Below are 208,872 nucleotides of genomic sequence, written 5' to 3'. Positions count from 1 at the left end.
TGGACCAGTCGAAACCGCCTACTCCCTACTCCCTACTCCCGAAAGACCCGGCGGACTCGGCGGACTCGGTGTGACTCGCTTTTCGATTCGCGCGATTGGAATTTCGGGTGACTCGACCGAGTCTTCGAATAACCGTTATACTCGACGATAACTCGATTTTAAAGTTCTCGTATTTTTATTATTCATCGCACGATCATCTTTTCGTGCATGACGACGAGAATGCCGCCGCGCGCCGGTGATGCAACTGATCGTGACTATCATGGTTTACTGCACAACCTGGGAATATCACATTCTCACGCTGTCTTTGATAAATTTTCGTAAAATCAACGAAAACAACAAAAAAAATCGTCGTTCACGTATTCTAAATCAGCGAAAATTTCGTCTCATCCGAATCCTTTTAAAAAGCCGAAAATCTTCATCGGAATTTATCGCCCCAGATTTTATCTATTACCTGCAATGTGGATCAGTCGCCCCGAAAAGGGGTGAGTATCGTTATACCTGTTACGAAGAGAGAAAAAAGAAAAAAAAATTGGGGGAAGCGAGATCGTTGAGCGGATAAAAGAATTTCCGGCAGCGATAAATTGAAATTCTCATCGATCTCCAGGTATACCCCTGCATCCGCATACCTGCGGCGAGGGAGGCATCCCTTTCCGATATCTATACCGGATCCATAACCGTTTGCATTTAGATTAAAAATCGGTCGACCGGATTTCTCTCCATATAAAAACGGCCACCGCGTAGATTTCGCGCGCGCGCGATTCCCCGAGGAAAAATGATCGAAAAATTTCCCACAAGGTGCACCGCTCGGGGATCGATATTCGGAAAGATTCCACCGACACCGCGTAGCTTCGTCCCGAGCGTTTGAATGGCGGGATTGCTCTTCTGGCAAGGTGTTACACAGGAGGTATCCGTGGGTGGAAATAGAGTTTGGGTAGGTTGAGGTAGGTCCCCACCTGTCCGGCTCTCCCACGCTCCGCTTCGCAAGGGATGCTGCAGCCCGAAGGATTCAATACCCGGGAGGAACAGTCTGCCAGAACAGATTTTACACACGAGATTCACTTGAACGCAGTGGCGTGGCTATTGTACGGGGCGGGTTGAATTTTCGGATACGAACAAGACCGCGTATTGCATTTCTTCCTGTTTTTTTCCATTTTTTTTTTTTTTTTCTTTTTTCGTGTTTGTTGGCACTAAAATAATTTATAAAAATTAACTTTTTAGTGCTCGAATTTCGCCGTTTTTACTGGCCCCCGAATCTTAAGCCTTTACCGGTAATAAAGTGCGATCAAAATTTATACTTTGATTAAGAAGGGTTGCAGCTGGGGAAAAGGATAATCCTTTAGGGATGATCCTCGCCGATTATCCGTTGAAAAACTGCTGTGGAAAACTGTGAAGTTTCCGCTAAACTTCGGCTGTAAATAAAACGTTTCCAAAAACAGAAATATATAATAAGACCGACTGGCAATAAAGGGTAAATATTTTTAAGGAATGGCTCCTCAAGCCTTTCCTACTATCCGTAACGGAATCGGCGGTTTTTTTCGACCAAAATTTTCAATGACCAATGGCCGAAATCGCAAACCCTTTTTTATTACCGTTTTGTACGACGTTCCGAGCGGTGGGTAGGCGCAGGTACGTTGAAAAGAAAATTGCCATAGCATAAAAAATGATTGAGGTGCAATTCCTACCGTGCCGAACCGCGGATTCTTCCGAAAAGGAAACTATTTTAAACCGGAGATATTCTCCCAAAAAATGAACGACCGTGTTTCGACTCCCGCACCGTCGATGCTTTACGGCCGTTTCTCCGTTTCCAGTCTGGTAACCCTACCTTAAAAACGGACAAACGAAGAAAAAAGCAACTCTTTTTACCCCGCTTTTTTCCGTTGTCACGGAGGAATCAGTTCGTTGGAGATGAATTTTTGAAAATGAATTTTTTTCCCGTATCCGAACATATGGGGACGACGTCGTCGGGGCGGTGCTGTCGTATCGGGCGAGCTTCTGAGGGTGAAAAAAAAATTTGAGCTCGGGATCTTTTTGTGCCGGTGAGAAAAAACCGTGCAAAAAACCTGGTCTATATGCGGTGGAAAGAAAAAACAGTTTGTGTGAGAAAAAAAATAGGAGAGAAAATCTCTCGAATGAAATGGTCCGGCCCACTTCCTAGTTTAAGGGTTCATCCGCGCTGTGAGTTTTTTTTTTTTTTTCTTTTGGTTCTTTCTTTCTATTTCTCGAAAGAGATAGCCGCCCTCCCCTCGTTCACCGCACCTCACCAGATTTCACCTCAATTTTCTTTCACCTAACTGCGGCCCCGCAGGACTTTGAGTGATTTTGGCATCCGGGCAGCTGTCGCGGTCTCGCTCTCCCTCGTCCCGAGGAGCGACGCCCCGTGGCGATAATTTCGCTTTTCATTTATCACGTTATCAATTTTCGACCACCGCAGGCTCGTTTCGTTCGGATCGAAGAATTCTTCTCACAAATTCGTTCGAAAAATCGAAGATATCTTTCAATCGATCGCACTTAACTTCCGAATCGAATTAGTGGTCGTCGTCCGAGGACAAAGACCCCGAAAGTCGTGGCGGCACCCAGCCGTTGACATTTCGAGAGAGAGTTGGCCCGTCGTCAGCGACAGCTTTTTAATAATCTCCCATTCGTGGGCTGGAGGTTAAGGACAGGCCGCAGGTTTTTCTCCCACGAATGGAACGGAGTCTTTCAACTACGACGAACGACCGTGCATTGTGTACACGTAAAAATTATAGAGAGAACGGAGAAATGCTGAAATTGCGTACATAATACGTAGCACACCGGTTCGCTTTTTCATTATCTCGCGAGAGCACTTTGACTCTCAAAGTGGGCATTAAGTGACTCCGGCGATCCTCAATTACCTCATCAAAATTTTCGGCTCGTATATTATCTAAATGCCAACGCTTCTAAATCGTCTGAAATTCTTCTTACGCGTCTCTCTCTCTCTCTCTCTCTCTCACTCCCTCCCTCTTTCTCTGACGAATCAAACGGTCGCTAGTCCGATTTAAATTCGTGTCGGAATAATTGATCGCCGCATGCTTCTTTTACTCCTAATAAAAAAAAGAGAGAGATAAAACGAAATCAGAGAAAAAAAAAATCAAACAAACTAGTGGAACTTAATTCGCCGGTGAATTCTAAAAACGTTACGGGGTAACCTTCGTCATATACCGTGAATATAAATGTGCGGTAAAGAATTGGAAGAATATAACATTGGTTCGCACGAATTGTCACCGTTGTTTTCACACACCGGTTCGCTTTGTTCGGTCATAAAGGAGAACGCCCGTGCACGGTGGGCAGCTAGCGAATGATTAGTAACCTGTAACCATACCTATTTGGGCATAAAGTGTACGGTAGGTACTAAATAGTATCGGAGCACACGAACCCACGGAGCGTGATCGTTTCAATTTTGCGATTTTTCTCTGCGATTCCTTGGGCGTGCGGCACACGTGTTTCTCGAGAAATTTTCAGGCTCCTCGAAAAATTCGAAGCCCAACCCTACCCGTATAATCCTCACGGCGTTACAGTGGATATATAATAATTTGGAATTTCGAAATCTCGTCAGAAAAGTAAGGGAACTTATATTACAGCGTATAGCTACTAAACGAAAAAACGGCGAGTATATTACCGTATAGAAGCAAAGAGTTAATTCCTGTACATTTTAGCTGCGAACAACCCCTTCGCGCCCGGTCGTTAAACAAAGTCAACTTTTTTTCCTCTCCTTCGTTTTTTATTCCGTATTCTTCGGACGGTGCGCGCGCGATAACTCGCAAACGGGTTTACCTTTCCATAAAATTTTATTTCGCCTCGTAACAACCCTTCCTAGTCCCATCCGTATCGGCTTAACTTCGTCGGGATAAATACCATATTCCATTTTCTATATTCTTTCTTTTCAAGCCTCACCGTCATTTTCCGTTGACAATAATTCCTTCTTTTTTTTTCTTCTCTTGTCCCTCCGTTCGAAATCCAATTATACCGATCCCACAAGTCAATTTTTTATCGGTATTAACTTTGAAAGGACGGGGAAAATAAGCGCATTTAAGAGTCAAATTTTTTCTAACCGTGTTTAACATTTTTTTTTCATCGGGTCTCTTCATCGACGTTGTACGACCAATTAGAATCGACGTTGGATATTTTCGCTCTGACATCACTCGAGTGGGACTCGAATTCTGTTGGAGAACACCCGGAAGTTGTCGACGGACCGACAAACCGCAGTGTCCTTCACCGTTTCTGACCGGTTCATTGGCATTCTCAATCCGCGAGAGCAACCTTCAAGGCCATCGTAGTTACACAGATAAAAGACTTAACGGCAGCTATACGCGCCAATATATCACCGTTCCAATAATTATTTCTTGCCTACGGTCGAACAATTTATTCAACGGAGCCTCAATCTCCTGTTATTCGGAATTCTCGTCTTCCATTTTACGTAACATCTTCCGATTCTCTCCTTCATTCGATCTGGCCTTCTCTCGCTGCTGTGAATTCAGTGGAATATGGATGAGATAAAGAAAAAATTCGCAACGATGTTTTCCCCTCTCCCGATGCCGTTGAGAAATAATTTCGAAGCACACGGAGAGCGTACGAGGAACCCTTTTTTTTTTCTTCGGTACCCGAAAACGGACACCCCGTGTTCGAACGTTTTTCCAATCTACTTCGTTACACCTTTTTCTATTTCCCCGAAATTCTTCTCCTTCTATTTCTCCCCTTTCTTCTTTCATTACTTTCATTTTCGATTGTAAAGGGTTGCGCCATATGGAGAACGAGGGTTACAGGTACGGGGTTCCGTCGAGTCGGCGTTTAACTCGTTTAAGGGTTGCCTCGAAGAAATATCCCGTCTATACGCGCCCGCAGAGATCCTCCTGCTCTTCTCTCTCTCTCTTAGCCCCGGAACGCCCAGCACCCTTTTACCGGGTTTACAAGAAGCAATTATGAACGAAGGGTCTTCTTCTGCGTCCCTCTTATACCCGTACGCACTCCGTGCTCCCATGGCTCATTTAAAAGCTAACCACATCGCCGTATAGTCTATGAAATATACTCGAGACTACGGGGATCTCCGAAGACTGCGGACGGATCATAATAAGATACTCTAAGAATGAAAACAGCGATAATTGTTGTATTTCCGGTACTCTCCGATCTTTTCATGCCGTTTTAAACGATCTGTTTCTGTTCTTCGCTCTGCAGCAGTGACATGTGCCACACATCTATTCCGTAACCTCGCCTCCGACCCTTCCTACCACCGAACATCCAACGTTCAATAATTATTCGGCCGAGTAATCCAGATCGATGACTACATCCAATGGGTAAAAATAATTGAAACTGGCATCGTTACACCCTCGAACGACACCTGCAGTGCAGCCAAAAATATATTCTACTAGATCGGGAGAAATAAAAAGTTATTCGATCGATTTTTTGAATAATCTTCGGCGACGCTCAGAAATTCGAAGAAAATTGAATTACAATGGCGTACGAGAGGACGAGGTGGCAAAAACTAGAGACTTGTACTCTATCGGTCGATCGCAAGTTTTAGCGGCGTAGGTATAGGTGAGGTGATACCGTAGGATACGCTTGTGTACGGGAGGATGTATATGGGAGGTGAACGAATGAACGTGATTGGAGGATCGCGGATAAGACGCGGGTAAGGAGCGGCCGGGAATAAAGAAGAAGAAGAAGAGGAGGAAGAGGAGGAGGAAGAGGAGGAAGGAGACGAGACGAGGAGAGGAGAGGAGAGGATGGGGCTGACGTCTCACGTGTTCGATACCGCAAGCTCCAGAGACACGACTTACATTATAGTTCACTTTTGCCTGTAACGGTGAATCTTTCGAGGAGTCAGTAGGTAAGTCAAGAAGTCGTTCTCGGCCATTAAGTCATTTGACTGCCATTTCCAGGTGACGCAACGACCAAGTTCTCCTTTCGTTCGTCATCGATTCATACGTTATACGATGACCGAGAACTTGTGGGCAATAATTTTTATTTATACACCAGTCCCCGTAAATACCTACACGACGACGACTTGTCGTACCATTGCGCGCGATCCGCGACGACATTTCCAAACCCGACTATCGTCTAACAAACAATTAATACATACACAATCGTTCCCTCGTTCGACCGGCGACGTTATACGACCATATTTTCATTTCGAATAACTTGAGTATTTTTTTTTTATTAATAAATAAACGTGTGCAGCGCTACCGCTTGCGCGCCTTCACGCCTACATTCCCTAGCGGGAGCTCGCGATCGAGCGCGAAGACGCGCGGCGGCGGTGGTTCGCGTTGCGTAAGAGGGTTTTTCATTTCAATAACTCGCCTCGCTCCGAGACTTGAATATACGAGCAGTTGGATTTGGGACACGACCATTATTGGCCCATCCTTCGCGCTCTTCTTGGTCAAACCTGCGACTGTCGGACTCGCACCACGCATTGTGCTCGTATGCTGTTACATTCAAAAAAAGCACGCACCGCGGCGATACGCCAAAATGAGAAACTTGAATACGTGGGAGGGGTCGCCGATCACTCGACTCCAAGCGTTCGCCCGAAAATTCCTCGTCGAAGAATTCAACGAATGGGTGAAAGAAAGAAGAGAAAAAAAAAGCACCAGCGTCCCGTTCAATTAAGTAATCGGGGAGGTTCTTCTCTTTCGATTATTCCGCGACAATTAATCGCAGCGATTGTGAGAAGAGAACTGAAAGAAAGAAAAAGGAAAATTCTCGCCGGGGAATTACGCAAGGGTTTCGGGACGCCGCGGGTCCCTCGAGTTCTTCGGGTCGGACGGGCTGGCCGCAGAAGGAACGCGGCGCACAAGATCGCGTCGTATCGCGTCGAGTTAAAATATACAGTTATCTCTTCTGCAGGTAGCTGGGCGGAGGATGGGAAGGGAGGGAGAAAAAAATAAATGAAAAAGATATACGTGAACCTGGTGGAACCGGCGAAGTAGCGGAGCAGCTATTGCGCCATCGATGAAAAATATGGATATAATATACATAACATGTATATTTACATTAAAATGTATTCGGAAATTAAAGTGAACGGATTTAATAAGTGGTCGTTAAAAATCCCCGGGGAGCCGCATCAATCACACGATATTTATCGATAAAACGCTATCAAAATACCAAACTCCGAAGACCCTAAAACGCATTTCAAATAAGTTTTTATCGGTGAAGAAAATTCACTCCACAGATGCCGAATACTTTCATCGGATTTACTTTTGAACGAGCCAAACCCGCGCGACATTTCCTACGAAGATTTTCACCGCAGACAATTTAAAAAAAAAAACTAAATTCCAGCTTCTGCTCAAAAATGAATTGACTTTGAAATTGCCTGTCCGTCCCTTCTCCGAAATTTCATTCGAAGGATGATTCTGTACCTGCCCAAAAAAAAAAAAGATCCCCGAGTCATTATCAGAGGAACGAAAAGATCAGACGAAATTATACAAACACCTCGTGATATCACCTGATTCGCGAGACGCGAATTACTTTTGTTCGTTAGGCGATCGCTACGACAAATATATATCAGGCTCGTAGGCGTATCCGCGTCGTATCCTTGGGGGTCAGTTGGTCATTATCGAAGATGGAATGCACGCGACCTGACCGTTACTCTTAACCGGTGTCAAGGGCGCTCGATTTCAATTTCAGCTACTAATTCAGCGGCGGACATCGCCTCCTCACCACCCCAAACTCGACGTACGTAGAGTTTTATTTCCGGTGAATTAATCGCCCAGCAGGCATAAAAATTAATCATCATCTTCGAAAATGAATTTATCCGTAGACAGAAATTAACGAAGGAAGCTCCGATTGTTCGCGACGTACAAATCGTCGTCGTCGTCGTCGTCGTCGTAGCGACCCAGTTGCCGTACGACTGTTGCGAGGGCGTACGAGGTACGCGCGTGTGTCAATGTTCACCGATACGAAACTGGTAGGTGAGCAGCAGACGCTTAGGTATCGCGTGTGCACGTAGAGGTATAATACACACGCGTGACGTAACGCTAAAATTCTATTCGTGTCGTAAGAACGTCCCCGTCGTCGAACCCCTCCGCGAGTAGGAAGAAGAGAACGACGAGGAAGAAGTAGAAGTAGAAGAAGAGCGGCGCGCGGGTTCATTGGACGGCATCGGCCGCGCGGATTTACCGTTACACGCGTTTTCTTGGCAAAACCGGCGGAGTGCGGAGGAGGAGGGTGGAGTGGTTTTTTCCTTCGGACGATGTACCGGCTACTCCCTCGCGCCCCCCTTCGCCTCCGTACTCTCAACCTCCCCTTTTCTCTTTCTCTTTCCACGACCGATCCCTCGATCGATTCGGCTCCCTCCACGTTTTTTTTTTCCGCCTCCTTTTTTCTCCGTAGAATCATACGCGAAATGAGAGTCCGCAAAACCGCGGGGAGGAGGGAACCGTCCTTGTCCTTGAACTCTGGAAATTCTTCTTCTCGTTGTCTCGTGTGAGCGTGTGCGCGCACGTCACACAGTGAGACAAATATTTTCGACCGCTGTACGTAGGTAGCGAACGATAATCGCCTACAGAGGTGAAAATGACGGGAAGTCGTTGCGTGTGCCGTAGAATTATTCAATATATCGGTTACGGCCCGTAGAACCAAACGGGGAAGTCAATGGCGAACGACGACGACGACGACGACGACGACGACGACGACGACGACGAGGAGCTTCGCCGCGCGTTGGCCTACTTAACTCGGACTCCGTACCGCGACGGGAATCACACGACGCGGCGTCGAATAACTTCTTCGAAACATCGAGAAACGTCGTGCATTTCCTAGGCGTTTTTTTTTTTTTTTTTTGTTCTGAAATTAACTAGAGAACGTTGTTATTAAAATATCGAAAATCCGTAAACGGTTAAACCCATGTACCATAAATATCACGCTGACCCCTGACCAACTTGACTCGACCGTCATGCGTTACAGGGAATAATAATCAGCGCTATCGGTTGATTATTGCCACTCGGATCACGTTGATCACCGCAGATGGTGGAATGACGCGGTGTGTGCGAAAGAAAAAATTAAATTGAAATGAATGTTGAAGAGAAAAGGGTGGGTGGAGGAATATTAATCCGGTCGTTTGGACAGCCCGCCGTTCAAGGGTGAGACGGGATTACGACGAGCTTAGCTGTAGAGCTTGTATAATTTATTTGCAGAAAACAAACAAATAAATATTTCCGAACGCGCGCGTAGGTCAAGGGATTAGGACACCGCGCTCTATGGGAGGTTGGGAACCCCGGTTTTTAGCTGTCCCGAAATTATATCCGCCTGCATTGTTCGATTTCGACGAAATGCCGTGGAGGAGGATCCCTCCGGGTCGTCCGTCGTCGAGCTGGTCGATTGTTTCTTAAATCCGAACCGCGATCTCCCGTCTTCGGTTCCGCAGTTCCCATACCTTACTATATCGAATTTTTTACCTTCATTTCAACTCACACTTTCAAGTCACGATCGAATCGTCGTACGTATCGAGTCGAAATGAAAAATCACGTCGGCGATCTGCATCGATCGAAGAATCTTCGAAACCAATTGTACGGATTTCGCAAGAAAGAAAAAGACGTGTACGAAAAAAAGGGAACGATCCAAATGAAGAAGTATCTCAGTAACACTTGCGGTATTGTATGCGTCGTAAGAATAGGAAACTGAAAAACTTGAAACGCTTCACTCGAACAATGAGGACGCCGCCCCCCCTCCCCGAATTTGGTCACGCCTCGCGAGTCCGAGGTCATGGACCTTTTTTTTTCTAATTCTCCTATCATCGCCCCACGGGGGAACTCGCGACTTTCAATTAACAGCCGTTACCGTAACTATTACGTTGTAACAACTATCCACACAGCGCACCTTCTCTTCTCCAATAAACTTTCCAGTGCGTGTGATACGGAATTTTCCGTATTCGATCTACTCCCCCCTTCGTTAGGGGAGTCGTAGAACCGGAGGGAAAAAAAAATGGGAGCCGGAGCGCACATCGAGGAAAATAAAAAGAGATTTTTGGAGCGTCGATATCGCGATGCGCGTATCAAGCTTTTTTATCCGAGGAAGGATCCTCCCGCAATTTTTTGGCGTTCGTTATTTGACCGGAAACGCGAGAGAGAGAGAGAGAGGTCTGGGTCAACTTACGTCAGGTTAGGGATTAACTCGGTCCCTCTCGGGCCGCGATGCGAGTCCGCTATTTGAGCGTCGACGAGCCTACACATGTATACGTACGTAAACGCTATATAATACGCCGACTGAGATCTACTGTTATGTTTTCGATGCTGTAATAGATTCAACGGGGAGCCGTGTACCGTTTCGCAGCCAGTCCGCGGCGCTTAGCAGATTTCAGTTGGTCGCGACCGACGCGGTATAGAGAGTGAAATTACCGCCTCTCATCTCTTATTTATCTCCTCACGCATCGAACAAAACGGATATCTACAAAGCGTCGTAACGACGGCTCGAAAATCGATTCGAACAGCAATTTTTTACCCCTCGAATTACGCGATAGATCGTTTCCTAGTACAGATACGATGTATACCTAACTGCGTTCGTGCTTCGCTTAAATTTATTCGATGTAAAATCGACGGAGTTACAGGAACAGGTAATTATTTGTATAATAGGGTATGTGTACGGCGAACGTCGTCTATGCAGGTACCCGCGTATGATCGCGACGTATTTTTTGATAGGCGGTAACGAACTCCGCGGCAAACTCATATCTCAGATTGCGCCTACATACGTTATTTTTCGTGCGGTTGCCATACCGGCATCTCTACCGATATCACCGCATTACCGATGTATCTTGAAAATACCAAAAAGTAATACGGCAGGATTCGCAACAGCGTTTGCAGATAATATTCGTCGTCCCCCGGTCACGAATCGATATTTTTCCATTGGGGAAGAATTGAGTGAACTGCGGGCTTCGAGTAAATGAATTTACATCGGACGGTTACCTAGGCGTAACGTAATTACAAAGCGTGAATTAAAATAGTTGAATAACGCTGCTAACGCAGCCCTGATTATAAGGTAATTGTTAAGGCCGGTTATATTTTTCTCACAGATTCGTGGGACCGGCGGTTAGGTATGGCGTATATGTGGCGTGTAAGCGTCTACCTGGTAGTTGTTTAATTTAGAATAGCGATGCACGGGAGTCATGGGAAGCGCGTGTCGTCGTCGTTTGTCTTTTGAAATTGTAGCAGAATAACAGCAACGGTATCAAAAGTCCCCGTAACTCCTCTACCGGGGTACCGAGTGCCGAGCAGAGGTAATTCCCCGGGGACAGGACGTAGAGATATATCGCACTTGTACCCGCGCATACGATACGATACGGTGTCAAAGATGAAAAACTTGACGACGCAAGTTATAACAGCCTTTCCGTGTTTCGTGTAGATATAAGTATACACCTGCATACGCGAATAGATATGGAAATACACGTGTGATATGTAGCGAGACTTAATTTATAATTTAAAAAGATTTAATAGCGCACACATACGTCCCACCTTGGATCTTCAACGTGCGCAAGACTCTCGCGTACGTACGCATGCTACCTGCACCGTAGCCCCTCTCGGGCTATTTTCTCGGCCAAGGCGCTCCGAGGACGCTGCTCGGCTCGCAGAGGTCAAAGCTCAAGGGCAAACCGTGCAAAAAGCAGCACCGTGTTGCCGCGGTGCCGTGATCGGTGTTTTTTTTTTCTTCCTTCAATTATTCATTTATCTTCATTGCTCCGTTTGATCCTGATTTTCGCTGCACATTTTAAGTGACGCACGTTTTTCCATGTACAACGAAGAATGTATGTGGAGATCCCGTAGGAATAATTTCGTCGCGATCTTTTGTCAGGTAATTCGGAGAGGGTCGTCGTCATGCACCTGTAAAGAAATGAGGAACGGTGGCAAAATATTTACCCTCGTATTCCCGCTGCGGCTGCACTTGTCGAGTTTCAACATTTTTTCACGTCACCCTACGTCGACTGCAGGCGAAGCCCTTTTGTCGGAGGCGCCGCGTGCGTCTCTCCTCGGGGAGCTCTATTATTCCCCCGTTCTTGTGCTCATGCAAATACCGAACTGGTACGTGATATTCTCAAAGAACACTTACATCCATTCTTGAGAAGTTGAAAAGTCCGATCGGAACTCGGAGAGCGAGATGTCCTGCAATTATTTTAGGTCAACGATTCAGATGGATTGATGAATAAAATATATAACCCAGGTAATTCTAATACACGGAATATCCTGGACGACGAGGTAATTAAAATACGTGTACATAATGTGTACCTAGCAAAGAACAAATAAATTATAATTCATTCAAGACACTGCAGTGCTTCTGACATCATGATGAACAATTTTATATTCATGTCTCATTTTTTTTTACTTTTTTTTCGTCACATTGACCCAGGAACCATGCCGTGTGTCTGTGGAGGGCATGATATTCGGTAATTACGCGATCCGAAGGCGCTTGTAATTAGCGCGGTAATTAGTAGAGTGGAGTTTCATGACTCCATGAAGAGTATCCTAATATAATACGCTGACTTTGTAGAAATTACTAACTACCTCCAATTATTCTTCATCGCGATGGTGCCTAGAATACCCACACAAAAAAAAAATGCGATTTTTGACCCCAAAATCGAAAATTTTCCAAGGGGTACCCCTTGGAATTTTGTCGATTTTGAACTGAGGGAAAATATTTTATTTAATATGCTTTTCTTACGTATTTTGACCCCAGGAATCCGAATCTGGAAGAAAAATTAATCTATCTCTAAAAATGACCGAGTTATCGCCAATTTTCAGCTTTTGGGGGTCAAAAATAAAAAATTCATTTTTTAGTCTCTCTTAGTGTAATTTGAGCTCAGAAATCCGAATCCAAAAGAGAAATTGATCTATCTGCAAAAATGACCGAGTTATCCCCATTTTTTCGCATTTTTTGGCATAAATTTGAGGATATCTCGAAGGGAAAAAATCGTAGCTCAATTTTCTCAACGGATTCGTGTTCCTGAGGTCAAAATACATAAGAAAAGTGCCATTTGATCAATTTTAAAAAATAAAAATTTTTGCCCAAAATTTGAGATTTTTCCAAGGGGTACCCCTTACGATTTTTTCAAATTTTGGCCAAAAATTTTTATTTTTTTAAATTGATCGAATGGCACTTTTCTTATGTATTTTGACCTCAGGAACACGAATCCGTTGAGAAAATTGAGCTACGATTTTTTCCCTTTGAGATATCCTCAAATTTATGCCAAAAAATGCGAAAAAATGAGGATAACTCGGTCATTTTTGCAGATAGATCATTTTTTCCTTTGGATTCGGATTCCTGAGCTCAAATTACACTAAGATAGACTAAAAAATGAATTTTTTATTTTTGACCCCAAAAAGCTGAAAATTGGCGATAACTCGGTCATTTTTAGAGATAGATCAATTTTTCTTTCAGAATCGGATTCCTGAGGCCAAAATACGTAAGAAAAGTGTAATACAATCAATTTTCAAACTACTTTACTTTTGGCCCAAAAATCGATTTTTTGTTTGCTTAAAAATCGATTATTTTTTGGTTTTTCAAGAGTAATCTCACGTATAATCAGCTCAGGAATCCAAATCTGAAAGCTAAAATTATCTACTCATGCAATCGATCAAGTAATGATCAATTATTCGCTGTTGGGAGCAGAGAAATTCAGACATATCGATTGGTTTTAGTCGTAGACCCACTTTTAATCTTTGCAACCCATGCATGGGTCGAAATATTCGAATTTCTCAATTCACCAGCAAACCCGAGCTTTGCTGGAGTCAGCGTAGCCACGGGCGCGCGGTTTGTTGTGGGGCGTCACCTCTGCTCAGCCCTGAAGGTGACGTCTCACAACAAAGCGTTACGCTGCTGGCTGCGCTGATTCCAGCTTAGCTCGGGTTTGCTCGTAGACCAAAAAATTCGAATATTTGGAGCAGACATATCCTCAAATTTGTACCAAAAAATGCGAAAAAATGGGGATAACTCGGTCAATTTTATAGACAAATCAATTTGGCTTCAAAATCTGGATTCTTGGGGATAAAAATCCAGGAATACCATAGTAGACCTGGAAAAAAATGAAAGCTTGCCAGGTTTACCGATTTGACGGTCATCGTCGCGCATCAAGAGAGAAGAAGAGGAAAAAAAGAATAAGAAAAATCTCGTGGAATCGAGTTCTGTACCGGAAATCACGTGAGTCGGTTGTCACGACACTAGAGCTTTTTCCGGTATTCCAAAGTTCAGTGGCATCCGAGATTATACTGCTGCGTAGTATTCGGTTCGTGATTTCGCGAGTTCTTCGCTCAAACGAAGTCAGAAACCAAGACGACGAGGTTTAACGTTGCGGCACTTACCTGTGCCAACCGTGACGCCGTTACGTTGTTACGTTATGTTACGTTACAGTCGAGCATCATTTCCCTCTGGAAAGAGAAAATTCCGCAAGGAACAGCGCGATCGTCCGCAGGTGCAAAAATACCTGTCACAGGTAAATAGAAATATAATGTAAATTAAGGCGAATGTGAATGGGTCGAAGTGTACACACTGTAATGAAATTAATCATAGAATATAATCGAGGATTCCTCGTATATACCTGCACATACCTATAAACCAACTGCAGCGAGCGCCCGACTGTTGACCATAACTGGTAACGGTTGAGAAACCATTTCTGGCTCGGGCAAAATAACGCGTGCCGCGTGCTACCATACGGGTGATCTGTGTCATTAAGTGACCTTGAAATTTACACCTGGTGCCGTAAAATCGTCCGCTAATATTCGGATGAATAATTCGATCGTACGTAATAATGAAGATAAATCAACGACGCGATAATTAGTTTCAAATGTAATACATCTGTTGAACGACGTTCGATCGATTTCGTCAATTTCATATTTGAACCACGCATACGACATCACGGTCGTGTACACACTGATATAATATAACGGCGAATCGTGTCGTCAGCTCATCTACAATCTCGACGTAATAGTCGCGATGATTCATACCAAGTAAAATATTTATCGACGAGACGACGAAGAAAAGTGTAAAACCCGATGCGCATCGCCGTTCGCTTATGAAATCTGATTCGAGGCTTGTTAATTATCGTGATTCTGTTTTCTCGTCAAGAAAATATCGGGTATAAATAATTAAGAATATTAATCAGGTACAGGTACATGTACGAATATTACAAAATAATTCCTAACGGTATAAATTATATATTATACAAAAAATAGGTTCGTCGTTTGAATTCTATCCGAAAATTTGGGGCTGCAGGTATATCCTAACCCCGATCGGTTACCTGGAATTATTGGTTCAACCCTTGAATCGTAATCTACACCCTTTGCCAAAGCTTTGTTCAATTCCAATTCGCGTTCAGCTTGAAAAATTCTAAACGAACTTTTCGTCCTTCTGACAAAATCGGATCCAACCCCTAGACGATTATTCACGACCGCTGCGAATCGAATCACATACTTATATACTCATCCCACACCGGTATATTCTGCCGTTTTGTCTGTACAAATCTACCGTCATCCACTGTATAACGTCTATTTGTTCGTAACATTGCGTAATATCAAACATTCGATAAACACCTGTTGCAGGTATTTCACGAATCGCGATCTCGTTTTTTTTTTTCTTTTATCCTTACAACTATACATCGACGAATTTTTTTTCACCCATGCAACACGATGGATACGGCGTATGCAAAAACGTAATTTGAACGAGAACATTTTTTTTATCTTCAGAGGTATACATAGCTACACAGGACGTACAATATGTGACGTCTGAGGAAAAATCCGAAACAATGCGAACTGCGAATATCTATGCAAATCGTATCCGTTACTATATTACCTACGTTCAAAAATACGTTACATACCAAAGCTATCCAAGATTGCCGTTCTTCATATATACCCGTCAATTACGCTTATAATTATCTCGTACACGAGCATACGTCGTATCGTGGATGTGTGCGGTATAATATACCCGCGTCGTATGATATATAATACCTGCCGCGTATACACAGGGAGATAAATATCGCGTACTTACACACGAACGTAAATGCGAAGAACACACGGCAGTGTAGAAATATACCTATACCTGCGCGAACGGTAGATCACAATCTAGCTCGCGGCACGGACTGGGCTAGGTTAGCAGTTACACAACTACTCGCCTTACCCTTGACTTTGACTCGAGACTCGAGTTACGGAGTTGCAACAGTATCGGTGGATATAACTGGGAATAGTTTTATACACATATGTACGATATTGTACTCACACAATTCTCGAATATGGCCGCATGTATTCGCGTAGGTACAGAGCCATTTCGCAAGACGAATAGAGCCAACCTTTGCCTGCGAGACGATCCATCGGTAAATTGGTATTTATATCTCCTCGCCACTTTTCATCGCGACGACCAACGAAGCTCGGTGCGATGCGGATCTCACGTCGACCGCATGTGGATCGAAGGGACCCCCGGATCTATCTGGACGGACGATCGTTAGATTCGGACCGTATACGTTCAGTCATGCGCGCTGTACGGGTACTACAACGAATCCCTTTATTTTCGTGACGTTTGGCGATTTCGAGTCGCACACGTCTCACCGAATGTTATGAAAATGGGAGCTCCGACGACTGTAGATATCCAATCGAATAATTCGCTCGGGCAAACGCTGCATACTCACACCCATGCATAGAAGCAAATTAATTTTACCAGGTGATCGCGTTACGTGGCAGTTTTACGAAAGCGTCACGTATGTAGTAACCGCGATCCTCTTTCTACCAGCTGAGAAGAAATGCCCGAGGACCACGATATCGTCGGAGAAAGTATATAACTATATACCTTCTCTGGTCCTCTGTACCCGATGGCTACACACGCGCTCTTCGTTCGTCTCCGATTTTCAAACTTAAACCGATAAAACTTGAGAATCGAAAGAATCACGCGCGTTGTGTTCTTCGCATCTGTTTTTCGCACGTCAGTCAAATTTTTGAACGCGGAAACGATAATTGCGCGGTATTGTTACACCTGTATACGGAGACATTCTTTCTTGAGATTTTCTCCCATCATCAGCGCAGATTAATCTGGAGTCTCCTGAGTAATTGTTGTAGCTGTGATCGTCAACGCGGAAGTGTCGACGTACATGAAAGCATCGGAGGAAGAAGCAAAAGAAGAAGAAGAAGAAGGAGAAGGAGAAGAAGAATCAAAATGAAGAAAAATGAAAGGCTCGCGAGTTAGACGGAAAGAGAAGGAAGTCTTACGCTCACCACATGCCGTGACGAGTCAAGAGTCTCGTTTTTATTGTTTCGCGTATTATTATTACGACCTTAGAGTCGGGCCGTGTATACGATATATACGCTTATAAGGTTCATTGCGATTCTAAACATGTAACTAACTAAATGTACGTGCCATAACTCCATGGGATCAGTCGGTTGTATATATATATTTTTAAATGCGTTAATTTATTTCTTCCCTATATTTAATCTTCCTCTTTCCCTCTCCCGCTTTATCCCATACTAGCGGTGGATATGGTTGTGCGTATTTTGTCCCACGCAGAAAACTACCACACGTGTTATATTTTACACGTCACTGACATGTTACACCGTTTAACTGAAACCACGAAGATTTTAAACGGCGTCTACAGTTCACACAGCAACCATATGCGCAAAACTGATAATTTGAAAACTGCATCGTGCCGGTTATTCCGCATATGCTATCTAATATGCGGAATTATTACATCGTTCGCTGGACTGCACGCGTAATCGGCGATAGAAATTAAAATATTAAATTCTTGGATGGTCCGACATTAATTTTTATTTTGCGGAATTATACGGTGAATAATATCAGCGAAATGTGTGTTGGCATCAGCTGCAGTGCCTGGGCAAATATATAATCGGCTAGATTTTTTGTGTAAATAAAATCTAGACACGGTTTGTATAATTTTTTGGCATCTCGAAGCTCGTGCACCTCGTTGCATGTCTTTTTCTTTTTTTTGTGTTTCAGCCAATCGCACAATCTGAATTTCTATAAAATAAATTAGGTTTACACCCGCGTTGCGATATCCTAAATCTCTGCTAGGAAATTCTATAAGATTTCCCCAAGATCGGGAAGATAGTCTATTTTTTTTGTCTCACCGCGCGATCATCTGTCAGAATTTTACGACTCTAGCCGAGAAAAGTTATCCCAAATTTTCAGAATTTCAAGGAGAAAAGCTGCCGCACTGCGAAAAGCAGTTAAACATTCGGACGGAATTAAAAGGTAATTTTTCAGCAAAGCGTATCGGTCGCAATCTTACATAACATACGTCAAACGGTGATTTCAACGGCCGAGCGGCCGGAGACTTCAACGCCGGGAGAAGCGGCAGGCGCAGCATAGCTGCGCGTAGGTATCTATCGTACACGATGTAAAGCAATTCAGCGTCCGAAGCTCCGAATAAAAAGTTACTCGTAATTTTCTATTCCCCGCCGAGCGTACAGAACAGTTGTTTTTAATGACGATCGGTTTATTGATCCTTGCTCAATCTTGTGCTGCAGCAAAAATAAAATATAAACATCGCATCGCGTTTACTGTTAATACTGGCATCGTCAGCGTGAGCGCAGCAGCATCAGCAACGGAGCGGCGGCGGCAACGGGAAGAAAGCGTAATAGTTCTTCCGAGAAAACATTTATCCGCGAAGAAAGAAAAAAATTTATAAATAAAGCATCATACAGTAGTACATGTCCCTTCACTTTATCCGTACCCGTGTGCAACGTACAGCTACGTATACGATGGATAATCTTGAACCAACCGAAATCTGTGAAGACGGCATTAATTTTTCGTTTGAACAAAAAATTTACAGAGCCGATTACCCATTCATGTTACACGTTTCAGATTCGGAGACCAGGTCAGTCCGTGCAGTGTAAACGTAAGTGAAAAACGGCACGAAAATAAATCTGGTATAGCGGCTTATTGAGAAAGAAAAAGACGAAAAAAATTTTTCGATAAAACTGAAAGAAGAAAAGAAAAAGAGAATCACTCCAATCATTATACGATACTCTACTCGTTAATCGGCTAACCTGCACCGGTTTAAATAAATAATGTATAGGTATACGTCTTGTGTATTCATAGAGATATTTATCACGTCAGATCACAATATACCTACACAACGACGACGGTGATGCCGGTACCTAAGGTTGGAGGCGGAGGTTGAGCGCACGCAACCTTGCCGAGTTATAGAAGCGCACGATCTTGTCCGTTACGCGCATGCGTTTGCCCTGATCCGCCGAGCGATTCTGGTCGTATTTTCCTCTTTATCCCTCGCCGTAAATCCCTCTCTCTTTCTTTTTTCCCTTCTTTTCACTCCTCCCCACCCCGGGAGTTTGTACGGCCATTTCGAACGGCAAAAGAAGGACCGAAATGCAACGCGGCCCGCCGCACAGGTAAACCGGGGTTAGAGGTAGGGGAATTCACGGCCGGCGGACTCTCAGGGGGTCCCGTCCAAGAACTCTTGGACGCGTCAGTCGCTCGCGAGAATTCAGTCGAGAGTACGCCTCCGAGTTACCGCGGCTATAACGGTTAACTGTAAAAAAGATTTTCAAAAATAAACGACAGTTTTCACAAACATTCATATGTGTACGACAATTTTGAAAAACTCTGTTACGAACAATCGATTTACCGCGTACAGTGCGACGTCCGGATATTTTTTATTTTTAAACCTAATAGTTTAATTTATCGTCTTATAAAATAATATCACAGTGTTACATCGAACGGGGAGGTTCGCTAAACCAACCCCCCGAGACATTGAAAAACGAGGATAGTAAAACGAATGATTTAAGATGAAAAAAGCTGGATTTCATCTTAATCTCGATTTGCATCGGTGAATGTGATTTAAATAAATCATCGCACGACGAGTTGACGAGAATAATCGAGATACTTTCGGTGCGGTGAACGGAGGAATCGGTTTTGAGAGCGGTGAGAAATTTTCATCCGCGAAAAAAACCGCTGCAGCGACGATACGCGGCGTTGCGGAGGACCCGAGCGGCGCTCTTGGCCTTGAACTTTAAATTCCATCCTTCGAGAAGAAGGGTGCGAATTATCCGTCGTTCGTAAAGCCCCCCCCCCCCCCCTCCCCCTCGGTGCGAATAGTCGCGAGGTGGGTAGTTTTCGCGGTGTTTCGCGACGCGAGGATATCGTCGTCTTTGAGAACCGCAGACCGATTGACTGGCGTGTATAAAAATCAGGGAAAAAGGAGAAGTGGTACCGCGAACGAGCCGAGCGTCTCGGTTCCCAATGGTGTCATCAACGTGGTGAAGTGACATTTGAAAAGAAAAGAAGAGGAATAGATAAAATTGGAGGAATCAGTGGTACACGATAAATCGGTAAAAGATGCCGAAGATATTTTTAATTAAGAATCGCCTTCACCAGCAGCAACTCAGGCTGCAGGAGGCTCAACATCTCAGCAAAAGTCCACCGCCTTCTTCCGGCAAGGAAAGTCCACTCGGTGGATCCGAACCGCTAAGTTTAATCGTCAACAAACACCAATGTGAGTATATATATATATTTTATGATCGACATTCTCGTTTTCAAAATATACCTCGATTTTTATCCACTCAAATTTCGAGAATCTTATTGACTTTCAATACCGAACAACCGAGCGCGCGCCGGTGCTATACGTGATCCGGAGTACGTAAAATCGATGATTTATTCCACGCTCTGCTCTGCAGTAAGAGATAAGAATATACTGGATACATGTATAATATACACTCGTGCCTTATATATGTACATCTTTTCTTCGATTCAGATATACAGCCGACGTGTTATATTAGAGTTGATTTTTCCTTCGCGCACGTTTTCTGCAGCACGCAGCAGCACCACGATCACGTTATATACCGACTCTAATACATGCCTACTTGTACATGAATTTGCGGACAACTGTATGATTATGTGCATACATGTATACACATACAACGTGTATATATATATACATTTATACCAACTCGCTGCACTCCGCGATCCGGGAACCAGTTTAGAAAATTGCATTACAGAACCTCACGTATTATACCATGAAAGTCTGAACTTCTGCAGGTGCAGCCACCTGATCGTTGCAGGTGTATTAGAAGTCAAGGTTATATATGCCAAAGGCCAGCCCCTGCTGCGGGGAGCGGGATTATATACCATTCGACGAGGATCGCATCCACACGACGTACATGTGATCTTCGTATATATTTTCACGCGCGTATACCTGAGAGAAAAAATAAATATGTACATTATGCATGCGTATATATATATATGTACGATGGTAATTGGAGGGGAATAGAGGAGAAACCGGGACGTAAGATTAATTCCTGTATCATCCTCGTGTGTGCTTCTGAAAAATAAATGAAAAAAAAAAAAGTGGGAGTGTATATGGATGTGTGCGGTACATAGTTATGCTGTTGGTATGGTGCACCGCGGATATGTTCGTTTGTGAGTCGAAGAAGACAACGGTATTATGAGTAGGCGGTTGGGTGGAGGCAGTCGATGGAGCAGGAGCCCTCCTCGAGAGCATGGTCCTAAAACTGGTTTTTCAAAAGGAGGATCACCTCCGACGACGAGCCGCGCTCCACCGTTTCGTATATCCGAACTTATTCCTCCGTGGTTTCGCTTTTTTTCAACGTTTTATTTTTATCACTATTTTTATCACGATGAATTTTTATATCATTTTTTTCATCTCCTGAAAAAAAAAATTATTCAAGAATGACGCTCCCGTGTATGTATTATAATATAACCTATCGATGCGGCGCAGCGAGAGGCGAATATCATGTCGTTAATTCGCATCGCGGGAATTCATTATTTCATTAACGTACAGCGTATATATAATTTTTATAACTTACACGAGTCGGTTGAAATTTCGTGGACAAACAGGAGAAAAATGATAAATAGATACGATGATTGGAAGCTTTCGAAAGGAGTGTTCTAAATCAACTTTAAAATATTCTTCACGGATATTCTATTAGGTGATATAGAAACTCGTCGTGGTACGAGATTAATAATATTCTTACGAATCTATCTATAGCCTCACCTGGTATGCGGTGATTTTGTGAGGGGTTCGATAATTAGCTCCCTCTAAACCCGTAAAAAGTCAGAAACCTTAGATGCGGAGACGCCCGCGCCACTGCGATCCTTGGCTATTCCAGGGCCTGTACAAGCGGCTGTACGTCGCTGTGGTATGCGATCCGAGCGCGGAGACCTCGATGCCTGGGAAGCGACAACCGTCGAGTCACGAACGAGACGCGCGGCGAAATTATTGACCGTATATATATATATATATATATTCCGTCGCGATCGAGTCGTCGCCGCCGATGCTGCCTCCGGTTTAATTATCTTCTCCTCGTCGGATTCGCCGCGACAAAAATTCTCACCTTCTCACCCCGGCGTCTGAGGATTTTAACGCACCGAAAACATGCAACACGTCCAACCTAATTTCCAAAAAATTCCAACGCATAAGACAATCGAAACTGATTGCAAGATGCGATCGCAGTCGCTATACAGATCCCACGAGATTATAATTCGACGAGAAAATCTCTCGGCATTGGATATTAAAAAAGCGCATCTTTTCGACGAGTTATACGATAATCCGAATTACCGAGGATCGAAATAATACACGGTGTAAAAATCGGTGCGCCGGTTTACGTGGCAATTGTTTTACATCGACGAATTGCCGTCTTCGTCCTCCTCACGGTCAGGTATCATATATACCGTGGACTGTGGAGCCGCGGGAACGGGGCGCGGTTCGGGGGGAAGAAAACCCGGGACCAGTTCTTACGGGTCCGGTCTCGGAGATCGTGGCCATACGGATCGGGGCCCCACTACCGTCGACACTCCACACGAATATATACTACGTGTAATACGCGTATATCTATACTTTATAAATACTCAACATTTATACACACACGATTTGAGCTACCGGACGGATTAGACGCTACATGCAAACTTTTATACGCAACCTGTCTCATCCACACACACGTCCGTACTCGTACATGTATATATCCACATAAATTTTCTGCATCACGATGTGGGTACTTGTAAAAGTGTGTATGTACATAGCACGTATAGGTATACATACATACGCCACGCACATCTTCGGGGTATATAACCGGCGTTTGTACGTTACACGTCACACACACGCGATCGGGATTTTAAAATTACGCGACCACGCGCGAACGAAGGAATGAACGAACGGTTCTTCGACAACCTCTGGCTGCTGTGCGGTTATAATAAAAGCCCGGCGAATGAGCTGCACAAATAAAAATGGCGCCCGACTAGTCACTTGCCAAACGCGCCTTCGAGGTCGTTATCGCGGTCATCCGCCGGGGCCATGGCTACGATACTCTCCGGATTACAAGGATCGCTGGCCCTTCTATAATATCGAGCGTATCGTACCTCGGGTGATTTTAAGGCATGTATATGTTCCAGCGCTATATTAAAATCGAGTCAAGAATTTTCTCTTCGTCATTGGATGATACAACAAATGAGAGAAATTCATTTCGCATTGATAAAATCACAGATATATATTGAACACCGTGTGTACACGATACCGATCCACTCATGATACCGCTATACTTATGTGTCTAAAAAACGAGAGAAAAAACACGGTGCATCTCCGCACTGTTTCTGTATATATATTTTCCACGTCGCGATCCGTCGTTTCCGTGCAATTTATCGAAATGAAAAAATTAGTTAACCGTACATGTGGCGTACAACGACTTTCTATCGCATCACTTGTGAAAATTCATTGACATAAAAAATTATCCGAACAAGAATAATTGACGAAAAAGAGAACAATACGTATGTAAAATAGAGAAACAAAACGAACGAGAAAGAGTAGCTCCTCCGATGTGGCATAATAATACCAAACGTAATTCATCACACGCTGGTATAGTATATGTATAATATAGTGTGTGTTACTCGCGCATCCAGATTTCACTTTCGGGCAGTGATCGTCGACGAGCGGGGGTACACATCACCGTAATATAAAACTATAATATACCTATACGTTAATGTACATTGTGTGTAGAGACCAGTGTTTCATACACTCTGTCGAAGAGCGGTTACACATCCATAATTCATATGTATATATACATCGCGATACCTGCAGCATACCGGCGTGACCACCGTACACATACCATACATATACCCGAAGCGAAGGCGATCGCGGCAAAACGCTCCAGAGACAGGTGGTCGAGGAGGGGAAAAACATGTCGTAGCTTCGCGAGAAGAGTAAAGTAAGAGAAGAGAAGAGGAGAAGAGGTCGCCGTTAGACGAACGCGTTTTAGCTGACATTGAGCCCGTTCCATACGCACGCGCGATTTCTATGTATACCTATACGATATTATGTGGCGCAACGATTATTACGTACCCTGTATCCAAATTCCACACGACGGCTGTACAGAAACACGCTCGATCGTCAACCGGCGAACAAATCAAAGAATTCTTCAAACTCGCACCGATGCAGGTTCATCCATTACGGTACAGACGTGCGTTATGCGGTAATCGCGTATACATACCAACGTTATTCTTACACGCGGAATGATAATGCGTCCGCAAGTTATTGTGATCCGCAAAGCATATAATCCACGGTTGGAAGCGAGGGTGATGATCGCACTCGCGGTATGCGCGGTGCGGTGCCGTCGAGCGCGAGGCGTTAGTTCGTTCATTCTTTTTTTTTGTTGTTTTTACACGTAAGCTACCAGCTACATAGTATACAAGGAATACCTTTTACCGCCCGATCGACGCGAGATAGCGGTTACTCGAGTCTGAAAAATTCTACCCGTTATAATATACTCGCAGAACTCGCGCGGGCGAAATGGTAAGCGGTGTTGGCATTGACCTGAATTTTCCCTCTGTTTTACGCACGCCACAAATACACATGTGTGTGTGTGAGTGCGAGCGAGTATATTTCGTACATACGTAACTCACCGCCGATACACTTGTGCAGCGAACTACGGTCTCATGTGATACAGTATGCCCAATTTCACCGAAAATCCCGTACCGGCTATCGCTTCGTATACAATCCGAGTTACATCGTCGTGGCTTAACCACGCGTCGAAGTCTCCCTTATTTAACGTACACCGCATGCGCGAACTCGAGAATTCCAAGACCCTAGTCTCCTTCTCTTTCATACCTTGCAACGTGCGATGGTTGCACTTGGCCATTGCATACGGAATACAAGCGCAGGGAGGAATCACGATATATCGCGGACGTCTGAAGGGGACCTCGAAGTTACTCCGCGTTTTCACACTATTATACCTGTACGGGTGCGGTGTGTACGTAGAAAACGTATACGCGGATACGTATACCTCTACGAGGACTTGGTGTTCTCCGTGTTATACCTTTTATACAAATAAAGATCTAGTGTAAAGGTATATATATATAGGTGTACGTACGTACGTATGTACCGGGTATAATGTGTATAGCCGCTACTTGACTAAACAAGTAATGGCGGACGCGGACTCTCAAAGTTGTACTGCTAACGTTGTCACGTCGTCAAGTGTACGTACTCGCCAAGCGATATAGCCTCCCTCGCCCGGTCTCTCTTCGGCTGCGATAACTCCCGTATACGTGCTTCTTTCTTTCTTCTCATTTATTTTTCTCTTTCTCTTTTTCTCTCTGTCTGCCCATGGCGCAGAAACATTAGCATCCCGATCACGAGTTACACATTTACGTTCATACATTTATATAGCTAAGCAGCGCGCGGCGAGACCAGTTAGGATTTAGTTAGTGGTACCCAACATCGTCGTCGTCGTAGCTGTTTGTCGAGTACCTGTATGCTTTCGAAGATTGCTCAACAGTTTCGAGTTTGCGTTTGCCGCACGGCCATTTTGGATCCTCTCTTATAACTCCTCGGCGTTAGGTATATGACGCAATAAATTTACCTTGCGCAAGTCCAACGGACGAAGACACCGACCGGTCGACTCATTTTTCCATCGCGTTGCCAATTTCCTTTTTCCATTTTCACCTCCGTCCCGCGGCGAAAAATCAAAATTTCGATCTCGTTGTAACGGAGTGTACATTGAGAAACATACACACGAGCGCGGACTCCGTTCCGATTTCCGCTCGGGCGACGACGACGACCTCGTCCCGCATTCATAAAAATCGATACATTTATACATTCGTTGTCAAAGTCAAAAGAATATAAAGTCGCTGGAGAATAACGCGTATAATGGTATCGTAAGAAGTCTGGTTTCAGCCGTGTCTCTCGTTTCGCAGAAACGCTGCCGAGACTTCGTCTTCTTTTATACCTTTTACTTTTTCCATTTGTTTTTTTTTTTTTTACCCCTCTGGTTTTGTTCTTATTCGTGAAACACCGGTCGTGTTCCCCGAGTGGGACTCGATCTTAAAAGTCGCGCCCCGCGTCTCCTTCGCCACGACGTATTTCCGAGGGTTGCGGCGAAGAGATTTATTATCGCCGATGCAGTCCATGTATATATATACCCGGAATATAACGAGACAATCCACGCGTAGACCTTGCGGACGTAGAGAGAGATGGAAAATCGAGGAGAGACCATATTCTGGACCCGTTTATGACGTCGACGTTGTGAGACGAAAACGTGATCCGCGACAGGTAGATGCCGAGGAATTGTATGTATATATGTAGGATGAAAATGGTTGTAGATGGGCGACGGATAAAGACCTTCCCGACTCGGGGGTCAGTTACGAACTCCAGGTCAGACCGAGACACGAACTGAGCTAGATAAGACGAGCGAAGAGAGAAAACGAATAAAAGCACAAGTAAAGTAAGATGAAAAAAAAAATTCACCGGCGAACGAACGAATTCATGAATAAATGCGCAACTGACAATTTTACTTACATATAGGAAGCGAGCTCGTTATGTATATCCCAGGCGTGCGTGTGTCTGACCGAGGTATATACCACTACGTCTGCGTCCCGCGGTTAGAAGTATACCGTATACGTATGATATACCTTCTAACTACGGTATAATGCGACCCCGGCATGGAAAGTTAACGTGTTCTGAAATTAAAATCAGAATTGAAATTGAAATTGAATTCATCTCGGATAGGAGTTTGCGGAAAGTAGCTAGACTAGCTAGTCTGAATTCGACTTTGTGCACGCGCGATTCCAACTCTCTTTGTAATACGTTTACAGGTATAAATAATAAAGAAAAAGACGAAATTTTACATACTTACCAACTCTTATTGTTTCAGATCGCGACAGAACCGATGACGACAGAGCGACCACCCCTGAGTCCGTGCGCAGCACGAGTCCTTCGGGATCGCCACCACCTCCGGGAATCGGTCGACCTTCCACTCCGACGAACACACCACCCTTACGTTTTATATCCAGTATACTCGGTGGCGATGTACCTTACGGGAGCAGAGGTCACGTGCTCACGAGGGCGGAACGCAAGGAGTACAGCAGTCCCCCGATCGCGCCTACCGAGAAATTACCGTCTACGGAAAAAATAACACTACCGAGGGCGCAGACACCCCCGAAAACGCCGAGAGTCGAACCACCGACAAGGGTGTCCGTCATAAGAAGGGTCCCCCCACAGACCCAATCCCCGAGACGAGAAGAGACAAACCTAGAAGTACCGAGAACGAGGGAACCCGAACAGGAACAACCGATCGACTATGCGGTTCCAAAGAGAAAAGGTGAGGTCGAAGAAGAGCGCGGCAGGGACGGCGCCAAGGCGAGCAGGATCGGAAACTCAATTGCACGGCCTCTTCTGGCCATGCGTGTCTCGAACGCGAGTCAAGTAGTGCAGGTAGTAAAGGCGGCGGCGGGTCATGGGAGGAATTCTTCTGGCAGCGGTAACGGGTCGGGCGGTCAAAACTCTGGAAATTCCGGCGGCGGATCGTCCGGCGGAAGCGTGAACTTCAGCGGAGGCGGTGGATCCGGAGGAGGAAGCGGAGGTTCGTCGCTCGGAGGCGGTACCGGCGGGGGAGGTGGTGCCGTCGGCGGTGGAGCCGGGGGAGGAGGAATGAATCCCGGAGGGAACGGTGGTCGAGGAAATTACGGACCGAGTTCACCACCGACGGGATCCCTGCCCCCGTTCTACGAGTCGCTCAAGGGCGGCAATAACTTGGCAAATTTCGCCAATCAGTACAACGGCGGAAGTGGAAACACTCAAGGTAAAGATATAGAGCAGTTTGAGGGAGGGGAAAATCCACCGATCCCTCGCAGGCGTAAAAGGACTTCGTATGAATCTCGTTTTCCATTGTTCTTGTCTTTCAGGGAACGGCTACCTAACACCTTCGCCAGCGGTTGGTATGGAGTGCGACACGGGACAACAAGAACTCGGAGGTCAAAATCAGTACGGTGCGCAGGAAGGAAAGCAGTATTCCTTGCTCCAAAATGTCTGCGCGTCTTACGGTTTGACCCTGAAGGAAGAGGAGGATCTTTCCGCCTACAAATTGCAGCCGGGCGATCTTTTGTCCGGACAATACGGGGCCTACGACGTAACGGACTCGGGGATGATGGTCGATATGGTAACCGGAGCCGTAGTGGATCCCCTTCAGTTCACGGCGACCCTCACTTTCAGTTCGCCGTCCGATCACACGGCTCTGTTGGAGAGTCTTAGCGACGCGGCTGACCTATTCCTCCCAAGGTTGCCCGCCGACGAAGGTGGCAATGACCTACTCGACGACTCTCTTCACTCACCGCCTTCCGCCGGAAGCACCATCGGTCAGGACGGTCAAATCACATCGCCGGTAGAACCGAGCGTCGATCCATTCCCCGAACACAATATCGCCCTCGCCAGAGGATTCGACGCCTCCAGGTGAGCAAAACTATCGTCGACCTCTCAACGAATACAGCGCGTGAACGGGGCTTGCGTACGACGGAGTGAGACTTTACCTCGGGTCTGTTTCTATTCTTACAGGCATTACGGTACCTCACAGCACTTCAACCCGTCGAAACTTTCCACCAGTCTCGCATACCCTCCCGGTGAATCGAGCTACCAGCCTCTCCCCAAAGAACGTCCGGAGCTGGCTCTCCACATCAACCAACAACAAAACGAGCCCCAACTTCAGCAACTCCAAATTCAAGTCCAACTGCAACAACAAGCAGCCTCCTCGTCGCCTCATCAACATCACCATCAGAGTCTCCTTAGTCCCGGACTCAGTTTCGCCGGAAGTGGTGAGTGTCGATACTTTCGACCGTTCGTACTCCTCTTACACCGTAGAAATATACCCACGTTGCGAATCCTTCTATTTTCCAGGACTCGATTTAGATTCCGCAAGCAGTGCCGGCGGAAGCCTTCCAAGTCCCGGAGCGGCCAGCTGTTCGTTGGACACCGCCTCGGCCAGCGCGTCTTCACCCTGCACCCTCATGGACCACGGGCAGGTACCGAGCCCTGCGAGTGTCACCGCCAGCGTGAGTGCCTCTTCCACAACTTCCAATTCACATACTTCCCCGGTCGGAGATCCTCCGCTCCCGCAGCGCGTCAACGTCCTTCAGCAGCGGGTAAGCACCCTCGATCGATGTAGGCAAACGCATAAAGAGATCCCCCAATTTCGCGATAACCGACGAAATATCACGTCAGCCTCGTGTTTTCTTCGCACGTTAGATTTGGATTATTTTGCTGTTCTTTTTTTCTCAATGGTATATACGAAGAATGTTGCGCTGAAACGTTAGATGAATAAAATCTTGATGGAACGCGCGAAATACACGTGTGTATATATACCGCGTTCGATTTCGCGCCGAGGTTTCAACGATCACGGAAGAGAATAATGTAAACATCGCCGTTGCCGATGAGAAGCCAGAAGTTGAACGACATCAATGAATGCCAACGTATACAAACTGTATAAATAATGTGACATAGATTTATTGCGTTAGCTTTTGAGATCCGCACGATAAGTTTTTCGAAAACAATGTGGCATCATATCGTTTAGCATAATTACGAACGGCGTAGGTATTCAACATACACCCGTACCGATGTGCGTACATATGTACCTTATGGAAATCACATCTGTATTCAAGTGCCACTGAACTCTTTTAGAATTCGGAAAGCAAGAGTCTGCATTCCGCACCACCTAGGTGTTATCCCTCTCCGTTTCAATTCTGCGCGTCCGATAGAACTTTTTTCTCAGTAGCCCGTGTGCGCTGTACATACATTAATATGCAATGCCGATCATCTTGAGTGCTTCATCCGACCGTGCTGGGCCGAATCCGACGTTGAAAAAACGGTAAAAAAAAAACAAAAGAAATTTCCTTATTTTTTTACAGCTGGGATTACCGGGCGACGTTCCGATTGAGTTCGTTAACGGTGGACACGGAATAAAAAATCCATTGGCCGTTGAGGGGCAACGACAAGCGGCGTCGACGCGCGATGAAGAAAAAACCGCCCGACCGACTCCCGGCAAGGTAAGACAATTTCGATATCGCTACTCCGGTCGCTCTGAGCTCGACCTATTCCGACGGTGAGTTAAACTCGATACTGAAATTTTCCCTCTTGTTCAGGACGACGACCCGAACAGATTCACTTGCCGCGTTTGCAGCAAGAATTTCAGCCTTCAGCGGCTCCTTAATCGTCACATGAAATGCCACAGCGACGTGAAACGGTATCTGTGCACTTTCTGCGGCAAGGGATTCAACGACACGTTCGACCTGAAAAGGCATACCAGAACGCATACAGGTGTCAGACCGTACAAGTGCAATCTTTGTGAGAAGAGCTTTACCCAACGTTGCTCTCTTGAGAGCCACTGTCTGAAAGTTCACGGTGTTCAACATCAGTACGCTTACAAAGAACGCCGCACCAAGGTGAGAGAACTTGAAAAGTTTCGTTGAAGTTGAATTAATAACTCGGCGATATTCGTCTGGTTATTTCGGAGCCTAATCGTCGAAAATTTTCCCCAGGTTTACGTCTGCGAGGAGTGTGGTCACACCACGCAAGAACCGGAAGTTCACTATCTACACTTGAAGGACAAACACCCGTACAGCCCGGCGTTATTAAAATTTTACGACAAACGTCACTTCAAGTTCACAAATAGCAATTTCGCCAATATGCTGCTCCAGGTTCGCACGTAAATTTATCCTCACGGAGAAGAAAAAGAACGGGAGTAAGAGGTGGAGGTGCGGCGCGATGGCTCGGAGAGTTTTCGAAAATCTATAAATCGATTTTGCATCCATCATCCGTTTCTGGGTTTTCAAAGAACGCGAGACCATCGCAGGGACACTATTTAATGACCTGAGTCTAACGCCAGCATATTTCATGGTTGCATTTCGAGTGAATGATGAAATAATTTATAGGTATATCATTTACACATCTTTCGTCGAGACGCGGTATGAAGTGGGCGGGCGGTAGGCCTTTTATTTAATATTAAGTAACTTAGCGCAGTATTCAATTTTTAATTATAGTTAATAATTATTCAGGATTAGTAAGTTAACCGTATCGAGCGAAAATGGGACGAGTAGCGCCCGTAAACTCGGATTCAACGTTTCGGGAATGCTTTCTTTTTCTTTTGTTTTTTTTTTTTTTATAAATAAATATTAATATACACAATACAAACGAACTGATAAAGAGACTTTTGAATGACTCGATGTGATTTTGGAAAGTTACGTTGCTTTCCGACTTGGCGGGCGACGTGCGAGAGATCCTTGACCCTCGTGTCGGGAATTCATTGATCTGAGAATTGCAGAATAAGAGACGATAATTGTTCGTGTTACCCTGTAGTAACGACGTCGAGGATCTCTTGTGGCAACGCGTTTTTTTTTTTTTTTTAATAATTTAATATTCGCCGTGACTATTGCGTATTAGAAGACTTACAGTTCAGGCAATTTTACTGTATTTAAAAAGATATACAATTTTATTTAAGATTATCATCATCCCTAGTAAATAGGCCTATACACAGTTTCGTTCTTCATCATCTATATCGCATTCGCTGGAGGGGGGAAGAAATCATCGCGAACTTCCGGACGTGAATATAATAATTTTTGTCTATTCTCATTAAATCCGGGTCATGTATAACGATTGTTGATGGAATCGTGTATATTTTGCGTACATTTTCTTGAATAATTGATTTACATTTTTCACTCACCACACACGCGGATCGACGCATGCATACATATATAGAATAATTGAACAATCACATATAGTCGAAACGGGGATTTGTGCAATTTGGTGGTAGGTAAAGTAAAAACAAAAAAAATACACGTATTGAAACACGAAGCAGACGTAGGCATGAAACACGGCACACGGCGCACAAATTACGATACATTTAAATAGGTATACCGTAGTACATATAATGATAGGATGTAACTAGACACGGACAAGGTGCAAAAGTAACAAGACCAGCAATTATGCTCTATCTTTGTAGAATAGAGCAACTGAAAATGCAGATCGAATAGGAGAATAGTAAGAATTAAAAAATGTGTTTTTTTTTTCAACAACATAAAGAAACGAAAATAACAATAAGTGGTGTTGTCTACGAACAAGGTGCTTGAATCCATCCATACATACGAAACGCATGTATACATAGTAGTAGAAACTGTACCCTAAAAGATCAATAAAATCATTTTTTACGCAAACTAAGAAAGAGCGAAGAATAAGTATAACCGATCAATCGACGTTTCGATCAGATGTACTCACCTACGCCGACAAAGAGGACTTGGATGAAAAGAAAATTTGATGACAACGATGTGACTAGAAATTAATGGAACAAGATCGCTGTACATATTTATACATATTACGTAAATGAATCAATTGATGAGTGATTTTTAGATATTTCGCTATGGGTCTATTGTCGAATCTTGCTCTTTCTCTCGCGGATCAGCGAGGAAGTTGCGTTTTGCGTTACTGTCGAAAAGTGTACATAATGTAGAGTAGAAATATTGATCACTTAGGGCGAGAGCAGAGAGCGGGAAGGGGAAAGTAACGAAATGAAAAGAAAGAAAGAAAGAAAGAAAGAAAGGAAAAGCTCTTGCTTTCCATACCGAAGTAACGTTGTTATGGATATCATAAATATAGAAATGTACGTACCTTGCAGCGACGGATATTTTTGTAGGATACCATGAGAAATTCGTAACTCTCTTAGCAATACTCAAGCTGTTTTATGGTATTTACTGAAATATAATCTATTATTTAATTTACATCCAGTATTGTTTCATATTATATATTATTATATTTATCTTCGTTAATTTTTAATAGAAGCATTTTCATGTTTCGAACGAATAGCCTGTAGTTACACACATAGTATATACGTAAATAAATATTATTATGTATCACGGACTTTACTGTAGCTGAGAATACTCCTGTGAACGTCCGTGTTAGAAAAAGAAAATAAGAATGTTTGTATCATACCCTAGACGAAAAATGTTATTCCGATATTATATATTTAGTTTTATTATTAATGGATAATTACAATAAACGTGGTTATGCATTCTGCATGTAGAAGTTTGAAAGATAATAAAAAACCTTATTTAAGCATTATAAAACCTTTGGTCCACTCCATTATTAGCCATTATTATTGTCTGATCATTAACATCCGTCGGATTGGGAAAAGATAAAACAACTAAACTGCTTCTACTTCGTTGATCAATTTTAACCAGATTTTCTAGTTAAACAACAACACCATGATGGGTTTTATCTGAAAGAAAATGGACCGTTACGCTTAAATCAGTTAATAAAATCATATCGAATACAGGCAAACATTTTTTATACGCCTGAATTTTCCGTGCTTACTAGATGGACTGAGCCACGTTTTTCCGAAATTCGGTTTTGAAGGGATACCGGGCTCATTATTTGATGCCCTCGAAGCTTCATCGTCAGAGCACATCCGATTGAGCTAGAATAGATCGGCAATAGAAATTACGTGCGCAAAGACGTGTCAGTCGGGAGTCAGACTACACATTATCATTCAACGTATATGGTACGATGGTAAAGTTCAGGCAGAGCAAAAAGTGATCAACGTACTGGAGCGAATTAAAAAACTGTGCTTCGGTTTGGACGGGGATTTTGTCTTATTCAGGCACGGGCTAATTGCAGCGATAAGGTGACATTGGGGGAAAAAAATGAGATACTTAAAAACCAACCGGCGCGCTAACTACGTGCTTCTATTTTTCACGAGAAAGTATAAAAGCCTTACTATCAATAATCGAACAAGTTTGCAGTGGAGACTCAACGGCCTCAAGTCCCCGCTGCCTCTTGGCAACACCCGCGCCGACTGAAAAACATTTTTCGTATATTTCCGCATCTTCAAGTTGACTCACCTGGTCATCAATGGCTTTGAACTGCCACTTCCAAGTGTGATTATAAAGGAAAGGTCGATGATCATATCTATTGTCATCAGGGCTATATGTCTCAGCGTGACACGATGGCGTCAAAACTGTCATTTTGTGACGATTGATAGCGTAGCAACGATAGAAATGCTTCACTTTATCAGCAACCTAATTGAATCATGTGGAGAAAAAAGTTGGAGTATCACGAAACTGTACTTGCTATCCACATTCGGAATAGTGGAGTAACAATTACCTCTTTGGGTGTACAGTTGTCCCACATATGCACCAATTTGCAGAACATAGAAAATGGTCCAGCGCAAGACTGTTTCCTCAGTTGACCGAACGTTCCGAGCTCTTTATAGGTCATACCCATGTCAACTTCATCGAGCTGTGCTAACTGACCGTCCAGCAGAGGTTCGAGTTCAGCTGTGGGTTGAGCGTCCATGATCTGATCCAGTCCGTGAATGTTATGCTTCTTTCTGTTGAAAATGAAATTTTTTTCTACATTTTCTCTCTCCAAATACAGATTCGCACTCGATTACCTGAAAAAGGCAAGGAATTTCTTTAAATCATTTTTGGTGACACCACCAATCGGATTTACATCAGCACTACTACAATCATATTTAGTAAAATAGCCTCTGAGAGCCTCATCCACATTTCCGCTTCCCAATACTAAAAGGCCCCCGGGTCGACCTCTCACCCACAACATTAGTTGAGCAAATAGATACGCAATAACCATTCGTAAGCGCGCCTGCAAATTACATGAGAATTGATTTAAAATAATAAAATTAGCGATGCGTAATATACCGATTTACAATCAAACGCACCTGAATATTTTGTAAGGCCAAACTTTCCCTCGGCGATCCGCCTTTTACCTTAAATTTTGGTACCATTTTAGTGATTTGCTGGAATATACCGAGAACTGCAGAGACGGCTGAATCGATAACGATACTGTGGTGATATGATCCAATTTGGCTGGCTAGATCAGCAGCTCGAGCCTTAGTTTCGGCAGAAGAATTTTCGGTCGCCATATAGCAAGTGAACAGAATAACATTACACAGCTGCTTGGGATCTGTGGGGACGTATTCGCTGTCTCCCACGATTTTTCTAATGTCCGAAAGAACTTGCGAATCTGCAATCGTATTTATAAATGGATCGAGGGCTGGTGAAATAATATCATTTTTTAATGCTTCAATCTACGGAATGACGTACCTCCTTTATCAACAGCGTCAACGATCATATCACACATTGAGTAGACTAAACACGCTACCGATGACGAATCTACACCTCCACTGAGGGGTAAGAAGAACCCTCCCTGGCAGGATCGCCTTTAAAGAAATAAGAGGAAGTTAAACGCGCATAATCTTCTTACTTCCCATGATAATTTCCGAGTATTACTTGTCTGTACCTCAAGTAATCCCACAGCCAACAAGCTGGAGCCATTGAGATTTCCTCTTCGGGCGTGTAGTAACGCCAGCCCAAAGATTCAGATTCCTCTACTGGGTAGTAACTGCATTCTATAGGAATACTTGGACGATTACAAGAGAATACCTCTGAAGTTAAGGAATAGTCAACTTTCACTCGAGGATAAGGTTGACTCCTGGCAGCCAAGTGCGTTCTCGATCTGATACCATTTCTATAACACCTGTTATAGAAGATCCTCTTGTTCATTCGTTCGTATATTTATACCGACACAATTCACACGCCTGACTCGCGCGGCGCGTGGAATGGCCAGTTTGATTCGATCCCTGAATAACTCTATCCAGGTTTGATCAGATCAGTTAAACTCACCGTATATCTTCCAAGTCAAAAGTTGCCACGGTAACTTCAACATCTTGTAATGCAAATTCCTTTCCACGATTTAATATTTGACCATTTAGAGCAATGCTGGATCCACCATTAAAATAAATTCGGGCGCCATCGCATCCTCTCAAGTTACTGAACATGTAACAACCGCCAGCTTTTAGGGTAGCTGATTTAACAAGGTCAACGGTAACATACGCTTTGCGCAATTCAAAGTGCGACCCACTTCCTGGAATAGTGAGAAGAAAAGAAATCCTGTAAATTATAACTTCCGATTACCATCCCCCCTGATGATATTCACCATTAGCAATTATTTCCACTCCATCCAAGCTCATGGGTATGTGATTGCTGCTCGGATTCCACAGCTCTTCGCATATTTCAAAGCCTATACAGGTATCTCTTGTTGAAATAACGGCATCGCCAAATGGTACTACCGTTTGATTAGTTATGTACGATATCATTCTAGGTAGAAAATAATCTTCGACTGTCCGCTCCTGTAATATTTTTGCATCAATATTTATTCGCCACGATTCGGCTGGTGTGTAAGCTCACCTTGGTCCAAGCCGAAAACCACCTGGACTCTCTGTAGTTACCCTCTCCACACATTTTCATTTTTGGTCTGATTAATATTATCTTTTTGTTGAGAAAGGCTACTCTACAATTATAGTTGACATTTTTGTGCATAACAGGCATACCGACATCAATTAATATGTCTTCGCACAGCGGAGATTTTAATAGTTCTGCCAAAACCTCCCAACTATGTAGGAGTGTGTCAGACTCATAAAAATGATCTTCACAGCTGTAACCACTGTGGACAACAAAGTGTATTATGAATTACACTGATATGCCTGAACATTCACTTTTTGTCTTTGTTTCTTCTATTAATCAGGTCATTAAATCATTGAGCATTGTGATGAATTTACGTTATTTCAAGTTCCGGACCACTTCTGTAAGTTGCTTTCAACTCTTTGGCCTCTCGTATACTGTGCAATATTCTTGCCAAATTTCCACTGAAATCCATCGCCCATTGATTCAGGGTGCAAACTGCTACAGTCACCGTTCGTCCCATGTTGATAGTTTAATTAGCTTGAATACGGTCTGCAATTTTACTGCTGTAGGAAAAAATTCCCAATCAAACTTTGCCGAACAATAAAAAAAAATAGTGGGCTGCCTAAACGAGAGTCGTAATCATCGATCAAATTAAATTTTGCGTAATTTTGATATTTCAGTTTCGAAAAAAAAAAAAGGGAATAGAGAATTCACCTGGACTAATGTAAAAAGAGAACCATCGATATGCAGTCCTAGAAAAAGCCACCTGCACTTTGGTTTGTACTCTAATGAATCTGATTGATCAATACTCTATACTTTTAGAGGAATTCTAACAAATGCCGTGCAGACTCAACTGCTTTAAGTTATATCATGTGATTCGAAATCTGATATTCTTTAGTCTGCCTCTGACTGGCAAGAATGACTAGAATGAGCGATTGTGCATCTACGTTGCAATTAAATTACATACTGAGAATCGAAGATATGGTAGCAAAGAGTTCGTAAACACTAAAATTCCATTCAAATGATTGCAAATTCAAATGCAATTCATACTCTGCACCTGAATCTGATGCATTTATTACGAGAAGTGAGAAACTCGGTTCCTCGGAATCGAGAAACACACGCGAATGAAATTAGTAGTTAAACAGCCCCATCAAAATTAGTAAAAGTAATCAATCATGATTTGTTTTCGCAATTATTCAAAATTTCTTTGAACTTTAAAATTTAAAGCTCCTCGTATCCCCACTTGCTGACGCACGAGATAATCGAAAAACGTTGTGTGCGTAAAACACCTGTTATTATTTTGATCTATAAATATAAATTGAACCTTCTTTGAACAACAAATACGTCAAGGTAAAAATAAACTATGAGGAAAAAGTTCGAAAGTGGGGAGATTTGATTGGCAGAAAAGAAGCACCTGACGGTGACTGGTACTAGAATATATACTTCTTCCAAACAAACATTTCACCAAAGTGAGGAACTGTCAGATAGTAACACATACGTACATGATTTGTCTGGAACCGATCACTAGTTGTAGGGAATAATACTGGGAAGCGAAAAAGTCAAGTAATCAATTGTATCAGATGATTAATCTAATTCCCTGAAACTTGCGTAATATTTAATACACATTACCTGGTGATCACGATTAAACTCGACTATGTGGAAATACAGGAGCTTAGAATCTTATCAAAGTGGACCTTTCGAATATCAATAGCTTCCCTTGTACTTTGTATACGTATTACATATACCGATGCAATAGCTCTCCAAGCAACCGTTGACTCCACCCTCGTTGTTGGTTGTTAGGGAATAGTTATACACAGACCGAAAAACCGGATAAGAGTTAATTTGCCACTAGAAAGCCTCAGTGTAAAGTCAAAGACTAACAGCTTGATTTGACAATAGACTTGGAAACTCTAGATAAATTTTTTTCTGACTTAATTAATTTTTTCGAAAATAAAAGTTGTGATAAAGTCAAAATCTAAGTTTTTAAAATTGAAAAGCAGAATACCAAATCCCTAAATAATAATTAAAAATGAGTAGAAATACAAACAATGAAGAATAAACACAGTAATGGATAAATGGACGTATAGATTAAAACTGATGACCATATAAATAACAAAAACTCAAGGGATCGTTTTCTAGTCTGCAATGATTAGCGGACACGAGAAAAAGTAATGGACTGATTACATATCTATACAATATCAAACAGAAAAAATGAACAGCCCGAGTGAAATATATTTTTATCGATAAAATTACAATAACGATTGGGAATATTGGTCATAGGAAATGTGTACTACTGTAAATGATATCTTGATCTAGAGGAGCCCAAGAACTATAATGATAAATGCAGACGCTATAATGTTAGTCAAGTTATTCAAGCTGTTTGGCGTTGAAGCGCTGCGAAATGGATTTTGGTGTAAACAGCAGAGTCAAAGAACTCCAAGCAGCTTTATTTCCAATTCACCCAATCCCAAGTGAGTTCATTGCATAAATAGATGCCTTATTAATTGAAATGAAGCTAAATCGCCTGTTTATGATTATGGCTAATTTATTAAAAGTATATAGGTAGAACAGCGAATGTAGAGAGAGTATGTCCATTTTTCAGCATCTTTACATAACATCCTATCATTCCAAGTTAAAAACGCAATGCCAGACTATTGCGGAATGATATCCGAACGTACCGAAAGAATTGGTGAATATTATATGGAATGGGAATGAAAATAAAACCATTATATTTCATTAGAAATAGCTCTAGATGTCCAAATAGTTTCGCAGCACCATTCATTTCTTATAAAAACAAAACGCGATACATAAATCTCTATGAATAATATCATCTGTCATCGATCAATTTGGTTTTTATCACTAGTTGCCGTTAAATTAATTTTAAATCACTACATCACAAGTTTAATCCGCTTATTATAAAATTACCACTAATATGATTCCTGCATTAAAAAATTAGCCACACTCGAGCACAGAATAATTGCAAATAGTACACCTCATGCTTTTCATTTTACTAAGGATATTCGGTTTCACGAATAAATTGTAACAGAGGAAAGTTAAAATTTTATTGAACAATCAACAGATCGGAAAAATGGGAATAACATGTAAATATTTCTAGCGCCAATTTGGTCTACTAATCAAAGATATGAATCGAAGTAACTTCACTTTCATCCAACTCAATTGCAACAATAAAATTGTCAACTCCAACTACAATAATTATAAACCTACGATAACTTCCCATTAGATGCACATTTATAAGATACTTCTATGCTCATTTGGCATTCATCAAAATTCATAGGATGCTAAGTTAACGATCGGCAAATAAGATACCGCCCAAAAACCAAACTTGCTCAAATATGAATTGATACAGTTGTAATGAACCGGTATAATTTTTTACGATAAATGCTTATTCAGAAATCAACTGTTCAATACTACTTTATCCACAGACGGTTACATTACAAGCCAGTGTCTACAAGGTCGTCTTGGGATTACAAGAAGAGATATAGAAACTGCTTTAAATCTATCTGCAACTGTTGCAAGATATCGCGATTCCAAAGATGCATTTCCAACTATACCAGATACCCATTCGGGTATCGATGGTATAACACAGGAAGCGAGATGGCCAACCGAGTGCCAGGTAAAGTTCGTCAATCGTTCAGATTGCTTCAATATAAAGCCAGTAATGAGCTTGTAATGAGTTCCCCCATTCGATGAATCTATATGTAAATGCTAGGTAATACAGGAGAGAATACGTCATATAGAATATTTTCCTGCAACTCCGGAGCCATATTATGTTCCGAATGGAAAAGAACCAAAGCCAAAATCAATCGGAGAGGACTCAGGAACCGTGATATTCAGATACTGCCCTATGAGTGCCACAAATTATGTGCGTATTAGCTAGTTTTCCAGACACCATTAGAAGTTGAAGATTAAACGCAGAAAGAACCTGTTGAATATTACCTCGATGTATTTGAGTAAAATTAGCAGAAATATTCTAAGTGATCAAAACTGTAATTGTTTCAGTTCAGTAGATCATGCATCGGTGGGACCATTTTTATACAAGAACCAATAACAAATACTTCGAACATAAATTCGAATTGCATGGATACATCTCTTGGTGGTATTGCTAGCTGTAATTCGGATCTACAATTTGAATCCAGATTCGAATCTGGTAACCTGGGTAAAGTGATCAAAATAACAGACACTTACTACCAGCTTCACTTGAGAAAAGATCTCTACACCCAAAGGCATATGCAGTGGTATTATTTCAGAATATCAAATACCAGAAGTAGAACCATATACAGGTGGGTTTCGCGCAATTGAAAAATAACGAGCAAATAAATATTCATAATTACCCGTTTCTGAAACAGGTTGTCTATCGTAAATTTTTGTAAAGAAGATAGCTTGTACAACGAAGGACTCAGACCTCTATTATATTCTACAAAAGATGCATCGATGCATGCTATCGGCTGGAGAAGATGTGGAGATAATATTACCTACTACAAAAATGATTCTTCGTAAGTCAGGCCCAATAAATAGATCATAGATTCATGTTTCGATACGACTGTGGGCCATGACGATTCTCTGGCAAACTTTACTTCGATTACAGTGACGAGGAAAGAGAAAAGCACACATTGACATTCAACTTGTCTTTTCCACACGATCAGGACACGGTATACCTAGCGCATTGCTACCCGTACACATACACAGATCTCCAGGTATGGGTGAAGAGACAGTATTCAACTGCTCCATCGCTAGAATAAAAAGATTATAAAATCTACGACGCAATTTAACGTACATCAGTTGAATAATTGAATAATTGATGTAGAACGGCGTTGAGAGAATCATCGGATTTTTAATTTCCACTAGGAATACCTTGCCTCCATCATCAATGATCCTGCCAAAACTAAATACACTAAACTACGACTACTCTGTCGAAGCCTAGCAGGCAACAATGTTTATTACTTAACAATAACTGCTCCTATGTTTAACGATGATGCAAGAAAAAAAAAGGGTATCGTTATAACAGCAAGGGTACATCCCGGTGAAACACCGTCGAGTTGGATGATGAAAGGGATCATCGATTTTCTTACCGGAGACTCGAACCAAGCTAAAGTTATAACATGAGTTTCAGTAAATCGCATTTTTGTTCACAACTTTTCCACAATTACCAAAAAAAAAAAAACATTTTCGTAGGAACTACGAGAGAGATTCATCTTCAAATTAGTTCCTATGCTAAATCCTGATGGGGTGATTGTTGGCAACAACAGATGCTCATTGTCTGGGAAAGATCTTAATCGACAATATAGAACTGTGATGCGAGAAAGTTATCCGTCCGTATGGCACACCAAACTCATGATTCGCAGGTAACATTGAAATTATAAAAATCAAACTAATTGTAAGGCAACTATAATGCATGTATGCCATGGTAGATTGATGGAGGAATGTGGTATAGCAATATACTGTGATTTACACGCACATTCGAGGAGACACAATATTTTCATATACGGCTGTGAAAGTAAGAGGGGAGGTTCTGGTGGAAAACTTTCGGAACAAGTTTTCCCATTGATGTTACACAAAAATGCTGCTGATAAGGTAGGTGAAACATGAAGCTAAATCAAAGACACGCTGGTAATTTAAGTAATATGCTTCTTCTAGTTCTCCTTTGAGAATTGCAAATTCCATGTTGAAAAGGGAAAGGAAGGCACAGGGCGTGTAGTTGTCTGGCTCATGGGAGTACAAAATAGTTACACCATGGAGGCTTCGCTGAGTGGCTCAAAAATTGGTTCTAGAGCTGAAACGCATTTTTCTACACAAGATTACGAACAGATTGGTAAAGCTTTCTGTGAGACTTTGCTGGATTTTTCTGACGAAGATCCAACAAAGGTGAAATTTTGCATAATTTGTTCGACATACATTTGTGCACATATGTAATTGAAATATTTTTCGGCTTCTATATCGTTCAAATCTATAATATGTATTATCAAATGCAATGCATAAGAATTAGCATTTGATAACAGCAAGTATTTAAATCATAACTAACATATTTTTAAACACGTTTGATGCCGCGGGGACGTATTTGGGTGAGTCAAACTTATAACATTACTAAAAGGACCTGGCGTGAATTTGCCCGATTTCCGGTATCATCCATGTATTGGAAAATACCACAAGCTATCACATCGAAAGCAAGCATTATTATTTTTATAGATTGAAAACAACTGTGAATGCAGGAACGACTACGAAATAAAATCATCGCAAGACTTATGAAAGAGGGGTCCAGTGCCGATGAACCGACCAATATTAATCTCACCGATTATTCTAGGTAGGATCAATATTTCGTGAAATTTTTCATGTTTTTCAACGAGAGCACATTCAGACTATTATTACTTCCGATACAAACAAAAGCGATGAGGGTGACACCTCAGACAGTTCTTCACAAGAAGATAGGCGAGAAAGAACTGACTTTGAAGCAAAACGTGAAACGCACGATAACTGCCCATATCTATGTGTTCCGCCACCTTCTCCAATACTACCAAGAGCAAAGGGCAATGGAAAGCTACGAAGGGCTACAAAGAAAAAATTCGTGGATAAGAATCCTCCGGTTAGGAGAAAAATATTGGTACAAATTATACAAGTGGATTGAAGAATGAAGGCTCGATTCTATCGATTTCCGGTAGTCTATTCGATTCTCATATTGCAGACTCGTCGGGCAGTTATGGATCTGCCAACCACAGATCCAGGCAGTGATTTATATGATGTCAGTGAATCAGGAGATGAATATTACTTGGAATCATCTGTAGCAACATCAAGATTTCCCCAAGGTACATATCAAACGAGGCTTTTTAGAACGGATGAATGAACAATGTTAATATTTAACAACCGTCTTCACAGATAATCTGAGTAATCTTATGGAAAGGTCCGACGTATCAGAAAAGGATGAGGATGGCAAGAAGGATTACTGCAAGGATTATTTGCCTCTGCCATCAATAGTAAGACCACGCAGCTTATCATTGGGAGAAGAATTTCCTTTACCAAAAGAAACGCACAGATCAAGACAGCAACCAAGATGCCTACTTCAGCCCAAGTAAGTTATCATTTTGCCTGTATCAATTTGGTGGAATAAAACGCAGCATCATGTATTTTCAACAGCATTTTCAGAACATCTCGAAATTTATCACCCATATTCCCAAAGCCTCAAGATGTTCAAATAAAAATGACGTCACTGCGTCCCCAATTATGGACAAGAGTTTCTAATAAAAGTCAATACAAAGAGGATAAAAATAATCAGATTATGAAAAGTCCCAACTATTGGGGAGGATCTAGCCTAGCCTTAGCATATCAAACAGACAGCGAAACCCTGCTCAAGTGAGTAAATGCTTCAGAATAGAAATACATTTAAGTCGTTTCAAAGATGCTAAATTAATTAATTCATTTCAGATCTTGCTCAAAAAAATTAGAGGCATTAGACTACACACATAAACTTTCTGGAGAGCCCAAGAAAATTAAAAAAAAGGTGCTCAAAAAACAGGCCAAAATAATTAATATTCTTCCTATTCAAGTAGTTGAAGAAGAAATTCCAAAGCCTGCAAAAAAGAAAAGAACCCGATTGAAACGCCAGAAAGCTATAAACCTGAACGCCGTAGGAACAGAGAGTAACCTGCCATCATCTAAGTCCGATAAAGTGGATTCTCTGAGGCTGTTCGGGGTAGCAAAGCTACCAAAACCAGAACCTAAACCAAAACCTGAAACCAAAAGAAAATTCCGCAAAGGGGGTCTGGTTGTTACTGCAGCTACACATCTACCCAAGACAAAATCAAAGTTAATTGCTGATCCTATTAGTGAGAGCTCCAGCTCAGACGAAATGCCAATGAACATGAGGCCTAGAACAGCTAAAAAGAAGAAGAAATCTCTGGGTAAAAAAAAGCGTGTACTTAGTGCAAACGTGACGCTAGGATCCACGCTTGCTAAATAGTAACGGTTGGGTAGTACGTTTACTTTTAGAAAGACCGACCTAAAAAGACAAGAATTCATTCCATCGAATATATCAGTAAATGCTACCCGATCATCGATCACTCTGGATTTGAGTTCGAAATTTAATCTGTCTTAAAATAAGAATTTCCTATGACCGTATTATTAATAGAGTCAACTTTACAATTGTATTATTTCTCGCAACACCTAATCCTATGGTCCAAGTCAGTGCACCTATGTGAATATTGGTAGCACTTGACAAATTTGCGTGCTTTTCCATGTAGTTATGGGGCTCTCCAACGTCAGATTCTCTACCCTCAACTAATCTGATCTGATGCAGTGCAACGAAATAGATAGTACACCTGAATATCGCTAGACAAATGAAGCGATGAAAGATAAGTTCAGTGGGACAAGTTCTACTTACATTCACATGCCGAGGTGGGGTATTGTGTGTATGCTAAATGAACACGTACACCTATTGAATCTTAGGCTTGATGAATTTTATTAATCATTGACCTTCACCGCAACGACGTGTTGATCGCTTACGTTCTTCGTTTTGGATTCGCCGTTTTGCATCTACGGAAATAGAAATGGACAATACTTCTTCTTGAACAAAGAGACAAACCAAGAATCTATCTTAACTACTATTACTGCCAATATGTACGTGAAAGGCGAGAATGTTTGTACGAGATAAGTTTTTCAATAAACATCTATTCAACCATATAACCTGCAGACTAGTTCACTGGTCGTTCTACGATTCGACAGGAATAATCGACAACTTATTACATTATGATTAGGCAACTGAGAATGATTATTACAATGTAACCAACCTTTCAAGATCCCGTTGTAATCTAGGCAGATTTTGAATCTACAGTTGTCAAATGTCAACAGACAAATGACGACGACGGAAGCCACCACAGTGTCTGCAGCGGCCATATTGAATTATCCGGTATGCACTGCGTCGCGGTTAAAATCGTGATGATTTTAAACTACCGAAATTCTCAGACACATGACAAGTGTCAAAGTAAAACCAATATTCCGTTACAAAATTATAGCTAACCGGTTTTATCTGATAGAGAAAAAGTATGAGATTCACGTTTGACACACACGTTGGATTTTTTAAATGAGTATCGTAAAATTATGATCGTAGGCTGAACGATATGAGTGTTACTGACTTGGTACCAGTAACATATTATGGTAACTGTATCCATGTATAAATTGGACAGGGAAGAGAAAAATTTCCATCGTTAAAATGAATGACTTTCTCGATTATCTCACTACGACATAAATTCTGGTTTTACCGATCACGACTGCGGTATGATAGAAGAAACCGTGACCGTGTACACGCATGTACTTGTGACCTACGAAATCGCGATTGTAAAAGTACCCCCGCATATATTTCCCCATGGTCTTCGTCCGCGAGCAAAAATTCAGTAAACATAAGGCCCGTCATACGCTCTAAATTATACGCGTTAAATAATATAAATCTACTGTGCAATGAGTGTTTGTTTTTATACGGACATATCAATGAATATTTGTACACGAACGTCATACCGAGTTATCGCGACTATGGGCATTGTGTGTCGTCTTTGGTGGCTAACGATAGGTGCGTGGACGCAGTTTGCTAGGTCAACTTATTGACCTGGATATCCGTCGATTGTGATAATAATTAAAACATTCCCACGAAACGTTACTCGATAAATAATTATCACGTACAGACCCTGATCAAATCGCGATGATAACCGAATTTCTTATTCAGGTATTACAGCTGCTGGGCGCAGTGATTATTTTGCAATTTTTACTGAGAACAAGTCAAAATTATTACGATACACGGAAATCAAAATATTTTAATATTCGCATCTGAAGATCACTGAAACACACTACAGCCGAATCACAAGTTTGCATGAAATAACGAATGAAATTGTTTTCAATATATTTTGAGACCATTTGCCTTTCAATATGTAGGACTGATATTTTTGAATGAACGAGTCTTTGTCCTTCGCTATGCTCTTCATTAATATATGTTGATGAAGTAATTGCCCTGGTCTGTGAACTCAGACGATTGTGTTACTTACTATTATACATATATTTGAAATATCATAACTTCACCTTATTTCACAATGCAGTCGTATCAATTCGACCCCGAAAATATCGGGACTTTTTCGATTTTTTGAATCGCGTCTTCTAGTCTCTTCCTTTCCTTTACTTTACATCATTACATGAATAATAACTTGGAAGCTATATACCTACATTCAGCTGCAACGGCGAAGAGGCAATTGTGAGCATGATAATGAATAAGTCATGTCAGTAATGCCTGGTGTCTCGGAAATTCACGCTCATCTGATAAAAATCAATCGACCCATAAATAAAACTAATATCTACATGCGTACATCCATATTTAAAATTCAGATTTCGGCAGTATTTTGTACTTTTAATTTTCTCTTGGGTGATAAATTAATGTAAAACTTTTAATCGAAATCCTCCACCCGGAAATTTCATATTAGTCACTCCACAAAAATTACGTTGAGGTCGATGCCCCATGTGTCTTGCATTGGTTGCTGTCTACACTACTCTCAGTAAAATTGCAGGGTCATCCCATGCAGATCCAGCCATCTCGGGGTGATCCTTGAATTTTTACGAGTAGTATATATTACCAGGACACAAATGAATTTTGTATTGTTCTGAAATGACCCATGAAATTTATCCTATCTACAAATAAAAAACCACCAAGGATGTCCTAGTAAAAATATGTCTCTCGCCGCTGAAACAGCCTACGTGATAACCCGCCTAGTACGCACGTATGTAGTACTTATTGTTTGCAAATAGGATTGAGGTGCCACATCGATCACACGTGCTCGTGACTTGCGTTATTGCAAACTCGATCGTTTGATTCCAGAGGCAAGAATTTCTTCCCATTTTTTGCCGCTGTAACTTTCCATTTTTAATCGCAGTCGGCACAGTAAATAAAGTGCCTCGTCGTATACATAGATATCTCATCGTGAAAAACGTTGGGTAGAAAAAAAACTTAAAACTAACAATCTTGAAACCATTTCGGCACAAAAAAATGATTACACATATTTTTAGGAGTAGATGCATGCAGACATAACGTTCCCATGGTTGAGGCTGACCTGCCTAACAGAATCGGATGATTTTTATATGAACGAACTGTTAATCAGCTTCCTCCAGCCACTTGAAATTATACTGCTCTTCAAAATGCTGCACGAAGAATGTTGTTATTCCGGTGTTGATAATAATCACGAATAATAATTTAAAAGACTTCGATTACTAGGATTTTATTTTATGTTTGTTTCTCTATTAAGTTTCGTAATAAATTCAAGGTAATGAATGAAAACACATAATTCACGTCGCCTTTTGATTCGTCACGTCGCGAACTTACCTTCTTCATAAAAATCTCAGTTAAGGAATAAACCGATGGAAAATTATTTTATTTATTTGATAAATCCATTTATATGGTATGTGAATAGGCCAATGATGACTGAATCAAATCAAATTTGAATATCACTATTACGTGGATAATCTGTGACCATTAAATGCTGCATCGAATAGTATCAAAGAAAAAAACAAACACCCATTCGTGGGTAGTAAGACGAACGAGCTTTTTTTGGGAAAAAAGAGCTCGATGTCTGGTATCTCGTAGACGATTCGGCCTCGGTGAATGTTATTTTCAACTCAAACAGTTAGGAGTCAATGATATGTGATTCATCCTGGATTTGATACGGATGTAACAACCATGGATCCGTCGGAATATTACCTGCGGTTTAGCGTGGAGGGGATTCTACACAGCAGCCACAATTTTTATCACAGGGATCTGTGGAAACGATCAATAATTCATGCCCTTTCTTACAAAACGACGTACCTGAGATCGGGAAGAAACTCTGACCTCGGTCAAACGGTTTCGATGCACCAGATCTCGGTCTGCCCGACGATACGTCGCGCGATCCATAGCCACGCAAAGGATGATCCAGATAAAAATTTTGCATACGATTAATCAGCGATTCTAATGCAAGCAATAATACATCTAATAATTATTGGCGTCAGTTCAGACGCAAATAAAGTGGAAGGGGGGTGGGGGCGAACGCAGGATATAAAAGGTAACGCAAGTTCGGTCGGGAGTCAGTTCGGTGGTGTTAAGTCAACTGTTGGAACTAGTTAATCGGCTACTTATACAACCGCATAAACAGGTAAAGTTATCGAGCGACTCGGCAGACTTACAATTAGTCAGCTCAATAAAGTTCTGCAAATGCGTGAATTTACCGATGCTCTTCTCTGCAGTAAAACACACCGAGACAATTATGTCGGCAGCAGGACCCGAAGTGGTAGCTGGAACTGTGGCGGCAGCCACCGCCAGTGGGATTTCAGCCACTAGTGTCTTCTTCGCCCTTTTAATCCCTGCCATTATTCTCTACTATGTCTACTTCCGAGTATCCCGTCGACACATGCTCGAGCTTGCCGCGAAGATTCCCGGTCCCGCGGGACTTCCTTTAGTCGGAAGCGCTCTCGATTTTATGGGAAGTTCCGACAGTAAGTGTTGATAATGACAAATAAACGGTATTCCAAATAACACCTGCCACGTGCCATAGCATTGTTTCAAATATATTCATCATCGTTGTTTCTTTTTTCTAGCCATCTTCCGTAACATCTACAAGATGTCATTCGAGTATGACCAAGTTATCAAGCTGTGGATAGGACCGAAACTTTTGATATTCTTGGTCGACCCACGAGACGTTGAAGTGATCCTTTCGAGCCACGTTTACATCGACAAATCCAGCGAGTACAGATTCTTCAAGCCATGGCTTGGAAACGGTCTTCTTATCTCGACTGGACAAAAGTGGCGAGCTCACCGCAAATTGATTGCTCCCACCTTCCACTTGAACGTACTGAAGAGTTTCATCGATCTCTTCAACGCCAACTCTCGCGCTGTCGTTGAAAAGATGCGTCGTGAACAGGGCAAGGAGTTCGATTGTCACGATTACATGTCAGAGTGCACCGTTGAAATTTTACTTGAAACTGCTATGGGAGTGTCAAAAAGTACCCAGGATCGCAGCGGGTTCGAATACGCGATGGCTGTCATGAAGTGAGAACTGTCGTAGATATTCAGTTTTATTTTTTTGTCAACTTGGTCTCCATTAATTCTGTTCATTCTTTCCACAGAATGTGCGATATCCTTCACCTGCGTCATACCCGCGTGTGGCTCAGACCCGACTGGCTCTTCGGTCTAACAAAATACGGCAAGGACCAAGTTCAACTGCTCGACATCATTCACGGACTCACCAAAAAAGTCATCAAGCGCAAGAAGGAGGAGTATAAGGGAGGAAAGCGCAACTTAATCGACACCACCACCGGTGCATCCGAAGACCAGCCCAAGGTATTTAATAACTGCTGATTGCGAGTCCATTCAAAAGACCGCATGAATTCATAACCGACCTAATTTCATACCTTAATTGTTTTCCTTCCAGAGCACCACCGTCGTCGAGGGTCTTTCCTTCGGACAGTCTTCAGGACTCAAAGACGATCTCGATGTCGACGATAATGACGTTGGTGAGAAGAAGAGATTGGCCTTCTTGGACTTGCTGATCGAATCTGGTCAGAACGGAGTCGTTCTCACCGATACTGAAATCAAGGAACAAGTTGATACCATCATGTTCGAGGTCCGTTGGTCATGCAGTGAAGAAACTGATAAACTTCCAAAGAATAAGGAGGGCCCCGCTGATTTTACAAATTCTCGATTTCCAGGGCCATGACACTACCGCTGCCGGCTCCAGCTTCTTCCTTTCTATGATGGGAGTGCACCCGCACATCCAGGAGAAAGTTATCGAGGAAATAGATGAAATCTTTGGCGATAGTGACAGGCCAGCAACATTCCAAGATACTCTGGAGATGAAATACCTTGAAAGATGCCTCATGGAAACCCTCCGCATGTACCCACCAGTGCCAATCATTGCTCGCGAACTCAAGACCGACTTGAAACTCGGTGAATATCTGATCAGTTCCTACGTCCTTTCGTAATTCATAAATTCCGTGAAAAAACGTACACATCTAACGAGATTTATCCTATATTTTCAGTTTCCGGTGACTACACTGTACCGGCTGGTGCTACCGTGGTAATTGGTACCTTCAAAATGCACCGACAACCCCACATCTACCCGAACCCGGATGTCTTCGACCCCGACAACTTCTTGCCTGAGAAAACAGCTAACCGTCACTACTACGCATTCGTTCCATTTTCGGCAGGGCCCCGTTCTTGCGTAGGGCGCAAGTACGCCATGCTTAAGCTGAAGATTATTCTCTCAACGATCTTAAGAAACTTCAGAGTCCGATCTGACATCAAAGAGAAAGATTTCCGGCTGCAGGCGGACATTATCCTCAAACGCGCTGAGGGATTCAAGGTCCGATTAGAGCCTAGGAAGCCTGGCGTCAAGGCCTGAGCTAGGAAATTATGCGATAATACTATATGTGAGCGATTGTCTCAGGACCAAAGCTGACCGCTTCAGCTCGCCTGAGCTCCGTGTAGAGTAACGTATCTTGTACATGTTGTATATTGATCTGATTATTTGTAAAACTTTACGATACCTCATGTATAACATAACAATGTTGATGTGTAACAAGCAATAAATCGTACAGGAGGTTTTTCATTGAAAATACTTAATTTCCAATCAAAAGTCGCGAAACTTTGCTCGCTGTTTCATCATGCATTATACACACGTATGAACATACATAATACCTATATTCCTAACATAAATTAATCCATCATGTATCATGCGTGGATCACTTGTTTCGCGTAGCAATTTCATACTGTCAAACTGTAAAGCATTCACAAACTATCGGTAAACGTCCCAAAAAATTTCATGTCTCATACTTTCGCACCGTCTTGGAATCCCTGTCAGGTATTCGGAGATACAGTGCGAGAATCTAACGAATCCAATAGTTCCAACGTCCCTGAAGCATTGCGTAGAGTAAAGACTCTAGCTAAGGCATTGCCGACAGAACTTAAAAAAGTTAAAGCGACATGGAAGTCCTTGCTACCAGTACTTTCGGCAGAGGACGTCAGAAGGTGAGCTAGACATATGCAGTATCTTTTCCTCGAATGGACATTGAGCAACAACTTTATATTTTGTTCACTGACCTTTATTGCGGCTGGAACGCGTCAGTTTTATTGTTATAGAGAGAACTACTGGATTAATTACATCCGTCATCTTCAGTTCAACCCCTGGATTTCATTCAAAAATATGATGAATTCTTCATACAATGATTACGCAATTCACCAGGTTTATTGATCATGCTCAAGGTATCGCATTCCACATCACGAAGTTGTCGGATTGGAACTGGAAGAAGCTGGATATGACGACGCAGCACGATATATAAAGATGCTTATTACCCTCGACGAAGAATTGCGAAATCAGGCTGGTCCCGGTACCGTGATTTGGACCAACCCTTGGCTCAAAGACCGCAGCGACTTTGTCGATCGTTTAAAATTCGGTTTAGCTGAAGCAAACAGAGCAATGCTGAACGGTGACTTCTTCGGGAATATGAAAAGTCTATAATCAAACGAAACTAGAATGCATAAGTCTTGATTATACGGCAGATGAACGGGCTGCTCAGGCGAATGCTCTACTAGAGACGGCGTTATACTTTCAAGAAAAAACCTGGGAATGGTGGTGGATTGCGGAGCAACTCTTCCGGAGCGCTCTGACCGTTGCCGAATCAATCAAAGACGATAGCCAAACCGTAACGACCATAAAATACCTGTATGGACGGTTTCTTTTGAACGAAAGTAAGCGAATTTAATATTTACTTTGACATATTTTGAACGATTGTCTGAATGCCGTTGGATTTTGGAACAGTGAAAGACGCGGACGGATCTTTGAAATATTTGGAGGAGTCTCGTGAGGCGTCTCATGACAAAGCTTGGAATGCATCAAAGATACTTGGCATCAAGCAAAACAGTCTCTTCAGGGAATGTTGCGCACTTTTGTATCGCGTATTCTTGTCGTTGGCCAGAAAGGGGCATAAAGATAATGCAAACATCGCGGTCAAGGCCTGCCAAAAAGCGTTGAAGCATGCTATGGACTGTAAGATGATTAGACGATATGTACATGATCGACTTTATCATTGTTCTATAAACTCTTTGTTAAGCTGGTCACGACGAGTATATTACTGATGCGACTTGTGAACTGGGAAGAAGTTACCTTCAGGCAAAAGAGGCCAAGCTGGCCTTACAAAATTTTATTAAATATCTAAACCTCTCCAGAAAAATGCTCGACTACGAAGGAATATGCAACGCGCACATGGAACTGGCCTCTACCTACAAGGTTTTCAAATGCTATTCACTCGCAAAATTCTGACCATATACCAAAAGATATACGTATAAAACTAACAGGAGTTGGGCGACGTGGCGAACACCATGGAACAATTAGAGCTGTTTCGAGAAACTGCTTCGCGGTTCCGAATACCCTCTAAACTAGCACAGGCCCACTATCTTATAGGGAAACATCTCCTTAGCCGAAACTACCTTCCACAGGCTACGGCACATCTGGAGTTTACATTCTCGCTTTATAATGATTTGGGACAATCAGCCGAAGCTCATCAAGCTCGCTGCTTTGCGGCTGTTTCGAAGGGTCGGTGATGTTTGCGTTTTGTGATTTCAACGTATTGGTCATCAGCTTTGCAGTTTTTTTTTTTGTCAGCAGCTGGCCAGTTCTACTAGACATGGTATTTTTATTACAGGGCAAGAATATATAGATCAATATATAGAGCAGTTGCTCAAATGTGGAAATAACGATGAATCTGCTACCCTGAGGCTCTGCGCTTGGAAAAATGATCGAACGCCATTTTGGCTGGCGAAAAAATATGCAAACGAGATGACTGGGGAAGGTAATGCCGTAATGAAAAAAATATCAAGTAATAAAGTTTTATTATAGTCGTTAAAATAAAATAAGAAAGTAGTAGTTGCAGGAGACAATTCTGGCGAATTCAGCGTATCCGAAAGCCAGTCCTGTGATAATGACATAAATACAAAGTCTACGTCAGATAGAAGCGAAATTATTCAAAGCCTGGCACCGATCATTAGAGTTCTCTCTGAGGATTTCGTAGCCTACGATACTACTGTCAATCCGGATTATATGAGAGAAAACTAAAACGTTTTTTTGCAATGATATGAGGAGAATTGCCAGGCAAATTGAACTATGATGGTAAAAGAACAAATAACTAATAATGAGTAAACGAATGACTCTGCTCGCAGCTGGAAACTTATATTCACTACCACACAATAGAAATATTTCACACGTTGAAGTAAAAGGTATTTAATCAATATTAGTATTTATATTTATACACATACTCGTACTGCTTTCTTATTTTTAACTAAAAATAGATAGTTATATATTACAGGTGAGTATGGTGTCGCATTGAAGCATAAATGAGATGGGAAAAATTTAGAAACAAAACATTATTGCCAATATATATGAATCTCTCACAAATTTAACGTTTCATTGTATCGTCAACAATCTCCGATGATATAATCATGCGCTAATCTGAATAGTAGTTTGCATGTATGATCGGTATTACCTAGCATCTTTTGATGCATAATATGGTATTCTGGATAATGTTAGTACACTGCCATTTACTTACCTCTCCATTTTTGCGGCACAACTCTGTGCTGACTCGATCGGTTATGAAATTATATTGAGAAATACGAATGTATAAATTTAGAATTGAAACAAATACCTGACGTATCGGATTCCGATCCCGAGAGTTCGAGTAAAGTCTTTATCGTGCATACATCGATTCGTTAGCACTTATTGCACTCATTATTGGATCGCTCGGACCGAAGTTTTCGAAACATTTTTTTACCATACCTTCTATCTCCTTTTGAACAACTGACAATTAAAAATTTTGGTAAATTGGATGATTCTAACCGTCAGCAAGGACATCCTACGAGTTAGATTCCAGACCAACAGCGGTCAGCAAAGATATTATCGGGAAGTGTGAATTTACTCCAAATGTTCCACGTTCGGAATATCAAGATCTCTTCTTATGTACCAAAATTGCCGCAAGACGTCTCTATGTCCGCGGATTTGCCGGCCATAGCTGTTATTTCTTTTGAAATGTTCTCCAAAGTTTCAGGAATAGCAATTATATTGTTCTCTGCTCTTTTTTGAACCTCAGCGGTCGCAAGGTCGATGACTTCTTGTAATATTTCGGTAACTACAGATGTTGACTTGTCCTGATCTACTGCTTTCACCGCAAATATCAAGGATTCAGGAGTATTGTTTAACTTTGTTGCTTCGGAGTGCAATTCTCCATTTTTTGGTACCTCGTCAGTCTTTTCCACATTAAACTTGGTTGTTGAAATGAGATTGACGTCTGAACTAGTTTGCGAGGTTCCATTTGTACTTGATATTTCTTCAGAAATTTCCTTATCCTCACTGATTTCCATCGGCTCTTCAGTTGGTTCTTCAACTACAGAATCCGTGATAATTGGTGTGAAAAAGTCATTTGCGTCTGCTGTGATCTGCTGCTTTTCCAATCGCTCACCACTATCTTCTGTTGAACTTTCTGTATCCACAATTCGAATATCTGTATCACTTTCTAATTCGTCACCAGAATCTCCATCAGTTCTAGTATTTTCTGCAGACTGGACTACTACTGCCTCTGCTTCATTACTTTGAGACATCAGATTTTCATCTTCGATATCACCAACAGGCTCATCAGCTTCATCAGTATTTCGGTCATTAGTTTCATTCAAAACTTGCACATTATCATTGACGGCAATGGAGTTTGATTCACTTGTCGACTCAGGTTCGGTGTCTGTGTGTTTCTTCTCATCCGGCGACTTTTCAATTTTTTCTTGACTGACGATTCCAGAAGGTTCTTGTGACACAAGTTTATCCGCAGGTCCGTTTGTTGATGCATTTGTCATTAAAACGATATCATCTGAAACCGGTTGATCTTCAAAGGATTCCTTCGATGGGCTGGTATTGACATCTGTTTTTTGAATAGGGTCGAAATCGACAGATTCCACCTCCCCCTGTACCTCTACAGATTTTTTAGATTGTGGAGTACTTTTTAGAGTTTGTAATTCGTTGTTTTGATCCGCATGAGGCTCGCTACGAATATCTGTAGACGGTACATCAGGATGCAAATTTATTTCTTCCGCCAAAGTGGACTCTTGAATGATGCTACTTGCTGGGGAATATTCATTAGGCACCCGAAAATGCTGATCGCGTTGCAACTTTTCTATTTTAATTTCGACACCCTTGAAGTGTGTCAATTCGTGCTTCATTCCAATAATTTTATTTTTGTATACCGTATTGCACATTTTGCATTTGTACGATTTTGTGTTAGAAGGATAATTAACTGGCGGAATAATTAATTTCTTAGCGTCCTTAGAGGACGCTAATGTTTTGGCTGATGAGCTTTTGGTTATAGATTTGACACCTAAGTTCTTCAACCGTGCACTCGTTTTCTGCTGTTTTAAATCAATGCTAGTTATAACTTTCGGCGCCATGCGTTTTTGTGTTTTTACTTTGTCAGTCACTTTGCGTTGTGAAATCAACGGAACTTTGTTGCGGACCTGACGTATTTTTCTCTGCTCTCTACCACTGTCTGAAAAATGATCCACACTCTTAGACGTACCAGCAGAACTCCCTCGCTTTCGGTGTTTAGTAATTGACATCGCACGCTGGTCCCCAGAATCGATACTAGTCTCGGACTGCTTAAAACTTTTTACCTCACTTGCCATTTTGTGTTTTCCGTTCGGAACATTTTTTTCCTTGCGTTTTGCAATCTCATTATCTGAATCGAAGCCTTGATTGCGAGCACTTCGTCTTGGAACTGGAGTTTCAGCAATGTTTGAATTATTAATTTTTATCTTTTTTTGGTTGGGTCCACAGATACTGTTCAGATTCTCATGACTCCGTTTCAATTGTTTTTTTAAATTTGTGTTTGACTTATTATAGGATGTATTTTTTTTTCCACGTAACCGCATAGGTGCATTAGTTTCTGCTTTTTCAATGTTAGATTCTTCCTCATTTTCCGAACTGCTAGAAATGTAAATTATGCCTTTGCGAACACTTGTAATTCTATGAGCTTTATCAGTTTTTGGAATCCCCGGATGTTGTAGAACATCTTTTAGAAACACTGCGCACAACTTAGTGCCCTTGGGTTTCCTTTGAGCCACTTGCTTGCGCTTCGTAGTTTCATCTGCTGTAAATGGATCTGTTGTTATCCAGCACAATTTACACACGATTTTGCCTGTCGTATACAATCGGAACATATCAATCCCAGCTTCAATTGAACTATGACACTGCCCACATTTACGGAGCTTTGATTCTACAGAAGGCTTCTGGTCACTCATTTCCTTAGAGCGAAGTCTTCGGCAAGCCATTGTTCTGTCTACACTATCCGTATCAGAAGGAGATTCAGGAAATTCAACCTTTGTTTTGTAGAGGCAAGTTGTTTTGCGACTGACTACAAATGTTTCTGTCTAGAATCCAATTGAAAAAGTTGAATTAGTGCTCGAGTAGAAAGAATTGAACTACACAACATTTTCAAATTCAAACTATATGCGGACCTATATATATGCATATGATACATACCTTTGGTAGATTCTCCACTCCGGATTTTCTCTCTGTAATTTGCTGCAATTTGGATGCAACACAGTGAGCAAGTATCCTTAGATCATATAGCATATCCAAATGATAGAGGCATAGAAGACATACTGATCTTTTTTTGGCTTCTTTTTTGCTAATCTGTGAAAAGTGATACAAAAACATATTATAATTATGCATTGTAGATGATGGTTTCACCTTGAGATTCATGTCAAAGAATTGTGGTTTTGTATTACAGAGTATACTTATAACAAAGGCACAAATGCATAAACTGTGACCAGACAATGTCAAATTTAGATCTCACCTGTTCATGAAAACATTCACGTATCTTTTGAAGAAGATCAATCGTTGAATGAAAGTCTCTGGCTAGTGGAAAGAGATACTCTTTGGGAGAAGCGGAATAGCACAAACAGCAACATTTCTTGGAAAATTCTTTCTTCAGCTTTGTTACTTTGTCATGTGCTCTATGGTGCTGTTCAACAAACCGATAACATTCTCCTAATTCAATGGCACATTTATGACAAATCTTTGATGATAGGGCTTCATCTCTGTTGACCTAAATAAAAATTTCGTTCTTTCAAAGCATAGATATCTTATTTAACTCAGTCAGTATGACGAATGATTACGAACAGTCTGATGCCACAGCTATGATCTAGCATAGTATGCACATCTGACAAAAGGAAAGTTAATGCATGAGTTTGCTGAGGGAGTTATCTAGAACGAGGCAATGTATTCCATTGTCAAATTATGTAGCAGGAATGAAGAGAAACGATCAATTCAAAAATCCAGCAAGGAGGTGACGAAGTAAGAGGTTAAGCAAGAACTAATTTATTAAATATTCAATCTAATCAAGTGAAACTTTAACGGTGAAATTGAGAAAATATCTCAATATTGTTTGTTGTACCTGGTCTTCATGTGACACAAGTTGTTTAGAAGTTGATAAATTCCACGAAAATTAATAACAACAGCGATTTGTGCATTAATGGCTTGGTTGCACTGATATTGTATGTATTGTTAGTATGTACATACGTATGTACATACAACGAACTCAGGTATGTCTAGTGTTTGGCTTCGAGTGTGTGATAATTCGATTCGTGCAGAATATGAGAATAGGTTGTACTTTTTTTTCAGCTTATTGTAGGGAATCTGGTGAAACGTAGCAAAGGGTGGGCGTACCTTAAAAGAGAGGCACTTTTCAAATTCCCTGGTGAAGGATCTGTTTCCTAACTGGCGACCAGTTGCAGTAAATATATCCAAGAAAACTCCCTCGTCGCTTGCGCATATACAACAGTAATCGGTGTCTGTCATAATGCGAAATGAATAAAAACATATACGCGGTTAAATCCTAGCGTTTTAGGTGCTTTCAGTAGTTGAGGGAAGCAATTAAGCTGGTGTATCTTACGCTATCCCAACGCATTCCATTCCTCACCTTTTCCCCCTTTTTTTCACAACGCTAAATTACGCGGCAAAACAATCATGCATATCCGTATGTACCGCACACATGATCTGAACGCAAATTAGAAAAGGAATTCAATTTTACTTCGGTACTATGCCAGTTCTTTATATAGGTTCTACGATGTTACTTTACACAATCACTTTCGACCACGAACCACTCACGATATAAAAAGTAATCATTTTAGATTGATAATACACCGGCACGAGAAGCCATGAAGACCCGGTCAACCGTTATCAACAATGCTCAACGCGAAGAACTGAGATGGTGAACACAACTGCATCCAATGCCCCGGCTCCATACACCGACTTTTACCGCGAAAATTTCGTAGAGGGCGTTACAAAATTCGAATCGCTGAATGAAGAACGCTTTTCAAATCACTATACGCACCTTGATGCAAGCAAATGAATAATGATTGCGATAAGGTTTAAAAAAAAGGCTCTTCTTCATGAATCAAGTTATTACCTTACAACCATACAATCTTATGTACAGATGACTGAATATAAAAATTCTATATTGAAAATTCGATACAAATAAAAAGTACAACGAAAACGTACACTTTGACCCTCGTCAATGCGTGATCATCTCCTAATTTTCAGCAACATATCTAGTTTTATATTAATCGTCTGTTTTATTCTCCGCATTAGTTTTTGCGCCGGAGTTGGAGTATTGCAAGATCATATCCCTGAAGTTTTCTAAGTGCGCAAGAGTGCACCGTACTACGGGTTCTAAGATGTAACTGTTCACGTAATCCTTAGAACACTCGTACATCTGTTCTGGTGGCAATTTTACCGAAGGTATATTCTCTTCGAGAAAGTCAAGCCCCGTACAAACAACGTTATCGATTGCTCTTAAAGGACCTTCAAGAGTTTCCCCGATTTTAGCAGTTACAGGACTCATAACTTCGGCACTTTTGGAAAAACCCTCTGCCACGTTATCAAACATTGTCTGGGCAATCTCATGCGATTGTTTAACGCTCGAATATAAATTTGACATCATCATGCTTCTGGATTCGAAAGAAGGGATCTTTGCAATTCGGCCGATGCACTCGTACTCTTTACCAGATTTATCAACATCGGCCTCGCCGGAACTGTCTCTGCCGTAAGGTGCAGGTTGGCCTTTTACACCACGCATGGTACTCACTTCCTGAAAACGAGAGCTTTAAAAAATAATATGCAAATGTTAGCCACTGATATGTGAAAATCGCATGCCTTTTGGTGTGATCTCATTGCGATTGGAAAAATATCTGTCCTCGAAGATACTCAATACATGGTGTTTAGGCAATCGACAATTTTGAGATTTTTCCTATGATTTTTGACCGAAAAAAACAATTTTATTGCTGAAAGTACCCCACTTGATTAATTATATATTCAAAAAACGAGTGGGCTACCTCAAAATATCAAGTAAAAAATTTTCCACCTAATGATTACTCGATCGATTGCATGAGTGGATGATTTTGGCTTTCAGATTTGGATTCCTGAGCTGATTATACGTGAGATTACCCTTGAAAAGCCAAAAACAAAAATCGATTTTTGGGCCAAAAGTAAAGTAGTTTGAAAATTGATTGTATTACACTTTTCTGACGTATTTTGACCTCAGGAATCCGATTCTGAAAGAAAAAATGATCTATCTCTAAAATTGACCGAGTTATCGCCAATTTTCAGCTTTTGGGGGTCAAAAATAAAAAATTCATTTTTTAGTGTATCTTTTTGTAATTTGAGCTCAGGAATCCGAATCCGGAAGAAAAATTGATCTATCTTGAAAAATGACCGAGTTATCCCCATTTTTTCGCATTTTTTGGCATAAATTTGAGGATATCTCGAAGGGAAAAAATCGTAGCTCAATTTTCTCAACGGATTCGTGTTCCTGAGGTCAAAATACATAAGAAAAGTGCCATACGATCATTTTGAAAAAATAAAAATTTTTGGCTAAAATTTGAGATTTTTCCAAGGGGTACCCCTTACGATTTTTTCAAATTTTGGCCAAAAATTTTTATTTTTTCAAAATGATCGTATGGCACTTTTCTTATGTATTTTGACCTCAGGAACAAGAATCCGTTGTCCAAATTGAGCTACGATTTTTTCCCTTTGAGATATCCTCAAATTTATGCCAAAAAATGCGAAAAAATGGGGATAACTCGGTCATTTTTCAAGATAGATCAATTTTTCTTCTGAATTCGGATTCCTGAGCTCAAATTACACTAAGATAGACGAAAAAATGAATTTTTTATTTTTGACCCCCAAAAGCTGAAAATTGGCGATAACTCGGTCAATTTTAGAGATAGATCAATTTTTCTTTCAGATTCGGATTCCTGAGGTCAAAATACGTCAGAAAAGTGTAATACAATCAATTTCCAAACTACTTTACTTTTGGCCCAAAAATCGATTTTTGTTTTTGGCTTTTCAAGGGTAATCTCACGTATAATCAGCTCAGGAATCCAAATCTGAAAGCCAAAATAATCCACTCATGCAATCGATCGAGTAATCATTAGGTGGAAAATTTTTTACTTGATATTTTGAGGTAGCCCACTCGTTTTTTGAATAAATAATTAATCAAGTGGGGTACTTTCAGCAATAAAATTGTTTTTTTCGGTCAAAAATTAAGGGAAACATCTAAAAATTGTCTATTGTGATTGTTTTTTACTCAACTTCAATTCTAAGTAAAAAAAAGAGCATGTCATTTTTTGATTTTATACTTGAATTACAAAAATAATAGGAAAAAAATTTTGAACAGTGAACGAGTAAAAAACAATCACAACCGACCCCATGCTAAGAAAATAAAAAACAAACTTTTTTCCAACCCACCCTAACGCACCCCGTAGGCAATATACACAATGCTGAACGCGGTTGACTTCTGGATTACGTTAGAGCTTGTCTCAGGTTTCTCAGCGTTTCCAGTCATCTTTGAAAAAAAACAGATAATTCACACCGTGTATTAGACCATCCTTGCGAATGAAAAATTAATAGAGAACACCAACCAGAAATACACGGGTATCTTTATCGCTGCAGCAAATGATAAACGGAGCCGCGCGAGCGTTAACAAGAAATCTTATTATTGAACCTGAAACTCTATACTTAGCTCAACAAGTATAACTACTGCGTTGCAAAGACGCGGAGCCAGTTGCAATTCAAAAATAAAATTAGATCTTGAATATTTGGCATTGTACTCTACACCGAGCTCTACATTGCAACTATAATATTGATCTACGGTGTTTCCGGCGTTGGAAATAGTCTACAGCGATACCATTACTATCCCAAATTGAATAAACGATATTACGTTTTTTTCGTCGTACCGGATCATAGCCGATCTAACTGAATTTCATCGAGCTACAGTAGAGCATGTCTCCTTCATCAGTGGTTTAAATCCTTGACCTTACTGCCACTCAAACTATTCGCGTCTTCGGGTGAGTACATGCGAGCGTAAACCGCGTCCACATGCATTCTGCGGTATATTCAATCGAGACCAGCGAATTCCCAAAAATACTGACCTGTTAGGCACAGGGTGACAGGGTGGAGATCGCAAAATTCCTTGACTGCTCGCCGGCAGCTGACAGCTCATTAGAAGATCGAAATTGACGTGATAAAAAAAATTTTGTAAGTCTAAAGCTCACGTATCTCCACACCCCGACAAGCATATCATTGAATGACAGGGCTGATAAATTTACGCGTGACGTTTGTTCTTGATGACAGCGAAAGAACGATTTCTAAGATGATCGACTTGCTATTCGCTTGTCATCTATATTTATTTTTCTCTGAAGCGATAGTCGGTCGAATAGTCTATGCGTTGACCCTTCCACATCGAATAGCCCTTATCTCTGCAGGCGTTGAAAAATAATTTTTACCAGGTAGAGGTTGTAAAGAAACAGATAACAGATTGATATACTAATCCTTTATTTGATAGCCAGAACGTTTTCGTGATTCTTTTGAAAAACTGAATTTCGATTTTCATGGAAGTGATTCGAGGAACGAATCGGTACATCTGATTCGGAACGTTTTAGTGGGTCGCTGTGATATTTTAAATCTTCTTAACGGGAGTTTCTGATACAAACATTGGAGGAATCTGAGCGGTATAAAAATGATTATTTAGATAGCGGAAGTGAAAAATAGACTCTGCAGAAGTTCTGTTGAAAAAATTCGCAAAACCACGCATATCATGCATCGATATATTGAACCCCATATGGGTTTGAGTAAAGATTTGGTTCGGTCGGCTGCGATAGTGATTAATTATTCCATGATAATTATCACGAAGAGAGCAACAATATTTTATATGCATTATCTACATCATGGATACAACGATCAATATCCTGCTAAAGGTTGATCCGCAGTTCACTTCGAACATCTATATTCCGAACTCGAATCGAGTAACGTAGATTTGAAATCAGACGCTGGACTCGTAGATGACGATTTGAACAATAGATTTGTTCGGCATTTGCGGGGGCGGTCCCGTGGATGTGATATCCCGGAGAACAGCTTCGACGGCTTCTTCCCATTCGCGTTGTCTCATCGCACTATTACTTCCTTCGGTGATTGCACCCTGTCCACCCCCGCGTCTCATTCGTGGCATAGAAACGACGGTTAAAACCCTGCGGAGGTCGTTCTGAAACGCGGACATATCGCCGCCGGCATGTTCGCCCAACTTTCTCAGGGCATCAGCCAGAGGACCGCTAAGGGCTTGAAGCTGCTTCCAAGACTGGGCGTATTGTCGTCTCACCAATTCTATTATAGTACTCGTTAGAGCGAGGCCGACCAGGATGTACAACGTACAGAGAAGCATGTATTTCGGCTCTTCTAAACATTGAAACTATATTATAAAATCGCAGCACGTTTTACCGTGGATACATTACATGATATAACTCGCCGGAGTTACTTCGCTACTTCCTAATGCTATTATTTTTTGATAAACACGGCGAAGGGCAATTTAATTTACGACCTATCTCCTGGTATTACGGTAAAAAAATGGTTCCCGTATACCTCATAACGATTATTTGAGTCAAAATAATCCAGTGCAATCTCTGATAAGTCTACGAAGCGATGTTTCATATACATACATATATACTATTAGGATATTACGGTGCGAAGGTAATCTATATAAAGATCAATCGTGTTGCGCTCCGCTGATTGCGTCAATCGGCTTTTCGATACTCCGACACGCGATCGACACGCACTGCGGTCACGTTTATGTGGGATGTGGTATATGCGATCGACGTGATGAATGAGGCTCAAGAACGTGGCCGTTACTTATCATATTTTTAAAAAGCGCTGCAGATATTCGAACACAGATATTTATACTCACTGGGTACTAGATCGCCGAAGCCGATGGTTGTCATCGTAACAAAGCAAAAGTAAAATCCTTCAAAAAAGCCCCAGTCCTCCTCCCACAACATGAACATAACAGCTCCGCACGAAATGTACAAGAAGAGGAACATCACAGCAGCGATAGCTCCTGCAGTCAAGAAGAACTCATGAAGTGACGATTAAGTTTTAGAATTTTTCACGAATAGGATAACTTGCCCAGAGATCGTCTTCCGGTCATATTTGTCGGCATGCACGTTGACGCTGCTACCGGAAGTCGCGGTTTAATTCTTTCAGCGACCTGATATAACGCCCCAGCAAAAATCCGTCCCCAATCTGCGATAACTGTTAATGTTAACGGGATACCAATAAGGGCGAAGAAAATGCAGAACATCCGACCTCCAAAAGTTGTCGGAACGACGTTCCCGTAACCTACAGTGCAGGAGTCCAGAAGTTTACGATAAATAATCTTCGTTTCGATTAATTGAAAACTGTTATGAATAGAATACTTATATGTATAAAATAGAGAAGCATATGATAAAAATGATAACGATGCAAGATGCACAAATGTATGCTCGCGTGAACAATTATAATAGCCGATATAAAGGGCTAATCAAAGCTGGGGATTTGGGTATAGATTCGGGCGTAGATATACCTATACTGCAAACCAACGAGTGAAACATTACAAAGGAAGCACAGCGCAACGTGTAAATCCACGCTGCATTCGTGGTGGTAGCTAGTTAATTGAAATATTTCCCCTCTTTGTTACCGAGATATTAGCTACGTCTTTTTCAGACCTTCAGCACGAGATGCATCATTTTCTTTTCACGTTTCATTTGCTTGGCTTCCGTCTGCTTAGCAAATTTTTTAACGTAATATGTTAAGCCGCATGAATATTACACAATGAAGATAGGGGATTAATTTATCATTCGCAAATTTGTACTTCACAATACGACACAATTAAAGTCAACCAGTATGGTGATTTATAGACCCACCGATCGTCGTGAGTACGGTGCTCGCGAAGAAAACAGCCTGGAGGACACTCCACCTTTCATTTGTAATCGGCAGACTCGTCGTCCCGTCTGTATTTTGATGAACGGGATGATTCTTCCGGGTACTTTCGGCCGTAAGAGTGACCAAAAGTCCGGCCTGAGCAGCCTCCTGAACAACTATTTCATAAGCTTCGAGTTCCAAACTGACCTGCGATTATTTACGAAGAAAAGATTCATGGTTGTTGAGTCTCTGCTTTGTAGGCAATAATTTAATACACCCACCATTAGAACAACTCAAACATCATTATACTCACAAGGGTGGCTAGATTCGAGACGTCTGTGTTGTTCGTAATGGTTCCAACGAAATGACGTCGCTGTGTCTGGAGCGCAGAACGAAGATTTGTAATTCGAGAAAGCTCTGCAGGGAGTTCAAGCTCACGAAAAACCTACCAGATACGCAAATGGTAATTCGATTGTGCTTAACTTTGCGTCGATGAGAAATCTACCGTATTATCAAACGGAAAATCAAAGTGGATCGGATTTCGTACGATCAGTTTTCGCTATATTTAGCATACAGAGTACGACTAGAGTTCATTCACGACGACGAACTCGCACTGCTCCGTTCATTATTGAGAGCGAACGATTTGTTTGGTTCAGCTATTGTGGATTAACTGAAGCAAGATAGGACTACCTCTCAACGAGTCAATCAAAAGCGGCTGGGTAATTAGCGGTCGGATTTCATGATAATGAAGAATAGCGCGGAAATGTAAAAAAAGCTGGCAGCGAGTTATCTGTATATACAGTGGCAATGAAAATTCCCGTTGGAAAAATTCGATTACCTCCAAAAACAAAAAAGTTGAAAACTCAAAAAATCAAAAAATGCTCCCATTTTTTTTTGGTTTGACGGATCGACAAGAAAAAAAATACTGTACGTAGAGTAGAATATTGGTTTTCCATGATGTTAGTTTAACACAAAAATAACTCTTCGGAGGCGGACGTTCTTCGTAAGACGATTGAAGATATATGGGTCAAACAAACTCATTGTAAGTGCCAACTGTTTGCAAGGTGGAATCATTCAAAAAAACGCTGCACGAACAAGTTCAAAGAACGAAATTATAACGAATAGAAGAAGAACTTAACGATGGAAAATGAAAGTCAGCATAGTACTAATTGTATACTTCACAATTAGAGTAAGGACCTCTTGATCCTTAATATTTAGACAAGAAAAACTCACCACTCCGCCTACGGCGGTATAGACCATCAGCATCAATAACAGCCCCACATGCCCAGCCACTGACTTCAATTTCTGCAAAGTTTCTACTTTGAAATGTCGACTTCTCATGGAACTGATTTTCCCATTCTCGCTTTCGCCCGTTTTTGCGCAACGTTTTTCCTGGACCTGTAGCGGATCCTCTGGATCCTCGAGTTCTTCGGGGTCGCGGGCTGCTTCGTGGCACTCACGAGTCAATTTTGTCTTTTCAGAAATGGTCATGGCCACTGGTTATGGAAAATATTCCTGATACTGCAGGTGCTCTTTTGAATATCAGGGCATTAGGTATTGGAATAATTATATACGTTCGATTAGGACCGATGAATGATCTTCACCAGGGTCACATATCCTTAGTCAGAAGAAGTTTTTCGTAGCTTTATCGCAAGCCATACAATGAGAACAACATTTTCTTGACATCAGATATTCATAGATAGATCTTAATCAATTGAGAGGAATTTGGAATTCTATTCGGGGAGATAATATCAGGCGAACTGTTGCAACACAACTGGAGCAAATTCATAACGCAGGGAATATTTCAGGAAACTATCTTTGTCCGTTCGGCGATTCAGTAAACGATGAGGACTGCTGTAGCTTATCGCAACACGCAGCCGCGTTCTAATGCTGCATAGATCTTCTGGAAATTGAACTAAATAGAAGTGCGATAATTAACATGAGCTGGAATAGCTACAGCAGTAAATTGGGAATGTAGATGAGATATTCGCAGAACCTGAATTATCGTGTTGCATTACATTGAGAGTACGCAACCTGCTGCAGCACGTGGGCATACGATAAATTTCAAATTATTATTCATTTTGCGGCAAATTATAAAAAATTGTACGAGTAGCGTCATCTTCGTTAGTACCCCTAAACCAGAGAACTTCTCCGCGCCCTTGAGATAGTGGTTGCATTGGAATCATCTGTCAGCGCTATTTTACTTGCAGCATTCCGAAATAACGCAGTCAATCGTCCAAATTCGAATGGGCCGGTGGTTTATCAAATATTAATGGGAACTGATGATTCCCTGTATGTTTCAATTTTTTTACAACACGTGGTAGGTAAGGAATTGTGGTATTTTGTATTCATAAGCAGATACAGGCATTATGTCAAATCCCTGTCAGTATTTGACTTGTTGCTGTACAGCACAGGTTAAGTTGTCCTGAATCACAAATGTAAATAACCCAGATTGATTGGAGTCCTTTACAACTAACATTTGTTAGTTGACGTAGCTGTCATTTGGTAGATAAGTCATAAAAATCTACCGCTAGATTTTTCTACCGATAGATTCTACGTGCACATCACAAAGATGACAACAGTGAAAATTCATGGAGGCATCGATATCCTTCGCCTTCCTGTTAATCAAGAGGAACATACATTTCCTCCCTGGTATTTGAAATACACACAATCTCACATTCTCCATTCTAAATGCTCCCGCAGCACAAATGCTTGTGGAGACAATGATGTAGATGCATGCCAATTCTGTGTGTAAGTAATTATTACTCTCCATTATTATTTGATGATGTAACAAGCTGATTTGCAACACAAGAAATTAATCACATCTTGTGAATCGACGCTACAGGTTCAACAGAACCCTGGATCTTCCTCATATGCCTGATATGGTGTTTCCAAACAATGTATTAACTTTAAAGTACAATGACAAAGCTGTCATAGAATTTAATGCTCTAGATGCGCTCAGACGAGTGTCTAATGGAAAAATTAATCTTCAGTTAGCTTGTGCAGAAGCCTGGAAAGAGTCTAGGTATACTGTCAGTCATATTTCAAATGACTTTCAAGATATTGTCGATAACATTAGTTGTCATGTCCACAAAAGTAATTTTTATGACTAAATTTACATCAGGTCAGAAAGCAGTGAATATCTCGAAGAGAAAATAAAACCTTTTGACTGGACGTTCACAACAGATTACATGGGGACCATGACTGGTTTTGTTGTGGAGGAAACGATTGATAAAATTGATGTGAACAAACTAAAGCAGAAAGAAAAAATTTTGTTCTATCACGACCTAACACTATTTGAAGATGAACTACATGATAATGGAATCGCTGTTTGTTCTGTAAAAATTGTGAGTCTGCTTTTTTCTGTCACCCAGTTCTGACAATAGCTAATTGTAAAACGATTATCGCATAATGAGCTATTGTTGTTTCATATTCAATACAGCGAGTAATGCCAAGCAGTTTCTTTGTCCTTTTGCGATATTTTCTAAGAGTGGACAATGTCATGCTCAGAATAAATGATACAAGACTTTTCTATGAGTTTGGTCAGGACTTCTTGTTACGTGAATTTACATCCAGAGAAGCCAAAGTTCAAGACTTGCATGTAAGTTGAATTCATGTGTCTTACATAAGTTCATTATATGAAAATATTTTTTCATTCTATGTTTCATTATTGATGTCGATGCGTTCTTCTTAAAATTACAGTTTTCTTCCATTATAGGTACCGCCTGTACTTTTTACCGAACCTAATGAAATAGCTCAATACTTACCCATAATTGTGAACAAATCACACAAGTTAACTATCCCTGCAATATTTGTTGAAACTCTGCCACAAAACAGGCCAACGGATGTTGATAAACAAAGTGAACCAACTTCGACTTCAGAGAATACACGTGATCCTGCTATAAGTTCATCAAGCAACGACACTAAAGATTAGAAAATATCTATTAAAATGGTGCCACGTGTCTTATTTGATAATTGATTAAAGTCATCATCAGAACAAGGAAAAATTTGGATACCAAGTGTCCAAAATCAAATAAATCAAGTGTTGAAGGAAGTGATCCTGTGGCTTCTATCCATCACCATCAATGGATTTACATCTCATATCATGTTACTTTGTTTCACATCAGGTAAACATGTATATACTCAGTTCACTGTTAATAAAATCTCAATCGTACTTGTCACTATTTAACTTGAATAATTTCCTCATAATTGAGTTACATTAACGTAAGTCATTGTGTCAACTAAGAAACTCACACAAATCGTTGTAGAAGCATATTATCGAATAATAGAATATCTGTTTATTATAGATTTATTTCAATTGTCAGAATTATAAATACATCATTATCATTTTGGCCAGGGCTTGAATTCTCATCCCTCTCTTGATTTGTAACTTATTTGCTATTTGCTCAGTGTTACATTGGCCATCGCTAAAAAAATTTATTTGTACCATCGAAAAAATAAAATACATAATAAAGTAATAACTGTCTTATACTTGATATCTCTGCATGGTTTATACAGTAAATTATTGTGATAAAATACAATGTTATCAAATTGTATCAGCAATCACGTCTAGGATTACTTGACACATCATGTACAAACCTCTGTCAAAAATACCGACATATGGATACCTGATAGACATCAAACTCGAGTGTGGTGAAATATACTTTACAACTATATCATTTGGGAGGGGGGCTAAATCATGGATATATTAAGAGTTGATTGTGAATTTAACTAAGATACTGAATGATATGACCAGGTATCTTTCAGTTACCAATTAAACCTACAGTAGGTAGCACTATTATATTTGTGATGTGGTTCCTTTTAATTTCATTTGCAGCCTTCCTAGTGCTGGGTATGTGATGGAGAGAAAATTATTTTAGCACATACGAAATGAACTAGACAAAATTCATAATCAATTATATTTCAGAGTGCTAACATTAATTGCACACTATTTAATTACGTTTTTACACAGGCCAAGGCCAAACGGTAGTGGAAGTCGACGTTACTGAATCCAAGGCTTTCCAATATACTGTGACCGAAACAAGGATCGAAAGCTGTCTGGTAACTCTGCCTAATGGTAACATACATGAATTGCTACCAAACAAAACCATCATAACTGAAGTTGATGAAAGATACACAGTCTCAAGCAAGACGAATGGCAGAACATGTGGGCTGTCCATTGATTCTACCACCTTTTCTGACAGTGGAACATACTTACTGGATATAACCAGCACAAATGGCACTTCTTACCAAAACACATATATTTTACGCGTCCAAGGTTTGTTTTAGTTTTGCTACAAACAGATATGTCCGATGGCATAGTGGGCTAGGTGCGGTAGCTCTCAATATCTAGCTAATCTAACAGTTGAAACAACGCGTAATTTGCATGTTCTGTTCACGTTTCAAATAATTTTATCAAAGAGAGAACAGACATTTGGCCGTCAAGCACAATCGAAGTCATTGCTTCTGCGACCGTCTACATATTTCTACCAAATAATGGAGGAACTGTCCAAACTTGTATCTTGAAGCCTCCTGGAAGTGAAGAAGTTGAGGTAAAATTTGGCAGAAGTATTAGTAGCTCTATTAAACAGTGGAGTCCAAGTTCAGATGGTAAGTATTGTCTTATAGTACTACGCATCTCTCAAAAATATTGAATTTCACAGTTGAAATGTACATATACATGATTTTTGCAGCCTGGTGTGGTGTCGAAATCAGAAATATCAGTGAAGTAGGATACTGGAAGCTGTCAGCAGCTGTGAATGCTACACATTGGTATTACACTAGAACGCTTGTAGAAGTTGAAGGTACGAACAAACTCGAAATAAATTTTCTAATATACAATGTTTTCCAATGAACTCAAAGTTCTACGTATTTTCCAGATTTCTCCACTCTAGCTGATACGCGGGCAGTTCTCACTCCAGTCGTGGGAGAAACTTTAAACGACTCTATCGGGAATGAAAATGCTAGTTATTGCCAGTTAAAAGATCCACAGGTCAGTAAATACAAATTAAAATTATAAAAATTATACAATTGATGAGATAGCATTATAAATTTTATTCAGGGTGAAATAGCGCAAGTAGTGGCCGGAGCTTGCAGTTTCAATCTGTCAGTGGTCACCTCACAGCACAATGGAACGTGGATTGCATCAACTGGTTTGAAGGGCTCTCCCACTGAAATAGTAGATATTATCGAGTTGGATGTCCAAGGTAATGCAAGCCAATGATCGAATGACCAAGTTAGGTAGTTGGTCTTATTTTGCATAATGAAATAGATACCATAACTCCAGAATATTTATTTGTTATTCAGAGATTCCATATATTTATGCCACATCTGATGAGAATAAAGTAACCACAGGTGCAATTGACCTATACTGCAGAGTTCCAGATACTGTGAGTGAGGTGGGTAATTTATGACTTTTGTTATACTGAGTTTGGTTTTTTAACACAGATGTACTGAGAAGAAGATTATGGTTTATATTTCAGGTATGTCGATTTGTATCTCCGACTGGTTTGGGTGTTTCTATGGTACTTGGTGTAGGTAATGAAAAGTATGCCCCATATTTTGATCCCAATGGTCTGTACACATGTGGTTTGACGATACGTCAATTATCAAGTGATGATTATGGAACATGGACGTGCTATACTGGTAACTCGAGTGATATAAGAATTGGGTATATCTCGGTGATAGCAAGTGAACCTGAAGAGGTAGAAATCATCAGTAGAGGTATGTACCTATTAGGTTTAAATACCCTTCCTTCCATGACAAATACTCTTTTTAATGATGGTGGCAAATGTGTTTCTCTGTAATATGAATTTGAGAACTGACTTTCGAATATTTCAGCAGCACGTGCTTCTACTGCAGCTATCTCTGTTTCGGATTCATATACAGCATACAGCGTTTACAATGAATCTCTGACATTGTCATGTAGTGCTCTGACAAGTCTGACTTATTGCTGGTTTAAACACCCAAATGGCTCCTATTATTCAGCTTCACCTGACACATCAGATAACAATCTATACACTTATTCTGGAAGTGGCTTGTCTCTTGGTTCATGTGCAATCACTTTCACACACTCCACCTATGATGATGCTGGTACTTGGACATGTAATATGGGTATCGAAGAAAAAGAAAGGGATGTCAGTGTAAATATTACTGTTAAAGTAACGCGTGAGTAATAGCTATATTTAATAGCAATTCAATGCCATTTTTCTTCCAAAGATTTCACAGCTGGCTTATTCTAAAAATATCAAAATTTAGCAAGCACCCTGACTGTAGTATCAGTCGAAGAAACTGATGGTGTAGCAACTGTCCAATGTGCAGTCATAGATACAGCTAAGGCATTATCATACTGCCGTTTTATTAGACCTGATGGTGTTGGAATCAATGCCATGTATGCTAATCACGACTCTAAATACAGGTATGGATTCAAAATTTGGACGTATGGGAAACGAAAAATCATACGATTTTAGTGTTGATGTCGCTAGACATTTTATCTAGTTTATCCAATCTGGATAATAGCTGGATTTGATTAATGATAGTGTTTTAGTCATGTGAAGTGACTTTTTTTTCCACTAGTTCATCTAAAAGCGATCTCTTCCAATATCGAGTTTTCTTATATTTTGGTTTCATTTTCAGTTTCACTGGAGATCTGGCACAAGGTACATGCAAAATTATCATAAGCAATGTGCAAGCTGTTGATATCGGAAATTGGGTTTGCGCTGGAAAATTACAGATAGTTGGTCCCGAGTTATCCGATACATTCAGAATCAGTTCAGGTAATCAATCTTTTAACTAAACTGAGAGATATACTTCTTTTCAACTAACGAATTTAATAATGATGGATTCATAAAATTTTCTTTTCAGCTCCTAGACTGGGATTGAGTGTATTTCTGATAGCTGCTCTGATAATTCGAATTATAATTACTTGATATCTATAGATTTGATTAAGAAAGTTTGATATGTGTATATCGTTCGAATGATATGATAGTTGAATAAATTGATTAGTTCGGCATTGATACCATGATTGCGGTTTTCACTTTTTGTCCTCTTAACAAGAGGTGTTTTGCCAACTGATAGATATTCTGATGCATTGGCTAATCGTCTTGCGGGCTAGCTGATTAGCTCGATAAGAAATAGATAATACCATTGCCAATATTGTGCGAGCATGTATGCTCACTGTCAATAATCAGCAGGTTGTTCAATGGTACGAGTCTACAATGTATGAAAAAACGTATATCTGGATAAGCGTGGGATTATTACTAATTCCCTTTATTTCCTGTAAGTAAATTCATCACGCATAATAGTTTAAATTACCCTTGTATGGAGGATTTTGGTGATTTCGTTTCCTCATACCCATTTGAATACTCTAGATCACATTACATAAATCATGAATTTTCTGTGCATGAATTAATTTAGCGACAGATTTAAGGCGTATATTGCCAATGAATTTGAAAATTCGAATGGGAGAAGATATGCAGCTTCGCTTAACAAGAATATTACCTGACAATATATCTTGTTATGTGAAAACCCCTTTGCTCACGACCTATAATCTTGAAAGCACTGAGCTTGACAGCAGTGGAAGACTTAGTTATTGGACTGAAAACGGAGAATGTGGTCTAAGAGTGAAAAACGTAACACAACTAGATGCAGGGGCATGGAGGTTGACTGCAAAGAATGATAGCACAACCATTGTGGATGTTACCTTCGTTGAAGTTTTAGGTATGTACGTATATACGTGCGCGAATCTATTCAATTAGTTAAATATGGAATCAAACGATGACATACACTGGTACAGATACACAGGAAAGCCTACTTATCCTTCATAAATCTCTGCTAAATTATCTTCCTACTATTTTCAGACAAAGTGACACCATCAGATATACAGGTCGCAATCGAAAGCGGTCTACCATATACCCTGCTCCTAGAGGAAAATACTGAATATTGTAACGTGAGATATATCCTTCTACATTTTAATATACTGCATATTAGATCCAAGACGCGTCATACTTCGATAATTATTGACTGGGTCTTCAATATCTGGACTGTAGATTCAGCAGCCCCATTCTGAACAGACCATACTAGTAGGTGGAGTCTGTCAAATTGATTTGAATCAACCCACCCTGGCTGTTCAAGGCAACTGGATAGGGATGGCTGGCATAGTTGGCCAAATACAGGAAGTCACTGCCCACGTGAAATTGAATGTGTATCGTAAGTTATGCAATCTACTTTCTGAGACAAAGTTGGATAAAATCTAATCTGCAGAGTAGATTCAATTCTTCATAACATGAATCCATTTTTAGATGACAAACTTGTCTCTGGGTTCATACAAGACAGTACCACGAATGCTATACACGCATATTGCTATCTTCAGGATTCCGAAGAGAGCTTAGACTTCTGCAGATTTTCTCGAGCTGACAATGATAAGGTTTAGTCGACCATAGCTATGTTTTGTTCCATGCAACACATATTTTAAGTAATTCGAATTGATATGATGAATGTTTCTGTCAGATTGGGTTCCGATTGAGTGAAGGGTTGCGTAATGGCCGATATTCATACTTTGGAGCTGGACTAGAGAATGGCTATTGCGGTATGACAATTGAATCTCCAATGCCAGAGGATTATGGACAATGGCAATGCTCTGTTGGCGTGAAAGATGAAAAACCATTTGGCAGTATAATCCAAATCTACAGTCACACTAGTGGAGCTATGATGGCTAGAGGTAGAATTATATCAATTGTGTGAATCAAATCATATTTTCATGTTATTGCACGAGAAGACTACTGACCAAGTCCTATACTACTTTTAATCGAAGCTTTGCCCACTGAATTGTCTGTCACACACTTACGAGGAAAGTTACAGCTGAGATGTGAAGCTACTGTTTCAATTAGTTATTGCTGGTTGGTTGCCCCAGATGGTACAATATTTAATCCAGATCCAAGATCGACAAAAGCCGATGCTCCATACAAGTAGGAGCATTCAAAATATATTTCTTACTCATTAGAAGCAGCAAATTTGGCTTCAATTAATACGATTTTTTTTGAATAGATATATTGGTGATGGGTTTGGAAAAGGACAGTGCGCCTTAGAAATATATATTTCAGAAATGAGTCATGATGGAGAATGGATTTGTCATATGGGACCTGAAGAACTTGGTTTTGAACTGACAACTGCAATAAATGTTAGGATCTCAGGTATCCAATAGAATTTGCGATGGAGAAATCATAATTATTATGTGGATATTTTTGCAAAGCACATTCAAATAATAATTTCAGATACACCTCTAGCAGCTGAGAATCGCCGAATTGAAGTCACACGTGATGAATCTTTGAGCTTACAATGTAGAATTGTGCCCGAAAAAATTTCAATTGAATATTGCAGATTTCTTATGCCCGATGGCACTGGAATACATATTAGTGATGAAATAACAGAGAACAAGTAATGAATCATAAATTATGTTAATCATTATTTAAATCACAATGCTGATGATAAAATATTTTCTCAAATAATTTTTAGCCCGTTAATACTTGAAGGCACTCGATACTGGTTTAGTGGTGAATCTTTACATTTAGGTGGGTGTGGAATAAAAGTTGACAAAGCCTCATCCAAACACATTGGTAATTGGACATGCGCTGCCCGCCTCCTGCTGGGTGGAAACGGAGAAGAAGCATTGGATAGAATTGCTGTACATGTCATAGAACCAAGTGTTATTCATGAGAGTAATTATTACTTATTACGTAGTAGATAATGATTTCTTGAAAGCAGAACAAGAACGATGAACCATCATGATTTGAGTCAGATTTTGAGCCTCATTAATAATACATAATTTTCTTTCAGCAAATTTAGAGTCTTTGACTGCTAGTGCAACAACTGGAATAGTAATGGGAGTAGGCCTCTTGCTATTAATTCTTGTAGCAGGGTCTCTGTACGCGATTAAACGACTCAAAGCTGGACCACAAATGGTAATCTTTTGTTCATTAGTAGAAATCAGAGCGTGCAACATACAACGTTTTACTGATAAATTGCTCCACACATTCTAAGTTCTTTCGTTTCTGAGTTCGAAATTTTTGTTTTTATAGGATACCTACTCATTGAACACCGTTTCTATAACAGGGACTGATTCTAGAAGAAGTTCTAGTTCCACTAACTCTAATGGAGATTTAATTGACATGACAGTAAACACTCCTACAATACTATACAACAGTTCAAGTAGTCATAATTAGACAACGGTAACTAAGCCATGAAACATCGGGACTAAATGCGATTTGTAGAAATAAAAGAATTGAACGTACCTAGTTGCCGTGTTGATGATTTATGTTAATTTATCACGAATCCTGTTTTTCCACCCTCCCGAAATTTATGATAAATTTTATAAGAGATATCATAAGATAAAAACTTGGTGATCGTGATGTGACTTTTCGCGGGTCGTATTTGATTCGAAAATCGCTGCGCTGCTCAGCTGTTCACTACGGTAGCCAATCATCAGTCAACGATGATAGGGACCCCTCACAGAGCGCTGGCTTACTTCAAATCGTCTAGTAATCTAGTTGATCTCTACGTAGTTTGTTGTAAATTTAACTGCACATACCCGATATTGAAGAATTCTGAACTTGAGATAACCGATTTAAGAATCCCAAATCATTTACGTGCATAACGCCCAAGAATTAAAACCATTCAAAATGGTGATACGTCGTATTAAAGTCAGCGAAAGTCGCGAGATCCAGCGCGCCTCTACGCGGCCCCTGATTCGTGCGGAGTCGTCGGCCATTTTGTGTGGTACTAATACGGAGCTGCGCGGCGACGCCATTCTTCCGTCGAACTTCGAATCTTCTGGTTGTTCTCCGTGTAACTCGCTGTGAATTGAACTTTACCTTATATTAACGAATTCTGAATCTTGTGATAATCAAACAACGAATCCTGACTCATTGACGTGTTTAACGCCACTGAATCAAACGCATTGAAAATGGTGATACATATCAATAGTGGCGATACTGGACGCAACAAGTTAGAGCCGGTAGCCATTGTGAATAATTTTCGAATTCTTCCCGCAACTTGAGCATCTCCGCAGACGATTTGGAGTGCATAATCGGTGCATACAAATATCTAGGAGCATTCGTACTGGATCACCGCTCTTTCTACGACGAAAATTTATTAGTTTTGATCTCATTAATTTTCTCTCAATTTCTCTGCAACGGAATTTCATCGGGTGTCTTCGGCTTCACTCGTAACGTTCCGTTTACCCGCTCAAACTGCTCCGCAACAAAAATTACCGCGTATTGTGATTCTCATACTCAACTTCTCATCGTACCACCCTGACTACATTCAACCCACTATACTCAACATACAATGGTTCAACCCCCTACACAGCTGTAGTCATCAGGGATGCAGAGACATCCGGGTAAAATCCGAGACCCCTGATCTCTGGAACCAGATCGGGTCCGGTCTTGGTACCGGCAGCGATGGGTAAGTCCCAGCACTTAGATTTCCTCGATTTCTTTGCCAGCTCACACGATGGTGAACACTGGCATCGAGGTCGTTGTACAATATTTATTTTTAACAATGCTAATTCCCTTCCTCATTTTATGTGGCGTGTCGGTACTTTTAGATTTTAAAACAAATTTTAGCGATTGATTTCTTTGCGTCTATCACTCAACGGTACAGAAAATTTAGTCGTTCGAACGGTGGTTCTTTACCATAGTATCAATTTCTATATGAATCGGGGTTTTCGTCAGTAAAATCATTTCTTGGATAAATATAGGTGAAAGGCAGGTATAGGTAAATTCATGCATCGCGAAGGGTTTCTATTTGGCATGTATGAGGAGTGTGTACGCGAGTGTGCAACTAATAGTTTCAACCGTTGGGTGGGATGTGGGCTTAACTAAATGGGCAGGCAAGAAATCGGAAGTATGTACATCTTTTCTTTCCACAGCAATTCCACAGCCTTCCAATAATTCACGAACCCAATCAGACAAATTAAATAAACTAAGTTTTCTGCTTTCCTGTAATATTTGTGTTCACTTGGAATGGGCAAAATGCGTCCCTCTTGCTCTCCGTACCATCGTGGTGTATGGAAGAGAGGTGGACGTTGAGCCGAAGACTTCGCGTCAAAGAGGATCGCCGGCCGCCACGCCACAAATTTGTAAACCTTTCTCCTTTCCACTCCCCTATTCTATTGGGAATAGAAGGATGCGATTAAAAATTGCACTACTTCGATTTCCAATAGCATAAATATTCCAACTCTGACGCTGCTCGCACGGGTAAAGCGCGAGGAGGAGGAATCGCATGTTATCACTGCATGTTATGTGTTAGTATATTGAATTTTTTATATTCCCATTTGGGCCATTTTTAAAACAATGACTAGCGTGACTTGCCATCTTGCAAGGCGCTTTAATAACTTGATTTGAGAGACTTTCTTCCAGGAATTTAAAGTAAAATGAAAACCCAAGTTCCGTTGCTGCTGCTCGTATGCGCGCAGACTTGGCACTTAAAACATAAATGTCAACGCTTTATGCGTTTTAAACCCAAAAACCGAAAAATTGTGAGGAATCAAGTACTATCGCACCTTTTTGTGCGTGGTACTTGACTTCCACGGGATTATTTTTAAGCTACTAAACAAAATTTTATCTTTCAGATTGTTAGTTTTTTAATTCACTAGAATTAACGCCAATAAAATTTTCTTACAGGTCCTACTCGATAGATCTCAGTCTCGATACTAATCAGACTTTTTTTTACCGTTCGTGATCCAATTTATTAGTTTTAATACTAATCAAATGTCTTTTGCAGGTTGTCTCTAGCTACTAATCCAGTTTGCTTTCTGATTTCAGAAATCCGTTGTCTCTGAGAACTCTCCAAGTTTTTTTTTCCAGATCCTTGATTTTAATATACGAATCATATGTTTACGGTTGATACGGGACCTTGCTACGAAAGCCTGATGGGGACAGAATAAACTAAGGATTAACAATGTTTTAATCATTTTTCATAAATTCTTTTACAAATTTGAAAATAATGTCACGCGGATAGTTGTATATCGACGCTGATGCAGTTCGGAATATCGACACATGGAGTCAGTGAGATGTCCCCACCGGGCTTCCGTGTAAAAACCGGTGCTCGTGATCATCGCTGACGGACTAATTCCATTTACATGTTTAAAAAACTTGCTGTGAAAGAATATTATACGCGTAAAAAGCTATCAAAAAAGTTGTCATAGATAAAAATGGGTAAAGCAAAGAAAGGGAAACGAGCTGGCAAGGAGGAGGAGATGTGAGTTTATTTTCAGACAGATTGCACCATTTCGCGTGTTCTGAAGGTCGACTACCTAAATATTAAACGTTCTTCCATTCCTTTTACACCATACATGATCATAAAAATTCATCTCATTGTTTAATGAACTATCCCGCAATGAACTCTACGATTCGAACCAAACAATCATTGAACCATATGTCATCCGCTTAATATAGGTTATGTCGATTACAAATGGTTACTTCCACCCATTTATTTATTTATCTATTCATTTATTCATTTCAAGATTTTTTTCTAAAAGACCTGACACATCAATAATCAACCCTTGTTTAGTCAAGTCTCATGTTCCGAACAGTAGACCCAAATATTTGCATACATTTCAATTTCTAGAGCTTAACCTATTTTCAAGAGACTGGTTTAGAAAGGCATAATCTTGCTAGAATTATTCGTCCTTGCTGTTTGGATATTGATCAATCATTACAATTTGTTAATCATGAAGATTTCATACGGTATGCAAAACTGATTTTCAATATTGATTCATTTTAAATGAATAGGGACAGTGATGTTGATATGGAAGACCAAGCAGTTGATGAACCTGTGAAAGTTAAAGCCAAAGGAAAGGACAAGAAAAAGAAGCAGGGGGTTGATGGTAGTTCTGAGAAAACAGATAGTAAAAAGAAAGAATCTGCAGATGAATCGGAAGATGAAGAGCCCAGGCCTAAGGCAAAATCAAAAAAAGGAAAAAAGGCACAAGATTCAGATGACGAGTTTGAGATAGAAAAACCAAAAGTAGTTGCTAAAAAAAACGTAAAAGGTAGATAATGCTGACATTTGAGAAGTGTCGATATTTTGTTCAAATATATAATTTTTCATTACTAACAGAATTGTGTCTCCAATTTTAGCAAAAGGTGGATTTGCTTTACTTCAGATGGAGGGAGATGATAATGATGAAGATATAGAACAATCAAGTGACAATGACTCTGAGGAAACTGTGACAATACAAAAAGCTAAACCACAACAACAGAAAAAACAAGAGCCCCAAGGAAAGAAAGGAAAAAAAGGTAATGAATATCATAATTTTTATCTGTTTAGACAGAGCAACAAGTTTTTTCATTAATACATCTCCTGGTTCACAGGTAAAAAGAAGCGTAATGACAGTGATGATGACATAGAAAAAGTATTAGCCGAATTAGAGTTGGAATATTCTGGTCAAACGAAAGATACTCGAGTTGAAGTGAAAGAAGTGACGGTTGTAGGGACCGACGATTCAGTTACCAAGTCAAAGCAAAAGGATGCAGATGATTTTGAAGATAAAGATAATGAGATAAATGACAACGAAGGTGAAGGTGGAACTGTAAAAACTGCTGCACAAAAAAAGAAAGAAAAGAAAGAACGAGAGCGACAGAAAAAATTAGCCCAGAAAAAAGCAGTAAGTAGTCCATTCACGAGCGATTAAGGGAACTAAAGTGGGCCTAATTATTGAACCTCGACTTTCTTGCATATGCTAGGAGGTTGCGAAAAAGTCTGAAGGCACCACTGTATCACAGGAAGAAAAGTCGACAGAGCAGATCAAAGCTGCACCCAAACCTGCTGACAAGCAGATTGAACATCGAGAAAAGGATGGGGAAGGTGAGGAGGGTGGTGAGGATGACGTCGCCGAGGAAGATGGAAAGAAGAAGAAAAAAAAGGGAACCAAGGAAGATCCAAAGGACAAAGGTATGTTGCAAAACACGTAATTTGGTTTAAATCTTCCTTAGCTATCTTATACCGTGTAGTTAGAATATCTTTTTTCACGATCTTATAATGTAACCATTGATCACAGCAAAAGGCAAAGGTCCAGCCAAAAAAACTATAGCTGCAATGCAGGAGGCTCTGAAGAAACTCAAAGAGGATGAAGAGAGATTGCAGCGTGAAGAGGAAGAGAGAGTTAGGGAAGAAGAAGCTCGGGAGGCTGCAAGATTGGAGCAGTTGCAATTGGAGCAAGAACGCAAAGAGAAAAAGAAATTGAAGGAGAAACAGCGCAAAGAGCGATTGAAGGCAGAAGGAAAACTCCTTACCAATAAACAAAAGTTGGACAGAGCAAGGGCACAGGCAATGATTGATGCTCTGAAAGCTAAGGGTGTAGATTTGCCAGATGTCGGCGAGAAGAAAGCAAGGCCGGGTGAGTGCAACTCCTAATTGTTGCAATTATTTCGATTATTCGAATGGCGCAATATTTTAATTATTCGTCTTGTTTTCAGGTACCAGAGTCAGACCTAGCAAAGTGAAACAGCAGCTGAGCACCGAAGAAAAAGAAAGGGATGACGAAAAAAAAGATGAGAGTAATGATGATTCTGAACAAGTGCAGGTGGAAATAGTAGATCAGCAGGTGCCAGAAGAACCGAAAACGGAGGCTGAAGTTAAGGACTCTTGGGATGCTGAATCCACAGAAGAGGAACATGAAGAAGGTAGCTATTTATGAACTCTTTTATTTCCATCTGAATTGCATTGCTCGTTACTTGCTTGGTGCTGTCTTGTGTGAAGCAGAACTTGGTCAGAATGAGGGCTTTTTTCAAACATAATTCGACTTATAGATCAATCGGAACAGATAGTGAAACCGACGAAACCGGTATCGCAAGAAACAACTAAACAGCGACAAGTTGTGAGCAAAAAGGAATCGTCTGAAAGTGAATCGGATACTGTCAGCGGAAGCGAATCTGAATCAGAATCTGACTCGGATGAGGACAGTGAACCCGATGACAAAATGACCGATGCCGAACGCAAAAAAGAAAAGGCCAGGATTAGGATACAAACTCGCAGGATTCAGGCGGAAAAAAATAAAACGCTCGATAATCTTCGAGCAGCTGTAGTGTGCGTCTTAGGTCACGTTGATACGGGAAAAACAAAAATTTTAGACAAACTTAGAAGAACTAACGTTCAGGATGGAGAAGCGGGCGGCATCACTCAACAAATTGGTGCAACTAACGTCCCCATAGAGGCAATTCAAGAATCTACTAGATACGTCAAAGGGGTAACTTTTTTTTATGATCATTCCCTGATTTTTGCTTGGTTTTATCACTCTCGTTCCCGAATCACATACCAATCCAATGAGCTCTGATAACTTCGTATATTTCAGTTTGCGGATAAGAAGTTCAAGATCCCTGGTCTCCTAATCATAGACACACCTGGGCACGAGTCGTTTAGTAATTTGCGAAATAGGGGTTCTTCTCTATGTGACATTGCTATCTTAGTGGTCGACATTATGCACGGATTAGAACCACAAACTATCGAAAGTATCAATTTGCTCAAAGCTAAAAAATGCCCGTTCGTCGTTGCCCTCAACAAAATCGATAGGTGAGCTCCGATGATGGGTTTTTCTTATTCGATCCATTACCACGAATATTTAATTTTCATCAGGTTATACGATTGGCAAACAATGAGCCGGAAGGATGTACAGGATATAGTAAAAAATCAAGCACCCAATACTCAGCGAGAATTCGAAGCACGCACAAAGGAAGTAATAGTCCAATTTGCGGAACAAGGATTGAACGCGGCAGTATTTTATGAAAATCCAGATCCTCGTAGTTACATATCATTGGTCCCAACCAGTGCTGTAACAGGTGAGGATACGAATAATCATTCTTAAACACGATTGCTGATTACAAGGGACTCCATTAAAAAATTCTGTCTCAAACAGGCGAGGGTATGGGTAACCTTCTCGGGCTAGTGGTTGACGCATGTCAAGGGCCGTTGGCTAAGCGACTTATGTTCAGTGAAGAATTACAAGCAACGGTATTAGAGGTGAAAGCCCTTCCCGGCCTAGGCACGACGATAGACTGTATTCTTGTCAATGGCACATTACGGGAAGGTGATACTATGATAGTCGCCGGTACAGACGGACCGATCGTAACACAAATTCGCTCCTTACTAATGCCGCAACCGCTCAAAGAGCTCAGAGTCAAGGTAAATAATCAGACGAGATTTTACAAAGAGGCGACATTCGTAGAATATCGCTTCTAATGCAGTGCTTCCGGCAATAATGCGACCTTATCAACCAGACGAATTTTTCTGCTTAGAACGCTTACATAGAATATCGGGAAATAAAAGCAGCCCAAGGTGTCAAAATTGCTGCCAAGGACCTAGAGAAAGCCATAGCAGGTAAACTTTATGACCAGTAGCGACACATTGTCCGGCTTGATTATTGATTCTAAAGTCTGTCTGGAATTTTGTTCAGGTTTAAATCTACAAGTCGCACAAAAGGCAGACGAAGTTGAATTGCTCAGGGAAGAAACCGCCCGGGAGTTGACCAGCGCTCTAGGACATATAAAACTTGCGGAACGTGGTGTTTATGTCCAAGCCTCAACTCTAGGAGCCTTAGAAGCCCTACTAGATTTTCTCAAAAGCAGTAAAATTCCGGTGAGTCGAATTATTCAATTAATTATTCAATAAATTAGGGTGCATCTAGTAGAGATGCACGTTTACGTAGCCCGGACATTTGGTGAGCGAGCAATCGAGTCAGTCAGTCAGACAGTCAGTCAGTAAGTCAGTCAGTCACCCAATGGGCAGGGTAGCGAGGCAGCAACGCTGGAACGCGGGGCAACCACCAATCAGCCACTTCCTTCTTAACAGTTTAGCAGGATACGGCTCGTTGCTTGCGCACAGTAGTTGTGGCTGTGATCGGCCACGTCGCCAGCCGTGCTCTGGCCAAATGAATCTTCTAGCTCTACCTACCTGCTTATTTACCATGCACGAAAACAAACCGCATTAAAAATAGTATTCGATCAAAGTCACGCGGTCGTATGCTCAGCTATTGCGCAAGTTGAACGTTTGATAAATAATTGTATGAAATTTTCAGCGAAAATATATCTCGAACTACGCCGCTGGCTGCACAAATAATGATAACTGGAAAATAAAAGAAAATTGAAAAAATAGGGTACGAGATAGAAAAGCCGCAGTTGAAATCAACACGCGAAACCCTATAGTTGCTCCAGGAACTATTACGCCTCGTGCATCGTCCGTGAATGTGTTCATGTATACGTGTACGTCAGTATATGTATATTATCCTAGGTATTTACGTATCTAGTAGATACACAGATATCAGATACGTTGCCGCGTAACTAGTCGGACGGAAGTAGGTAGATAGACCACGTTGACCGCTATGACGACTACGCAATTATGAAAGATTTCGTGTCGAGTTGAACTTGTATAATTTAGTTCTCGGTAATAATTGATAGACCAGATCTTTAGACTTTTTTCAAAACGTCGAGATAAAAATCAGTCTCAATACAACGTCGAAAGTGTTATTCTCCGGGGCAGATTGAAAATAAATCCATACATCGAAATTCCATGCCCTTCTCCGCACAGTTCGTTGCTTTTCATTATTCAAAATCATTCGATTTCTACGCGTATATTGTATCTACGCAACGACGCCAATGATCTTCTATTTTCCCGGAACGGAACGAGGGAACTGCGTAAAAAAAGAACGAACGACCGGAAATCGGGCGTAAATAATGGGTAGATAAGATCTTCGGGCTTTGAAAGAAGACCCATTTTACGTTCCCCGTGGTCCTAATTATACTTATAGTGCAGGTATACCACTGCGGATGCTGCGCATGTTTGTCAATTTAATGGCAGCAGTTACCTACACCTACTTGTTTCCTTTGACCCGGTATAATAATCTCGGCATATGCACGTATTAGGGCATTCCCAAAAAGATCAGCTTTTTATTTGTCATGTTTTTATCTCTCGTCTTTTTCACCGCGCCTACGTTAAAATTTAACAACTGTAAATAAAGTACACACCTACTGCAGTTGTTGCAATGGTACCGATGGCATACATTTTATTTATTAATTTTTTATTTTTACTTATTCATTTTTCACTCTCATATTCAACATTCAATTCAAAATCACATACATTACACGTCTACGTCTACGGTGTGTAATGTATGTGATTGCTACTTGGCTAGATTCGTGCATCAACTTTATTCGGATCTCAAATTTATTCATTCATTCATCAATCCTCTCGGGTTAATGAACCAAGCAATCTTTTTTTCATTCTTGTTCGCCCAACTCACGTCGCTCCGTTTGTGTTTGTTGACTACCATATTGTGATAATTCCAGAAAATATTCCACGTAAACCATTTATTAACATACGTAGATGAGGATAACATGTTTTCCATCTTTTACGCGTTACAATACCTAGATTTAGCGGTAACGCTTTTGTTACTCAACAACGAAACTACGCGACTATATATTATAATACGGATCGTAGATTTGTAATTTTAATTTTATTTCTTTTATGTTCAATTTTTTATTATTTTGCGCGTGTTTTTTTCCACGAAATCATCAAATGTTGTTAAGAATGACTTCTCTTATATGATCATATCGCGCGTTCGCTCGTTCACGTACGAACACACACACGCCGTGCGTACACGTATTTACATCCATAAATCGAATGAATATGTGTGTATGTGTGTTCCGAATGGTCGGCCGGAGAGAGGGGGATGGAGTCGTCCTTGCCCAGGTTATGAATGGGCTCCCTCCTTTCCTAACTCCCTCACGTATTCCTCCCCCTTTTCCTTCCTTCCTTCCCCTCCTTGCCCTTCTTGCGCCACTGTGATGGTCATTCTGGCTCGCGGTCGTGACGTCATGCGGCGCACAAGCGTCGCACAAAACGTACGCACGTCTTCATACGTATGTATAATCTCACATACATATATCCATATAGACATATATTATACATATATCCAACAAATGTATGTATATTAACCTATGTCACATATTTTCATACGTTATACGTATAAAATACATATTTATTCGCTTATTTATTTATTTATTTATTTATACGTTGAATGTTTGTTCGCGAATATGTATCTCTCCTCTCTGCAGGGGTACTTTTGGCGACGATTCGCGTTGCCGCAAATCTTGTTATGATAATTCTTTGGGAATGTGAATTTGAGGACTTACAAAATAGAACCGCCGTTCAACGCCGTCTAGATACGGGCGAGAAGGCTACGCGATACGTAGTTTTTTAAATTTCTTTACATTTTTTTATCGATTCGTTTTCTCATTTACCACTTCGCTTTTTTTTCTATTTTATTTATTGGAAACATACGTGATATTACACGAAAAAACGTGATAATGGGCACGAAATCTTTAGAAGTTATTTACATTTTTATATTCTGATTATATCAAACAAATGGGTGTATATATTGATTCAAATTGATGAATTCATTCACTTATGATGTTGATATGTCGTAAATTGATGTAAGCGTGAAATATTCGATTTACAAAAGAAACATTAATATCGTATTATATAATACGAGATCCTTTCACGTTTAAAGCGGTGATGCATTCAGTATCGAATATCGCCATTAATTACCCGTTATAAATTGATTATCGCGTGATTCGATGAAGTAATATTACGATGTGTATAATAGGGTGGGTTGAGAAAAAAAAATTTTTTTTTATTTTCTTAGCATGGGGCAAAATTTGTACCTTATGAAAAAAGAAAATTTCCAAATGTTTTTTCCAATTATTTTAGTAATTCAAGTATAAAATCGAAAAATGACATGCTCTTTTTTTTACTTAAAATTGAAGTTGAGTAAAAAACAATCACAATAGACAATTTTTAGATGTTTCCCTTAATTTTTGACCGAAAAAAATTTTTTATTGCTGAAAGTACCCCACTTGATTAATTATTTATTTAAAAAACGAGTGGGCTACCTCGAAATATCAAGTAAAAAATTTTCCACCTAATGATTAGTCGATCGATTGCATGAGTGGATGATTTTGGCTTTCAGATTTAGATTCCTGAGCTGATTATACGTGAGATTACCCTTGAAAAGCCAAAAACAAAGATCGATTTTTGGGCCAAAAGTAAAGTAGTTTAAAAATTGATTGTATTACACTTTTCTGACGTATTTTGACCTCAGGAATCCGAATCTGAAAGAAAAATTGATCTATCTCTAAAATTGACCAAGTTATCGCCAATTTCCAGCTTTTGGGCTTCAAAAATAAAAAATTCATTTTTTAGTCTATCTTGATGTAATTTGAGCTTAGGAATCTGAATCCGGAAGGAAAATTGATCTATCTGCAAAAATGACCGAGTTATCCCCATTTTTTCGCATTTTTTGGCATAAATTTGAGGATATCTCGAAGGGAAAAAATCGTAGCTCAATTTGGACAACGGATTCGTGTTCCTGAGGTCAAAATACATAAGAAAAGTGCCATACGATCGATTTTAAAAAACAAAAATTTTTGGCCAAAATTTGAGATTTTTCCAAGGGGTACCCCTTACGATTTTTTCAAATTTTGACCAAAAATTTTTATTTTTTAAAATCGATCGTATGGCACTTTTCTTACGTATTTCGACCTCAGGAACACGAATCCGTCGTCCAAATTGAGCTACGATTTTTTCCCTTCGAGATATCCTCAAATTTATGCCAAAAAATGCGAAAAAATGGGGATAACTCGGTCATTTTTGCAGATAGATCAATTTTTCTTCCGGATTCAGATTCCTGAGCTCAAATTACATTAAGATAGACTAAAAAATGAATTTTTTATTTTTGACCCCAAAAAGCTGAAAATTGGCGATAACTCGGTCAATTTTGAAGATAGGTCAATTTTTCTTTCAGAATCGGATTCCTGAGGTCAAAATACGTCAGAAAAGTGTAATACAATCAATTTTTAAACTACTTTACTTTTGGCCCAAAAATCGATTTTTTATTTGCTCAAAAATCGATTTTTTTTTGGTTTTTCAAGGGTAATCTCACGTATTATTAGCTCAGGAATCCAAATCTGAAAGCCAAAATCATCTACTCATCCAATCGATCGAGTAATCATCAATTTTCCGCTGTTGGGAGCAGAAAAATTCAGACATATCGATTGGTTTTAGTCGTAGACCCACTTTGATTCGTCGCAATCCATCTATGGGTCGAAATATTTGAATTTCTCGGTCTACAAGAGAGCCCGAGCTTTGCTGGAGTCAGGTAGCCACGGGCGCGCGGTTTGTTGTGGGGCGTCACCTCTGCACAGCCCTGAAGGTGACGTCTCACAACAAAGCGCTACGCTGCTGGCTGCGCTGATTCCAGCTTAGCTCGGGTTTGCTCGTAGACCAAAAAATTCGAATATTTGGAGCAGACATATCCTCAAATTTATGGTAAAAATCGCGAAAAAATGGGGATAACTCGGTCAATTTTATAGATGTGTTTGTGAAACACATTTGAAAATTTTCTTTTTCTATAAGGTACAAATTCTGCCCCCTTGCTAAGAAAATAAAAAAAAAAAATTTTTTTTTCAACCCACCCTAGTGTATAAACCACTTTATATCCTCCTCGTTATAATATACAGGCACACGTAGGAAATTGGTATACATATATGCATACCCTGTTACGTTATCATAGTGTATAGTAACGATGCAGACAATAATTGAGATACGGTTACATCAAGAGACTAGGGTACAGTCTCGCGCCAAGTACATTCAAAACTTCCCCTTCATTCCCGATTTTTGGCAGAATTTTGATTTTTTTTATTGTTCCATCACGTACGTGCATCGAACTTGCGATTGAATTTTCTCGCAATCAAATCAATTCTCCGCTAAATTCACTATTTTCACTATACCTCGTCTTCAATACAAAGATTTTGAGACCTTTTGGATGATGATCAGTTTTCCTGACTTCGCGCAATACGATTGATTTGGATTAATTTTGTTCGTCTTGTAGGTGGTACATTTAATTACTCTATCTGCATCGTTTCGAACTAATACTCATTTACGACAAATGCGATCCATACGAAGTCAAGTTCTTTCAAAACTAAAAAAGAAATAGGTAATTGTTCTTGGCACGATTCTCCGATCTTCTAACATATATTCACAATTAGACAACTATTCGTTGCAGCCTGTATTCCGTTCCATAATACTAATAATGATAGTAATAATAACCCTGTTTATAAACGCCAAGAACGACTGGTGCAGTTCCTGCATAGATGCAATAACGTCGTATACACTTGTACACCGAACCTATACGTTAAGTTTACTATAAAACGCCCAGCTGTGCGGTCGAGAAGCGGCTTCTTTGTTCGTGTATATGTCATGTGTACGAGTATACGTACTTCCGGTTCCGGTTCCGCTTCCGCATCCGGTTTCGGACGTGTCAACGCGAACTGAGAACGTCACTCACAATCAACTCTCGTATTATCATCCTCTTTTCTTGTCATATGTATACCCACTTCTCCTAGTTCAAGGTATCACATATCTCATGAAATTCATAAAATGTAAATGAAAGGAATCCTTTTCATTTTTCATGCGATTCAACTTTTTTTTTTTCAATTAATTCACTTCATCACTCGTCGTCGTCATCATCGTTGCCCACCGCTGTGATATTCTCGAGTGATAATGAGATGATTTAATTATTCACTCTCGGGCTCGCTACTGCAGCTGCTGCAAATGTGCTAGGCATTTGTAGGTACGATTATGGCGTATAGTTTTGCATTCTAGTTTCCAGTTTTTACGTGAACATGTTTTCCATTTTTACTCATTTTTTTCTCCTTTTGAATCTGCACAGTAGACGTCATCGTTCGACCACTGCATAGGAATACATGTGTATGTACTGGCGCGATTACACAGATATCTATTTCTACGTTCGCTGATTTATGATATCGTATCCCAAATAAAGTAGCACACATAATGTGCCTGTTGCAGGTAATTCGTAAATACACGTATATTATAGGTACATGAAATCGGATACATGGAGGATGAAAAGTCCGAGATATAAAAACCACGCGAGATTTGCTACAAGCGATTCAGAGATGACGAAAAGGAATTAACTCAGACAAAAAAAAAAAAAATACAAAAACAATTTATATAAATAAAGAGAGAAAAAAACCATATCGCTTCGATATGATTGAAAGAACTGCGAATTAAAGAGATATTAGCGTGACATTCGTCACGTAGACGGAGTAGCACGCGCCTCTTTGCGATATACACATACGTAGTTACTTTTCTCCGTTTTTATTTTGCTAGTCAATTTTGCATCCACCGATATAATATGATACTTACGACCGACAGTGACGTTACAAACATTATTTATGCGTATGTATACAAGCTGCGTTTATACAGATGATAAAATGAGAAAGAAGAAAAACGAGCGAAGTCAGAGAGAGAGAGATGAAGTTCCGCGACGTACGTTTAAACTTGTAAAAGTACACGTACGGATAGGTATATGGATGAGTAAATATATACGTATACGCGCGTATATGTATACATATTAATAGGATAGATTCAAAGCATTCCATTCCGGACGCGGGCGCCGGTATTTAGGGCACGTGTGAAAACTAAGCGCGCGTTCAGAGCTCGCCTTTGACACAAAAGAACCGCGTCACGACGCCATTCTTCGATTCGACGATTCCATATCACTGTTTCAGTGTTCCATATGGCTTACGATGTAGATATCTTATGCAGACTCGAGTGTACGTGTCGGTATCGGTGCGTACGTACGCGGTACAACCACGTATACGTACGTATGTTCGTACACCATTATAGATAAATACCTACGCACACAAAATTATCTCGCGAAGCAATTTAAATTTAATCCCCCTCTTTACCGTGGCGGTCGTCGTTCCGTCTATCCCCCTCCGAACTCTTCTCTTTCCTCCTCATCCCGTATCCACCGTATATCCAGATCGTCGAGCCCCCATCCCCGTGCAGCCCCCTGGCCCCGTACTCCTCTCGGAAACCCTGACAAGCTGCAGGCCCTGATCACGGGAGGAGTTGTTTTAGCCATGAATGAATATAAACGAGTGAACGAGAGCCGTTACTTCCCTCCTACCCGCGTTTCTCCCCTTACTCTCCTTCTGCCCCGCTGTCTCGGCGTAGAGAACCGTACACAGGGGAGATATTCGTGAATGGCGGACTGCCGTCTCTGCTGCCGATGCGTCTATATCTGCGAAAGCAAGAACTACGCCGGGTTCGTCTCATCTACTCCAACGTTTTCCTTCGTTAACTTATTGTTTGTATTTTTCATCTTATATCATACCTTCGTTCCGCACACGTATTTTATTTATTGTATATTATCGCGTAACAACGCGTAATCTGTAATATTGCATCGCGAGTGGGAGACAAATAGCAACCGCACTCGGGGAAAGGTTAATCTCCTTTCATCGTAAACGAAGAATCGAATCCGATGGGGAACATCTTTCCTCCCGGGGGGGTTATAAGAGAAAAATCGTTGGAAATGGAATTCTTCAATTCTCGGAGTATGACGCCAGGCGAAGATTTATTCATTACGAAATTTGTAGCGTTTAATTCCCAAGAAATTTGATGCCCGCGACAAAGGCGTTTTTAAAATACGTGCTTGATATAATACACATGTATATTTACGTACGTGTAAAGTTGGTTTTGGCCAGTTCTCTGAATATGATCAGGAGGTACCGTGGTGCGAAATTTTTGAGGGGGCGTTATTCGTAAATCAAGTTAATGAAATTCATGGATCGAGTCTCGAGGCGTTGCGGCGAGACCACGAGTTCGGAGGGGAACGGGGTAATCGCGATATCTTTGGAATGCCTACAAACTTATGTACACGTGTAGGTATATACACAGGTATACATATATGGTACATATGTGATAGACGTAAATATATGCACATGTATATATTTAATACACGGAGGCCGCTTGCCTTGACACAATCGCGAATTATTGTTATTATATTCTTCAAGTCGCGTTATTACAAGTTGCCGGCGACCGGGTATCCGACGACTTGATAATGTATACGATATGGACTTCTGTATAAAAGAAAAAAGAAGTTCTTTTTTTTTGCTAGAATTCATAAACCTGCTGCTTTTTATCTTATTATTTATTTATTTTTTTTTCACGGATTCTTACATACGTAATATTTATCCGCGCATTCAAAGACACGATCAACTTTTGTAAAACCGTGACATTGATCTTGGAGATAAATTGTTATTATTTTTTGGAACGAATTTTTTTAACGAATCGGGATTATCGTCGTTGGCGTCGGGAGAATTGGAATTGAATGGGTAATTTCATTACGTTGAGCCCCCGTTTTGGAGAACCTAGATTCTAACTCGTCGCTTGTTCTTAATTCTTCTGGCGAGCATGGCAACTGCTTTGAAGCTGCATCGGGACTTGGTATTTGAACAAAGTTGGTCACCCCCTCGATTGAATAGCATTCACATACCTGCTGTACTACCCACCCACCTACCTACCCACCTATATCCATACCTACCTTGTGTACCCTGTTGTATACACAGATATATAACGTTGATATAGCGTATTCCATATAGGTGAGCGAGCGCGTAGGTAGGTGAGGAATTTTGTATCGTGCGTCGACACAAAACATCGTACTCGGTGACTCGGGGCTATAGGCGTTTGCTGCTGCTGCAGCAGCAGCGTAAGAAGAAGCGCAACGGTCTATAACATATCCCGAACATGACGTGTGGTATCGTCAAAAAAAAAACTTGAAAAAAAGACAAATATCCGCGGCAGCATGCGAAGCGGATTTGTGCGCGCGTGTATTGTAACGGAAACGGAAATACGCTCCGGTTTAAATCGTACCGGAAAAAGCAACTACTGCTGCACCGCGTGCTAGGATAGCGCGGGCGATCGGATATCACGATCCGGAAACCGGACGGTTCTTGGGCCGCGCCCGTCTCGCATGTCGTTCTTTTTTTCCTCACCACTGTCCCCCCCCCCCCTCGCTTTATCCCGCACCTTATATATGTATTCTTATCCTCTTATCCAGCTCTTATCCTCTTATCCTCTCGGGTCTTTAGAACTCCACAAGGCCCAATGCGACTCCGTGTGTATTTCGTACGTATATAAATATGTACACCCGTGTATTCATGCGTTCGTGTGCGTGAGTTTATTTAATACATATAACTATACACGCGTACGTCGTACGTACGTGAATACACCCTATAGTATTATTGTATGTATATACCACCAGCGGCTCAACTACCTCCGCGAACGTCACCGTATTTCTTGGGCCAATGCCCGTCAGCTCGACTCGTAGTCACTGATCTCTACCACAGGAAGTACCGTACTCGTTACAGTATTTTATTTCTATATCAATAAATAATTCAAGGACCTTTTTCTCCGGCAACAATTTTCAGTGCCCATATTCCATGGCGCTGCGCGATATCGAATAACTGCGTGGGATATATTATATCGTATCGTACTTCATCAATGTTATATATATGTATATACGCATGTACACGCCGTTGCATCATATCGTCATTCGTACGAGCTTCGCACCGCAGACTTTTACGTTCAGTTTTAACTTACACCTGCGTCCAACGATTCGAGTAATAATAATTACAATTCGTTCGACGAATGATATCGACAATCGTATTCCACACGTCTGCTCGCGATATCGGCGAGTGAAACTATTCGCGGATCTTGTGTGCGCCCCGTACTTACACCCATACGTGAAATTTTAGATTCAACGTCGCGGTGTAGATGAGAAAATTTTTGGAAACCGCGTCAGTGTCCGCGGACACATTGACGCGTTTGTACGTACACATGTATGCTTGTGTACGATACCGGTGAAGTTTCACTCGTTTCATTTCGGGTGGGCGTTGAAACGAAATTTCAGAGGTAAGCAAACTGGTTAAAGAAAACAAGGTACAAATGTATCTTTGGATGAAGACAATTTTGCGAATAGATGGCTATAAATTTTATATTATTTTGTTTGTCTTCCTTCACCGGCACTGCATTCCATACCGATGGTGTGTCCGACTATTTGCGGATTAATATCGATCGATATTTGCCTAGGATTATACATCCGCACGAATATATTTCATCGATATTCTCTGAAGTAAAGCTGCAAAGTACACGTGACACAATTAATCACCTCACATATTGTACATTTCGCGTTGCTCTTCTCGCCTTATATTGTGCCACTAATATCGGTACGAAAGGATCGGCGGATAAGTAGGTGTATATACAGGTAGATATGTATACATATATATTACAAAGGTACATAGATGTGCGAGATTGTTTGCTTCGGCTACCGGAAGTCGCTTGTACACATCAACTTCCCATTGTACTCATCTTTTTCTCGTTTTATTTCACTAATTTTCTTCTCCGTTCTTCTTGAAAATACATATATATATATATGTATAGAACGAGACTATATACCCATCTCTGCTGCCGTAATACACCTGCACCGTGTGCGCGAGGACCACTGGCGTGAGAACGAATTGGTACAAACCCGACTAAGAAGACTTAACTTCTCCTAACTTTTCCTTCCTTTTTTTTTTTCTCTTCTTTTTTCTACTCCTTTTTACCTCCGTCCGATCTTCTCCAAGATTTATGTACCGCGAGACGCTGAATTCGCCAACGATTTAAAATTACTATTATATAATACTATGTAAATCTCTGAGAGCGATGTGAAGTAGCTATATACATTTATATTTATTACATACATAGGGAGACTCGATCGCTGACAGGAAATTGCTTGTGGCATATTTTCTTTTCTTTTTTTTTCTTTTTCATTTACTTATTTTTTTTTCGTATATTTTCTTCTACCACTCTCTTTCATCTTATTTCACTTCCTTTTCCTTCTTTCTCTCTCCCGTTCTTTTTCATCTTTTCGTGCCGCCAGCGCGGGTCCAGCTCTTATTCTGGCAACGGAACGATCGGACGTATACCCAATACAAGGTTCTTTTTTTTTCTTGCGTAGGCGACGAGGACGACACCAAAATTAAATTAGCCATATACTCGGTAATTGAGTATTTTCTCGTTCACATGTGTTCTCCTTGATCCATCGTTCGATTTTCGATCGGGATTTATAATTCGCGTTTCGTACGTATCTTGTAATTGCTCATTGATCACCTATGCAGGTCGTATTATTAACGAAGGGCACGTGTAGCGTATGCTGATTCGTTTATCCCTCCGTTTTGAAGTTCCTTTTTCCATTTGATTTTTTTTTTTTTTTTTTTAAATTTCTCTTCAGTTCTTTGTTACAAATCTGATGTGTATTACTCGATTGAACAATGTGTGATTTATTTATGTACATACCTATGTACGTACCGCCAGATTCCAATACCTCATACTGTATAGGTACGTGCGAGCGTATACGCTTGTTATTTTTCGATCACGTCACGTTTCCCCTTTAATTTAAAATCGGTTCATTCATTCGTTCATTCATTCCGTACCCCCTACTTCGTTGGGTCGTTCGTCCGTTCATTCATTCGCGTTTCATTCGAGGAGCGACCGAGGGGTGGCAGCTGCTGTTTCGACGCCGAGCAAATTATCTCCGCGACGCTGCACCCGTTTACTATGCCCGGGAACGGACGGTCGTGCAGGTGATGCGATTCCGAGGTAGAATTTTTCACCCATCGCATTAACTTTTACACACGTACGTGTCCTGCACACCGACGCAAAGGTTTTTTTGGTATTTTATGTACCGCGCCTACGGCAACGGACCAACGTATTATACTCTACACGGAAAAAAATGTCTCGGTGAAAAAATAGGGATGAATGAACGAATGAAAAAAAAAAAAAAAAGTGCAGCAGATGCACGTGCCAAAGAATCGTTGAGTCGGACCGGATGCCGATTTTGCAGCTGAAAATCTTTGACTCTCCATTCTATACTCGTTATTATATTTGTGGAGTTTAATTCGTCGGTTCATAATTAGGCGATATCTGATTCGGACGTCTACGTGTATTTGCGACTGTAATTTGAGTGGAAATATTTTCATAGAAAATTAGACGTACCGGCTGTTAGTTTTATAATGTATAATGAAAAGAACCGCTGCTGGCGGGAATGACGGGAAAAGGCGTATATATAGATATTATAGGTATGTACGGCGGTCACTTCCTTTCCCATGTGTCGAAACACACCCGGCTTATAATATAGTTGGTATCGCAGGTAAGAAGGCATATCTAGACAATGCAAGGAAGGAGTTCATTTCCATCCTCCGCCCGCGCTTCTCTGCCTTCTTCCTTCCATGATTATAATACACACGAGTTTATACACGGAAGCCTTTTTATTTTGAATGAAAAATTCCGATTGATCAAAAACTTCGACTCTTTTACATTCGTTTGATTCCATTCTGACGAGATGAAAAATTATTTCACGTATGAGGAAAATAGAGAAAAATAATAAAATATATTTCGAGAGTTGAAAAATACTGCATAATGAACGACTTCTATGTGTAAAAAGGGTTTCGTTTCTACGTTTTATTTAAGATGATATAGAAGTAAATCGATTTGGGACTAACAGCGACGAAGGCGAGGAGGTATATACCGTCTCGAATCTGCATCCGGCTATGTTTTGTGCTCGCTTCCATCTCGTCTCAGTTCCCTACGTTCAATGGACCGTGACTAGACATTATATGGATACTGTCCACGCACACACACCTACAAAGACCCCCAGTTTCTAGCTGGTGAATCGTAAAACTACGAGATGATCGTTAAGGACGAATGAGAACGTGGTACAGAAATATCTCGATCATTCTTTCTCAGCTCTACACGTAAGCACGTACCTGTAAACGTATACGTACGGTTTGTAAATCGTGTACACTAATGCGACATAGACAGATGCGCATTTATACATACTCAACGTGCAGGCAATCCTACTTTATTTAATCAAGGCGATTAGACGTAAAAGCTCACTTTATTTTCTTTCGTTTTTTTTTTTTTTTTTTTTTTTTTTTTTTCATTTCGTTGTGCTTTTCTACGTATTTACCAACTCGTGGTCGGTAATGTCCATATTGCATTATCTGTCGTCCCGTAGAGAATTGCGGTAGTTGGTTTATACATAGACGATTATGTATTTATATTTACGTTTATGTATTAAACATAATGTTATAGCAGGAAGAGGGAGACCAGCTGCCGTTGCCGCTGCACCGCGCGGTTTCTACGTTTCTTTAGTATGCGGTTCGCTGGCCACTTCCTTACCGAGAAAGACCACGCAATTACCGCGTTGTGCTTACAGATTGGAAAAAGGAACCGTCCTAATAGGAAAGATCCTGCCTCTCTAGCTGCCTCTGATACGCTACCAGTGTTGCTGCCCCCGCGCCGTATACCCCTATATCCGTACGTATATTTCTCGTTGCACATCCGCTGGTGCTAGAGAAAGAATGAATATCGCTTCCGGTACGCTATATTTATAACAATACGACGTACACCCAACGATGGTGAGAAAATGGTGCGTAGATGCGACTATCGCGCACACGTCTCTCCTCACACATTCGACGTCAGGTTATCACCCGCGGTGCTGTAAATCCCATCGACACTCTCTGAGAAACAAAAATTGATTATTCGAATGGTTTATTTAATTTTTATCGGCGGACGAAGATGGTCGTTAAAAGACGAATCGCGTTTATAATTACAATTAAGCTGCGAAGGTGTCATAATCCCGAGACGGTATGCGACCGACTTCCGGCCGCCATTTATTTAATTTTTTTTTTTTTATTCTCTCTCTCTCTCTTTTCTACACAGACGAGCAAACGCCGCGAATTTAAATCGATTAGAAACGGACGCGCACTCATCGCGACCTGAATACAAATTTTTACATTCGTGTAGACCCGTATATGTAATATCACTGTGTATAATGTACGTATTATTCCATATACTGCACATACGTCTTCATTGCGATCGGTGAAATTAGTTTTCGAGTGTGCTGCAGGTTGCTAAAAGTGATTACCGTAAATTTTTCTTCCCTCTGCATAAGTCGCGTGTTCGGATTATTATTTTATTTTTTTTTTTCTTTCAATTCTTTTTCCCTCTCCGGATTAAATTGACTGGGGATAATTTACAATGTTCCGACCTTGCGTCTATTTTAAAAAGCACTTTGCCGGACACATCGTATCGTGTGGTACCTTACGCACATTTATTACCTGCGGGTTATATATTTACACGGAGCCAATTTATGGGGCGGCCGTTTGAAAACTAATAAGGGTATCAAAGCGGAACGGTCCGCTACAGAAGTAGAAAGAAGATCCGGTCGTGCCGTACGCCGCTCTTGTTCGTTACAGGAATCCCCCCCGCTGACGGTTCCGTGAGACTTCGGGAATAACTTCCGGTGCGGAACGTAGGGTAAAAAATTTGAAATCATGCCCCTGTGTCCGTAGCCAACCCGCGGGGTGCACAGCCGATATTAAATATCATTCGCAATTTTAGATATTGAGAAAGCTAATTTGTCCAGCTGTGTAGCGTGGAAAAAAGGAAGGAATCGGTTAAACGTTTTTTCGTCGAAGGCTCGAAACCACATTCCGTGAAAATCAGAGGCGACTGCAGTTTCCGGTAGATTTTACATTTCTTCTGATGTGCGATGGTCCTCGATTCCCCCCGATTAACAACCGCCTCGTCGTCAACTTTGCGGTTCATTGTCAGGGATACCAGCGGGATAGATCGACGATGTTTCTTCTGAAACTGCAGTCATTTGTGACCGGCATGTTTCCGCCGTCCTCCTTGCCCCCCTTCTGCCTTCTTTCTTCCTTCCTTTCCTCTCGCTCCGTCTCGCCATTTTTCTCGTTTCCACCGTACCTGCTGCGCTAAACGGTTCGTTCGCCGCACGGTCGTCGCCGAGAAACTCGAATCGAAAACCCTGCGGATGCTAAAAACAAAGGATAAAAATGATGATTTATTATCGCAGGGTAGCGGAAGTCCGAAATCGTGAATCGTGATCGGAATAGCGTGAAACGCGACGGTGTTCCCTGACAAGCGGCCACTGTTTTGTAGTCAAGGGCAAAACCGACTATTGCGTGGACGGTAGCACAGAGTGCCTCCTTAATTCAACGCGAGATTTTATTGATGCGTTGTACGCGAGTTGTACGCGTTACTTGGTACGACGAAGACGCGCGCCTCGACTCGACTCATACGACTTCCGGTCTTGCTTCCGTCTCCTGTTCGCCATGTGCCTCTCGGTCACGCTCACGACTCGAGATTTTCCAATCTTTCTCGCTATTATCATCATTATTCCTTTCGTACTCCTACAAGATGAGTCAATTTAGCTTCTTTTTCTCTTTCGACAGAATTTTCTTCACTCGCACGCCCGTATGTGGTTTCGAAGCAATTCCACGGTTTGTAATAATAATGTCTCCTGTAATTATACGGGGACTGCTTACGATGTAACGTTTCTGGGAAATTTTAAATAATTAATTTATCTTTTTTAATTGAAACTTTTCGTTCGGTGAATAACCCGCTTATTAGACAAAATTCTCCGTCTCGTAAGCTCCTCTGTTTCTGAAAAAATGATTACTCTATATTCGTACAAGCTTCCTCGTATTACACGCCCTCTTGTACGTATCACGCATCTACGCGACGACCACCGTGGTATGCGTAAGTGCGTTCTCACTCCGCGATAAAGTTCGGAAAATTTGAACCGGGTGATCGATGATCGTTTCCATCTTACGTGTCATTGTGGTTTCGTCTGCGGGCGGTGACTTTAGGAATTTCACCTACATACCGAGGGGCCACGTAACCTGGACGAACACGTGAGGTTTAGAGTTCATCTGTTATGAGACCCGTAAAAAGTTTCGAGAAAAAAACAAAAAAAACAAGAGAAAGGAAGAACGCTGAAAAAAGTAAAAATGAATTCTTCGACTCTGTCTCAGAGTAAATCGACGAGCCGGAATGTCGGTGCATAAACGCATTTCTTTTCGTCCACACACCCCTTTCGTGTGCACTTTCGAGCATCGCCGGGTCTCCTTATTCTCCGCGTGCTTTTCTCGCTCCCTTATACAATTTACTACGTTTCCCGAGCAAGACACTTAAAATATCCGCTTCTCGGAAGGATGATGCATGAAAAGGTTTAGTCAGCGCTCGTAGAAGGTATCATTTCGTACTGTACCGGTGTACGTACGTAGCTTACCGCGTTTCGCTTCGCTTTGACTTTCGTTTACTTCGGTTTACTTCCCTTCCTCGCAACCTTGGCTTCTCGAAACCGAACGCGTCGCGATATTAAACGAAACTCGAGCCCTCTTCGGATAGTAACAATGGCCAGATCTGACCCCCGTCTATAACCCGGTGATGACCCGCGACGACGAACACGACCATATCCCGAGCGGTGAGAGCCCGCATTCTTTCACTGCTGCTGCTGCTGCTGCTGCTCCTGCTGCTCCTGCTATGCTACTCGCTGAACCTCGGCCGGTTTACGAGTTACGACGCCTCCGTTTACTCGCCCGAGGGCCTCTCCGTTACTCCCCGGGACTCCTGCGAGAGACGATGACCATCTCCACATTTTACACTCCATAACGTTGCCGGGAATATAACTATACGGGGTGGTTGGACCGGGCACCGCATACCCGATCCTCCAAACCATTATATTCCATTCGAATAAAATTTCCGCTTCGTCGAAACGGACAAACTATTCCGACGACCGGCGGACCCCGAGATTCACTGTGCGCGGTAAAAATGAGACGACGAAATCGGAATACATCATCGCACTGCGACTGGAAAACAAGATCGATCGTAATGCCGAGATTTCCGGTGGTCGATTCCGATTCTATTTCGCAGCGGCAATTACCTCTTACGATTACAGCTGTATAAGGTACGCGCGCAATGTGATTCGAGGCATATACCTCGTACATAACTAACAAGGTGGATAATACAGCCATGAACTATCGGGACGTGTAGGGTATGATCAGCGATACATCACGTTCACCATTTTTCATCGGTACGTCGATCGCTACGAAATGCAACCTTCCGTTATGAAAAATGCGTCAATTTACATCGGGCAAAACTCGGACGTTAAATTTATACGAGAGTTCATTAGGTCTCGCTATGAATTATTGATACCTAATGACAGAACTCGTTACATTACTATGTCATCGGAATTGCATTCCCTCGTCCGAAATTGATGAAATTATAAATCAAGGCTCCGTTCGTTGCGTGCCGTTACCGTCGTGTAAAAAAACCACGCGTACGTTGAAAATCGTGTTCGATTCGCGTGAAATTATCTATTCGTTTTTCTTCATTTTTTTTTTGGACAAGCGTTCTCTCGAAAAATTTTCCCTTTTCTTTTTTCACCGTCTCTGTCTTTTGTGGAGGAAAACCGCGCGCGGAATATGTGTAAAAATAACCGGTGACACACTCGCGGGGCACACGAGACTCGCGCATCGCGCACAGACTTAGATTTAGACGCGTAGAAAATACCTACGACACCTATAAACAAACTTCTTCGTGGGGTCAGGCACGTCATTTGATCAATTAGTCACTGCAGCCGGGAGACGTGACGTCATTTCGCCTCATCCCCCTTGCTCGATTCGCGTCCACTTCCTTCGATTCCAGTCTCGCGATACGCATCTCCGTACACAGGTATTTCCCGTACCGTTTCAATTTTCTCTCCGCGGCTGATGACGAGCTCGTTCAACCTGGTCGTTGCGTTATTCAATGCCCGCTATCTGCAATGTCGATTTCGTTTCCGGTCCGGTCTTGATCTCCTCCGCGCCTCGCTTCACCTCGACACGGTTCACCTAGTCGTCGTCGTCGTCGTTATCTCTTCGTTATAACAGACTACGTTGTGCGTGAGCTGCTCGCCACTCCGTCTCTCACCCTCTTCCCTCGATGCGCACGTACGTGGCAAAAGTAAAAGCGAAAAACGTGCTGAAATGCTACGGGGGTATCGACGTCGATTGGAAAAATTCGTCGTCGTATTTTACGAGCAATCAACATCCAGGATCCGAAGGAGCGGAGGCGATCAACAGGTGGGTGTGGACGTCTCCGGATCACGCTAATCATCCGATCTGAGACGATACGTTCCGAGAAGAAAACGAGGAAAAACCGGCGATCGAGCGAAGGGCAAAAGGGGCGCGGGGCCGACACGTGTGAAGGAAGCTTTAAGCTCTCGCGCGAGTGATGCGTGGAGGGCAGAGGCGTGCGAAGAACCGCGAAGGCGTGCGGAGGCGTGTGCGTGTTCCAGGAATAACTTCGGGCTTCTTATTCGACCCTGCAGCAGCAACAGCAAGAGCAAAAGCGATAGCGGCACTCGCTTTATAAAATACGTGTACATATGTATACCGTCGCGCGTATCGTACGCGACGTTTGGTTCGTGTGCGTGAAATACAGGCGCGAGTCTCACTCTATGAAAAGACGAACGCGGTCTCGCGTTCCATATATTCGTTCGGTGTATTGATAAATGAAAAATTATACGCGTATGGTACGTACATATGTACAACGGGGAGAGTATACATCATCCCGGATGTCGCATAGCGCCGCGACGTAGGTGCGTATTATCGGAGCGACGAGTGCAGGTCGCGTCGCGCGGTGCGTCTCGTATGTACATATTATATGTAATATGTGCGTTATAAATTTCACGTATTACAACTTGTAATTAGTGTAGGTTGCCGGTTCGAGTTTGATACCGACGATGAGTAACAGTTTTTTATTCGTCGAATTGAGACGGGATATCGGACTGCTGTACGACATACGTGTAACGTACGAGCGGCGGGTAATCCAATACTCTTTTTCATCGTCGCATGCGTAGGTCGATTTGTTTATTTTCAACGGAACGCCGAAAGTATCGGTATCGCGGAAGGCGATTATAATTATTAATCGGAATTTGTACGATTCGACGTTCTACCTACCCCTCAGATAATTTGAAAAAGAAAAAAAATCCCACGGAAGGAGAAAGAAAGAAAGAAAGAAAGAAAAGAATTCGGGAAGAATTCTGATTACATAACGCGATAATGCGGAGGTATTTCTTATATCTGGATCGTGTGTTATACGAGCTGTGAATCATCTCTCGCGTATCCTTGGTATTAAATACGCACTGAAAATACCTCCCGTGTAACATACCTACCTACATTTAGAGCCGAACGTTAGACGAAAGCAATTAGAGAATACCTATCATTATATTTATGCAAATACACCAGACTACCTCTGTTTTATAATGAGCGGCGAAAAAAGGCCAAGTAGAAATAGATACGAGACGAAGAAAAACGGACGATAAAACGCTCCTCCCCCCACATCGATGAATGTTTGTCGCGATTCCGTCTGATGTACGTATCATATATTTTCTTCTCGAATCGAAATGCCTCGACAATATTATATCGGTGTATAATAAACATTGAGCGCGGGTGCCGCGCGTGACATACAAATGTACATATGCAATCATTTAACACATAGATTCGAGTACGACGTATACTATATTTGCAGCGGCGGTGGTATGGATTTATAGATTTGTGGGGTGTCGGAATTAGAGGAGCGAAGAGGGTGGTAGCGGAGAGAAGAGATGGACGGAGTGATGGATAGATTGGGTTCTGGCGTAAGTCGAGGGTCCGGGGTAGGAATATAGGAAGAGGCGAGAGGAGATGAGGGAAAGGTGGAAGGGGATTGGCCCGAATTAGCAAACAGGAAGTTACGCAATAGACGAACGATCGCCTCCTCGCTTCGCTTCGCGAGCACCCAGAGAACCCGCGCGCGATACACGCGTACGCACACCTATACATGCTAAATACACGGCGTCGTCGACGACGACGAGCACAAACTTTTCAAGAGAGGGAAATCTGTGTACGCGATTCACGCCTCCCGACTACACGGACTCACGCGTCGCATAGTTCGCGCCAAATCTCTTTTACCAACACACTCGTATATTTATACACGTTCGTACACACGTGTCGCTATCCACATAACGTGTACGTAGAGACAAACTAATTGCGTACACGTACGTGTTTCTAACTATTTTATGAATGACGACCTGTAGTCCGCAGCCGTCAGAGATTGATAAGATTATCGTTACATGCATTATTTATGCCTGGCGATACGAATTATGTACATTCGCTTGTAACTATGTGTGTCCGAATTATTATCTCGTGTCCCGATGTAGTTTCGACGTAATAATTAAGCTGCGAATCGATTGAAGACGAATTTTTTTGTCATTTCTTACAGTATGCCGGAATTCGAATCGGTCCAGTCGTCAAAAAGGACATCATGAAGGCGTCCATTATGCTCGAACACGATAGCCAGTGAGTGAGACACTAGAAAATAAATAAAATTAATCAATCACTTCGGTTGATCGAAAGCGACCACTTGGAGGAAAGAGTTGAAAAAAAGATCATTTCCATCGTTCACAGGTACGCTACGATATTGGCTTTCGACGTTAAAATAGAAAAGGACGCACAGGATCTCGCCGATTCTGTGGGGGTGAAAATTTTCCAAGCTGACATTATTTATCATCTCTTCGACAAATTCACCGCCTACAGAGAAGAACTGAAACAGAGAAAACGAGATGAGAACAAACACATCGCTGTCTTCCCCTGCAAACTTAAAGTTCTTCCTCAGGTAATTGGGAGTTTGCGAATATTTTTTCAACATTTCCGATCATCGGTTCGTTTCACGTGAAAATTTTACTCAATGTTCTCAGTTCATCTTCAACTCTCGAGACCCCATCGTAATCGGCGTGATGGTCGAAGCTGGAGTGGTGAAAGAAGGAACACCGATCTGCGTACCGAGTAAAGAGGTGAGTGACTGTCGTCGAAAAATTCAAATTATCGAACATAAAAAGGAAACTATCGGTGAAAGATTTCATGTAAATGACTAGGATAATGATAATGATAAACGGTGGTGGTGAAAAATAGAAATTCTCTGCGGAAACTCGTGCGGTGTAGGTACGGTGCAAGCCATGTAGAGCGACCGGCGTAGGTATATTACATGCGCCTACCTGCAGCCTGGAACTTAATGCCAGATCTACATAGGTATGTTCGAGGTGTGCGTACACCTATGTAGACGGCGTAGCCCAGCCTTCGTCCCACACGACCCCGAGATACGCTCGATATACATTACGAGCGTGCGTAGGTTATAATTGTTAATAAAACACTCGAGTTTCTTTCCAAGACCGATTCGGGTTACAAAAAAGAAGAGGGATAGAGAAGGAGGAAGATAATTCATAAAGATTAATTTGGACAATTTTTGTTCCCTGCGGATGAAGTGAAAGTCCGGAAAATTTATCGAATAATATAATCGACGTCTATTTTCTTCGTTTCGGGTTTTACGCGGGGGACAACATGCGAGGGTGGACAGCCCTCGTCAACGTTGTTCGCGGCTCGACGTCAATAACTAGTTCGCGATTAGTTTATGAATGGCGGAGGGCGTACCAGTCATTCAGTTGGCGGCTGTGCAGTCTGACTCTGACTCTGACTGATTGAATGAGCCGCACCTTTCTCTTCCTCGTATGTTGCATATGAATGGTACGTACGCTCGTTACAACGTCGTGCAGCGTTCGTATTATTACACATAACCCCGGAAGTGCAGCTTACCGTTATAGGTATCCGTTATGTTCGTTACTTTTTTCAATCAAATTTCGCAAAATTTTCAACCAATGATTTACGGAAATGGGAGATCGAAAAAAATACCTCGGTAGGAGAGGATAAATAAAATCAGCGCGAAGTCTCAGCGCTGTCGTTCGAATTACGTAAACTAGAATGTACCGAGCTAAATTGAAGAGAACTCTGCGTATATACCTATAACTGCAACTGGAGCAAACTGGGTCCAAGCGGGACGAGGCCGAACCAGCTTACAACGTCAAATTATTCCAATTGAAAATTGACAGATTTAAAGCTTTTTCCTTCGCGCGCCGCAACTCTGACCCTGCCACGATAACTAACCCCCACAACGCCCGCGCTCTCGCCCCCTCCTCCCTCCCCCGCTCTTACAATTTCAAATATTTGATCATCCCGGAGGCAAATCCGAATTTGTTTTATTCATTTTTGCTTCGTTTTTTTTTTTTTTTTTTCATTCCTATTCTATTCACATTTACCGTTGCTTTGCCCTGGTATATTTCAGTTGTTCGGGCAATCGTTTATTCATTTGCAATTCCCGCGTAAAAATTCACAGGCGCCTTTTTTCCCCAATATTCATCTCCGTAACGATCCGTCTAATTTGTTCCTTCGCCACATGGACGCGCGTAGTTCGATCGTATACGACTCGGTACATACCTGAGTTCGGTGTAGTTTGCTGCGGGCTGCGGGTTACTAACGTATAGACGAGTAAGACGGAACAGCAGGGGGGGGTTTGGGGGGGTTGGGGGTTGGGGGGGATATATAGACGAGTTTTCAAGAGGATCATCCGCACCGGATGTTGCCGGTCACGAAGTGTTGGCTCAGGTCGGGAGCCGACCGCGTGAACGAAGGAGTTAATTCTGGGGGCTGAAAACTTACGGGATGGGATGTTAGTCGGTAGGACGGGTGATTGGTTCTGAAACCAGCCAACCGCGAAACACCTTTCAGGCCCTACAGGAGCTTAAGTAATGCAAAAAGAAGTGACGCCGCAGCGGTGGATGTACGAGGTACGGCAGGGTGAATGAGAAAAGAATGAAGAAAAAAGTAGAAAGAAAGAGAGGAAAAATATCAAAACGAAACAAAACCAACGAGAAAACCAACAAAACCGATCGCGCTGACCGGAGAGGGGGATACGCGCTACGTGATCGCGCCTTAATCGTACGAATTTTAACCCCGCATCATTTCCGCCCGAAGAATACACATTTCACTCCCGCGCGCATACGGACTCGATGTTACAATAGTAGTTACCGTAGAAGGAGAGAGGCGAAAGATCGGGAAAAAAGTTTTTAACGCGGCGTAAGAGGTTGTCCGAAAGAAGAATGCTTCCGTTCGATACCGATACTCGGACGTTGTACATACAGAGTTTTCTCGTTCACGACCTCGATCGCTCGAATTACCCGACTAGTTCGTGTGGCCCGTGTGCCGCCTATCCGTTCACACAAATCCAGCGAAATTCGAAACCCATCGTCAGATTTGCTCGGCAAACGAATTCTTACAGGAGTCTTCCTGTGTAAAGTCTCGCTTCTTGCTTCTTCGCACCGATACCTTATAAAATGTAGAAAATAAAAATAGAGAAATCATATTTTCCCACGTAGAGTTTACGTGAAATTCGTCGTACAATTTGTACAGGCGAACGGACGAAAAGTAGGGCAGGGCAGTGCAGAGCCGGATTGAGAACGACGGTGTTCGATGCGCTGTGTAAGGGGGACGTCGCGGGTCGCGAGACGGGGTATTCCATGAAGCTGATAGGGAGGTGGATTCTTTTTTATTTTTAAAAAATATTCCTTTTTTTTTTTTTTTTTTTCTCTAACGTTCGAACCTTATCGAGGCAAGTTCAACAACACGTTATCTGTTTACTACTACGTACGGAACGCGGCAGACCGAACGGTTTCACTTACCGAGAGTGATTCGCTTGAAAACACTCATCGCATCTTATCCTCCTCTTCCTCTACGGCTTTTCTACACTTTTCACATCTACGTCTTCATTTATGGACCCCTCGACCGTTCAGCTGTCCAGGCCCTCGATCCACGTGCGTCCAGGTATAATGTGGAACCGATCGCGTACGCAGGGAAAAGTAGAGGAGACGGAGGAGGAGAACGGAAAAAAATTATCGTGCACCTGTCCATTCGCGATAGTGGAGCGCCTATTGGTTTTCGTGAAAGAAGAAGATCGTTATTTCGAATTTTCTCTCACATGTCTAGTGATGAAAAAAATTCATAATCGTTCCACCGAAAAGGTATCTCCCTCGGATTCTCATTTCCAAATTAACCTAATCACGACGCGTATAGGTATACCGTATGAAACCTAAGTGAGATAGCTGAGAGTTGAAAAATTGAAGGAAAAAAAAAAAAAAAGTATACGAAAGAAAAAAATTCTGGGGTTGGGGAGGGAGGGAAGAGAGACTGATTGTGGGAGGAAGACGAGCAGAGAAGGGAAGGGAAAGGGGGATGTGTCTGGCCCCTGGACGTTCGAAGCTGACTGAGAAAGATACCCTTATATTGCTTCGCCTCTAGACGCGCAGGATGAAGCTCGTCTGTATTACGTCTCGATACGAATCACAGCGAGACTATCGCTCGTCTCGTCCGAGTTCCACTATCAGTTTTTCCCTTCACAAACCAGCGCGAAGCTAGTCTTCGTTCTCCGAACGATTGCTTGTCTCATTTTTTCCAAACGGATGAAACAAATTCAGGTCCATTACAGTAGAATTGTAATATCGTCGAATAAAAATGTGAAAAATAATGTTATTTCAGCGCAATTATCTAACTCGCACAACGCATGGTAATAATTTGATATCGGGTACTGCGAGCGTGTAATAATTCTTGCGCGCTAAATTTATATCGTACATTATACGCCGTGTAGCTGCTGGTGCTGGTGCACCTGAATCGATTGATTTTCTACCAGGTGATTTTATGAGCTCGTTACGATGTAGCCGGCGGGTGCGGAGATCGTGGAAAATAAATATTTTCAACTATCAACCGCTATACCGAGAATGAAAAAATGATAATCGAGACTTCCAAGACCGGATATATGTGAACGATTATACGCACGTATATAGGTAGGTACGTACGGTACGGTTCGTTGTTTCTTCGACGTTATATATACGTGCATCAAATTGCACTCGCGACCAACAACAATCGTATTGTAAGGTAGATATAGAGAAGAAAAAGAGACACCAAAAAAAGAAAAAAAGAAAAAGAAAAAAAAAAAAGAGGAAACTTCTTCACAGACCCCAGTATAAATTAGTTCTCTTTTTTATACTTCTTTCATTTTTTACTCGTGATTCACCTGATGATTATTGTCAGACATATTCAGAGACTACATTCTTCTTCAAATACTGCAGCACGCGTATGTACTATCTAAGAATTCGTGCTCTGAGTCACGAGGGAAAGATTAATAGTTTCTCTCGTATATTGTATAGACCCGTTTGATCGTCACGGAGTTATTACGGTAAAGGTTGTTTCTTTTTTTTCCCCCCCCTTTACACAACCCATCGTCGTACGAAACCGAAGTTGCAGTTTATTCGGTACATCAATCTGGCCAATGTTAGAAAATATAGTCATATTATCATATTGCAGTGTGTATATAACACAATATACGTACATATCTATATTTATGATTGATAAAACAGCCAGCTAGAAGGGCGAATATACGGGAAGCTTGCTATACTTTATGAGCATGAACGCGAGTGTGCGGAGAGATAAAACCGGATAACGTTCGCCGGGAAACAGGATGTTGCAGGGGGGAGAAAATAAGTGAAGTTTAGCTACGTCCTCTTCTAACGCGTATTTATACGTGTATCATATTTATATGTACACTATATTCCACACATGTCAGTTGAAGAAACGAAAATGAGCGAAAGAAACGAACGAAGAAAAACAAAATTAAAATACAAACTTGATCGATTACCCGTTGGAACTCCTGTGCGTTAGCGATCTAATTTTAACTTACCCGAAAAAGTAATTCTAAGTTCAGATGCGGCTCGGTTCAGCTACTGTTTCTCCGTATTTTCCACCCTTTCGCTCATTCTTCGTATGTTTCACGTCTTTGTATAGCGAGCGTAACAAGATAAGGGGGCTTCTTTTTTTCTTTTTTTTTTTTTCCTTAGATTCTTGTTTTTTTTTTTTTTCCTCAGGTGTACATAGGTGCACCGTAATAACACGCCTATAACCCAAAACCTATCCCACGTGGCTTCTCGAAGTTGCTTCGAAACCCGATACGCTCTGAGATCGAGGAACTGAAAACCAGGAAATTCTCATCGGTACATACGGACCTTTCAAATATCGCGTCATGTGGAAGCTGGATTAAAATTCTATAGGGGTACAAAAGAACTGAGAACGAAACCTGACCGATTAGATCTCGTGCTAAAGTTTCATTTTTTACCTGTAAAAATCAAACAGACCGAGATGATCATTTTCAGTTATCAGTGTCGCGGTACGTTTACAGGGTACACGTTATCGCGATAAAATGAATTTAATATCCCGTCATCGAACAGACTCGGCCGAAGATACGTTTTCCAATGACGGGCGCGTGGGCCAACTTCCGGCGGAAGACGTTTCCCCCCTCGCTCTTCTCCTTTTTCCTTCTGTTTGGTTCGCTCCTCGCTGACGCAGAGCTACGACTAAACGGAAGGAAGTGCGCCCGCCTTCCTCCCTGCACACCCTGTACATACAGACGTAAATGTGTGTGCCTCTATGTAGAAACTATGTATTTCCTACGGTGATCAATACCGGCTTTTCGTACAGGGGCGGGAGGGGGGGAGTTTCGGCCTGAGCCAAATGAGAAACAGAAACGCGAGATGACGTTTTTCCTCCAATGATCCGGAGATATATATGTATATCGGTAATTTTCATCGACGTTGGTCGTTGTTGTCGTTTTCCCTCTTAATTTTTATTTTTATTTTTCATTTTTTCGCCCGCGTTGCGTCATCTACTCGGAATGGCTCGCGAGAAACGTTGAAGAAAAATGATTGATACAGAAGCGTTGAGAAATTTGACTTTGTTTTTATTACACAGCTGATATACGAGATCTGAAATTCAATTTTTAGACCCGTGTGTTGTGCTTCCGACAATTTCGGCGGCTTTCGGTTTTCTCTCTTGGGATCTGGTGGTAGCGCGATAGCCAACGTACCGTCGCCAAGGAGCAGACGCGCCGCAAGACGGAAACCGGAAGTCTATTTTCGTTGAGTGAACCGAATTAGAATCCTTTATAGTTTATAGCTTCTCGTGTGGTAGATATATAGCTACGTAGTTATATACACACATGTTTACACGCGCGCGGATGCTGCTGCACTGCAGTCTGGCGCATCGTGCGATCCTAACATATTAAAATTCCTCTTTTCTTTTCTCTTATTTTCACTCCCCCGCCCCTCGCTACCTATTTTTGGAAGTATTCCGGAAAATCATGTCTTCGTACCGACAACCTCCCCTATTATTTTAGCACACGTCGCAATTTGAAAAAAAAAAAAATTATCGTCTCAAACGAAGTTTAAGATTTTTTTTGGTTTTTATTCGTCTTTTTCAACTCGCACCGTAGTGTGTAGGTATGTACCGTCAACCCATTGCAGCCAGTTTTATATAATAGTGTATTTGACATGGCCCAGACTGGAATTTAAAGCTACATAAAAATAATTATAGTTATACCGTGGAAACAACCCAGACGTTCCTAATGCGATTATAATTGCTTTTCGCGTATGAGGTTTTTTTTTTTCCTACTTTTTTTTTGTTTGTCGAAAACATTTTACCTAAATCTCTTTATGTACGTACTCAATATATGTACGACCGTATATTTTTTATACACTCATACTCGATTCCACAATTCACGCGAGTATTAAACCCAAAAGGGTTTCTCCACGCCCCTCGGCTCTTAGTTTTCTTTTTCTTTGTCTTCCTTTTCGTACGTCCAGCGGAAAGGAAATATATTAAACACATAAAAGTTCCTTTAAGGGTGTAAGGTTATATACGTGGAAAAAAAATCGTATAAAATCCGTATACCCCCTCGTAAAACAATTTTTTTTATTTCGAAAATTAATCTCTCGCTTTCCGAGACTTTTTTATAGATACATATTTTCTTTTTAAGTTTTTAATTCAAGTACCCTAACGTTTGGTCGCGCATGCCTTTTACATGTACATAGCTGCATAGTTCGTGATTTTAAATTGCTCTCGCACGATTAGCGAGCATGACGGATTGAAAGAAATTTAAGAAAAAGAAAAGAAAAATATATTTTTCATCCCTCCGGTGTCCGGTAAAAATTGTATACGGTATATATGTAGAATATTTCTACATACATCCGGTAGTGTCGTGTATAATGATATTTTATACACACGGGAAACCCGTGCCACCTACAAACTTGTCTCGTTTTTTCTCCTCGTGTGAGACGATGCGTTCTGGACCGTTCTACGGTATCACCTACGTGTATGGTATATATTTATATCTATTTCTTTACCTCTCACGGATGAAGAAATGAGCGTGTGTACATCGGTATCACGGTCGTGGAGCTGATGCGATTTCTTCGAAACGATTCAAACCGAGAGACACGAGATACGAACGATCAACGATTACTTTTGGTATAGGTATATCATTCGACCAACCGGAGGATGTAGAAAGTACGGTTCCCTCGATTCGACCCGATTGAAAATGGATTTTCTTCTCGAATTTCCCTCGAATATCGCTGAATTTTTAGCAATAGCGGAAAATTTCGCGACATTCTCAACGCGGAAAGTGGGCTGATATCGCGCGACGGAACGACGCATCTATTCGTGGCGAAATTATATTATCCATGAGTTCGGCGGCAATTTTTTCGTCGACTGTACCCCGTAGTGAATGAGTCTCGTTGACGGCTGCACCGGCAGCAGCGAACGGCAGGAAGGGCGGTAGGTCGATACCGCGCACGGCATTTCCCGTCGACGTCGCTCGCGAGTTCAACGCGAACGATAAACCCGCTTGAGAGAGCTGCGACTGTGAGTCTCCTCGACCATAAGTGCTCGGTATACGTCGTACGTACGTACAGTCAGCTCGTCGTCTGCACTCGGCGTTTAAAGTTGATCCCCGAACTCTTCCTCCTCCCGCTTTTCATTCCCTCCTTTATTATTTTCCAGTTCTATTCGCGAATCTTCGTATTCGCGCCCTCGCCTCCCCCCCTCCGCATAGCGAAACCCCTCTCCGCTCTGATTTCTTTCATTATTATCGCGAAATTTCAGCGAGGAATCATTCGATTCCGTACAGATCATGCATCCTCGATTTGTACGATTTACATCATCGGCGTACACCTGCGCGCGCGATGCCTTCGGAGCGTATACATTCGATACGAGCTGCGAGCCGGACGAAAAAGGACGAAGAAGTCATTCCGAAGGAGTTTAAAGTATATGGGGGATTTTTTTTTATGGAGGTTGGATTCGTATCCATGTATGTATCTCTCCATCCATCTCACAACTCGGTTTGCCAGGAAAAGAATGTTATTTGGGATTCCGACGGGGCCGAGAAAACTGGCTGCTATATACGCGCGGTCTTTGTATATTTACGTAGATACACGTACGCGCGTATAGATCGGACTCTGGTTTTCGAGTATTCGAACGTACACGTGCGAGATAGTCGGGAGGTGTGTGGGCGACATGCGTTAGTACCTATAGGAGTTAGTGTATTATTCCACGGAATACTTCTCCCATCGGATTATATTTGTTTGAAATTCCTTGGGATTCCGGAACGCGGGCGGCAGCTCGCGGCTATAGAGATTAAGAAGGTCTCCTCTCCGCTCCGTCCTCTTCTTATTTTCATCATTCATCTCTTTCTATATCTCTCGTCCCTTTTACGCTCTCAGCATTTTACCTGTCGTTCGAGTCGACGTCTCTCCAGACACGAATGCCGCGAGAGAGCGTCACATCCCATAGGTGTACAATAAAGGGTGGTGGTTACCGGCGAGGACGATTCCTATCCCCCACCCCACCCCACCCCACTCCACCCGATGCCCCTGCCGCGCGAATAAATCAATGAAATCTAACGGCGTTCGTCTCGCATTTGCATCCCTGGACACCCGAGGGAGGATTCCCGATTTCAATGCGGGAGAGAAAAAAATAAAAAAAACTAACCGGGTAGAAGAAAGTCCATCGAATTTACCGGCGTCGTATACATATAGTTTGGATAGTAAAATCGGGCTCGCTTATAAAATAAAAATTTAATATCTTTGAATACGTATATCTAAATATCGTAAGTTGTGTATATTGTTGTATAAGTTTATAAGCGCGTGTAACCTACGCATATTTCTACCTGTATGCCCTGGAAAAGATGTATGAGTACAACGTGCCACGTTTGGACCGTTGGTCGGTCGGGATAGCTTCGGAGTCCGTCCAAGTTTTCTCTATACGCAGAGAGAGAGAGAGAGAGAGAGAGAGAGAGAGAGAGAGAGAGAGAGAGAGAGAGAGAGAGAGAGAGAGAGAGAGAGAGAGAGAGGGATGCGTGGGCTGAGCGGCTGCTTGCCTGTCCGCCTCAATTTATTTCTTCCTAAACGCCCGCAGTGCAACAGCACGTGGGTCGCCCCTCGACCGCACCGTCGTAGCGGAGGACCAACTGCCGCAACCACCGTTCGGAATCGAGAATCCGGAATCCGGAATCCGACGAAATCCCCAAGCCCCGAAAACTCGCCTCCTTCGGAGCCGCGTCCCTTTTTCGAAAATTCGAATATTTCCAATCTCCCGGTATACGAATGATACGCGCGGTGTTATCGAGTGGAGTACGGTTGTACGGGTGATGCTGGGGGGCTAATTTAAAAATCACGGGTTTAAACCCGTCGTCGGGTTGATTCGTTGGTTCGTTTGTCCGTTGGTCGACCAATCTCCGTGGGCAGTGACTATAACTAAGCCTCGATTATCGTCCGAATGGACAATGGCCGACCGGATGTTGTTCGTGTTCTGCCCGACTCCTAAACCCACGCGATGCGTCGACCATCCTACCGTCCGTACGTCTGCCCTCCGTCCGTCCGTCCGTCGGTCCGTCCGTCCGTTCGTCCATCCGTCGCGTCGACCGTCCGAGGAGGGTCTTCTCTCGCTCGAAGGCAGAGGAGACTCTTGACTCTCTATGCTTTATACCGCGGCTTTTCACTCCACGGCAGCACCGGCAGGCACCACCACGCGGTATCACCATATACAGGTGCAACGGATGCCCTCGCCTGTATACCATCACGTGCTACACACGCTCATCTAAATATACAGGCATCCCTACCCAACCCTATTCCTACCTACCTACCTACCTACCTTCCTACCTACCTACCTAACTATGTAATCAATTTCCAGTCTCGCCGAAGCTACGTGGGATTATTTCGAGTGCTTTTAAATTAGTATATAAACGCGCATATTTATATATACAATATACATGAATATCTATATACGTATCTATATACCTCGGTACAGTTGGAGATAGGCCAGCTCACCGCTCGGGGCTGCAACGATAATTTTCTGGACGAAGGGGATGAGGAGAAGGTACACGGGCATAGATCGTAAGGGAGGTATGACGTCGGCATTGTACTCCGGGGCGACACTCGAGGAAAACTGAAAGAAGCGGGATTCTCCATAATTTAATATAATATAATTTAATATACCCGGCAAACCACCGGGCACACTTACCCACGGATCTCTGTATGGGTTTCGGACCCTTGGCACCTTTATCACGACGTGCGGTGGCCCCGACGCTGCGGTATAATACGCTCGGGGAGGGAAGAAGAGTGCGGGTCGCGGTGTAAGGCGAAAGACACGTATAAAAGCCTCGGTGGTGTGACAAAACAAATTTACAACAGACGCTCCGGCACAGACCCCCCGCCAGGATAAGGTCTTCGAGGAGCCGTTAGAGACCAGATCCAGGCCCCTCTATCTCCGTCTCTTTTTTTTTTCATCATTCTTATGTACACATAGGTATACGTAGGTATACGAACACCTACATTTCTCTTTCCCTCTCAGCGAAACAATGCCCGTTGGATTCGTCGCCTTTAAAATTGTCGTTCAGGTGGTCCTTCTCTCCTATTGTGCAATCAGACGAATGTACATGTACGTGGTCGCGAAATTGACCGATATCGCATCAGCGAACGGTACTATTGAAATTCCGCAAATTTTCCAAGAGCGTGTACAACACCCTAGGTACGCGTATTCACGAGGTATACCTTTCCCTCCGGTTCTCCTTATAGCTTCGCCGGTTATAGGATGACGAAAGGGGGGGACGTTAGTCGAACGCGGTTATTCGGAGAAGGAAAGCTCTGACAAGGAACGCGTACGACTCTGCGAAGAATTACAGCTGGTGGGTGGGACACCATCGGCGTTTCTGGTCGTTCCTCGGTAAAATGCGTAGGTATATCAAACGTACGACCAGGTGAAACGAGGGGCGTGGGCCCCGTGGGATCGGATACGTAGGATTAGCTGCGCTTTACCCCGCGCGCCAACCGTCGCCCCTTGCCGATGGATTGTACAACGTCAAAGTCATCGCACTTTCCGATCGAAATTCGACGACGGTCGTTCGATCGACGTTGTTGTTGCAAAGTCGATTCGATGAAGGGAAAACTCCGTTTGGCCGCGACGCGGAATCGCGATCGGAAGAGGAATCGCGTCGGGGGTGACCCCCGACGAGTCGACGCGTCTGTGTAACATCGCCGACGATTTTGACGACTCGCGTGTTATGCGTCGTACCGTACGTACCGTGCACTGTAAGGAGCTGGATGACATCTGGCCCACGCGTCCGCGTCGTACGTCGACTCGCGTTGCCGGCGTGGGAAAAATTGGTAGAAAAGCATCGCCATCTTGAGATCCGGTCGGTTCGGTCGTTCGGTCGGATCGCTCCAACGCGACGTGATGCCGTCTGCCACGAGAGAATCTGGTAATTGCGCAATTACGCCCTCAGAATATCCGATACATATACTCGCCCGTAGGATTTTAGCCAATTTTTATCACTCCTTCCTCTCCGCTTCTTCTTCTTCTTATTTTCTTTTCTTTATTTGGATTCTGGGGTGAAAATCCGCTGCGGAGGCGGGCACGTGTAATAGCGGGGGCGAATGAATCGACGTCGTCGTCTGCGGATCGGCGAGGAAAAGCCATCGGGCTACTTTCGGATGTAGAATTTTATTTAATTTGTACGAAAGAAAAAAAAGCTTCGGAATTTTTCACTCGCCTTTTGTACTCACTGTGTCTTATTAACGCGTACAGTATTAGGTACCTACTTTTCTTATTAAGTTAAATATAATCTTCTCTTATATTTCATCTTCCTGGCACATTACGCGATGATATATTATTGTTATTATAAACTGCATTTATGTATTTAATGATATAAATCACCGCAATTGTTTAAAAGCCAAAAGTTCTTTATTATTTTTCTTCTCTTGTTATTTGTTGCAGTTCGTCGATCTTGGAATTGTCACGAGTATAGAGTACAACCATAAGCCTGTAGAAACGGCGAGGAAAGGACAGGAAGTCTGCATAAAGATAGAATCGGTACCGGGCGAAGCCCCGAAAATGTTCGGACGACATTTTGACGAAAAAGATTTTCTCGTCAGCAAGGTAAATACCTCTTCGCATATCAATGATTACGAAATTCTGATCTTACCTCGCCACATACATATGTATGTACGTACGTACATGGGTATGGTGTACCCGTATCCCATTTACTTGTGAATATCCTCGTCGTCCTCCGCGACCGCGGGAAACTTTACTTTCTGAATTTAGCCGAGCGCATCCAAGTGTGGGCGTTCGGGGATATAGTGAGAAAGCTAAGGGAGAAGAGGAGAGAGAGAGAGAGAAAAGAGGGAGAGCAGTAGTCTCGACTGGTTCGTTGAAATTCGTCAATGAACGGAGTCAATGGCGGCACAACCCCTCAACGTTCTTTACAGTTAGAACGAGATAGGCGTATGGTATATACCTATGTATACGTGTACTTAATTGATACTTTTCTTGTTTTTTTTCTACACCTGTTCCCAGCTTCGTATTTCCTCTTCTCTCTTTGCTTTTTACGCCTCGAAGAGGTCTGCGAAAAATTTCCCCATTCCTAATATCTTCCAACTACGAGTCTCGCCGGGACGTTATTTTATCTAATTGTGGTTCGCCATCAGCGAGGCGAGTAGGATATAAATTCGTTCGGAAATCGACTGCGAAACTCGTCTCGACCAATGGCTACACTGCACCATCCTTCGTCGGTATACATATACACGCACATATATATTTCGCAACTTCGGCAAACCGTGGATACATATACGCGATAGTTTATGTACACACCTGACACAGACGTAGGTTCGATGGTACACGCATACCTTCTCACACGCGCAACCAAACCCGTCCGACGATCAATGAAACTTGACTTCTTTTTTTAGAATTCTATTCTCGAACGACGTGGGAAACGTCGCTATACGTCGTACGGTGGTACGACGATCTTTAGCTCCCCTGATATTTTGTGCCTTGCGAAATTTCTTCGCTTATCACCTGCGTGAAGAATTCAGTAGATAATCTCCATGTTCGTTGCCAGATCAATTTTCTGTAAAAGATCTCGATTGTTGTTTTTTTTTCTCGTATCAATGCCGGTGCTACGGATATTATAGTAGAAGGGGTATTCGTAGTGAACGCCGATTGGCTGCCGCCGCCATGAATGACGTCGACGCATCCGTAAGGGTGCGTTGGGTTCAAAGGCAACACCCCGAATTCTCCGACGTTCGTGCTTTGGGAAAGTTTTAGCTTGTTGACGTTTTTTCGACGTTTTATCCCGAGATTTTAATCCCGATCTTCCGCCCACGTAATCTTTGGAGTTTCATTTTCTCGTTCGTTAAATTCATTCGAACGATTCCACGCGGCTCCTGTGACCCACGCCCGCAGAATATAAATTAAACGGAAGTTTCGAACTTAACGCGAGGACGCGAAACTGACACCCATCCGTCATTCGTGACCTCGTATTTCGCGAGTTTTGCAAGCTTGCGAGATCTTCGAGTTCCCATTGGTCGTGAATCTTTTAACACGGTGATACGTGGACTTTGTCTCTATACACTAACGATCTATGGTATTCCGTAACGATTTAACCGCGTTTAAATCTGACGTTAAGTTGACTTTTGAGTAGCAGCAGCGGCAGCCTTCCTCGTGCTCTCTTACGGCAGCTGCGAGGCATGCCGCTTGTAAATTTTACATATCGCAGCAGCAACGCCAGCGCCGGCGAACGCTCCGCGGTTCCATATAAAATATAAAATACAAAATATGTACACATGTGTAATCTGTAGATATTTATGCACCTATCCGTATCCTAACTTAGCAAATATGGCGTAGGTTGTTCCGGTGGGTGGGTATAGATTCTATGGTATAGACACGGTTTGATAAGTGGGTAGAAAATCAGGCAAGAGCACCTATTCTATTTGTAATGTACCGCGTGCACGTACCCATATACATATAGCTATTTATTAATGAAAACGTTCTGCAGTGCACATATTGAGAACCCACGCTGTGCGTCCTATCAGCTGGATGCAGGTTTTCTCAATCATCGTCCATATTTATATATACCTACATCGGTTATAAATATATACGATACTATATTTAACTCGTACAACCTATCTCTAACACGTCAACCCTTTTTTCGACCTCGGCGCCTCTCGTAGTTTTCAATTTTCTTTCCTGTCCACCGCCTCGGTTTCTTCAGGGGGGTGCCATTTTCTTCGGCTCTCTTTTTTTACGTTCTATTTTATTTTATGATACAATTTTTTTTTCTTTCTCTGTACTCTTGCGTGCAACTTGTGTATACGTACATCGTGTGTATATACAGAAGAGTCTCGTAATAACTACGTTATCTGTAATCTCAATCTTCACTCCCTCAATTCGTCCCTTTCAAATAGATAACGATCGCGACAAGAGATGACCATCAGATTCAGGCGACGCCCTGACGGGATATGCGGGTGTGCGTGCATGCGTGACTTCTTATCCTTTTCTTCTCTGCCTCTACTTCTTCCTCTTCATTTTCTTCTTTTTCTTATCCGTTTGCTGCTCTTACTCCCGATGTACTCAAGACCGTGTGATGTACATGCGAGCGAGGAGTTGTTACATGCGGGCTGCTGCGGTAGCGAACATCATAAAACCACGGTGTGCGGGTCGTGAGGCGTGTTGACCGTTCCTGCTTATGGGAAAGCAATTAAAATTATGGGAATTCACGGGGGGGAAGTGAAAACCTCTCGATCTCGCCTGGAATCGGAACAGATTTTACACACCTACCCGGTACATCGGTAGAAAAAGAAAATCACCAATCGTTGACGGAGAGAAAATTATAAAAACGCCTCTATATGCACATTGCTCAACCAGGAAGCAAGGAATGACGCGCGTAGCTTCATTTAGTTATTCCTAATGTGCTCCCGGAAAATAAAACGGGGTCAACGTCAACGTGAAATATGTATATATGTATATATATCTATCTACGTGAAAATTACATGGCCAACAAAAAATTCTTTTTCTCCCAGCTTCGAGAAAATCTTCCCTCAATACCTCCGAGTATTTTTGTGACATTTTGGATTTATTCGAATTCGTTGGTTCGGATGTGCAGCGGTTCAATTTCCACACTCAAGGTGACCAAAAAAGTATCTCGGAGCTGATTTGAACATGAGCTGAAAATGAAGTGTGAGATTTTCTAGTTTCCTCAGGTTTTTATCCTCTTTTTTCTCTTTGTTATAAATATAGTTCAGAGTTTCTCGTTTCAAAGCATTTCCTGCACATAACGTTAAGTTATAGTAGTCGTCGGTTCTGGTGATACGCGATGCGATGTTGGTCGACTGGGTGAGGCAAGGCTAGTCCAACGTAGTCGGTCAATTCGCGTAATGGGACACGCCTTTAAAAATATAGGCGCGGGTACCACACCCCTTAAACTTTGCACGATATATGGAAATAACCTGAGACTTCGCGAGCGTATCCCACATACCTCGGGGTTTGTTTCGCTAATAAAACAATATCACGCCCACATTTTTGCACGCTTGTATTATTACACTTTGCCACATCGCTGCAGCCCCCCAGCTCGTTTCTCCCGTGGGTCTAATCACCTTCCATTTATAGAAAACTACCGTCTACCCTACGCTCCTTCTGTCAATGACGCCCACGACGTCACCTATCCCACCTATACATGCGCGAAAACTCAAGTAATTATCGACGAACCATTGACAATTAGTAGCCGCATATAGAATTTGTAGGAGTCTGTCGGTGGTTACTAATTAATTATATTTAAAATACCAGGCATCACACGAGAGCTGCCGATCGGAATTTCCTGCGTTAAATTTTTCACGTGTCTATATATATATACATACGTATTGGGAAAAAGAAGATCTTGTAACGGATATCCGTTCGAAGGTCCCTAAGTAAATATAAATATAAATTCGTTGCGTCATTCTGACTCTGCAGCGGCGATGCCACGGAATATATTACACGTGGTTCGATAAAATCAACGTATTTCCGAACGCCTCGATTTCCGACCTGGAATCATTCGGTCGTCAAATTTTCGTGTAACACGATTTTTCTATGGGTTCGCAATTATTCGGTTGTCCCGTAACCGGAAGTACGGTATGACGAATCGCCGCGGTTACACATCGGGTGTAAAATTTAATGAATGAAGTCTACGGCGTAAGAGCGTTTCCCATTCGGTCGGTCCCTCATTCATCGTTACCACTCGGTATTTCCCATTCACTCATTGGGTGGCGAAGCCGTGAATTCAGAAGACGTTCGGGATCCCCCGACGTACGGTCCCTAAACTTCGACTCTTTGACCTCGTAATGTACATGGGAGTAGCCCGAGCCCCGGGGATGCAGGGATCCGGACGGCGTGGAGCTCGTAACCCAGTAACTGGACGGGGAGCAGAATTTCATTGAGAGCTTCGAACTTAACTGGGTCAAAACGGGGATGATACCCCGCGATAATAGCGATGGACTCGAGAAAACCGCGTGCGACGAACAAGCTTTTCTCCACCGCTCTTCGTACGTTTCGTAATTGATGAATATTTTTTTTTTTGTTCTTTCATTTTACTCGATTGTCCGAGCGCGACGTCCATAATTTTCAAGTTTCCATTTTGCTACTTCTGTTTCTTTCATCGATGAGAGAATGAATGGTACGAGTCTATTATTCGCAGCCATCGCTCTTTACGCGGATCTTTGAAATTCGACGGTCCCTACTCGAGGTTGCGAGGGGATCCTTACGCGAACCTGGATATACCTCTGACGTAATTCCATCCCCCTAGCAACGCCCCGGAGCCGAGAGAATCGGGTCAACTTTGTCCTCAATGAAAATATCCCAGGCGAAGCGACACTCTTTATACAATATACCGTACGTATACGATCACGGGTATACAGAAAAGTGGAGCTCTCGAGAACGTTTTATAATAATTGCGAGAAGTGGAAGCTTTGTTCGGAATTCGCTGCCTCTTCCGTTCTTCTGGTTTTCCCTTTCTTTTCTTCTCCTTTTTTTCTTTTTTCTCTTTTTCTTTCATCCATTCAATCGTCCGCGCAGTTGAAGATAAACGCTGTATTAATATATCCAGAAAACTTGATGATAAGTCCAAGTCGAGTATTACGCTTGGCCGCGACGAGGAAATATTATAACCATGAGACGATGTACTTACGACTTTATATTTCACGCGTACAAAAAAAGTGAGGATGAGGCAAGCCGCAGCATCAACCGACTATGCACCATCTGCGGACAGGAAACACGCTGCAGTCTGATCTCCAGTTTTTCTCTTTATAACATTCGAAATCCGGTTGCCGAACTTACTCTCCCAGGACACATACGTACCCGTCGAACAAACCAGTATACAGAAATATTATACTGGGCAGCTGAAGTCGCGCCGAGGCAATACCGGCGTGGCGTCACGTTCATTTACATACGTTCGTGTAACACGGCGGTGGTACCGGCTAACGTCGTTCGTTCGAGTTTCTTTTTTACCATTGCACAGAATTCAATTGTGATCGCGACGCGCTTCGAGGAATGCGAAGTTTGAGGATTCGGAATTACGCGTAGGTACACACACAGCGACGCACGTCGTAACTCGGTTCATGGGTGAGAACTCTAAGGACAAATCCCTGGAGAATTAGGTCACCGGGACTCGAGTGACGTCATAGTTCCCATGGCGACGATCTGCGGTCTCCCCGAGACGCTGCGACCTCCCCATTTCCACACCTACACTTCGTTACTTCCCATTTCCGTTTTTGGCATTTTTTTTTCTTTTTCCTCCTCTTGCGATAATGATCGAGTTATCGCCAATTTTTCACTTTTTGAAGCAGAAAAATGGGGATATCTCGATGAGAAAAATTCGTAGATCAATTTAGCTTTTAGATTCGTGTTCCTGAGATCGAATTGCGTCAATAGAGTGTCATATAATCAAATTTAAAACCACTTTGATCCCGGCCCCAAGACGCAACATTTCTTTCCATTCATTGTCAGGCTTATGTGGTATTCTCATCTATTTCACGCTCAGGAATCCGAGTTCACAAGCTAAATTGATGTACGTCCTTATACTTCTTGGGATTTAGTCAACGCCCTTTGTCATCCTACGCTCCCTTTTTAGTATGCAAAGACCGGTTGATCGGAGGAAGGAAGAAAGATTCACGTCCGGTGACCACCTGTCCGTCCAATCTTACCACTTATTTCCTCTACCACTACCTCACCTCCCATGAGGCTGTGCATACACGTGCATCTGACTCCTTGTCTTTTTGCCTTCGCGCCGCTCTCTTCCGGTTGCATCCTTCGCCTACTTCCGGTTTTCAAAGAATTTCTCCCCACAGCTTGCTTATACGGCACGTGTCCGTCGGTGTCACGGGTTTCTTTTCGAACCGACACCGACACGAAACTTCCTCACCTTCTTCCTCTCGATCGTAAAAAAAGGAAGAATAGAAAAAAACGATTCTCATAAATGTGGATGACTTTGGCTTCTTTTATCTTCGATTATATCAGTTGTATCTACACATTGGTCGCTTGACCATGAAAGAGATTTTATCAGAGGAAAAAGGATAGAAAAAAATCACGGAGGATTTGACAAAACCGCGACGTATTTGTTTCCTGTTTTCCATACCGCGTTCTCAAAGCCTTGCATCGCGTTGTAATCTCGAAAAAAAAAAAAAACTTCGAACAAGACAATCGATAAAAAAATACCTACAGCCAATGACTTGTACAAAATCGCCGACTAATGATCCTCGTCGAAAAAGAGTTTGTCTTATCTTATCTTTATTTTTTTCTTTCTGTCGTGTTCTTTTTTTTTTAATATCAAAAATCCCGACATCAACGCGACTATATCTTTATCATAAATTGCTATTCTTATGATCAGGTGCTGTGCGATACAGCTGCAAACAACCGTCAAATTTATGAATGAAAAGAGCGATCGATCGGTCGCGTGGGACGCGGCCAAGCGGATAATGGACAGAGTGAGACAGAAAGGAAAAAAAAAACGAATTTAAAAAATAACAAATTTACAACTCATGTTCCCTCTGCGCTGCACGGTGACTAGACACATCGCTACCTGCACGCAACCCCGTGTACGTACATACATATGTAGGGTGGGTTGAAAAATATTTTTTTTTTTTTTATTTTCTTAGCAAGGGGGCAGAATTTGTACATTATAAAAAAAGAAAATTTTCAAATGTGTTTCACAAACACATCTATAAAATTGACCGATTTATCCCCATTTTTTCGCGATTTCTACCATAAATTTGAGGATATGTCTGCTCCAAATATTCGAATTTTTTGGTCTACGAGCAAACCCGAGCTAAGCTGGAATCAGCGCAGCTAGCAGCGTAGCGCTTTGTTGTGAGACGTCACCTTCAGGGCTGAGCAGAGGTGACGCCCCAAAACAAACCGCGCGCCCGTGGCTACCTGACTCCAGCAAAGCTCGGGCTCTCTTGTAGACCGAGAAATTCAAATATTTCGACCCATAGATGGATTGCGACGAATCAAAGTGGGTCTACGACTAAAACCAATCGATATGTCTTAATTTTTCTGCTCCCAACAGCGAATAATTGATGATTACTCGATCGATTGGATGAGTAGATGATTTTGGCTTTCAGATTTGGATTCCTGAGCTAATTATACGTGAGATTACCCTTGAAAAACCGAAAAAAAATCGATTTTTGAGCAGATAAAAAATCGTTTTTTGGGCCAAAAGTAAAGTAGTTTTAAAATTGATTGTATTACACTTTTCTGACGTATTTTGACCTCAGAAATCCGAATCTGAAAGAAAAATTGACCTATCTTCAAAATTGACCGAGTTATCGCCAATTTTCAGCTTTTGGGGGTCAAAAATAAAAAATTCATTTTTTAATCTATTTAAATGTAATTTGAGCTCAGGAATCCGAATCCGGAAGAAAAATTGATCTATCTACCAAAATGACCGAGTTATCCCCATTTTTTCGCGATTTTTGGCATAAATTTGAGGATATCTCGAAGGGAAAAAATCGTAGCTCAATTTTCTCAACGGATTCGTGTTCCTGAGGTCAAAATACATAAGAAAAGTGCCATACGATCAATTTTAAAAAATAAAAATTTTTGGCCAAAATTTGAGATTTTTCCAAGGGGTACCCCTTACGATTTTTTCAAATTTTGACCAAAAATTTTTATTTTTAAAAATTGATCGTATGGCACTTTTCTTATGTATTTTGACCTCAGGAACACGAATCCGTTGAGAAAATTGAGCTACGATTTTTTCCCTTCGAGATATCCTCAAATTTATGCCAAAAATCGCGAAAAAATGGGGATAACTCGGTCATTTTGGTAGATAGATCAATTTTTCTTCCGGATTCGGATTCCTGAGCTCAAATTACAAAAAGATACACTAAAAAATGAATTTTTTATTTTTGACCCCCAAAAGCTGAAAATTGGCGATAACTCGGTCAATTTTAGAGATAGATCATTTTTTCTTTCAGATTCGGATTTCTGAGGTCAAAATACGTCAGAAAAGTGTAATACAATCAATTTTCAAACTACTTTACTTTTGGCCCAAAAATCGATTTTTTTTTTTACTTTTGATGGGTAATCTCACATATAATCAGCTCAGGAATCCAAATCTGAAAGCCAAAATCATCTACTCATGCAATCGATTGAGTAATCATTAGGTGGAAAACATTTTTTTGCTAGAAGTACCCCACTTGATTAATTAGTTATTCAAAAAACGAGTGGGCTACCTCAAAATGTTCTTTTTTTATAAGGTACAAATTTTGTCCCCATGCTAAGAAAATAAAAAAAAAATTCCTTCAACTCACCCTATTGTATATAATTCATCGCAAATCAAATCGCGAATTACCTGTATTATAACGCTCCTATATCACATGCGAATCGAGTGGGACCAGAACTTTTTTAATTCGATGACAATGGTGCATCGCAAATATCATTTCTTACATCGTAATATGTTATATAATTTTTTTGTACATCCAAATATTCCAGCAGTCACCCGCTTTCTTACTCCATTTCTCTCTCCTATTTTCTCGGTTTCTTGATATCTTGTCTTCCTTTTCTTCTTTGTTCTTTTTTCTCATCCTTAGATATAAAACCGTAAGTCGGTTTCGCTCTCCTCTTATACTCTCTGATTTTCTACTTTTTTAAATCTAACCGACTCAACTTCCGCCCTAGAACTCGAGGGCCAGAACCAAAGGAGTATATTTTTATCCCATTACCATCATCGCTCGTCGAAATAGATTCTAAACGTGCACTTCTATATACTCTCCAACTCCCGATCGATATGCCCTCCTAGCATACTTCGATGAATAAAAGAAAGAAAGAAAATAAAAAATTACCGGATATGGAGGAGGCGAACGTGTGGGAAAAAATGTACAAATCGACAAATGATAGTTTCATTTGCTTGGTTTTTATTCCGTTTTTTTTTTCAATTCTCTTCCAATTTTTCTGTTACAGATAAGCAGACAGAGTATCGACGCCTGCAAGGATTACTTTAGGGACGATCTTCACAAAACCGATTGGCAATTGATGGTCGAATTGAAAAAGCTCTTCCAAATTCTCTAGTCGTAAGAGATAAGGCTTTATGCATATAATATACGATACAAATTGATCGAGATTAACGGTAAATATAATACGACTATAATGTACGAGTATGATTTACAAATCACGTACATAGGTAATACGATTATCGCGAAAAAAGTCATACCACATCACATAAACGAATACAGTATACCCACCCCTATTTCAATATCTACTGTTCGCTTATGAAGTCGTCCTGATTCACGACGCGCAATGACCGAAATCACGTTGTATTACATATGCATAAGTACACGTGTACTATTCTCTCATCGACACACGTATATAGTGTCTCAAGATATACCTATACCCTCTCATTAACACATACACATAAATATCCCACAGGAATCATCGTAATAATAATAATACTAGTAATAGTAATAGTAATAGTAATAAATTTTAAAACAGGAAGCACATACACATATATATACACGGGGTGATTCGGAAATTGAAAGGTGAAGAGGTAAAATTGATCGCGGATTATTATCTTGTGCGAGGCTATGTTATAGATATGTGTACAGTATTTCGGCGTGAAGGTTTGTCAATGAATTTTGAAGTTTTCCTCTTCTGCCCCCTCATGACATGACTAATTTTCTATGTATATGCGTCCATGCGTATGTACAACATATTTTTATCTACGCATTATTATATGCGAGCCTTACGAAACTTTTAGTATAACGGAGTCATATAATTTCATAAATCAACCGGATACAGTTGTCGACTAATTTTCACTTCCGGGAAGCGTGCGTAGCGTGGTTCATGTACATTTAAACGCATATAGGTATATACCTACGGTGAATTTATGTTACAACATGACGTTTTATTGTAAGAGAATTTCTATCTATACACATTATATTAACTGCAGATGTCTGATAAATGGCGTTTCTTGTTTATTGATTTGAATTACATATGTATACATCAAAATTACACCGTAATTCAGATCTGCATTATTATTAGAAAAAGAAGACGCCTCTTCGATGAGAAAATAAGGTTATGAAAGCGAAAAAAAAATTAGATCTAAAGAAGTGAAGAGATATCATTTTGCATGGGGATGTGAGAGCGACGAAAGAATCGAAGAATTGGGTACACATGGAGAGATCATAAATGGCAGAATAAGACGGAACGCGATGAGAAATAAGTTGGCATCAAATATCCCTAACGGAAATTTACGTGCGATCGATGCAGATCGAACCGCTCCCGATCCCTACCTCTGCCGCGCACTGCTGTAAATTCCCCCTAGGGTTATATTTAGTGCCAACCTAAATCTCATCACGTAGTATCTAACTACACCACTTGTGATTGAATCATGTGTACACGTATGCCGCAGTATTGAGAGAATATCCATTTGTAATATAGCATATTCTGCTCTACAATTATGCGACTGTATAATAGATAAGTAATACACTTATAAATATTTACTTAATTGGTTTAAATATTCTTATCAAAATCTCCACACATGAAGTGACCGCAAGACCGGATGTTTTGTTAGATTATATAAATACGCATGTGTAAATACATGTACTATATAGCACACGTAGAAAGAACAAAACGATAAGGGAAAAATTATCCTTTTCGAGATCGAATCGTGAGTATCTAGGCGTATGCGACGTATGCGTATGTGTGAACGTTGATAATGTCAATGAAAGTCGTGCGATTCGATAGCGTGAATCGTTATGATCCAGCGTCATAAAACTTTCGACACCTGGTATTATGCGCCGTTGTTTTATCTTTTCATTGTCAAACAGGAAGTTATGTATGCCTCGGTTGGTTTTTTAGAATGAAAAATAGCATGTATATACGGCGAACACCGAAAAAAAAAACTTTTTTTCGTATTTTTTTTCTCTTCTATGAATTTCGTTACCCCTTGAATGAATTTAGATTTCATGAGTACACCTATGTATAATGTATAACTACAGTATGTACGCGCAATGATTCGGTTAAATTTTTTTATATCTTATTTTTCTCCGTTTCAAACAAATTTCTCACACCCGATCCAAATCACACGAATCAATAATTTCTCATATCGCCACGCGATGCGATGCGATGCGGAGGGAAATAAATTAATATATTTCAGAGGGTGATGCAAAATTTTAATTACTATTGAAAACACCTCATAATATCGATAAAAATGTGAATTGCGAGGAGGGGTAGGAAAAGAACATTATTAGACAAGGAAAAATTAAGTGTGGAGGATACCGAGATCGTACGTTACTATGCTCGCCGCATGCAACCGCTAGCGAGTACCTCGTATGGTGATGAAAAAAATTACGGAACAAAAAAAAAGAAAAAGAAAATGGAGTAAACCGGAAGAATGAATTGTGTCGCGTGGGGGCTATGTTGAACATAGTATAGGATAACGAATTTATTAAAAGTATAGCTCGACACGTGACAAGAATACCGTTGGTTGACTCCTCGGTTGACTCGAGCTTGTCAGAAATAAAAAAATCCAAGTTATTTTTTTTGTTGTTTTTTCATTACATATATGCGAATCGTAGTAGAATTGCATGACACAATGCGTGTATCAAAAAAAAAGGAAAGAAAAAGTAGTAAAAAAAATTATAGTAAGAATTGAGGGTGGAAAGTTTCAATGCCCCATATATAGAGAATACATATGAACTCTATATATGTAATGTGTATGTATGTATCAGCTATATAAATATATATAATGAGGCGCGTTTATATAGGTACGTACGTGTGTATTGTACATATCGCCACCCATCGATTGAAATCGTATGATGATTACCGCCGATATGATGATGATGATTTTTAATTATTATTCTTACTGCAATTACTACAATTATACAATGGGTGAAACGTCATGTACCTATACTCATAGTTATCTGTACGTGTATATAGACATGCACCCATACATCCGTAAACATATTAAAATACATGTATGTAAGTATGCGTGTGTGTTTTATATGTAATGAACTCTTGATTAAGAAAAAAAAAAACAAAAATCAAAAGAACAAAGGGAATTTTGAAATATGAATAACAAAAAAAAAAAAAAACGAATGAATATACAACTGATTGCATATTCTTCGCAATGAAAATTGAAACAATGAATGTTAGGCGAAATAAAAAATGCGAGAAAAAAACGAAAGAACTAAAATTAAACGTATATATGTATACTTTTAATCACCTGAAAATTCCACAAACTGTTTTGATTTTTTTCATTGATTTGAGAAACACGTTTATTTATTTATCGCTATTTTTCAAGGCAGTGCAGGTTCTAGTTGATTAGTACGTCTACTTTATATTTAACGCATCTACATAATGGTCTGAATTGATCTTGAAATTGCAACGATCGAGTTATCACCAGTTAATCATTTTCCCAAAATTGTCTTTTCTGAGGACAAAATATGTAGAGAAACAGTCGCTCGAGCGATCAGAAAGATATGAAATTTTCGCCCCCCCCAGTTATCGCAACAACCATTCCATATCTGTTTTTTCTGATTTCCGACCGACCGATGTAAGTTTTATAATAGTATTATTTGGCCAAAGTGAAAACCTGCGTACGGAGTGAGGTGTTAAAATATACATATATGTTTGGATTTCGTGTAGTTTAATATCTCGGCGATGTTATCTCCACGTATATTGCGCGTAGGCGTTCTCCGAACTATGAATATATAGTTGCGCGCCTATAACATATCGATATTTATCTATTGATACAATATCATCCGCATATATCGCACGATTACAATATATCGTTAACGCTCACATATGTGTAACGTGATACGTGTTAACGGTGAAGGATATACAGACGTGATTAATATACGTATACGTACGCGTTACCACTGACGGAAGAAGCGACTCGCGTTCGCGGGTTTTTGACGCTGCCGGTTGTTGTTGTTCAAACGCGACTACATTAAATACGAAGTTCCTTTCCTATTACACGAGAATTTCCATGAATGAAATTTGCAAGACATCGCGTTCTATTCAATGGACAATAAACGCGTCTTGACCGTCACGACCACTACCAGTGAACGTCGAAGCGAATATGTGTAACGTTCATGTACGCACGACACTTACGTAAGAAACTCCGCGCGTAATCTGTCTACCAATACTACTGGTACATAACGAACTTGTCCTTGTATAACGGTAATAACGAACCAGAAGGCATACTGCTAGTACGTAGCGTCGGATTAGAACGGAACTCGAATTCGATCAAACATCATTCACACGTCGTCCTATACGCGCGGCGCGCCTCGACGCTAAGTGAATTCATTCATTCGTCCGTATTCATTCATATGTGTCGATGGAGTTGCTTCGCACATCGCTACACTTCTCGTTGCCATTAGCTTCTGTTTGTCGCAATGGTGAGGAACGTTCCTCGCGATTTTTACGTTTCACATAGATACTTATTTATGTAGAAACGAACGAGGTCCGTCATCCGCACGTCCATACTTTATGGGAAAAGAAAAACGGACTTCGCTGCTGCCTTTCCTATAGCGCATACAGAGCGATGTAATGAGAAGTTCTGCGAGAGGTGTAGCGATTTTGCAGATGATCATACGTTTCACTATCTCATATTCTCAGTGAGAGGCAAAAACACATCTGAGTTTCGCGAGTCGTAAAAAATTTTATACGGATTCTGTAAAGTTTCGAGAATAACCTTTTTTTAAACTTCACCCACGAACTTCCGGTAACCGAAACGTACGTACATCGTATACAGATAATAATAGTTTGGTTAAATACGCGTAGGTTGCCAAACGGTATTTTGTATGTACTGTCCTTATAAGCGGCCTAGGTTTCGCTGGCCTACATGATTATTCGCATAAAAACTTTTGTGCAGTTTATGCGTCCAGCTATACTTGCGTGTATACCGATAGGCATTTGAACACGTGTAACGTAAATGCGCATTGCATTATACGGACCCGTATGTATATCTCGCGAAGTATGGGAACTTTTAATACTGGACACGTGTATATTATTCCGGATATATCACTCATACATATCCGCGTCAGTAACGACGAACTTGTTATCGGCGCAACCAGGTGCCTAATTATTCATTGCGAATCGCGATTCGAATATCGTCATCTTATTTTCAATGTATTGTTTTTCCGTCGAAAGAGAATATCGCCCTGGAGTCACCCCGTATCTCGTCAAAATCGCCCAAAAAATGTGCGGTTTCTCCCTCGCGGAGTCGTCGATGACGTAGAAATTGACTTTCGCGCTTTTCGTCGCACTCAACCGTTCACCCGTAACCTGCATCCCTCGGCGTTGCGCTTTTCGTGCATATATCACACGTATTTACGTACGTACCCATGCAGCGTACACGTACGACGAATGCATCGAACGTACACTTCTCACACCCTCTGAAAACAGGAAATGATTCGAGCTGCGAGGAAAAACAGAATGAAAAAAGAACACAGCAAGATAAATATGCAACGTGTATACCTACGTAATACGCGACCGAAGGCACGTATCAGTTGCATTATCTGTATTCCGTGCGCTGCGCTGTGAATGAATATACGTACGTACGTACGTACGTACAATATATGTACAACCGTATAGTATACGGATGTATCACATGGCTACGCGTCGTCTATCGCCTAGGTATAATAGCGTTAATACCTGTACGGCATATGCGCACCAACGAATGTATTCGTGGGTTTACGACTGGGTGTGGGAAAGTCTTGTATCTACTCCAACCGCACGGGTTTGACCTTGACAAGGATACAGGCATTAAAAAGAGGCGGTGAGTCGGAGGTTGATGAAAATGTAGATAATTTATTTGATGTTCTTTCCCCGCCCGGAGCTGCCGCTGATCGGAGGTGATGCCCGTGGTGCCGCAAAGAAAACGTATACTAAGAGTCTGGAATAAGGTATCTATTTATTCGAACGTTCGGATAGTTTGGATCCTATATACCCATAATGACAGCTACGGCGATAATAATAACAGTACGTACGAGTATAGCGAGTGCAGGACGTGCATGCGTGTTGCCGGATCGTTACGAAGATTATAATTAATAAATAGGCACTTTTACTCGGATATAAAAATTTTCTCATAGTACGTTCGCTGCGTCTCGGTAGTTTATAGAAGTCACCTCGGAACACGGTGTGTATAGTATACCTGACACGAGACGGAATAATAATACTTTTATACGGGCATTCGAGAATATTTGTCTTACGTGGAATGCCGTTGATAGCCACGCGGCTTTCTTGGACCCAGATCATCCCGTTTCTTGGCTCGCTCGTTCGCTCTTATAGTCATTACAGGGTTAATTGATTAATTAACTTACATTTACAAGAACGTTACGCTCCGCGAATGTCCTCTTATTGTTATTGTTGTTCCCGACCGCGTGGCGCGCGATATTCTCGTTCGTTCCTTATCACACCGATCGACGAAAGCCGTTGGTCAAATTTCGAGCAAATAATTACGTTCTTACTCACAATCCACACATAACCGCTTTCGACGATCTTCGGCGTGTACTATGACTTGTTTTGGAAATCGCGTAAGACGCACGCACTAGAAATGGAAGACCCAAGCCTTGAACTACTTCCCACGCGGAAGCTGTCATATTATGCTAAGTATAGTCATAAGCGTCGCCTCAGTCAACCTTATTAGTTCATTCTTTAAATAGATTCATTATTCTGTTAAAAGCGGGCGTGGTGTTTAAACTTGAATTAAGTCCGACGCTGCAATAAGATGAACATTGAAGTCATGCGGATCCCGCGCGATAATTGGACTCTAAAATTATGAGGAAAAAAAGGGTGCGGAGGAAATCCTGTACATGGAACAACGTGCACCCCCGAAGGTGAATTGTTTTACAATCGCATGAGACGAAGGTCCGTCGTTTATTTGGCGGTATCGGTGAGTTCGATACCGACTCACATGCCTCTGGCTGGCTTCATCTCGCCACGCTTCGTTTCGTTTCTTGCTCTCTCGATTCTCTCTAGAGTCGACACTCAAAGGCCAGAGCGTACAGAATGAGCACCCTACACCGATACGGTCCAGAGAAAAGAGAGAGAAAAAGAGCGCCGAACAGGCGGCGCAGGGGGAAAAGGGAGAGACCGAGAGAATGAAATAAAGAAAAGGAAAATCAAAAGAAAAAACGGTTCGAGAGACGACGAGGCGAGTGTGTAAGTCTGTATACCAGAGAACGTGACCGAGCTACGAGTTTAAAAGAGGATGTAGAGCGCGAAGTGGTACGGAAAAATCCGAACGATCCCGAAGTTGTAGCCAACATGAGCATGAATGGAGTATCACGGTCCCCGTGCAGGACAAGCGACCGAGCGAGCGACCGACAGCAGCAGCAACAGCGTACGTCGCCGCGTCCCGCGGTGTAGAGAGCGGGGCATCGGGGCAATCTCTTGCTCTTTTACCGATGGCGCTGAAGTTCGGGGGGCAGGAGGGGTTGAAAGTTGCGGGTTGTTTCAGCGGCAGGGAGGGGGAGTTAAAAAGTCGCGCACGCGCGTTACCGATCTCCCCTGTGTCCCTCTGGGGCAATGGCAAGAGCAAGAGCAGCAGCGGCGGGCAGCATCAGCGGCAGCTCGAAGGAAAGGCAACGGCAGCAGGCAGCGGGAAGAACGGAGCACAGAACCCGCCTTGCTTAGCTGTTTCCCCTCTTCGCTCTCCTCTTCGGCGGTTTCGGTCGCTCGTCTCCCTCCCTTTCCTACCCCTTCCATCCCTTTGGAGAGGAACAAGCGAACAGCGAACGGCGATCGTGGCGACTCGGAGAACCCGGCTTCAGAAACGAGCAAGTATCCGTCGCGAGTGTGACGCTGCGCGCCCAAGAGTGATGTTAGGAATAAATCGAGTTTTTTAAAACCTCTTGTACTATGCCAGTGCGAACGGACAACTATTAATAAATAATAACTAAATACGAAAGTTTCTTTTATTTATTTTCTATTCCCTTGTCAATTCTAAATATAGTCAGACTATATTTACAGTGACAGTTTATACACGTTAGACGAAGAAACGTAAAAACAAGTTTATAATAATAAATCGACCGTAGTAAAGAGGTTTTTCTCGATTCACTTATTTTTATTCGTACGTATCTCTCTACGGTCGGAAGTGAAAAAAAAAAAAACGAAACGAGAAGATAAAGTAAGGAGGAAATGGAATAGAAAAAAAAAGAAAAACGGGGAAAGCTAACGATTCTTCAAAGTGTGCGTGCGAGAGGGATAGATACATATGCCTATGTTGTATATATATATAGAAAGAACGTAGCAAAGCAGAGCGGAGAGTGCCTTCCAACTAGTGAAGTGAGTGTACCGAACCAGCAGCAGCACCAAGCAGCCGCTACAAGATCCACGCCTCGGTTACACCGACATGGCCGCCGAGGCCAGCTGAAATTATCAAACGATACGTTGTACCATCGTCGTTGTTCCCCTTCGGTTTGTTACTCGGTTAGTCGGTAAACCTGAATGCTCTCAGTATTCGTTGAAATACATAAGCGATACGAGGAATCTTCAGCACGAACGTTTATTCACAAGAGAGACACGTGCCCTTCCGCTCTGCTCTATCCTACCCTTGCCACCCCCCTGCATCTCAACCCCTCTTTATCATTCTCTCTCTCTGTCTCTCGATTTGCTCGCTCATCGTATTTCGAAATACAGAAATTATTCGACGTCGTCTTTGTTTCTACTTACAACCGACGATTTGTTCAAACAATCGTCGCAATTTACTTCCGTTTTGAATATCGACCGAAAAAAAAAACGAGAAACTGCGATCGACGAATCCAGAAGAAGATTTGACGTATATTGAAAGTCATACAGTTTTCGAAATGCCCATGTGACCTGTGTTTATTCATTAATACACAAATCGGTCGACACGAAGCTCGAGACATTGAAGCTAAACAAATAAATAAATAACAGTGATTTTGTGTCTTGTGTTTCCGCATATTTTCCGTAAAGGAACATTGATAAATAATGTCACATATGTTCTACGGGGAGAACAGAGTGAATTTTTATAAAACAAACCGGTGTTGCTCCAGAGGTGAGAAGACTTTGTGCCCTAACGAAGTGTTTCTCCGCAATACGAGAGAATAGAGTAACACGGTCTGAAACAAAACACCCCCGGTGCGAAGAATCGAGATCAAAGAGGAGGGATGAAGCGATGAATAAAATAAAAGAAGTCTATATGCGGAACCTTTTCTGCCCCCGTGTGTGACCCCCCCACCCCCCGTATCCCCCGATCGTCGTCGTCGGTCGTGAAGGTACCGGAGTTGAGCCCAAGAGTTGTGGAAGCGTGTTGGTGTTGGAGGCGGAGGAGGCGGAGGCGTCGATTGTGTGTAGTACGGTGGTGGAGTTGGCGCGGTACTCTACGCACTTGGGGACCGGTCGCGAGTTTTTGGCGTGTAAATGTGCGCGCGTGACACGAATACGGTAGTGAAGAGAGAGAAGGAAGGTCGGGGCGAGCAGTGCCTCAGACAAGGACGGAGAGAGATGGTTATTTCTGTTACTTGTGGGGCCGACGTATTAAAATAAGCAGTGAATGAAGCCTGTTGACTGGCTGCGGGGCTTACGCGAATCGAGCCAAACGTCCTGCACGACCACGACAACGACACAACCGCGTCGTGGACCAGGACGGGGACGAGGGCGAGGACAAGGACGTTAAATTAAATGAATCGATTCGAAATTTCAACGATCCAATCGCGCGTCCAATTAGTCACGTTCAGCGGAAACGAAAAAATTTATTTATTAACAAAAAAAAACAATAATTTGTACAGATCGTTGTTCATCCGTGCGATTTCAAATGCTGTCTATTGCTAGCAACGACCGAAGTCCCCGTCGTCCGCGGATACCTGCTCATTTTTCTCGACTGGAATCTCTGAATTATAGAGAATTTCCCGAACGACGAAAGAGCTGTGAAAACGTGTCGAAATAGTTGATTTTTTTGTTCTTCCTATTTTGCGTGGTGAACTGACCGGTGACTTAATATCTCTTCTTTCTTTCCCTCAAACCTACGTCGGAGGATAAGAAACAAGAAAAGGGAGAAGAGTAGAAAAATTCTACAATCGAACATAAAAAAAAAACGTAGTGGAACTATCTGTTGGGAAAGATTTGATACACGAAGTGCTTTGGATTACTTGAAGAATTTCTTGTGTGATTATTGAAAGTGCGACGATAAGAAGGGAGAAAAAAATAAAATAAAATAATAAAAGAGATGATAGGATTTAATCCGATATAACGAGAGGATTAAATTATAAAAATTACAGCTACTGTTCAAGTAGATTTTAGTGCGCGTAAAACGATATTTTTTAATATTCTCGGAAGAATCTTTTAATAGAACTTCTGTAGAGATATATAAGCGATTATCGGTACGCGTGTGTGTGTGCGTATAAAATCACTTTTAGGGGCACGTGCGTGCGTGACGTGCTTTTCGTGTTTGCGTGATTGCATGTGTGCGTGCGTGCACGAGTGATTACCGCTGCGAGAACGTATGTATGTAAAAAATAACAAATATCGAAATAAATTTGAAGAAAACATACGTACACGAGTACCAAAATTGAAAAACGAAAGAGGTGAGAAGCTCCCGCAGCTTTGAATTCTTTAAAATAATAATAGAAGTAAAACGAAAATATTCTAGAGAAGGTAATTCGGTGCGGAAGGTGAATTAAAAGTGTAGAAGTGTGGATACCTTGGACTGCCCCCCGCCCCCGGCGCTGCCCCCGCGGCGCCCCCCCTGGCCCCCCAATAATCTAAGTGCCGCGACCCTTAGAAGCCTCAGTTTGGCGGGAAATAATATCAACGTCAACAACCCCCCAGTTGTACCACGTTCATCGTCGCCGAATTCACAACAGCAAATAGTTAACACGGGGAACAACTCGAGCTTCGGTTCAAACTCGAGTCAATCATCGAGCGAACAACTCCTCCTCATCAATCAACAAAATTGTAGGAAAAATTCAACTCCCGTTCAACAACTCCTGCAGCTGACACCGCCCACGTATCCAGCGCCACCGCGACCCCCCAGTCGAAACGGTTAGTTATTTTTATCGTTTTACGTATATTGTTACAAACAATTTTCACCGAGTCTTCCAAAAACGCCGAGACTCTAAACGAACGAGATGTTCGATGTCTCGTACTTCTGATTGTAAATGTTCGTCAGTCGGAGTCGGGACTTTGGTCGCACTCCGTCTCCTCTTTGAAGGAACAGGTTTTTCAATCGATATACCAACTCCTGCTGCTTCTAACGTTGCAAGGATGTGGTATATATAAAATACCGCGTGTGGAACAGCTGAGTATAAGATAATATCTTCAGAAGCATACAACAGTCGTTAGAAACGACCGACGTTTCTCTCCGCGTTGATATACCTACACCGCACACCGATACAACACGTGTACTAATGGTACATAGATTGATTCGCAATTATTGTATCGATATCGTTTGAACTCCGTAACGACGTCGCCGTTTCAACTACTCGATCATTTATTAGCGCCCGCGTTACGAATTTCGCAATTACATTATACGTATACCGCATAGGCATGGCTGGCACACGAGTCGGCATCTAAATTTAATATCACATAAATAAATCGGCATTAATGAACGCACATATCTATAATATGAATACTGGCGGAGCAACGTAACGTAATTTCGTTATTTCGTTGGGACGACCCCGTTATTTCACTAGAAGTGATTCTCCGCTCGTATGCACGTAGATGCCCCGTAATGTGTTTTCTCGTCGTGTTCCTTGCTCGTATATTTATGTATACATTATGTAAAGACGTCCATACATAAGTCCTATGTACACGTCCTCTGTACGTATACGTGGGACAAGATTGTAACGGGGAGAGGCGAGTCAGAGCGGGGTTTGCAGGTAGGTAGGTAGGTAGGTGGTGTAGGTATGTCCGAATGAACGGTGAATGAACGTAGTCGACTAGAAAGTTTGCGAGAAAGTCCTGCTATCCGTGGGTAGTCGCTTTGAGAGTTCCTGCCTTTTTTTTTTTTCTCTCTCTTTTTTTTGCTTCCCGTATTATAAACGCAAACCTGAATGGCGATACTTCATCTGACGTCACGCCGTCCAGGTAGTTTGAAAAAAAAAAAAAAAAATCGTTAACAATTATTCCACATCGAGTAGGAATTTAATTTCGTCTTCCTCGTACCTTGCGTCGCATATTAAAGCGCGCACGGTTCCGAGCTTCGTCATTCATTGTAAACTTGTGCGCTGAATTACTCCGCTACTATATCGCTCTATGAATGTATTTTATTACATATGTACCGGCCATGCGTGTGTATATATTTGCGGGTGTAGTAGCGGTGGTGCGGCGATGGTGTGGTGATGGTAGGTCGTAGTGGCTACCGCTGTTGCGGTTCGACGATCCTCACGGCCTCGTTCGCGCGTTTGCCTTCGCGTTTGCGTTCGCGTTCAACCAGTTAACCAGCCTAGCGGAGGAACCATTCATGAAAACACCCAAGTTTCCTCATGATAAACCGCACATGCGCAAATCCGCTACTATGTACGGCAGTCCTTCGCATATTTATTAGACACCGGCTCCGACGTACGAGCAAATTCCATCGAACAAACCCCCTTTCTTCCCCGCCCCCCCCCCCCCCGATCTCTTCTCTGATCTTTGTCAGTTTTTTTTTTTTTTTTTTTAGCACAATGTTCATTTTTTGTCGTAGCTCAGCATTTGATCGACTTCGCGGGTAATACATGACACGATAGAGATATTGGAAAAGTGTGAGAAAAAATGGCTTCGTAGGAAGCGAATGATATTCAATTTTGTGTAATGAAATGTCAAGTCTCGTTTTTCATTTGATTCGCGGAATGGTGTGTGATCGCATCATTGAAGGATAGAAAGAACTACCTTCTCGTTGAATGATATTTCGTTCAATGAATACATGAATGATATTTAACGTGTATTTGAATAGCGGGTGTAAAGTTATCGCATGTGCAGAGTTGCTCTTTGGATTCATTGTACGTATTATACACCTATACGCTGCTGTAAATGTAGCTGGTATGTTTAATGAGAGTCAGCTGATTATCGTTACCTACATACAGGTAGTCCGTTGGATTTGTGTGTGTGTTTGTAACACCTTCGTGCGCAATAAGAACCTATCTTTATTTGCTGAGATTCAACCTTGCTTTTGCTCCATTTGTTTTTCTCCATTCTTTTTTGCTTCGTTTTTTCTTTCATTACGTATATCAAGATATGCGTGCATCGCGATACGCGTACCTGATTTTTTTCGACACCTGCCGGTAACCATGTCTAATCACTATTTCCTATTTTTTAATTATTCTTCTTCTCTCATTCTCCCAATAATTTCTCTCCTAGAGAACATAGTGCTGCGTATCGAATGCTCCGAAATTCCGAGGCGGGGGGTATAAAAATTATAATTAGGTTTCCCCTCTCCCAGTTTCTCTAGTCGTTTCTAATCACAGTTTCGTTCGCAAATTGTTTATATTAAACATCCATATCGTTGGAAATGATTACCAATGATTGTATCGCTATATATATTTACGTATATAAATTATACGACATATACGTGTGTATATGAACGGATGGACGGATTCAACGTCAGGTCATTGCATATCAGATATAATTATTTCAGCATTTTTGTAATCAACTAGCTAGTATTATAGCATGTTTGTTTGGTCTTTATCTCAAATTCTAAGTGTAATATGTGTATGGATCTAGCTGTTATTGAATGGATATGACATACCGCTCGTTGTCGGACGAAAAATTAAATAAATCGAACGATTCGATTTGACAGAGAAAATGAAGAAGGAGCGTGAAAATATGAGAGAACAAGGAACGGAAAGATACCTGGAGTCAGACCCCTGCAAGCTCATTAAACTGATTTCTCTCTCTCTCTCTCTTTTTTTTCGTCATCTTTTTCTTCTTACTCTCCGCGTATGCTCGCGATGCTGTAAAATACGCCCGTCGTTCGTTCGTTCGTTCGTTCGTCCGTTCGTCCGACTTGCTGCTCGCTTATCTTTGCTTCTTCGTGTATTTCCTTCTCTTTTTCTTCCTCTTTTTCTCTCTCTCCCCGTCTTTTTCTCTCCAACCTCGCGGTGTGTTTTGTCTACTCGCTCTTTTAGGTCTCTCCGTATTGCTCCCCGTAGTCCACGTTTGCCGTATGTACTTGCGCCGCGCCGAGGCACGTCACATCCGGTCCGCGAGCTTACGTCGTCTATTTTATCTTTCGAAAAGATATAACTAATAACGTACATGTGTGTAACCGTATCGATCTGTACATGTATAGCAATTTCTACTATACCTATACATACGTACCTACGTAATATAAAAACCACCAAGTGTGCAATAAGTCCAAACATTATCGAATTTAGCTAATTCAATGATCCCTCCAATTGTTTCACATTCTTCTGGAATATCGTAGCGTGCGTAAGAACGACGAAAAGAATTCTTTTATCATCAAATTCGATCGATTAAACTTCAGAGTTGTGTGTCTTCAAGATGATATGGAACTTATTTTTTTCGTAATACTCGTTTGAAAGCTTATTTATCGATTCGATCTAATTTTGTTATTTTCAAATTCCTTCATTATCTGTACATCGTACAGATATGCGATATAGTTTGCTTTCAGACGGTAGGGTCGTACGTGTTGGGCGATAGGTGTACACGTTGCACCGGATTGATTGAAATTTGACACTCGATATCCGTATTGTATTCGGTGCTTCGGTATATATGTATATACACGTAACGTATATTATCCGAGTTTAGCGTGGATAGAGGCGACGGCGATGACGATGATGTGGGAGGTGCGTATCCGGTGCAGGTTTGGTAATACGAAGCAACTGCAGTAGCGGAAGGAGGAGAAAAGAGGCGATAGGGTCGCAAGAGACACCGTCGTCCGTGCACAAGACCGGATACGAGAACGCTTCACTATACAGATATACATATACACACACACACACTCTCTATCGACGCGAGGAAAAAAGAAGAGAGAAAAAATAACCAGATAAGATACGATTTCACGTTATGTAGTTTTTCTACGTATACATGTGGTAGTTGTGTCAGATGTAACAGTGCGTCGATACACCCCGTACGTGCGCGCAAGTTTTCCGACCTGCAGTGCGTTAGAAATCGCGGTTAGACTCGGTCGGAGTTTTTTTTTCTTTTTTTCTTTTTCGATATTATATGCATAGGTGAGTCGGTGTCGCTGCTGCTAGGCGACGGGGGTCGAAGCGATGGCTAAACTCCGCATGATGTGGGTGGGCAAAAGGCTTTGCGCCATATGGTGTCCACATTCCATCTCTCGCCTTCTCGTATACAACGATATCACGTATACGTGCACGGTACGCTATAGATTGTACATCCGTGTGTTGTATATCGATGCAACAAACGGATGGTGGAACGTCCGAGCTTGAATTCTTATTACCGAATATATGACGATAATAAGTCCGCGCGGATATAGCGCGCTTGTGCACAACTTTTGATGTATCATATAGCAGAAAATTATGGTACACGAACGATACGTACACGGGATATTATATCCGTACTATTGCTTATTCAAGGTGTGCGTACGTACGTTCACCACCACGTGTAATACTTCAACGTACGAGTAAATGGTGTAACCTAGAAGAAGTGAGCATTGCGGCGTCTTCGTACAGCCGGTCGTTCGTTCGTTCGTTCGTTCGATCGGCCTTTACGCACGTGATGTCATACGTGGCGTTCATTGATAAACTGGCTTTAAACGTGAATTGTGTTGTATGGCGTCCGGTGCTGCCTCTACGCGTAACTTTTCGACCGTCAGATTAATGGGGAGGAAATAAACGAATCCGGATGACGAAAAATCGACCAACTGCACGGTTGGCGGTCGCGAGAAGGCCCTCGGATTCAGCATTATCGGGTGCTCTTTTTTTTTTCTTCTTCTTACAACAATCTTACGATTCCACCACGTGTTTCCATACGTACCACTATAGAGGTACGTCGCAGCCTCATTTTACTTTTTATTTATTTATTTATTTATTTATTTACTTTTTTTTTCTTCTCTGTTCTCTTCATCGCCACGTACGTGTGTAAAGTTGGGCGCCGTGCACGGAAGACCAAGGACGAGAATATAAGCGCGCGTGCGTGGGTGATGTGAGTAGCGTGGGCGGCGTCTGGAGGATATCCGGTGCCGCCAGGTTTTTGTCCCGCAAGTCTCTTCAAAAATTTCTTCTTCGTGATCCTCCTTTCATATCCTTCGCTTTAAAACACCCGCGTGTATAAACGCACTCGATCCAACGCTCTTCCAACAGCCCTTGTACGTAGGCGAGGCTGGTGAAGATGATGAGCGAAAAAAAAAAAAAAAAATCAAATATCGATACCTGTGGTAAAATGTTCTGACGGGAAGAAGAGAAACGTTTCTCCTTTCCTCTTATTTTTGCATCGTACGCATGCATTCGTTACTTTCTTTTTACTTCCATTTTTACTTTATCTTCTTTCATAAACAGATCGGAGTGCATTGCGCTGTGAAATAATCGGTACGCCCCATATGCATTCTGAGATAGAAAATGTTATAAGCATCAGAGATATTCGCAAGAACGAAGAAAAAGAGTAGAAGGCAAAAGCAATGAGGGCCCACGCATCCGACGACCGGGCGCGCAAACATCTGCATCGAAGAGGATGGAGATGCGGAGCGAGAGCCAGAGAAAGAGAGAACTGGATCTGCAGGTTGCAAAGGAGGAAAAGGAGAAGAAGAAAAAGATGGAGGAGGAAAACGATGTGCGGGGCTTAGGGGCAGGGGGTTAGGGCGGATGTTATTTTGGAGGCTGGAGAGAAGGATGGAGAGTTGAGTTGCGAAGTTTTTGCGCTCGGAGTGAAGGCCGCCCCACGCGGCGAATCCCTACCAGATGTTTTAAAGATAGCTCTTCGATGTTAAGCTCGCGAGGCTCGTATTAGTTACATACTTTACCACGCTGCATACGGATATACACACAATAACATGCTTGGGAAGTGAAATTCAAGAATTGACGCCCGGAAAGCTCGCTCGCGATCCGCACCCGCGCCCGTCGAAGAAGATTATCATTCTCGTAAAGCGGCGACGGTGGAATAAATCGAAGCTAATCCAACGAAAGACGAGGGAGGAGCGCATCGATAATAATCATTGCGAAAAGTCGGACGACGAAGATCGGCTTCGCGGGGCACGAGGGAAAACTTTAATCTTCTATTATCCCGGAATAGTTGCGTGTTAAATTAATGCGGGGCGACGGCGATAACGTCAACGCGACGGCGAAGGCAAAGAAGAGTTCAGAGGCGCGCGCGCGCGTTTTAATACAGTGTGCCGAAAATAGCGCGCGGTCGCAGGCACGACGACGACGACGACGACGGTGTGCGTCGCGGTCCCGTTCGTCGAACGGGGCGCACTTTGGCACGATTTCGTCTTGAGTTGTTTACATCGTAACGAAGACGGGTTAACGTTTTTGCGACGGACCGTATCCGGGGTACCTCTGGACCAGCTGTGTGGTCAACGTCGTGTACATACGTCCGTTTTCATTTTAGCATCCAACATACGCACACCCGTACGTACGTGTGCTTATAAAAATATTCGTAACACATTTGGGATTCCTTGCTTCCGCGAATTTTGCACTCAGCACCTGACGTCCTCCGATCTTGCAGCTATTTTACAAACCTCTTACAGACGGATCGCTGTACACTTCGCATTCGCTCCGTGCTGCAGGGGGTGTTACGAAATAATTATCGTTGTCTGTTTGACTCTACTATTCATGAGGTCGACCGGCAACGTTTTTCATTTTCACACATATCGCACAGTGAAGCGAACATCGTCTATTGTAGATTTCATAATCGAGAAAAGAAGAATGTCGAAGAAATTGATAAGACACTGTAGCGTAATTAGAATAATCTGCAATAGTCGCTATTCACCGTTCGGTAAATCCGTAGGAAATGAGACTGTCGCATGTGCAGTCGACGATAACCCGGTGTACGGGTGCTTGAACGTAGCGATTTTAAATCGCACTCGGAACGTAGGTTCCGTTCCATTCCACTCCGTTCTGACGTTCTATGCGGTTCGATTCGATCGGACACACGACGGGTAAACGGTCGTTGGCCATAGTTGTGTGCGAAAGAGATGAGATGAATGAACGTGGTGTGGAGTATTGCAACAGCGAGAGGCGAGGCGGAGTAAAAGGAGAAGGAAGAAGAGGCAAAGCTGAGGCAGCCGGACAGCTTGGCGGACGAAAGCACACCCGAAGCGGGCGAACCGTCGTCGGGCTGCGAGAAAGAGCGAGAGGACAAATAGTGAATGAACCGCGTTTATCCGTGAGAGAAAAAGAGATGGACGTAGACGAAAGGAAAGAGAACGAATAAGGCTACAGGACGCGTGTAGCCGAGAACTTCGTGCGCCAGAAGGAGATGCTACTCCGAATGCCTTATTTATTTTTTTCGATACTTTTCATATTCTGATCAATTGGACTTCTTCTTCCTTTTTTTCGGATCTATTTCATTTTTTGCTTTTCTCTCTCGGCGTTTCTATTCGCTTGCGAGACACAGTCAAGGAACACCTGCGGACCAGCCCAGTGATTACGCATTTATTTCCAAGCGAATATTATATCTACTCTCTAAGATTTTATACCATTATCGTACCTCGCCCGTATGATCTCCGAACACTTTCTCATATCGTAACGAATTCGACTCGATATTATATCGCTGCGGTGTGTCTCTCTGTGTTGCGTGTCGAAATCGACCCAGCAAACTGTATAGGGTCTCCTTCAAACCTGTGGCCGCTCCGATGTATACAGGATACAGGTTGACTCGTTCTTTGGTCATAAGTTTTGGGTTTCGTCTGCCTTCTTCACGGGCCCCTGCAGGCGCTTATTCTCTTCTTATTCTTTCCTTCTTATATATACACACCGATATCACATATATTTTAACACGGGGACTTTTAAAATCTTCCTTTTTGTTTTTTTTTGTTTCTACCGCGAGATTATTTGTAAACTGGTACGAAAGATATACCCAGAAATAGTCACCAGGGATATCTATCTACGATACATACGAGAATATCTATACCTTTCTCCATACGTATAACTTACATGGGTGAAACGACGACTACGTGTACAACGTCCGTCTAGCTCGAGAGGAAACCGCAGCCGCAACGGTGTTTTTTTTTTTTCTATTTTCAAAATTCTGTTACATTACAGCCCGTCCGTACGCACGTGATCAGAGGGAACGCGTTCTCCGAAGCTTTTTCATAATTTACTTTTTACATTTGATCCCGAGAAACGATACCGAGTCCTACCGCTTTTGCCACTGCGTATCGCCCGCATTCGCATATCCTACATTATACGTATGACACTTCATTGCAGCCACGCACGTCAGTTTCTTACGAGGTGACGTCAATTGGCTCCTCGCCTCTGCTTTCATAGGTCGTAATATCGGTGTAGTCTGCGTACGTATGCGTGGATAGTTTTATCCGCATGGATGATAATAAGGGAGCAAAAAAAAAAAGTGTTTGCACCAAATGTCTCTAGCCAGTTTGGTTCGTTTTCTATAGTGTTCATTTTTCCTCTCCTCTGTCTCCTTTCGCGCGAAACGAGTATAACGAATGACGATGATGCGCTATTGCATGGTATGCGCTGGCATGTGTATCGGTGTAGACACCGGAACGCGACCTGCGGCCTTCTATCTACCGTCATGAATGAATCTGCGTGGTACACGTATTACATACCAACTTGTTTCGCGTATTGCCTTGTGCTGCGAAACTGTACGACTACGTCATCGTACGACAAAGTTTTATTGAAAACGAACGTCGCAAGTTCTCGTATAGGGGAAACGGACAACCTTGCCTCTCCGAAACTCTCGTCACCAGCTAAATCGCGTGATATTATTTCTCATCGTTCCCCGGCGCCTCGCGCGGTCATCCGTGTACCCACGTACGTGCGACTACACATCTTCCTAAGGATTGTTCAAAGTCGGAATTTAATTGAAAATCAAGTTACTCAGACGTCCGTTTTTCACTCGGTTGGAAATACCGCGTATAAAACTTATACGAAGCTCAAGTTTTTCTGTGGCAGAGGAGGAGAGACGGTGTATACGTTATAAGGACGGGCAGTCGACAGGACCCAGGGGGGGCCCACCGGGTGACCTTCCTTGGGGCCTTGCTACACGATGCGAACCTGAAAACATTGACCCAGGCTAGGAACCTGGGTGGGTGAGCGTCAGGCGAACCTGAACCTGAACCCGCAATTAAATCTTGTCTTTCGGATATTCTGCCGGCCTTTTTTCTCTCCTTTTCTTCTCTTTTCTTTTCCTTCCTCTTCTTTTCGGAGGTAGGAACCCGAGGTCTTCACCCTCCGCTTTATTGCAACGGCGAAGAAATATATAGTGACAAGTCAGATTTCTCGGTAACAATGTGTTCTTAGAATTTCATGTACATCTCTGTGCGTGCGTGTGTGTACACGTGTCTGTATGCGGCATTCGATCTTCTGCAGGATCATGAGAATGCAAGGAGTATCGCTTTGTCGAGGGGTATAACTTCTCGGACAGTTTGAATTTCACGGTTTTGCTCGCACTCCTCGCCAGCGCTGTTCTGGACGGTTGTTGCAGAAATGTTTTTTTTTCTCGCCCCGGAGCGAGTCTTTTTTATATTCATATCTCTATTTATCCGAAAGGGTGCGTGCGAGGACACAAAATTTAAGGCTGCTCCGGCAGGCCGCACCTGTTCAAACAGCTTGCGCCGGATCATTTGACGTTTGGACTTTTAGACTCCGTCGGGAAAACATTGTTCGACGTTAAATTTTAACCATCGATCCAACGGGACCTGCAGCTGGTATCAATTGTAAAATTATTCGTCTTTTCTATTTCTGGAATTTAACAATTTTATATTCGCTGAAGTTCCACACCGACGTTCGGACTTTCGACGAATTTTCAATGTAAAAGGGACGAGTAGTTATTGTCTCACCTGCTGCAGGTCGACGTTCATTTTCTCGGTATTATATACCGATGGGAGTATAGATTTCAAAGGTTATTCCCTGCGGTAAGGCCCATAGGGTCAACGCGCAAAACTCCGCCTCGAAACCCCCTTTCTCGTCTCTTAGTGCTTGCGTATCGTACGTATGCCCGTACAAAACTGACGCTGAAGACCATACGACGTCTCCAGCGAATAATTTTCATATCGAGGAATATTTTTTTTTTATTCATTTTCTTCAAATCGTCAGCAACTATCCAAGGAAGAGCGTCGTTCGATTCGAAAAATTTTCAAAAAAATCAAGCGCATATTCGAATCGTACGAGATTTGATTCTCCCGCTTAAAGACTATGGCCGCGAGCCAGTGTACGCGAGAAGATACTTTCTCTTTAAAGTTCGCGGCGGTAGCCATACTCGTCGTCTTTGCCGCTCGTGGTCGATGATAGTGACGGTAGTGGGGTGGTTGCGGCAGAGACGGTGGTGGGACAGTGGTAATGTTTTCATTCAACTCGAAACTTCAATGATAGCTTCCATCCATTCATAAAAAGCTTCCAGGCGCTCACTCATAGTTCTTACGACGACCGTCAGATGGTGGAAGATTGCGGTCCCGCCTCTTCCACCCCCGGATCCGCGCCTTTCGTTCGCCGTTCAGTCCGCGATCGACGGTCGCTGTGCGCGTACTGTCAGTTCCTCGCCCTCTCTAGCGGTTTTTTTTTTTTTTTTCTTTCGAATTTTTTTCTCGCTTTATTTTCTTCACTCAAACCCGCTTGACTCGATTTCTAAAATTCGTTGAAGACGCGACACCCTATACATCCCGTCGCTACGAGGTAACCCACTCGGAGATTATCGAGAACATTTTTTAAAATCAAAAAAAAAAAAAAAATTCACAAATAATAATAATAACAATAATAATAATAATAAACAGCTCTTGGGCTACTTATCGAAAATGCCATGCCATCGGTGAAGAATGGCTACATTATTTTAATAAAGCTAGAAAACTGCAATAGGTAAAACCAACTCGTAGATACCAAAATTCTTAGCTTCGTTCTTATTATTAATCGGTTTTTTTTCTTCTGTTTGTTCCGAATTTCTTTTCTCTTTTATTAATTTGATTTGCTTTTTATCCGTATACAACGTCACGCGTCCTTCAGTTACGAAATGCTCTGGATTCGTGCGGAAATCGTTTGATTAGATACGTGGGAGTCTAAGGTCTTGTGCGTTGGTCCCCTATCTTTTTTGAAAAAAAACAAAAAACAAAAAAACAAATAAAAAAACATTATATTCATTTTTTGCTTCATCTCCGGAAGTCCGACACCGGGTTTGCGATTACTTACTTTTTTTCATTCATGATAACGTCCTGTGCGTATTCTTTCCGTTGGGGTTTGCGGGATTTTTAGATACATCCGTGTAAGGACCGGGGAACGGCGAAGGCGAATCAATGAACCGATAACTAAACAGTTACACGAGACGAAGGCTGAGATATAGATAGAGATCGCGGCGTCAAACGCACGTTTTGCGATTAATGAAATCGTTCGAGAATAACTTCAGCGATTGTCTCCGTGGCAACGGTTACATCTTATCTAACGATCAGTTGAATAAACGATTCAAACGTTGAAATAGCCGGCTCAAAAGGCCCCGGCTCTACTTTTCTTCGTTTTTTTTTTAAACTTCAAAATTGATCGATCATTTCATGAAGTTCAACTGGTTATTCTAGTTCTACGGTGATTGTCGATCTCATTTTCGTTCTATTTGCTTTATCTCTTGTACCATATGCGTAATTTGAGCAATCCCAAATGAATGAACGTAGAGGAGGAAAATATTTATGCATAATAATTAATAATGGATCGTAGAACGAGGGACTATAACATAATACTGCATATCGAATTTGCAGAAATCTTAGCTTCCACGTGATCGTTTACAAAATTTTCGAGTTTATCGAGGGATAGTGGCTGAAAGCTTTGACCTGTGGCAATCACTCGTTGATACCGACATTCCTTCGAAACCCCTTCGTCCCCCTCTTCTTCAGCCCTCGGCAGACATCAGTCCGAGTAGAGAGAGAGAGAGAGGGAGAGCGAGGGAGAGAGAGAGAGAAGGTTGATTATAAGCTCGTTTCAGGCTATTATAAATATAATTATATCTGCTATGTATTTGCCAATGATCGTTAGTTATTTTTTTTTTTTGTTTATCAGAACTCGCCTAACTATTTTTGTTCGTTTTTCCTACTTTTCTCCCTTGGACGTATATCTGTAATACCGTGTGCATGGCGAGATTTGGCGACGGTGAAACCTGGTAGCCAAGTCTCGGCAGTTCGTGACTTTGCATCGTTGTCTAACAGGAAGTCCATTGTAATTTTTCAGGTGGGGATGAAGGGCGCGTCGCGAGGACGGGAAGCGTCCGCTTCGGAGCCTCGCCGAGGGGGGTGCCGCAACGAGTTTGTGGCGCGGGACGGCCAGTACGCACCACCCCGGTCACGTATCCATCCCCTACAGCAGCAGGATCAGCATCAGCAGCATCATCCACGACGTCAGTTAATTCGGTGTTCGGGTCTTCGAACGAACAATGGGCTAGAAACGCTGCTATACCGTCACCGACAACGGGAACAATTGCCCAATCACATGCAGCAAGAGCAACGAGGAATACGATTAGACAACAACAACAACAACAATTGCAAAAAAATAATCCGAGTCACGTTACACCAGAGATCGGCGCAGACAGCAGGTGGTCCGATCGCCTCGAACTGAGAGGCATCGTTCCGATGTCACGGCCACCGTCATCATCCTCATCGTCGTCATCCGGATCATTCTCAACGCAGAGCCCTACGCCCGTCGTTAATACGCGAACGGCACAATCGACGCAAACCTCGTCATTGCCCTCGACCCTGGCAAGGGTGCACGGTCACGATCATAACAGGCCATTACCTCCGCCGAGATTGCAACCAGAAACGACGACGGGGACGACGGTATTACCGCCCATAACGGCCCCCTTAACTCCTCTATCATCTTCGTCCCTTGTATCAACCACGGGGGTAGTAAGGACTAGTTCCCGAGCCCCAGCCCCAGCACCTGTACCGGTACACGATGTCGTGAGGATCACGACCGGTGGTAACGTCGAACAGGAACCACATCACCTTCAGAGTCAACAGATCGCCTCCTCTAGGAATACGACCGCTGTTCTCAGCGAAGTGACATTGACGGTGCCGAGACCGGACGGTGAAAGAGCGGTCAACGAATACGTGGAAACACCGTTCAGGCCCAACTTAGTTACGAATACAAAATGTCCCAAGTCGGACAGAACGAAGCGACACCACCATCACCTGAACCACCACCACCACCACCACCATCATCATCACCATCTTCATCACCAAAGTCACACGGGAAGAAATACGATCACGAATCCGTCGCCCGCTTCATCCGCGCCAACGAAAACATTGGCCGTTACAAAACAACCGGTTTCTTTCACGAAGGAACCAACGAACTCTATAGGGTCACCCGGATCCATCGCCCAACAAATTCAGCAACAGCAACAGCAGCAACAACAACAGCAGAGGTCGAGTTTGTTTCCTGGCGTAGGAATAGGAGGGGGCGGCGGCGGTGTCGGAGGAGGTGGAGGTAACGTCGGAGGTGTGATAATCCCTCTGGACGAGGGTTTATCTATAATGTGTGAATATTGCGGTAGGTGTAGATGTGAATCGTGTCGTGAACCGCCCCCCTTGCCTAGTCGGTGGTTGTGCGACAACGCGTGTTTTTGTTCGGCCGAAACCGCGCTGGACTACGCTTCGTGCCTGTGTTGTGTTAAGGGGCTTTTTTACCATTGTGCCGACGGAGGAAGTGGCGTTGACACTGAGGGAGAAGGTGCCGGAAGTTGCGCCGATGAACCGTGTTCTTGTACCGGTTCGAGGAGACTCGCTAGGTGGACGTGCCTGGGCGCTTTAGCCCTCGCTTTACCATGTTTACTTTGTTACTGGCCCTTGAAAGGGTGTGTTGCATTATGCGAGGCATGTTACGCGAGACACGCCTCGCATGGATGCAGGTGCGATCCTTCAACCGCTGGACGACACCTGACTACATCGACTCTCAGAGATTCGAGGGATCCTGAGAAGAGGCTTTTGGATCCCGTCACCCCCGAACTGTAAAGTCGTTGAAAACGTCATTATTCCGAATATATTACACACGTATTCCGAATCAGTCTCTCTTCTTTTCCTGGACTCGACCTCCGACGCTCCCGCGTCATCGATCGTTCGTCATTGTACATATTATGTGTTAATAGTTTATCACAATTATATCATTTTTTTCAATTCTTTTCTTTCCTCATTCTTCTCTTTCCCTGAAACGAAGAGTACACGGAGACGTGTACGTATCAGCGACGAATGAAAAAATATATAATGAAAAATTGAACAATTATAAATAAATCGGTGTTTCAAGATATTCGATTTCACCTGTGTCATTTTTAATTATGCGGGAGTAAGGGGCGAGCGAGTGTTCGTAGTGCGGATTGGCATTAATTGTTGGATTCGGGGGGACGGGTGGGGAGAAAGGAAAAAATGTCAATTCTTTCAAAGTACAGGGCATTGGAAGAAAGAAATTTATGACGACACGACGAAGTGATTATAAATAGTGAAAGAAAGACACGTGTGAAGAGACTATTACAAAACCCTATATACTGTTGCAAAATTATGGATTTTACGGTGTGAGGTGCGTAGGGCACTTGGTAGTGCTTCTGTATAAGCAGTTATGTACAATTGTATTTTTCTTTTTATTATTTTTTTTCTTTTTCTTTTTCTTTTTGCTGCAGTATAATATTGTATACCTTATACATGAAATAACGCGGTGTGTAACGATAAAAAAATAAAAAAATATTAAAATTGCAAAAAAAAAAAAATCAAAAAAATAAAACCACAAAAAACATCTATGCAACGGACAAAAGTGTTGGTTGCGCGTTCAACACAACAGTTGCATTTAAGAATATTGAGACGAGCGACCTGAATCAGGCACGAAACGACTCGATCCTATGTAATGTATAAACTTGTAATTTCGAAAAGCTTCGTGTTTATTTATTATCCTCATTGTACATATATACATAAATAAATGAACAAATGAATACATGCATACATTATATCTATTATATTATATATATATGCGTATATAAATATATGCGAGTGTATGTATGTCTCTAGTTCTATCCATATATATTTATCTATCAATTTATCTGTGTATTGACACGTTATTTGTAGACGGACTTACACATAAACGAAAAATTCTATATCGTAGGAAAAAGCGAAAAAAATAAAAAACGATTCCGAAATGATTGCGTTAGAAAATCTTACATCTGATTATGTTATCAGGTGTTTAATTTAATGATATAGATAAAAAATTGGAACGATAAAATTTTATTCCATTAATTACCGTATATGTGTGAGTACGTGTTAAAAATATTATACATACATACATGCGTACATATAATATACGCATATGTATATTCATATACGTATATTCAATATATGTATATGAATATTATTACATAGCAGAGAAAGAAAGAACAATTAAAAGAAAAAGAAAAAGTGAAATAAAAATAAAATACCTAATTAAAGAACTAAGAATGAAAAATAAATAAAACTGATGTAAAAGTAAAGAGAAATGGAAAAAGAAAAAACGAAACGAAAACTAAAAAACAAAAAAACAAAAAAAACCAACTAAAATATATGTTGTATATTACATGTGTATAAAGCAAAAATTTTCTACGTTTAATTTATTTGTGGGCGTATATATATAGCGAGCGTAAAGGTATATTATAGAAAGGGGTAAGGAAACGGTAAATTAACAGAAATGATTATAATTTGAAAGAAAGAGAAAAAATTAAAAAAATAATCGACTCGAAATGAAGAAAAATTAGGAAATGAGCAAATATAGGGTGTATACCTGTACTACATTGATGGGGAAGAAAAGAGGGAAAACGGTGAGAGTTAATAAAACAAAAAAAAAAAAATAGAAAAGGACATTGCTAAATGATTGTAATTGATAATATACATATGTGTGTATGTGTACATATTTATACGTATATACACGCGGAAGAACGCAACCGATGAAATGGCTGGCGAGGTCGTTGGGTTTGCGTTGCGTTTACCGGCGACGGTTATGTGATGTGCAGCTCAATGCACAAACTGCTGCTGGATGCAGCGTTCGACGACCGCGATCGTACAGTCGTCGATTCTCGATTATAACCACGTTCGTACTGTACAACGAACACTGCACCCTCTCTCATTTCGTTAAAATTCATTCACGGCGCATAAGTTGAACGCGCCGCGCGTATATGCAAGGGGTGATGGAAATGAGTTCCTGTCTGATATTCACACAGGTATTTATGCTACGTGGGGATATAATAATTTATCATTTCTTTCTCCTTGTTTTTTTTTCCTCTTCAAACGAGTCTACCGATGATGGCAATTTTTTTTTTTTTTGAATTCTTACCTTTTTGTGGATTGTACACATTTGATTTCTTATTCCACCGATCGACGTGCGCTGCAGTGGGGTTCTTCGGAATACTTGACCGAGCCCTCTCGCCTTCGTGTTTGATTCCAAACTGCAGATGGTGAATGAATTTAGAGTTCAGTTCGAATCGGGACTCGTTTATTCTGTTATGGTTATTTCTCTTCTTTCCTATAAATTTAACTTCTCGTCGAATGCATTTTGACTTTTTGAGAAAGAACGTTGGGTGTTGGTTCACATAGCTAAGATTATTGCCGGTTTACGTATACGCATGCACGTTTCTGCGAGATGTATAGTTACTGTAGATATACATATGACGTACATATGTGTAATGATTAAATGTATACACAGCGAATATGTCGAGGATATGAGAAGATAAAATATTGTAATAACGTTAGGCGAGAAATAGAAAGAACGAACGAAAGAAAGAAAGAGAGGGAGAGAGATATTTTGAATGTAATAATTTTTTTCCAGTATTATCTAGTCTTGCGAAAGTTTCATATAAGAAGGCGAAAGGAACGAATGCAGCGGGTGTTTTTTTTCTCCTATTTCTGTATGATGTTAAACGCGATAAAACGGTTCGCTAAATATAAATATATATATAATATATATTTATATATATATACACTATGCAAGATACAGGTACATGCATGTGTCGACTGTCGTCATCTCTGTGTAATTATATCAATGTGTAGAAAATTCAGAAATCCAAAAATTTCAAGAAAAATGAACAAAAAATTGAATTCTCTATGCATATATTTTATTCTGAATGTTCACGGTACGCATACATATACCATAGGTATGAAACGCACACGCTAGTTTCTGCAGAATCATCGTTTTCCGTTTCGTAAATGTAAATTTGGAAAAAGAAAGGATAAAAAAAACGCGTGCGCAAAGAATTTCTAGAGAGATGAAACACGTGACGTTTAAATAAAAATGAATAAACAGAAAACACAGTACGCTATATTTCACACGTTGGTTGATTGGTTGGTTGGTTGATGTATGTACCTAAAAAAAATAATATTAGATAATTAGGTAGTTAGGTATGGTAGATAGGTAGGTAGATCTGATAGGTAAAGAGATCTAGGTATATAGATAGTATCAAACGAATGAATTACAGAGTTTTCGACATACATATTCGTAGCGCCGATTCATTAGTGGTATTTTTTTCTTCCTTTCAATTGGAAATTTCTAAAATTCTCGTGCGATTATAAGATGAAGAAAAGTTGATAGAACGAAACTAGAAAAAAAACGAAATGATTAAATACTGTTATTTAAAATTATCGTATAGGAGATCATTTCACCTACGATCTTCGCTAGCCATTCTCGTCATACGCCTTACCGTCCGGTTCTCCCTAATTTCAATAATAAAATTTATCCGAAATAATTTTACAATTGAAAGATTCACGTACGATGTATACCTAATCAATCGATCGATAAATAGATGAACAATTACCATTCACGTATTAGACACCAGATATTAGTAAATCGCGATAAAATTGCGTACACATATTACTTCGCTCGACTTGTTATACTACTTGCTGCTTACCTACTTTCAAAGCAATAAAAAAAATAGAAATTCGTCTGAAATTTCGTCAACATTTTTACGTCTTCGACTTCCGCAGCATTTTTTTTAGAAAATACATATACCCATATCTCGTTTCATCGAGGAAACATTGCTGTAAATTGAAAATTTCAACAACGATCATAACTAAAATTTATCGAAAGAAAAGAAATCATCTTTACTTCGTTCTGTAATTACACGCTCTGTATATGCCTTGTAAATATACAAAGTATGTATTTGAAACAAAAAAGAAAAGAAAAAAAACGAAAATTTAATTACTATAATAATTATTATCATTACTATTATTACTATACTATCTGTTATTATCGCTGCTGCTACTACTACTACCACTACCACTACTACTACTACTATACTACTACTATTATTACGACTACTGTTATTCTGATTGTTATAATTATTATTGCTATTGTCATTATAACGATTATTATTATTATTATTAATATAATTATTATTAGTAAATATTGTTAGTAATTATCACTATTATTAATATTAATATTATTATTGTAATCATTATTATTAATATTATTAATTATTAGTAATTATTATTAGTAATTAATATTGTTATTATTATTATTATTATTATTATTATTACTAATATGAATAACATGAGACCAACATAAAACATAAAACATTAAAAAGTTTTTGGTATTTATTCTTCAAGATTCCTCCGTCCCACTTGTAACGTTAATTTTGCCTATTTCGATTATGTTATCATGTAATGCCATTCATTTATCTGTTCATTCATTCGACTATTGCGGTATTATCGCGAGATGTGATTTTGCAATAACAAAATTAAAAATAAGAAATGTCAAGAGGATCCTGAATGCAGATTATGATTTTGTTTCAAGTATACGAGCATCGATGGATGGGGTAAGTACCGCATTGGAAATAAATTAATGACGAAAGTTTGAATAATTTTTCTATTCACGGCATTTGATACGTGGTACTTAATTTGGTATTTATTGTACATGCGTACTTCGAGATATACGGACCCTCGTTGACACATCGAGTAAATTCATTAAGTAATAATACCATGCGTGAAGCAACGAGTCATAAGGTATACCTATGTAAGTACGTTACATGTGTACTAAAGTCATAACTAATGAATGGTTACAGTTATAGTATATTATAACTGCAGCGATTGAATAGTTACGCTAATGTTGCATACGCCGGTATCGTCTAGCACATAATGTACCGTAGACGTTGCACACGTACGTGTACCTACACATAATATTAACACTCTAAAAGAGATTGACGAATGAATCGCTGAAGGAAAATATTCATGGGGAACCCAACCGCACGATCTACTGCACCCTCGTACATTTACCAATGCGTGCGTTGTACGACATATGTACGTACAGTATACCAACGGCGGTGTTCATCGGTTGCGTTCGTAGTTGTCGCATGAGGAACGTGTGCGACGTTACGTTGCCCACTGTACTATAAGCGACGTGCGAAGGGTGAGGAGAGTTGAATGGGCAAGGGGAAACAGGGCTGAGGGCTGATAGCGCTTCGACTGCTGCTGGCGATGCTGCATGGGAGACCCGGAGCAAGAAGAAAAGAGAAGTAGGAGGAGGAGACTGTATAGTACATACAGGATCACCGGAAACGCCAGTTAGGCGAGCGAGCGGGCCACATCCGGCGTACGGCTGTACAGCCACAGCTTCTCTTTTATAGAACAAGCTCCGAACCTATAACCCAGCGGAGAACTAGCTACACGTTTTAATACTCTACGTGTGTGTAGGTCGGTACACTTTATACGCACGATATGCTATGTATGGAAAATTTATGTAAAAATCCAGCTACAGTTCACCTGTGAAAATACCTGTAACACACGAGAACAAGGTGTAGTTTTACCGGATTATGTACAAGAATTTCTGATCCCGAGATCTGCGTGTAATGAAGGGGGAGGGGAGGGGAGGGGAGAGGAGAGCTAGTATTCCCGAGAGACGACTACGGGTACGTTCCCTCAATTCGATCGAGTACCCTCCTCTTTTCGTGTAGTGTGAGTTTTGATACACGTATCTCCACGTTACGAAGAAGGCTCCCTCCCTCCTCCTTTCAGAATTTAGATCTTTTTCTTTCCTCTCTTCTCCTTGTTCCGTCGCACCCCCCCTGCCGTTCCGGGAGGCAAAGAACAGCCGGGTTATTAAATAGCGGATGCTACGGACGGGCTAAGAATAAGAAGAAAGAAAAATAAGCGTCGGCCGTGCGGCGTCACGTGACCGGAAGTAGCTTCCCTCCTCTCTCTCTCCCTCTCTCCCTCCCTCTCTATCTTTTATCCCTCCGTCTCTGTTCACGATCAACCGAGCTGTACACGACTCACGGACCAAACCATCCAACGACGGATTCGATGGCCTTGCCGCATACGAGGTACCGGCTTGCTCTATCGTACCGTTATCGAAACTTATATCAAAACTACTATAAAACTGACGTTCTAAGCGCCAACGCTAACAGAAAAACTATTCGGAGACACATCGGTGATGTCACGACGCGACGGAAAGAACGTAGAACACTTGAGATTTTATAACCCGTACGGGATATCCAGGGAATTATCCCGCGGAACCTCGTATCTCTGTATGCATGTACTGCACCTCCTTGACGCCCTTAAACCCCACCTGCCTTCGCTTTTTCTTGTTCAATTTTTGTTCTTTCGCGGCTGAACGCGGAACAGTGGCATGTACATGAGTGCCATGTAATGATGACCGAGAAAAAAACATATTCAAATTGCAAATGAGATGAAAATTTTGGTAAATTTCACACGATGTAATCGCTATGTGTTACGTTCTGTGTATTCGAATCGATAAAAAGAGGCAATAGCTTCATCCGGTAAACGTGACTCGTCTTCGACGGTGAACTCGACCGACTCTGAGAGATGGCAAAAACGTATCTTTGTATCTTATAAACGAACGCTATAAGACAGCACTGCTTCACTCCTCTTCAATCCGCGCCATTATAGGAGCCGCTATCGTTCCACAGCTTTGGTATTCGTCTCGATCCGGAGTAATTTACGCGCTCGAACTTTCTTGGATTACGTAGAATCGTCGCTAAAGTTTCCGACGTTACTCGTATCAGGCGATCAGGTTTGTCCGTAAATATTTTAATAGATAAACTTTGCATTCTTTTAGAGTTGGGCGTTTGGAAGCCTTCGCCAGAGGCGATTCTTATACAATTAGATCAGATTCACGATCGTAGAGCACTAAATGTACGGCAACGGACGTTTCAGAAAATTTCTCGAAGAACATCCAGTCTATGGGCGGAAACGTTTCCGGTGCGGAGTAGAAGCAGTTTCCTGATCGCATTTGCTCTACGAACCGGAAACAGTACCCAAAATACCGGGACATCCATCAGAATCTGCACAATTAACCACCATTCGAAGCAAGGATTACATCGAAAAAGTTTAAATTTGCAAATCGTCAACATTTTCATCTATTTTTTTCTATTTTCGTTTTTCTTCGGCAGAGAAGGTGAAAAAACGACACGTCAGGCGCACCATGTGTACATACGTATGCGTACAGCAATCAATGGTTCGTCTATTTTCGTGCGATACGATCAGGTTTTTTGTACAGCTATCAGAGATGAGTTCCAGATATAACTTCTCTCCGAGCTTGTTTTTATATTTTTAGCTCCGCGTTTCGCACACCCACGCAAATCCGTTGGTCAGAATTTTAATACGGGAGGAGACCGAAGAAGGACGAAGGTGGTTATCCGTAAAGCGTTGGCTATCGGTGAAAGCGTCGATACCGAAGTTATTTGAGAAAACGCGAGGGCGTGAGCGGGCGAGCCATAATCAGCAGCCAGAGGCAAGCTAGCCCCTTTTTACAATTAGATCTGTCACGCCCGTAGACCATCGGACTTCGGTAGGAAAATGGTTTGGTCGGCTTCAAGTTCAATTTCAGCCTCGGATTCAGCTTCAACTTCAACTTCAACTTCAACTTGAGCTTGGTCTTCGGTAGATCCGCGGGTGGGGGGTCTCCCTGCTGCAGTAGTAATGGGCTGGTGAAGCGGACGCGGGAGGGCATTGCACCTACATACACGTATACCACGCCGAGTCCCCGAGGGCGAGCGTCCTTCCCTTCCTTCCTTCCACTTCCTTCCCCTCGCCTCTCCCCCCATCGTTTATCGGTCGTCTTCGCCTTGCGACTCTTCTGTTGCTGCAGCTACCGCTGCTGCCGTTGTTTGTGCTGTTGCCTTTGCTGCTGCTGCTGCTGCTGCTGCTGTTCAGTATTATACCATGCCTTCGTAACTTGCGATGGGTTTTACCTGTACGACTGTATAGTCCGACCTGTACGCTCGTTCAGCTTTTAGTCAGGAGTACATGCTCGCAGCGGTGAATACGCTGCTTCGCGCGCCCGCGAATCCTGGATTATTGCCTATGCGTATATTAAACATAGGGGAAGTCTACGTGAATCCAAATTCTACGTGTATCAGGGGTCGGAAAACTTGGCCATTTTCAATTCCGCAGGTAGAAAAATTTTCCAGTGATATATTATATCGGCACCAGTACGTAATCTGCACACAAGTGTATACAGCCGCGTACCTACGCGTACGTAGTAAAAAATATACCGGTAGGTAACGAACGACAAAAGATCGTACGACGGCTGCACCACATATGTATTAGATATGTTTTTATAGTAAGTTCAGATATGTATTCATATGTATATATTACATACCACGAAGCTCGTGGAAGACGCAAAAGGTTGGGTCGTTCAAAGCGGAGGCGGAGGTGTGGCGCGATGCGTGGGCGCGCGGGTCTCCCCACGTGCACACCTGGTCGTTTTTTACGCAACTTGAAAAAGGTGCATATATAATGTCACTACTAACAATAATAACGAAATAAGGAATAGAAAACAATAACAATTAACAGTGAACAAATTACCAGGCAACTAATGAAAAGATAATCCAACTGTATAGTTTCGTCGGTAAATCACCTACGTGTAAGAAGTAACAGGATCTCGTAGGAAGAGGGATGCTGCCAATGAGACGATACATGGGGAATGAAAAAGAAAAGAAGGAGGGTTGTTGCAGTAGTTGAATTTTCGGTTTTTTCTACTACTGATGTGCAGTGTGCTACGTGTACTTATGTTCCACCTCTGATGTGTTGCATGAAGAACGCGTCGGCGACCTCATGCTAGCTGAAAACGACGGAACGGGCGAACGAGGAGGAGGAGGATAAGGGCAAGGGATATAGTTGAAAGAACGAGCAAACAAACCAACGAACGAACGTTCGTACGTACGCAAGAACGACCAAACGGACGGGCATGCTATACCGGCGGCTCGCGTCAAGGCAGGCGCGCGGTGCGTGTACGACGCGTGACCTTGCCAAGGACACACGCTGCGGAGAACAATGCTCAGGTGCAACAAACTCGGGAGAGGTTGGTATAAGGTAGGTACACAGCGGGCGCCGAGGGCAGGAAAGGGATCATATCTCTCCCTCTTTCCCTCTTTTCTCTCTCGCCGTATAGCGCTATGCTATACGCATTCAAGCCACGAGGGGCTGACGAGCCGATCTTTCTCTCAACGATTATAAAAAATGGTACCCATGTACATGTGAATGCATGTTGCACTGCTACGTCACCAACGGTTAAATATCCTGTAGGTAAATTATGCGTGTATGCGGTGGAAGATATTGATACACGCCTGCAGCCTGATGTGCGGTAATGATAGAGAGGTGTGATTCCCGCGGTGCTGCTGCACCATCGCGTAATCATTACATTGCGAATGAAATTGATAAGCTCCGTGCGGATAACATAATTCGCCGATAAATTCGCGATGAAAATTTTTTAAACAAACCACGTAAGCACCCGGTGCACCTTCTCAAAGTCAAAAGTTCACTTTACGTTCTCGACATGAGTTGAATCAGGAGAGCAATCCAAATCGACCGAAAAGCATCAGAGAGAGTGAAGCTTGAAGCTTCAACATGCTCTGTTCTCAACTCTCTTCTCCAACCAATTTTTCGAGCAGTTATGAGGTTTCGAAATTGGGTGTGTTCCGGAGCCAAAACAGGGTGGCCCGCTAATTTTTGTGCGTAGTGTATGAGTTACGTAACTTATTTTGACGACTCTAACGCGATAGCCCATCAGGCCGGAAGTACTCCCTCCCACCCTTCCTCCTTTATCTCTCGTTTGAAATCCCACGAAACCAACGCACGAGTACTAAATACTCACCACACAACGATCGATCTACAATCCATGACGGACGTTGTCCACGACGCCTACGCCTCGTGCACTCTTTCATAGCCGCACTATGAAATCAAACAAAAATACGAGAGTTCAGTTTATTGAATTTCTATTGATTCATTCTTTGCATAACGTATCTCTAATAGAATTGCGAACCATGATGAATCAATCGTGAATCCAAACCTTGGATCTTGGTGAAAAAAAGGCCAAGAATTTTCTGAATAACTCGAATCGTCGAAATTGATTCTTATTGATCAGATTTGATTTTCTTCTCATTTCGGAGGGACAAATTTTCGTTCATGCGGTTTTGAGAAGCTTTTGATAATGCGACGGATATCCTTTACGTCCTTGAGGAAGGGCCTCCGTGGATATATAACGGCGTGGGCGTATTTTCATCTGCAGTACAGTGTAATGTGTGTATTAGTGTGCGTTTGATATGGATATGTGTGTATTATATAGACATGTATGTGATACGTGTGTATAAAAGGCCGCCGAGGAGGTCGTCTCTCTTCGCCTCTCCTAGCACGGCGTAATGTTACACAAAGCGCGCCATTGACGCGCTCTTGCCAGCTACCAATCTACCCACCTATAATAGGCGGGGGTGTATGCGTAAAAGTTGGTATATACGTGGACACGTTTGTCTCCTTCGTGTTTATACCAATATGTGGGTACGTATAGGTATAATATACATGAACTGAAATCGTATAATGTCCTCTGTTCAGTGGTACCGCTGCTGCAGCACTGAAAACGTGAAGTTTATAAAGCAATCGAGAAACTGTTCGCCCAGAGAAGTCCTAACGCCTCGACGTTCATCCAACGATCAACACGCGGGTGAAAGCAATTCTCTCTATAATATAATGTAATTTAATACAATGTAAGTACGTTGAGCAAATTCAGAGGCATTACTTCAACTCATCTGTGTTTTAACTTATTATCATAAACATGACTCGGTGAAGAGCGTAGGTGGAAAGACATATTTGTATGTAGGATATGTAGAACGTCTTTGAACACCCCATTACCTCAATTATCTAATTAATTTTGGAGCGCATTTGTATCTCACGACTCTACCAACTTTGCATAATGTCTATATGCTGTACATACATATATTTTCTCTTTTACAGCGCTCACGAATCACACCATAAACAACCGCCCATGCTTCATGGAAGTGCGAATTGTAGAAGCAACAGATACACGAAGATGATGGTGCATTAAAATGTCTGATACTCTTTACTGTTGATGTCAATAATCGAATTGAAAACGTTGAAAATATTTGAACTAGGGCCTCAATTACCTCTGTGAACTTGGCGCCCGACTTGAAAATAGAATTTTCATGATAGTCAGAGTCGATTGTACTCCATTTGCACTTGTTTGTACGATTTTTATTTGTGTTCGTAATCAAGACCAGAAAGTTACAGCGTTTTCAAAGAATGACCGGCACACGGAATTAAGAAATTTTGATGTGCTCACGAGAAATGAATTTTGAATCACTTATAACCATTTGTACCATCGTTTTCTTCAATTGTGCCTCGACCCCCAAGAAATTAGGAGCTTTTTTTGAGCTTTCGAAAAGTCAACTTTTTTTATTTCAGAGGTAATTGAAATTTTCCAACGCGAATCGCTTCAAGATCGTTCAAAGATCGTGACACTATTTTTTTTTCTCGAATTCCTCGATTCAAAAAAAAATTACGAGCTTTTTTTGAGCTTTCGAAAAGTCAACTTTTTTGATTTCAGAGGTAATTGAAATTTTCCAACGCGAATCGCTTTGAAATCGTTCAAAGATCGCGACACTATTTTTTTTTCTCGAATACCTCGATTCAAAAAAAAATAACGAACTTTTTTTGAGCTTTCGAAAAGTCAACTTTTTTGATTTCAGAGATAATTGAAATTTTCCACCGCGAATCGCTTCGAGATAGTTCAAAGATCACGACAGTATTTTTTTTTCTCGAATACCTCGATTCAAAAAAAAATTACGAGCTTTTTTTGAGCTTTCGAAAAGTCAACTTTTTTGATTTCAGAGGTAATTGAAATTTTCCAACGCGAATCGCTTCGCGATAGTTCAAAGATCGCGACACTATTTTTTTTTCTCGAATACCTCGATTCAAAAAAAAATTACGAGCTTTTTTTGAGCTTTCGAAAAGTCAACTTTTTTGATTTCAGAGGTAATTGAAATTTTCCAACGCGAATCGCTTCGCGATAGTTCAAAGATCGCGACACTATTTTTTTTTCTCGAATACCTCGATTCAAAAAAAAATTACGAGCTTTTTTTGAGCTTTCGAAAAGTCAACTTTTTTGATTTCAGAGGTAATTGAAATTTTCCAATGCGAATCGCTTTGAAATCGTTCAAAGATCGCGACACTATTTTTTTTTCTCGAATACCTCGATTCTAAAAAAAATTTAGGAGCTTTTTTTGAGCTTTCGAAAAGTCAACTTATTTGATTTTGGAGGTAATTGAAAATCAGCATCTGCTAATTCTGATCACATCGCCCTGCGCCGAAAGAAGTTCAAACTGTCGCTGTTTTGTTGCATATTGGATGTTACCATTCTGGGATTACTTCCGCCGTACCAGAATACTCCCTGTCTACGCTATGTGAAAAGGAAACTTACCATACAAAATGCAACCGCGAAATGCGAGGTGCAACGAGAATCTTGTAGGCTTCGGGAGATAACATTGCTGTAATTACTGAATTTCCGGAAATCCGCAGAGTATTATTTTTCGGGATGAGAAATGGGAAGAGCTATCAGATAACTATAAAATTCTGAATCATTTTATAAGAAAATACCTTTATACTTTATTGAGTTTGTCGTATGAAGCACAATAGAATAATAGGCAAATGTAATAACGCACAGCGCGTTCATCAGTAACAAAAGTTTTTATATCGGTGATTCAGGTATAAAAAATGAACGATATATGATACGTAATGAATTAATAGAATGCCATCAGATCATTCATGTCATCTTCGACATTCACCGGAAAATAAGTAAGCGAGTACGGATCTACATATGTAGGTGAACTGTGTTTTTTTTTTCTCCCTATCTCTATGACGTGGTGTAAAATATTTGTTTATCTATAACGAAAGAAAACGTAAAAGGCGATCGAACTAATGAAAGATAGATGATATTGTTCAATATAAACTGCAATTAAAAACAATTGGTTTTCTCATCGTTGATATGCGTACGTTTTTTTTCGAGCCACCGGATTTTATATGAAATGTGAAAATTCGTAATTTTTTGGCACCGACATTTCGTAGTAATACGATAAATGTTACATCAATTTTCTCTCATTCGCATTGTTCACACTACGAATGGTGTTTTATAGGAGAATGAATAAATAATCTAATAATAATAATAATAAGATCCATTATCACTACATTCGTGATGCTGGTAATCATAGAAACAATTACGAAACTACCAGAGCCGAGGGGAAGCTCGAGAATTGAGGGTCTCGAGTCCTTCCAGGTCAAACATTTCTGTCCTTTAAGGGAGTGCTCGGCTTGTGCGGGGATGCGACAACCGAAGATGGTACATTTTCTTTTGAATGCTGCCGAGCACGCTCATCAGAGCGCAGCTTCTCAATCGTTCGTTGTTGCTGCGCTATTATTCTTCTCGCTGCGTCAACATCCTACGAAAAAATTTCGTACGTGGGTATGAAGCCCGTTTTTCTCACAGTTGCTGTTACGAGCGTGACACGTTATTTCGAAATTAGTTAAACGCGTTCTTTGATTGGTCTTTAGTTACGGGTTTTCATGCAGTGCTAAAATCCAGGTGACAGAACAATATGTACGATACAACGAGAAGAAACGCGACAATCTGCGTACAAACCTCTTTTAATTGCAGTTTTTCTTTTTTCATTTGCAACATATGCTGAATCTTCTGCTTGTGATTGTTGTGCCCAATCACAGCTGCGTACTTGTCTGCGAGGTCCTTATACTCAGCTTCTACTTTCCGCAAGTTCGATTCAAGCAGGTCACGATCTTCGAAGAATTTTGAAAAATCTCTGTAACAAGTCGTAGGTTATTGAAATGTTTCTTCAGTGTTTTGTTCATTTTTATTATGACTATTATTTTTTATTTATTTGGAAATCGCCATTGGGGAGGAATGGCAGGAACTTACGCTTCAGGGTTCCAACTTGTTCCGAGTTCTACTTTGGTTTCTACTTCGGTTTTATCTTTTGGGTCACTTTCATGTTCTGGCGTTGAACAGTTCTCCTATGAAATACGAAGTGTGCATGTGAGACGTAAATTATGACGATACACGTAGAGATTTATTTCGATACTTAGTATGTTGAAATTACCTTGCAGTGTTCTCCTTTGCCTTCCATGATTTCAAACTTTTTAGTCCACTCAGCGATGTAACTCTGTGCCTGAAACAGCGGCGAATATACCAGATTGGGATAATAAATGCGGATTCCACGCACGTATGCAAAGTTAGTATATATTGAAGAAGCAGAATCTACCTTGTCAATGGCCAACTGTTGTTCAGCCAATTTCGCGTTACTTTCTTCATATTTTTTATTTGACTCTTTGTATAACTTCTCAAACTTATGACAAGATACCTCCAACTGCGCTAACTCAATTCCTTGAGCATCATACTGTTCTTCGGCTTTAAGTAACAATTCTCGAGCGTCGTTCAATTTTTCCAACATCTCAGCAAGCTGTTGTTTTAGCTGCGAAAAAATAGAAACTTTTGTACTGTTAAGTCTATAATGACACAGTACTATCTCTTACAGCGTGATTCAACGTACCTCTTTATTTTCATCATTCGATTTGTCACACTCTGCTCTGAGTCTGGTGATTTCAACAGCAGTAACATCATTCAGTTCTTGTATTTTAGCGTCAAATAAAGACTTCATTGCATCAAATTTCACCACGTTATCGACGACGAGCTGATCTATATCTTCTTTTTTAGCATCCAATTGCTGTAACAGACTTCGCATTTGTTCGTGTGCAAGGGTGGAATTAGCGCGCATTGTGTTCAGCAACTCGCGATGTTCCCGCAATCGCGTTTTCTCCCATTCCAACTCGGCTTGTAAACGCTCAACCTCTGAATCACTTTCCGCCAGACGTTCGCTGATTGCAGTAACAGTCGCCTGATTTTCTGACATTACAAGGTCCAGCCTGATGATAAAATTTTTGTGTGAAACACATAGGAAGATCTTTGATACAATCAAGGATCAATGATCTTTCATCTGATCCGATATGAATTTTCATTTTTAATGGAAGGCCTCACCTCCTTCGTCTTGTAACCATCTCTGATGCCTCATTGCGAAGTTGGTCTTTCAAAGTTTTTATCTCTTCCTTCCTGTCGGCTAATTCTGCTTCAGCTCGGTCAAGATCGGTTTGTAAGCTCTGGTTGGAACTTTCCTAAATAATGGGTATTACGCGACATTAGTATCTGAGAAGAGATATGTAGGAATTATATTTCAATTATAAACTCAGGTTGATGACAAAACCTGGTATTCTACCTTGGTGGCAGAGGATTCTTTCAATTCTTCTATCTCAACTAATAATTGAACAATTTCTTCTTCTTTTTGTTCAAGATTTTTCTGGGCGGTTGTGAGTTGTGAGTCCATTTCAGCCAAAGTTGTAATGTACTTTTCTGTGGCTTTCTGCAACTCTTCGTTAACAGATTGCTTAACCTCCTGGATCATACTTTCAGCCTTTTTTTCCATTTCATGCCTCTTTAGTAACATAATTACAAATATAGATTAGAAAAATTCATACCACAGTAGTTCATAGAAACTGAAATACAAAATACCTTTTCGCGTAGCACTGCACATTTTTGTCGGAATTCTTCCGTCCTCTCTGCCAGACGAGCAACTTCTTCGGCATGGCGACTCATCAGTGTCTGAATTTCCTGGGAATGGTTCTTCAATACTTGGGAATGGTGATCTTTAACCTCTTGGAGTTCATCTTTAGCTTCTTTCAAGCGACTCTTCACCTGAAAGTCATTATTCAGTATTGAGTTAAGAAGCGGAGTCTTTTAGGTATGAAAATTGATAGTGAGTTGTCAAATGAACTCACATCAGAATATAAGCATTCGATTTTTAATAACTTCTCTTCCAAAGATTTCTTAGCAGCAATTTCTATTTGCAGGGAATCTTTCAATTGAGATTTCTCGTTTCTTTCAGACTCAAGTTCGTCTGTTAACTTTTCCTTTCTCTGTTCAAAGTCTTTTATCAAACCATCCATTTCCGCACCATAGCTTGCAGCAAGCGACATTGCATGACGGTCTGATTCTGAGGCTAAATTCTCGTTCTCTGCCTTATATTCATCGCGTTCACATTCCAGCATTGATAGCTGGGATTGCAATTGAATAACCAGATCATGACGTTGCTGCAATTTGACATCAAGGTCTTCTCGGACCTCGGATAGATTGGTAAGCTCAATTCGAAGCTTGTATTCCTCGTCTTTCATCTTACTTATTTCAGCCTGGAAATCTTCATGGATTTTTTGCATCTTTGCTTTCATCTCTATGTCTGCCAGCTGACGATCTTGTACCTAATAAACGAAATAATACACCATAGCTTAGGAGCTCGAATCGCAGAATTGATGTTGTGAGAAAAATTCTTCAATTTCTTACCATTTCATCCATATTTTTCTTGTACCGAGACTCAATTTCTGTTTGCTCTTCTTTGATTGCAGCCAGCTGTCTTTCAAGGTTCACAATATCTTCCTTCATGTCCTCTATCTGCTTTTCATATTCTTGTATGGTTTTGTCCTTGTTGTGGCACTCGACCTTTAGATCGGCTAGTTCTTTTGTTACATCGTATTTGATATCACATTTTTTATTACTCGCCAGTTTCACAGATGAATTATTTTGTGCTGGCTTAGTGACAGACTTTTTCTTCGGTAACTGGGGCTGTAAATCACGGAACATTAGCCAAAGCCAACTTGAACAAAATTATACTCTTTTAACAACCTTGTTTTCAACAGGTGTACTCACAATTTTGAACGGTGGTACCCCGGTAATGCTGCCTGACTTGCTAGATGTCGAGGTGTTACAATCGGCGCAGCTACTAGAGATACTTTTGTTGTCTTGGAATCTATCTGTTTTCTCAATAACCAATCCCTTGATTTTATTTTTGAACTTTGGATCATAAGCTCCTGGAGGCGGCGCATCATCTGTAATAAAATGAAAATGTATTTATTAGCAAAGAGGTTGAATCATTGAACTATATAATACCAACGATGTAGTAGTAAGACAATTACTACATCGTTATAATACTCATAGTTCAGTGGGTCAAATAAGTCCATTGATGAATAAATAACAAATACATAACAAAGTGTTGAACAAAATAGAGTTTTACCAGTTCTAGTCCGTTAAAACAAAATTTGGGTGAGAAGAGTGGTAAATTCATAGATGAAACTATTAATCATTTACCATATTTCATTTGGCAGTAGTTTACAGATCAATACTGCGAATGTGAAACGATGCATATTCAAAGAATTTTACTTACTAGGAAATTCGTTGAATCTTTGAATTCTTGCTCTGGGAAAGGACATCTTGGTGCACAACGCTAGTTCAAGTTAAATAAATCTCAAAGTGTTACTATTATTATTCTAATCGTTCAAGGGTAGAGTGCCACAAGCAACTTTAACGCGACCGTCTCGTTCAAGTAACAACGTACTTTTGCGAGGGAAATTCACGAAGGACGATTCTATGGGAAACCATTACGCCATGGGTTAACGTACTATGGGAAATGCAAGATGGGCTATTTAAATTCTCAAAAGAGACGGTTACGTTACACAATAAAGACCAATCGCAGATCAGCTCAATACCAGGACCGTAAAATCTACCAATCATAAGAGTGGCAATCAACAGGCGGCAGGACGTGCGCAAGTTAATTCGTGAACTTCTGGCTTTGGTCAGTGCTATGGGCGGAGTTTAAAAGTGAAGTGCATCGGTCAACGGTGAAGGGACTGATAATCAGGCCCAATGCGACGTGCATCGAAACGCTGCACGTGTGGTAGTTCGTTCCACAAAACAACGCGGGAAATAAGGTTGACGTTGACGTTGACTTAATAGTTGTATTTCAGTGATATATAGTTCAGTGGTGTTAACAGTGGTGGTATGATGCAGTTACTGAATTAATACAGTTCTTCATTCGGTTATTTGGCAGTCATTCTCTTTAAAACGATTCGAAAATTCACCCGGCGTTCGGCTGATCGTTGACTGATGATTAGTACGTACGTCAGTCAACGGGCTGATGGCCGTAGCGGCGATTCTGCAAAGTTCAAGAATCGGTGGAGATATTGACTACTTTCTATTTGAGTTCTACGCGATTCTACGTTGTGTATTGACATGTTGTTCAGAGGAAGTGGTGAATAAAAAGCGATTGAAAGGTATAAATTATTTAAGAGTGTTATCTGTTGAGTTTCCTCTACGTAGTCAATACCAAGCACCTTCTGATTACTTAATTATTTCAGTTCTGTTTAGTCCGAGGCAATCCCGTTCTCAAACCCTCAAACGCTGTAGTGCGCTATGTGATACGACATAACCTAGACAATTTCTGATTACAAGCATTTTGTAACACGGAATTTGTTCAATTTTGTGGACTCAGAACAATTTGGTGAGCGTATAACTGAAAACTAATACTCTTGTAGTGAATAATTGGATTTCTTCAGACCTGTATAGCAGTTTTTCAATATGAAAAATGAAGAGATTCATAGCACCAATGTCTCCAAGAAGATTTCATCTGACATTCTATATTGAACTCAAATTCAATTCTGAAATTCATAGTTGGAAGTCGTTGTCACCCCACTTTCAAGATAATCATGCAGTTCAATATCGTATATTTTGATGAAACATGACAAAGAAAATTATGAATGATTTATAATTTCTCATATTTAGAACTCCTAAGATAAATTATCATCAATGATGAGTTAAATTATTCATATCAATCGATCTCCGAATTGAATTCTCTATTGTACTGTGTCAAATTATTTTTTTTTCTTACTATCTTGTTTCAGATTTAAGAGTCATAAAACTCCTCCAAAATGAGTGCTCGACTGTTGAAGGATCCTGCGACCATCAACAGCCGGATCTTTGTTGGTCATTTGCAAACCGAAGATATGAACAAACATGAATTAGAGGAACACTTTCAGAAATATGGCAATGTTGTTGGATCCCTGATTAATAGAGGATTCGGGTTTGTTCAGTTTGAAGATGAACAATCTGCACTGAATGCGATCCAAAATGAAAATGGAACATTGTTCAAAGGCAGACGAATAGGTAAGTGTTTGTGTGACATTTATTTGTCATCTTAAAAAAAAGGATGGATGAAAAAATCCATAAATTGATGGAAACATTCAAATTTCTTACAAAGTAAAATTTGGGATCTTATGCTATCCACCTAAAAAATTTTCTTGTGTTTAATCTGGATTGCAATCAACTTAGAATCCACTACTAAATGAACTTGCTTGCTCTGATTGCCTTATTGCCAGATGTCAGACCTGCCAAAAAAGATAATCAAGCTGGTGGAGGAGTTGGAGGAGGAGGAGGAACAGGTATACCAACTGCTGTAACTGGACCAGGGAGTACTGGGATTGGCCCAGTGATCGCTGGCGGAGGAAATGAGAATCAGAGTAACTTTGTGCCGCCACAGGGAAGTGGGAACAACTCCTTTGGAAATGGAAGTAACCAATTTGGTGGTGGAAAAGATTCGTTCAGTGGAAATGGAAACCCAAGTTTTGGAAGTGCAAATCAAAGTTTTGGTGGTAAGAACATTGAAAATTTCATAGTGGACCAAATTTGAGTAATTATAATCAAATGAGATGTAATGTCATTTTTTTCAGGTAATAATCCGAATTCTTTTGGCGGAAACCAGCCTAGAGGCCCTGGAAATGATCAATTCAGTGGCAATCAAGGTGGTCATCAACCTCGTGGACCACTTGGTGATCAATTTGGTAGTAACCCTGGAGGTAATCAACCGCGAGGAGCACCGAATGATCAATTCGGTAGCAACCAAGGAGGTAATCAACTTCGGGGACCATCCAGCGATCAGTTTGGTGGAAACCCTGGAGTTAATCAATCTCGGGGCGGACCCAATGATCAATTTGGTGTCAACCAGGGAGTTATTCAACCACGGGGAGGGCCTGGTAATGATCAATTTGGTGCAAACCAAGGAGGTAACCAACCCCGGGGACCCTCCACTGATCAATTTGGCGGCGGGAATCAGAATCGAGGCGGCAATAACCAAAACCGGAGTGGCAATATCGACCAATTCAACTCTGAGAATCAGATTCGAGGAAGCGCAGAGCAGTATGTGCCAAGCAATCAAAATCGCGGTCCTGGGAATCAAAACCGAGGGCCTGGAAATGATCAGTTTGGAGGTACAGGTGGTCCTGGTATTGGTGGAAATCAAAATCAAAATCAGAACCAAAACCCAAACCAAAATCAAAATCAAAACCAGAAACAAAATCCGAATCAAAACCCAAACCAAAATCGTGGAGCAGGAAACAATCAGGGAGGAAACCAAGCGCCAATTGGAAGACCAAGGGGGCACAGAGGTGGTAAAAATCGAAACAAGAACCGAGACAATAGTGGCGGTGGAGGAGGAGGTGGAGGCGGAGGTGGTGGGAACAACAATTTCAGAGATCGCAGCCCATTGAACAGAGGAAACCACAATGATGAAAAGCTAGGGAGAGATTGGGATCGTGGCAAACAAATTGAAAGGTATATTAGTAATGGTCGCTTTTTTTGCTTCCAAATAAAAGATGGCTTTGTATTAGAGTTAATCCTTGGGTCTGAATGACTGAAAAATATTTAATAAGAATTTGATTTCTGACAATAGGGGTCGTAGTGTCGGTTATGGACGGGATTCATTTGGGGACATTGGCAGTCGGGGCTATGATGATTTCGGATGTCTACCGACGGGGGGTAGAGATGTCAGCTCTGCATTTGGGTGCGCAATAAAATCATTTCTCAAAGTGGAGACATTTCAATAATATCATGTGAAGATATCCGAAATTTTAAATCCACTAGTATTTAAGTGAAATGAATTACTATAGTTTTTATGGCATATGAAAGAAGCGGAGGCACCGAGAAAGAAAAAATATTTCTATTCACAGGTCACTTTCTGGAGCAAGTGATTACCCGGCCTCTATTGCAGCTGAAAAGAACGATTGTGAGATCATCGTGGTCAGCAAAGCATTAACGTAAGTAACCAAAGCTAAGCGAAAATTACATTTCAGAAAGTTGACAAAACTTTATTGTTTATTATTCCCTACAATCCTCAGTGAGTATGCAGAGGCGATAGAAATGAGATTGAAGAAACTTGGTTTAACTGTGGATCTATTATTCCCTAATGAAGATGTGCCACTCAGCCGTGTTCTTGGGAATATTGCCAGTCGCGGGTGTTTGTACGCTGTTGTTGTGACTCACATCAATCAAGAACACAGATCTCTCACTTTAAACATTCTACACGGGCTTCCTCAAGGTATTAAAACTAATATCAACCCCACCCTTCCCATTATTTGCAAAATGTTTCTGATTATTGAGTAGAACAGTTTGGAAACTTTTATGTATGTATCGAGTGTGATTGTATCCAAATGCTGGAGTATGTGCTGTTTGCTTTGTAATTCTAAGAAACTTGTGATTTCATGACAATTTTGTGTTTGGTTGAAAACAGAAACTTTCTTAAGCAGTATTCGTGGCTCCAAAATTTATGTAAAAGTTTGTTTAACATAAATATTTTCAAAACCACTCTATTTTCAGAGCACAGGAATATGCCGGTTGAGGATGCAATTAATCTGATAAATCGAGACTTCACCAGTCATAAAGCAGGAAGTTCGCGTTCTGTACCATTAAATGCACCACTAACTGCTGATCGCCATCCAGATGCAGTTCAAGTACTGTTAAACATGTTGGCAGACAATCGGTTGTTAACGGTTCTACAGTATGACAGAGTTTTGAGGTATTTGGAATTGAAACGAGAAGCCCAAGTCCAAATCGAACTTGGAGATGCAAAGGACCTGGCAACTGCCACCCCTGCGGCGAGTGACCCAAAACAAGCTGAACTACAGTCAAGAATTTTGAACATCTTGAATAGCAGCAAACCAGCTTTAGCTGTAGGGCCTGTTCCTAGCCCAGTTCCGGCGCCTACTCCGGTTCCACCAGCAAATTGGGGTGCAGGTAAATGTTCTTCTGAAATAATCCATTTTGGTACAATATTTCAAAATGACGTTCTACCAAATAGTCCTGTTTTTTTTAATCTGTATCACGTTATCAACACTGTGACGAGGTTTATAATAATAAATCAGGATATTCCTCACGCTATACTGTTAAAACGCGATATATCTCTGTGTATGTATGCATGTATGAAATTTCTCTTCATGTCCAATAACTTTGCGTACGGGAAGTCGGCATATTCAGATATTCACAGGGTAATGTTTGTTGCCGATCAGATAACATATTGACGATCTGTTGAGAGCGTTTGAAATAAGCATGGTATTAACGGCTGATTGCTGTTGATGTTACTTGTAAAGAATAGCGACTGTTACAAATCTTTGTGATTTACGCGCAACATGCAAGATATGTCGTTTTGGCATTGTCGCTATTTAAGATATTGCGCAATCACAGCTTTAATTGCGATATAGGGAAACAAGGGTTCATTTACTCTTTTTACAGACAACGATTTTTGTCTTGTTTCCATTCGCAATCGCAAGACTCTTCGTAATTTCTCGTTTGGAAAAGCCGCAGCGTACTGCCCGCTGATCTTCCCAAGTGTTCTTATATTTTTTAAGACACTTTCATTCTTTAAGGCTTTTTGTATTTGAGCAGCTTTGTTATCGGCCTTGTGTCGTTTCGCCAATCCGTGATCCTGATAGTGATCTCGATTGTCACTTAACACAGTTGTTTGCGCACATTTCTTTTCGCGTTTACGGACCTCACTATTAACTTGGTCTTGACATTCAGACAGTTATTAGGGTGTGTCACACTTGACATTGCGTAAATTAGGTCGCTGGCTTCCGCATAGCCGCTACTATCTCCCTTTACGAGTGTTCACATAAATTTGAACAACATTTCCGTTTGCAATAGTTTTTCCAAAGCGTACGCTCTGATCAAATAAGGGATCAAATTCGAGGGTAGACATGATCATCTACCCTTCTTTGAAGTGATAAGCGCAGACGGTTCACTTGCGCTCCGGATACCGAAGTAAATATTAAACTGCAACAAATTACCTAATAATTAGCCCTGATGTAGGCCACTTCACATCAGTATGGGTACTAAGGATGATATGAATCAAAAGCATTACATTCAAGGTGTAGGTATTACGGAGTGTTATGTGCCATGCAGCATCATCTGTAGCTTTACGTTATATGTGTCTCAGAAATCTGATGAATCACCAAAGAAGATAGTACTCCTTGGTACTAAAATCGACACTGAAGAAACAGGCAACAGTTTTCCAATCTTCCTTTGATTCTGATTAGTTCTACATTAGGTGCTAGATTTAGGATGCTATAAAGTTTCATACAGGTTTCTCAGAAACCAATGAGTTTTCCAAGTTATTACAGAATTTCAAAACGTTTTACTTACTCTCATGACACTGGGCTTTTGTATAACAAGGTATATTTGTTGATAGAGAGAGAGCAGATACCTTTGTTAGAATATGTTACTGATAGTTATTTAGCATGAAATTATTATGTAGAATTCCATCAGCGATCCATCAGATCTCTGAGTTGCGGTAATCGCTCTTTGATATCTAGAATATTCAACATCTGCCTAAAGACATTGGGAATCGCGTAATCCTTCATTTATTCGATACCTGGCTGACAGGGTGGGTGGAGAGAAATGCGATGTTGATAAATTTTAAACCATACACCCAGGTAACACGCTGAAATTATAATTGTGATTCAAGGTTTGCACATTTATTGAATTACTTTTATATTTTTTATGTACGGTAATCTGTGTCTTATTCTTGTTTGTTTAGCCGATGATTGCTTATAGTTGGCGTTCATAAAACACATCAAATGATCAGGTTTTTATAATTCTCGTTCGATCAACTGAATCTTGAAACAACAGCCCCAATGATTTAGACGGGAAAATTTTTTCAAGTCGTAGTATCTAAACTTTCGACACATCCGATGAAATTCATTTGCTATATATGTTCGCTCAGTATTGTGTATCATTTGTATATTCTCACACGGATGTGAATTGAGAAGAACCACAGCTAATATATATGTGGTAGTATTTGGCAATCGGAAAATTCTAAGATCTTTGCAAAACTGCATTTTCTTATCCAATTGAATACATGATACAAGAGTAAGACAAAGAATGAAAATATTAAAATGTAGTATGCATTGAATATTTGACTACTCATAGTACATTATAATTTTCATGAAATTGTCATATTGTGCCAGCAGCTTCTTCAAAAACGGTACCCACAACAACTGCTGCAAGTTCTGGGATAACTCCGTCTCCTCTGCTGAATGATCCAACTGTACAAAAAGCGCTAGACAGTCTCTTGCAAGGAAATTTGCTCAAGAGCATTGGAGATCCGCAGCCCGCTGCCGCAACACCTCTGTTTGCAGCTTTTCCCAATATCGGCCGATTCTAAAAAGAGAAAAAACCGCACCTGCTTTGAAAAAGTTAAGAAATCCTATCGCTATTTCATACTACAACGACCAAGACAAGTCTTCTGTATTTTAATGCACTTCCCTCTTAAGTGGTTCCATGCGACATCTAAATTTTTGCTTTGGGTTTAGCTTCTTCAATCTTGTAAATACACACGAATATTCCTGCCTCGATTGAAAAAAATATTACTCATTATTTGTTTAGTAAAGTAAAAGCTAAATGTTGGGATACATTTCGTACAGTACGTTACTCAATTCTTCTTCTCAGAGCGTGGAAGCAAGGTTTCAATTCATAAAAATGCTTCCCAAAGAATTCGAGTATGTATTGAGATATCCTTTGCTCTTTGAGTACTTGAACTAATCTCAAACTTAGTTAATAGAATTTGAAGTTGCCTGTGTTGATTTTCCATGTTTAATTCGACCCATCTTTAGTACTTTCATTTATCTGTTGGATCGCATCTTTTTTTAGTTTTTTTTTCTCTACACTGTAGTGTGTGCGACATTTGAAAAAAACTCACAACGTGACGAATGAATTTTGTGAAAAATGCCGTATTGTGCATAGATTTAGCAACAATCTGGTCAGCCCAAAGTAAAAATCGAATAGTTTAAATGATGAATTCTATACCATAAAATTCATAGCTATCGATAAGTAATGACTGGTATCCTATAACATTTTTAATAGATCAACTTTGGTATGAGTACATATTAACACGCATGGTGCACAGAATATCGTATAAAATTGTTTTTTGATCGGTCCCATGTTCGGCCTGTTCACTCTTCTTTTTGACAATCTGATCGGAAATGGAGAATTTTAAATTCCTGCCGGTAATGTGGTAATAATTTTAAACGGAAGTATGGCCCACGTGTGAGAGATTTTTGGTAAACTATGAAATGACCGTGGTTTTAAATAAATCTTATAATACATTGATGGATTCCATTGTCACCATTGCAAATATAATGACGACCAACATTGATTATCTAATTGAATCAAATAGTGAACTAGTACGTATGTAATAACAGATTGTGATGATTGACGTAAGATGCATGGTCCAACTGAAGGACTGTGCAAGTTATTATGAAGCTTGAGTTTAGGATGTATGGTCGGAAAAATCGAATCTATAATATGGAAAGATGAATCTGAGTTTGGACGAGAACGTATAAGTTAAATCCCTATGTATTGCGCATCTTACATGTAATGTTCTACATGATGTGATAGGTACTGAGATTTTCATATTCTGGACGTTGATTGATTATCAATGAATTGCTTATTATTCGTTTTATTTTGTCATCATAAAACAATACCTAGGTCACCACACCCACATTGAGAGATGAATATTGTGTACCGATTATGAAATCAATAAATACATACCCAAGTACAGTGTCTAGATTGTCGATGATTGATGCATTGTCACTCCTCGTACTCAGCCGCAAACAAGTCTGTACCTTTAATTTAGGAAGAGTCATTTTTTCCAGTCGCCCATTATTCCGATCACCAGCAGAAAAATAAATCTTCAAACCCACCCCAAAAATGCCATTTCTATGCCAGAGGGTGCGATATAATACTATAGTAATGAGCAGAGTTTTTATCTACTCTAGCTTCAATTCCATAATTGGAAAACTTGAAGAGCAAGTTGAAACAGTGAACAAAGTTCACACTTATTTTCATGACCTTAAAAAAGCGTACCTGATGTACCGTGTCAAATCGTTTAATGAAAAATGTTAAATGAATCACACTCGATTTTTCTCAAATCTTGTATGGTTACATGCTGTACTTGATGTACTTCAACTTGAATGATTTCCAGTTGATGTAACTGGTAACAGATTTCTGTGCGATTTTCCTGCGGTAACTAATGTTTGCTCTTTTAAACAACGAACCGAAAATAGAAAGATCTGCTCATTACTGATCTGTTGTTTCAACATTGAAGCTAATCATCTAAAAATGTTGATCGTACTTCTTCTTTGCATATTTTACGAAGTTGGTAGAAAATATGAGGAATGGATGCTGTATACTTTGAATTGTGAGCTTTGAATCCAAATTTTAAGAAAATGTATGATGTGGCATTGATATTATGAGATTGACGCAACATTATGATTAGAAATGGGGGCTTAATGATACGCATATAAAAATCTTTTGGCTGTAAAAAGTATAACTATCATTGTTGTCATAACATGTTTTAATAGCACAGCACAATTCATTCTTATCTGTTATTGAATCTAAGAAGCAGTGAGCTAGTGAACTTATTTCAACAACCTTGAGCAGTATTTGTTGAGAATTCAAGCATGTTAAGGAAGATAATCATTACATTGTAATTCAATAAGCATGAGTTGCAGGTAGTTTACATAAAAGAAAATATATATGCCAAACGAAAGCGCAAAGCAGAGAATACAACTTTGGAAACATCTCTAAAAACACCAAATTTATAGGCCATTCGCAAAGAAGCAGATCCTAAATGTTAGAAGTGATGTAAATTGTTCAATCAAGCATTATGGTAAATGGTTTTAAACTATTTCAATTTACCTAAGTAATAGCTTTTCAAAAATTGAACAGCATGAACGACTTCCTCACATGGCTTTGTTACTTCCTTGTCTAGGATCTTTAAAACACTCTTAACTGCATCAACGTCGTGATTATTTTTCAGTAATCTTTCCTTGAATGGTTTTAGCTTCTGCACTAATTCTTTGTTCTTCGATATTGATCCGATGTGATTCTGTAGAATCTCTTTATATGTGGGCCAGTCATTGTAGCAAGCTGGACATTCACATTCAAAGAAATACTCTTCTAATATTTTTTTTTTACGCTCACTCTTTGACATGTATCCATGAGCAGTACCATAGCAAGTAAAAATCTGATCGCCTACATGAATGGGCTCCACTGCTCTGGTGATCATTGTTAAGTTCTCAAAATGCCTAAAGGTATTTGGTGTACAAGAGTGATTCTGCAGGCTATGAAGAACATAGAGGCCGGACCCAGATTTCAAGCCTGGCTCCTGTTGCACCTGAATAAAGACATTTTCTCTGTCAGCTAGTCACATTGAGCCATTGCTTGCCAAATATCATTCTTTATGTAAAAACTGCAAAGTGAGTGTTGATTATTTTATATATGTTTCCAGTGGTTTTATATATTCAGATATCCATAAATGTACTAATTTATTTTATGATTTTAGAACAATTGTTTCACATCCCTAACTGACAATAAGAGGGAATGGTGAGTATTGTCTGGTTTGGTCAAATATTAATGTTTATTATTAAAATTAGTTCTGGCAGGTGACTTATTTTCATTTTTCAGAGAGAATCATAGCAGTGACAGTACATTCTCCCAGCGTAATAATATATAGGCTACACAGACGTTCATTTTACATGACAACAGGATCTGATGATGATATGGTGCAAGGAATACAGTGTCATTTTTGATGGAAAACAACGTGATGTATCAAATAAAATAATTTGAATTTCCTCAGTCAGTATGGTTTATCCTTTTTCTTAGTTAGTGGCAATTTAACTTGGACAGATATTATACTTACAGAAAAGCAGTTCGAGGACATAATCACACAGGCTCGAAGCATAATTGCGCCACAGAATCCGATGTCTGGAAATTTGGAAATATCCCTTAACTCTTCAAGTTTGTATTTTTTTTTGAAAAAACTGGTTTCTACAGCCATCAATATCACTGCCAGAGATGAGATACACGCAAATGCACTTATTCCAATTAATGGTCTCGTTGTCATATTAGTCGCAAGAGACAGTGCTGAGCGACCATTAAAGCTCTCCAACTTTCCATTGTCTGTGAAGCCAGCAGTTCTACTATCTATGGTGTAATAAAATGCATAGTGGTTTTCGAATTATGATTGATGGGAATATTATTTTTAGCTCATTTAGTTAAGCATAGTGGTGGGTCGAAAATGTTTGTGAAGAACGTTAGTAGAGTCACATAGTAAACTATGGTGAATAGTTGCCTTGTTGTACTTTACCATTAACCCTGATGAAAGTGTCATTGCAACTATAATTGTAAGTATGTAAACGGCGATACCTGAATTCGATTCTGCTACCTTCATATCCTTCCGCAGCTCATTAATAGCTGTTCCATTTTGCGTTACTTTGATCAATAGTCTCATGATTTTAGTTAGCATTCTTATTTTGTCTGTGTCAACGTTGAGCAAACTGGGCAATAGAGATATAATTTGACATTCAATTCGGTGTGCCAAAGTCCAGGCTGATTTCCGACATTGGTTTGAACAGTATTGGGCCATAGGACAATGAAGGCAAGGAATCATGTTGTAGCATTTGGAAAGACAATGACTGCAATGCGTGTAGTACCTATGGATGCATACAGAATTAATTGCTGATGATAGCGGTATTAATGTCTATGAATTATTTAAACTGATGTGTTTAATATTATCCAGATATTTTTTCACAGAACTACCAAATTCCTCTGGTATAGAATCACTTTTAGGCAACAATGTTTTTTGCAAAAAGTTAAATAATACGTCAACAACTCTCAATCTCGACTGACCTTTCCTGATAAATGACAGACGCAAAGGGATCCTCAACAGCAATAACATCTCCGGGTTCAAATTCCTTAATAGCTATCAGGTGTCTCCCATATTTTTCAGAAAATGAAATTGCTACTCCATCACTAGCTGATGGAGCTTCATCATTCGGACCATAAGCAAGTGCTGGAGGACCATCCTCCACCAAATATCTAGGTTTTTCATTGTCAGAATGTTTGGAAATGTTAAAAATTTCGGATACAGTGCTTATAGTTTTAGTCCCTGATCCAGTGAGTAATTGATCTTTAGACTCAGTTTCTGGCTCCACAGTTTTTATTAATGGAAACTTTTTACTTGTTTCACTTTCCCCGTTTGTGTTGAATGGACATTTTTCTTTATCTTCATTTTCTTCTTTGACGTTTGTATTTTTTATCTTGTCTTCATCCAATGCAATCTCTTCACTTTTGGTGTCTGACAGCCTAGATATTTCTGCTAATGCTTTATCTCCTCTTTCTTTTAATTTCTGTTTTTTCTCTTCAGGGTATCCCAAAGAGAGAGCAGTATTCAGGTCCATCAAACACTCCTTATAATATTGCTTCCGATACAAAGCTGCTGAACGATTTGCATAGGCATAAGCCATCAGCTCTGGGCTATCTGCATATGCTAAACTCTTCGTATAACTCTCTATGGCTTCTATATCTTCTCCGGATACAAATTTTTGATTACCTAGATATTTTGTGGAAAAAAATTCTCATGACTTACATTGATAAGTGATTGTATTGACACACATGTTTCATGTTGCATCAATGAATTACAGTCTTATTGTAGCCTTACGTATCAACTGTAATTAAGAATTCTCATGGTCTTGAAGCAAATATTGAGGAAACAAAAAATGAAATATTTACCTTCCTCTCGATACCTTATAGAGTCTTCTCTGTTCTTTAATTTTGGCTTAAAAGGTGGAAGTTTGGATTTTACCATGTTCTGTAAAATGTGGCTTACAAGGGCTTCACTCTCGCGTTGTAGTCCGTAACCAACGTGAGATTTATTATTATGTTTTAGGGCAAGCACGAGTTGTTTGGCAGTATCCATTTTCTTCCAATAAATCTGCACAATCGTCAAACTTATTACCAACTTCTAATTAAACCATGGATAGTGGGATCAAGCTACACATTGAGAAATTATCCAATAAATTTGTAGATACTGTCTCCATGAAATCATAGCTGAAAATACCCTTAAACATATTTCATTTCCTACAATTTGAGATAATATATTGTTGAGTAATTTGTACATTGAACACCAATTTCAATTTCTTAAACCCAAATTCGTAAAAAATTGTTTCAGCTTTAAATAAAAATTTTTAGTGATTGCAAGTTATCAAATATTGAGTATACTTGTTTTTGTACCTAATGTATCCTGTACTGGAAAACCTACTAATTATATTGTAGATTAAAGCTTGCTGAACGTTTCAACAAAGTCTGTACTAAGAAGACTAAGGTGAGAGACTAAAATTACTGCTAGTGGAAGAAGCTGAGACTGCTGACTGTCTGCATTGATTGACGGCATTGGTGGAGTTCACGAAATAATTAAATCTAAGAATACTCTGCTTGATGGAGAAGAGATCGTTCTTGGTATAATATCTGCACCACTTGTACGACACAGCACACAGGTAAGTTCGGGAAGATCCTTGGTATGTTATAATAAAACTTTCAACTACGATAGACTAGGATTAATGGTACTATTTCATTTAAAAGTGTTAAACCTGATTACATTCGTAAAGTGATTTTATTTTGAAATTAACTCTCATTCAACTTCAGTGAACATTTAGCTTTATTCAAATATGTACGTACTTCCTACCTGTCTTAATTAATTTCAAATACAGCAGCGTTTCCAGAGTTGTAAAGCCAACTATGAGTGATCAAAAAACGTGCTGCAGTTATTGAAAGAGTAATTATAAGTGTTAAATTGTAAAAAGACTTTGAGATAAAAATATTGTAGTGGCTGCTATACAGCCTGAACTTTCAACACCTACTAAGTTTTATACCTAGAGAGCATAGTGAACAGAAGCCGGTCATAATTTGAACTGTATTTTTATTCTAAGCTGACTCATTAGTCAACCTATTTTTGCATTCGAGAAGGCAAGTTTCAATAAAACTACATGGGAACTGGATATTTTGGTGTTTAAAGTACTAGGGGCTATACATGAATATATTCTCAAAATATCCACATGCCTGAAGATATTAGCTACAGTATGTATTATCAGTCATTAGGATATAGCTCCATGGTTTGTTAGATGTTTGTTTTTATAATTTCTTCTAGTCAAATCCCGGTTACAAAATCAACATGAGTTAATATAAAACAATTCATGAATCTTTTAGAAAATAGGTATGAGTAGATGAAACTGAACAACTGAGTATTGGCTGTCCCAGAACATTGCTGTGTTCTTGAATATTTTCTTTCATACATTACACTTTTTCTGCGTAACTAAAGAAGTAAAAGTTGGATGATTATGTTTATCTGTATAATATTTAAGGAAACTGAGTATCCCATCAAAGTCGAAGGGACACTGGAAGCAATATTCTATGCTTGAAGTGAATATTTACGTTCTGTTAAACGGAGCTATAGAGCCAAATTCTGTTTGATACTGTCTTAAAATGACCCTTGGGTCAACTGTGTCGAGAGACTTACAGAAAATTTGGCATGCGTTCAAATGCAGTACAGCACTCAGATAGCTAACAGTCGCGATAATGTCATATGCTAGGAACAGCTATTTCCATACCTAGCTAATAATAGATATCACTATTATTCGATGTGGCTGGGGTGAAAGAAAGTACCATTAAAAGGAAATCGATTCACGGATCAAATAGTGCTGATAGCTTCAAGAATCGCCTCTTTCTCAATTTTTTCAATGTTCGGCCAGAAGTTAACTTCCACCTTTTATTTGTATAAGTGTAAGGAAGTTTACAAAATCAGAATTTCATTTTCTCCTATATTTCAGTGAAGTGCACGCACATATTATCTGTTTTTTAATATGAGTACGCAAATTTACCTGAAATTTTGAGAAAAACTTGATCAATATTTTAACATTACAGAATTTTTTTTTTGTGTCATCCTTGTGGTATACGTAACTCAATATAAATGGAAGGTCCAGGCTATCTGTGCAAATGATAGGTACTAGATAACGAAATTTAAGTTACAATTCTGAAAGTACACATCTATAATCTACACAACAGATCGAATCATATAAATCTGCATTCTCCGTCAAAAACTAGGTATCTAGCCATGAAGGTGCTATGGATTTTTTTGTGACAGTTATTTATTCTGGGTAATGATTTGGGTACATAAAAAACAAAACCATAATCTTGAAAATAAAGCTTTGTATTTTACTTCTCCATAAAAGTTAACATAATTGACTGAGTCTTATTTTCAATTACTGTTTTGTAATGTTATTCTAGATCACCAAAGGTCACAGGTGAAAAGAGAAAATTATAAAGAATACTTTATGGATAGATGTTTATTCAGTCATTACTCATAGTCGTCACATTTGCAACTTACAGGTTCATCTTCAGCTTCCAGGTTGATGTGGGTGCCAAACTTGGCATATAGCTGTGCCTTTAAATCACTCATTACACCTTTGAGCTCTGAAGATTTCTTTTCAAGTGCAGCAATCTCTGCCCATTTCTTCTCTGTAGCCTCTTGCAGTGATTTCTGTCAAAAGACAATACTGTGAATAATTTTGTATAAAAGTAATTTGATCAGTAGATTGCACCATTCGAATACCTTTCAATTTGTCAAGGGTATGGTAAAATTTCAAAGTTCTTGATAGTTTAAATATTTACAGAATAATTAGTTCTGGATTAGAACTTTGCAAGAAGTGACATTTTCATACTAGTACCACATGACAAGGGTATAGATGAATGGAAGTAATTGTAAGTGTAATTATAAAGAATAACCTGAGTTTTTTCAAGATCCTGATCAACAAAGACTTCCCCAATGAGGTAAGGTATTTTCACGTCATCATCCAGCAGCAGGGCAAGTTCGTCACAGGCATCTTCCAGATTCTTTATATCATTCTGTAATATTAGAATTAAGAAATCTATAGAATTTACGTGCAAATTAGTATGAGAATGAAAAACATGGGGCCAGTGATGGGGTATACCTGCATAGATTTCAATTCGTCCCTGTAGTCTTCCAGTTTAGCATTGTGCCTCGCAAATTTGTTGATCTTTTGCTGATCTTCGTACGTGATGTGCACGTCAGAATCCTGTCAACGAAGATAGGGATTTAGAAGTTGGGTCGAATCATTCGATCGAGCAGTCATAGGTAATGATCTAGTAAAAAATCGTCGTGACAATTTTCTTATACTAACCGGTTGGAAACCCGCTTGTGTATTTTGTCCACCTGCCATATTTTTTTAATTGAATAAATACTATGAGGTTTTGGTGAAACGAGTCAAATACACTAATTGAAACACCAACAAACAGGATATGCTCTAAGCAAACAGGCAATGCCAAATATGACTTGTGACCGCACATGCACTATCTTTCTGAAGTTAGGTTTGGTCCCAAGTATCGAACTTTTGGAGCATTTTGATCGAAAGTAGTAGCTCGAACATAGCGATAGTAGCCAGAGAATCTGTCAACTGCTTTGTAAACTGTCTGTCGGAAGTTTGTAAACCTTGTGATAATTAAATTTTATTTATTTTGATTAAATCAGGCTGACGACTTGTGTAAAATGTTCATCAAATCATTCAAAGTAAAAAGTAACAGCCCACTAAAGGGCTCCGAAAGGTAAAAATACTCATTACTGTTGAATAACCTCAATACTAAACACTCTTGATGTTATGTTTGTGTTTTGTCTAAAATCTTGTTAATCCTAGAACCAATTCGACTATAAATTTTTTAGAAAGAAATTATACGCTGAAATAGCAGCTGCATTTCCTACCTTAACAGATGAGCAAATCCAGAATTTATTGCCAAGGAGAGACTCTATCAGTTCTCTAAAGATAATGACTCACAGTGGGGAAATTGGCAAGTTGTTCTGTGCTTCAGAAGTACCAATGTTCTTTCAACTGGACTCAGGAATTTATCCCACTATTTTTACTCTCTGGCATCATCCTGATTTGCTTTATAACTTTACAACTCATGATGGCGTTATACAGAAACTTGCAAGTGGCGCAAATCTTATGCTCCCTGGCGTTGTGCTAGATGGACCATCCTCTCTCCATGCCTATGGAAAACTGAATAAAGGAACTCCTGTTTCTATAAACACTGTTGACAACAAGGTCCTACTATAATGAATTCGCAGACAGCCAGTTATAAGCGCTTTACCGATATGCTAGAATCCAATGCAGCTTTGCCATAATTTATTCCAGGCACCTGTGGCTGTAGGAGTTGCCGCTCATTCGAGTTATGATATGTACATGGCTGCTGGGCGTGGAAAATGTGTAGACATATTACATACTCTAGGTGATTCTCTTTGTCAACTTGGCAAGCCTCCACTTAGACCACACCTTGGAGCTGCATTTATTGAACATCGAGGACAGGAGGATGAAGTGCAAAAAGAAGCAGGCAATACTTTGGAACATGGGATCGAGGAACTAGATATTCGAGGTGAAATTGATACCAAAGCGGTAGTAGACCGCCTTATGGCAAGTATGGCAAACCTAAAATCCACTAATGATTCGTCTGTTGTACCAAATTCTGCATCGAATATCTTAATTTTCCTGAATTTGTACAGCAAGATACTGTAGAAACCTCTGAAAAGGAAGAGGAGCCTAAGGGAGACATAGTCGGAGTAGCAGAAATTAATCCCATTGAGGAGATGGATAAACTGTTGGAGTACTGTTTCCTAAAGGCTTGCAAAACTACTATCAAAAAAGGCGACCTTCCTATGCTGTCCTCAAATTTCTCCAAGAACCATTTACTCGCTGTTTGTCCAGCCCATCAAAGTATAGACATTAAAAAATCCAGTTACAAAAAATTGTCGGTATTCTTAGCCAGTATGAAAGCCAAAGGAGTTATCAATACCTCGACGATGAAGGGTGTAGAAACTATACTCTCTGTTAAAGTATGCAAAACAAGATCTGTGCTATCCTCTCATTATATTTTTTTCTAACACAGTTCAGCATGTAAGAAACTCTTGTTTGCAGATTGATCATCCACTGCTACAAGAACTAGTGATAACAGAGCAACCAGCCACTGTTGAACCAGTTATATCTAACGTACCTGTTGTTGCTGAGTGCTATCGAGTTACAGCAGACGTTTTACCTCTCTTGGCTGTATTTGGATATGAGTGAGTCTCGCTACTATTCTTAGAGGTTCAATACAAACTGAAATTATTTTTCTTTTTCTTTGTAGAAAAGGTGATATTCTGACCAGGATGGAAGTCCGAAAATGCTTCACGGATTATGTCAAAAAAGAAAGTTTGCAAGATGGAAAGTGGGTATCTGCTCTATGAATTTGCAAATTTCAAAATGATCAGAACCAATTACGTTCTAGGATGCTTACTCTGAACCCTCAACTTGCTGGCATCTTGCGGACGAAAGAGAATCAGGTAACTTTAGGTTGGGAAGATGCGCTGAACAAATTCATTGGGCGGATGACCCACACACACCAAGTAACCGTTGCTGGCACAAGGCTGGTTAGGAGTGGCAAATTGGAACCCATAGATATAACCATCGCCACTCGTTCAGGAAATAAAAAAGTAAGATTATACAGAGGTTCATAAACTTCAGATGAAATAAATTTTGATCTACCCATCTCTCACAGGTGACGCTGGTAAATAACCTAGAGACGTTCGGCATAAAACTCCAGGAATTTAGCAAAGAATGTCAAGGAATCGGAGCAAGCGCAACTATAACTGATGTACCTGGAAAGAAAACTCCTAGCGTACTAGTTCAGGGTAACCAAGTACTTTACGTATATAAACTACTCACCGGTGAGTAAACTTAATAAAATATAGACCAATATCTTCCTTCGTTAGTGAGTATGTTTATTGTTTTCACACTATTTCTGTTCCCAGAAAAATACCAAATCAATAAGAAATACTTGAGGGGTTTAGAATTCGCTCCAAAACAGCGAAAATAACGTACTTGCATTTAAAACAGACCGAAAAATTATTCAACCCGCAGTTGCCCCGGTTTTTCAATTCATACAATGGTAACAAATAAGCTGCCGGCAGAACCGTTAAACGAAAGCTCACATTATATGATATTGAATGTAAATGTAAAAAGGTAAATAAAATTATTATATCAAAACTAACTCAATTCATTAATCATTTTCATCAGCTTAGCAATATGACTATTATTAGTAGGTAGTCACAGAGGTAGACAGTCTCTAGCCAGATGATTTCAGTTTATGAAACGATTCATAACATAGGGAAATATTACTGCAAATTGATATAATATGAATGCATCGATTTTCAAAAAGAGTAATTGTGACATGATGCAGTTCTCATGGCTTTGCCAACTCAAACGAAAAACTTTGATCATTTGAAAAAACAGTTACTAGAATTTCCAATTCAATAATATTAGCAAATGGATTCTTTTTTCACTGAATAAGCACTTTGCCATATTATGAGATGTCTTCGATGAACCAGCAACCTACCCAGTTAGACACTGATGTGAGATAGACACGCTCGATCTGGATTGGATTGGATTGGATCAAGCAGCTGAGCATAAGCACTTGCATGTAATCTGTTTGAGAGATATTGTTACCAGTGAGTCACTTTTGCGTACAATAGGTGTTAGTCGCAATTAGAAAGATACTTATTACACCTGCTACAAACAATATATTTCTCAGAATCGTACATATGTATAATGTTCCTTCAACATCTCATGTGATACATATTACTATTATTTTATTATTATTATTATTATTGTTGTTGTTGTTGTTATAGTAATTATTAGAAAGATATAGTCATTTATGAGTCAAAACTTCCATAGCTTAAGCCCACTTAGTTGATTTGTGGAGACATTTGCAGGCTTGATTAATTACTCCACTACCAACAACAGTTGTTAGTTCATTGTAATTTTATTAGTATTTATTTATTTTTTAAGTCCTTGTAGAAATCTAAACTGCCAAGTGCGATATTTTTTAAGCTCTACCACAAGTTAATACAGTCAAGTAATGTAACACTGAACATGCTAGAAGTTCAATATACAGATAATTATTATAATAACTCAAATATAACCGAAACTTGTCATATTCATGACTGTTGTTATTAAAAATATTTACGAGGTTTGTAGAAAGTTTTTTTTAACGTCCCAGTGTTATGAGTGTTATAATTAGATTATTTTTCAATAAAATAATATACAGCAAGTACCATATAGCATAATAATTATTTAATCATATAATACTTACATATACTACATATCATTCCCTTATGTTTATGCATTTTTATAACTATACAGGATGTTAATGAATAATTCTGCCAAACTCAAGGGTGTGATAAAGTGTACTTGAGGTGTGTGGGGCGTCGTGATCAGGCGCCGCAGCGCATCGAAGGTCGCAGGTAAAGAGCATAGTCAACGCCTGGTCGTTGGCAATCCAATGCCCGTCCCCTACTTGAAAACTGTAATAGTCTTACAATTCAGAAGACGACGGCATTAGGCTGTGTTTCATTCGTTTTGTGTACTATTTATTAATTTTTTAGTTTTCAATTATTGCAGAAAATCAACATAATTGTCATTGAACAGGTGCTTATCTGGCGATTCTCGATACCCTGTATCGCCTGAACGCAACGCCCCAACCATGGGGTTGCTCATCTCATGTTACTTGGTCAAGTACGCTTTATCACCTATTTGAGTTTGGCAGAATTATTTGTTAACATCCTGTTCATACATACATACATAATACATATATATACATATGGATCCGTACCCGGGAAACGTATTATCTAAACGTAAAAATCTAAATTCCTACACACATACTCGGAGGTACTAGGGGAACAACTTTAGCGAAAAAAAATACTTTCGCCATGTATAATTCACGTGGACGAACCCATACATGTGTATACGAATTTATATGCATATAATTGTGTGTGAGAGATATATATAATCATAAATTGAGATGTGTACGCAAGCAATGGGAGGTAGCCATACTCAAAGTTGTGATTGTGGTTTTGCCAAAAAGCCTCTCCCCACTGAATAGTACTACAAAATATTATATTGTTCTAACAATTCTGATTCAATATTAGGTAATTATAATTATTTCACTCTTATAGGCGAAATTACTGCACCAAAAGCAAGGATAAAAGGATCGTTTTAGAGCTTTTTATACAAATGTCTGACATAAAACTGAAAGATACACTTCATGTAAAAAATAATAAAAAGTATACCAATGCGCCTAGTACTATGATCATACGGTAAACCATTTTTAAACCCCACTCATAGTGAAGGATAAATAAACTACCTTGTTTCTTGAGTTTCGAATCAGGAACAATTGAACTTTTATTTTTTTGAGCAATAAAAATGTCGTATTTTTGCTTTCAAGTGCTGTTTTTGTATTCGAAATCAATGTAGGCTGTGTTAATAAATTAATATCTGTAACACAGATTTGGTTTCATTTGTTCACCATTTCATTCTAACGTTAAGGAACCTTGGCAAAACCTTTCTGGAGAGTTTCACATTTATTACAATCATTTATAAAGTAGAATAGTGGTTTCATAAGAGATGATTATTCTTCATATAATTACAACCTTCGAAAGCTGAATGGGTCGTGGTGCAGATTCGTAGAATCAATAAAAAAAGAGTAAGCGCTCTTGAGCGCTGCCGGACAACAGCCTCCATCCTCGTTTAATATTTAGATACTGAATAATGGCACGCATGCAGATCAAGACTCCTGCAATATTTGTGATGAAAGGATGTTACTACAAAGAAATTTGAAGATTTTGCTATCTTCATGCTCTACCCTTAGAAATTGCTCCTATATTGAAGAATAGCAAGGCTCGAATGTGTTCAAATAAAAATGAGAAAATCGCATCAAATTCTGAAGTATTCGGTCGAATGCGATTGGTTAGTGATAGAATGGCAGTAGAAGATAGCTCTTTGGAAGTACTATTTGGCAAATAATATACTGAATGGTATACAACTTACCAAATGCCATGATCAGCCACCATAACCATGAGTTTTCACGCGATGCTAAGTCAGTGGAATGTTTAACAATGAGCGTCCACTTGGCCAATGACAAGCCAAATCCAGATAATGCTCCGTATCGAGAGGCAATTGTGTGACAGAAACACGTCATCAATAGGAATCCAATCCAGTTAAACAGGAATGCAACTGTGAAATATTGTAAATCGGCTAGGGTTACCAATTGGTAGATTTATAATTTCTAATGTATTCTCAATCATGCTTGTTAGAAAATTTATCCAGTATTTCGTCAAATTTAAACAGATGAAAATTGTGTAGAACAGCAATACTTTCGGTGAAAAAATGCAATATTTGATGATTGCCGAGGCAATGAACATTGACCATCAATTAGAACTAAATTGTAGTATATTTCACCTTATATTTCAGAAGTGAATGGTAAAGAGGACAGATTGTGCAACACACTTAAAATTGGCTAAGAAAGAAGAATTGTAGCAAGAGATATAAAACATTTCTCACCCATAAAAGCTGTGAAAAACATGAAGTCTGTGCCTAGCAAACCACTTTCGGTGTCACCCTCTGCAGCTTCTGTGTCTAAAGCAAGAAAGGCCAGTGGTTGTTGCGGTGGTCTTATACCCGGCTGTAAGAATTCCTAAGATCAACATGTAATCTCTGATGAAAATCAACTTGAAACAGGAGCAGGATTTGTCGTGTACCAACCACTAATTGTGGACGAGGATGAGGCGTAGTCTCTCCCTGCAAAGTCTTTTCTCGCTGTACTTCTTCATAACTAGGTAGCTTAGTTGCTACTTCGTATGGTGGTGGTGCAGAGAAGTCTGGCTTTGGTGGTGGTATTTCATCTACACTCATCTGTAAGGTCTGGTTATGTAATTTATAAATATGTAGAGCTTGCAGAAAAAAATGAAAGATAATGTCGAAAACTCTTTTACAAGGAAAATCAGATGCACTAGGAACATGGAAAAAGAAAATTGTTGTTCCCATCATAAAATACGATCAATCTGAGAATTAGGATTACTTATCGTTTATATAAAACTATAAAGCCATATCAACAGCGAATCCCTAATAATAATGTCCATGATCTTAACTTCAATTGCTCTTTTTGTGGTGTACCAAATATCTGCTCATTTAAAGCTAAGACAGGTACAAGGATAATTTACAAAATTGGAAAAATATGTGATACATTTTACCAAAGTCACGCAACATGAAAACTGTCATTGCAGCAACCAACAGTCGCAGATTACAATTGATTTACCATGACAGGAGTGGAAGGCGCAGCTTGACCTATGGAGACTACGTTAGCCCGAGTAATAATGTTGTTATTGGGATGTACTTGGATCGCTGGCAGAGCTACAGTAAGCGTGGGTATTTCGCTGGGGGCGCATGATATTGTGGAGGAATCGTTGTTTGCCTGTGATTGCTGAAAACATCGTTAATAATGAGCGTTGAGATTGAAAAGTGCAAAGAACAACAGGTGGATGAGAACATCATGTCTAATTATCTAAATATGGGTGGACGATGGGGGATAAATAGGTACTAGCCCTTCGTACTACATGCTCATAAGTAATATGATATAGAACAAATATCGTCAAGATAAACAAGATATTATTACCATATTGTATCGAATGTTGTTATCCATCCTCTTTAGGGTAACACACTGTTATTTAGAATTTGTTATTCAAATCGAATTCCGAACTATTAGAGGGTGCCAAGGCAATATATTTCTCACGAATGCAGAAAAGTTCATACAATCGATGGCCGACCATTGGCTGACAGCTGCAAAAATTGTGTCTCCGTAATTTCGACTGAAAATTCTGCGCCAACGCCGGAGCTCTAATGTCACTTCAAGAGCATTAAGCACACTGCAAGTACTTCTGTTTGCTTCAAGAGCACTTCAGTCAGTTCAGAATTCAGACACGTTCCGAGCCAGGGCAAGACAGGCACAGGAGCACAACAGCGAGTTGGGCAGGTAGAGCAAAGACTCATAACCCCTTTTATAAAATTTAGATTCTGTTCCAGAACTGTGCTAAGGATACACATTAACACGTGAAAAAATATGAATGTACTTGTTTCTTGCATTGGTAAGCCAGCTTGCACGTTGCCAAGAGTTTTGTCTACAAGATGCATAGCATTTACTGCAAAGAGAAAAGATGATAAAAACAGTCTTGACATTAATTCGCTAGAAGATGCTCCAGTCCTATTGGAAACTGATTCGGGGTTGAGCGAGGAACAAATTAAACAGCAAAGAAACAAATCTAGACTAAGAAATGCACATAGAAATGTTCTTCATAATTTGCCACCTTCTTATAACGAATCACATCGATTCCAAGACACAGTAAGATATAAGCGAAGAATGTTTGGCCGATATGGTATAGATGCTAGTGACGTTACTATTGGAATTGCCTGGCCAACAAAGAATGAAGTTGAAGAAATGAAAGAATACGAGTCCATTTGTTATCCAGAATCTATCCATCAGATATGGAATAAGATTGAGCAGAAAAACATTGAAAATGCAGAGGATATGCGAGCCAGGTAACATGTTATTAACATATGTATTTGGTGGACAAGCTAAATTAAGTTGTGACATTGATATATTTATTCTTTATTGATATTTTATTGTACAGAGAAGCAAATATAGTAAAGAATATGTTGAAAATGGATGCCTGGACTGCAGAATTGAATGCAAAAGTGGCTAAAAAGGAAGCAGAAGCCAGAGCTGCCAGAGAACGCAAGGAACGTTTGATAGAAGAAGTGAGACGCACCTTAGGTTTCTTGGTTAGTCCAAAAGACGAAAGGTTCAAATTAATGTTGGCTCAGAAAGATAAAGCTGAAGCTAAATTGAAGAAAGCTGCCAAAAAAGAGGCAAGACAACAAAAACTCATGGCTATGATTACAGCTGCAGCTGATAAAAAAACTGAAACAAATACAACCGATAGCCCAGATACCAAAAATAATAATGAGCCAGTACAATGATTAAAATGATGATTTTTGTTACTATTTCGCAATTAGGAAAACCCACAATTAGTATCCTTCTGTCAAAAAATATGGTAACTATTTATAAATAAATATAGAACATCTCCGAAATTGTAAATGTTATATTATATTTCCTTTTCTAATACAAAAACATTACACACAGTTTTGTAGGGACTAGGAGAAACCATAGTAATATTTAATAATCAATTACGTTCCAAGATATATCCAGGCACTGTTACAGACGTACCAGTCTGTCTAGAAATAGGAATGTGAACCAGCTGTGAGTAGTCTAAAAGTCAGCTGGAAAATGGAATCGTTTAGCAAATAGTTAATTGTATATCTCAGTATGCAGTGAACTAAAATGACACAATGGTGGGAATCAGTCGATCAGCTATTGCTGTTTGAAATGGGGATTATATTTTGATTATCCGCTATGTCTGTGCAGGTTGTTGAATTTTTGCCTTCAGAATTCATAGGTATGAAAATATCATCTTCACCCAATGTCTGATAAGCAACGACCTGTGCACTGCTAGTATCAAGATTATTCAATAATTGAACATCCTGGATTCGTGATTCGTCTAGAAAAATTACACGGATTTTTCCTTTCTCCGTATGTCAGGCTGACTGTAGCTGTGACGGTGAAGTCAATTCGTAAAACTGGAAGCTTAATTCTTCACTAAAAAGATTATCTGGCAAAATCGACTCCGGTTCTACCATATTCAGACCTAGGGTGGTTGGGTTCAGATCTGTGACTAGGTAACCCTCTCCAAGAAGTCCGCATTCTTCGGCTACAACCTCTTTCGAAACAGGATTCAGAAAGTCTGAAAACGGAATTAATACAGAGGTGTTCTTGTTTTATTTTCATGTTCATGTTTACCTGTTTCCTTAAGGTGACAATGCTGCTCAGTTTGACCATTTTGATGATTTTGATGATTAAAATTGTGATTTCCGTTATTTGGTATTACCATGGGTACCAAGTATTGCACTTCAACTTCTCTTTTTATTCCACTCAGAATCTGTTCTGCACAATGCTCAAGTGTAACCGAATTTATTATTTCATTGTCATCGTGTTGCTGAATGCTCGCTGTCGCCGCCGCAATTTCATCCATCGTGACAACCTGGCTGATAAGCTGAGACCTATAGAATTTAAAGAATATACAATGAAAAAATGCTTCAATAGAATCGCTCAGTTTCATACACACTAATCTGACGTAATTTCAAATTTTTTACCGCAAATTGTTTCCGTTGTTTTTTCGAAAACTAGTTTCTTGACCATTTTTAGCAAGTTGCCGTGTGAAGGTTCCCCCTCCGATCGGCGTTACCTGTCTAGGTCTCGTTTCTCCTCGATTGGCAATTGCCCACAGGTGACCTGCTCCATGCGGTGCCTTAGATCCCTTACGAAAATGAGGATTTATTGACAAATTATGTCGCACCGAATTCTTCCAACGGTCATCGTTGCTTTTGTAGTAAGGAAAATGTTCCCTGCAACAAATAGACACTCTAGTACTACGTGTGAAGACATAGAAACAACATAGAAGTTCGATGACCTTCGCCAAAAAATGTATTTATGTGTGGAATGCATACAGATCCCATGTAATTTTAAAAAGTTGTCGCTTTTCCTTAGAGCTTTCTTTAGGGGCGCAAAGCCCGGCAATCTATGTAGAAGTCTTCCGCAGAGACAGGCACGCGCTAGCACCCCACCACCACTTTAGCCCTTGGGTCCCCCTATTCGCATTCATAGCGTCGCCATCCCTACTTTAATCATTTCAAAATTCACCCTTGTCCTGTACGTAATTCTACTCGTCCTAAAGGTAATTTCCTTTACGGGTTTATCTGTCTCACACCTGCTCTTGTGCCGCGCGATGTCACGGTCGGTTAGATGCATACGATATATACTAACATGGCCCCTCCACTTCTAACTGCGATCAACGCACGTGCTTTTCAATTAATTAAATGAAATATACGAAAATTGATAAGACAATCAGGAAAATTTTTCTCTTTCGCCTCTTGGCAGATATAATTATTCCCGAATAGCTTGTAAATTTGAGTACCCACGCCATACATATGCATGGCAATGGGTATAACGCGGGCTGTTGTGGATGCTAGTAAACAGTTTATGCATACATCTATCGGTGGCTTGTTTTTTTATTTTATCCTATCGTATACTCATTTCAGCAATATATCCGAGAACGGTAATCAATTATCGAGGGCAGGTGATCCAAGCCATCTGTCGCAAGATAGAAAAATAATCGTCCGAAAAGCTGATAAACTCAATTTTTAAACGTTATCGTCACCACCCCCGCGTACTTCAGTGCGACCTAGGAGCTACAGGAGTTCTTGTTATGTTGCCAATAGAGGTGACAGCGAACAACCAATGAGCCTTAAGGTACAATTCCGCTGGATTTATAAGGGCTTTTTTTAAAAAAAAAAAAAAAGAAATATATATATATTTTTCTATACGTATGTATATTCTGGTGAGTCAAAAAAGCGCAATAGAAGCGTATACGCAAGTTTGGAAAGCTCGGTAGGCGCGGATCGAATTCAAGCCTAAAGAAGGGGTTGAGGGTGCGGGGATTCACCTGTACCAGGTGGTACCAAGCCTTAGAGGTGACGGGGTGCAGGGTGTACAGGGTGGTGGTAGCTCCAGCACTCTGGTACCAACCAGTACCACCCTCGGATATAACCGAGGTGGCTCATGCCCCTTGTGTATAAACTGCACCACCACCGTGTTAGCGAACGAATCGTTTTACCATGCAGCTGAAGTTGAATATGCCTACGAGATACTTAGCCGAAAAGAGGGAATGACACGCGCCTAGATAAATATTATGGGTACGGTTGCGGGACACCGCTAACAAAACGATAAAATAAGATTAGTAAAGAATGAACAAAAAAACATTGTATACGAATGTAACTTTAGGTCTATTCTTCATACTTTTTAGTTTTCGTATTATAATTTTGTGTAACAACGGCGATTCATATACTTACGAAATCCATTGGTAGATTGCTGAGACGGTCAGTTCACCCCTTTCCTGAAGTGCGTGCTCTATCAGTTCGGTATAGGTAAAGGGTGGCTTTTTCGGACCAACGTAGCGGCCAGCACCAAAACTTTTCGACTCGTTTACCACGTAGTTGTTGCTCGATGATAAAGTTGAAGAATTTATACCGTTCTGTACATGTACAGGTAGACCTCCGGATCCAGAGGTAGAAATTCCACCGTGAGTATAAGGTCTCCTGATCTCGTGCATGTAGGTGGAAGCGGACGATGCTGTCGAAGACGCTGACTGATTGCTCATTCCGTTACCGGTTGTGAATCTGTGGCTGACATTCGTTGTACCTAAACGTGATTCTCAGTTAAAAATACCTTCAAAATGAGTTAATAGCTTACACATTTGTAGTTTTTCGTAAATTCAGTCATGATTTGGTTGCAATGTCAGTGTAAATTATAGTGGTACAGCCTCGCATTTACAGCAACATTGTAGACAATTTGGTTGCACATCGCAGTTGTATTTCGTCTAGAAATTTCTTGAATAATCTTATTATTTTGAAGTGACCTTTCATCGTGGTTAAATCACACCGTGGTCTTGATTGTATGTCACTGCGGTGTGTCTTTTTAATTCGTAATTAGCCCAGGAGAAAAATTGAGGTAACTGACAGATTCTAATCACGATGAAATTAATAGATATCCTTGAAGCGTTCGACGAGGACGGACATAGTAACGATTGCCGAAGGCAATTTTCAACATTTTTGCACTACAAAATTACCATTTTGATTTCCTTTCGAACCAAACGGCGAACATCTATCTTCAGGTGCCTCGATTAGAGAATCAAGTTTAAAGTCCAAAAGCCAAGACAAATTTCCGTTCTCCTGGTCCTCCACAGGCTGCATATTTGGTGCCATAAATATTTCCGGTGCGTTATCGTTGTTGTTATTATTGTTATTATTGTTCACCAAATTTGAGGAATTGTGAGAGACGTGAACCGTTTCCCAGTATGGAATATGCCCGTAATCATCCTGCAGAGATTGCATATCGGTTAGAATCGATGAATTTAAAACGTTTGGATGATGGTTGTTCGTCAAGCTCGTCAAATTCGTCCCGAGATTTGATTCTTCCCAATTTCCATCGACCACTAAAACTTCAAGTCTAGCCATAGAACCCGAACTAGAAATCCCTTCTGACGACATCGGCGAAAATTCTGAATCCTGTACATATGTCATTGACCCGATGGGCTTTTGAGTTGAAATCGTTGACGATGAACCGTTTATCACGTTAGACTCCTGTGATTCCATTGGATGATATCGTTTTTTACCATTTTGGCAACTATCATCGCAGAAATTATCTATATCCAAATCATCGAAGACCTTCCGCTTTGCTCTCACACCGGAAGATTCAGTTGCTTCCCGATTCGGCATTCCGCCGCTTGTTCCCGACGATGGTCCGATCATCACGTAGTTGTACAAAATATATTCCCCAATTCTTTTTGACAATTAATTGTAAGTACGAAAATCCCACGGCTCTATGTATTTATTTATTCTTGCTATTATTATTTGTTTTTTTTTTTTAAATTTCTCCTCAATCGATGATTATTTATTTCGGAAGTAAACGTGTCTGACGTGGTTCACTAAAATAACATGGTTTTAACTTCAGTGTAATAATCGGTACAAGATCGCCTCTTCATATCTTCTTCAGCTACGACTGATCTGATACCTGATCAAGTTTTCTCACTCTTCATTAATGATACACGAAAGATATGTTTATTAATTATTATTGTTACTATTTAAAAACACAAAAACATTTACATATTCTTGGCACCATCGACGCTTATTTGGATCATCTGTATGCATCCGACTTCTAACTCAACTGCGGATTGAATTGTTTCGTATTTCTTCTCTTGACCGGCGCGTTCTTCACGATCATGCGCAAAGTCGATAAATTTACGCTCATGACCAGTGCTCATGACACGCGCGTGTTTGATGCGCAGACGAAGATGAACGCGTCGGCGTCATACATTGTGCGTACATTATGATTTTTGAGCCCGTAGAATTTCTCCCAGATCACGGATACTTCGGTTTACAATTATTTGACTAGTAAAAATACTTAAAATGAAGTACAAGTTTTGTTTTTGTTCCGGGTACGTCTAGAAACAATTGTTTTTCCGCTTTTCAGAAAATAATTCCGTTTCTGTCCGTAGCGAGGAACATATTCAAATATTGCTGAACCGCGTTCTAAAGTTTGCGCCACATGATATATTGACTTGTAAAAGAGTTTTAGTTTATTTATATTTGTTAATTGGTATTTTTTGGTAAAGCCTGATTTGCAGTACCATTAGCTGTTTTAATGGTAATTTCCTTTCTGTTTTTCAAACATTACTCGATAGTATGTTATCATCGTCCCCTTCATACCCTATCCATTAAGAATAGATACCTGTCTATTTTCGATGCCCTATCTACTCTCAACAACGTTATCATCCATTGTGCTAAAAATCATATTTTAATCTATGATTTTAATCGACTGCAGAAAATCAGTGAGAAAATCACTGGCATGGCTGTTCGATGCACATACAACCTAGCGCAACCTTCGGTAAAATCTGAAAACCTTGCGGGGTCAAGCATTTCGTTTGTGTGTGCGTATGGATACGTACGTGTATAATCACATACTCTGAACCGTACGCATCGTAGAGCTAGTAAACTAACGTCACAGTCACGTCGTTTGAAGGATGACATTTAAAATTAATAGTCGCTGTATTGGAAACCGAAAATAATAGCTAGTGCATAGTTTAAATTACGCAATTCTGAATGGATTGTTAAATAAAATACACAATATAAATATGGATGTGGACAACGAGTTTGATCAAAATTTGCTGCAACAGTTCAGCTGTCTGGGGACCACAGACAAAGATGACCTGGTGAAACAGCTTCAAAGGTTATTAGCTGGTAGTCACCTCAACGAAGCTACAGCAGCCTTTTTTTTGGACATGAATAATTGGTAAATCTACTTTTCAATATTTACGTGTCGAAGGTTAATCATGAGAACTTGCCTGTAAACAGAAGGGAGAAATTTGACGTAACCTCAATTTCTACATGTACATATACCGTACCCTCAAAACGCTATTCACCTTTAACCTATCACTTTAGGGACAAACATTGATCTCCTCTAAGACTGAAACAATTGTTACAGCACAAAAGAGTAAATATTCCTTGGTTTTGTTCGCCAACAGGAATCTTCAAGCAGCGATATGTAGCTATTTTGATTTTGAATCACCATTCAAACTACCTTCTATGGGATTGTTATGCGACTCTACCATTGGGGAAGGCGAATCAGTGCCTCCAAATACGAAATTTCGCAAATCCTGGCAAATACAAAATACAGGAACCGAGGCTTGGCCTGAAGGAACTTGTTTGCAGCACACAGGTGGAGTGAAAATGGGCGACTCTACTCCAGTTCCAGTTCCCTGTGTAGCACCAAAAGCTACCCTCGAATTAAGCGTAGAATTAGTAAGTCCAGTGGAACCAGGAGTTTACCAAAGCAAATGGAGAATGGCGACGCCGACTGGCTCTTATTTTGGTGGTAAGTTTCGAGTTTCAGACTCCAAATTACAATTCAGTTTTTTATCTCCCAAGCCACTTGATATCTTACGAACATTTTTTACTTGTAGATGTAATATGGGTTATAATAACAGTGTGTGAAGGAGGTACTTTGGCGGTCACTCAGCAGTTGCATCAACTAAGTACTTCACAGGCCAACGACGTCCAAATGTGCTAGCCCTTGTCTTTTTGTCTACATGACCGGAATTGTTTGTAAAAAAAGAATATGTCCTGAAACATCTTTTTTTAATTTTGTACTATGGCAACGGAGTACCATTTTCGATCTGTTCGATGTCAACCTTCAAATTTTGATCCACCAATTTTTGACTGGTTGGCCTTTGGATTTGTAATATAAACTCAATCAATTTTATTTGAAATACCCCTTGACTTCCACCTTAATAATCGTTCGCAGATGAACTCTTATGATTCTTAATTAGAAATAAAGCTTGTTCTGGCATACGTCTTGACATCCGGTGCTAAATTTAGTTTTACAAAAATATGGCTGCGCATCTCTAAATATCAATGAAAACCTACTTGTCCGATCAAGACGTACTGTTCAAAAACTTGAGATCCTTTTTTCTTCAAGATACAGTTCTATCATATTTATATGCACGTTTATCCCACAAAATTACGGCTCTTCTATTCAAAGTAATTGTAAACTATAATCTTTGAATGAGATTTGTATACTTCAATGATTTTTAATTAGTCTTAAAAACATATACATATTGAGAAATGAGTTTATTGAATATATAATTTTTAATAGGAAATAAAGTATACATGAAGAATTATGAAATGTACAATATAAATTATCAATATAACAAGGTACTTGCTCCACAATGCAGCCATATCCATTTGGATCTTTGGATGTCTATGGTATTCAATGAGCTCGAAATCCTCAGGCTTAAATTGATCAATATCTTGGGCTAACCTGGTAATATTCAATTTGGGAAATGGCTTTGGTATACGTTCAATCTGTTTTTGAAGTGGAGCAATTTGATTTAGGTAGACATGACAGTCCCCCATGGTATGAACGAATTCACCAGAAAAAAATTTGAGTTTACTTAGAAAAAATAGCTTAGTAAATTCCAAATTTGTTTTGTATTCCACTTTAGGCAGACCTTCAAACCTGTGACATGTGCTAACATATACGTGAGAAGGGTATAACTGGCAATGTTAAATGACACTCCAAGACCCATGTCTGCACTTCGTTGATACAGTAAACAAGATAATTCTTCATTAGCTACAGAGAATTGCACCAAGCAGTGGCAGGGTGGTAGAGCCATTCTTGGAATGGAATTTCGCGCCAAATCGTGGCTTGTCTAGTTGTTCAAGACCATTCGAGACCATGGTAACGATGTTAGGCAACGCTTTGCAGGAAGAGTGGACATGATTTGTACATGCTAGCTGCAGTTTACGCCATATACAACAGCCATCTACATTTTGAAATTGTGGCAGGATGTCTACAATTTGCCTTTGTTCGTATAACGGTACGGTTACTCAATGGTATAAAGATATCGAAACATTTTACTCATATGCTTATATAATAAATAAAAAACATTTATATATGAGTAAAATTTTTTATACAAAATTTTTTTTGGCAATAGTCGTAAGTCGGTTCAAAATATATAAGAAAAATACCTGCCAAATTGCAGCCCTTAATTCTAATATTGAAGAGTTGAATTAGTGCAAGATTTTTATGGGAAATAGACTAAGGATGAAAAGCAACTTCATTATGTGTTACCATTAGTTAAGGATTACAGAGAACAGTTCCCTGATGCATTAAACAAATCAAATATGTAATAAATAGACTATTTTGAAAATACAATAAACGAAAAGATATGTTTCTAATGGAATTTTTTACAATATGTGTGCCAAGTTATTGATTTAAAGGAGAAGAAAATTTCAAGGAAATGTTTATATCAAATTAAGAGCTGCCGTTTGGCGGGAATTTTTTTTTTTAATATTTGGAACCGATTTAGGACTATCGCCAAAATAAAATCAAACACCCAAAATAAGGACCACCCTGATATATAATACTTGAATACCAATATACTTTATTAATATCTATACTTTAGCAGTTCAGAAAAGTGAGTATATAGTACCATAGATATATCTATGATAGTACCAATTAATGAATTACCTATACGTGTGTACCGTGAAATTTGATCCTGAAATTTAAAATGATAACGCACGAGTTCCACTTACTCGAGAATTTTTTGTTCTTCCTTCAAAATTTCACGTTTTTCTCCATTCTAAAACAGACGTAGATAAGTAGTCCCACTCAATAAACCAGAGTTTTCCTTGTCTTGCCCTCGGTAACTTTTATTTGGAGAAACCCAGCTGCCCCACAATCTCCTCTCCAGCAATGAGTTCTACATTATATTTTTCTTCGATAGGAAACGTAATGTCAACGTAGAAGAACCATTGGAGAACGCAGTGGCTTAGAGAATGCCGAACCAACGATAGTTCGTGGTTTTTGTCCTCCACCGTTTTTGTAGTTGAATCAAATTTACGTTTTTCATGGGTGTGGTATAAACTACACAAAGAAGGACCGCGAGGTTTTAAGGAAAATGAACACTAAAGCGCCTAGCTATTCTGCAACTCACATTACATGTTTAACACGAGTTGCCTAAGAACAGGCTGCTGAGCTTTGGTTTTTTTTTCATATCCACAAAATTTATCATCCCTCAAGATTTAAAATTGAAGACTGCATGTCGTACGTCGCACCATAGATATTTTGAACGTCAATTTGTAACTTTCTACTGTATGCGTTATTTTTTGTTTGATTCACAATTTTGACGTTAAAAATGGAATATAAATGTTTCAACAATAATGTTTGATATTTTATCGTTATTTTTCTCTTTTTAAGCTTGCGTAATGAGTATGCACATAATTGAACATCTATATTTTACCCTTTTTCAAAGAATTAAATAAAGTCAATCTGCACCTAATCATGAACGGACCAGCTTATTTTCCTTTTCTTTTTCTTCTCTGGTTGATGAAGTAGCTAATGTTAGAGTGTAACAAAATTTTCGCCAGGTAATTTTTTAGCTCAAGATCGCCGAAGATTACTCTCGAACATGGCCTAGCAAACTGACCAACCCGAGAATCAAGGTCAAAATTTGCTCTCAAAAATCGTGCCCGTCGAGTAGGTCAAAAGTCTATGAGAATACGTAAGAAAAATATAACCACATAAATTTGTGAATTACATTTTCATGTGTATACTATACATATAGTACGTATAATCCATCTACGAATGATAACTTGAAGTGAAATAATGTGTATGCCGATTCGTTTTTATATTATTTTATTTTATTTGCTTTTTTTTCATTTTCATTTTCATTTTTCAATATGAAATAAACAACGTGTGATATAACATCGCGCAATCCTCTTGTGTATATCATATAAGTATAGTAGAAACGTCGTTATTCTTAAAGTTTTTTCTTATTTCTGTTGTTGTTTTTGGTTTTTTTTTCCTTATTAATTTATTTCTTCTTATTATTATTATCCATTTGTGGTTTTTCCGCTTTTGTTTCTCCAGATGACAAATATTATATAATTTATTACGTATATGTAATGTATAGTATAAGATTCGATAATTTATCATCACTTATATTCCACATACTCCCGTAGATAATTGAGGACAAAAACAGCAGACAAAAAAAGATTATTTGATGAATAATCAACACGAAAAAAAATTAAGTAAAGAAATAAATTCGAATAAAAAAAGAAAAAAAGACAATTTATTCATTGAAACTGAAGGTTTTAAATTCGTCACAATTCGTTTGTTCGTTGGATGTCAATGTTAATGTTTTTCTCTCATTTTCTGTCTTCCTTGTTCAGTTTTCGTTTTGAGTTTTTTTTTTTCTTTTTTTGTGAGTGACGATACAATAATAATATGTATATTAGTTAATCATGAATAGTACTAATTGTAAATAGTAGTAATAGTAGTAGTAGTAGCAATAGTATGATAATAATATGCATAATTGTGGTACTAATTAATCAATTGTATGTTTTATAAGGATAATTTAATCACACAATTAATAATCATCAATTGAAATGTAATATCATTTAATATAACATTATACCCTTAGACAAATAAGCTATAAAGAAAAAAACGTTCTCAAACGGTTTCTCGAATAATCATATATTATACCATCATCGTAGTCGTCGCTATCTCCACATCATATTCGTCATCGTCACGCCGATCGATGCGATTATATTCGTTAATGGAATCGTCTCCAATAGTAATTTACATTTACAAAAATGCCTTCATTACTCATTGCATACACTTGCCATTCTTTTTATTCTTCTCCAAAAATTTTCTTGACGATTGTTAATTGCTAATAAAAATCATTGATTAATTTTTTTCTCCTTTTTTTTCTTCTTTTCCTTTTCTAGCTATCTATAACATAGGTAACAATAATTTCACTCTCAGTTGTTGGTACAACTTATACTGACGGAGGGACAAAAAAGAAGAAAAAAAGAAAGCAAGAGAAAAAATTATCATCACCAGGTTGGCGTCTATATTTTTTCAACTGATCTTTACTCTACTCCTCGTTGGTTGTTGGTTTCTTTTTTTTTATGTTTTTTGTATCAATTTATTGTTCGCATATTTTTTTTCTCCGTTGATTTCCACAACATTGCAAGTGTTTCGTTCTATTTCACACTCTTTTCAACAATATTCATCATCATTGTGCCATTTTTTTCACTTTTTATTTTTTTTCCATTACCAACCCTCTTCTTTTTTCACTTCGTGTTCTTGATATACGTCATATGTAGCATTATATATGTATAAAGAGTAGTTTTAAAGTAGATAATAATATTAGTAGGTATAATAATTATATAATAACTAACAACGATTAGTAATATTAATTGTAAGACATAAATACCAATACACATAATATAATATTATCTAAAGTAATAATCATCATAATACGCAAACACACGTATACATACGACGTATACACTTATACACAAAAAAAATTATTGTATATATATATGTACATATATACACACACATATTATATTATGATATATGTATACCTATATATATACACATACATATCATATTCATATGTATACGTGGGCGTATGATATTACATTAATTTAATAATATATAATAGATCAAAGTTTGTGATTATAATATCATTTAAATTGTTTTTTTCATTAGTTGTGTCTCATGTTTTTTTGATGGTTGGTTTTCTTTGTGTCTTCCCTATTTAATTTGTTGCTGCCATTTCGTTTTTACTTGTTCGAATATGTATATACATAAATATACGTATACATATATATATTTATCTTCGTTTACTCTTCATTTTTTTTTGTCCCTGATATATGTAATCATTAGTTGTTTCAATAATTTATAATTAATTTTCATTTTGTTTTCTTTAGGCTACCCCCGGAATCGATAGATTTTCATTTCCATTTCTTTCTTGTATTTTTTCCCTCTTCTTTGCATTTTCTGTTTCTTATGGCTCTTTTTCTTTTTATTTTTGCTGTAATTTTCTCCAGAGTATTCGATAATTCATTCGGTATTCCTTTACACGTTTTTAATCTAGATAATAATAACAATCCTAACAACAACAATAATAATAATAATCATGAGTATCATCGCCATTATTTATCATTGCATAGGGTGTGTTTCGTCTTTTGTATTTAAATAACTAAGTTTACATACCTACGTGTACATGCCTCTGTTAATATGAATATTTAGCGTACATATAAAATGGATGTGCTAGCGAGCGAGTCTACGTCATTAAAAAATTTGTAGATTTTCAAATTTTTCGAATGAATTATTAATTGAAATGATTATACATCAACCCGCATCTCCGTATAGTATAAGATTGATCAATATAGCTGAAAATGGAAACAATAAGTTGAAGAAAAATGGCGAGAAGATGAAAAAAGGAACATGAATAAACATCGTCAGATAAGTGTGAGGAGACGGGGCAGGTCGGGAGGTCCGGATAAACTGCTTGTGTCGGATCACTTTTCATCTTAAATCGTCGTTTCATCTCATCAGTTCGGTATATTATCAATATATGATCAAATATAATAATATTATCGTAATTATTATAATACGCATTTAAACGTATTTTTGACACTTAATCAAAAACAATAATGATGATAATAACAATTCAAACAAACATGCAACGATAATAATTTAGCAATATGCAATCACTTGTGCGCTATTTTCATAGTTTTCTTTGTCAAGTTTTTTTTCGCGTTTTTTTCAACTATATCGTTCGGACTAATTTTCATACTAAATATATTATACCTATATATTTATAGTATATCGTGTTATCATATGTAGTGTTTGTCAATTCTTCAATTGTAACAATAATAATGATGATAATAATGATAATAATAATAATAATGGTGATGATATTGTTAATAATAATCTCTATATGTACCGTTTATCCTGTGCGTTGATGTAAAATTATGGTTACAATATTACATAGAATTCAAGTTTTCTACTTCTTTTTTTTTAAATTATTTATTCATTTATTCATTTTATTTGATTAATATCAAGTGCCACGAGTATATATTAATAATAATAATAATTACAATAAGGAAGTTCATCATAACTATAAGTATCTCGTTCATATACTAACGTGTATGTATTATGTATAATATTTATAATGTAACGGCAATCGAAATAAATCAAACAGCTCTAATTAAAATAATAAATGCACGCATTTGTTAATCATTCTAGCCTTCCTCCTCTCGTCTCCTATAGCTTTCCTGCACTATCAATGGAAGAAAAAAAACTAGAAACGAAAAGGAGAAGGACGAAACGATGAGAAGTGATTGATCGAATATTCAAACAAGTGGTTTATAATACCGTAAATATAATTAGAAATAAATATCTATACTTTTGTTGGTGCGATTTTTTTTTATAGTTTTTTTTATTTGTTACCTTTGATTTTGTTGTTTCTTTTTCACTTCGTTAATTTTATTATTCATTTTTTTTCGATTTATTCTTTTGTCTTTACATCAATAAATCTTTTGCGCGTTTTGAAATTCCTTCATCATTCGTTTATAATTTTTATAATAGTGGTATAATATTATTATACGTATATATATTTTTTTGATCTATTTTAGTTTCTTTTTTCTTTGGTTTCATCAAATTTCCATCGTATTCCAGTGGACATATTATTATTATTATCATGTAATATATATATTATTGTTACAATTTTTTATTTATTTGTTGCGCATTGTTTATTTTATTTTATTACTATTTTTTAGTATATATCATATTAATATATTGCATTTTACACAATTATCGATGAATAATGATGAATTATAATAATACTATTAATAGTAGTAGGAATAATAATAATAATAATTAATAATAATACTATTCGTTTCGTACGTGTTCGGAATGTTATAATCTTTACATATATATGTATAAATATATATATCTAGAGATATTACCAATACAATTAATAATATCATGGAAAATATCATTAACACATTAATATTACGTGTTAATAATTAAAAAAAAAAAAAACTACTGCAGCATTACCGTGTATATGAATACGTACGTACAAATGTATAAATAATATTATAAAATATTATCGAGTTTCGCATGCAATGATAAATAAATAAATAAATGTAAAAAAAAATAATTAAACAGAGAAGTAAGTGAACAAAATATAATTCATACGTACAAGATAGTTACCCCATTTTTTCATTGTTTCAATGATTAGATCACACAGTTTAAATAATAAAATTACATCCATAATGTGTTGTAAAATATACCCAATTCTGACAAACACATTTGTGATGCATGTAATTTCACGAATACATAAGCGTAGGAAATTTTATTTAGGACTTTGGGTACTTGTATATGGTGGGAAAATATGAACCAAACGAATGACGAGTAATAGTTTTTTGAAATGAAACAAACAACATTTGAACCAAACACAAATCAGTTTAATTCTTAAATAAAACATAATTGTCGTTATGTTAATAATAATAATAATAATAATAATAATAATAATAATAATAATAATAATAATAATGAATCATAATAGTAATTAAATAAATAAATAAATAATTGATAATAATGAGTTTTCAGTGGTAGTAGTAGTGGTAGTGGTGGTGGTAGTAAAAGAAAGTAGTGGTTGTGACGGTAGTAGTAGTAGAAATATACTAAATCACGCTGTAATAATTATAATAGTAATAATCAATTTACGTAAGGTTTTTTTGTTAAATCATACAATAATGACGATAAGAATAGTATAAATACATATATTTATATATTAGATTGTTATGTATATACGAAATTATGAAAAGACGATATTACGCAAAACTACCACGACAATAATGATATAATAATGATAATAACATTCAACTAACATGTGACGAATAATATTATCGCGTATATTATACTCATATACCTATACATATGTAAGTATATGTCAACGAATCTTTGAAATTAGAAAAAAAAAGATTCGCATTATGTTAGTTAGTTATTTTCTTCTTTGTTTTCGTTCAATTACTTTTGGAGAAATTTATGAATCGGTATTTTCACCCTACGTGATGGCAATGCGTGTACCTATGTATATACGTTTGCGTAGGCGTTAATTGTTTCACAAGATTATTTGTTTCAATTGATTTTATTTTATACTGATTCATATCTTTGCTAAATCCATCTTTTTGCATCATTTTTGAAGAGAATTTCTTTTTCTTCAACTTTGATTTCGTTCATTTCGTTGTGAGAAAATCGATGGCGCAGCTATACAAGGTACGTACACAAATGTAATGTACACATACGGATGTCCGATACGTGTACATAAAAAATATGTATTTTCAAGTATGTGTAATCGAGTACATATCACGTACGTATCAATAAGAT

General features: G+C 40.4%; 23 protein-coding genes across 61 annotated transcripts; 13 read left to right on the top strand and 10 right to left on the bottom strand.

Annotated features, from left to right (window-relative positions):
• Window positions 1–19,386: 19,386 nt before the first annotated feature.
• Window positions 19,387–33,327, top strand: LOC105691265 (transcriptional regulator ovo). Of its 2 annotated transcripts, none has more exons than XM_012409613.3 (8): window positions 19,387–20,437; window positions 27,099–28,025; window positions 28,129–28,672; window positions 28,775–29,031; window positions 29,114–29,358; window positions 30,121–30,258; window positions 30,355–30,654; window positions 30,751–33,327. In XM_012409613.3, the coding sequence occupies exons 1-8, from the start codon at window positions 20,281–20,283 to the stop codon at window positions 30,919–30,921; spliced, it is 2,739 nt and encodes a 912-aa protein (XP_012265036.2). In that variant the 5' UTR covers window positions 19,387–20,280; the 3' UTR covers window positions 30,922–33,327. The 2 variants fall into 2 exon arrangements, with proteins under 2 accessions (XP_012265036.2, XP_012265037.2); XM_012409614.3 differs by having other exon boundaries at window positions 19,390–20,437; window positions 29,114–29,268; window positions 30,751–31,391.
• LOC105691266 (glutamine-dependent NAD(+) synthetase) lies at window positions 33,212–45,888 on the bottom strand. 6 transcript variants are annotated; one of them, XR_007278444.1, is made up of 14 exons: window positions 45,258–45,888; window positions 44,852–45,003; window positions 36,837–37,022; window positions 36,466–36,721; window positions 36,215–36,407; window positions 35,902–36,142; window positions 35,519–35,755; window positions 35,323–35,438; window positions 34,938–35,242; window positions 34,653–34,861; window positions 34,364–34,589; window positions 33,978–34,278; window positions 33,575–33,677; window positions 33,212–33,479 (listed from the first exon to the last, which is right to left on the bottom strand). XR_007278444.1 is itself a non-coding variant. In XM_012409616.3 (14 exons), exons 3-14 carry the CDS (start codon window positions 36,980–36,982, stop codon window positions 33,451–33,453), a joined length of 2,238 nt encoding a protein of 745 aa, XP_012265039.2. In that variant the 5' UTR covers window positions 36,983–37,025; window positions 44,852–45,003; window positions 45,258–45,816; the 3' UTR covers window positions 33,212–33,450. The 6 variants fall into 6 exon arrangements, 1 of the variants encoding a protein (XP_012265039.2); XR_007278442.1 differs by having other exon boundaries at window positions 36,837–37,025; window positions 45,258–45,885; XM_012409616.3 differs by having other exon boundaries at window positions 34,102–34,278; window positions 36,837–37,025; window positions 45,258–45,816.
• On the top strand, window positions 38,790–45,153 carry LOC105691267 (cytosolic carboxypeptidase 2-like). Of its 3 annotated transcripts, none has more exons than XM_048655437.1 (16): window positions 38,790–38,933; window positions 39,906–40,096; window positions 40,193–40,345; window positions 40,483–40,763; window positions 40,830–40,976; window positions 41,069–41,177; window positions 41,329–41,574; window positions 41,656–41,825; window positions 41,892–42,054; window positions 42,118–42,345; window positions 42,690–42,781; window positions 42,865–43,060; window positions 43,160–43,280; window positions 43,351–43,543; window positions 43,609–43,824; window positions 43,897–45,153. In XM_048655437.1, exons 1-16 carry the CDS (start codon window positions 38,864–38,866, stop codon window positions 44,429–44,431), a joined length of 3,111 nt encoding a protein of 1,036 aa, XP_048511394.1. In that variant the 5' UTR covers window positions 38,790–38,863; the 3' UTR covers window positions 44,432–45,153. The 3 variants fall into 3 exon arrangements, with proteins under 3 accessions (XP_048511394.1, XP_048511393.1, XP_012265042.2); XM_048655436.1 differs by having other exon boundaries at window positions 42,865–43,078; window positions 43,618–43,824; XM_012409619.3 differs by having other exon boundaries at window positions 42,865–43,078.
• A 2,586-nt stretch (window positions 45,889–48,474) lies between the features above and the next one.
• On the top strand, window positions 48,475–51,087 carry LOC105691260 (cytochrome P450 4g15). Its single transcript, XM_012409603.2, has 7 exons — window positions 48,475–48,629; window positions 48,721–48,969; window positions 49,072–49,522; window positions 49,600–49,813; window positions 49,905–50,096; window positions 50,182–50,419; window positions 50,512–51,087. The coding sequence occupies exons 2-7, from the start codon at window positions 48,741–48,743 to the stop codon at window positions 50,871–50,873; spliced, it is 1,686 nt and encodes a 561-aa protein (XP_012265026.2). The 5' UTR covers window positions 48,475–48,629; window positions 48,721–48,740; the 3' UTR covers window positions 50,874–51,087.
• Window positions 51,088–51,233: 146 nt separating this feature from the next.
• Window positions 51,234–53,582, top strand: LOC105691225 (tetratricopeptide repeat protein 29-like). The gene is made up of 8 exons (XM_048655350.1): window positions 51,234–51,499; window positions 51,734–51,957; window positions 52,031–52,219; window positions 52,290–52,584; window positions 52,616–52,778; window positions 52,826–53,063; window positions 53,173–53,358; window positions 53,476–53,582. Exons 1-8 carry the CDS (start codon window positions 51,294–51,296, stop codon window positions 53,580–53,582), a joined length of 1,608 nt encoding a protein of 535 aa, XP_048511307.1. The 5' UTR covers window positions 51,234–51,293.
• LOC105691259 lies at window positions 53,343–58,797 on the bottom strand. Of its 2 annotated transcripts, none has more exons than XM_012409601.3 (4): window positions 58,230–58,797; window positions 57,358–57,609; window positions 57,042–57,194; window positions 53,343–56,929 (listed from the first exon to the last, which is right to left on the bottom strand). In XM_012409601.3, exons 1-4 carry the CDS (start codon window positions 58,359–58,361, stop codon window positions 54,476–54,478), a joined length of 2,991 nt encoding a protein of 996 aa, XP_012265024.2. In that variant the 5' UTR covers window positions 58,362–58,797; the 3' UTR covers window positions 53,343–54,475. The 2 variants fall into 2 exon arrangements, with proteins under 2 accessions (XP_012265024.2, XP_048511395.1); XM_048655438.1 differs by lacking the exon at window positions 58,230–58,797 and adding an exon at window positions 57,958–58,081.
• A 206-nt stretch (window positions 58,798–59,003) lies between these two features.
• Window positions 59,004–62,190, bottom strand: LOC105691261 (lipid storage droplets surface-binding protein 1-like). Of its 13 annotated transcripts, none has more exons than XM_048655443.1 (3): window positions 61,994–62,187; window positions 61,321–61,407; window positions 59,004–59,652 (listed from the first exon to the last, which is right to left on the bottom strand). In XM_048655443.1, the coding sequence occupies exons 2-3, from the start codon at window positions 61,405–61,407 to the stop codon at window positions 59,125–59,127; spliced, it is 615 nt and encodes a 204-aa protein (XP_048511400.1). In that variant the 5' UTR covers window positions 61,994–62,187; the 3' UTR covers window positions 59,004–59,124. The 13 variants fall into 13 exon arrangements, with proteins under 13 accessions (XP_048511400.1, XP_048511404.1, XP_048511399.1 ...); XM_048655447.1 differs by having other exon boundaries at window positions 61,311–61,407; window positions 61,994–62,183; XM_048655442.1 differs by lacking the exon at window positions 61,994–62,187 and adding an exon at window positions 61,484–61,633.
• Window positions 62,191–62,379: 189 nt separating this feature from the next.
• Window positions 62,380–66,590, bottom strand: LOC105691249 (TWiK family of potassium channels protein 7). 3 transcript variants are annotated; one of them, XM_048655439.1, is made up of 6 exons: window positions 66,024–66,590; window positions 65,104–65,235; window positions 64,793–64,997; window positions 64,017–64,229; window positions 63,799–63,948; window positions 62,380–63,290 (listed from the first exon to the last, which is right to left on the bottom strand). In XM_048655439.1, the coding sequence occupies exons 1-6, from the start codon at window positions 66,279–66,281 to the stop codon at window positions 62,884–62,886; spliced, it is 1,365 nt and encodes a 454-aa protein (XP_048511396.1). In that variant the 5' UTR covers window positions 66,282–66,590; the 3' UTR covers window positions 62,380–62,883. The 3 variants fall into 3 exon arrangements, with proteins under 3 accessions (XP_048511396.1, XP_048511397.1, XP_012265016.2); XM_048655440.1 differs by having other exon boundaries at window positions 62,380–63,293; window positions 65,104–65,169; window positions 66,024–66,588; XM_012409593.3 differs by having other exon boundaries at window positions 62,380–63,293; window positions 66,024–66,585.
• A 360-nt stretch (window positions 66,591–66,950) lies between these two features.
• On the top strand, window positions 66,951–69,268 carry LOC105691241 (TIP41-like protein). 3 transcript variants are annotated; one of them, XM_020855382.2, is made up of 6 exons: window positions 66,951–67,110; window positions 67,341–67,541; window positions 67,636–67,815; window positions 67,915–68,137; window positions 68,233–68,391; window positions 68,509–69,268. In XM_020855382.2, the coding sequence occupies exons 2-6, from the start codon at window positions 67,363–67,365 to the stop codon at window positions 68,722–68,724; spliced, it is 957 nt and encodes a 318-aa protein (XP_020711041.2). In that variant the 5' UTR covers window positions 66,951–67,110; window positions 67,341–67,362; the 3' UTR covers window positions 68,725–69,268. The 3 variants fall into 3 exon arrangements, with proteins under 3 accessions (XP_020711041.2, XP_012265006.2, XP_048511398.1); XM_012409583.3 differs by having other exon boundaries at window positions 66,958–67,114; XM_048655441.1 differs by having other exon boundaries at window positions 66,958–67,114; window positions 68,493–68,655.
• A 138-nt stretch (window positions 69,269–69,406) lies between these two features.
• Window positions 69,407–72,805, top strand: LOC105691223. Of its 2 annotated transcripts, none has more exons than XM_020855381.2 (12): window positions 69,407–69,642; window positions 69,763–70,068; window positions 70,212–70,400; window positions 70,484–70,594; window positions 70,670–70,782; window positions 70,852–70,996; window positions 71,097–71,188; window positions 71,273–71,513; window positions 71,634–71,957; window positions 72,048–72,207; window positions 72,426–72,565; window positions 72,654–72,805. In XM_020855381.2, exons 1-12 carry the CDS (start codon window positions 69,600–69,602, stop codon window positions 72,716–72,718), a joined length of 1,929 nt encoding a protein of 642 aa, XP_020711040.2. In that variant the 5' UTR covers window positions 69,407–69,599; the 3' UTR covers window positions 72,719–72,805. The 2 variants fall into 2 exon arrangements, with proteins under 2 accessions (XP_020711040.2, XP_012264983.2); XM_012409560.3 differs by having other exon boundaries at window positions 71,631–71,957.
• A 12-nt stretch (window positions 72,806–72,817) lies between these two features.
• Window positions 72,818–76,077, top strand: LOC105691252. The gene is made up of 12 exons (XM_012409597.2): window positions 72,818–73,067; window positions 73,206–73,508; window positions 73,649–73,737; window positions 73,838–73,997; window positions 74,090–74,214; window positions 74,298–74,508; window positions 74,602–74,755; window positions 74,835–74,980; window positions 75,062–75,224; window positions 75,303–75,505; window positions 75,624–75,748; window positions 75,866–76,077. Exons 1-12 carry the CDS (start codon window positions 72,959–72,961, stop codon window positions 76,007–76,009), a joined length of 1,932 nt encoding a protein of 643 aa, XP_012265020.2. The 5' UTR covers window positions 72,818–72,958; the 3' UTR covers window positions 76,010–76,077.
• Window positions 76,078–76,600: 523 nt separating this feature from the next.
• LOC105691222 (eukaryotic translation initiation factor 5B) lies at window positions 76,601–134,054 on the top strand. Its single transcript, XM_012409559.3, has 18 exons — window positions 76,601–79,046; window positions 79,580–79,839; window positions 79,928–80,086; window positions 80,162–80,454; window positions 80,534–80,741; window positions 80,848–81,186; window positions 81,266–81,472; window positions 81,599–82,035; window positions 82,141–82,358; window positions 82,422–82,624; window positions 82,702–82,967; window positions 83,081–83,162; window positions 83,239–83,420; window positions 103,857–103,933; window positions 104,042–104,249; window positions 104,332–104,427; window positions 116,609–116,770; window positions 126,101–134,054. The coding sequence occupies exons 1-18, from the start codon at window positions 79,000–79,002 to the stop codon at window positions 126,206–126,208; spliced, it is 3,552 nt and encodes a 1,183-aa protein (XP_012264982.2). The 5' UTR covers window positions 76,601–78,999; the 3' UTR covers window positions 126,209–134,054.
• A 2,742-nt stretch (window positions 134,055–136,796) lies between these two features.
• Window positions 136,797–152,570, top strand: LOC105691294 (protein sprouty homolog 2). Its single transcript, XM_012409674.4, has 2 exons — window positions 136,797–137,149; window positions 149,395–152,570. Exon 2 carries the CDS (start codon window positions 149,793–149,795, stop codon window positions 151,167–151,169), a length of 1,377 nt encoding a protein of 458 aa, XP_012265097.2. The 5' UTR covers window positions 136,797–137,149; window positions 149,395–149,792; the 3' UTR covers window positions 151,170–152,570.
• Window positions 152,571–164,047: 11,477 nt separating this feature from the next.
• LOC105691221 (myosin-2 heavy chain, non muscle-like) lies at window positions 164,048–169,067 on the bottom strand. Its single transcript, XM_012409558.3, has 13 exons — window positions 168,740–169,067; window positions 168,226–168,404; window positions 167,863–168,141; window positions 167,304–167,780; window positions 167,038–167,220; window positions 166,745–166,960; window positions 166,510–166,643; window positions 166,025–166,397; window positions 165,737–165,946; window positions 165,575–165,643; window positions 165,394–165,488; window positions 165,103–165,277; window positions 164,048–164,902 (listed from the first exon to the last, which is right to left on the bottom strand). Exons 1-13 carry the CDS (start codon window positions 168,783–168,785, stop codon window positions 164,741–164,743), a joined length of 2,598 nt encoding a protein of 865 aa, XP_012264981.2. The 5' UTR covers window positions 168,786–169,067; the 3' UTR covers window positions 164,048–164,740.
• Window positions 169,068–169,162: 95 nt separating this feature from the next.
• Window positions 169,163–181,633, top strand: LOC105691290 (pro-resilin-like). Of its 3 annotated transcripts, none has more exons than XM_048655948.1 (10): window positions 169,163–169,625; window positions 169,710–169,852; window positions 170,253–170,514; window positions 170,727–170,999; window positions 171,078–171,957; window positions 172,076–172,186; window positions 172,353–172,439; window positions 172,521–172,720; window positions 172,999–173,415; window positions 181,406–181,633. In XM_048655948.1, exons 3-10 carry the CDS (start codon window positions 170,280–170,282, stop codon window positions 181,486–181,488), a joined length of 2,286 nt encoding a protein of 761 aa, XP_048511905.1. In that variant the 5' UTR covers window positions 169,163–169,625; window positions 169,710–169,852; window positions 170,253–170,279; the 3' UTR covers window positions 181,489–181,633. The 3 variants fall into 3 exon arrangements, with proteins under 3 accessions (XP_048511905.1, XP_012265086.2, XP_012265087.2); XM_012409663.3 differs by lacking the exon at window positions 181,406–181,633 and adding an exon at window positions 175,647–177,232; XM_012409664.3 differs by lacking the exons at window positions 169,710–169,852; window positions 181,406–181,633 and adding an exon at window positions 175,647–177,232.
• LOC105691291 (SET and MYND domain-containing protein 4-like) lies at window positions 175,563–183,014 on the bottom strand. Of its 9 annotated transcripts, XR_007278601.1 has the most exons (10): window positions 182,201–182,806; window positions 181,249–181,450; window positions 180,367–181,069; window positions 179,884–180,170; window positions 179,378–179,661; window positions 178,375–178,852; window positions 177,226–177,299; window positions 176,375–176,520; window positions 176,098–176,301; window positions 175,880–176,021 (listed from the first exon to the last, which is right to left on the bottom strand). XR_007278601.1 is itself a non-coding variant. In XM_048655950.1 (8 exons), exons 2-7 carry the CDS (start codon window positions 181,433–181,435, stop codon window positions 177,265–177,267), a joined length of 1,974 nt encoding a protein of 657 aa, XP_048511907.1. In that variant the 5' UTR covers window positions 181,436–181,450; window positions 182,201–182,806; the 3' UTR covers window positions 175,563–175,836; window positions 177,226–177,264. The 9 variants fall into 9 exon arrangements, 4 of the variants coding, with proteins under 4 accessions (XP_048511907.1, XP_048511906.1, XP_012265088.2 ...); XR_007278598.1 differs by lacking the exons at window positions 175,880–176,021; window positions 182,201–182,806 and adding an exon at window positions 182,947–183,014 and having other exon boundaries at window positions 176,160–176,301; XR_007278600.1 differs by lacking the exons at window positions 175,880–176,021; window positions 182,201–182,806 and adding an exon at window positions 182,813–182,830 and having other exon boundaries at window positions 176,160–176,301.
• A 691-nt stretch (window positions 183,015–183,705) lies between these two features.
• On the bottom strand, window positions 183,706–184,896 carry LOC105691285 (probable prefoldin subunit 4). Its single transcript, XM_012409653.3, has 4 exons — window positions 184,713–184,896; window positions 184,503–184,607; window positions 184,297–184,416; window positions 183,706–184,051 (listed from the first exon to the last, which is right to left on the bottom strand). Exons 1-4 carry the CDS (start codon window positions 184,749–184,751, stop codon window positions 183,869–183,871), a joined length of 447 nt encoding a protein of 148 aa, XP_012265076.2. The 5' UTR covers window positions 184,752–184,896; the 3' UTR covers window positions 183,706–183,868.
• A 45-nt stretch (window positions 184,897–184,941) lies between these two features.
• Window positions 184,942–187,601, top strand: LOC105691283 (eukaryotic translation initiation factor 2D). The gene is made up of 9 exons (XM_012409648.3): window positions 184,942–185,133; window positions 185,249–185,627; window positions 185,718–185,993; window positions 186,083–186,412; window positions 186,495–186,637; window positions 186,703–186,783; window positions 186,844–187,048; window positions 187,114–187,282; window positions 187,367–187,601. Exons 1-9 carry the CDS (start codon window positions 185,078–185,080, stop codon window positions 187,429–187,431), a joined length of 1,704 nt encoding a protein of 567 aa, XP_012265071.2. The 5' UTR covers window positions 184,942–185,077; the 3' UTR covers window positions 187,432–187,601.
• A 1,064-nt stretch (window positions 187,602–188,665) lies between these two features.
• Window positions 188,666–192,229, bottom strand: LOC105691284 (NEDD4 family-interacting protein 1). 3 transcript variants are annotated; one of them, XM_012409650.3, is made up of 6 exons: window positions 192,064–192,229; window positions 191,707–191,871; window positions 191,154–191,312; window positions 190,953–191,085; window positions 190,440–190,625; window positions 188,666–190,185 (listed from the first exon to the last, which is right to left on the bottom strand). In XM_012409650.3, exons 1-6 carry the CDS (start codon window positions 192,088–192,090, stop codon window positions 190,082–190,084), a joined length of 774 nt encoding a protein of 257 aa, XP_012265073.1. In that variant the 5' UTR covers window positions 192,091–192,229; the 3' UTR covers window positions 188,666–190,081. The 3 variants fall into 3 exon arrangements, with proteins under 3 accessions (XP_012265073.1, XP_012265075.1, XP_012265074.1); XM_012409652.3 differs by having other exon boundaries at window positions 190,953–191,073; XM_012409651.3 differs by having other exon boundaries at window positions 191,154–191,303.
• Window positions 192,230–192,291: 62 nt separating this feature from the next.
• Window positions 192,292–193,535, top strand: LOC105691244 (growth arrest and DNA damage-inducible proteins-interacting protein 1). Its single transcript, XM_012409587.3, has 2 exons — window positions 192,292–192,983; window positions 193,076–193,535. The coding sequence occupies exons 1-2, from the start codon at window positions 192,508–192,510 to the stop codon at window positions 193,422–193,424; spliced, it is 825 nt and encodes a 274-aa protein (XP_012265010.2). The 5' UTR covers window positions 192,292–192,507; the 3' UTR covers window positions 193,425–193,535.
• On the bottom strand, window positions 193,532–198,593 carry LOC105691220 (probable serine/threonine-protein kinase ndrD). The gene is made up of 5 exons (XM_048655951.1): window positions 197,186–198,593; window positions 196,410–196,758; window positions 194,655–194,906; window positions 194,302–194,561; window positions 193,532–194,245 (listed from the first exon to the last, which is right to left on the bottom strand). Exons 1-5 carry the CDS (start codon window positions 197,865–197,867, stop codon window positions 194,040–194,042), a joined length of 1,749 nt encoding a protein of 582 aa, XP_048511908.1. The 5' UTR covers window positions 197,868–198,593; the 3' UTR covers window positions 193,532–194,039.
• A 453-nt stretch (window positions 198,594–199,046) lies between these two features.
• LOC105691298 (protein ILRUN) lies at window positions 199,047–200,853 on the top strand. Its single transcript, XM_012409686.3, has 3 exons — window positions 199,047–199,407; window positions 199,640–199,989; window positions 200,078–200,853. The coding sequence occupies exons 1-3, from the start codon at window positions 199,250–199,252 to the stop codon at window positions 200,182–200,184; spliced, it is 615 nt and encodes a 204-aa protein (XP_012265109.1). The 5' UTR covers window positions 199,047–199,249; the 3' UTR covers window positions 200,185–200,853.
• LOC112694930 (thymidylate synthase-like) lies at window positions 200,264–201,289 on the bottom strand. The gene is made up of 3 exons (XM_048655349.1): window positions 201,125–201,289; window positions 200,833–200,978; window positions 200,264–200,342 (listed from the first exon to the last, which is right to left on the bottom strand). The coding sequence occupies exons 1-3, from the start codon at window positions 201,287–201,289 to the stop codon at window positions 200,264–200,266; spliced, it is 390 nt and encodes a 129-aa protein (XP_048511306.1).
• Between the last annotated feature and the right edge of the window lie 7,583 nt (window positions 201,290–208,872).

The sequence above is a fragment of the Athalia rosae genome, chromosome 5, assembly GCF_917208135.1.
Source record: "Athalia rosae chromosome 5, iyAthRosa1.1, whole genome shotgun sequence".
NCBI lineage: Eukaryota > Metazoa > Arthropoda > Insecta > Hymenoptera > Athaliidae > Athalia > Athalia rosae.
The sequence above is the reverse complement of the archived record's forward strand: the minus strand, read 5'-3'. Positions and strand labels throughout refer to the sequence as shown.

Coding starts and splice junctions, on each gene's coding strand:
- LOC105691221 (XM_012409558.3), bottom strand. CDS start 168,785: ATGTCCTTTCCCAGAGCAAGAATTCAAAGATTCAACGAATTTCCTA. Junction 166,961..167,037: donor GTGCAGTGCTACGCGAAAAG/GTATTTTGTATT, acceptor ATGTTACTAAAG/AGGCATGAAATGGAAAAAAA. Junction 164,903..165,102: donor AAAAACTGCAATTAAAAGAG/GTTTGTACGCAG, acceptor ATTTTTTCGTAG/GATGTTGACGCAGCGAGAAG.
- LOC105691222 (XM_012409559.3), top strand. CDS start 79,000: ATGGGTAAAGCAAAGAAAGGGAAACGAGCTGGCAAGGAGGAGGAGAT. Junction 81,473..81,598: donor AGAAGAGGAACATGAAGAAG/GTAGCTATTTAT, acceptor TTCGACTTATAG/ATCAATCGGAACAGATAGTG. Junction 82,359..82,421: donor GCCCTCAACAAAATCGATAG/GTGAGCTCCGAT, acceptor AATTTTCATCAG/GTTATACGATTGGCAAACAA.
- LOC105691244 (XM_012409587.3), top strand. CDS start 192,508: ATGAATGTACTTGTTTCTTGCATTGGTAAGCCAGCTTGCACGTTGCCA. Junction 192,984..193,075: donor GCAGAGGATATGCGAGCCAG/GTAACATGTTAT, acceptor TTTATTGTACAG/AGAAGCAAATATAGTAAAGA.
- LOC105691290 (XM_012409664.3), top strand. CDS start 170,280: ATGAGTGCTCGACTGTTGAAGGATCCTGCGACCATCAACAGCCGGATC. Junction 171,958..172,075: donor CGTGGCAAACAAATTGAAAG/GTATATTAGTAA, acceptor TTCTGACAATAG/GGGTCGTAGTGTCGGTTATG. Junction 172,721..172,998: donor TCTACACGGGCTTCCTCAAG/GTATTAAAACTA, acceptor CTCTATTTTCAG/AGCACAGGAATATGCCGGTT.
- LOC105691259 (XM_012409601.3), bottom strand. CDS start 58,361: ATGACAGACACCGATTACTGTTGTATATGCGCAAGCGACGAGGGAGTT. Junction 57,195..57,357: donor GTGAATGTTTTCATGAACAG/GTGAGATCTAAA, acceptor CACTTTTCACAG/ATTAGCAAAAAAGAAGCCAA. Junction 56,930..57,041: donor GAGTGGAGAATCTACCAAAG/GTATGTATCATA, acceptor ATTGGATTCTAG/ACAGAAACATTTGTAGTCAG.
- LOC105691241 (XM_020855382.2), top strand. CDS start 67,363: ATGACAACAGTGAAAATTCATGGAGGCATCGATATCCTTCGCCTTCCT. Junction 67,542..67,635: donor GATGCATGCCAATTCTGTGT/GTAAGTAATTAT, acceptor TCGACGCTACAG/GTTCAACAGAACCCTGGATC. Junction 68,392..68,508: donor CCAAAGTTCAAGACTTGCAT/GTAAGTTGAATT, acceptor CTTCCATTATAG/GTACCGCCTGTACTTTTTAC.
- LOC105691298 (XM_012409686.3), top strand. CDS start 199,250: ATGGATGTGGACAACGAGTTTGATCAAAATTTGCTGCAACAGTTCAGC. Junction 199,408..199,639: donor TTTTTGGACATGAATAATTG/GTAAATCTACTT, acceptor GTTCGCCAACAG/GAATCTTCAAGCAGCGATAT. Junction 199,990..200,077: donor GACTGGCTCTTATTTTGGTG/GTAAGTTTCGAG, acceptor TTTTACTTGTAG/ATGTAATATGGGTTATAATA.
- LOC105691283 (XM_012409648.3), top strand. CDS start 185,078: ATGTTCATCAAATCATTCAAAGTAAAAAGTAACAGCCCACTAAAGGGC. Junction 185,994..186,082: donor CGGTAGTAGACCGCCTTATG/GCAAGTATGGCA, acceptor GAATTTGTACAG/CAAGATACTGTAGAAACCTC. Junction 186,638..186,702: donor TTGGCTGTATTTGGATATGA/GTGAGTCTCGCT, acceptor TTTTCTTTGTAG/AAAAGGTGATATTCTGACCA.
- LOC105691260 (XM_012409603.2), top strand. CDS start 48,741: ATGTCGGCAGCAGGACCCGAAGTGGTAGCTGGAACTGTGGCGGCAGCC. Junction 49,523..49,599: donor TACGCGATGGCTGTCATGAA/GTGAGAACTGTC, acceptor TTCTTTCCACAG/AATGTGCGATATCCTTCACC. Junction 50,420..50,511: donor CAAGACCGACTTGAAACTCG/GTGAATATCTGA, acceptor CTATATTTTCAG/TTTCCGGTGACTACACTGTA.
- LOC105691261 (XM_048655443.1), bottom strand. CDS start 61,407: ATGACTGGAAACGCTGAGAAACCTGAGACAAGCTCTAACGTAATCCAG. Junction 59,653..61,320: donor TTGTGTATATTGCCTACGGG/GTGCGTTAGGGT, acceptor TCTCGTTTTCAG/GAAGTGAGTACCATGCGTGG.
- LOC105691291 (XM_048655950.1), bottom strand. CDS start 181,435: ATGGATACTGCCAAACAACTCGTGCTTGCCCTAAAACATAATAATAAA. Junction 181,070..181,248: donor TATAAGGTATCGAGAGGAAG/GTAAATATTTCA, acceptor CAAAATATCTAG/GTAATCAAAAATTTGTATCC. Junction 177,300..178,374: donor TTTGAAAAGCTATTACTTAG/GTAAATTGAAAT, acceptor CCTAAATTAAAG/GTACAGACTTGTTTGCGGCT.
- LOC105691266 (XM_012409616.3), bottom strand. CDS start 36,982: ATGGGACGAACGGTGACTGTAGCAGTTTGCACCCTGAATCAATGGGCG. Junction 36,143..36,214: donor AGTGGAAATAATTGCTAATG/GTGAATATCATC, acceptor TCACTATTCCAG/GAAGTGGGTCGCACTTTGAA. Junction 34,279..34,363: donor ACAACTGTACACCCAAAGAG/GTAATTGTTACT, acceptor TGATTCAATTAG/GTTGCTGATAAAGTGAAGCA.
- LOC105691252 (XM_012409597.2), top strand. CDS start 72,959: ATGCTCACTGTCAATAATCAGCAGGTTGTTCAATGGTACGAGTCTACA. Junction 73,509..73,648: donor TACCTTCGTTGAAGTTTTAG/GTATGTACGTAT, acceptor TACTATTTTCAG/ACAAAGTGACACCATCAGAT. Junction 73,998..74,089: donor CGTGAAATTGAATGTGTATC/GTAAGTTATGCA, acceptor ATCCATTTTTAG/ATGACAAACTTGTCTCTGGG.
- LOC105691223 (XM_012409560.3), top strand. CDS start 69,600: ATGTGGTTCCTTTTAATTTCATTTGCAGCCTTCCTAGTGCTGG. Junction 70,783..70,851: donor GCCAGTTAAAAGATCCACAG/GTCAGTAAATAC, acceptor AATTTTATTCAG/GGTGAAATAGCGCAAGTAGT. Junction 71,189..71,272: donor TTCCAGATACTGTGAGTGAG/GTGGGTAATTTA, acceptor TTTATATTTCAG/GTATGTCGATTTGTATCTCC.
- LOC105691294 (XM_012409674.4), top strand. CDS start 149,793: ATGTCACGGCCACCGTCATCATCCTCATCGTCGTCATCCGGATCATTC.
- LOC105691284 (XM_012409650.3), bottom strand. CDS start 192,090: ATGGATAACAACATTCGATACAATATG. Junction 191,086..191,153: donor ATCCTCGTCCACAATTAGTG/GTTGGTACACGA, acceptor TGTTGATCTTAG/GAATTCTTACAGCCGGGTAT. Junction 190,626..190,952: donor GTTTTTCACAGCTTTTATGG/GTGAGAAATGTT, acceptor AATATTTCACAG/TTGCATTCCTGTTTAACTGG.
- LOC105691285 (XM_012409653.3), bottom strand. CDS start 184,751: ATGGCAGGTGGACAAAATACACAAGCGGGTTTCCAACCG. Junction 184,608..184,712: donor CACAAGCGGGTTTCCAACCG/GTTAGTATAAGA, acceptor CTTCGTTGACAG/GATTCTGACGTGCACATCAC. Junction 184,417..184,502: donor ACGAATTGAAATCTATGCAG/GTATACCCCATC, acceptor CTAATATTACAG/AATGATATAAAGAATCTGGA.
- LOC112694930 (XM_048655349.1), bottom strand. CDS start 201,289: ATGGCTCTACCACCCTGCCACTGCTTGGTGCAATTCTCTGTAGCTAAT. Junction 200,979..201,124: donor CACATGTCACAGGTTTGAAG/GTCTGCCTAAAG, acceptor CTTCAAAAACAG/ATTGAACGTATACCAAAGCC. Junction 200,343..200,832: donor ATGGCTGCATTGTGGAGCAA/GTACCTTGTTAT, acceptor ACAAATCCAAAG/GCCAACCAGTCAAAAATTGG.
- LOC105691249 (XM_012409593.3), bottom strand. CDS start 66,281: ATGACCATTTCTGAAAAGACAAAATTGACTCGTGAGTGCCACGAAGCA. Junction 64,998..65,103: donor TCTCGAATCTAGCCACCCTT/GTGAGTATAATG, acceptor AAATAATCGCAG/GTCAGTTTGGAACTCGAAGC. Junction 64,230..64,792: donor CACCGTACTCACGACGATCG/GTGGGTCTATAA, acceptor CCTGCACTGTAG/GTTACGGGAACGTCGTTCCG.
- LOC105691267 (XM_012409619.3), top strand. CDS start 38,864: ATGGATTTTGGTGTAAACAGCAGAGTCAAAGAACTCCAAGCAGCTTTA. Junction 41,575..41,655: donor GAGACTCGAACCAAGCTAAA/GTTATAACATGA, acceptor ACATTTTCGTAG/GAACTACGAGAGAGATTCAT. Junction 43,079..43,159: donor CGGTTAGGAGAAAAATATTG/GTACAAATTATA, acceptor CTCATATTGCAG/ACTCGTCGGGCAGTTATGGA.
- LOC105691225 (XM_048655350.1), top strand. CDS start 51,294: ATGTCTCATACTTTCGCACCGTCTTGGAATCCCTGTCAGGTATTCGGA. Junction 51,500..51,733: donor TCGGCAGAGGACGTCAGAAG/GTGAGCTAGACA, acceptor ATCATGCTCAAG/GTATCGCATTCCACATCACG. Junction 52,220..52,289: donor ACGGTTTCTTTTGAACGAAA/GTAAGCGAATTT, acceptor ATTTTGGAACAG/TGAAAGACGCGGACGGATCT.
- LOC105691265 (XM_012409613.3), top strand. CDS start 20,281: ATGCCGAAGATATTTTTAATTAAGAATCGCCTTCACCAGCAGCAACTC. Junction 28,026..28,128: donor CGGAAGTGGAAACACTCAAG/GTAAAGATATAG, acceptor CTTGTCTTTCAG/GGAACGGCTACCTAACACCT. Junction 28,673..28,774: donor AGAGGATTCGACGCCTCCAG/GTGAGCAAAACT, acceptor CTATTCTTACAG/GCATTACGGTACCTCACAGC.
- LOC105691220 (XM_048655951.1), bottom strand. CDS start 197,867: ATGATCGGACCATCGTCGGGAACAAGCGGCGGAATGCCGAATCGGGAA. Junction 194,907..196,409: donor GCAATCTACCAATGGATTTC/GTAAGTATATGA, acceptor TATTTGTTGCAG/GGAACATTTTCCTTACTACA. Junction 194,246..194,301: donor TTGTCACCTTAAGGAAACAG/GTAAACATGAAC, acceptor TTCCGTTTTCAG/ACTTTCTGAATCCTGTTTCG.